Source organism: Cenococcum geophilum (genome assembly GCF_001692895.1).
Source record: "Cenococcum geophilum 1.58 unplaced genomic scaffold K441scaffold_10, whole genome shotgun sequence".
Lineage (NCBI taxonomy): Eukaryota > Fungi > Ascomycota > Dothideomycetes > Gloniales > Gloniaceae > Cenococcum > Cenococcum geophilum.
In genome coordinates this window covers 2,238,479-2,526,836 of record NW_027137568.1, presented here as the reverse complement: position 1 = coordinate 2,526,836, position 288,358 = coordinate 2,238,479, and the positions used below count along the sequence as shown (strand labels likewise).

At 38.2% G+C, this 288,358-nt stretch overlaps 30 protein-coding genes across 30 annotated transcripts; 16 read left to right on the top strand and 14 right to left on the bottom strand.

Annotated features, from left to right (window-relative positions):
* Window positions 1-683: 683 nt before the first annotated feature.
* K441DRAFT_656060 (uncharacterized protein) lies at window positions 684-1,701 on the bottom strand. Its single transcript, XM_067647954.1, has 2 exons — window positions 1,076-1,701; window positions 684-906 (listed from the first exon to the last, which is right to left on the bottom strand). The coding sequence occupies exon 1, from the start codon at window positions 1,317-1,319 to the stop codon at window positions 1,164-1,166; it is 156 nt and encodes a 51-aa protein (XP_067506825.1). The 5' UTR covers window positions 1,320-1,701; the 3' UTR covers window positions 684-906; window positions 1,076-1,163.
* Window positions 1,702-4,732: 3,031 nt separating this feature from the next.
* Window positions 4,733-5,313, top strand: K441DRAFT_454590 (Cupredoxin; the record flags this gene model as incomplete). Its single annotated transcript, XM_067641726.1, has 2 exons — window positions 4,733-5,058; window positions 5,121-5,313. Coding segments are annotated over 2 exons (519 nt in total), but the record flags the coding sequence as incomplete, so codon positions are not given.
* A 36,877-nt stretch (window positions 5,314-42,190) lies between these two features.
* On the top strand, window positions 42,191-45,063 carry K441DRAFT_606287 (HET-domain-containing protein). The gene is made up of 2 exons (XM_067645396.1): window positions 42,191-42,400; window positions 42,520-45,063. The coding sequence occupies exons 1-2, from the start codon at window positions 42,366-42,368 to the stop codon at window positions 44,717-44,719; spliced, it is 2,235 nt and encodes a 744-aa protein (XP_067506823.1). The 5' UTR covers window positions 42,191-42,365; the 3' UTR covers window positions 44,720-45,063.
* A 17,054-nt stretch (window positions 45,064-62,117) lies between these two features.
* On the top strand, window positions 62,118-63,986 carry K441DRAFT_675357 (glycoside hydrolase family 13 protein; the record flags this gene model as incomplete). Its single annotated transcript, XM_067650847.1, has 1 exon — window positions 62,118-63,986. One exon carries the CDS (start codon window positions 62,118-62,120, stop codon window positions 63,984-63,986), a length of 1,869 nt encoding a protein of 622 aa, XP_067506822.1.
* A 91,531-nt stretch (window positions 63,987-155,517) lies between these two features.
* K441DRAFT_17895 (uncharacterized protein) lies at window positions 155,518-157,099 on the top strand. Its single transcript, XM_067640359.1, has one exon. It carries the CDS (start codon window positions 155,613-155,615, stop codon window positions 156,894-156,896), a length of 1,284 nt encoding a protein of 427 aa, XP_067506821.1. The 5' UTR covers window positions 155,518-155,612; the 3' UTR covers window positions 156,897-157,099.
* A 5,304-nt stretch (window positions 157,100-162,403) lies between these two features.
* On the bottom strand, window positions 162,404-164,434 carry K441DRAFT_685554 (uncharacterized protein; the record flags this gene model as incomplete). The annotated part of the gene is made up of 2 exons (XM_067651896.1): window positions 162,404-164,037; window positions 164,305-164,434. 2 exons carry the CDS (start codon window positions 164,432-164,434, stop codon window positions 162,404-162,406), a joined length of 1,764 nt encoding a protein of 587 aa, XP_067506820.1.
* A 1,302-nt stretch (window positions 164,435-165,736) lies between these two features.
* K441DRAFT_704052 (PQ loop repeat protein) lies at window positions 165,737-166,921 on the bottom strand (the record flags this gene model as incomplete). Its single annotated transcript, XM_067653514.1, has 4 exons — window positions 166,688-166,921; window positions 166,512-166,631; window positions 165,869-166,418; window positions 165,737-165,811 (listed from the first exon to the last, which is right to left on the bottom strand). The coding sequence occupies exons 1-4, from the start codon at window positions 166,729-166,731 to the stop codon at window positions 165,737-165,739; spliced, it is 789 nt and encodes a 262-aa protein (XP_067506819.1). The 5' UTR covers window positions 166,732-166,921.
* A 146-nt stretch (window positions 166,922-167,067) lies between these two features.
* On the top strand, window positions 167,068-168,396 carry K441DRAFT_656051 (uncharacterized protein). Its single transcript, XM_067647953.1, has 3 exons — window positions 167,068-167,214; window positions 167,263-167,745; window positions 167,847-168,396. The coding sequence occupies exons 1-3, from the start codon at window positions 167,187-167,189 to the stop codon at window positions 167,978-167,980; spliced, it is 645 nt and encodes a 214-aa protein (XP_067506818.1). The 5' UTR covers window positions 167,068-167,186; the 3' UTR covers window positions 167,981-168,396.
* A 1,003-nt stretch (window positions 168,397-169,399) lies between these two features.
* K441DRAFT_631455 (uncharacterized protein) lies at window positions 169,400-173,411 on the bottom strand (the record flags this gene model as incomplete). The annotated part of the gene is made up of 11 exons (XM_067646316.1): window positions 173,142-173,411; window positions 172,976-173,052; window positions 172,841-172,918; window positions 172,724-172,787; window positions 171,326-172,674; window positions 170,876-171,274; window positions 170,779-170,826; window positions 170,614-170,727; window positions 170,383-170,565; window positions 170,241-170,332; window positions 169,400-169,713 (listed from the first exon to the last, which is right to left on the bottom strand). Coding segments are annotated over exons 1-11 (2,847 nt in total), but the record flags the coding sequence as incomplete, so codon positions are not given.
* A 21-nt stretch (window positions 173,412-173,432) lies between these two features.
* On the bottom strand, window positions 173,433-175,517 carry K441DRAFT_704050 (IF4E-domain-containing protein). Its single transcript, XM_067653513.1, has 3 exons — window positions 175,067-175,517; window positions 174,145-175,002; window positions 173,433-174,095 (listed from the first exon to the last, which is right to left on the bottom strand). The coding sequence occupies exons 1-3, from the start codon at window positions 175,105-175,107 to the stop codon at window positions 173,894-173,896; spliced, it is 1,101 nt and encodes a 366-aa protein (XP_067506816.1). The 5' UTR covers window positions 175,108-175,517; the 3' UTR covers window positions 173,433-173,893.
* A 1,487-nt stretch (window positions 175,518-177,004) lies between these two features.
* K441DRAFT_17708 (uncharacterized protein) lies at window positions 177,005-178,282 on the top strand. Its single transcript, XM_067640353.1, has 3 exons — window positions 177,005-177,190; window positions 177,237-177,921; window positions 177,984-178,282. Exons 1-3 carry the CDS (start codon window positions 177,112-177,114, stop codon window positions 178,069-178,071), a joined length of 852 nt encoding a protein of 283 aa, XP_067506815.1. The 5' UTR covers window positions 177,005-177,111; the 3' UTR covers window positions 178,072-178,282.
* An 886-nt stretch (window positions 178,283-179,168) lies between these two features.
* K441DRAFT_631445 (uncharacterized protein) lies at window positions 179,169-181,359 on the top strand. Its single transcript, XM_067646315.1, has 3 exons — window positions 179,169-180,063; window positions 180,115-180,339; window positions 180,402-181,359. Exons 1-3 carry the CDS (start codon window positions 179,289-179,291, stop codon window positions 181,127-181,129), a joined length of 1,728 nt encoding a protein of 575 aa, XP_067506814.1. The 5' UTR covers window positions 179,169-179,288; the 3' UTR covers window positions 181,130-181,359.
* Window positions 181,360-214,648: 33,289 nt separating this feature from the next.
* Window positions 214,649-214,831, top strand: K441DRAFT_460501 (uncharacterized protein; the record flags this gene model as incomplete). Its single annotated transcript, XM_067641768.1, has 1 exon — window positions 214,649-214,831. A coding segment is annotated over one exon (183 nt), but the record flags the coding sequence as incomplete, so codon positions are not given.
* A 400-nt stretch (window positions 214,832-215,231) lies between these two features.
* Window positions 215,232-216,643, bottom strand: K441DRAFT_704048 (uncharacterized protein; the record flags this gene model as incomplete). Its single annotated transcript, XM_067653512.1, has 5 exons — window positions 215,232-215,885; window positions 215,941-216,120; window positions 216,178-216,308; window positions 216,364-216,531; window positions 216,607-216,643. The coding sequence occupies 5 exons, from the start codon at window positions 216,641-216,643 to the stop codon at window positions 215,319-215,321; spliced, it is 1,083 nt and encodes a 360-aa protein (XP_067506812.1). The 3' UTR covers window positions 215,232-215,318.
* Window positions 216,644-217,588: 945 nt separating this feature from the next.
* Window positions 217,589-218,296, top strand: K441DRAFT_656045 (NAD(P)-binding protein). Its single transcript, XM_067647952.1, has 2 exons — window positions 217,589-217,925; window positions 217,979-218,296. The coding sequence occupies exons 1-2, from the start codon at window positions 217,616-217,618 to the stop codon at window positions 218,248-218,250; spliced, it is 582 nt and encodes a 193-aa protein (XP_067506811.1). The 5' UTR covers window positions 217,589-217,615; the 3' UTR covers window positions 218,251-218,296.
* A 1,082-nt stretch (window positions 218,297-219,378) lies between these two features.
* K441DRAFT_631439 (flavin-containing monooxygenase) lies at window positions 219,379-221,163 on the bottom strand. The gene is made up of 3 exons (XM_067646314.1): window positions 220,985-221,163; window positions 220,275-220,935; window positions 219,379-220,199 (listed from the first exon to the last, which is right to left on the bottom strand). The coding sequence occupies exons 1-3, from the start codon at window positions 221,056-221,058 to the stop codon at window positions 219,387-219,389; spliced, it is 1,548 nt and encodes a 515-aa protein (XP_067506810.1). The 5' UTR covers window positions 221,059-221,163; the 3' UTR covers window positions 219,379-219,386.
* Window positions 221,164-221,535: 372 nt separating this feature from the next.
* On the top strand, window positions 221,536-222,958 carry K441DRAFT_656040 (periplasmic binding protein-like II). The gene is made up of 3 exons (XM_067647951.1): window positions 221,536-221,683; window positions 221,743-222,070; window positions 222,180-222,958. The coding sequence occupies exons 1-3, from the start codon at window positions 221,650-221,652 to the stop codon at window positions 222,727-222,729; spliced, it is 912 nt and encodes a 303-aa protein (XP_067506809.1). The 5' UTR covers window positions 221,536-221,649; the 3' UTR covers window positions 222,730-222,958.
* A 176-nt stretch (window positions 222,959-223,134) lies between these two features.
* On the bottom strand, window positions 223,135-224,010 carry K441DRAFT_548066 (Rrp15p-domain-containing protein; the record flags this gene model as incomplete). The annotated part of the gene is made up of 1 exon (XM_067642943.1): window positions 223,135-224,010. The coding sequence occupies one exon, from the start codon at window positions 224,008-224,010 to the stop codon at window positions 223,135-223,137; it is 876 nt and encodes a 291-aa protein (XP_067506808.1).
* A 209-nt stretch (window positions 224,011-224,219) lies between these two features.
* Window positions 224,220-226,144, top strand: K441DRAFT_631429 (signal recognition particle protein; the record flags this gene model as incomplete). Its single annotated transcript, XM_067646313.1, has 3 exons — window positions 224,220-224,297; window positions 224,353-224,505; window positions 224,621-226,144. The coding sequence occupies 3 exons, from the start codon at window positions 224,220-224,222 to the stop codon at window positions 225,977-225,979; spliced, it is 1,590 nt and encodes a 529-aa protein (XP_067506807.1). The 3' UTR covers window positions 225,980-226,144.
* Window positions 226,145-226,612: 468 nt separating this feature from the next.
* On the top strand, window positions 226,613-227,932 carry K441DRAFT_656036 (AAT-domain-containing protein). The gene is made up of 2 exons (XM_067647950.1): window positions 226,613-227,223; window positions 227,277-227,932. The coding sequence occupies exons 1-2, from the start codon at window positions 226,885-226,887 to the stop codon at window positions 227,898-227,900; spliced, it is 963 nt and encodes a 320-aa protein (XP_067506806.1). The 5' UTR covers window positions 226,613-226,884; the 3' UTR covers window positions 227,901-227,932.
* A 62-nt stretch (window positions 227,933-227,994) lies between these two features.
* On the bottom strand, window positions 227,995-228,995 carry K441DRAFT_656035 (uncharacterized protein). Its single transcript, XM_067647949.1, has 3 exons — window positions 228,863-228,995; window positions 228,298-228,814; window positions 227,995-228,208 (listed from the first exon to the last, which is right to left on the bottom strand). The coding sequence occupies exon 2, from the start codon at window positions 228,519-228,521 to the stop codon at window positions 228,348-228,350; it is 174 nt and encodes a 57-aa protein (XP_067506805.1). The 5' UTR covers window positions 228,522-228,814; window positions 228,863-228,995; the 3' UTR covers window positions 227,995-228,208; window positions 228,298-228,347.
* A 2,657-nt stretch (window positions 228,996-231,652) lies between these two features.
* K441DRAFT_685542 (uncharacterized protein) lies at window positions 231,653-233,215 on the bottom strand (the record flags this gene model as incomplete). Its single annotated transcript, XM_067651895.1, has 5 exons — window positions 231,653-231,779; window positions 231,859-231,998; window positions 232,030-232,428; window positions 232,481-232,689; window positions 233,173-233,215. The coding sequence occupies 5 exons, from the start codon at window positions 233,213-233,215 to the stop codon at window positions 231,653-231,655; spliced, it is 918 nt and encodes a 305-aa protein (XP_067506804.1).
* Window positions 233,216-233,897: 682 nt separating this feature from the next.
* K441DRAFT_547823 (ferredoxin) lies at window positions 233,898-234,607 on the bottom strand (the record flags this gene model as incomplete). The annotated part of the gene is made up of 2 exons (XM_067642930.1): window positions 233,898-234,246; window positions 234,300-234,607. 2 exons carry the CDS (start codon window positions 234,605-234,607, stop codon window positions 233,898-233,900), a joined length of 657 nt encoding a protein of 218 aa, XP_067506803.1.
* Window positions 234,608-234,818: 211 nt separating this feature from the next.
* K441DRAFT_548046 (mitochondrial carrier) lies at window positions 234,819-236,485 on the top strand (the record flags this gene model as incomplete). Its single annotated transcript, XM_067642941.1, has 3 exons — window positions 234,819-235,214; window positions 235,272-235,765; window positions 235,834-236,485. 3 exons carry the CDS (start codon window positions 234,819-234,821, stop codon window positions 236,483-236,485), a joined length of 1,542 nt encoding a protein of 513 aa, XP_067506802.1.
* Window positions 236,486-236,743: 258 nt separating this feature from the next.
* Window positions 236,744-237,979, bottom strand: K441DRAFT_17440 (uncharacterized protein). The gene is made up of 2 exons (XM_067640334.1): window positions 237,710-237,979; window positions 236,744-237,646 (listed from the first exon to the last, which is right to left on the bottom strand). Exon 2 carries the CDS (start codon window positions 237,642-237,644, stop codon window positions 237,003-237,005), a length of 642 nt encoding a protein of 213 aa, XP_067506801.1. The 5' UTR covers window positions 237,645-237,646; window positions 237,710-237,979; the 3' UTR covers window positions 236,744-237,002.
* Window positions 237,980-238,287: 308 nt separating this feature from the next.
* On the top strand, window positions 238,288-238,467 carry K441DRAFT_451188 (carbohydrate-binding module family 50 protein; the record flags this gene model as incomplete). The annotated part of the gene is made up of 1 exon (XM_067641697.1): window positions 238,288-238,467. A coding segment is annotated over one exon (180 nt), but the record flags the coding sequence as incomplete, so codon positions are not given.
* A 396-nt stretch (window positions 238,468-238,863) lies between these two features.
* K441DRAFT_656032 (uncharacterized protein) lies at window positions 238,864-239,594 on the top strand (the record flags this gene model as incomplete). Its single annotated transcript, XM_067647948.1, has 1 exon — window positions 238,864-239,594. A coding segment is annotated over exon 1 (599 nt), but the record flags the coding sequence as incomplete, so codon positions are not given.
* K441DRAFT_656030 (uncharacterized protein) lies at window positions 239,544-241,916 on the bottom strand. Its single transcript, XM_067647947.1, has 2 exons — window positions 241,763-241,916; window positions 239,544-241,575 (listed from the first exon to the last, which is right to left on the bottom strand). Exon 2 carries the CDS (start codon window positions 241,519-241,521, stop codon window positions 239,710-239,712), a length of 1,812 nt encoding a protein of 603 aa, XP_067506798.1. The 5' UTR covers window positions 241,522-241,575; window positions 241,763-241,916; the 3' UTR covers window positions 239,544-239,709.
* A 1,084-nt stretch (window positions 241,917-243,000) lies between these two features.
* Window positions 243,001-243,423, top strand: K441DRAFT_675336 (uncharacterized protein; the record flags this gene model as incomplete). Its single annotated transcript, XM_067650846.1, has 2 exons — window positions 243,001-243,083; window positions 243,135-243,423. 2 exons carry the CDS (start codon window positions 243,001-243,003, stop codon window positions 243,421-243,423), a joined length of 372 nt encoding a protein of 123 aa, XP_067506797.1.
* A 10,448-nt stretch (window positions 243,424-253,871) lies between these two features.
* K441DRAFT_656028 (uncharacterized protein) lies at window positions 253,872-254,387 on the bottom strand. Its single transcript, XM_067647946.1, has 2 exons — window positions 254,319-254,387; window positions 253,872-254,250 (listed from the first exon to the last, which is right to left on the bottom strand). Exons 1-2 carry the CDS (start codon window positions 254,332-254,334, stop codon window positions 253,946-253,948), a joined length of 321 nt encoding a protein of 106 aa, XP_067506796.1. The 5' UTR covers window positions 254,335-254,387; the 3' UTR covers window positions 253,872-253,945.
* Between the last annotated feature and the right edge of the window lie 33,971 nt (window positions 254,388-288,358).

The window sequence follows — 288,358 nt, the reverse complement described above, 5'->3', positions numbered from 1 at the left end:
GAGGCGTATTATATATACAGAAAAAAAAAACCCCTAAGGGGAAAAAAATTCATTAGCCCTTCTCCGCCCTTCTACGTCCTCCGTTATATAGGCTCCTCTAGTTCGGTCCTTCTATGTTTAATTATTAGGCCACTAACTTGTTAGGCCTAAAGTATAGCCTAGCTTCTATCGCCAGCTACACTCCTATCCTTGCCGCTTAGAGACGCATTGCTAAAGCTTGTATAATCCCTTTCTCGCTTCTAGCAGCTCTACGGCCTTCCCTTCCTATACTCCAGGTCCCCCTAAAAAATTACCCCAATTTTTGGTCTAAAATGGGCGTTTTAGGCAGTATTTATCGGCCTAAACGGCAGTATAGTACGGTGTTCGTGGTCGTGGTAAGGTATATTCTTAGTAGGTTCTTATTGATGCGGTGCAGTATTCGTATCGTAGGCAGGTTCTTGTCGGTAGCAGTACGGTGCTAGCGTCAGGTTCGGGTTCCGTAGGCATATCGGCACGGGATCTTATCAGATTCGGGTAGCAGTACGGTGCTAGCGACGTGTTCGGGTTCCGTTGGCGAATCGGCACGGAGCTTATCAGTTCATGTGGTAGCAGTACGGTGCCAGCGATAGGGTCGTCTCGTAGGCATATCGGCACGGGATCTTATCAGATTCGGGTAGCAGTACGAGGCTCTACCTAGTCGTGTTCGGCTCGTAGGCGTATTGGCACGAGGCTTGTCGGTTCGGGTAGCAGTACGATGCAGCGACGGGCGGCTTAGACAGTCTGGGTATCGGATGCGAATAGCTTCGGCGGCGGCAGTACGATGCTAGCGACAGGTTCGGGCGCGGCTTAGGACAATTCGGGTATCAGATGCAGAGAGCTTCGGCGGCAGGTTCGGACGGTGGTAGTACGGTACCAGCGACGGGTCGTCTCGTAGGCATATCGGCGCGAGGCTTGTCGGTTCATGCGGCAGCAGTACGATGCCAGCGACGGGTCGTCTCGTAGGCATATCGGCACGAGGCTTGTTGGTTCGGGTAGGTAGCAGTACGATGCCAGCGACAGGTTTGGGGGTCTAGGGAGCAAGGCTCTACCTAGTCGTGTTTGGGTAGCAGTACGATGCAAGCGACAGGGTTCGGGGGTCTAGGGAGCAAAGCTCTACCTAGTCGTGTTCGGGTCAGGTCGTAGGCTTATTGGCACGACGGGTTATCGGGGTCGTTTCGCAGGCGTAGCGGCGCAAGGTCTTGTCGGTACGTAGGGCAGTGCGTGCAGGTCGGTAGGACAGTAGTAAGATACCAGCTTCCGTGTTCGTGTTTGTGTTCGTGTAGCAGTAGGATGCGAGCCATTAGGTTAAACTGAGGGGCAGTAACGTGCCTGTTTGTAAGCGGTAGTAGTAGGATGTAAGCCATTAAGGTTACAGGCGTATCGGCGCGGTATCTTGTCGGTAGGTCGTGATTCCATAGGTATATCGGCGTGGTGTCTTATTGTTGGGTCCGTATGCAAATTAGCGCGGAGACTTGTTGTACTAGTTTAGAACCCTAGCGTCCTAATCTACCCATAGCTAGTAGCTCCTATATCTACCCCGTAGGCATAGAAAGGTATACTCCGCGACTAGTAGCCTATAGGCCCGCTAGGTATAGAAAAGGGATTTAAATATAGTATTACGGAAGTAGGTACGAGCTGGAATATAATATACTAAACAGGGTAGTAATTAAAGAAGGCTACGTACGCGTAACTATGCGTGGTTAATACAAAGACATTTAGATAAAGAAGAAGATTCTTTGTATACCAGGTTGGGTATAAATAGGGGTTATAGGGAACGTGCGTAGGTGTCTCAGGACGAACGTAAGCACGGGTTAAGAATGTTAAAACGCGCAGGGACGTAAGAACGTGTGAGTCCCGTGACATTATGTAGCGTATAGACTATATAGGCTATTTATATATATAATATAGTATAGAATTAAGGATAAATACTTACTAGCTATATATTTAGTTTTAAGGCCTTTATTTTTAATAAGAAGGCAGCTATAGATTCTACCTTTAACTATCCTTTATATAGGGTAAGAGTTAGTATTAACTATAGGGTACTCTATATAGTTGCTTTCTATACTTTTACCGCCTTCTAGCGTTATTTCTATTTAATATCTACCTAGCTTATAATATATATAGTAGATCTCTACTTATACTAGATATAATATAGGCTATTTTTGCATTAGATTTAGTATATCCGCTTACCTACCCGTCTTAATATTAACACCAAAATCGTGCCAAGACTTATTATTTATAGTATATATTTGTACTAGATACCCTTAGAGCTCCAGGAGCCAAATTCTAAAAGAATTGGATAGACTGGATTTGAGCTTAAATCTAGTCCAGTCCAGTCTAATGCAATCACTGAGTACTCGAGACCGACAATCTATCCAACTCTTTCTAATCTTTGTAACGCTTTACCCTTGCTGCTCGTCAAAGTCGATATGAAACTTGAATGCTACGATTGCTTCACTGAACACCCCCCGTCACTGAACACCCCCCGTCCTACTTCAAAGAATTTTCAAAATGGCTTATTGCGAAGAAGCAGAGGGGTTCGAAGATGACAACGTCGGTTGAGTTTTCGGTTCGAGTGCCTCCATTACAGGAACAGCAGCGTATAGAAGTCCTCCTTGAGCGGGATCTTCCTTGCCCTCTTTTCTCGTGGTTCCTCGATAACCGTAAGGCCATAGAGGAGATCAATGGCGTCCCATGGACACAACCACTCCTAGTGACTGAGAGTCGAGAATCTTGAAGACATGATAAACTATCCACAATCGATGCGGTCTGAACTTCCCGAAGCACTACTATGTACTCAATTAACATAGGATTGATTCTCTTTGACTCCAGGTATGGAGGTTCGTGTCGACCGAGTGGCGATCACGATCCTCGTCGTCAGCCTCGTCGTCAGCCTCGCGCCACCTACCTCGTGTATGTAATGAGGCTCTAGAGCCTCTTAATAAGACAGAGTTCCCATCCTCAATCGTCCGGTCAACAGTTTGGCATTCAGGTTCTCAGCAAGGGTTTGACTGGTTGGCTGTTATATTTGGGAGGAACGGGAGTTGCAGATGCGTGTAAACTTTCAGAAATTTGGACATTCCTTTTGAAATGAAGAACTCCTTTAATAACACTCGTTAACAACCTAGATAATATGTCCCAAGAAATTCTGAAGCAGCCAGCTGCAAGAGCTCTTCTCCTACTTCTTGTTCAGCTATGAGACCTTTTGAAATGCGTATGAAAACCAAAATCCCACCTTGCCTCTCATAGCTCTAATTGAATAGGCTTTTGCTGCTTGATTTGGATAGGATGCACTTTTGTTATAAAGCTAATCTCCGCACTGAGATCCACTTTATTTCCCAATGAATCAACTTCTGCTCTTATGATGTAGTATAGCGGAATTCGATTTTGGGTTTTCAACCAGTTACTAACTTATTAGAGCAGCACTGAGAATTTGCTGTTTCACCAGAAATATATTATTCATGAGTTGTTAAGGCGTCACGTCCGTTCTTAGTCCTATATACCCAACTTTCCCAGCACCAAAGGTTTAAGGGAACGTTCGGTTGCAAATTGACTTCAGATCAGAAACTCCTTGATGTGTGCACCTTTTAGCATCTAGTTGATAATTAGTGGCGTCTACTGCTGAGGCTCGGTTGAATCTGAAATTGAGTTGATCGTTCGGTAAGGCTTAGAATTTAACTTTACATGATGCGTGATTAATTTTGGTGAGCGATTAAATAAATACCTCTCCTATTGGGCCTCTATCGCGCCTTTTTTGTTATAGTGTCGTAATAGAGTCTCCTACTCCTACTGTTCCTTAATTAACGCCCTCTACCTAGTTAACGTTTTCTATATCTCCCCCTACCTCCCGTAGATGGAGTATTATCGCGATTTTCAAAGTTAGAACAAGACCGTTATAAAATACGTACAGTTGCGACTACAGCAACATCGCGATCGAGATAGGCAGAGACACTATATTATAAGGAGTCGTCGATTGGGCGTGTATATAAAGCATTAAGCTTCAGATCGGATATATTCTGGAGCCTCCGGATTCAATCTGAAGTCGCAATCGAACGTTCCCTTACTTTCGTGGGGAACAGACACTCTACGGAAAAGCTTATTTCCTCCGCCAAGGTATTTTGATTGTTGGCCTGTTTATTGTCGCATTGACGCAAGGAAAGCCGCAAATCCTGTTTATGAAAAGTCTCTGGCAAGAGCTAAGCTCCAAATAAAGCATGTCAACGTGTGTATAAGCCTTAATAAGACTCTTTGTTCTTGGCTGGGCCAAACATGGCTACGATTTCCCGGAGTTTTACCCGAGCTTAGAAGTACATAAATCAGAGCTTACTTCCTGTTTTGACCGATCGCCTCACGCCACTTATGGGATTAGCCGTCCAGCACGGTCCTCAGGACGGCTGGGCATGGGCACATCTACGAAGCTCATCACCAAGCCTTCAGTGCAATAATCAATAAGCCAATGAAACACGTAGAAGTCAGCCCAGGTAAGATGAGCCGCTTCGTGTTTCTGCATCATTTCATTTAAAATATTTGCTTGGCACTTTGCATAGCCCCCTTGGTAAAGCTTGTCTTGCACTCTTAATATTCTATGAAGTGTCTGCTACGTCTTGTTCTTCATCTGATTTTGGACCCCAAATTTACACTCAAACTTCAATTGAAATCTCAATACCCCTTTCTACACCCAAAAATGCGCGTCCAACTCCTCCCGCTCACTGCCGCTCTTCTCTCCTGCGCTTCTGCCGCAACGATTGACATCGATGTTGGTGAGGATGGCCTGTCCTTCTCCCCGAATTCGACCACTGCAGCTAAGGACGACACTATTGTCTTTCACTTTTATCCTGGCGAGCACTCTGTGGTAGAGGGCTCATTCGATTCTCCATGCGCTCCTCTGACAAACGGGTTCTACTCTGGCTACCTCAACTCCAAAAGCGGCGAGTCTGAGACCACCTTCGTCGTCACCGTCAATGACACCAATCCTATCTGGTTCTACTGCTCCCAGGTCAGCCATTGCCAGAGTGGAATGGTTGGTGTCATAAACCCGCCGTACGTATTTTATCACCGTCTCCGTAATGTTCAACACAATGTCCACTAATATGCGATTGCAGGTCCTCTGGGAACACACTGGAAGCATATTCTGCCGCGTCTGCGGAAACAGAGAAGAGTACCACTCCTAACAATGTCGGCGGCGGTGTTTTCGTCAACGGCGGCGGTTCCAGCTCGAGCGCGTCGGGATCTGCGTCAGCAACTCCCTCTGCCTCTGCATCTGCTGCGAGTGCGGCCACAACTGCGTCAGGAGCCCCAACGGGCAGCGCATCGGCTAGCGCAGCTTCTGCAACTAGCACCGGTGCAGCGTCTAGCCTGAACAAGGGGCAGTTCTTGAATCTCTTTGCGGCATTCGATTTCGTTGCCTATCTCTTGTTTATGTGAATGGATGCTTGGAAGGCGGACTAGATCGGAATGCAAATCTGGAGGGACACTAGCGTGGAAATCAAGGATGCTGTTTGCAAAGTTGTGCAGGGTATCTTGTAGCGGGACGCCGAAGGGGTGTGGTTGAAAATGTGACTATTGTATAGGTTCATTGGATCCTTTGCAGCGCTATCGCAGCATCGTTCGTATGTAATGTATTAATAAAATAGCACTAGTAATTGGTCCTCCTTGCGTCAAGCGTTTCCCTGTCCTTGCCAGGATGCGTATTTTATTCTACCCCTTAACCCGCCGGTGTCCTAGCAGAATCTGGTCCGGGCTTGAACACCAGAATATAAAAAAAGCGTATAGCTAATTACTCTGAACAATTCTAATCGTACTTCCAATGATATAGACCTTGTTCAACCGACTCAATATAACGTTCAGCCAAATCGATGTGCTTAAAAACCACCACCGAAGCAGTGATGTAATTGGTCTGGTTGGTTACAAATTTTGCCCCCGTAACCAACCAATAGCCCATTTGAAGGCCCTAACTGGTTACCCAACTGGTTAAACCAGATAAACCAAATAAGATTAGAAATATCGTGAGTCTTGGCATAGTGTTGAGTCGAATTAATCGTTAATAACTATATATTCGATAGCATCTCCCTTATCGCTCTTATTGTCGTTATTGTCGCAATCGCTCTTATTAAGCTCCCCTTTCTGCTTATCCTGTTCCTTATCCTTTTTCTTATCTTCCTTATCTTTTTCCTTATCTGCATTACCTGTTATATTAGAATCTTTCTTAGCGGTAGCTTTAGCGGCAGCTTTGGTAGCAGCTTCTTCCTTATATAAATTGTTAACGTTAGGATTAACGCCTTGCTGAAAGGCCTTAGGCTTTAGGCGCCCATACTAGGACTTTAAGCACTCGTTTACTTTAATAATATTAGCTTTAAGGCGATTGTAAGAGTTAGTAATAAGGTATTTTGTAAAGCTAAATACTCTCTTATATTTAGCGCTTATAAGTAGTATAGCTAGCATATTAAGAGCGAATTGGGTAAGCTTTGGCTGTAAGAAATATAGCGAATTCTAATAAGCTAGAGAATTCGAATTAGGTTCCAGTTCTGCTCGTATATAGCTTTAGTAGGCGTTAGCTTTTATAAGGGGTGTAGATTTAATTTTTTTATACGAATATAGCCCGCCAAAAGTCTTGCCAGGTATATACTCCATAGTAGATAACTGCTAAGCGGCCGTAGTAGTATATTTGCCTTTATATTCCTCCTACTAGAGCTCCTCTATAAGGCCTTATATACTAAGATCTTTAGGATCCTTAGGGTCGCCATAAAGCCAATACTTCTTCTTTTTATTGCCCTTAAATTGTTACTTAAACTATGCCCATTTCTTGTCCGGAAGAAGAACTTGTATAGCGTAGTAGGCAGCGCTCTTACCCACGTACTTATAGTACTGCTTATACTTCTCCTATAAAGCAAAAGCCGAAGCTTCTAAGTAGGTATATTTCTTACTGCTGCCGTATTTCTCTTATAGTTCTTTAAAATCTTCCTTTATATTAAATAGACATCTAAAAAGCTAATCTATTATAGTAAACTAGTGGTAAAGCGTGTATTTATAGCCCTAGCTATATAATAATAATAGATTCAATTTACCGTCCAACCTGGTCCCCCTAATGGGTCCACACAGACTAATTCCTATGGGAAAAACCTCCTTATCTGAGAAAAACCCCATTTTTTAGGTGTATAAAAAACCTCTAGGGGAAACATAAGAGGTAATACTTCCAGATAGCATCCGTACTACATTAATAAGAGGAAAAACACCGTCAGGTTACTGCTCTAAGACTCCGTAGGAGTGTCCAAAATGCCTATCTTGCCCCGTCTGCCATTTAAACCATTTTTGCCACGTCTATGTATTGCCTATATAAAGTCGTGTGCCTATCCCTAGCTCCTTTTCTAAGTCTCCTGTAAATATCTCCTAATAATAATAACGCTTTTGCGTTCCGCCTGGGCCTACATACTAAGGTCTCTTATCCATTCCTTTATTAAAGGGTTTCTACAACGGGGTGTATATAACTTGGTATCGCTTTTGCCCTAGGGCCTAAACCCAGGCCCTTGCACCTATTCGTGAGGTATAGGAGGACACTCTAGTATTTAGGGGGGACCAGTCCCTATTAACTAAATACCTAGGTTACCGGGTAATATTAAAATAGGGGGCCTCTGCTACGCTTAGGGCGCGGATTGCATGCGTATATGTGCGGGTACTATGCGGTGTTTGTAGTATTCGTAGGAGGGAGGGGGTACGCCAAAGGATAATACTTGTCGATTCGAATGACCGAACGTATACGTTAGAGACGTAGTAGCTATATTTAAACTTTTGCTGGGGCTCACCCCCCAGCAAAATTTTTTTCACACTACCACCACCACGTCGCTGCGTAGGCGCTGCGCAGCCATACACACGTCTCTGCGTTTACTCTGGTAGTCTATTGACACGATCTAAATGGAACATCAATAGTAGCTGCCAGGAAGCCCTAGCTATATATAGTTGCCTTATAGAAGGGTTATAGTATAAAGAAGAGCTTTTTAAGTAGGAACCAGTGGTAATTTATAAGGGTGTTATTTTCTATACCTTCGCCGCGTTTTGGCATATGGTTATTATAGAAGTTTTAGATACGTTATTTATAGTTAATAGTATATATAATAGAGCTAAAGTATAAGTTTCACTAGGTTAAATTGCTTTAAATTAACTATAAAGTAAAAAGTTAGAATATTAATAATATTACAACTATAGTTAGCCCAGGGGAATAGATAATTTAGTACCGTAGCTAATTAAATACCTATCTTATTATATTATAGAGAGGTAATAGGACTTACCTTAAGCTAATTAAACTCTGCCTACTCTTTACTAATTACAATTTTCTTAAACTCGTAACGCTACGGCGATATCCTAATATACCTTATTATATTATACAGTTAACTAAGCGCTCCTTACTTTCTCTAAATTACCATAATAGTATTAAAATTCTGCCTACTATACGCCAACTTAAGCTCCTTTAAAGTAGTATCCGTAGTCTTGCCTAGAAGAAAGGCTTAGGCAGCTAGGTTAACTATATAGCTAAAATACTAAATACGATAATATTTCTGCTGCTTAGCTATTATCTAGGGGTAGAAAGTCTTAAGAATTAAGTTAATAGCTATATTAATACTTAACGCGTTATTAAGCACGAAATACCTAAGATAACTGTTATGGACGCTTTAAGTACGATATTACAACTACTTGGAGAAGAGACGGAAGAAGCTAGTTGGTTAATTTAAGCACGGTCTAAGATAGAGCCAATAGAACTATGTGACGAGGAATAGTAACCGAGGTCACATGATATAATCTATATAATCTGTATAATCTATATAATCTGCGACAGAGCAGATAAAGCACGCGTACATTACGTACAAAAAGGATTTCATAGGAGTACGGTTATGTATTTAAGGACCCTTAGTCCCTACCTAGATAGTTCCTTCCTTATAGTAATTCTTAGAATATAATTAGAGTTAATCTATTAGGCAACCACTCCACCAGTTATTATTACATTATTAACTTTTATACTTATATTTCCTATACACCTAGCCTAATAATGAGCCCATCGTAGTTCTTGCTATAAGGTTCCGTTACACAATTACTATCTAGTTACGGTATTAATATAAGAAGTTAAACAATATACTACTAAAAGCAGCCACTATAACGCTATTAACGGTAGCAACTACTTTAAGGATAGGAGGTAATACTAGTATAGTAAATACTAATTTATAGCAACCTATAACGGTTAAATAACTACAAGAAATAGTTAACTAACTAATAGCTAACTATATAGTGTTAGAAGAAAGACTTAACGGGATAGGAGCAGTAAAGATTAAGCTACCATTAATTAAGAGATTTATAGGAGAAAGGTTAAAGCTTAAAGGATTCCTTATATAGATGCACTTTAAGGTCTTATAAAAAGAAGCAAAGTTACTTATACCTATAGATTGGATAGCCTACGTAGGACTATTCTTATTAGGAAAAGCACTTAAGTAGTTTAAACCTTACCTTATAGAGATACAGGTAAATGGAATAATAACCGCTAACTAAGATATACGATTTATGTTCTTAAGCTAGGAGGGATTCGCAGAATAACTTACGCAGATATTTAAAGACCTAGAAGAAATAACTATAGCGGAAAGAAAACTCTAGAACCTTATATAACAAACTTTAGTAATTAAGTATATAATATAGTTCTAGACACTAGTAATATAAGTAGAGTGGAATAATAGGGCGCTTATAGTATAGTATAAACAAGGACTTAAGGCTAAAGTCTAGGATATAATTATTCTAATAGAAGATGCGGATACCCTAAGGGAATTAATAGATTAAGTGATTAAGATTAATAATAGGATCTTCTAAAGGGAATAGGCTAAGAAAGGCTAGAATAGAGTTCTATAGTTATATAAGGCGCAAAGTATATAACAACTAAAGCTAAGTTAGAAAATATAGTATAGCGCAGAGCTAATAGACCTAAGTGGTACTAAAGAAGCCTATAAGAAATGGAGTAAACTATAAAAACCTAGAGGATAAGGATTAAGTAATTAGAGGTTTAAAAAGCAGAGGCTAAATTAGGGATTTTAACAGTAGAAGACATTTAGGCGGACTCTATAATAAGAAAAATGGTTTAAAGAAGGAGCTTATATAAATTATAGAAAACAGAGTTATTACGTTAGAGACTATAGAAGTAGGTAGAGTCACTATATAGTAAAGGGTATAAGACTAGTAGACGATATATATATATAGAGGGATAATAATATGCTATAAGGAACAAAGGAATATTTAATTAAAAGTTTTGCGTTTTGTTATAATAATATATACCAAATTTATAAGGACGCTAAGTACGGCGTAAGCTATTAGCTATAGGAGCTAGTACCTATAGAATATAAAGAAACTAACGAACTAGTTTACAGATTGGACATTAAGGATAATAAATTTAATGTAGGCGAAATATTCCGTAACGATAAGGCAATAGAGGCCGCTTACTGGGAGCAAGTAGACCTCGGAGATGTTATACTAAAGGTAGAGGATAATTCCACTATAGAATAGGGAATATTAGTAGGGATTAAAACCCCACTAAATATAACGTCTATTGCTTTATAAGACGCAAAAGAAATAGGATAGCGAACCACTTCGGCACTTAATAAAGGTAAAAAGCTAAAGGCTTAAGACTCTTAAGACGAGATAAGAGATAACTAAGACTCTTAAAACGAGATAAGGTATACCTAAGGACCTATAACAGACGAAAACTAATAGAGTAGGGTAGTAGCTTAGTTTAGAAACATATAAATAAGCTCGGGATAAGAGTTTCCTATAGTATAAGATTTTTAAGATAAGATAAGTGAGATTTAAAACTCTTAAGACGAGATAAGAACATTATAGACGCCTAGTTAGACTAAGGCGGGAGCCAAGCTTAAGTTAGAAGTAAGCTTAGGATTAAAGAATTTAAGGGACTAAGATTTTAGAGTATAAATAAGGACACCTATAGGTAAGGGGCAAGGAGCTTCTTTATAAATTAGAGAATTTATAAAATAAATAGTAGTTAGACTGGGAGACAGATATATAAACCTAGAAGAATTACTAGGGGAATATAGTGTTTAGCCTAAAGATTAAAAGTTTAATACTAGGATTAAGAAGTAGGATAACTTTAAGGATTAAAGCGTAAGATATAAACCAAAAGAAACTATAAAAGAGTTTAGGTAAAGAATTATCGCATAGTAAGAACAGAAACTAGATAAGAGATCTAGTATATTAGGACGTATAAAGGACAGAGCACCAATATAAAGAATTACCAATAGGCCGAGAGTAGGCACACTAAGAGCTAAATAGCTTACTAAACTGGAAAATAAAGAGGATCTAGGGATTCTAACTAGGTTCGAAGAATGACATATAAAGGGCTGTCATAATATAGTAATAAGAAGATACTTCCTTACAGACAGACTGTATACACTCTAGTAGCTATACTAAAAGTAGTATAGGCAAAGGCACAATAATAAGTAGGAAGATTTCTATATATAGTTAGACGAAAAAGTTATCTAAGACCACCTAATTATAGAAAAGGCCATAACGTATATTAAGGGAGCCTTAATTATAACGTTAAAGGACCTAGAGAAACGTTTAGAGGACTAAAGAAGTAAGAGACGCATCTTAGTACCTATAAGTAAAGCTGTAATGTTTAGATCAGCATAATATAGGTTTAAACTTAGAGACGAAGATAAGCTAAGAGTTAACCTAAAGTACCTAGTATACCATACGTTATTATGGATTGCGTATATAGACAATATATATAAAATGCATAAGAATCTAAAGGAAAAGAATTGGAAATACCCTAAAAGGATATACTAGATAACGGACGAGTAATAGTATAGGAATGCTAAATATATATATAGATAGCATCTAGTAGAGGTCTAAGAGGAAGGAAGTTTAGTACTTTAACCAGGAAGATTTCTTATAGAAGAATGCTTAGACGGATAATAGTAGTAGGAATGCCTAGAAAATATATATCTATAGTATATTAAAGATAAAAAGCGAACTAGGTATTAGCTAAAGAGTAAGCTAAGTATACTAGGATTAAGTAGCTAATAGTTAGGAAAAGTAGAGGCCTATAGGACTAGAGGGAGCTAGTAGTAGAGCCTTAAACCCTTAAAGGAATTTAAGAATGATACCTAAATTTACGGATTAAGTAGTAAGATTAGTAGTTTGAAGCGCTAATAGATAGTAGAGTAACGCGAAACTATATCTTACTAGTAGCAGTTAAGAGAATAGGACTACCTTATAGATAAAAGGAGCAATCTTACCTATTAGTTACGATTTTAGGAGATNCAATAACCTATAGAGGAGGGATTATTAGTCTTAAAATAGGACCTATTTAGATAACTATTAAAGGGAGACAAATTAAGATCTCTTTTAATATCCTACCATTAGGACGGGACGAGGCAGTACTAAGTATGCCTTAGTTATAGAAATACAATCTAAGGATTAATTAGATTATAGGTTAGGTCAATATAAGGGATACTTAACGCTATAAGATGCGACAATAAACCAAGATAGTATAGTATTAAGTAGGAGCAACCTATAAAGAAATAGAAAAAGGACTAAGTTATGTACTAAAGAGATACTACAAGTACAGTAAGAAACTATAGTCACTAGAGAATAAAAAGCTATTAAAATATGCAGCATAGGACTATAAGATAGAGTTAGAACCAGGAATAAGTCTAAAGTTTTTTCCAATCTACAAGCTTACTAAAGAAGAAGGTAGAGCGTTAAAAGAGTTTATCTAGGAAAATCTATAAAAGGGATATATTAAACCATCGCAGTCATTAGCAGGTTATCCAGTACTATTCGTACTAAAGAAAAATAGCAAACTAAGGCTGTGTATTAACTATAAATAGTTAAATAGCATTACCAGAAAGGATAGATATCCTTTACCCTTAATTAGCGAAATTTAAGACAGGATAGGCAATGCGCAAATCTTTATAAAGATAGATCTAAGATAGGCGTACCATTAGATTAGGATTAAGGAAGGCGACAAATAAAAGGTAGCCTTTAGGTTAAAGGAAGGACTATATAAACCATTAATTATACAATTCGGGCTTATAAACGCATTAGTAATATTCTAGAAGCGTATTAATAATATATTAGGAGAACACTTAGATAAATTTATTATAGTATATCTTAATAATATTATTATCTACTTAATAATAGATAAAGAACACGGAGAATACGTTAAATGGGTCTTAAAGAGACTATAGGAGAAACAGATGCCAGTAGCAATTAAGAAATACGAGTTCTTTACTAGAAAGACCGATTTTATTAGATTTATTATTAAACTAGGCTAACTTAATATAGATTTAAAGAAGATCGAGGCTATAGTAAATTGGCAGGAACTAGAAAACGTTATATAATTAAGATCGTTCCTAGGGTTTTGTAATTACTGCAGAAGGTTTATAGCGTAGTAGTTAAAGAACATTAAGCTATTTACGCAGTTAATAAAGAAAGAAGAACTATAGGTATAGGGAGAGGAGTAAAAAGAACTTTTTAAGAAAGTTAAAGAGTTGTTTACCTAGGAGCCAGTTCTTAAGATCTATTAACTAAAACTAGAGACGGTTATAGAAATAAATACATTAGACTATATACTAGGGGCGTACTTTATACAAAGGTATTAAGATAAATGGCACCTAGTGGCATACTATAGTTGGAAGATAACACCACTAGAGTTAAACTATAACATCTACAATAAGGAGTTATTAGGTATAGTTATAGTATTAAAGGAATAGAGAGCATTCTTATAAGGTATAAAGAAACTATTTATAGTTAAGATAGATTATAAGAACCTAATAGGATTCCTAATAATAAAGGAACTTAACCAAAAATAGGTTAAATAGGCAGAGATGCTTATAGAATACCATTTTAAGATTTAGTATACTAAAGGTACAGATAATACGCGGGCAGATACTCTAAGCTATAAAGCTAAACTATAAAATAAGGAAAAGCCATTAGGGGCTTTATTATAAAAAGATATAGACGGATTAATTAGGTATAATTATCCAAAAATCGCAGCAACTTGGGAAAATAATAAACTAGAGAAAATCTACGAGATACCGAAAAGCTTTTGGGTATAAAGAATTTTAAAAGTATAGCTAAAAAATCCACAAGCGGATATATACAAAAATCGGGAAGTAAAGTATATCCTAAGAGGCATAGTAGAACAGTTTATAGAAGACTTCTATAAGGGACTAACTTAAGGACATAATGGAGTTATAGGCTTAGTATTAAGACTCTAGGAGGAGTATATTATTAACGGAATCTAAAGGATAGCTAAAAAAGTTATAAGGGAATATCTAGATTGCTAAAGGAATAAACCGACGAGGCATAAGCTATATAAAGGGCTATAACCTATTAAAATACTAGAGAGACCATAGGAGGTTATATTATGGGACTTTATTATTAAGTTGCTAAAATTAAAAGATCCTATTACCGGATAAGATTATAACGCGATCTTAGTAATAGTGGATAAGCTTATAAAGTAGGGATACTTTATAGCGTGTATAAAAGAAATCTCAGCGGAAGATGTCGCTAGAATCTATATTAAAGAAGTATTTATAAGATATAGAGCACTAAGTAAGATTATATCGGATAGAGATTTAAGATTTATAGTAGCATTCTAGGAAGTATTTTTAGCGGAGTAAGGAGTTTAAGCAGCAACTTTTACCGTATATTATCCACAGACAGATAGCCAAATAGAAAGATTAAATTAGACACTAGAGTAGTATCTAAGGCATTATGTTAATTATATATAGAATAATTAGGTATTACTGTTACTAGTTATATAATTTATATACAATATAATACCTTAAGAAGGAATAGGCATATTACTATTTAAGGCAAATTATAGATATAAGTTAAGAACATCGTTGTTACTATAATAAGTAAAGAAAATGAGTAGTATAGCTAAAGAGAAAATAAAGAATTTAATAAATCTTTATATAGACCTTGTAGAATTAGTAAAGAAAGTATAAGAAAGAATAAAAAAGTACTATAATGCTAAGAGATCTAAGGGACTAGATCTTAAGGAGGAAGATAAAGTATGGCTACTATATAAAAATTTTAAGAGTTAACAACTAAGTAAGAAGTTGGACTATATTAGACTAGGACCTTTTAAAATTATATAAAGGATTTTATTAATTACGTTTAAATTAGACCTACTAGCTAAAATAAAGATCTACCCTATATAGCATATTGTAATGCTAGAGCTAGCATATAGGGATATTAAGCTACTAGTTTATAAAGTAGACATATATAGAGGATAGGAGGAAGATAAATAGCAAGTTTTAAAGATTATTAATTATAAGGACATTAATAACAAAATATGGTATAAGGTTAAGTAGATAGGCTACACTAAGACTACCTAGGAGCCACTAGAGAATCTAAAAAACGCTATAGGAAAGGTATAGGAGTATCGGAAGAGATTAGGTTAGGTAGTATTAATAAAAAAGAATTGCTAAAGAATAAGTTACCTAAGGGGGACCTAAGAAGAGCAGTTGCCGAACTATTTAAATCTATTTCCTTCTCTGTTAGAGGAAAATCCGTTTTTTATTACCTAGTTCCTGTAAACCTTATTTTATAAGTTTCCACTCCTTAAAATAAACCTTCTTACGCACCTTTTTAAGACGGATTAGCTAAGCGGACGCCGCTAAATAAGACTTAAAAGCCCGTTGCTAAGTATTAGCAGCCTCCTATTTAGCGTCCTAAGATTAGCGTAATTTAGTAAGAGCAACAGATAGTTTATTATCTAGCTGCGCAGTAGTAAATTAAATATAAAACCCTAAGACAAATTAATTAGGGAACTAAATAACTATTAAGAGTAATAGGTTGCGTATATTTAGTATTAGAAGTAGAGCAAACGTTACAGGACAAATAAATATTCGCTTTAGTACACTCTAAATAAAAGGACGGTTATTATAAAAATAGGTTTGCCAACGTAATATAAACTAACCCTTTTTTTAAACAGTAAGAATACAGAGACGGTATAATCTCACTAAGAGATAATATTATAGCAATAGTGCGAGCATAACGAGCAGTTAAGGAAGAAGAAATTGCTTTAGGTATAATAAGCAATAATATTAACCAAATTAATTAGACGGATATTACACCTCTAGTAAACAATTTAGAGATATTTTAAATCTTTAAGGACGAAGATAAAAAGGAGGGAGATAGTATTATAGACGCTTTAAGTATAATATTATAACTACTTAAAGAAAAAACGGAAGAAGCTAGTTAATTAATTTAAGCATAGTCTAGGATGGAGCCGATAGAACTATATAACGAGGAATGGTAACTAAGGTCATATAATATAATCTATATAATCTATATAATCTATATAATCTATATAATCTGCGATAGAGTAGATAAAGTACGCGTATATTACGTATAAGAAGGATTTTATAGGAGTACGGTTATATATTTAAGGACCCTTAGTCCCTACCTAGATAGTTCCTTCCTTATAGTAATTCTCAGAATATAATTAGAGTTAATCTGTTAGGCAACCACTCCACCAGTTATTATTACGTTGTTGACTTTTGTACTTGCATTTCCTACACACCTAGCCCAATAACGAGCCTATCGTAGTTCTTGCTACAAGGTTCCGTTACAATAACTGCCAATTCTATACTTATTAATTATGTTAAGAACTATTTAGGCTATATTAGCGCCGCTATACTCTCCCTTAAGCTATTATAATCTAAGAAGCTTTGTTTAGCGTACTCTATTATAATTAATATAATAGGCAACTATCGCGATAATAGCGTAGTAATTTGGTAATGTCTATAAGTTAAAGGATAAATAGATACTTAATTAAGCTTAGTATAAGTCCTCCTATAGTTTCCTCTTTTATTTTTTAAACTCTCCTATTACCTATCTATATACTATATTTCGCGTAGGAAGTAATTTAATAAGACCTTTATTTAGATACTAAATTAATTTAATAAAGTAGGTGTTTTTAATTTGGTAAAATGTAATATAATAGTATATAAGCCATTAAATTAGTAAAAGCTTAAAAGCTTTAAACTAGGCCTTTTAAATATAATCCTACTATTTAACGAATTTTATAATCGCGCCTTTAGGTAGAATTGCTTTACCGTGCTAATTAATACAATAGAATTGTTTCTAATAACCTAATACTGTTAAATTACTATTAAGCGCTACCCTAAAATTAGCTAATGTCTATAAGAGAGTAGAGCGACTTATTAAGAGGCTTATACTTTAGGTCCTTCTTCTAATTTAGGTAGTAGTAGCAGTAGTAATATTAAACGCCTGTGGCTTTGTGAACCATTATATATCCCTTCTCTTCCTCCTATATATATAACTTCTTTATACGGCCTTCGCGCTTCCTTATAACCTTATTATAACGCCTATACTATTAGCTGTAGACTTTAAATTGCTTTTACTAAGAGGCCTAGCTTACTATAGGCTCTAGCGCGGAGTTAGACTTAGCTTTATAATAGGTAAGAGGCTCCACTAAAGCTTTATCTAGCTTTATCTTTTAACGCTTCCTTTTTTAGCTTTAAGAAGACTAATAGGCGCGCTTTTTAGGGACGGCAGGAGCCTTACCTATAGAACGGCTACTACCTATAAGACTACTGCCCCTACTATGTAATAATCGACCGGTTAAAATAAAGGCCTCTATTAAGTTAACAATAGGTAGAAATAAGGGTAATTGGTAATAAGGATAAAGCAATAAACGCGACGTAATAAGTGCAACGTAACGTATAAACGGGCTCTTAAATTAGTAAGGGGGTAAACTTTAATAATTAAGTGGCTCTAGCTCTTATACGCCTTACCCAAAACCTTAACACTAAGGCCCTATACTAACTTAATTGGTTTAGGTGGTTAACCAGTTAAGCGGGATTTTCTATAACCAACCAATCGGAAGCTAAAAAAAGCTCCAACCGGTTGCAATTTTGGAAGCGTAACCAACCAACCAACCAAAACTTCAACCAGACCAGTGACATCACTACACCGAAGCTATGGCCGCTGCCCGATTTTACTCCTCTGACGATCGATTTGGTTGATCTGATTGGCTAGTTCTTATCGATAACGGTAGGACGAATTCCGGCGGGGCTATTACTGTATGTTTTGCAGTGAGCAATTCGGGAAGATCGTTCGCTTCTTTTCCCTGCGGTGACCACGGTATTAGCCATTTGTGGATATCCTTGACTGATATTTTTCATCGCAGATAGAAACACGTCCTGATGTCCTAAACAGGAACAAGGCTTAGCAAGCAGACTAATGCAACAAACGCGTGGCGTCGTGCTATAAGGCCAGCAACTACTTCCCAAAGAAGACGCAGATAGTTAGACTAACAAGGTAACCCATTTGCGGTGACGATCCTTTGGCCAACCGAGCCGGGCCGCGATGATCGCTTATTCTTGCTCACGTAAACTTCTCAGAACTAAATCATGCAGTCTATTTCCACTACCCAGATATGAAGTTAGGGAATGAAGCGGAGGGGAAGCTCAGAAGGGCGATCTAAGATCAACTAAATCACATGCCCCTATCCTCATGATTGGAGTTCTTGAGCAGTCTTCTGCAGATTTGGTAATTAGCAAGCTGTTAAGCCCGCAGTATCCCCTAACCCGTCGACTTGGGTCCGTAGCTTATCGATAAGCGCCATCTAATTAGATTTAACTAGATTCGATAGCCGTGCTCAGATATTTAAAGCCTTTGATATTACTTAATTCTTATACAAAATCTCCATGCAAGCTTATCCTTTGGAATTAAGTCGCACAATATAAGGCTGCCGGCAGGTATCGTTCCAGCAGAACGGTATCTTGCAGATACTACAGCCAAATCGAGTCAATGGTTGAATTCTATATAGAGCACGCGTAGTCTTGATCAGTCTTGCGGTCGATACCCCCGATACTATCGCCGATACCCCGAATCGTATCCGATACTGCAGTATTTTACGCCACTATCACGGGACACCCCCGTAACACCTTACATACGTCCACCTGTTTCCAACAACTTAGCAATTAAAGACCGATTATAATACTGCAATATCCGCAATATTCACAATATTCACGATATCTACTTGCAATATCCATAATATCCGAAATATCCGCGACTTCTACCCTATGCACTTATTATGCTCGCTCTATAACAGCCACCACAGGAGCTAATTTTAGGCTCTTAAAGATTCTCTAGTAAGCTAAGGAGGTAAAAAAGTAGATTTTTACTTTATACGATATAGAATCTAAAGCGGAATACTTAGAATCTCCTTAGCTACCTAATCCTTTAAGCATTTTACTGCCTTAAGTATTTTTATACTAGTCTTTATATAATCCTATAAAACTCAACGTCAAGTACCTAAAAATACCCTTTCTAGCTTATTACTTATTCTAGGTATTAAGAGAACCTTAATTACTAGTTATAAAAGTAGTGAAAAGCGGATACGCTAAGCTAGAAGATACTACTAGTTAATAGCCTTCGTATAACTCTTTAGAAGTAATATTACTTTCTTACGGATATATACCTTAAACTTATTAACTTTATTTGCTTCTATAGCCTCTTAAAGCATATTATAATAAGCCTTTTTAAACTTAGAGAGCTCTTCTTTAGGAATATCTTCTTTTCCTCTTTAGGCATTGTACGATAGCTTAGGATCTAGTAGTAGTGCCTTATAAAGAAATCTCTCCTAAAGCTTTTGTACAATATAGAGTTGCTATTTTCCTTTAAGAGTAAGATTACCCTATTAATTTCTTATAACTATTATACGAGCCTTAGGGTTTAAAACTTATGCAGCTAGATAGTATAGAGACTTAGTAAGCTTCTTTTAATACTTTTTAAGCTTTGCTAAGGCTTGTATAACCCCTAAAAGAATAAACTTATCCTTAGATTTATTCTAAGATTATTAGTAAAAGAGAAGAATAGGGTATTATACGATATACCTATAATTTCTAAATAGTATATTTAAGAATAGCAATTAATTCTAAAACTCTTTTAAGTATTAGACAACTCCCTTTAATAAAAAGGGTTATATTATAGAAGGCTTTAAGGAAGTTATATATTATATAAAGCTATATCTAATCCTCTATTAATAAGAGATCTTCTTTAAGAATATTTTTTTAATATTCCTTAATATAGAGGCTTAATCTAGTCCTAATTTTAGGATTAAGAGCTACTAATATTATCTTCTACTAGCTATTCTATCTCGTATAATTATTAAGAGGAATTATATGTCTAGCTTTGCTTATAAACTATATTATATAATTTATAGAGGAATAAATATAAACAATAAGGTTATAAAGCTTTCCTAATAGGCATAAAATTGCTTATATATTTTGACCTTATTTAGCTAATTAAGCTACCTTTATTAATTAATTTGCTTATTATACAATACTTTCTAGCTTAACTTCTTACGTCTTCCCTTTTCCCTTTTCTCTTCCTTATAGTATCTTTATAGGAGCTAGCTGTTATATAACTTCTTTATCTTCTTTATCTCTTTCCTACTCTACTTTATCTTCTTAGTTATATAACTCTATAAGCTTCTAATCCTTTTTTAAAGGAAAGAGGAAAGCTTAAATAATTAGATTAATAATATGTCCCTAGTAACAAATCCTTTAGTATAACGCGTTCTAAGAAATCTTATGCGTAAGAATAAGCTATTTGGATATTATATAATATAGAACATTATTTAATCCCATATTATCGTTAATAAGTACTTTAATTTTTATTTAAATACCATACAACCTAAGAATAGGTTAAAGTACTTCCCATTAATTCTTACTACTTTAACTCTATACCGTACGAAGGCCAATTAAGATATTATAATAGTAATTATTAATATTAAGAATGTAACGAAGCCTTGTAGTAGGGACTACGGTAAACTTATTAATGGGCTAGGTATATAGGTAATAAGAAGTTAATAATGTAATAATAACTAGTGGAGTAGTTGCCTAATAGATTAACTCTAATTATATTTTAAGATTTACTATAAAGAAGATAACTATCTAGGTAGGGACTATAGTCCTTTAAATATATAATACTACGTCTAAGAAATATACTAAGTACGTTAGAACGTTAGAACGTCGCGTTCCTATATTCCTACATTCCTACGTTTTGAACTTATAACGTACCTAGCTATATAACTTAGTTACCCAAGATTTACCACACATACAACCTTACTAAAAGGTGGCGCCGCACTTCCAAACTTACGCATACCTATCTTACTATTAAAAACAATCGATTTTCTAACTCTTAAGACCCAATTCCAACTACCTATCGAGCTAGAGGTGGATTTAGCTACCTTTTTACCCCCTTTATCTGAAGAGAAAATTCTTCTAAGGGGTGGTCCTAGCTTGTAAGCAAGGTAGGGGTAGGAACACTAAAACCACAAAATATAGACTTTTCCTAGGTTTTTCTTCTATAGAAAGTAAAAGCCTAATAAAATAGGGGGTGTAGGTACTTTTCTATATCTCTTTTAGTCAGATTTTCTTTAAGTAAGAGGAGGATTGCCTTTAGGGCTTTTCTGCTAGTAAAAGCCTAACAAGACCTTTTTTTAGTAGTTTTTTCTACTTCTAATAGAAAAAGAAAATAACTATACTAGTCTTTTTTAGCTAGTTTTTCTTCTACCTTTTAGCCTAATCTCCCTAGAAATCATCTAGTAAGATTAGTAAGAAGAAAGGGCATAAAAAGACAGTAAAAACTAGCAAGGCTTTTTGCCTAGTTTTTTACCTCTAGAACTAGGAGATAAGTGACCTAAGGAGGCTATTATCTACTGTAAAAACTAGGAAACTCTACCCTATAAGATGCTAAAGTTAAATAGGTATTAAAAAAACCTCCTATAGAAATAAGTGATAATAAGTCTACGACTACATTTACTTTTTCTGCCCCTTCTCCTTCTCCTAGCCTATTTGGGACAGGAGAAAAAAGAGGACATCCTTAGTCTTCTTGTAAGGGATATTATTGCGGACACCTTGGGTTGCCCTTAGGACAACCCCCGGACGCCCCTTAGATAGTCGCCGGTCACGTACTAAAGGCACGTGCCCGTAGTATATAGTCTCTACAATTCTAAAGGCCTTACCTCCTTAAGCATTCGTCTCTCTTACCAATCTATCCTATTCTACAATCGTGTCCTCATAGCCCCCTGTCTATACGATCCCCTTACACTTCTACTGAAAAAGAAAACCAAAAACCTATAAGAAAGACAACGAAACTAATAACTTTTACGGCTGGTATACCTAGTATATCTTTCCCTCCCCTTTCTCTAAAACAACATCTATAAAAGGCCCTAGAAAGCTTAATACAGGCTTATAAAGGGCTAGAAGAAGAAGAAAAAGAAGAAGAAAAAGAATAAGTTAAATAGCTAGAGGACTATACACGGAATATTCTAGTAGGAGAAAATCCTTTTATAAAAGGAAAAGAAAAGGCAAAAGATATCCTATAAGGATTAGTCGAAGAAGTAAGAGCTCTCTGTAAGGAGGTAGCTCCTACTAAGGAAACCTACGCAGAGAGACTAAAGAAGAACCTCCCTTCCTTATCCCCCCCACCCTCCTTACCAATACTATCTCCTACCCCTTCTACTTCTACTAAAAGTAAGAAAAAGCAGCTATAAAAAAGGAAGCTAGTCCTTATTACAGACTAAAAGGACTAACCCCTAGATACTTTCTCTATACCAAACAAAGTCAATTAAATATTTGCATTAAAACTGTAAGTAGAACTAAAGGAAAACAAAATATCCTTTTTATAACTATAGAAAAGTATAATATAGATTTCCTAGTTAAATATAAGGAAATATAGTATAACTGCTTTACCTTTTAAAGAGAATAAAAACTAGAACCTTAGGTTTAAATTATAGCCTATAGGGTTCCTACCCTACCTTTCTTAGGAGAAGGAGGCTCTAAGCTTCTAAAAGAAGAAATTGAGACCTTTAATCCTATAGGGATATAAGGACTACCTAGATAGATCTTATCTAATAAAAAAAGACACAATCTATAGACTAGATTTAGCTCTATAGTCTTTACTATAGAGAATAAGAAGAAAAGATAAGAAATCCTTAAATAAAAAGAGATTCTAATTACGGGTACAGCTACTAAGGTAGTAAAATACCTAGAAGTCTCTCCTACTACGCAGTGTACTAGCTGCTAAAAATTTGGCTATATAGGAGATAGATGCCCTACTAAGGCCTATAGATTTTGTGCAGCTGCATATTTATCTAAAAACTACTACTATCCTACCTGTTTAACAATGGGCAAGGCTTGTAAGCACACTACCTCTTTGAATTAATTATAAGGGAAAACACTTTCCTAATAGTAAAGACTGCAAGACTCTTAAAGTAGCTAAACTAGTGGATACTAGCTTAGAAGATTTTATAGAAAAATAAAAACAAGATCCTAAAAGCCTATTAGGCCTTTAATAAAACGATATTAAAGAGTAAAGGGATGGAAGCAAATTGTAAAAGGATAAGGATAGGTGTTAGGATTTCTTATAGTTTTTCCTACCGTTTTCTTATTCCCTAGTAGTTGTAGTAACTTAGTATCTTACTAAGGAGCTATAAACCCTTAGGGGTTTATAAACTATTAGGACATAGCTACTAGTATATATTAAGCTGCCTAGAAAGGATTTATATATATAAAACTATAGCGTTATAGCCTAGAGGCTGTATGCGTAGTATTATACGTAATATAATACAATAGATATAAATAATAATAATAATAAAAAACTTAGTTACCCCTTATCCTATAGCTTAATTAGTTCTAGCGCCTTCTGTACTATCTTAACCAACCCATTTATATCTCTTCTTAGTAGTTATACTACTGCTAATATAAGGTCCGTAATACTACCCCCCTCCTCTTTATCTTCGCCCTTAAAGATATCTCTTATCTCTAAGTCGTCTATTAGAGATACAGCATTCCCATCTTTAATTTAATGACCTTTATTATTCCTAATGCCTCCTATTAAATCTTCTGCGTCTAATTACTATAACTAACTAGTGACATTTATTCTTTTTCTTAGTAAAGTTATACTATATTATTCTTATTGTGCGGAAAAGAAGTTAGTATATATTACGATCGCGGCTCTGTTTAGTTACTAACCTTCCTTTTATACTAAATATACGTAAGCAAATATGCGGTTGTTTTGTAATATTTAATCTATCTTTAATGTTAAATATATACATTTTATAATTCTTTATAATTGTCTAGTTTCTTATCTAATCTGTTTTAGGGTCTTATATATTAATAGTAGCTAAAAGACTAAAGAGTAAGCTGGTTATAGCCCTTACTAAAGTCTAGCGTCGTTTTAATAAGGCGTCTTAGGCTCTAAAAGCTTAACTAAATACCTACGCTTGGCTAAGTTACCTTATAAAGGTTCGTAAAAAGGTACGCTTAAAAGAGCCACGTCTTATAGAGTAAGGTTTCTCTAAACTTAAGGCTAAGGAGGCTAAAAAGGATTCCGATTAAGAAGAGGCAGAAAAAGCTTATATACTAGTAGTAGATCTCTTAAATGTCCCGGCTTATCTATCGCCTTTAACTAATCCCTTTGCCTTTAGCTCCTTCTTAATATTACCTAACCTATTCTCTTTTAATACTTCTATACCTTTCCTATAGAGTTTTTTAAGTTCTATAGTAGCTCCTAAGTAGTCTTATTATAGCCTATCCATTTAACTTTATACTATATTTTGTTATTAATGTCCTTATAGCTAATTATCTTTAAAACTTGCTATTTATCTTCCTTTTATCCCTTATATATATCTACTTTATAGGCTAATAGCTTTATATTCCCATATACTAGCTCTAGTATTGCGATATGCTATATAGGGTAGATTTTTATCTTTACTAGTAAGTTAAGTCTATACGTAACTTTTAAAATCTTAGCTATAATTTTAAATGATCCTAGTCTAACGTGGTTTAATTTCTTACTTAGTCGTTAACTTATAAAATTTTTGTATAATAACTATACTTTATCCCCCTCCTTAAGATCTAGTCCTTAGATCTTTTAGCGTTATAGTACTTTTTATCTTTTTTTATATTAGTTTTATTATAAAATAGAGGTCTTTATAAAGATTTATTAGAGTTTTTATTCTTTCTTTTACTATGCCACTTATTTTTTTTACTTATTACGGTAACAACGATATTCTAGGCTTATATCCGTAATTTACCTAAAATAGTAACATCTCTATACCTTTCTGTAGTGTCGCATTATATATAAACTATATAGTTGGTAATAGCAATACCTAATTATTCTATGCGTAATTAATGTAATATCTTAGGTACTACTCTAGTGTCTAATTTAATCTTTCTATCTATTTATCTGTTTGTAGATAATATACGGTAGAAGTTACTCCTCTAACTCCTTATTCCGCTAAGAATACCTCTAAAAATACTGCTACGAATCTTAGATCTTTATCCAATATAATTTTACTTAATGCTCTATATCTTATAAATACTTCCTTAATATAGATTTTAGCGATATCCTCCGCTGAGATTTCTTCTGTATATGCTATAAAGTACCCAAATTTAGTTAACTTATCTACTATTATAAGAATTATATTATATTCCTATCTAGTAATAGGGTCTTTTAATTTTAGCAACTTTATTATAAAGTTTTATAATATAACTTCCTATAGTCTTTCTAGTATTTTAATAGGCTGTAGCTTTCTATACGGCTTATGCCTTATTAGCTTATTTCTTTAGTAATTTAGATATTCCTTTATAACTTTTCTTACTAAGCGCTAGATTTTATAAATAATATATTCCTCTTAAAGTCTTAACACTAAGCCTATTACTTCGTTATGTCCTTATATTATTCCCCTATAGAATTCTTTAATAACCTCTTTTACTATTCCCCTTAGGATATATATATTTATTCTCTACTTATACTAGTCTATTTCTAGGTCCTTAGATTATACCTCTTAAATTATTCTTATCTAATTACTCTCCGGTAACTTATACTCTTAAGTTGCTATAATCTTAGGGTAATTATATCTAATTAATCCGTTACTATCCCTATATAGTATTACTCCCAATTGTTTCTCGTTATTCTATAGTTTAGCCTTTTTGCTTAATATATCTACTCTTATATTCTTAGTGCCTTTAGTATACTAAATTTTAGAATAATATTCTATAAGTATCTTTGCCTATCTAATTTATCTTTAATTAAGTTCTTTTATTATTAGGAACCCTATTAGGTTCTTATAATCCGTTTTAACTATAAATAGTTTATTTATACCTTATAAAAATGCTCTTTATTTCTAAAGTACTATAACTATACCTAATAACTCCTTATTATAGATGTTGTAGTTTAACTCTAATAGTAGTATTTTCTGACTATAGTATACTACTGGATGCTATACGTTCTTATACTTTTATAGTAAATATACTTCTAGTACGAAGTCTAATATATTTCTGTAACTATTTCTAATCCTAATTAGTAAATTTTAAGGACTGGCTCCTAGGTAAATAACTTCTTAAGTTTTATAAATAACTTCTTTTACTTATTCCCCTATACCTACGGTTCCTCTTTTTTAGTAAGTCTAGTAAAAGGTTCTATATTCTTTAACCACTATACTATAAACCTTCTATAGTAGTTATAAAATCCTAAAAATAGCCTTAACTACGTTATATTTTCTAGTTCTTACTAACTTACTATAGCTTCTACCTTCGTTAGGTCCATACTAATATAGCCTAGTTTAATAATAAATCTAACGAAATTGGTCTTCCTAGTAAAGAACTTATATTTCTTAATTGCTACTAGTATTTATTCTTCTTATAGTCTTCTTAAGACCTATTCAATATATTCCCTATGCTCTTCCTTAGTTATTAAGTATATAATAATGCCGTTAAGGTATGCTATAATAAACTTATTAAGGTATTCTTTTAATATACTATTAATTCGCTTCTAGAACGTTGCTAGTGCGTTTATAAGTCCGGATTATATAACTAATAGCTTATATAGTTCTTCTTTTAACCTAAAGGCTGCCTTCTATTCATCGCCCTCCTTAATTTTACTCTAATGGTATGCCTATCTTAGATCTATCTTTATAAAAACTTACGCATTACCTATCTAATTCTAAATTTCGCTAATTAAGGGTAAAGGATATCTATCCTTCCTAGTGATGCTATTTAACTGTCTGTAGTTAATATATAGCCTAAGTTTTCCATTCTTCTTTAGTATAAATAGTACTAGATATCCCGCTAATAACTGCGATAGTCTAATATATCCCTTTTATAGGTTTTCCTAGATAAACTCTTTAAGTGCTTATAACTCTTCTTTAGTTAGTTTATAGATTAAAAAGAACTTTAGGCTTATTCCTAGTTCTAATTCTATCTTATAGTCCTATACTACGTACTTTAATAACTTTTTACTTTTTAGGCTCTATAACTTTTTGCTATACTTATAGTATCTCTTTAGTATATAGGATAACCCCTTCTCGGTTTCCTTATATATCGCTCTAACTTAGTACTCTACTAACTTAGTTACTATACGCCTTTTACGTTATTAAGTATCTTAAATATTAACCTAACTTATAATCTAATTAATCCTTAGATTAACGGCGAAATTAAGGCAGAATATTAAGTTACTTTCAACTTATAAAAATAAAAGAAGAAAGAAAAGTGAAATATAAAGGGATAGAGGTGGCTAATAAAAAGAGCTTTATAGGAAATCAGTTAGAAAAATAATTGGTTTAAAAAAGGCCCCTCTTAAAGAGGTATTAATAATATTTAATATATTTATAAAGTAATTAACCCGCTCTTAATTCCCTTTTAGAAAAAGATTTATTTATAGATACACGAACCTAACGAGTTTAAGTGCGATATTATTCCCTTCTCCTTTTAGTAAGATAACGCTCCTTTATATACCTTGAAATGGACAAGATAGCGGCTTAAAAAGGAAAGAATACCAATGCGTAAGTATATACGCAATTCCCTAATATAAACACTATAGAATTAACTTAAATGCTAATAAGAATAGCGATTATAAAGGACTAAGGGGCGCCATTAAATATAAAGTGGATAGATAGAGTATAGAGGGGTTAATGGGAGTTAATACCATAAGAAAAGATACGTGCTATAGTTGCTAGAATGGCTGCAATTAATACTCTTGTAATTAATTGCGAAGGAGGGAATAAATTTTATGGTTAATGTAAAAGGATTAGGTTATATTAAGTGTACTTTAGTTGTAATACAAATTTCTATGGGGGGAGGGGTACTCTCGATGACCCCGCTTTTAATTTCGCTTAAAAATGGACCATTTTCAATGCCTCGCGCCTTCGTAAGCTCTCACCCTTGGGGGAGAATTCGTTGGGTTAATAAGGAGCAGTATGCTCGTGCACGTACTAACTGTCTTATAAAAGTGATTTATGAGATAAGGATTTATAAGATAACATGTGATTATGTATTACGTAACCAGTTCTAATAACCACTAGCCACGCTCTAGATACATTTACAATTCAGATAGAAGTGTCCTCCCCTTTATCTTTAAATAACACCCCCTAGCACGCAGTACCCAAGTTAAGAAAGGGAAGATGGAAACGGTAGAGGTGGAAGGAGGCTTAACGCGTTAATCGCGTTAGGAACGCGCCAAGACAACTAAGGCCCTTAAAAACGATAGTTATGAGAGTAATATAGAAGATACGGTTTATGTGGCAGCAGTGGCCCCTAGTATACCACGATTAAAGCGCATAGGGAAAAAACTACGCCCTAAGGATTAAATAGGGTTAATAAGAAACCGTATAATGGCTAAAAAGAGAGTAAAGCAGCTAGTAATAATAGCCACTACGGTAAACTAATTAATAACTAAAAGGATAAATATAACATTAAATATATAGATTAAGGTGCTAACTAACCTGGTTATATTACTACTAGGGGTATTAAAGTAGTAGAAAGAGGCATAAGCAAACTAAATTAAAGTTATTACTAAAATATTTATAGAGTAGATTAACGCGCTTAGAGTAGAGGTTATAGAGAAAATGGAGGTAATTTAAACCTAATTGTTAAACATTTAAGCACTACTAAGCGCGGCTCCGTTATATATAGATATTGCCTATATACCGCCAAGTAGTTAACTAAATAACCTAATGTCCTTCCCATTAAGGAATACTATGCCATTAACTATTACTAATACGCTATACTGTATAGTTAATATATTTAGAGTTAAAGAGGAAAATAAGAATAAAGTATAACTGGGGGTAATTAGGTAAGCAATTAAAAGTAGTATATATATAATGGAAGGCCACAAGAGCTGGCGCTATATAGTAGTAATTAAAGACCCTAGGAACCCTATATATATTAGGATAACTTATAGAAATAATACCAAGCTCTAACGTATAAAAGAAGCGGCCTAGAAGACCTTAGTACCTAGTTTTTAGGTACTACGAGACTAGCTTTACCTAGTAAAAATTAATAACGCTAATTAAATAGCAGTTCTTAACTAAGAAGGAAAGATTTAAGATAAAGTAATAAAGGTGCTAAAAAAAGAGAATAATGTATATATAGCCTAGATAGGGTAGCTTAGTAGAAAAGATATAGGAAAGGTATATAGTTTAATAGTGGTATATATTACTAAAAATAGTAAGGCAGCACGGTTGCTATAGGACTAATACTTTTATATTATAGGGGAATCAGCCTATATTAGAACCTATAAACCTAAAAGCGGCCTAATATAATACTACTAGTGTTAGATACTAGGATATAAAGCATTTATATATATAAGACCGTAAGTATATGCTAGATGCGCTTAAGAAGGACATTATTATAATAACTGCTAAGGATAGATCCTAAAATATATACCATGCGGAGGACCATATAAATTATTTAGTAAAAATTGCCAAGTGCTTTATCCTACCCGCTATATATAAGACACTTTAGGTACTTTAACTAAATATCCAAAAATAGAGTATAGTATAGTAGAGCCTAATAAACGATAAATAACTAAAAGACTTTGGAGTGTTAGCAATATTAGAGCCGTATATATAAAAAATAAATAATATAGTTGTGACAGTCCCTATAGGATACTTAAATTAGACTAAGGTAATACCCAAAGTTTAATATAAAGAGAGGTGGGCGGTATAGAGTATGTTATAGATTTAAAAAGATATTAAGGCCAAATAGGTGCCAGTATAATCGGCAGACCTTACTATGGCGGTGCTGCGCCTTCCTAACTAATTAGTACTGGTAGTGTGAGTATACATTAAGGGAAAGAATATAGAGGCACTATAGGATATAATTAGTAAACTATACTAACTAATCTAGAAAATATAGAATAAGATAGGGATATAAACCGATATAATACTTATAGGAGACTTTAATCGGCACGACTAGCTATAGGGAGGAAATAACGTCTTACTAGCGAGATAGGGAGAAGCTAACCCGATTATTGACCTTATAGGAGATTACTCCCTACATAGCCTGCTGCCTAGGGGTATAAAAATATAGCAAAATAGTAACTATAAGATAACGATTAACCTAATTCTAGTATTAGATGAGCTAGTATCTATAATAGTAAAATATATAGTATATAGGATAGAACATGGATCTAATTATAGGGTAATTAAGATAATATTTAATATTGCGGTCCCTAAACGCGCTATAGAATAGAGAATACTCTTTAAAAACGTACTATGGAATAAAATTAGGAATAGGATTACTACTGCCCTCTATATAATCTTAGTAGGCGGTAGAGTATAGTAGTAAATAGACCGGCTTATAGATATAGTGCTAAAGGTAGTCTATATATTAACTCCGAAAGCTAAACCGTTACTATATATAAAAAGGTAGTAGATAATAGACCTTATAAAGCTCCGCTGGGTATATACTTACTAGAGGAACTGGGTAAAGAACTAATACTAAACGGGCTAGATATTACTAGAACTAATATAATAAGCAAAGGAGGCCTTAAAGGAATACTATAATATAATACAGAAATAGAAAAGGACACACTGGAATGACTTTTTGGCTAATAACGCAAATATTTAGTAAGTAGTAAAATACCTTAACCTAAGCGGCAACTTAGCGTTTAATAAGATACCACCGTTAGTAAGGATAAATAGATCTACTATAGAAGGAAAAGATGAGTAAGTAGCGGAGCTGTTAACTATATTCTTTCCCCCGCTGCTAGCAGGAATAGAGGATAAGGGCCTACGGCCTTAATAAACGCCAATACTAATGCCGCGTCTTATAATGGAAGAGGTGGAATAGAAGATGTTTGCAGTAAAGCTATAGAAAGCGCTAGGGGATAACGGCCTACTAGTAATAGTATAGAGGCAGATATAGCTAGTAATAAAAGATAGGGTCCTACTCCTCTTTTAGACCTTACTAAATAAGGGTAACCTTCCTAGCTAATAGAGAAATGCTAAAATTATACCGCTTAAAAAGCTAAATAAAGGAGACTATATAAAGGCAAGGGCATAGAGGCCTATCTCTCTACTTTCTACGTTAGGTAAGATACTGAAGTGTAAGCTTTGCAGTGTGTGGAATTGAACGAGCAACTTGATTGTAAATCTATGGAAATCAAGTGGTATATATACACGAAAGTAGACCCCTAACTCCGAGACATATAAGTCATTTAAACCATATCCGAGACATGCGAGGGTAGTGCTGACGCAGGTGAAACAGGGTGATATGCAAGGTCCGGTAGTTGGTTATATGAAGTCTATAGTCGCCGAGAGAATATCGCATATAGTGGAAACCTTTAGACTACTGCCTATAAATTACTTTAGGGTAAAGAAAAAGCGCTCCACTAAATAGGCGCTGCTGCTACTATAAGAATATATCTATAACGTATAGAGGTCTAGGAAGGTGCTTAGCCTTATTAGCTTTAACGTAAAAGGGGTATATAATAGAGTATATAAAGAGAAGCTATTATAGAGGCTTATAGTAAAAGGTATACCGCTAGTACTAGTGCAGTAGATTAATACTTTCTGCTCTAATTATACGGCGACTATCTTAGTTAACGGCTATACCTCTAACTAGTAATAGTTATTATAAGTAGGACTACCGTAAGGATTGCCGCTCCTACTAATACTATTCCTCTTTTTTAATGCTAACCTAGTCTAGTACTAGCTTAATACAAATAGAGGCTTAATAGCGTTTATAAATAACTATAATGTATAGGTTATAGGACTATTAGTAGCTATAAACTATAAAGGTATTTAGGCTATTATTAATAGAGTAATAAACTGGGAGAAACGAAGCGGCGTAACGTTTAAAGGAGAAAAGACTATATTAGTATACTTTATAAGAAACGTAGAGCGGATTAATACTACCCCGTTTATAATTAAGGGAAAAACAGTTATACTAGGGTATATAGCTAAGATTTTAGGGGTAGTTATAGATGTGGAGCTTTAGTATAAGTAATATATCGCAAAAGCAGCTACTAAGGGCCTTATCGCAGCTATAGCACTAAAGAGACTTCAGGTGGTATCCCCTTTAACTATAAGACAGCTATTTAGGGCAACGGTAGCGCCGGTAGTAGACTATACCTTAAATATCTAGATGCACGTCTATAGGGGTTCCGCTATAGCCGTAATAAATAAAGTATAAAGAATTGGAGCGCAGGTATTACGGACGCTTTAAGTACGATGTTATAACTACTTGGAGAAGAGACGGAAGAAGCTAGTTGGTTAATACAAGCACGGTCTAGGATGGAGCCGATAGAGCTATGTGACGAAGAATAGTAACTAAGGTCACGTGGGGTAATCTATATAATTTGTAGGATCTATAGGATCCGTAATAAAGTAGATAGAGCATACGTATATTACGTACAAGAAGGATTTTATAGGAGTACGATTATGTATTTAAGGACCCTTAGTCCCTACCTAGATAGTTCCTTTCTTATAGTAATTCTCGGAATACAATTAGAGTTAATCTATTAGGCAACTACTCCACTAGTTATTATTACATTGTTAACTTTAACTTACATTACCTATACACCTAGCCCATTAACAAGCCTATTGTAGTTCTTGCTATAAGGTTCCGTTATACAATTACTACCTAGTTACGGTATTAAGTATAAAGAGTTAAACAATATGCCACTAAAAGCAGCCACTATAACGCCATTAACGGCGGCAACTACTTTAAGGTTAAGTAACGACACCAGTATAGCAGATACTGACTTATAGCAACCTATAACGGTCGGATAACTATAAGAGATAGTTAACCAGCTAATAGAAAATAATATAACGTTGGAAAATAGGATTAACGGGATTAGAGTAGTAAAGGTTAAGTTACTATTAATTAAAAGATACTTAGGAGAGAGATCGAAGCTTAAAGGATTCCTTATATAAATGCATTTTAAGATTGCGCAAGAGGGAGCAAAGCTGGCAACACCTATAGATTAAATAGCCTACGCAGGACTATTCCTGTTAGGAAGAGCACTTAAGTAGTTTAAGCCTTACCTTATAGAAATACAGGCAAATAGAATAACGACTACTAATTAGGAGGTATAATTTATATTCTTAAGCTGGGAAGAGTTTATAGAGCAACTTACGTAAATATTTAGAGACCTAGAGGCAGTAACCACGGCGGAAAGAAAACTCTAAGATATTACGTAATGAACCTTAGCAATAGAGTACATAATATAGTTCCAGACGTTAGCAATATAAGTAAAGTGGAATAATAGGGCGCTTATAGCATAGTATAAGTAAGGACTTAAGGCTAAAGTCTAGGACGTAATTATTCTAATAGAAGATACGGACACCTTAAGGGAACTAATAGATTAAGTAATTAAGATTAATAATTAGATCTACTAAAGGGAATAGGCTAAAAAGGGCTAAGATAGAGTTCTATAGTCGTATAAGGCGCAGAGTGCGTAATAACCAAAGCTAAGTTAAAAACCGTGGTATGGCGTAGAGCTAATGGACCTAAGTGGTACCAAAGAAGCCTATAAGAGATAGAGTAGACGACTATAAAAACCTAGAGGATAAGGATTAAGTAATTAAAGGTCTAAGAAGCAGAGGCTAAACTAGGGATCCTAGTAGCAGAAGACGTTTGGGCGGACTCTATAGCAAGAAAAATAGTTTAAAGAGGGAGCTTATATAAATTGCGGAAAATAAGGTTATTATATTAAAGACTGTAGAAGTAGGCAGAGTTACTATATAGTAAAAGGGACGAGACTAGCAGACGATATATACGTATAGAGGGACGATAATATGCTACGAGGAATAAAAGAATATTTAATCTAAAGTTTTGCGTTCTGTTATAATAACGTATACCGAATTTATAAGGACGCTAAGTATGGCGTAAGCTATTGGCCATAGGAGCTAAGTTTATTAAAATATTAAGGAACTAACGAACCAGTTCGCAGACCGGACATTAAGGACGATAAATTTAGTATAGGCGAAATACTCCGTAACGATAAGGTAATATAGGCGGTTTACTAGGAATATATAGCCATTAGAGATATTACACTAGAGGTAGAGGATGATTCCACTATAGAATAAGGAATATTAGTAGGGATTAAGACCCCGCTAGATACGATATCTATCGCTTTGCAAGATATAAGAGAAGTAGGGCAGCAAACTACTTCGGCACTCGATAAAGGCAAAAGGCCAAAAGCTTAAGATTTTTAAGAAGAGATAAGAGACGACTAAGATTCTTAAGATAAGATAAGGCAAGCTTAAGGACCTATAACGGACGATAACCGATAGAGCAGAGCAATAGCTTAGTTTAGTAATATACGAATGAGCTTAGGACGAAGTTTCCTAAAGGCATAAGACTCTTAAGATAAGATAAGTGAGATTTAAGACTCTTAAGACGAGATAAGAACACTAAGTAAGCCTAGTTAAACTAAGGCTAGAGCTAAGCTTAAGATAGAAGCAAGCTCAGGATTAAAGAATTTAAGGGGTTAAGAATTCGGGGCACGAATAAGGACACCCGTAAGTAAGAGGCAAGAGGCTTCTTTATAGATTAGAGAATCTGCAGTATAAAGAGTAGTTAGACTAGGAGGTAGGTATATAGACCTAGAAGACCTACTAAGAGAACGTAGTGTTCGGCCTAAAGATCGAAAAGTTAATACCAAGATTAAGAAGTAAGAAAACTTTAAGGATCCTAGCATAAGACGCAAACTAAAAGAAACTATGGAAGAATTTAGATAAAGAATTATCGCATAGTAAGAACAGAAACTAGATAAGAGATCTAGTATATTGGGACGTATAAGGGATAGAGCGCTAGTACGGAGAATTACTAATAGGCCTAAAGCAGGCATATTAAGAGCCAAGTGGCTTACTAAACTGAAAAATGAAGAGGATCTAGGAATTCTTACTAGGTTCAAAAAACGATATATAAAAAGCTATTATAATATAGTAATAAGAAGATACTTCCTTACGGATAAGCCGTATATACTTTAATAGCTATACTAAAAGTAGTATAGACAGCAACACAATAACAAGTGGGAAGATTTCTATATGTGGTTGGATAAAAAAAGTTATTTAAGACCACCTAATTATAGAAAAGGCTATAAATTATATTAAAGGAGCCTTAATTATAACGTTAAAGGATCTAGAGGAACGATTAGAGGACTAAAGAAGTAAGAGACGCATCTTAGTACCTACAAACGAAGTTATAACATTTAGATTAGTACGATAAAGGTTTAAACTTAAGGATGAGGATAAGCTAAGAGTTAACCTAAAGCACCTAGTATACTATACGCTATTATAGATTGTATATATAGACGATATATATAAGATATATAAAAATCCAAAGAAAAAGAATTAGAAATACCCTATAAGGATATACTAGATAACAAATAAATAATAGTATAGAAATGCTAAATATATACACGGATAGCATCCAGCAGAAGTCTAAGAGGAAGGGGATTTAATACTTTAACTAAGAAGATTTCTTATAGAAGAATACTTAGACGGATAATAGTGGTGGGAATGCTTAGAAAATATATGTCTATAGTATATAGAAGATAAAAAGTAAACTAGGTATTAGCTAAAGAACGAGCCAAGTATGGTGGGATTAAGCAGCTAATAGTTAGGAAAAGTAGAGGCCTACAGAACCAAAGGGAGCTAGTAGTAGAGCCTCAGACCCTTAAAGGAATTTAAGGACGACACCTAAATTTAAGAGTTAATTAGTAAGATCAGTAGTTTGAAGCGTTAATAGATAGTAAAGTAATATAAAACTATATCTTACTAGTAATAGTTAAGAGAATAGGGCTACCTTATAGATAGAAGGAGCAACCTTACCTATTAGTTATAATTTTAGGAAATCTAATAACCTATAGGGGAGGGATTATTAACCTTAAAACAGGACCTATTTAGATAACCATTAAAGGAAGACGAATTAAGATGTCTTTTAATATCCTACTATTAGGGCGGGATAAGGCAGTATTAAGGATGCCTTAGTTATAGAAATACAATCCAAAGATCGATTGGATTACAGGTTAGGTCAATATTAGAGATACTTAACGCTATAAGATGCGATAACAAGCTAAGATAGTATAGTACTAAGTTAAAGCAATATATAAAGAGACTGAGTAAGGCTTAAGTTATATACTAAAGAGATACTATAAGTATAGTAAGAAACTATGGTTACCGGAAAGTAAAAAGCTATTAGATTATACAGCATAGGACTATAAGATAGAATTGGAACTAGGAGTAAGTCTAAAGTTCTTTCTAATCTATAAGCTTACCGAAGAAGAAGGTAGAGTACTTAAAGAGTTTATTTAGGAGAACTTATAAAAGGGATATATTAGACCATCATAGTTATTAGCGGGTTATCTAGTACTATTTATACTAAAGAAGAATAGTAAACTAAGGCTGTGTATTAACTATAGGCAGTTAAACAGTATTACTAGAAAGGATAAATATCCTTTACCCTTAATTAGCGAAATCTAAGATAGGATAGGTAACGCGCGAATCTTTATAAAGATAGATCTAAGATAGGCGTACCATTAGATCTGGATTAAGGAAGGCAATAAATAGAAGGCAGCCTTTAGGTTAAAGGAAGGACTATATAAACTATTAGTTATGTAATTTAGACTTATAAACGTACTAGTAATGTTCTAGAAGCGAATTAACAGTATATTAGAAGAATACTTAGATAAATTTGTTATAGCATACCTTAACAATATTATTATTTACTTAATAACTAAGGAAGAACACGGAGAATACGTTAAATAGGTTTTAAAGAGATTATAAGAGGAACAGATACCAGTAGTAATTAAAAAATACGAATTCTTCACTAGGAAGACAGATTTCGTTAGATTTATTATTAAACTAGGCCAACTTAGTATAGATCTAAAGAAGATTAAGGCTATAGTAAATTGGTAAGAACTAGAGAATATAATACAGTTAAGGTTATTCCTAGGGTTTTGTAATTACTGTAGAAGGTTTATAGCGTAATAGTTAAAGAATATTAAACCATTTACGCGATTAACAAAGAAAGAAGAACTATAGGCATAGGGAAAGGAATAGTAAGAGCTATTTAAAGAAGTTAAAAGATTGTTTACCTAGGAGCCAGTTCTTAAGATCTATTAACTAGGACTAGAGATGGTTGTAAAGATAAATATATTAAACTATGCACTAGGGGCATACTTTATATAAAAACATTAAGATGGATGGCACCTAGTAGTATACTATAGTCGAAAGATAATACTACTGGAGTTAAACTATAACATTTACAACAAGGAGTTATTAGGTATAGTTATAGTATTAAAAAAATAAAAAGCATTCTTATAAGGCACAGAGAAACTATTTATAGTTAAGATAGATTATAAGAACCTAATAGGATTCTTAATGATAAAGGAACTTAACTAAAGATAGGTTAGATGGGTAGAGATACTTATAGAATACTATTTTAAGATTTAGTATACTAAAGGTACAGATAATACGTAAGCAGACGCTTTAAGTTGGAAAACTAAACTATAAAACAATAAGAAGGCATTAGGGGCCTTACTACAAAAAGATACAGACGGATTGATTAGGTATAATTACCTAAAAATCGTAGTAACTTAAGAGAGTGATAAACTAGGAAAAGCCTACAAGATACTAGAAAGCTTTTAGGTATAAAGAATTCTAGAGATATAGCTAGAAGATTTATAGATGGATATATACAAAAATCGAGAAGTAAAGTATATCCTAAGAAGTATAGTAGAGCAGTTTGTAGAGGACTTCTATAAGGGATTAACTTAAGGACATAATGGAGCTACGGGCTTAGTGTTAAGACTTTAAGAAGAATATATTATTAACGGGATTTAGAATATTATAAGAAAAGTAATAAAAGAGTGTCTAGATTGCTAAAGAAATAAACTAATAAGGTATAAGCTATATAGAGGGCTATAACCTATTAAAATACTAGAGAGACTATAGGAGGTTATATTATGGGACTTTATTATTAAGTTACTAAAGTTAAGAGATCCTATTACCAGATAAGATTATAATATAATCTTAGTAATAGTAGATAAGCTTATAAAGTAGGGATACTTTATAGCATATATAGAAGAAATCTTAGCGGAAGATGTTGCTAGAATCTATATTAAAGAAGTGTTTGTAAGATATAGAGTACTAAGTAAGATTATATCGGATAGAGATCTAAGATTCGTAGTAGTATTTTAGGAGGTATTTTTAGCAGAGTAAGAAGTTTAAGCAGTAACTTCCACCGTATATTATCCGTAGACAGACAGTTAGACGGAAAGACTAAATTAGATACTAAAATAGTATCTAAGGTACTATATTAATTACGCACAGAACAATTAGGTATTGCTATTACTAGTTATACAGTTTATATATAACGCAACGCTATAAGAAGGAATAGGTATATTACTATTTAAGGCAAATTACGGATATAAGCTAAGGACATTATTGTTACTATAGTAAGTAAAGAAGATAAGTAGTATAGCTAAAGAAAGAATAAAGACGTTAATAAATCTTTATGCAGACCTTATAGAATTAGTAAAGAAAGTATAAGAAAAAATGAAAAGGTACTATAATACTAAGAGATCTAAAGGACTAGATCTTAAGGAGGGAGATAAGGTGTAGCTACTACATAAAATTTTTAAGAGTTAACGACTAAGTAAGAAGTTAGACCACGTTAGACTAGGACCTTTTAAAATTATATAAAGGATTTCACCGGTTATATTTAAGTTAAACCTACTAGCTAAGATAAAGATCTACCCTATATAGTATATTATAATACTAGAGCTAGCATATAGGAATATTAAGCCACTAGTTTATAAAGCAGATATATATAGAGGATAGGAAGAAGATAAATGGCAAGTTTTAAAGATCGTTAGTTATAAGGATATTGACAATAAAACATAGTATAAGGTTAAGTAGATAGGCTATAATAAGACTACTTAGAAACTACTAGAGAATTTAAAGGACGCTAGGAGAAAGGTATAGGAGTATTAAAAGAGATTAGGTTAGGCAGTATTAATAAAGAAGGATCGCTAAAGAATAAGTCACCTAAGGGGGACCTAAGAAGAGCAGTTGCCGAGCTACTTAGAGCTATTTCCTTCTCTATTAGAAGAGAATTCGTTCTTTTATTGCTAAGTTCCTATAAGCCTTATTCTATAAGTTTCTACTCCTTAAAACGGACCTTCTTATAAACCTTCTTAAGACGAATTAACTGAGTAGACGTAGTAAGACGAGAGTTAAGGGCTCTTTGCTAAGCTTTAGCAGCCTCTTATTTAGCATTATAGGAATAATATAATTCCGCTAGAGTAATAGACAGTTTATTATCTAGCCGCGTAGCAGTAGATTAAATATAAGACCCTAAGACAAATTAATTAGGGAACTAGACGACTATTAAGAGTAATAGGTTGCGTATATTTAGCATTAGAAACGGAGCAAACGTTACAGATAAATAAATATTCGCTTTAGTGTACTCCAAATAAGAGGACGGTTATTGCGAAGATGGACTCGCTAGCGTAATATAAACTAACCCCTCTTTTAAATAACGTGAATATGGAGATAGTATAATCTCACTAAGAGATAATATAATAGCAACGGTACGAGACCGGCGGGCTATAGAAGAAGAAGAAATTGCTTTAGGTATAATAAGTAAGGATATTAACTAAATTAATTAGACGGATATTATACCTCTAGTAAACGACTTAGAGATATTTTAAATCTTTAAGGATAAAAATAAAGAGGAGGGAGATGGTGTTACGGACGCTTTAAGTACAATGTTACGACTACTTAGAGAAGAGACGGAAGAAGCTAGTTGGTTAATATAAGCACGGTCTAGGATAAAGCCAATAGAGCTATATAACAAAGAATGGTAACCAAGGTTACGTAGGGTGATCTATATAATCTATAGGATCTATAGGATCCGTAATAGAGTAGATAGAGTATACGTATATCACATACAAGAAGGATTTTATAGGAGTACAATTGTATATTTAAGGACCCTTAGTCCCTACCTAGATAGTTCCTTCCTTATAGTAATTCTTAGAATATAATTAGAGTTAATCTATTAGGTAACCACTCTACCAGTTATTATTACGTTGTTAACTTTAACTTATATTACCTACATACCTAGCCTATTAACAAGCCCATTGTAGTTCTTGCTATAAGGTTCCGTTATAGTAGGCAATTATAGGAACTTTCTATATAGTAGCTATAGTTATTAGGGAAGCCGAAGTAAGTATACGGTTAGTACGCAAGTGGTATTTAAAGAGGGCTACTAAGCTATAGGTTAATCTCTATACGCTATATAAAACAAACTTACTCTTAAGGCACCGTATAAAGGTACTTTAGAGGTTTACGTCCCTACTATAGAAGATAGCCTATATATACCGATATACACTAATAGATAAGATAGAGGTTATTTAACCCTATATAGTACCACTATAGAAGGATTAACTGCCTATAAGTATTAACCTAGATAAAGATAGGGTAATTAAAGCCGCTAACTTTACTTAAGGTATATAGATTGCAATAAGCTCGTTTAGGAGGAGAGGCATAATAGGGATAAGAGGTATTATTTATAATACCCTTAGCAATACACTAAATAGGGAAGCTGTTATATACTTAATTATACTAGAACTAAGAATAGAATAGAACCTATATATAGCTAAACTAATAGCAATATTATTGGCGATAAGATGCCTACTACTAGATCTATAGGGGAGATAGATTACTATATTTACTAATAATTAGGCGGTACTACTAGCGCTTAGCTAACCTAAGTACTAGTTTAGCTAAATAAGTATTATACAGATCTATAATACAGCCTATACGCTAAGGTAAAGAAGTAACCGTATTTTTATGGTATGGGTCCTAATATAAGGGGAGTTCGCACTAGGTAAGAAGGTAAAAGAAATAGCACGGCGGGCTACTATATAAGGACGCCTACCGTAAGGATAATAACACTAGGCTAAGGCTGTAATAATTAATACAGCAAGAGCAAGATAGTAGGGTAGGAAAATATTACTAGAAGAAGTAGGAAGGTACTTAAGAAAAATAAATATAGCGCTACTAGGTAAATATACCCGTAGGCTATATAACTCTTTTAAGTAAGAAGAGGTAAATGTATTGGCCTAGCTATAGACGGGAATAATATAACTTAATAGATATCTATACTAGATTGGAGCGGTAGAATTAGATTAATATAACTACGGATAAGCAAGAGAAACAGTAGAATATTTCCTCTTTAGGTGTATAAAATGGATAGCGTATTAAGAATAAATGCTATAGCAAACAGATATAAAATGAGGTAGCTTATCCTTCTACCTTAGGGGCAAGGCGCTATTTAACCCTAGACAGTGGATACTAAATGTGGACGTGGTCCGAACGATAGTAAAATATATAATAGCCACTGGACGACTTAAGGCAGAACTGGATTAATAACCCGCCCACCACAGTTAAACCCCCCCCCCTTACGCTTTGACTAACCCACACTACGCACCCTTGTGCCACTAGCAGATCTTGCTTTAATCGCCGAAGATAGAATAATAAACACTTAGAGGAACAGCCCCCTAAGACTACCTGCTACTAACTACCTACGAGATCTTGCAGAATAAGGTATTAGTAACACTAGGGAGTACTAAGTAAGGCATATGTACGGGCTTGTACGAGAATATGGCGAGACTAAAAGAAGCGAAAATATGTAATATAGCACTAGTGCCCTTTAGGCTTAGTGCCTCCGGGCGGAATAAACTTCATCATCTACCGACGAATACAAAAGCCCGCGATCCCGTGGGCTTTACCCGCTAGTGAAGCGATACAGCCTCTTCTGTTCACCTACCTTGTCGCCCACCTCGTCGCTCTTTCCGCATCAACTGCACTCTTTGCAGCTTCGCCCCGCCAGTTTCCCTTCGCCGTGGCAATTGCCCGGCTGGCGAGCGCTCTGCGCCCTGTCAGCGCTCGCCCATATCAGCGAATCCTTCAGAGGACAGCTCGCCGTGGTTACGCTAGCGCAGGCAATATGCAAAAGAAAGCTGCTTCCAGTGACATGCCATGGTCAGTACCGCGACATCCTAGGTGATTTTCCTGCTGGGGCATAGCAAAACTTTCTTTATTGAGTTTCCGAGCTCATTGCTAGAGGCTCAAGGACAATAGCTAATAAACATGTCATGCAGGTTTCTCGGTGCTGTTGCTGTCACTGTTCTTGGCGTCTGCTTTATGCGCCAGCCGCGTTCTCTACCTCACGACGAACACCATGACGAGCACCACGACTATGAACACACGGACGAGAAGCATAAAGAGCCCGCACAAGAAGAGAAACGGGCCAAAGAAGAAGACAAGGAAGTGGAGAACAAAGACGAAGGCAGGGGGGAGCAGCATAGTGTCATTCTTATGCAGAGTAACCATAATTCCAAAGGTATGCCGCAATCTACGACTACAATGTCAACCGGGGCATACACTTACTCGCCAATTTCCGGCGAGGAAATCCGCCTGCTCCAGATCTCCCATGCCGCGGACGGCTCAGTCGCCGGCATTCTCCACACCTTCCGACTTGGTGATCCAACGTGTCCGAAATATATTGCACTCTCTTATGTTTGGGGAGAGGAGGGGCATACTTGGTCCATTACTGTAGACGGAAAGGATTTGATGACACTCCAGTCCTTAAAGCCTTTCATTCACATGTTTCGGCGTCAGAGTAGCCGCTGGAAGAATACCTGGTGGTGGATTGACTCCATCTGTATCAACACAGAAGACTTACAAGAGCGCAGCGTTCAAGTTCAACGAATGCGTCAGATCTATTGCCACGCAGATAAGACGATAGTATGGCTTGGGGAAAGATCAGCAAACAGCGACGATGCGATGGATTTCCTAATATTTCTTGGCAGGAAAAGGCGGCAGGCTGCAGTGGCTGCAGGAAAAGATGAGCGCCTACTATCAAAGAAGATGAACGCTCTAGGCCTGAGAACAGAAAAATATGAGTCGAATTGGACTGCGGTAAACGAACTCTTCCTTAGGCCTTGGTGGACCAGAGTCTGGACGTTACAAGAACTTATCCTTTCGCCTCGAGTTACATTCTATTGTGGAAGTAAAAGTCTCAGTCTATCGGATCTAAGGTCTGCTTTGTATGGGCTGCGGTTGTGCAGCGGCTCGGAAGGCTTTCCAATCAGCAGAGCAGCTTTCAATGCCACTTGGAATCGGCGCCGACTTGTGCAGTGGTTTAGAAATAGCGGAAGCCACGATTCCAATCATTTGAGCGGAATATCATTGATCGCAATAATGGCTTACTTCAGTGATAACAATGCGACTGATCCAAGAGACCGTATCTACTCTCTTCTTGGTTTAGCTGCTGATGCTGAATCTATTGTTCGGCCAAACTACAACGCCACCACTGAAGACGTCTATTCTGAGCTTATCAAGTCCTTTATTAAGATGCATCAAAGCCTGGATGCTATTTGCTTCGCACAATTATTCCATAGTTCGGATACGAGCTCGAAATCCTCACTTCCTTCCTGGGTCCCAGACTGGAGAACAAAAGTCGATCCAACAGTGATTCCGCTGATGGTCAGTCAGAGTGCGCGGAACCATATCGGAAATCTCCGGCCTTTAGGGGCTTTAGACTATTCTGTGATGTACTCCGCCTCAAGGAGCAAAAAGCCCCATGTCAGATTTGATGCTCCTGGGTCGATATTATGTGAAGGCATTTTTCTCGACTTCGTTGATGGCCTTGGTGGCTGCGCGCAATGTCCCATGGTTCCGTCTACGTCCGTTGTTAACGTTCCACCGGTAAATCAAAATGACAGTAAGGTTGATGACGCTTATCATCTTATGATGAAAATCTGTCGCTGTTTAGTTCTTGATCGAAAGGACGTTTACCTTAGGCACCCATCGCCGATTGAAACATACCTTAAGGATTTTCAATTGTTCTGTTCCACAGCTAAGTCTCGCCTCTCTAAAGTCCACCCGATGTTTATAAACTGGTTTTTGCAGAACAAATCACTCAAAGTACAAGGATCGGACATAGAATCCCTTTCCAAGCGGGCTGCGGAGTCTATACCAACATCCAGAGCATCTCTTTTCGATCTATCGGATGTGGAGTCTTTTCTAGCAAGATTCCGTGATACGACAAAAATAATGAATCGCCGTCTTCTGATATCAGAGAAAGGTATGCTTGGAATGGCACCGATCAAGGCTAAGAAAGGTGATATTATATGCGTCCTCTTTGGCTGTAGTGTTCCACTGCTGCTACGGCAGCGCCATTCCCAGGAAGAGTATGAGTTTATTGGAGAATGTTATCTCGATGGATATATGAATGGAGAGGCTTTAGACTCTATGGAAGCAGAGTCCAATTCCTTACGAACCTTTCGAATTTCTTGATTTACCTACCTACAGCGGCACATATCTAAACGGCCGCTTGGCCTTCCAGAAAGCAGGTTATGAAGAATTTGGAGATGGTGAAGAGGCAACCAAAGACTGTAAAAGATGTTGCCGGATGATGTCGCGGGCTGTCAGAGAACGGTCAGGACACTTCTCTCTGTGGCAGGGCAAGACAGGAGGCAGATAGTTCAGAATAGCTATGTTGATGCTCAGCAGTTGTAATGCTGCATAGGCTAGAAGGAAACGCTTTGCTCAGCCTCTTGTTGATTATACTGTAATAGCGCAATTTGGTGATGGCAATAACTATATAAGCTAAATTGGACGATTATGATTATATAATCAACCCGATTATAGCTATTCCCATGCAGTTTTAGGCAATTATGTACCCGGTTATGTATATTTTATCTAGGAGTTATATGATTGCTGTAACTAAGAAATACAGAGCAGAAGATTATTGCAGTTGTTTCCGTCATCGAAATTTTGAGATGGCCCATGCATAACTGATTATTGCTATCACTGGTGGGAATTTCGAATAGTCGCTTCCAAAGCGGTAGTAATCAATTTGGTGAAGTACCCTATATAGTATCCCTAAAACCCTAAAACCTAAACTATAAAGAACTAATTAGGCTTTTTATTACTACCCTAGGTTACTTAGTAATCCTTAAATAACTCTAAATAAAGCTATATAAGGTGGTTTTTAATTAGGATAACCTTAAGCTTTTATTTGCCGCCTAAATATATAACTATATAAGGGGGGTATATATATTTATTTCTTAAGTGGTACTATAGCTGTTTACTTATACCCTCGTTGGGGTGGCTGTTACGTTATACCGAATTTGAAATCTCACAGCGCTTGCTAAAGGGGGGGGGGGTGAAGCTGGCCGTATACAACCCTGTATAAGGGGGTAACATAAACAGGTTAGACGCCCCTGCTAGTACGGTGAACGAAATAACCTAGTCCCGCTATGTCACTTTGGACTCGCTTATTTCTTGACCTACAAGGGGGTAACATGAACGGGTCAGACGGCCCTCCCTGCTAGTATGTTATCAAAATAAGCGAACCTTTGCAAAATGGTTGGGCTGTATTATTCTGCTAGCATACTAGCTGGGAGGGCCGTCTGACCCGTTCGTGTTACCCCCTTGTATACTACACCACCCTAGCGCATCTCGCTGTAAGTACCTTATTAGCGCCGCTGATCATTCGGAGAACGCCGTCTGTTTTACTAGGTTAAATAGAGTTAGTCTCCGACGGATCAGCACGCTTAGAAAGACGCCCATATCAAAATTAAATGAAGCTTTTCAAATCAAGCGATTGTAAGGGATTTTGCCTATATACTGATTTCTATAGAGGAGCAATCAAGCGATCGTTAAATTGCCAAACGAGTATTTAATTCCTTCCTTTAAGTTCTCACCTAAATCTACCACTTAGTTATGCCCCCTTCGGCTATAATTACGTCGCGTACGCGTTGCCTCATAGATACGATAAGTCGGTATAAATCTTCTTCCATAATCTTATCCTACTCCTCCTAAATTGTCTATTGCATCTACTCCTCCGTATGAGGCTTATTACAACACTAGGTAATTTATTCCTTTATTATCTTTTAAAGAGCTTTAATTGGGTTAAGATTAGGGCTATTTAAAGGCCAATTAAGTAGTTAGATTTAGTTAGCTGCGAATCTAGCTATAGTAGATTAAGCTTTGTATGTGGGTACGCCGTCTATTTATATAATAGATGGGGTAGGATTAAACGACTAGGGGGCATTAATATATATATAATACTCCCTATTATAGTATTCGTAGAAGTTCTTTAGGCTTAGGTAAATATAATCTTAAAAGCCTTAAGCCGTAATATTACCCCATTCCTACTTATTCTAAAAGACTAGAGGCCCTTTCTTAATACCCGCAAAGCAAGCCCAAATTATTATATAAAGTATATTACAGAGTCTTAGCCGAAGGCAGTGGGGGTAAAATTATTTGTAAGGCTGTTAAGTTACAAAGACATACTAGTAGCCACTATAGTGTATTACAGATTTGTCTATCCATATAATCTTAAGCTAGTCTTTAATCGTCTATGAGCTTACCTAGTAGGCAAATACAAGTCGCTCTTAGCGCTGCTTTTAGGTAAGCCACGGCTTTAGGTAAGCGATATATTACCAAAAGCCTTCCTTTTTTAGTAATCGCCTAATTGTAGAGTTAAAAGCGTAGAGTCCTGTTTCGGCGGAGAGCTTAGTATAGGTGGTAGTACGCGCCCAATTATAAGATTTAATAAAGTTAACTAAGCGTCGGCGCGCAAGCGTATTATACCTAAGGCGATTTCTAAAGCCACTATATTATAGAGTTAATGGCTCGCTATAGATAGCGTATATAGTTAATAGAGGCTCTTGTAAAGTGATCGCGATAGTAGTAAAAGGCATAGAGAGAACGTTTTGGAAGGCCTTAATTATATACCGTATTTTGTATAGTATAAAGCTATATTAGCAAAGATCGCGCGCCCGTGCAATTACGCTCTACCGATACTCATTAATATAGCGGTAGTATTGCTTAATCCTTTAGTCTTTATGCTATAACTCTCTCTAGGCTTTATATAAGGTGTCCTAAATAATTTAATTACGAGCTTAGTGCTCCTAGTAATTAGGTATAACGGCTTATATAAATGCCTCTAAACTAAAGCTTATAGAATACTATCTTATAAAGATACTAAGCTAAGAAGAAGGAAAGGGGGTCGCTAGGGCTAGTATAAATAAATAAGTAGCGCGAGCCGCTAAGGCGCTAGTAGTAGGCGAGCTAACAGTAAAAAACAGTACTAGATAGTACGCGATAGTATATAATAGTATAAGATAGTAACAGGTGGCAGAATATGGCAGAACTTAAGTAGAATTTGGTAGGTAACGCGCTCTAGCGCCGTTATATCACCCCCCCTCCTAAAAAAGCCTACCCTTAGGCGTTGTCTAAGCTCCCTATTGTTATTTAAATCGTCATAGTTATCTAACCCCTCTTCCTAGCATTTAATCCAGTTATTTAATTTACGTAGTAGTCTAGGGAGGTTAGGGTAGGCTATATAAAAGTCCCGTAGCTTATAGGGAGAGTACTTAAAATTAGATAAGGGGTACTATTTTAGATCTTTATTGTGGCCTACCTAGCTTATATAGTATTTTAAGACATTACGGTCCTTTTTTACTGCTAGGATTTTTTTAACTTCCTATTTCTCGTCCTTTATAATCTAGATTAGTGGTAGGGGGTTGTTATACTACCTAGGCAGTAGATTATTTATAGCCTTTTATAGTTGGTCTAGGGAGAAAATGGAGTGGATCCTTATTAACTCTGGTAACTTAACCTTAAAAGAGTGTTCTACCCTTTAAAGAATCTTGTATAGGCTAGCCATTTAGTAGTCTAGCTTATAGCTCGGCCTCTAGGTTTTTTAGTTCTTTATTAACACCTATACCTTATTTCCTACTTAGAAGTCTACCTTATAATAATATTAGTTTATATTGGACTTCTTCTTCTCTTACACCTTTTTTATAATTATTTAAGCAGTCTCCTAGGCTTTGTATATTCTCTTAGCAAATCCCCGGGCCTTTTTATAGCTAAGGCGTTCGCGGGCCGTAGTGGGTTTAGTAGGCCTATCCCAATTAAAGGACGTTTATAGTGTATACCCATAGAGCAGTTTAAATGGCGATATCCCTATACTATTATAAGGGAGGGTAAGCTGCGCGTAGTCTATTATAGGTAGTAGTTCTAACTAGTTGTCCTAATAGTAGTCTATAAAGGGATGTAGTTGCTAGTTAAGGTACTAGTTTATAATCTTGGTTTAGCTATTAGTTTAAGGGTAGAATATAATAAAGAGCTTAATCTTAATCTTAAGGATATAGTAGAATTCATTCTAGAAATCTAATATAAATTAGGGACTACGGTTAAAGACAATTAATTTAAGGGCGCTGTAAAATTGATAGATGTTGTTAATATAAAGGCGGGCTATATCCTTTACCGTTATAGTTTTAAAATAAGGGAGGGAGACGGATTGCTTATATAGTCGATTAATTACAATAAAGGCCGTATTATAGCCATGGGCGTCCTTTGGAAACGACTTAAAGTCTATTATAATATATTGCTAAGGGCGTTCTAGAACTAGCAGCGGTCGTAGCTACCTAGGAGTTTAATCCCTAGGGGCATCTGCGTATCTATAGGCGTGGCAGTTTCTAATAAATTAATCCATATCTAATAAAAGTCCTCACTAGTAGTAACGGGGCGTTAGTAATTAGTAGGTCTTATCTTAACTAGGGTATACTATAGAGACTTAATAGTAGGCTTTGCGGATTAGCTCTGTCCGTAGGTTGTTAATATTTAGAACTATAAGCCGTTCTTAGTATAGAAGTAGTCCTTCTTCTATTTCTAAATCGGGGTTACCTTTTATAGCTTAGTCGCGGAGGGCCTTTAGGGAGTTAGCTGTGCGGTTTATAGTTAGGATATAATTAATTAGCCCTATTAGTTTGTTTAAGACTTCTTCTATAGGTGCTAAATTATTCTACTTAAAGTCTAGCTCCTTAAGAATCCTTGAGTTAAGCTATTTGGGGTAAAAGAGGGCGTACGTCTAGTATTAGGCTTTTAGCTTATCCTAGGGTCCTATATCTTATTCCCTTTAGGTTAATATATTAGCCTAAGAGTTTTACTTACTAGAACAATATATAATTATAAAAAAGAATTAAAAGAGTATTTTAGACTAGCGAGCTTATTATCTAGTAAGTTACTTTATAGTTATAAAGTACTTTAGGGCTTTATAATCTGTATATATCTTAATTCGGAAGTTTATACCTTTAAGCTTTACACGCTATTAGAATAGCGATTAGATAATAGCTAGTATTTCTTTATTATATACCTTATAGTTATACTTAGCCGGGTCTATTTTTTTAAAGAAGAAGGCAATAGGGTACTATTTGCCGTCTAGATATAGCTGTAATAGGATTCCCGCTATAACTTTATTAGAAGCATCCGTTTCTAATATTAACTTAAGGTCTAGGTTATAGTGACGAAGAATTAAAGAGGAGATAAGCCGATCTTTTAACTTTCCAAAGGCTTCTATATAGTTATTATTAAAGATAAAAGGCGTGTCTTTCCGGGTAAGTTGTATAAGAGGCCTCGCTATAACTCTATAGTTACGGATAAACTAGTAATAGAAATTATAAAACCTAAGGAAGGACTAGATCCCTTTTACTATATAAGGGGGCTTCTAGTTATGGATTACCTCTACCTTTTTAAGGTTAACCTTAATTCCTTTTATAGTCGCGATAAACCTAAGGTACTTTATACATTTTACCCTAAACTCGCATTTCTTAATATTAACTTATAAGCCTATATTCCGTAGTCTCTCTAGGACCTTCTTAATATAAACTTAATATTTAAGTTTATTATCTAAGTATATAAGAATGTTGTCTAAGTATACCGTGCAGAATTCGTCTAGGTAATTAAAAAGAATATTATTTATATACCTTTAGTACCTAGCTAGTCCGTTTATTAGTTTAAAAGGAAAAACTTTATATTTATAGGAACTATAATAGGTATAGAATATTGTTAAATCTTTAGATATAGGGTCTATCCTAATTCGGTAAAAAGCTTAATAAATATTAAGTTGAGTAAAAATCTTTACCTAGCTTAGACGTATAAGGGTCTTATTAATTAAAGGAATAGAATACCAATCCTTTTAAGTAATAGCGTTTAGATTTTAATAGTTAATATAAAAGCAAAGGCCTCTATTAGGCTTTTTTATAAATAGAATAGAAAAAGTAAAAGAGGCTTAACTTAGCTCGATAAACCCTTTATTTAGGTTATTAATTAAATACTACTTTATTGCTTTTAGCGTATCTATTAATTATTAGTAGAGGGGGCTATAACCTAGCGAGTTATTGGATTTTAATTAAATCTTATAATTATATATCTGGTAAGGGGGTAACTTATTTAAAGCCGCCTTTAAGAATATATCCTTGTAATTTATATAAATAGTAAAAAAAAGGCGTTTAACTAGTTCCTTATTGGTCTCCTTAGCTAGCTCTTCCCCCCTATTATTAATAATTCGGTTAATCTTATATAGGCTTATTATAAAGACCTCGTTATCCTTTTAGTACATATTAAAGTAGAACGCTATAGCGCTAATTACGGCAATGTTTATGGCGAGGGGGTTATATAATAATAAGGGCGTATATAACTTTATAGACTTCTAGGGTATTAGTATTATTGTTACTCCTTTTAGCTCCTATTATATCTTTTAGAGGTTATCCCTTATATCCTATTAATGCGTTCTTTCTATACCGGTTAGATCTACGCAATTTAGACATTATCTATATTACTATCTATCCCGCTTTTATATATAGAGTCTTCTTTAAATATAGCGCTTTAGGAGAGTATCTTTATTAGTATAGAGTTCTTTCTAGCTTTACGGCGGGCGTTTTCTTAAATAAAGGCTAGGTTACGGGCCCAGACATCCTACTAGTAAATAGGGTTAGCCCTTACGGCTAGTATCTTGCGATTAGTTTAGATTTCCCTAATAAAAGAGGGCAACTTTAGTCTATTTTCTGGCTAGATAAACTATCTTTATTATACGTTTAGCCAAATATTAAAATAGGACATCTATTTTCGTCTAAGGATTATATTATAGGACCCTAGGTTTAAGATATAAAAAGAAATACTATATTAGCGTTATCCGTTAAGAGCGATATATAACTTTAAGACGTAAGTAACCAGCCGACCGGCTTAGCCGTTATAGCCTTTTACTTAGATAAGCTTCTCTAGTCGGATAGCTTCTATATTTAGAAACTTGGCAATATTATTTATATAAGCAGTATTTATAAAGGCGAAGCTATTTGCTCTAGTATTAATTAAGGCAGTTATATTAACTTTATATCTATTTTAAGATACTATATATAGAGCTATAAAATACTTTCCACCTATTAACTAACTAAGATTAATCTCTTTAAAATTAATAGGGTACCCTAGGGGGGAGTCTTTCCCTAGGGTTCTTCTTTTCCCAACTTATTAGACGTTTCTCCTACCTCTATCTCCTTAATATTGCCTATATTCTTTAGCTCCGGGCAAAATAAGGTAAAGTAACCCTCCTTATTATAGTTATAGCATATAGCCGAGGTAGGGTTAATTAGAGTATTGCAGCGAATACTAGTTAATGGCGTAGTACGTAGCTAGTTAGGCGTCGCTCGCTAGTATATAGTTATAACCGCTTTTATATAAGGTAAGGATGTAAATAGGGAGTCCAATAATAGAATAATAGGTATATTGTATAGACAGAGACGAATCCTTAAGGGAAAGGAGGAGTCTATATGCGAGGTAGAAAGGGTTTTCCCTAGGCACGTATAGAGCACGTGCTTTACGGGCAAGTCACCCCTAGGTTGCCCTAGGGTCGCCTATACCTTACGGCTATATAACTATCTACTTAGGTTTCACCTAACAATACCCCCCCCCTTTAAAAAGGGTCGTCCCTAATCCTTTATATACTTAAGCCTTAATAAAACCCCATAAAAAACCTTAGTAAGAAAAAAAATTTAAAGGGGAAAGAGCGTCTTAATTTTATATATAAAGAGACGGGTAGTATATATACGCGGCGTAAAGATATTAAGGAACTTTAACCGGCGGTTAAAGTTATCTAATTAGTCAGATTTACCTTACTAAGACTCCCCCACATTTAACCGAGCTAGTAGCAATTTTGCATACCTAGTATAAAAAATCCTAATTAGTCCATTTAACAGATAGAGCCAGTGGAGCTTAATACCGTTACCTAAATTTAGTAGACTAGAAGTATTCTAAAAGCTCACTTATATAGGTAAGTCGCTAGTACCTCGCGGGTCGGTTGTAGGTTATTTACATACAGCCAGATTTATAGACGGTAAGGCTATATACCTATTAAATCCGCCGCTAACCCTACTTTGGCCTTACGCTATACTAGCGTAGCGCCGTATATACTTTATGGGTAGGTTATAGGTTATTTACATACAGCCAGATTAGGACAGTAAGGCTATATACCTATTAAACCCGCTACTAACCTATATTTAGCCTTATGCGTTATCTATATAGTATATGCGTAGAATAGTATATAAGTTATCGGTATAGGTTACTACCAGTAGGTCACTAGTAGGTTATAAACCCTGGTTAAATAAACCCCAGTTATAGACGGGCCTATTCTTTAATATATAAATAATCTACTTGGCTAGTATAGAGTGACGGACTAGGTCTAGGAAGGGTGCTTTCTAAATTAAAGCTGTAGTTCTTATAGCAATTATTACTTATTCTTTAATCCCTTAGGATATCCTCTGCTCCGCTTTAATATAAGTTATATTTTAATAGCGGCGCTTACTTTTCGCCCGCGCTTTAGCTATAAGGCTAGGGTATCCCGCTTACGGTACTGCAGTTATTAACAATTCTTAAGTTCTGTCTCGTATTTCTATTCGTTATACTTATTTAACCATCCTAGCCATTTAATAAGGTACTGTAGTTATCTAGTATAATTCTAGTAGGTAACAATTACTTCTACTTCCTAGCTACCTTCCTTAAGCTCTTTTACTACTAGGGGTTAAAACCTAGGGCGTAACCTATAAGGCTCTAGTAGGGAGATATAGAAGACTAGGTGGAGCTATACCATAATAGGTAAAAGCTCTAGCTTATATGCTTGCTACCCTACGCGCTCTAAAATCTAAAACGGTCCTATAAACTTATAGTTAAGCTTTTTATAAGGACGTTTTATATAAATATTCTTAGAGGAGAGCAAGACTTGTTTACCGACGGCGAAGTGCTTAGCTAGGTAGTAACAATTATAGTATTTTACCTAAAGCTTTTAGGCGTATATTATTGACGCCGCCACCGCCTTATATATAAGGCGTAGGCGTTATAGGTACGTCTCTGCAAGTTAGACATTTGTTAACTCGGACCCCTCCCTACCTTACTAGGCGTCTTAAACGCTGTCTAGGACTCTATCTAGGACGTTTAGTAGCTAGCCATAGGCGAGCTTAATAGGGGAACGCTTTATTATAGTATAGACCTTAAAGTTATAGGCAAAGGCTGCTTCTTTAAGTAGGGAGGCCTAATTAGACTATTCCCAGTTTATAAATATATGTAGGTATACCTTAAGCTCCTAGTTCTAACACTCCGTCTAACTATCTATCTATAGGTAGAATATAGTACTAAGTTTATATTAAACGCGGAGATAGTAGTATATAGTGCTCTAGTACTTGCTTATAAATATACTACCCCTATTAAAAACGATATTATCTAGAGGCCCTATTTATATAAAAACTCTAAATAAAAGTTTTGCAAGTTATATAGCATTAATTATCTTACGCACTAAATAGTAGCGCACTAGCTTCGTAAAACGGTCTATAAGGATAAGAACAGAGTTATACTCTACGCTATTAGAAGTCTTAAACTCTAAGAAATCCGTAATAAAGTTAAGTAAATAATGCCACTAGGCTCATGTGGGGGCCTAAAGAGGCTATAGCTTATTATAGGGTTTATAATGGCGCGATTTAGAGCGTTAGTAGGTATTATAATTATCTAGGTATTTATAAAGGTCCTAGGTAAGGCCATTCCAAGTATACTTCTACGCGATTACCTTAAAGGTACGGTTAAAACCATAGTAGCCGCCCATAGGATCGTTATAATTTCGCTTAAGGATCTTCTATTATAATAGTATGCAATTCGGCACCTAGACCTTATTATTTTACCTTAAAAGTCCTTAATTATTAAGGGTATAGTCCTTATTACTAGCGGGAACTTATTCCTAGGTTAACTAATTATATATAAAGCGTATAAAGGCGTCCCTTTTTTATACTTTATAAATAAAATTAACTAGTAACTTAGGGGGGTGTTCTATAAACGCCGTTTCGGCTAAGGTAGCTACTACTACCTCTTGCCGTAGCACGAGACTTTACGTAAAGTTGGTGCTAGCGAAGTAACGTATAATATATAGGTAACTCATTAGGTCGTCACAGGGGACTATAGCTTAGGCTAAGGGGTCTTCCCTAGGGTTAAGCGCTATTAGGCCGGTTAAGGTAGTCTTAAAGAGAATAGCAGGACGCTCTAGTCTACCGGCGCTAAGTTCGCGAGGGTCGCTCGCATGCTGCACGTATGCTACTCGCTAGTTTAGTATAGTAGCACTAAGGCCGCCCATAAGGCCTATAACCCGCAACTTTTGCTATAATATAGGCAGTATAGCATTAAGGATTGTCCTCTTACTACTATTTTTAAAGCCTTTAGTATAATCTAGGCGCCGGAATAGTATATTAACGGAATTTACTTTACCTAGCTTATATTTAATCTTAAAATTAAACTTAGCTAGTTCCTTAATATACTAGGCCTAGCGAGTAGATAAGCTCTTAGTGGTTATAAAGTACCTAAGATTATTATAATCGCAGAGCATACGCGTTATATACGCGGCGTATTTAAGGTAATAGCGCCACGTCTTAAAGCATTACACTATAGCGAGTAGTTCTTTATTATACGTATTATACTATACTTTTAGGCCAGTAAGCTTCTAACTATAGTAGGTAATTAGGTACTAGTAGAGTTAATCTCTCTACCCTAAAGGCTGTAGAAGTATACCACTATAGGTATAATTAGAAGCGTTAGTAATTACTATTAGGGGTAGATTAGGGTTAAAGTAGCGAAGTAAAGGAGCCTATGTAAATATAGCGCGTAGTTTATAAAACGCCTACTATACGTTATTAGACCAGGACTAGGGTTAATACTATTTAATAGGTCCTTTTAACTTACGCTTCTTCTTCTTCTCCCTATTTAACGTCGGGTTGTAATATGCCTATATAAGATATACGTATAGGGAGTATGCGGTATCTAAGTAGTTTTAGATAAATCGCCTATAGAAGTTGGTAAAGCTAAGGAAAACTTAGATGTCTCTATAGGACTTAGGCTTAGGCCATTCCTTAATAGCTTTTACGCGGTTAGGGTTTATTATAATACCCCTAGGGGTGATAATAAAGCCTAGGAACTTAACGTTCTTAGTATAAAAGATATATTTTAATAGTTTGGCGTATAGGCCCTAAGCGCAGAGCTATTATAGTACCTACTTAATATGCTTAACGTGCTTATCCTCATTATTTAAGTAAATAAGAATATTATCTAGGTAAACCACGTAAATAGTATCTACTAGGGTTTCTAGAGCTTTATAAATATAGCTCTAGAAAGTTATAGGGGCGTTAGTAAGACTAAAGGGCATTACTAAGTACTTAAAGTGACCGTAGCGTATCTTAAATGCGGTTTTCTATTCGTCTCCCTTTTTAATATAAATCCTATAGTACGCATTATAAAGATCTAGCTTTATAAATATCTTCGCATAGCTAAGCCTATTAAAGAGTTCGCTAACCAGCGGTAGGGGTACCAATTTTTAATCGTAATCTTATTTAGGCGTCTATAGTTAACATATAGCCGTATTATACCGTCTGCTTTTAGCACGAAGAGAATAGGTACTCTAGTAGGCAACTTACTAGGCCTAATCTAGCCCTTTTTAAGAGCACTATCTAAATACTCTCGTAAAATCTATAACTCTTTCTATAAGAGGTTGTAAAGGGGCATTTATAGTAGCGTCTTACCTTCTTCTAAGTCAATCGCATAGTCGTTCTCAGAGTTCTGCGGTAGTATGCTTACTAGCTTATTAAAGAAGATATTAATTTCCTCCTTATATACCTCTGGCAGGCTAGAGACCACGGAGGTTAAAGCGACTATTACGTAGTAGTGTGCTTCCGGGAGCCAGTGGAGAGAAAGGTGCGACCGATATACGTTTCGTAGGTATACTTATATAGAGAGTATATACAGCTCTGCTATAGTATACTTAATAATTTCGGGGTTTTAATTACCTCCCCCTTACGTATAAGTGATCTACGCCGGTACTAGAGGGTCTCCATAGGTACTCGCTGCTAGTAATGGTAGGTCCTCTACTATATTTATAACCGGTATCTCTATATCTAAAGGGTCTACATAGGTACTCGCTACTAGTAATAATAGGTCCTCTATTATATTCACAACCGGCATAAAGAAGGAGTCTTCTAGCTATAGCGAATAGACTATTTTACTAGCCTTAATATCTACTAGGAGAGCATTAAGGGTAACTATTTAGAGGCGTCTAGGGTCTAAAGTACCCTAGATAAACTATCTAAAACGGAAGCTAATTAATAGATCTGCTTCCGCGAGCCAATTTTATTTAAGAACTATATTATAACTATTAAATAAGCCGCCCTAAAAGGTCTATGGGCCGATAGTGTGAAAGGTACCCTAGGAGTCGCTAGTGGTAACCGTTAGATTATAAGTATCCCAGATTGTTATCTAGTTGCTATTAAGGAAACATATAATAGGTTTACGTAAATATAGCGTATAGTATATAGGTAGGTTAAACCTATAGACGACCTCTTAATTAATAAGGTTAATTTAGTACCTATTATCGTATAAAGCACGTAGGCGGACTTCGCCCTAGGGCGTATCTATTACAACATATACTATAATGCATTTCTTTTCTCCCTCTATATTAGGCCCTAGTTGCAGTTAAAAAAGATATACTACTAGGGCTTTAGGTTTTCCAAAGCCTAAGCTAACTTCTCTTTATTAGCCTACTTCCAGTATTCCTTATAGTAGCCGCCTATAATCCTTTAACTTACCTGCGTAGCACCGGTATCTAGGGGGTCCCCTAAGCTATCTAGCTTTTAGGTAATCTCCCTAGGAGTTTACTTAGAAAAGCGTCGCCCTTTTTAGGTTCTATTCCCTAAGCCTAACTCTATAGAGCCTATGCTGCGACCACGCTTTATACGCGATAATTTGCCGTTACCACTTACGCGATCTTACGCGAGCTTCGTGGTATTAAGCAATTGCTCTATACGGCGGATTTTGTTAAAGAAATCTTTAGCGGTTCTTACCTATTAGGCGAAGTTTTAGCGGAAGAGCTCTACTTATAGGTAGGCTAGGAGACATAAGAACTAAAAGTTTACCTATTATTTAGGATTAATAAAAGGGGTATATAAGAAGAGGTCCTCTAAGCTACGCATATAGGCTAGGAAGACGTTAAACCTCTAGTTCTCCTTTATAACAGCTATATAGTACGCTATAGCGTTATTAAAGCGTCTTACTATAGGGTTCCTAATCTAGTTTTAGACTATAGTCTTAAATTCGTCCTATAGTAAAGGACCCTTATCCTTAATGCCTAACCGGTAATAAACTAGTTAGGCGATTATCTTCTTTTTTATAAGACCTTCAATGGCCTAGCACGTGCGTCGCTTATAATCGTAGTTAGCGTTATTAACCTCAAATTAGTTCTTAACTGCAGCGATCTACCGGTTAAAATGCTGTTAAGTAGTACCGCTAATATTAGGTGGTAACTTCTTAACTAGGGCGTTAAGATTTAATCGGCGTATACGTTCGCTATATAACTTATACTCTTCGCTAAAGAGGCAACAGGAGGGCTTTATTAAATTAATAATGCTCCGTAAGTTAGCTATTTTCTTAGCCAGCTTATCTAGCTCCTTTATATTAGCGGTATTAGGTAGGACGCTAGTAACCTTACTGGGCTCCTATTAAGCCTAGGTATATAAGTTAAACTAATCTTTAGCGTTTGTAGATATCTAATCGTTTTAGGATTTAGAAAATGGCTTAAATGCTACTAGTATGCTTCTAGCGGTTTCGTCTACACTAGATCCTAAGGCGTTTTACAGTTGTATTACTAGCGTATTACCATTAGGTGTAGGCGTCGGTTTTCTTTTCAGGGGCATTATAGAAAAATTAAACCAGCTATCCTCCTAAGGGGATTGGTAAGGATTTAAATATAAGGTAAGAATGTGGATAAGGAGTCCAATAATAGAATAATAGGTATATTGTATAGACAGAGACAAATCCTTAAGGGAAAGGAGGGGTCTGTATGCAAGGTAGAAAGGGTTTTCCCTAGGTATATACAGAGCACGTACCTTATGGGCAAGTCATCCCTAGGTTGTCCTAGGGTCGCCCATACCTTACAGCTATATAACTATCTACTTAGGTTTTACCTAACATTTTAGTATAAGAGTAGTCGTAGCTTATCTTCTTGCTTTAGCTCCTATAAGTATAACTAGCAAGTTTTAATCACTATAGAGTTGCTTCTACTAATTAGAATAAGCTTTAATCCGCTTTAGTTCTAAGTCTAATAATAAGTAATAAGCTACGAGTTTGTTATAAGTTGGTAGGTTATTTAAGGTTATAGCGATCTTCTCTTATAGCCGAATTATTAGCTTATTATATAGGTCTAATTGGTAGTTCTTAAAGGGAACCTAGCCTTTTCTCGCAAGATATAGGAATTAAGTCTAAAATTTAGCAAAGGGTTAGTTTAGTTTTATTATTAGGTAATTATAGTTATACTAGGCGTTTTATACTTTGTTTAGGTTAATATAAATAGCCGCTAGGTGCTATATTATTTTATTAATAGATATAAATTAGATAGGGGACTTGTCCTTAAACTTAGCTTAAAGATATCATTAGGCATTCCTAGTGGTTTAACTAAAGAGGTAAAGCATTTTAGCTTCTTTAGAAAGGAAATAGTTATAGTTAATATAGAGCTTTCCTTATACTTAAATCCTCTAATTCTTAAAGGTAGGGTCTATCCCATTAAATAGTAGTAGGGGGTTAGAAAGCTTAACGGACTTTAATTACTTCGTTATTATATCCGTACTCCCTAGTATATTATATTTAGTAAAGTAAATAGGTCGGCTAGGGCTTTAAGAAGAGGAAGCTAGGCTATTTTATAGGGCTATAAGGCTTTCTAGGATCTCTTATAAGGTCTCTTATATATTTCTTACCTTTAGATAATTGGCTTCCTAGTTAGCTATAAGGGTATAAATCTGCTCGCGTACGTCTATAACGTTATTATTATCTTTAATTTCTAATCCTAATTAAATCTTAGGTTCCTCTTAGGTAGAGGCAGCTCTCTTAAATAAGTTAGCTTTAGGTGCCATTATTAGCTTCTTAGGGTTTATTAGTATTATATGCTTTAGTTTTAATTCTAGGGGTATAGGTCTAGTCCTATCTAGCTTATAAGGTAGGATATTATTTAGGCCTTCCTAGGCAATATAGAGTTGTTTTAGTGTCTAAGTATAGCGTGTTAACGCGTCATTGTAGACGAAGTTTCTTTTGGGGTAGGATATTATTAAGGCCTTCCTAGGCAATATAGGGTGAGCTTAGTATAATGTGACGGCTTATACAAATGCCTCTGAACTAAACCTTGTAGAATGCTATCTTATAAAGATACTAAGCTAAGGAAAAGGAAAGGGGGTTGCTAGGGCTGGTGTAAATAAATAAGTAGCGCGAGCCGCCAAGGCGCTAGTAGTTGGCGAGCTAATAGTAGAAAACAGTACCAGATAGTACGCGACAGTACGCGATAGTATGAGATAGTAACAGGTGGCAGAATATGGCAGAACTTGGGCAGAATTTAGCAGGTGACGCGCTCTAGCGCCGTCACATTAGGCGTTAAAGAAGAAAATACCTAAGGAGAAGGAGATAACTAAGGGGAGGAAGAAAACGGTGCTGTAAATACATCTAGTGAGGCCGTATCGGGTATTGTAGTTATATTAAAAGCAGGGCTAATAGAGGCCTAAAAAGGCGAAATTAAACGGAAGATAATATCGGAAAAGCTAGGTAAGGCTCTTTAATTTAGCTAAATATTGCGTTTGGTATATAAGGGAGGAAGGGTAGGAGAATACGCAGGGGGAGGCGTACTTAGGGGTCGATCTTCGTCCAAATTCTCATTAGAGGCCATATCTAAAGAAGTGTATATAGATTAGTATTGGAAACAATTGATTTTGGTATAAAAAGGGCTGATTTTGATAAAAGCAATATACTGTCCTTTTATACAACCTTAAGCTCGCCATACCTGCCAAAAGTCGTCCCCTAAGTTGTCCCCCAAGTCGTCCCCCAAGTCGTCCCTCTAACCCAATTGCTCACCCAACCGCTTACCACCACCGTCACCACCTCTCTACTTTGTTATGACCTCTACTATTACAGATAAAGCCGCTCAAAGAGGGGTATGAGTCTTTCTATATAAAGAAACGCGTTAAGTATCGTGAATATTAGTTAGTAATATAAAATCAAGAAGAGCCTCATCACGACCGTACCGGGAGAGCACCTAATCGTAGAGCTGAAGAAAATGAGTCAAAGACGTCAAAAGGCGTCGCGGTCGCATCACGGGTTAAGGTTGTTCGGATATTTCCATTTGATATCGGCGATCGATCTACATACGGCTAGTAGGAGGCTTAATCGACACGCACTTACAACGAGATGTGACAAGGTGGTGTAGTAGGTGGGGCGTCTGACCCGTTTATGTTACCCCCTTATAGCAATCGTAGCGAACGCCCATGCTTGGCGTAAGAACTTTAAGCTGTTCACGGTCCTATAGGGCTCTCGCCAATAGAATCAATACGATCAAGTCCAGATGTCCAGTCACCATTGTGCGTGTGCACGGATCACTTGGTGGTAGGACGCTACCGTTGGAAGGGATAGTATCGTCATCTTTGTCAAATATTGTGAGGTTTCCACCCGTACGATAATGTCACATTTGAGCGCTGTATTCGCGTTTTAGCAGCTATTGTAAGTCCACAACGTAGGCGTAGGCGTAGCCAAAAAGGGGGAGGAAAGAAACTTCAACAAGTCGTTGAAAGGGAGGAGTCGTACCCGTTGATCTTCAGGACAGTTCTCCCAGAACAACCAAAATAGCCCTTACGTACAGCCATAGGCGTTCGCTACAATTACTATGTACAGTTGGTGGCGATTGAGTGAGCCCGCGTCCCGTAGCGAAATAAATTTTTGCTAGAGGGGTGGAAGCTGGTCATGCACAAAGCTGTAGGATGAGCTTTACTGCGTGGTAATCTCTTCATTGCCTTCCCTTGTCGAGCCTCCGTTGACTTAGTGTTGAAGCTGAGACGTTTCACGGTCGGCTGTCCACCAACCGCAGACTTTCTAAAGGCTCAACCTCCGTCACGCCTTCACCATACCGGAACGTGCCAATACTCAATAGACAGTCGATCGAGCGATCGAAACAGGCTTCACGGACCTCGAGCCGTGCCGAGCATTGACGTTGCGTGCGACTTCTCTTCTGTGGTGGTCAGACCGTGAGGCTGGCCACTCAAGACCGTCGTTGTGCACCCAAATTCGAACGCCTCGAGCTCAACCGTCTTGGCCCGCATTCAGCCCTGATCTCCATTCCCACGCTATCATGCGACAATGGGATTGGAGAAGATGCCACATCCATCAGCGTGGAGATGCAAAAGAGGCTGGCTGAGCCTGAAACGGGCAGCTGCGTGATTTCCAATGCATATATTCGCCTACCTTCTTTCCCTCTGACTTGTTCTCACTACATCCATCGCAAATCCATTGTCCCAGGCCAAAAATGCAGAACAGGCCTATTACGAATGGCGCCTCGGAGGCCGCCTTCCAGAGCGTCAGCGCCGGTGAAGTGAAAGATGTCCTCGCTGAGAGTCAATCATCAGCGGCAGCGTTCCATAAATCGCCTTTGGCGTGGGAGGATCAACAACTTTACTTTCTTCTCCCGGATCGCTTCTCCAACAACGACGAAGATGGTTACCAGGGTGTCGATGGCAGGCTTGTTAATGGCAGCACCAAGATGTTCAACGCAGAGACAGACACTGGCAATGCAATTCGCACTCCCCAGGACGCGGATCTCTGGATGGATGCTGGAAGCAAATTCGTACGAGGCTCCTTGCAGGGTGTCAAAAGCAAGTTGGGTTATCTGAAGCGCCTGGGTGTGACTGCTCTCTGGGTTGGTCCCATTTTCAAACAAGTACCCAATGATCCGAGTCTCTATCACGGGTACGCTATTCAGGACTTTCTTCAGGTTGACCCTCGATTTGGTACCCGTGAAGACCTTCGTGACCTAGTAAAAAGTGCTCACGAGCAAGACATCTTCGTGATACTTGACATCATCCTCAACCACAGCGGTGATGTTTTTGCTTATAAAGGCGGTGGCAAACAATGGACCGGCCAAAAGTACGAAGTCGAGGGTTTCCGAGACTCGCACGGGGAATCGACTCTCCTATTTCAGCCGATTAACCTCCAAAATTCCCCCAACGGCTTCCGCGATTGCGCCGTGTGGCCCATAGAGTTGCAGGCTTCAGGCTCCTACACCTGTGAAGGCTCTATCTCGAATTGGGACAATTATCCCGAATATCTCCTCGGCGATTTCTTCACGCTCAAGGATATCAACCTTGGGCCAGATGCTGCTGACGGTTTTGTGCCTACTCCCGCGCTTCGTGCGTTGTGTCAAGTCTACAAGTACTGGATTGGCTTCGCCGATCTGGACGGCTTTCGCATCGATACCGTCAAGCACATGGGAAATGGGCCAACTCGATATCTTGCTACCTCCATTCACGAATTCACACAGTCCATAGGAAAAGACAATTTCCTGCTGGTTGGCGAGGTTGCTGGAGATCATGCCTGGGAGACTGTGGAGATTACGGGAATCGATGCAGCTCTCGGCATCGGAGGTGTCCAAGCGAGCCTCTGGAAGGTTCCACAGGGATACGCTAACCCAACGGACTATTTTGATCTATTCAGAAACGCGCTGTACCTGAAAAAAGGTTCTCACACTTGGACGCGCAACAAGGTCGTAACAATGATCGACGACCACGATCAGATCTGGCGTGGTATGGATAAAGCTCGGTTCTGCTCCAGTGACCAAGGAGACAAGCTTGTTCTCGCCGCTCTGGCCTTGAATATGACCACTCTGGGCATTCCGTGCATCTATTATGGCACCGAGCAATGTTTCGATGGCACCGGCGGAAGTGATCGCTACATTAGAGAAGCCTTTTTCGGCGGCGCCTTTGGTCCTTTCCGCTCCAAGAGTCGGCACTGCTTCGACGAATCGAACACCGTCTACAAAGAAGTCAGCAGGATCTGCGCAATCCGACAGAAGTATCTGTGTTTGAGGCGCGGCCGGCAGTACCTTCGTGAGATTTCCGGTGACGGCCAGAACTTCGGCGTCCCGGTCATCATTGGTGATCGTATGCGCTCCGTTGTCGCCTGGTCTCGTATCTTCGGCGACGAAGAGATCCTCTGTGCCATCAATACCAACCCAGACGGTCCTTCCTTAGCCTGGGTCACGATTGATAATGATATGCATTCTGATGGCAGCTACCTCAATTGCATATACCCAGACACGAGGACGCTTACGGTTGCTGCGCGGAATGGGAAGGCGGTCTTTCTTGAGCTTCCCGCGGCTGGTTTTGTGATGTACAAGTAAGGAGCGGTAATCCAAAAAGTTATTCATCGACGTGGTTATCTAATGGTACTGAGACGTGCCTATTGCGCTCACTTGATGCTTGAATCCCTTAATGATAATCTTCGATGCCTAACTGGTCTTTGGAGCTATGATGGTGTTGTTGTGCCGCATCGGTGGGAGCTCTTCGTAGACCTAGGTAGAATTTCTCCGATATTCCTTCCTTTTAACTTTAAGCCTTCTTCATTTTCCTTAGCGGGCCACCTCATGCACGTGCCCACCTCGTGCACGGTTTTCCTCACCAAAAAATGCCAAAATAACGTAGTTGACCAGGAAGCGAGCCACCCCACGTAGCGAGCCACACAAGAATATTCCTACCATTTTTTATTTCATAGCAAATTACACCAAAATCAAAAAGCCTTAGCATATTGCACGATGCCAAATCAATCTTTGCCCTCTCGTAAAGCCGAAACNACNATATAAAATATTATACAAGATCTTTCTTCTAGTGTTNAGCCGTNAATTCGCAAGGNCTCTANCGCCTATNGAGCANCTAGATCTACCGTTAGACATCGTCTTANTAGCTATCTCCCNCGANATAAAGCTTACCTAGGTTTATTATATCCGCTATAAGAATAGTAAATTACTAAATAGCTCTATAAATATTAATCCTAGGACCCTCCGTTAAAGGCTTATATACTTTTAGAAATAGCTTATTCCTATTTAGGCGAAGGCTGTACCTTAGGCAAGTATTAGGGGTAAAGATTTGTTTAACGCTACGGTCTTAGTACTATGCTAAGTTATTAGCTTAACTGTTAGAGAGCTTAGAATGGCGATCTAGCAGTTATATATAATTAGTTTAGGTTCTTCCATGATATACGTAAGCGATATTAAGTAAGTATTTTAAATTTTATCTATAACTTTAACGAAAAGGGGTTATTACTAGGCCTTATTATTGTAGACCTAAGTAATTATATTAGGTAAGATATATAGGGAAAGGTTAAAAAATTAAATAGTTATTATAGCTAGCCGTACTTATAAGTTAGTATCTATTATTAAAACAATTTACGCTAATAGCTCTTTACCGCCTACCTTCTTAATTTAGAAGACGTAATTAATACTAGGAAGGATAATATTAAATTAGTAAGTAAAAATAAGAGCCTTCGCGGGATATACGTACACTATATTCCCTAGTAAGTAGATATATAACTCTTTAGGCCTATATTATATTAAACATTATATTATAATAAATATACAAGACATCTTATAGAAGATTCTAACAGTAAAATATAGTTAATATTGCCTACTTTTAATAGATAATTATTAGAGCTACCCTACCTAGCAATTTTTAAGTATACGCTCGCGCGCATAAAAATTATCTTAGTAGCTTTACGACCTTATCCGACTTATAAGCTTTAAACTACTTAGATATAGGTTTATTTTAGGCCACTTTCTTACTACTACGGGAAGTAAGTAGATACCTTCTATTGATATAGCCACTTAGGCGTTAATAAGGAATTTTTTAAAGCTCTACCTAAAGGCATATATATAGGTATTTACCCCTAATACGACCTATAGCGCCTAGAAAGCTATAGGCCTTCTATCTTATAATTCTACTACTATCTTAGAGACTCTTACCCGCATAAAGGTAAGTTTAATCTTAATTATACTTATTAGGGTTTAGAACGGCTCTATTTAATATAGCGACGTTAAGCTCTAATAAAGTCATTAGTGTCTTTAGAGTGCGTAAAGTAGTAGGTATATTTAATTCCTTTATATCTTAGCTTTTAGAAGGCTCTATTATATATTTAGGTATAATCTATAGCCTATAAATAAGTAGATTAAAGGGTCGTTGATCCAGAAAGGGACGTCGCAGGAATATAGTAGTCGTCCGTGTCATTAGTCGGCGCGTAGGTCTATATCACTACTATAACGTAGTTAAATTAATTTAAGCAATATTAAGATCGAAAGAGTAATATAAAAGCTTTAATTTAGCCTATTTGAAATATATATAAGCTCGTTATTAATTTTATTATAAATTAATCACATATCACCTGTAACGGCGCTATTGCACATTACCTGCCAAATTCTGCCATATTCTGCCGACCTGCGATTGGCCCGCCTAAAGCTAGCGCCTTGGCGGCTTACCCTATATATTTATTTACATCGGTCCTAGCAACCCCTTTTCCTTCTCTTTAGCTTAGTATCTTTATAATATAGCATTCGTTTAAGCTTCGGTTTAGAGGCATTTATTTAAGCCGTGATATTATACTAAGCTCTCCCTACCTTACCTAGGAAGGCCTTAATAATATCCCACCCTAAAGAAACTTCGTCTGCAATAACGCATTAACGCGCTATACTTAGACACTAAAACAACTCTACATTGCCTGGGAAGGCCTGGATAATATCCCACCTTATAAGCCAGACAGGACTGGACCTGTATCCCTAAAATTGAAACTAAAGCGTACAATACCAACGAACCTTAGGAAGCTAACGATGGCACCTAAAGTAAGCTTATTAAAGAGAGCTGCCTCTACCTAAGAGGAACCTAAGATCTAATTGGGATTAGAAATCGAAGACAATAATAATATCGTAGACATACGCGAGTAGATTCGCGCCCTTATAGCTAGCTAGGAAGCCGATTGTCTTAAAGCGAGAAATATATAAGAGACCCTATAAGAGATCCTAGAAAGCCTTACGGCCCTATAAAATAGCCTAGCTTCCCCTTCTTAAAGCCCTAGCTAACCTATTTACTCTACTAAATGTAATATACTAGGGAGTATGGATATAATAATAAAGTAATTAAAGTCCGTTAAGCTCCCTAACCCCCTACTACTATCTAATGGGATAGACCCTACCTTTAAGAATTAGAGGATTTAAGTATAAGGAAAGCTCCGTGTTAACTATAACTATTTCCTTTTTAAAGAAGCTAAAATGCTCTACCTCTTTAGTTGAACTACTAGGGACGCCTAACGGCACCTTTAAGCCAAGTTTAAGGACAACTCCCCTATCTAATTTATATTTATTAACGAGATAATACGGCACCTAGCGGCTATTTATATTAACCTGAATAAAGTACGGGATGCCCATTATAACTATAATTACCTAATAATAAAACCAAACTAACCCTTTACTAAATTCTAGACTTAATTCCTATACCTTATAGGAGAAGGCTAGGTTCCCCTTAAGAACTACTGATTAGACCTATATAATAAGCTAATAATCCAGCTATAAGAAAAAATTGCTGTAACCTTAAATGACCTGCTAACCTATAAAAGACTTACAGCTTATTGCCTATTATTAGACTTAGAATTAAAGCGGATTAACGCCTACCCTAATTAGTAGAAGCGACTCTATAATAATTGGAACTCGCTAGCTATACCTATAGGAGCTAGAGTAGGAAGATAAGTTACGACTGCTCTTATACTAAAGGCGGTTATAACTATACACTAGTGAGCCTCGCCTGACTAGCTATATACTACGCCATTAACTAGTATTTACCGTAATACTCTAATTAACCCTGCCTTAGCTATGTACTTTAACTGTAATAAGTAAGGTTACTTTGCCTCGTCCTGCTCGGAGCTAAAGGATATAGGTAATATTAAGGAGATAGAGGAAGGAGAAACGTCCGATAAGTTGGGAAAAGAAGAACCCTAGGGAAAGACTCCCCTTTAGGGTACCCTATCGATCTTAAAGAGATTAATCTTAGTTAGTTAATGGGTGGAAAGCATTTTACGGTTCTATATATAGTATCTTAAAATAGATATAGAGTTAATATAACTGCCCTTATTAATACTAGAGCAAATGGCTTCGCCTTTATAAATACTACCTATATAAATAATGTTGCTAAGTTTCTAAATACAGAAGCCATCTAACTAGAGAAGCCTATTTAGGTAAAGGGCTATAACGGCTAAGCTGGTCGGCCCGTTACCTATATCTTAAAGTTATATATTGCTCTTAACGGACGACGCTAATATAGTATCCCCTTTTATATCCTAGACCTAGGGTCCTATAATATAATCCTTAGACGAAAATAGATATCCTATTTTAATATTTGGTTAAATATATAAAAAAGACGGTTTGTCTGGCCGGAGGATAGACTAAGGTTACCCTTCTTTATTAGGGAGATCTAAACCAACCGCAAGACACTAGCCGTAAGGGGTGACCTTACCTACTAGTAGGATGTCCGGGCCCGTGACCTAGCCTTTGCCTAAGAGGACGCCTGCCGTGAAGCTAGAAAGAACTCCGTACTGATAAAAATACTCTCCCGAAGCGCTATATTTAAAAAGGACTCTATATATAGAAGCGGGACAGATAATAATATAGATAATGTCTAAATCGTATAGATCTAACCGTTATAGAAAAGAACGTATTAATAGGATATAAGGGATGACCTCCGAAAGATATAATAGGAGCTAAAAGGAGTAACAATAACGCCAGTACCCTAGAAGTCCCTAAAGTTATATACGCCCCTATTATTAGTTAACCCCCCTACTATAGATATCGCCGTAATTAGCGCTATAGTATTCTACTTTAATATATACCGGAAGAATAATAAGGTCTTTATAACGAGCCTATATAAGATTAACTAAATTATTAATAATAGAGAGGAAAGGCTAGATAAGGAAACCGACGAGGAACTAGTTAAACGCCTCCTTCCTACCATTTATATAGGCTATAAGGATGTATTCTTAAAGGCGGCCTTAGATAAGTTACTCCCCTACTAAATATACAATTATAAGATTTAATTAGAGGCCAATAACTCGCTAGGCTATAGCCCCCTCTATTATTAATTAATAGATAAGCTAAAAGTAATAAAGTAGTACTTAATTAACAACCTGGATAAAGGGTTTATCAAGCTAAGTTAAGCCCCTTTTACTTCCCCTATCCTATTTATAAAAAAGCCTAATAGAGGCCTTTGTTTTTATATTAACTATTAAAAGCTAAACGCTATTACTTAAAAGGACCGGTATCCTATTCCTTTAATTAATAAGACCCTTATACGTCTAAGCTAGGCAAAGATCTTTACCAAACTTAATATCCGCTAAGCTTTTTACTAAATTAGGATAGACCCTATATCTAAAGATTTAATAACGTTCTATACCCGCTATGGTTCCTATAAATATAAAGTTCTTCCTTTTAGACTAATAAACGGACCGGCTACGTACCAAAGGTATATAAATGACGTTCTTTTTAATTACCTTAATAAATTCTGCACGGTATACCTAGACGACATTCTTATATACTTAGANGANNAACTTAAGTATTAAGTTTATATTAAGAAGGTCCTAGAGAGGCTATAGAACGCGGGCTTATAAGTTAATATTAAGAAATGCGAGTTTGGGGTAAAACGTACAAAATACCTTAGGTTTATTATAACTATAGAAGGAATTAAGGTTGACCCTAAGAAGGTAGAGGCAATCTATAACTAGAAGCCCCCTTATATAGTAAAAGAAATCCAGTCCTTCCTTAGTTTTTGTAATTTCTACTGCCGGTTTATCCGTGACTATAGAATTGTGGTAAAACCTCTTATATAACTAACTAGGAAGGATACGCCTTTTGTCTTTAATGATAGCTATATAGAGGCCTTTAAAGAGGTAAAGGATTAGCTTATCTCTTCCCTAATCCTTTATCACTATAACCTAGACCTTAAATTAATGCTAGAAACAGACGCCTCTAATAGGGTCGTAGTGGGAATCCTATTACAGTTATATCCAGACGGTGAATGGTACCCTATAGCTTTCTTTTTAAAGATAATAGACCCGGCTAAGTGTAACTACAAAGTATATAATAAAGAAATGCTAGCTATTATTTAATTACTCTCCTAATAGCGCGTAGAGCTTAAAGGTATAAACTCCCGGATTAAGATATATATAGATTATAAAGCCCTAGAGTACTTTATAACTATAAAGCAGCTTATAGGGTAATAAGCCTAGTAGGCCGAAATACTCTCCTAATTCTTCTTTATAATTATATATCGTTCTAGTAAGCAAAACTCTAAGGCTAATGCCCTAACCTAAAGAGAACAAGATATAGGACCTTAGAATGAGCTAAAGACCCAATATTAGACGCGCGCCCTCCTTTATCTAGAATAGCTTAACCCACAGATCCTTAAGGAGCTAGACTCCTAGTAAAACGAGCTAGCACTAATAGAGGAGTCCTTAAATAAGCTAATAGGGCTAATTAACTACCTCCTAACTGTAAACCGTACGGCTAACGCCTTAAGGGCCCTCCGCGAATAAGCTGTAAAAGGAGACCCCAATTTTAAGACGGAGGAAGGATTACTCCTATACTAGGAGCGGCTTATAGTCCCTAACGTTGACAATTTATAGACCAAACTAATCCGTAAAGCTTATTGCTAAGTCTCTACGGCATACCCTAGCAAGAATAAGACCCATAAAATTATTAACTGCCGCTACTACTAGCTAAGAATAGTTGTGGATATTAATTAATATATATGGAACTGCGAAGACTACTAGAGAGCTATAATCCTACAGGATAAGACCCCAGGACTACTTAAGCCACTCCCAATACTAGAGCGCCCTTAGTAGTATATCTCTATAGACTTTTATAAACTACCTAGGGACCGTAACGGATACGATATGGTTATGGTTATAGTTAACCGCTTTAGTAAACGCCCGTTTTTAATTCTATATTATAAGAACATTAATGCTAAAGAGGTAGCCTAGTTATATGTCTATTACGTTTACCGAATCTATAGACCACCAGATACTATTATGTCCGATTATAGGCTATAGTTTATATCAGCCTTCTGGAATAAGTTTACCCGGATCCTAGGTATTAAGCTAAAGCTTTCTATAGCTTATTACCCCCAAACAAACGGTTAGATAGAGATTGTAAATCAGTACCTAGATTAGAGGCTTAGGCCCTTCGTTAACTATTTCTAGGATAACTAGTCTAAATTACTACCCTTAATAGACTACGCGCAAGTAACCTTACCCTACGACTCTATAGGGTTTACCCCGATTTAGCTAGAAATAGAATACTTACCCCGTATAAGCTTTAACTGGAAAAGGCTAGAAGAACCCCAGACTATATAAGAGAAGCTATTCTATGCTAAGGCCTAACAGTACGCCAAATAATTAGAGGAGGCCTGGACGGTAGCCCGCGAGAACCTAGAAAAAGCTTAGAGGTCGATGGAACAGTAGGCGAATAAACACTATTGAGAGCCCGATTTTGCCCCTAGCGATATAGTCTGGGTTATAATAAGGAATTGGAGGACCGAACGACCTAGCCGTAAGCTGGACTACTAGATGGCAGGACCGTATAAGGTTCTTAAGAAGATAGGCAACTTATATAAGATAAAGCTCCCAGACTTAATTAGGGTTCACCCTATCTTCTTGCTAGATAAGTTATGGAAAGCTGCGAACGACTTATTGCCTGGATAAAAGAATAAGCCTCCCTTACTAGTTTAAGTAAACGGTGATAATAAATGGGAGGTTAACGAAATACTGGCCTGTAAGATAGTATAGGGAGCGCTAAAATACCGTATTTAATAAAAGGGCTACGATTCTGACCTAACCTGGTACCCTATATAGAACTTTATAGGCTGCCCCTAGAAGCTTAAAGAATTCTATAACTAATACCCTAATACGCCTGGACCCCTAAAGTACCTAGATAAATGGATGGAATGCTAGTATAATAAAGATAATAAGTTACCGGAAGAATATAGGGATAAAAACGCCCCAAAGCCCTAATACAGCTGTCTGCCAAATTCTGCTATATTCTGCCGTTTTCTGCTAGTACCGTAAAATTTTAGATGTCTAGGAACTTTAACCGCTAGTCGAAGTTATCTAATTAGTTAGATCCGTGCTAAGACTTTTAGCAGCTACTCTTTCTAGCCTAGTGCTTCCACTTAGCCTACAATCGCCCTTTGTACTTAGTCAGGACGGACTCATATCCCCTTTATCTCCTTATCTTATATTTTTATAATCCTACGTTTATAAGCCTAGTGCTACCCTATTTTTTCTAACTAAGCCTAAGGGCAGGCTTTCTTTTAAAGAGGGGGGTAATATAACGGCGCTATCGCACGTTACCTGCTAAATTCTGCCATATTCTACCGACCTGCGATTGGCCCGCCTAAAGCTAGCGCCTTGGCGGCTTACCCTATATATTTATTTACATCGGTCCTAGCGACCCCTTTTCCTTCTCTTTAGCTTAGTATCTTTGTAATACAGCATTCGTTTAAGCTTCGGTTTAGAGGCATTTGTTTAAGCCGTAATATTACCTATATATGGCTATAAGGTAAGGATGTAGATAGGGAGTCCAATAATAGAACAATAGGTATATTGTATAAATAGAGACGAATCCTTAAGGGAGAAGGAGGAGTCTAAGGTATGAGGTAAGGGGTTTCTATAGGCACGTATAGCGCACATACCTCACAGGCGAGTCGCCTACGGGTCGCCTACACCTCGCAGCTATATAGCTATCTACTTAGGTTTCACCTAATAATACCCCCCCCTTTAAAAAGGGTCGTCCCCGATCCTTTATATACTTAGGCCTTAATAAAACCCTATAAAAACCTTAATAAGGAAAAAATTAGAAGGGAAAGAGCGTCCTAATTTTGCGCATAGAGAGATAGGTAGTACACTTACGCGAAGATGTTAAGGAACTTTAACCGCCGGTCGAAGTTATCTAATTAGTTAGATTTGGCTTGCTAAGACTTCCCTATATTTCACCAAGCCAATAGCGATTTTGCATACCTGGCATAAAAAATCCTAATTAGTCCGTTTAATAGGTAGAGCTAGTAGCTTAATGCTGTCGCCCGAATTTAGTAGACACAAAATATTCCAAAAGCTCGCTTATATAGGCAGGTCGCTAGTACCTCATAGGTAGGTTATAGGTTACTTACATGCAGCCAGATTTATAAACAGTAAGGCTATATACCCGTTAAATCCGCCACTAACCCTTGCTTTAGCCTTACGCGTTATCTATATAGTATATACGTGGAATAGTATATAAGTTATCTATACAGGTCCCTACTAGTAGGTCACTAGCAGGTCATGGACCCCAGTCAAAGGACCCCAGTCCTAAATATATGTAGGACAATATAAGTCGTTAATATAGGTCACTACTAGCAGGTCACTAGCGGGTTAAAGACCCTAGTTAAAGGACCTTGGTTATAGATAGACCTATCTAGTATAAGTCGTTAGTATAGGTCACTACTAGTAGGTTACCAGCGGGTCGTAAACCCTAGTTAAAGGACCCTAGTCTTAAACAGACCTATTACTTAATATATAAATAGTTTACAAAAGTGGTATAGAGTAACGGACTAGGTCTAGGCCTAGGAGAGTACTTTTTAATTGCTTTAGGGTCACTAGTAATACACTATAACCTTACCTACAAGTTACCTGCGAGTCGCTAGGTTACGGTAAAGTGTAGCTTATATAGGTGTTACGGGACGGGGCAGTGGCTACAAGACGTATATATTCAAGGAGTCTATAAGACGTTACGCGATCGATCATAAGGGTCAAGGGCGTAAGGAGGTGATATACCTACGCGTAGCTGACATAAGCTATACGCGAGGTATACGTGAGAGCACGGGGCTCTCCTATAGAGGCCCCTGCGGTGGGGTTCCGTAACACTACCCCCCTTCCTATAGAGGCGGAGCTCCGGCGACGCTGTGGTTACTATATATATATAGAAGGGACACTTAGGGTATAAAAAAGAAGAAAAGGGGGGTATTGCTAAAGGCTTAAAACAACGTCATGTAATAAGGCTTGGCATCTAAGAATCTAACTAATTAGACAACTTTAACCGCCGGTTGAAGTTCCTAGACATCTCAACGATATTCCGGTTACGTAATTACACTTTACCGCAATCTAACGGCAATCTGACGGCAATTTGCCCCTACGTGGCAATGTATAACGGTTTAACTCTATAAGGGCTTCTATAGAGGATTAGGTATAAAATCTCTGCTTAGGCCCGGTTTCTATAGGTTTGCGTGGTAAAAGTCGCTAATTAGATCCTTTGCATTTTTAAAGTCTTCCTATAGTTGCCATTCTAGCTAGTTTATGTCAAATCCTATATATATAGCTCTGTAGTAGAGCCATCATCCTCTACCTTTGCCAAAGTATTTAGAGTTAATAATTCGTTTAACGGTCCACTTCTTATGGTTCTCGTCTTCGTTTTCGTCTCGGATTAGTACTGGTAGGGGTTTAGGTTATGTCTGCCCTAGTAAGGGGTTAGGCTGGTAAAGGTATAGTAGCTATGGGTAAAATACAGGCTATATCCCGCGGGTAGCTAGGGTAGGCGGGAGCTCTAGCTTATATGCGGCTCCCCTATTAATGACTTATTTAATTAGGTAGGGGCTAAGGTTCTTATAATCGAGTGACTTTATAGGCCTCTATATAGAGATATTACGTATATCTAGCCATACCCAGTCGCCAACACGTATCTCCGGTGGTGGCGTTCTATGATAGTCGGCGAAGTAGGCCTGCTTTACTTAAGCCTAGGCCATTTCTCCCTTACAGTAGTCGAGTAGATTTTTTATACGGTCTGCATGCTAGTCAATAAGTAGCATCTTAAGGCGTTTTCTATATGGTAGTTTCTTATTAATAGGTTCTGGTGGTTCTATGCTAAATTGGGGGTAATATTTCTTGTTTGCGAAGAATAGGGTAAGTCCTGTAGTAGTTAAGATATAGTTATTTACTGCGAATTTACCTAGTAGGAGGTAATCTACCCAGTTATCTTAACTATAGGCGACTACCTATTATAGGTACGCTTTTATGCTAGTATTAGCGTTTTCCGGTTGCCTAGTAGTTTTATAGTAGAAGGATATAGATATCTTAACGGAGATGCTAAGGTATTGGCAGATTCGTCTCTATATATTAGAGCCGAACTATATGCCTTAGTCGGACGTAATTAAGTTAGGTAATCTATATAATTAGTAAATTTCGCGAAGGAAGGCGTTAGTGACGTCGCTAATAGCTACGCCTTTAGTTGGGACGTAGTGGCGCTCTTTTATAAGTCGGCATATTATCATAAGGATGTTCTTATAGGTACGGCCATATCGCTTATAGGGTGGTAGGTTAATAATAAAATCTATGGCGATATCTGCCCATTATTATATGGGTACTAGTAGAGGGTGCAATAGTCCTTAGTACTTTATATTAAAGGCCTTAGCGCGCTTATAACTATAGCAGGCGCCTATAAAGCGTTCAACTAAGTCTATTATTTTAGGCCAGAAGTAGTATCGGCTAAGAAGCTTATAGGTTTCTCCTCTATCTAGGTGGCCGCTTAATCGGAGGTCGTGGGCCATTTAGATTAGTTGCCGTTATAGATTTTCTAAGTTAGAGATAAATAGACGGCCTCTATAATAGAGCCTATTCTCTTTTACTTTTAAGGCTATTATATTAATCTGGCCTAAGCTTTAGAGTTTAGTTGGTAGTATATAGGCGCTAGCGGTCTTTGCGGTAATAAGTTAATGCAGTAATGGGTTAATAGAGGTGTTATATGCCGTGGTGATAAGCTTGTTAATTTTGGGAGGTGATTTTAGTTCTGTAGTGTGGAGCTAAGGTATAGTTGGCTCTATTATAGGTAGTATACCTAGGGCCAAATTCCGTGCTTTTAGGATCGTTTATTATTAGAACTAGTTATAGGGGTTATCTTTAGACTAAGGAAGGTCTTATAAGCGGCGTGTTAGGCTATTAGGCTTAGTACCTTATACTCCTGGCCTATATGCAATTTTGAAGTTAAAACTAGAGAGGAACTCGTTCTAGCGTACTTGGCGTTGGTTTAGCTGTTTTATAGTTATAAAGTACTTAAGGTTGTGATAATCTATAAGGACTTTAGTTGGCTGGTTAGGTTCTGCTAAGGAGAGTTCTAGTTAGAATTCCTTAAACGCTTATATAATCGCAAGAAGTTCCTTATTATAGATCTTATAGTTATATTCTTATAGTATAAGCTTAGATAAATAGAATGTGACTAGGTGGAGGAGACCGTTGTCGCCCATCTGGGAGAGGACGCCTGTATTAACGTGGTCTAAGGAGTTAGTCTTAAGATAGAGTTGTTGTCCTGGTATGAAGTGAGCTAGGATAGGTGCTTTGGTAAAAGTATCTTTGAGGTCTTGGAACGCCTTTTTGTATTTAGGCGTCCAGATAAAATATAGATGTGTTTTTCTTCCTTTTGCGGAAAGGCCCTTTATTTGCATTATTGCTGTGAGTGGTGCTATGATACCCGAGAAGTTGTATATGAATTTTTAATAGAAGTTAGCAAAACTAAGGAAAGCTTGTACGTCTTTAATGCAGTTAGGGGTTTGCTATTTGGTAATTGTGTGTACCTTTTTGGGGTCCATACGGACACCCTTAGTAGTAATAATTAGTCTAAGGTATTTTACTTCTGTGACTAAGAATTCGCACTTCTTTAAATTAATATAAAGTCCTGCGTCCCTAAGGCGCTGTAGGACCTTTTAAACGTGCTTGGTATGCTTAGAAGGGTTATCGTTATAAATAAGTATATTATCTAGGTACGCAGAGTAGAAGTCATTGAGGTAGTCCTGTAAGGCGTTATTAATATAGCTTTGGAAGCTACCTGGGCCGTTATATACGCTAAAGGGTATGATAGTATATTTAAATTGGCCAAAGCGTAATACGAATGCGGTTTTCCATTTATTACCTTCTTATATTTAGAGGTAGTTAAAGGCGGCAATGATATTAAGCTTGGTATAGATTTTAGCTTAGCTAAGCCGCTTAAGAGTCTTATATATAAGCGGTATAGGGTATTAGTTCTTAATTGTGATAGCGTTAAATCCTCTATAGTTAACGCAGAATTAAATACCTCCTCTTAGCTTCTTAGTAAGGAGGATAGGGGCGGCTACTGGGGACATACTAGGGCGAATAAACCCTTTGTTAAGGTGTTTATTAATATACTTTTTAACAACTAGAAGTTCATCTTTTAATATTAGGTAAGGTCTCTTATAAGGTGGCGTTTTTCCTTATTTAATATTAATGGCATAGTTATTAGGTTAATATAGGGGGAGTGTATCTACGCTCTTTTATAAGCATACGTTAATAAAGTCATAGTACCTCTTAGGGAGGAGCTTGCGGAGTTTCTTGTTGGTAAGTCCTTTTTTAAGCTTTATAAACTTCTTAAAGTCTAAAGGTAAAAGTCCGTAGAGTTCTGTAGGGGCATTATTTTCTAAAAGGTTAACTATGTCTATCCTATTACTGTAGAGGACGTAGTCCTATTCTTTATCAAGCTTATATAGTTGTAATTAGGAGGCTATAGTAACGGTCCAGCCTTTCCTATATACTATGCGGTAGAAGGCCGCGGCACTTACATAGTGGTAGTTAGTCATAGGTAAGGTAATAAGGGGTTCCTTAGGTTGGTATCCTAGGAAGTAGATAGAAGCGGCTAGGCCATGTCCTAGGTAGGTCTCTCTATAGTATTTAGAGTTAAAGGTTGCTTCTCTCTTTTTCCAGTTAATGGCGGGGTTATATTATTTAAGCCAGTTCATTCTAAGAATAATAGGGTAGTTAGTAAGTGGTATAATATAGGCCTAAAGTTCTTCCTGGTGCCCATTTATGTCTAGGTAGAGTTATACCATATAGGTAATCTTCTATGTAGTATAACTACTATTAGCGAGTTATAGGGCGCAGGCTTTAGTAAGGGGTAAGGTAGGTAGGTTATAAGTACGCATAAATTAGGTATCTACAAATTTATTAATAGCTCCGTAATTAATTATAGAATGGCTTTTATATTATTTTTTAGCAGTAGTTCCTATTATAGGTAAAACTATCTATTTCCGTCCATTTATCTTTACTAAGTTATCTATTAAGTAGGCCGATATATAGATCCCCTTATCGTTAGGGCGTCCTAACCTACGACTTAGGGCTAGGACTTAGCGTTTTCCGTTTCCGTATCCGACTCTACCGCTATTACTACGTCTTTATCTTATACGGTAGTGGCATATAGTGACGTATTTGGTGTTTAAGGTACTAGGTTAGGTGTTAGGCGGCGGCTACTAAACCTAGCTATTAGGTAGTTTGGGCTATAGCTATAATAGCCTTCTTAACGACATCTATAGCAACGCTTTAGCTTCTAGAGTAGCTCGCGTTCTCCATCTAGTAGCTTCTGCGGGAAGGTTAGTATGGAAAGGTCGATATTAAGACTAGTAGTGTTGCTTGGGGTAGTGGGCGTTGGTAGTTTAGTAGGTCCGGAGGGCTTCTATAGGGAGGTCTTCGGGCGGGGGTTTACAGTAGCGATCTAATTTAGTTGTCGTTTAATCTTCCGTATAGCTGCTACTATATTATAAATATTATTATAGTTATAGCTAGCGGCTGCGTAACTAAGGCGATAAGTGACTTTTTTAAGGAGATCTTTCTAGTCTTTAGTATTATCTTAAGTAAGGGCTCCGGTATATTCCTAGAATTTAATATAGAACTCGTTAAATAATTCGGTAAGGCTTATCTTTAGGGCACGTAGTTTAGCTTAGTTGGTGGCTAGTAGGTCGTGGTCGCGGTATATTAGGTTAAGATCGTTAAGGACTTTTTAGTAGGACTACCACTTCTAGGGGCTATTGGTCTCCTATTGGGCGAAGAGTCTATTAAATAGTGTACCCTTTGTTCGCCTGATAATATAGCTAATCTTAGTGTCTTCTATAGGAAAAAGGCAGGCGCTCTAAGTTAGTTTCTCGCGGATTTGTATCTTCTAGTGGCTGTATTCTTTGCGGTCTCCTTAGAAAACTAGGGGATTAGGGTAACGTGCATTAGACCTTACGGTAGTAGCTTAGGTTTAGTCATTATAGCTTTCGTTATTACTTTAGTAGGGGTTCCTGTTAGGTAAGGCTGCTCGGCGCTAACTCTCCATTAAGCGTTAAGTAGGTAAAGTTGCCGGGGGCGTAGAGACTTAAGTAGCGTTATATGTAGTAGAGAGGTGTCTGGCGTTGTTACAAATGTGCTTATTAAGCTAAGATTATAGGTATTTAATTATGCCTTCTCTTTTAGTAACCGTAGCAATAAGTGCAATCTTAGCTTTCTTTAACTGTTGGACGTCGCGTTTAGACACGTAGAGGTTATTTTTAGTTTCTTAACGCGTGTTGTCAGCAAGCGCCTCGCGAGCTTGTAGGTCTTAGATAATATCGCGATCTTAGGCAGTACGCATCTTAGCTCGTATAAGCTTTAGGTGGTAGTTCTGTAGAAGGCGGTAGTATTTATTAGGTTCTCGTGCTACTATTTTTACGAACGTCTTGGCATCTCGTATTTTGATTTTAATAGGTAGTAGCCCTTTCGCTTACTTGTCCGTAGTTATATAGTTAATAAAAGATAAGACATTATTGGTGTTTATCTCCTTAGGGGTTAAGGCTAGGGCTAATAAATTGAATTCTCCTAGGATTAATTGGCGTCGTAGGTTAAGTATAGGTATTAGATTGTTCTTTAGGTTTAATATAGTGGCTAGTAAGGAATATCGTCTTACTATTATAGGTTCCTTAGAAGTATAAAGTAAGGTAACTTATAGGCACGCTGCTTCTAGTAGCGCCTGTAGTATTGTAGAGACGTAGAATTGGTCGTAGGCTAGGTGTCGGTGGTAAAAAGGCGTAACGTAATGTCATGGGACGGGGCAGTGGCTATAAGACGTATGTATTCGAGGAGTCTACAAGACGTTGCGCGATCAATCGTAAGGGTTAAGGGCGTAAGGAGGTGATATACCTACGCGTAGCTGATATAAGCTGTACGTGAGGTGTACGCGAGAGCACGGGGCTCTCCTATGGAGGCCCCTATGGTAGGGTTCCGTGACAATAGGATATTAATGAATTAAGCTTCACCCCGTATATATACCGCAACTCTTACTATAAGCGTTAGCTTATTCCTTAATCCCTTAAGACGTCCTCTACCTTTCTTTAATATAGGCTATATCTTAGCAGCAGCAGCGCTTACCTTTCGCTTACGCTTTAGCTATAAGGCTAGGTAGTAGCACACTAGCTTTGTAAAACGGTTTATAAGGATAAGGAGGTGTCTTAAACTTAGGGAGATCCGTAGTGGAGTTAAGTAAGTAATACCGCTAGGCTTATGTGGGGGCCTTAAGGGCTACAGCTTACTATAAGGTGTATAGCGGTGCGATTTAAGCGTTAGTAGGTATCGCAGTACCTAGGTATTTATGGAGGTCCTTAGTAAGGCTAAACCTTATTATGCCTTAGGAGTCCTTAAGTGTTACTAGCAGGAACTCGCCCCTAGGTAGTCGCGTATAGAGCGTATAAAGGCGTCCCTTATACTCTATAGATAGACTAGTGACTTAGGGGTATTCTATAAGCCGTTTCGGCTATAATAGCTACTACTACTATTACTATGGCACGAGACTTTGCGCGAAGTTAGTGCTAGCGAGGTAACTTACAAAGTTATTGTGGGGGACCATTGCCTAGGCTAAGGGTCTAGCGCTATTAGGTTAGTCGAAGTCTTAATAAGAATAGTAGGACACTCTAGTCCGCCGGCGCTAGGTTATTAGTGTAGTAGTACCAGGACCGCCTATAAGGTCTATAACCCGCAACTTTTATATAGCGTTAAGGGTTAATTTGGCACCTATTATCGTATTAAGTATATAGGCGGACTTTATCCTAGGGCGTATTTATTGCAATATATACTATAATACATTCCCTTTCTCCCTATCTAGCGTTAGGTTGCGATACACCTACGTAAGGTATATATTTAGGGGTATGCGGTATCTAAATCTTTAGGTTTATACGTAGGTTATTAGTATAGGTTACTACTAACAGGTTACTAGCGGGTTATAGACCCTGGTTAAAGGACCCTGGTTACGGACAAACCTATTTACTAATATACGTCGTCAGTATAGGTTACTACTAGCAGGTCACTAGCGGGTCAAAGGACCCTAGTTAAAGGACCCCGGTTATAGACAAACCTATCCAGTATAAGTCGTTGGTATAGGTTACTACTAGTAGGTCACTAGTGGGTTAAAGGGCCCTAGTTAAAGGACCCTAGTTATAGACGGACCTACTACCTAATAGTTAGGCATTATTTGTAGCGGTTTACCGCTAGTATTCTTTGCAATTACTGCTTACGTTCTTCTTATAATGCGTAGGCGTATCGCCGGCGTTTAGGGGGTCCTCTAAGCTATCTAGCTGTTAAGTAGTCTCCCCTAGAGCTTGGTTGGGAAAGCGTCGCCTTTTTAGGGTTCCGTTCTCTAAACCTAACCCTATAGAGCCTATGCTACGACCACGCTTTAGGCGCGAGGATCTGCTATTATTAGCTACACAATCTTCCGTAAGCTTTATAGTATTAAGTAATTACTCTATACGGCGGATTTCTGCAAAGAGGTCCTTAGCGGTTTTTACCCGTATAGCGAAGTTCTAGCGGAAGAGCTCTACCTATAGGTAGGTCGGGAGACGTAAAAACTAAAAGTTTACCTACTAATTAGGGTTAATAAAAGGGGTGTATAAGAAGAGATCCTTTAAGCTATATATACGGGCTAAGAAGGTATCGAATTTCTAGTTCTCCTTTATTACAGTCGTAGTACATAGTAGCATTTTTAAAGCGTCTTACTATAGGGTTCTTAATCTGGTCTTAGACCATAGTCTTAAGTTTATCCTATAGTAGAGGACCCTTATCTTTGGCGCCTAGGCGGCGATACACTAGTTAGGTAACTATCTTCTCTTTTATAAAACCTTTAATGGCCTAGCGCGTACGTCGCTTATAGTTATAGTTAGCGTTATTAATCTTAAATTAATTCTTAATTGCGGCAATCTATTAGTCAAACTTCTGTTAAGTAGTGCTACTAATATTAGGCAGTAACTTCTTAACTAGGGCGTCGAGATTCGTTCGTTATATACGTTCGCTGCGCGACTTATACTTTTTACTAAAGGGGCGACAGGAGGTTGAATTAATAATGCTCTATAAGTTGGCTATTTTCTTAGCTAGCTCATCTAGCTCCTTTAGGTCAGCAGTATTCGGTAAAACGCTAGTAACCTTACTAAGCTCCTGTTAAGCCTAGGTATATAAGTTAAACTAGTCTCTAGCGTTCGTAAATATCTAATCGTCTTAAGATTCGAAAGGTCACGTAGATTCTACTAATATGCTTCTAGCACTAGATCCTAAGGCATTCTGCAGTCGTGTCGCCAGCATGTCGCCGTCAAGTGCAGGCGTCGATCTTGTCTTCGGAGGCATCGTAGATCGTAAAAAATTGAACCGGCTATCCTCCCAAAGGGATTAGTAAGGATTTAAATATAAGGTAAGAATGTAGATAGGGAGTCTAATAATAGAACAATAGGTATATTGTATAGATAGAGATAAATCCTTAAGGGAGAAGGAGGAGTCTAAGGTGCGAGGTAAGGGGTTTCCATAGGCACGTGCAGCGCACGTGCCTCACAGGCGAGTCGCCTGCGGGTCGCCTGCACCTCGCAGCTATATAGCTATCTACTCAGGTTTCACCTGACAGTGGCTCGCTACGTAGGGTAGCTCACTTCCTAGTCAACTACGTTAGACGAGCGTGCTCCCATATTTTAACAGCTAAGCGCTTTTTAGTCGTTTTCGACTTCGTTTTAATTAATTCTTAGGTTAATAAAGGCGCTAGAAAAGATAAATCTGCCTTAGAAGCTATTTATTATACGAATTTATAGATAATAGAAAAATTTTACAGGTTATTGGTAATAGCGTCAATTAATATTAATCTTATCGATACTTATCGATAACGATATTGATTAGTAAGATTGATAATAAAATTATTAACAACCACGCTGGTTGCTCCTTCATTAACTAGAAAAGAGTGTTGCTTAAAGCTACTTAACTAAGTCAGAGTTACGCCAACTACACCGTCGTTTTGGCCACCTATCCGTTTACTAATTACTTAGGGTTCTCTAGCAAGTAGGCCATAAAGTCAAAATTAAGGCAATTAAGCATCTTATAAAGTACTACTATTACTACTAAATAAACCAGAAGTCCCCTGGCCAATTTAAGTTCACCCTTAAAAATAACTACAACTTTAACTTCTATATTATTGTTAACGTTATATACCTTAGCAGCAAGCTAGTACTCTAAGTTATTAACTTCTTAACCTTCTTCTAAGCCGCACGTTTCTTAAAGGATATATTAGCTAGGAACGTATAAGATACCCTTTAACTATATTAGATTAATATCTACTTAGGACCCCCTAATTAAATTATACATAACGTAGGAAAGAACTTCTTATCTATAGAGTTTTAATAATAAATAAAAGTAATAGTAATTAAGGTTAAAGAAGTCCCTATTAAGGCACATAATAGTATTAAAAAAGTAGAGCGATATTACGCGCCATTACGCCGTATATATAAGATTATCTCTTTAAAACTAGAGGATACTAGCGAAGAACTTACCTTATAAATAGCTATTAAAGCTATTAATAATTCCACTGGCCTAGATAGACTTATACCTATATTACTAGTTTTTAACGCCTACCCTTAAATAACTAATAATTCTTTACTATCTCCCTCTATTATATAATAAGCTAAGGCTATTTATAAGGCAATAAAGGAGGTGTAATATCTTTACGCTATACGCTAGGTTAACAACGCATTAGGAATAAGAAATGGCCTAAACACCTTAACTACGCTTAACCTACTACTCTAGTCTAAGGTACACGTATAGCGTAAAAAGGAAGAATAGTTAGGCCTATATTAGCTTATTACAATTAATAGTTAGACTTATACTATTTAGATACCTTATAAACCCACTTAATTCCATTTAACTATTATTAAGCCTTACTATAAAGATAATAGTTCTAAGCTTTTATAAGATACCCTAAAAAATACCCTAAAGGAGAACTATAATTAATGTGCTCTAGAAGGCGACTATAATTCTAATATAATTATAGTAGATATGCCGCAACTATAACGCAGTAGAGGTCGCCTAAAGGGATTATAAAATCGCTAATATCTTATTAATTTTAAAGAGTAAAGTATTGCCGCTATTAAAAATAGAGTTAAGTTATTAATGGCCTTTATAATAGCTAAAGAGAAGGCTAACTTTAAGCTCGCAAAATAGCTTCGGAAGGAAGGTTGTATTATAACTTTAGGAGCTCTTTTTTAAGTATCTAATAAGCAGGAGATCGATAGTCTTATTACGAGAGGAGTCTTTAAATTTAAGAAGTATAACCATACTAAGTTTAATGGAGTTTACATCTTTAAGTTAAAAATAGTTAACGAGATTAAGGGCAAAGCTACTAACGCCCCATTTAAGAAATTAAGGCTTATTATCTAAGGCTACAACGACAATAGTGAGGTAATTCTTATACAATCTCCTATAAGTTAACGAGCTAGTTAGCAAGTTATTATTGCGCTAGCTCCCTCCTTAATAAAGAATAAAATAGCGGTTTATTTATAAAATATTACTTAGGCCTACACCTAATTAGAGACGCACCTTTAGCGCTTAATATTAGCATACCTTTTAAAGTAAATTCGCCACCAGTATTCTAAGGATACAATTATAGTTGTGCTTAAGCCATTATATAAAATCGCAGAGGTAGGAACTTATTAGTGGGCTACCTATAGTAAGCACTATAAAGAGAAGCTTTTAATAACTACTTCTATATTTAATTTATGCTTCCTTATTATAACCACGGGAACCCTATTTAGAATTATTGGTATATAAACTAATAATATAATTATCTTAAGAGACGACCAATTTTTAGCTCTTAAAGAGGATAAGCTAGTAAAGGTAAATCTTATAGTAAAGCTAAAGGAAAAGCTTAATTTAATAACACCATTACTTTTTAATAAATGCATCCTCTCCCTAAATAAGGATTCTATTGCTTTACGTTAGAAGGGTTAAGGTAAGAAAATTAACATTATTAACGTTAATTCCCTAAAGTAAGAATATGTGGAGTAACGTGCTTATAGAGCTTATATTACTTCTATCTATTAACCTAAGGCTTTATTTAATCTCTTTATTACCACCTAATACTAGGAACTAACTAAGGACGATATTCTTGCCCTAAATAAACATCTTTTTTAGTAAATAAACTATCTTAATCGGGGACTACTCTATATACCTATTAATCTTCCCACCGCCAAGCTCTTTATATTTATTAATAGATCGTTTATAAATAATAAAGATTTTAGCTCCTAATTGGGATATAAGATTATTATTACAAATAAATCTACTAGAGAAAACGACTTTATAATCTATGGCAATCTTATCTATTAGAGCTTAACTAAGAGTAAGCGTATTACTTAAAGCGTTCTGGCGTTAGAGATATATAGAATAGTTAGCGGAGTTAATATAGCAATTGTAATTGGAACTACCCTAAAGATAATTATAGATCGACTTATACTTCCTATTATCCCTATAATTATATATACCGACTTATACTCCCTCTATAAGTATTTAGTTAAGCTTAGTACTATAAAGGAGAAGTGCCTTATAATTGATATTATAGCACTTTAGCAATCCTATAAACGGCAAGAACTTTTTAAAATTTAATAGACTAACGGCTAAGACAACCTAGCAGATATAATAACAAAGGTAAACCTAAATAAGGCTCTAGAGACATTTATTAATACAAATACTCTATATATGCGAGTTAAAGGTTAGGTTAAAAGGGAGTAGGAGTAAGACTTATATTATAGTTCTAGCAGAACTTAGCAGAATCCAGCAGATCTGGCAGAGTTTGGCAGAATTCTATAGCTCGGCAGAATTTGGCAGAAGTCTATAACTTAGCAGAATTTAGTAGAAGTTTATAACTTAGCAGAATTTAGTAGAAGTCTATAACTTAGCAGAATTGGGCAGAAGTCTATAGCTTAGCGGAAGTTAGTAGAACTCTATAGCTTAATAGAATTTAGCAGAAGTCTATAGCTTAGTAGAATTTAGTAGAATTCTATAGCGTGGCAGAATATGGTAGATTATAGCAGGTTGCAGCAGGTTGCGGCAAAGTATGGTATTATAGGGTAGTCCTATAACGCTATATAAGTTAAGCGGTATCTATATATATAGATAGTAACTATAAAAAAAGAGTTGCTAGTGTCGGGAATAAGGCAAGCGGTCGTTACGTGTCGCCGCGGCACTAGCGTGGCGAGGAGTCTTAAGCTCCTCGTCCTTCCTTATTCCATTAAGAAGAAACATATTAATTAATAATTATTATACTATCTACGAACCGTAGCTACGTAATATTACCTTATATAACCAACAATAATAGAATCCCCTAAAAGGTATATATTAGATAAAATAGTAAAAGGTTTTATCTATATTCTATTTACGTCCTAAAAGATATAGTTAAATAGATTGTCACGGGACTACCCGTGACACGCGCTACGCGGTACGCGTAGCTGGTTTCCTTTCCTTGTTTAGTATCGCTCGGTAAATAGTATATCCGCCCCGACGCCCCTATATAGATTTAACCGCAGCTACATTTCTATCGAGCTCTCTAGCAATCCTCTTAAGTCTTTACGACAGCCATTATATAGCTATCAATTCTTCGAATCTAATGCCTGTTTATCTAGCGTTTGTATATAATATATCGTTTTCATAATATTAGGATTGCTCGCCCTGTTTAGCCAGACGTCAACAATAGCGCAGAGCTATCGCGGACTCTCTACGTAGAGTCTTCAACATATCCAGTCCAGATTTTCTTTTAGCCCTCTTTTTAAACTAGCCACTATGTCTAACCCAGCTCTTCTCCTATTAGTATAGCAGCTATAGCAGGAGCTCTAGAACCAGCGTTTTAAGATCTAGTTACTCTAATTAGACCTTAACGCCTTACGCACTAACGTCCACTAGCTCTAGCTCTAACTCCAGCTCTAGACCTATCTTACGCCTACCCTAACTCGCCCGCGCCTCCCTAACCCGCCTTACTTTAACGGTAAGCCTCTTACGTTATATATATAGCTCCTATTAATTAAAGCAAAGCTTTAATCTAACTAGCTTGCTGGTGCTAACGCATTTAACTATATATAGGATCGCCTTAAGCAGTCGCAGCAGGCTTCTGTCTTATACCTCTGCTAGTTAGCCGAAGACACCCAGTTTTAGGACCCTAAGGATATCTTCTCCTTCTTTAAGCGCCTTTACTACAACCTAAGAGAATAATAGGAAGCTATCTAGCGCTTCTTATCTATACGCTAGAGAGAAAAGGAGTTACTTATTATATACCTCGCTCGCTTTAAGCGATTCGTATATAAGGCTAGTGCTTTCTCCTAGCTAGACGTATTACGCATTATAGCGCTCTATTATAGCTTCCGCCTTGCCCTCTACTAGTCCCTTAAGGAGTTAAGCGATACTCTATTTAGCCTATTATATAAGGAGTACGTTAAGCTTGTTTAGGGCCTTAATCGCCGCTCCCGTTACCTACCTATCTAAAACCCACTAGCCTAGAAACTAGCCTAGAAGCCTGTCGCCGCCTATAAGCCTATAGACGTTAACCTCTAGATCTAGACTACTAGCCTTATCCCTGCTCCCTAGTCTAGAAACTAGTTAAGAGCCCCACCTAGCTTCCGCTCCCGCCTACCATTTGCTACGTCATCGCGATCGTAATCGCGATCGCGATTATCCTCTACTAAGCGTCGCTTACATCGCCTAAAGAACGGATTCTGCCTCTGTTATGGCGCACGCGATTATTAGATCGCTTAGTGTCCATACTCTTATTCTAACTCCTAACCTAGTTCCTACCCGCTAGAACCTATCACTAGCACTATACTGCCACCTTCTAGATCTGCCACCCCCTAGGAGGGGGATACTATTACGGGACTACCTATAATACGTGCTACGCGGTATATGTAGCTAGTTTCCTTTCCTTATTTAGTATCGCTTGGTAGATAATATATCCGCCCTAACGCCCCTATATAGATTTAACCGCAGCTGCATTTCTATTAAGCTCTCTAGCAATCTTCTTAAGTCTCTACGACAGCCATTATATAGCTATTAATTCTTCGAATCTAATGCCTGTTTATTTAGCGTTTGTATATAATATATCGTTTTTATAATATAGATAAGGGGTAAAGGGTTTACTAATGTTTTAAAAGAATTATATAGGGAGCTAGTTCTCCTCTAGAGAAGAATTAGCAATTAGTCTTTAAATAAAAGAGGTTAAAAAGTATTTGCCCTTTAATATATATAACTTATTTTACCTTTAACTCGCCTTCTACTTTTTTATAACCCTTATTCTATACTACTAATTAGATAATTATATATTTTAGTTAGGCTGGCCTTTTATATATAATATATTATATAAAGTAGATCTTTATCTTTACTAGTAAATTAAGTCTATATATAACTTCTAAAATTTTAGCTATAATTTTAAATAGTCTAAGTCTAATATAATCTAACTTTTTACTTAGTTATTAACCTGTAAAATTTTTATATAATAACTATACTTTATCCCCCTCCTTTAGATCTAGTCCCTTAAATCTTTTAGTATTATAGTACTTTTTTTTATATATATATTTATATTATTTATACTATAAAATTGTCGGTATTACCTAAGTGCACTTAATTAGCCTATTAACTGTTAAATTGATTCTTATCTAATAGGTATAGAAAGCAGAGGATTATAAGGATCGCGGTGCCTAAGTAGGGGGCTAATAAGTCACTATAAGGGTGACTAATTAGAGACACGTGACTATGTAACCTGTCTATATATTCCTATCCATATATTCCAACACTAGCAGTTCTTTCTTTATGCTTATGGCGCTGTAGGAAGGCAGCAAGGCAGCAAGACAGCAAGGTGTCGGTTTAGCTGGAGGTAGAAGCAGTAATAGTCTGTTCGGGTAGTAGTACGGTACTAGTAGCGGTAGTGATAGTAGTCAAGCATAGAGCTTATCTATTAGTCGGTCGGTTAATCGTAAGCGTACAGACATAATCATTTGGTCGGTAGATCGCAAGCGTATCGGCGCGATCAGTATCGTAATAGCAGGCATAGCGGCGCTATTAGTTTGTCCATAGTACATGGCAGTACGGTGCCAGTGTAGGGTCGGTTCCGTAGGCAGATCAGCACGGAGTCTTGTTATAGGGTTAGTTCGCGGGCGTATCGGTACAATGTCTTGTCGGTTCGTGTTCGCAGGCGTATCGGCATAGCAGCCGCAGACACTGGCAGTTCTTTTCTTTGTATGTAAAACTGCTATTCCAGTAAAGCTTAGTCCGTATCCAAATTTCTATTTATATCTTTTAGACAACGATATCCCCGAACATACTTATAGAGAGTAGTATTTAAAGGGAATATAGATCCGCACTTAGTATATTAAAATGGTTAACAATCTAGCAAATATTTAAAGAGCGCTTAACCCAAAGGGAATGCAGTAGAGCACTTTTCGCAGGTTTGAGGTTGCGGGGGTTTATACGAGCTTAGCTGCCGTAGCTCTTTAGCTTTAGTTAATGAAGAGGGTGAAACTGGCGGAGCTTGCGCGGATAGAGCTTGTGCAGACGGAGCTTATGCGGACGAAGCTTGTTATTACTATAATTGCTTAACTACGCTTTATAACTCCTTAATCTCTTCCTTTTATTCTTAATATGCCTTCTGGACTCTTTTATACTATTATTAACGTAGGTCTAGAATATCTTGCTATTGGCGTAATTTCATTTTAAAAGTCTGCTTTTATTGTTAAACTATATTTTGTATATTCTAAATCTAGGTTTAATAAGCGGTTATAGTTAGAAACTCCTATTAGGCTTTATTATTGTAGATATTAATATAGTAAGGCCACCTAGTGGCCGTACAGCTTCCGCTTTTATATCCTTTAGGAAGTTAAGGTAGTGCCATTATTAAAGGTTTATAGCTGCTGTAGACGCTAGTAAACTTAAGAGGGTAGAGGATAGGGAGCGCGCTAGCGTTATAGGCGCGCTATTAACGTGATTTTCGACGTAGTAGATCTGTAAGGAAGATAGTAAATAGTGTTAGGATTATAGTTAGGTATAGAATAGTTTACTACTAACGCTGCTAGGTTATTAGGTATTAGGTGCTACTAACGCTACTAGGTTACTGTGACGCTAAAGTACTATACAAGGCTGTTAGATATTAATTTATATGCTAAGACGCGTACTAGGGGGCAGCTTGCTACCAAGCTGCGCAGCTACACTAGGGTACTACGTAAAGCAGTTAGGTAGTTAAATATTAAGTGCTGTAAAAGCTAGTGTGCTATATACGGCTAGAGCGCTGCCGTAGTACTACTAAGGTAATTGCTGCTAGGGTACTGCCCGAGGGCTATTAGATATTAGGTATTGTTAAAAGCTAGGGATACTAGTACTTAGTAAAGAGGCCGTACTAGGGGTTAATTTGCGTGCTATAGAATATCTTATATATTATATATTACGGACGCTTTAAGTACAATGTTATAACTACTTGGAGAAGAGACGGAAGAAGCTAGTTAGTTAATTCAAGCACGGTCTAAGATGGAGCCGATAGAACCATATAACGAGGAATAGTAACTAAGGTTATATAATGTAATCTATATAATCTGTATAATCTATATAATCTACAATAGAGTAGACAGAGCACGCGTATATTACGTACAAGAAGGATTTTATAGAAGTACGGTTATATATTTAAGGACCCTTAATCCCTACCTAAATAGTTCCTTCCTTATAGTAATTCTCAGAATATAATTAGAGTTAATCTATTAGGCAACCACTCCACCAGTTATTATTACATTGTTAACTTTTATACTTATATTTCCTATACACCTAGCCTAATAACGAGCCCATCGTAGTTCTTACTACAAGGTTCCGTTACATAATTACTACCTAGTTATAGTATTAATACAAGAAGTTGAACAACATGCCACTAAAAGTAGCCACTATAACGCTATTAACGGCAGCAACTACTTTAAGAATAGGAGGTAATACCAATATAGTAGATACTAACTTACAGTAACCTATAACGGTTAAACAACTATAAGAAATAGTTAACTAACTAACAGCTAACTGTACAGTATTAGAAGAAAGACTTAATAGGATAGGAGCAGTAAAGATTAAGCTACTATCAATTAAGAGATTTACAGGAGAAAGGTTAAAGCTTAAAGGATTCCTTACGCAGATGCACTTTAAGGTCTCACAAAAAGGAGTAAAGTTACCTACACCCATAAATCGGATAGCCTACGCAGGACTATTCTTATTAGGAAAAGCACTTAAGTGGTTTAAACCTTACCTTATAAAGATATAGGCAAATGGAATAATAACCGCTAACTAAGATATGCAATTTATGTTCTTAAGCTAGGAGGGATTTGCAGAACAACTTACGTAGATATTTAGAGACCTAGAAGAAACAACTATAGCGAAAAAAAAACTCTAGAACCTTATATAACGAACTTTAGCAATTAAGTATACAATACAGTTTTAGACACTAGTAACACAAATAGAGTAGAATAATAGGGCGCTTATAGCACAGTATAAATAAGGACTTAAGGCTAAAGTCTAGGACGTAATTATTCTAATAGAAGATACGGATACCCTAAGGGAATTAATAGATTAAGCAATTAAGATTAATAATAGGATCTTCTAAAGGGAACAGGCTAAAAAAGGCTAGGATAGAGTTCTATAGTTATATAAGGCGCAAAGCACGCAACAACTAAAGCTAAGTTAGAAAATATAGTATAGCGCAGAGCTAATAGACCTAAGTAGTACTAAAGAAGCCCATAAGAAATAGAGTAAACTATAGAAACCTAAAGGACAAGGATTAAGTAATTAGAGGTCCAAGGAGCAGAGGCCAAATTAGGGATCTTAATAGTAGAAGATATTTAGGCGGACTCTATAATAAGAAAAATGGTTTAAAGAAGGAGCTTATATAAATTGCGGAAAACAGAGTTATTACGTTAGAGACTGTAGAAGTAGGTAGAGTCACTATATAGTAAAGGGCACGAGACTAGTAGACGATATATACGTATAGAGGGATAACAATATACTACGAGGAACAAAGGAATATTCAATTAAAAGTTTTACGTTTTGTTATAATAACGTATACCAAATTTATAAGGACGCTAAGTATAGCGCAAGCTATTAGCTATAGGAGCCAGTACCTACAGGATATAGAGGAACTAATAAACCAGTTCGTAGATCGGATATTAAGGATAATAAATTTAACGTAGGCGAAACATTCCATAACAATAAGGCAATAGAGGCCGCTTACTAGAAGCAAGTAGACCTTAGAGATATTATACCAAAGGCAGAGGATAATTCCACTACAGAATAAGGAACATTAATAGGGATTAAAACCCCACTAAACACAACGTCTATCGCTTTATAAGACGCAAGAGAAGTAGGATAGCAAACTACTTCAGCACTTAATAAAGGCAAAAGGCCAAAGGCTTAAGACTTTTAAGACGAGATAAAAGACAACTAAAACTCTTAAAACGAGATAAGGTATACCTAAGGACTTATAATAGACGAAAACCAATAAAGTAGGGCAGTAGCTTAGTTTAGAAACATATAAATAAGCTTAGGATAAGAGTTTCCTATAGTATAAGATTCTCAAGACAAGATAAGTAAGATTTAAAACTCTTAAGATAAGATAAAAACACCACGGATGCCTAGTTAAACTAAGGCAGGAGCTAAGCTTAAGTTAGAAGCAAGCTTAAAATTAAAGAATCCAAGGGACTAAGATTTTAGAGTACAAATAAGGACACCTATAGGCAAGGGGTAAGGAGCTTCTTTATAAATTAGAGAATCTATAAAACAAATAGTAGTTAGACTAGGAGACAGATATATAAACCTAGAAGAATTACTAGGGGAACGCAGTATTCAGCCTAAAGATTAAAAGTTTAATACCAGGATTAAGAAGCAGGACGACTTTAAAAATTAGAGCGTAAGACGCAAACTAAAAGAAACCATAAAAGAGTTCAGGCAAAGAATTATCGCATAGCAAGAATAGAAACTAGACAAGAGATCTAGTATATTAGGACGTATAAAGGACAGAGCACTAATACAAAGAATTACTAATAGGCCGAGAGTAGGTATACTAAGAGCTAAATGGCTTACCGAACTAGAAAATAAAGAGGATTTAAGAATTCTAACTAGGTTCAAAGAACAATATATAAAGGGCTATTACGATACAGTAATAAGAAGATACTTCCTTACAGACAAACCATACACACTCTAGTAACTATACTAAAAGTAGTATAAGCAAAGGCACAATAATAAGTGGGAAGATTTCTATATATAGTTAGACGAAAAAGTTATCCAAGACTACCCGATTATAGAAAAGGCCATAACGCATATTAAGGGAGCCTTAATTATAATATTAAAGGACCTAGAGGAACGTTTAGAGGACTAGAGAAGCAAAAGACGCATCTTAATACCTATAAGTAAAGCCGTAACGTTTAGATTAGCACAATATAGGTTTAAACTTAAAGATAAAGATAAGCTAAGAGTTAACCTAAAGCACCTAGCATACTACACGTTATTATAGATTGCGTGCGTGGACAATATATATAAAATACATAAGAATCTAAAGAAAAAGAATCAGAAATACCCTAAAAGGATATACTAGATAACAGACGAGCAATAGTACAGGAATGCTAAATATATATATAGATGGCATCTAGCAGAGGTCCAAGAGGAAGGAAGTTTAGTACTTTAACCAGGAAGATTCCTTATAGAAGAATGCTTAGACGGACAACAGTGGTAAAAATGCCTAGAAAACACGTATCTATAGTATATTAAAGATAAAAAGCGAACTAGGTATTAGCTAAAGAGTAAGCTAAATACACCAGGATTAAGCAGCTAATAGTTAGGAAAAGTGGAGGCCTATAGGACTAAAGGGAGCTAGTAGTAAAGCCTTAGACCCTTAAAGGAATTTAAGGACGATACCTAAATTTATGGATTAAGTGGTAAGATCAGCAGTTTAAAGCGCTAATAAATAGTAAAGCAACGCGAAACTATATCTTACTAATAGCAGTTAAGAGAATAGGACTACCTTATAGACAAAAGGAGCAATCTTACCTATTAGTTACAATTTTAGGAGATCCAATAACCTATAGAGGAGGGATTATTAGTCTTAAAACAGGACCTATTTAAATAACTATTAAAGGGAGATAAATTAAAATGTCTTTTAATATCCTACTATTAGGACAGGATAAGGCAGTACTAGATATACCTTAGTTACAGAAATACAATCTAAGGATTAATTAAATTATAGGTTAGGTCAATATAAGGGATACTTAATACCGCAAGATGCAATAATAAACCAAGATGGTATAGTACTAAGTAGGAGCAACCTATAAAGAAACAGAAAAAGAACTAAGTTACGTACTAAAGAGATACTATAAGTACGGTAAGAAACTATGGTTACTAGAGAGTAAAAAGCTGTTAGAATATATAGCATAGGACTATAAGATAGAGTTAAAACCAGGAATAAGTCTAAAGTTCTTTCCAATCTACAAGCTTACTAAAGAAGAAGGTAGAGCGTTAAAAGAGTTTATCTAGGAAAATCTATAAAAGGGATACATTAGACCATCGCAGTTATTAGCAGGTTATTTAGTACTATTTATACTAAAGAAAAATGGCAAACTAAGGCTGTATATTAACTATAGATAGTTAAACAGCATTACTAGAAAGGATAAGTATCCTTTACCCTTAATTAGTAAAATCTAAGACAGGATAGGCAATGCGCAAATCTTTATAAAGATAGATCTAAGATGGGCGTACTATTAAATTAGAATTAAGGAAGGCGACGAATAAAAGGCAGCCTTTAGGTTAAAGGAAGAACTATATAAACTATTAGTTATACAATTTAGGCTTATAAACGTACTAGTAATATTCTAAAAGCGTATTAACAATATATTAGGAGAACACTTAGATAAATTTATTATAGTATATCTTAATAATATTATTATCTACTTAATAATAGATAAAGAATACGGAGAATACGTTAAATAGGTCTTAAAGAGACTATAGAAGGAACAGATGCTAGTAGTAATTAAAAAATACGAGTTCTTTACTAGGAAGACCGATTTCGTTAAATTTATTATTAAACTAGGCTAACTTAGCATAGATCTAAAGAAGATTAAGGCTATAGTAAATTAGTAGAAACTAGAAAACGTTATATAATTAAGATTGTTCCTAGGGTTTTATAATTACTACAAAAGGTTTATAGCGCAGTAGTTAAAGGATATTAAGCCATTTACGCGGTTAATAAAAAAAGAAGAACTATAGGTATAGGAAAAGGAGTAAAAAGAACTCTTTAAAAAAGTTAAAGAGTTATTTACCTAGGAGCCAGTTCTTAAGATCTATTAACTAGAACTAGAGATAGTTATAAAAACAAATACATTAGACTATATACTAGGGGCGTACTTTATATAAAGGCATTAAGATAAATGGCACCTAGTGGCATACTATAGTTAGAAGATAACACCACTAAAGTTAAACTATAACATCTACAATAAGGAGTTATTAGATATAGTTACAGTATTAAAAAAATAGAGAGCATTCTTATAAGGTACAGAGAAACTATTTATAGTTAAGACGGATTATAAGAACCTAATAGGATTCCTAATAATAAAGGAACTTAACTAAAGATAGGTTAGATGGGTAGAGATGCTTATAGAATACCATTTCAAGATTTAGTATACTAAAGGTATAGATAATATATGGGCAGATACTCTAAGCCGTAAAGCTAAACTATAAAATAAGGAAAAGCTATTAGGGGCTTTATTACGAAAAGATACAGACGGATTAATTAGGTATAATTATCCAAAAATTGTAGTAACTTAGGAAAATAATAAACTAGAGAAAATCTATAAGATACTGAAAAGCTTTTAGGTATAAAGAATTCTAGAAGCATAGCTAGAAGATTTATAGGTGGATATATACAAAAATTGGGAAGTAAAGTATATCCTAAGAGGCATAGCAAAATAGTTTATAGAAGACTTCTATAAGGGACTAACTTAAGGACATAATAGAGCTATAGGCTTAGTGTTAAGACTCTAGGAGGAGTATATTATTAATAGAATCTAGAGGATAGCTAGAAAAGTTATAAGGGAATATTTAGATTGCTAAAGGAACAAACTAATAAGGCATAAGCTATATAGAGGGCTATAACCTATCGAAATACTAGAGAGACCATAGGAGGTTATATTATAGGACTTTATTATTAAGTTACTAAAATTAAAAGATCCTATTACCGGATAAGATTATAACGCGATCTTAGTAATAATAAATAAGCTTATAAAGTAGAAATACTTTATAGCGTATACAGAAGAAATCTTAGCGGAAGATATTGCTAGAATCTATATTAAAGAAGTATTTATAAAACATAGAGCACTAAGCAAGATTATATTAGATAGAGATCTAAGATTTATAGCAGCATTCTAGGAAGTGTTCTTAGCAGAGTAAGGAGTTTAAGCAGTAACTTCTACCGTATATTATCTACAGATAGATAGCTAAACGGAAAGATTAAATTAGACGCTAGAGCAGTATCTAAGGCATTATATCAATTATGCATAGAACAATTAGGTATTACTATTACTAGTTATATAATTTATATATAATATAACACCTTAAAAAGGAATAGGCATATTACCATTTAAGGCAAATTATAGATATAAGCCAAGAATATTATTATTACTATAATAAGTAAAGAAAACGAGTAGTACAGCTAAAGAGAAAATAAAGAATTTAATAAATCTTTATATAGACCTTATAGAATCAGCAAAGAAAGTATAAGAAAGAATAAAAAAGTACTATAATACTAAAAGATCTAAGGGACTAGATCTTAAGGAGGGAGATAAAGTATAGCTACTATACAAAAATTTTAAGAGTTAACGACTAAGTAAGAAGTTGGACTATATTAGACTAGGACCTTTTAAAATTACGTAAAGGATTTCATCGGTTACATTTAAGTTAAACCTACTAGCTAAAATAAAAATCTACCCTATACAGTATATCGTAATGTTAGAGTCAGTATATAGAGATATTAAGCCACTAGTCTATAAAGCAGATATATATAGAGGACAGGAGGAAGACAAATAGCAAGTTTTAAAGATCGTTAATTATAAGGATATTAATAACAAAATATAGTACAAGGTTAAGTAGATAGGCTATACTAAAACTACCTAGGAGCTACTAGAGAATCTAAAAAATGCTATAGAAAAGGTATAGGAGTATTAAAAGAGATTAGGTTAGGTAGTATTAATAAAAAAAAATCGCCAAAGAATAAGTCACCTAAGGGGAACCTAAAAAGAGCAGTTGCCGAACTACTTAGATCTATTTCCTTCTCTATTAGAGGAGAATCCGTTCTTTTATTACCTAGTTCCTATAGACCTTATTTTATAAGTTTCCACTCCTTAGAATAAACCTTCTTACGTACCTTCTTAAGATAGATTAGCTAAGCGGACGCCGCCAAATAAGACTTAAGAGCCCGTTGCTAAGCATTAGCAGCCTTCTATTTAGCGTCCTAAGATCGGCGCAATTTAGCAAGAGTAATAGATAGTTTATTATCTAGCCGCGCAGCAGCAGATTAAATATAAAACCCTAAGACAAATCAATTAGGGAACTAGACAACTATTAAGAGTAATAAGTCGCGCATATTTAGCATTAGAAGTAGAGCGAACATCGTAGGACGAACAAATATTCGCTTTAGTATACTCTAAATAAGAGAACGGTTATTATAAAGATAGGTTTACCAACACAATACAAACTAACCCCTCTTTTAAACAGCAAGAATACGGAGACGGCATAATCTCACTAAGAGACAATATTGCAGCAATAGTGCGAGCACGACGAGCAGTTAAGAAAGAAGAAATTGCTTTAGGCATAATAAGCAATAATATTAACCAAATTAATTAGACGGACATTATACCTCTAATAAATAACTTAGAGATATTTTAAATCTTCAAGAACGAAGATAAAGAGAAGGGAGATAGTATTACGGACGCTTTAAGTACAATATTATAACTACTTGGAGAAGAGACGGAAGAAGCTAGTTAGTTAATTTAAGCACGGTCTAAAATAGAGCCAATAAAACTATATAACGAGGAATGGTAACTAAGGTCATATAATATAATCTATATAATTTATATAATCTATATAATCTACGATAGAGCAAACAGAGTACGCATATATTATATATAAGAAGGATTTTATAGGAGTACGGTTATATATTTAAGGACCCTTAGTCCCTACCTAGATAGTTCCTTCCTTATAGTAATTCTTAGAATACAATTAGAGTTAATCTATTAGGTAACCACTCCACCAGTTATTATTACGTTGTTGACTTTTATACTTGCATTTCCTACACACCTAGCCCAATAACGAGCCCATCGTAGTTCTTGCTACAAGGTTCCGTTACATTATATATTTATTATATTCTAAGCTAGCTAGGGTTAAATACTGCCGGAGCTACTAGGTACTGGTTTTACTGCTAAGTACTAGAGTGCTACTTTTAATTAAAGCTATTAGGGCGGTAGTGAACCTTGTTACTCTATAGCCAACTAATAAGGTTAACTATTAATTAATGTTGGTATTACCTAAGTGCACTTAATTGGCCTATTAACTATTAAATTAATTCTTATTTAATAGGTATAGAAAGCAGAGGATTGTAAGGATCGTGGTGCCTAAGTAGGGGGTTAATAAGTCACTATAAGGGTGACTAATTAGAGATATATAACTACGTAACCTATCTATATATTCCTATCTATATATTCCAACAAAAATAAAGGTCTTTATAAGGATTTATTAGAGTCTTTATTCTCTACTTTACTATTCTACTTATTTTCTTTATTTATTTTATTAATAATAATATTTTAAGCTTTATTACGGAACGCGGGCAATAGCTACAAAGCGTATGTATTTAGGGAGTCTATAAGACGTTACGCGATCGATTGTAAGGGTCGAGGGCGTAAGGAGGTGATATACCCTCGCGTAGCTGACATAAGCTGTATATAAGGTGTACGTAAGCGCACGGGGTTCTCCTATAGAGGCCCCTGCGGTCGGGTTCCGTAACACTACCCCCCCTCCTATTAAGGCGGAGCTCCGGTAACACTGTGGTTGCTATATATATATAGGGGGAAATGCTTAGGGTATCTAGAAGAAGGAATATTATTATAAGTATAACGGGCTTATATAGGTGCTTCTAACTTAAAGCTTATAGGTTACTATTATGCGAAGGTACTAGGCTATAGAGGGGAAGGAGGCTATTAGGGACTTAGTAAGGTACAAGGGTATTATTAAGGCGCTAGTAGTAAGCGAGCTAATAGCGATTTTCTATCCCGGGGATGGAAAATCCTAATTAGTTGGCTTCTTCTTAGCGTCTAAAATCTGACCAATTAGATAACTTCGACCGGCGGTTAAAGTTCCTTAATATCTTATTAGAGTAGTTACGTGACGGTAATATATAATGATTTAGCTGTGACGGCTTCTATAGGGGATTAGGTACGAAATCTCTGCTTAGGCCTAGTTTCTATGGGTTTACGTAGTAGAAATTGCTAATTAGATCTTTTGCGTTTTTAAAATCTTCCTATAGTTGCCATTCTGGCTAATCTATGTTAAATCCTATATAGGTAGCTTTATAGTAAAGCCGCCGTCCTCTACCTTTACTAAAGTATTTAGAGTTAATGATTTGTTTAACGGTGCACTCCTTATAGTTCTCGTCTTTGTTCTTATTTTGAATTAGTACTAATAGGGGTTTAGGCTATATTTATCCTGGTAGAGGGTTAGGCTAGTAAAGGTGTAGTAGCTATAGGTAAAACACGGGCTATATCCCGCGGGTGGCTAAGGTAGGCGGGAGCTCTAGTTTGTATACAGCTTCTCTATTAATAACTCGTTTAATCTAGTAGGGGCTAAGGTTCTTATAATTAAGTGACTTTATAGGTCTCTATATAGAGATATTATATATATCTAACTATACCTAGTCGCTAACACGCATCTTAGGTAGTGGTGTTCTTTAGCGGTCGGCGAAGTAAGCTTATTTTGCTTAGGCCTAGGCCATCTCTCCTTTATAGTAGTTAAGTAGGTCTTTTATACGGTCTATATATTAATTAGTAAGTAGTATTTTAAGGCGTTTTCTATATGGTAGTTTCTTATTAATAGGCTCTGGTGGCTCTATACCGGATTATAGGTAATATCCTTTATTCGCGAAGAACGGGGTAAGTCCTGTAGTGGCTGAGACGTAGTTATTTGCTGCAAATTTACCTAGCGGAAGGTAGTCTACCCAGTCGTCCTAACTATAGGCGACTACCTATTATAAGTACGCCTTTATACTAGCGTTAGCGTTTTCCAGTTATCCTACAGTTTTATAGTAAAAGGATATAGATATCTTAACAGAGATACTAAGGCGTTAGCAGATCCGCCTCTATATATTAGAGTTAAATTATATGCCTTAGTTAGACGTAATAGAGTTAGGTAACCTATGTAGTTAGTAAACTTCGCGAAGGAAGGCGTCGGTAACGTTGCTTACGGCTACGCCTTTAGTTAGGACGTAGTGGCGTTCTTTTATAAGTTGGCATATTATTATAAGGATATTCTTATAGGTTCGGCCATGTCGTTTACAAGGCGGTAGGTTAATAACGAAATCTATAGCAATATCTGCCTATCGTTATATAGGTACTGGTAGAGGGTATAATAGTCCTTAGTACTTTATATGAAATGCTTTAGCATATTTATAGCCATAGCAGGCGCTTATAAAGCGTTTAACTAAGTCTATTATTTTAGGCCAGAAGTAGTATCGGCTGAGAAGCTTATAGGTTCCTCCTTTGCCTAGGTGGCCGCTTAATCGGAGGTTATAGGCCATTTGGATTAGTTGCTGTTATAAATCTTCTAAGTTAGGGATAAATAGACGGCCTTTATAATAGAGCCTATTTTCTTTTACTTTTAAGGCTGCTATATTAATCTAGCCTAAGCTTTAGAGGTTAGTAGGCAGTATATAAGTGCCGGCGATCTTTGCGGTAATTATTTAATATAGTAATAGGTTAATAGGGGTGTTATATACTACGGTAATAAGTTTGTTAATTTTGGGGGGTAACTCTAGTTCTATAGTATAAAGCTAAGGGGCGATTAGTTCTATCTTAGGTAGTATACCTAGGGCTAAGTTTCGTGCTTTTAGGATTGTTTGTCATTGGAATTAATTATAAGGGTTATTTTTTAACTAAGGAAGGTCTTACGAACGGCGTATTAGGCTATTAGGCTTAGTACCTTATACTCTTAGCCTATATATAATTTTAAAGTTAAAACTAAAGAGGAACTCGTTCTAACGTACTTAGCGTTAGTTTAGTTATTTTATAGTTATAAAGTACTTAAGGTTATAATAATCCGTAAGGACCTTAGTTGGCTAGTTAGGTTTTACTAAGGAGAGTTTTAGTTAGAATTCCTTAAACGCTTATATAATTATAAGGAGTTCCTTATTATAGATCTTATAGTTATATTTTTATAGTATAAGCTTAGACGAGTAGAATATAACTAGGTAAAAGGAGACCGTTATTACCTATCTAGAAGAGGACGCCCGCGTTAATGTGGTCTAAGGAGTTAGTCTTAAGATAGAGTTATTATTCTAGTATAAAGTGAGCTAGGATAAGTGCTTTAGTAAACGTATCTTTTAAGTCTTAAAACGCCTTTTTATATTTAGGCGTCCAGATAAAACATAGATGTGTTTTTCTTCCTTTTGCGGAAAAGCCCTTTATTTATATTATTGCTATAAGTGGTACTATAATACCCAAGAAGTTATATATAAATTTCCAATAGAAGTTAGCGAAACTAAGAAAGGCTTATACGTCCTTAATGCAGGTAGGGGTTTACTATCTGGTGATTATATATACTTTTTTAAGGTCTATACGGACACCCTTAGTAGTAATAATTAGTTTAAGGTATTTTACTTCTATAACTAAGAATTCGCACTTCTTTAAATTAATATAAAGTCCTACGTCTTTAAGGCGCTATAGGACCTTTTAAACGTGCTCGGTATGCTTAGAAGGGTTATTGCTATAAATAAGTATGTCATCTAGGTACGCGGAGTAAAAGTTGTTAAGGTAGTCCCGTAAGGCATTATTAATATAGCTTTAGAAGCTGCCTAGGCCGTTATATACGCTAAAAGGCATAACGGTGTATTTAAATTAGCTAAAGCGCGATGTAAATGTGGTTTTCTATTTGTTACCTTCCCGTATTTAAAGGCGGTTAAAGGCGGTAATAATATTAAGTTTAGTATAGATTTTAGCTTAGCTTAGCCGTTTAAGGGTCTTGCGTATAAGCGGTATAGGGTATTAGTTCTTAATCGTAATAGCGTTAAATCCTCTATAGTTAACGTAAAATTAAATACCTCCTTCTAGCTTTTTAGTAAGGAGAATAAGAGCGGCTGCTAGGGATATACTAGGACAAATAAACCCTTTGTTAAGGTGCTCGTTGATATACTTTTTAACAATTAGAAGTTCGTCTTTTAATATTAGGTAGGGTCTTTTATAGAGTAGCGTTTTTCCTTATTTAATATTAATGGCATAGTTATTAGGTTAATGTGGGGGTAGTATATCTGCGCTTTTTTATAAGTATATATTAATAAAGTTATAGTATCTCTTAGGGAGGAGCTTGCGGAGTTCTTTGTTGGTAAGTCCTTTTTTAAGCTTTATAAACTTCTTAAAGTCTAAGGGTGAAAGTCCGTAGAGTTTTGTGGGGGTATTATTTTCTAGAAGGTTAACTATATCTATTTTGTTACTATAGAGGACATAGTCCTAATCTTTATTAAGCTTATATAGTTATAATTAGGAGGCTATAGTAACGGTCTAGCCTTTCCTACGTACTATGCGGTAGAAGGCCGCGGCGCTTATATAGTGGCAGTTAGTTATAGGTGGGATAATAAGGGTTTCCTTAGGTTAATATCCTGGGGAGTAAATAGAGGCGGCTAGGCTGTGCCCTAGGCAAGTCTCTTTATAGTATTTAGAGTTAAAGGTTACTTCTCTCTTTTGCCAGTTAATGGCGGGGTTATGTTATTTAAGCTAGTTTATTTTAAGGATAATAGGGTAGTTTATAAGTGGTATAATATAGGCCTAGAGCTCCTCCTAGTGTCCGTTTATATTTAGGTAGAGTTATACTATATAGGTAATCTTTTATATAGTATAACTACTATTAGCGGGTTATAGGGCGCGGGCTTTAGTAAGGGGTAAGGTAGGTAGGTTATAAGTATATATAAATTAGGTATCTATAAATTTATTAGTAGCTTTATAGTTAATTATAGAACGGGTTTTGTATTATTTTTTAGCGGTAGTTCCCTCTATAGGTAAGACTATTTACTTTTATTCTTCTATTCTTACTAAGCTATTTATTAAGTAAGCTAATATATAGATCCCTCTATTATTGGAGTGTTCTAACCTATAACTTAAGGCTAGGACTTTGCGTTTTCCGCTTCCGCGTCTAATTCTACTACTATTACTACATCTTTGTCTTATGCGGTAGCGGCGCGTAGCGATATATTTAGTGTCTGGGGTATAGGGTTAAGTATTTAACGGCGGCTGCTAAACCTAGCCATTGGGCAGTTTGGGCTATAGCTATAATAGCCTTCTTAATAGCATCTATAGTAACGCCTTAGCTTTTAGAGTAGCTCGCGCTTTTTATTTAGTAGCTTTTTTAGGAAGGCTGGTATAGAGAGGTTAATATTAGGACTAGTGGTATTGCTTAGGGTAGTAGGTGTTAGTAGTTTAGTAGGTCCGGAGGGCTTCTATAGGGAGGTCTTTAGGTAGGGGTTTATAGTAGTGATTTGGTTTAGCCGTCGTTTAATCTTCTATAGGGCTACTACTATATTATAAACGTCGTTATAGTTGTAGCTGGCGGCTACGTAACTAAGGCGATAAGTAACTTTTTTAAGGAGATCTTCCTAGTCTTTAGCGTCGTTTTAGGTGAGGACTTTAGTGTATTTCTGGAATTTAACATAGAACTCGTTAAATAATTTAGTAGGACTTATCTTTAGGGCGCGTAGTTTAGCTTAACTAGTAGCTACTAGGTTATAGTTGCGGTATATTTAATTAAGGTTATTAAGGACTTTTTAGTGGGACTACTACTTCTAGGGATTACTAGTCTTCTATTAAGCGAAAAGCCTATTAAATGGGATGCCTTTTATTCGTCCGATAATATAGCTAATCTTAGTATCTTTTATGGGGAAAAGGTAGGCGCTCTAGGTTAGTTTCTCGCGGGTTTATATCTTCTAGTGGCTGTATTCCTTATAGTTACCCTTAAAGATTAGGGGATTAAGGTAGCGTATATTGGACCCTATAGTGGTAGTTTAGGTTTAATCGTTATAGCTTTTATTATCGCCGCTGCTATAGTAGGGGTTCCTGTTAGGTAAAGCTGCTTAGCGCTAACCTTTTATTAAGTGTTAAGTAGGTAAGGTTGCCAGGGGCGTAGAGACTTAGGTGGCGTTATATGTAGTAAAGAGGTGTCTAGTATTGTTATAAATGTGCTTATTAAGCTAAGATTGTAGGTATTTAATTATACCCTCTCTTTTGGTAACCGTAGCAATAAGTATAATCTTGGCCTTCTTTAATTATTAGACGTCATATTTAGACGCGCGGAGGTTATCTTTAATCTCTTAGCGTATGTTATTAGCGAGCGCCTTATAAGCTTATAGGTCTTAGATAATATCGTAATCTTAAGTAATACGCATCTTAGCTCGTATAAGCTTTAGATGGTAGTTCTATAGAAGGTAGTAGTATTTATTAGGTTCTTGTGCTACCATTTTTATAAATATTTTAGCGTCTTATATCTCGATCTCAATGGGTAGTAGCCCTTTAGCTTATTTATCTGTGGTTGTATAGTTAATAAAGGATAAAATATTGTTAATATTCCCCTTATAGTCGTCGTAGTTTTTTAAGCCACTAGGCTTCCCTTTAGGGGTTAAGGCTAGGGCTAATAAATTAAATCCTTCTAGAACTGATTGGTGTCGTGGTTTTAATATAGGTATTGGGTTATTCTTTAAGTTTAATATAGTGGCTAGTAAGGAATTTCGTCTTACTATTATTAATTCTTTAGAAGTATAAAGTAAGGTAACTCGTAGACACGCTGCTTCTGGCAGCGTCTGCGGTATTATAGAGACGTAGAATTGGTTATAGGCTAAGTATTAGTAAAGAAAAAGGCGTAACGTAATGTTATAAAACGCGGGCAATGGCTATAAAGCGTATGTATTCGGGGAGTCTACAAGACGTTACGCGATTAATCGTAAGGGTCGAGAGCGTAAGGAGGTGATATACCCTCGCGTAGCTGATATAAGCTGTACGCGAGGTGTATGCGAGCGCACGGGGTTCTCCTATGGAGGCCCCTGCGGTCGGGTTCCGTGACAGGCTTATACTCGTAATTTACCTAAAATAGTAATATCTCTATACCTTCCTATAGTGTCGTATTATATATAAACTATATAACTGGTAATAATAATACCTAATTATTCTATATATAATTAATATAATATCTTAAATACTATTCTAGCGTCTAATTTAATCCCTTTATTTATTTATCTATTTACGGATAATATATAGTAAAAGTTACTACTCTAACTCCTTATTCCGCTAAGAATACCTTTTAAAATACTATTATAAATCTTAGATCCCTATCTAATATAATTTTACTTAATACTCTATATTTTATAAACACTTCTTTTATATAGATTCTAGTAATATCTTCTACTAAGATTTCTTCTATATATACTATAAAGTAGCCCTATTTAGTTAACTTATTTACTATTACTAAAATTATATTATACTCCTATTTAGTAATAGAATCTTATAACTTTAGCAACTTTATAATAAAGTTCTATAATATTATTTCCTATAGACGTTCTAGTACTTTAATGGGCTATAGCTTTCTATACGGCTTATACCTCGTCAGCTTATTCCTTTAGTAATTTAGATATTCTCTTATAACTTCTCTTACTAAGCCCTAGATTCTATTAATAATATACTCCTTTTAGAGTCTTAATATTAAGCTTATAGCTCCGTTATATCCCTATATTATTCCCCTATAAAAATCCTTAATAAACTCTTTTATAATACCCTTTAGTACATATATTAGTTCTTAATTCTTATACTACTCTATATTTAGGTCCTTATTTTACACTTCTTAAATCTTTTATATTTAATTACTTTTTAGTAACTTATACTCTTAAGTTACTGCAATTTTAGAATAATTATACCTAATTAATCTATTACTATCTCTTTATAGCATTACCTCTAATGGTTTTTTATTATTTTATAGTTTAACCTTTTTACTAAATACGTCTGCTCTTATATTCTCTATTCCCTTAGTATATAAAGTCTTAAAATAGTATTTTATAAGTATCTCTACCTATTTAACTTATTTTTAATTAAGTTCTTTTATTATTAGGAACCCCGTTAGGTTTTTATAATCTATTTTAACCATAAATAGTTTTTCTATACCTTATAAGAATACTCTCTATTCCTTAAATACTATAACTATACCTAATAACTCTTTATTATAAATGTTATAGTTTAGTTCCAGTAGTGTTATTTTCTAACTATAGTATACTACTAGATACTATATATTCCTATACTTCTATAGTAAGCACACTTTTAGTATAAAGTTTAATATATCTATTTCTATAACCGTTTTTAATCCTAGTTAAGAAACTCTAAGGATTAGTAATAATTCTTTAAGTTCCTTAAATAACTTCTTTTATTTCTCTCCCTATACCTATAGCTCCTCTTTATTTATAAGCCTTATAAATAGTTTAATATTCTTTAACCACTATACTATAAACCTCCTATGGTAGTTATAAAACCCTAAAAATAACCTTAACTATATTATATTCTTTAGTTCTTACTAACTTACTATAGCTTTAATCTTCTTTAGATCTATATTAATATAACTAGCTTAATAATAAATTCTCTAAAATCGGTCTTCCTTATAAAGAACTTATATTTCTTAATTACTACTAGTATCTATTCTTTTTATAGTCTCCTTAAAACCCATTTAATATATTCTCCGTGCTCTTCCTTAGTTATTAAGGTATTCTTTTAATACGCTATTAATCCGCTTCTAAAACGTTACTAGTATATTTATAAGCCCAAATTATATAACTAATAGTTTATATAGTCCTTCCTTTAACCTAAAGGCTGCCTTTTATTTATTGCCTTCCTTAATCCTAATCTATTAATATACTATTTATATTAACTTAATAATACAAGTAAGTTATATCTAGGGGCACGAAATACGTATAGTATCGTATGCTCTTTTAGATAGTGGTGACTATTAATTCTATTAAGATAGACTACATAGTCTATATACTAACGCGCCCTCCCCCCTAATTAGTTATAAGTAAGTAGTTAGTGCACCAAACGCGTAGATACGTGTTTGGTATACCAGTTGCTATAATTATACACTAGTGGCACTTAAAGATAGACCTACTTGTATATAGCCTCCGTAATTGCCTTATTAAAACTATAAAATACAAAAGAAATATATAGGAAATCCCTCCTAAGGTGCCTTTTAGGCTGCCTTCTAAACGGTGCTCTAAGCTGGCCATAAGTCCTATTTACGGTCTGTAAAATGAACCGTACGGCCTTCTAACGGGCTGTAAATGAATTGTACGGCCTTCTGATGGGCCGTAAATAAACCGCAAGTGCTCCGTTAGTCTCGTTCCACCTATTCTATAACCTTTAGATTAAGCTTATTTGTATTAATTAGGGTTTTAAGAGCCTAGTACAGCTTTGCCTTAGTTATAGCGTTTACTAGGTTATCTTTACCGCTAATCTATTTAACCTCCGTAATCTTACGTCGTTCATAGGCCTAATATAAGCATTTAAGTTAACTATAAGCCTCTTCTTTTATATTGTACCTAGTTTAACTATATAGTCGTAAGGGGACTTTAAATCGGTGTATAGAACTAGGGGTAATTGCTCTAATTATAGGATCTTCTAGATTATTAACTTAATTGCGGCTTCTATATTAAAGCTATAAGCTAATATATATAGCTTAGAAGCTAGTATGCTGCGGGTTACTTATTTATACTTAATTAAAGACTAGTAGATTATATTTACATTTTAATTATGGTCTATAAATATATTTATAAAGCCAATTTGTGATAATAGGTCCCTATTATTAGTAAAGAAGGCGTTTATAAATACCAGTAAGCTAAGGGAATTTAGGTTTGGTGGCATAAAAGTAAATCCTTTTGTTACATTATTAATTACCACTAAATACGTTTATTAAGCTGCTTAATATTTTCCTCTTATAGATCTGTTACCTAGGCCGTAAAGGATAGATTATAGGTAGATTTAGGTTAATAGACTATAGCAATATAGGTGCCTCTTGCACGCTATATAACGTATTAGTTTTTTATATTTATAGTCTTATAGATCTCTTTACGGGAACTAGTAAGGTCCGTAAGCTTTACTATAATAAGCCTTAGGTTTTAAGCTTAGTGTTCCTAAATTAGCTAAATTAGGTTGCCCTTTTATATAATTAAGCCTCTATTAAACTTAATTAGAGTTTACTTAGTTAACTACTTTTATAGCTTTACTAAGAACTTTACCTCTTATAATATAGTCTCTTTAGCGTCCGCAAAGTGTAACGGAGCCTTATAGTAGGAACTACGGTGGACTCGTTAATAGGCTAGGTATATAGGTATTACAAGTAAGTCAACAACGTAATAATAACTGGTGGAGTGGTTGCCTAACAGATTAACTCTAATTATATTCTAAGAATTACTATAAGGAAGGAACTATCTAGGTAGGGACTAAGAGTCCTTAAATACACAACCGTACTCCTATAAAATCCTCCTTATATATAATATACGTATTATACACCGCGTATACTGCGTATACTACGTATAATATCATATGACTTACTTACCATTCTTCGTTATATGGTTCTACGGGTTTTATCCTGGACTGTGCTTATATTAACTAACTAGCTTCTTCCGACTCTTCCCTAAGTAGTCGTAATATTGTACTTAAAGCGTCCGTAACACAAAGGTCCAGTCCGCTAAGAAGAGGGTATTATCTATTTAGAGTCTAATAATACTAAGGCCGTTTAATAGGGTATATAGGAGGCAGGGGTTATAGGTTAACTATTTTATTTTAAGTTTACTAATATAATACTGGTAATGTTTTAAACTAATGGTTTTTAGCTTCTAGTACTCCGTAAAGGGGTTTTATAACCTATAAAATTATTCCTAGTTATAAATTAAGCTTAAGGGGTGGTCGTATAAAGATATTTTTACTTAGGTAGGTATTAGACTGTATATAGGCTTATAAGATATCCCGTAAGTAAAGGGCTATAGGTTTAGTTTGCTATAGTCCAGGCGTAAGTACGAGTATAATTTATTAACTAACTTATTAAATTGTAGGCGATTATATAAGGACTAAGTCCTTTCCCTAGTTGTTATAAGCTTATATAATAAGCCTTAATTTCTTAAAGGCTTTATTAGTACTAGGGTGCTTAATCTTGTTAATAAAGCGTAAGTTAAATATACAGACGCGTTGTAGGACGTCTTTCTCTATTATAACCGCAAAGACGCCCTTTTTAAGTAGTTTGTTAATCTCTTTACGTTATAAGTCCGTAAAAGGGGTTTCTTATACTAGAACTAATATATCTATAGCATTAGGAAAAAAAATTTTGGGCTCGTTGTTGCAAACGAAAATCGGGGTCTGCAAAACCTGCGTAAGTCGCAATTTTGGCAATTTGCGGCGATTTGCAGCAATTTGCTACAAACACATAGGCTACCTATGCACGCGCCTGCCCTATCTATGTGTTCGTAGCAAATTGCTGCAAATCGCCGCAAACTACCAAAATTGCGACTTACGCAGGTTTTGCAGACCCCGATTTTCGCTTGCAACAACGTACCTAAAATATTTTTTCCTAATACAGAGGCTCTGCACGAAGCTCTACACGAAGCTCTACACGAAGCTCTATANAAAGTTTTGCGCGAAGCTCTACACGAAGCTTTGCACGAGGCTCTACACGAGGCTCTACACAAAGCTCTGCGTACAAAGGCTCTGCACGAGGCTCTACACGAAGCTCTACCAAGCTCTACACCGAAGCTTTGCACAAGGCGCTCTAACACGAGAGGCTCTACACAAGCTCTGCATATTAGAGGCTCTGCACGAGGCTCTGCACGAAGCTCTACACGAAGCTCTACACAAGGCTCTGCACGAAGCTCTACACGAAAGCTCTCGCACAAAGCTCTATATAAAAGCTCTACACGAAGCTCTGCATAAAGCTCTACGAAGCTCTACACGAAGCTCTATATATAGAGGCTCTGCACGAGGCTCTGGCGCGAAGCTCTACACGAGGCTCTGCGCGAAGCTCCTGCATACGGAGGCTCTACACGAAGCTCTACACAAAGCCTTTGTGTGTGCGCGCGGACACACTACTATCGGGTCCCCGCTATATTCCCGATAGCCTCTACACGTGCCCCTGCCAAGTATACCCCCTATATACTAGGTAGCCACCTCATTTTTTACCCTTCCTTACATCCTCCCTACCTAGGAAGACACCAGAACGACAGCCAGCAGACGACCGTCGCCGGAGCCAGATGACCGTCGCCAGAGCTAGACGACCGTCAGAGCCAGACGACCGTCGTCATCGCCACACGACCGTCGCCAGAGCCACACGACAACCGTTCGAACGACCAGCCAGCGAACACGATAAACGATTCAATCGATCGATCGAATCAAGGTGACATAGACAGGTAGGCACAGACAGGTAGGCATAGACGGGTAGGTATAGACGGACGGACAGACAGACAGGTAGGTAGGGCAAGCAGGCAGGTAGGCAGGTAGGTAGGCAGGTAGGTAGGCAGGCAGGCAGGTAGGTAGGTAGATGATTTAGAGCCTCTGCGAGAGGCTTCCCCCTTGACGCCCAAAGTAAGATAGCTCTACATTTATATAGTTATAATATAAATATATTTTAAAAGTATATTATAGAAATCTATGGGAATGTGTGATAATTTGGTTATTATATAATATAATTATAATTTATTAGTTACAATTTGTACAGTTTTTACAATTCGTACAGTTTTTTACAATTTGTACAGTTTGCGCGCTATTTATTTATAGGGTAGCGTTTTGCTACAATTTATTTATAGGGGTAGCATTTTGCCGCAATTTGCTATTAGGTGCTGCGATTTTGTTGCAAAACGTGCGTTTTGCGCAAATTGCTATCAACCATATCCACCTGCCGCAGCCGTACGGTTTGCGGCAAATTGCCGCAAACCGCAACAACGAGCCCCAAAAAAAATTTCCTGATGCAGGTAGGGGTTGTCTTATAGATATGCTTGTAGAGGTTAGGTAATTCTTTATTATAGGGTTCTTAGTTATAGGGTGCTTTTAGGGGCGTCCTCGACCACGCTTTATAGTGGGTTTAGTGGGTTTACGGGAGACTTCTAGAGTAGGTAAGGGTGCTTTTCGTTCGTCTAGTTTAACGTTATAGGTGTTTTTAAACCGAAAATAGGGTTTTACAGACGTGATTCTAAAGCTAGTTAGTCCACTAAGGAGTTATACGTAGTACGTTTCGTCTTCTATAGCTAGTAAATAATAAGGTCTAGTCTAATTGCCGCTTTTACGCTATATAAGGACCTTAGAATTAAGTGGGAGGTTATATACTAAGGTTGTGTTAGGTCTGTTACAGTAGTATAAAGCGCTATTAATAGTTTGTTTAGCCCATAACTTAACTATTTTAGCTTTGCCTTTTATATTATAGCTACTTAATCTATAATAGACGGGGTAGGAGGGTCTAGTTTTCCTATCCTTAGGTAGGCTCTATAAACTAAAAGGGTAAGCACTAGTCTATTAGGGCTAGTAGTATTATTAACGGCTTTTACAGCCATATATAAAGCTAGTTCCTTTTAAATATCCTTATACTTATCCGTAATAATCTAGTAAGCTCTTTATAGAGCTAGATAAGCTTACTTAATAAGCCTAATAGACTAGTGCGCCTTAACTAGAACGGCTTTTATTAAAATAGCTATAGCTATAGCGTACTATTGGAATCCCTTACTAATAAAGTTCCTATTAGCGTCGTGGGTAATATACTTAGGGAGTCCAACGTATGTGTTAATCTAGTAGGTCCGTAAAATATCCTATATGTGTTTTATAGATATATTTTACAACTAACGGGCGGCTTAATAGCGGGTTGCCTCGTTAATTATATATAATACTAGGCTGCCGTTAATATACATAATGTCTACGTATACTAAGTGGTTAAAATTAAGGTCTTTATAAAGAGTAAACTTAAATTGGCCTAGGGAACGTCCGTATTTCTAGTAGAAGGAGTAATATTTAGTTAGGTAGTTAATTGCCTTTCTATTAATGTTGTTATATCCAAAGCGTTTAAGGACTCTATATAGCTTTTCGGCTAATAGGTAGCTAAAACGGCGGTATAGGCGGTAGATTTCCGTACTAGTAAGGTAGCACGGGTTATAGTTAAAAGATTCCTAAATGTAGGTCTATAAAGTCTCTCCCTATATAAGGAACGGGTGTCCAAATTATTATATAATTAGTAGGGTAATATGCTTGCTTTTTAGGGTAGTTATAGGGCCAATTAAGGTGTCCGTAATATTGTTATAGTAAACCTATAGCCTATCCATATCCGCAAAATAGAGTAGAAAAGGGGTATCTGCTTTTACTATGTAGAAGTTAGCTAGGCTAATTAGGGTCTTAACTACAACTAATCTAATTAATGCGGTTAAGCCGATACCGAATTAGACGTTTACGGCCCTAGTTTATATAGTATTATTATCCGTATTATTATTTATAGTGGTCTTATATATAAGGTATTGTCTATAACCTATAGTAGACTTCTTAGAGGTACCTATATCGATTATAACGCTATAGAATTCTTTAGGGGTATAGCGTTCTGTGGTAATATATGTAAATAGGTCCTGTTTATAGTCCGTAATATCTATAATAGGTCTAACGGGTATACTTATAGGTTAGATTTTAGGTATAATTAAGTGTATAAAGGAGCGGTCAGCTAATGCGGTCGTAATATTAAAGGCTTAGCCGTCCGTAAAAGGTCCGAAAGTAGTTAAAAATATCTTTAAGGTCTCCTATTCCTAAGTATTTAAGTTAAAGTTAATTATAAGGGCTTCTATTAACTTATTAAGAGATTCCTCTACTTCCTCTCCTTTATAGTTTAAGATAAACTAATTAATTCGGCTGTTAAATCTTTTCTTAGACTTATTACGTTCTTCCTAGGTATACTTTATAAACTAATATCCTTTCTTACCGTATATAAAGCACTTCTAGCTGGTTTGTTTATAGGGGTATACTTTTATACAGGAGTTACTATAGAGGTTATAGGTAGGACTTAGTTGGTATAGGTATTGCTAGCGGTAGCGGCGGTCTGTAAAATAGGTATCTAAGTTAGTTTATAGGTTTTATAGGTTTATAATAAAGGCTTAAGTACTACCTAGTGGGTTTAAAACTTTATACGTTATAATAGAGGACCATAAATTATTAATAAGGCCAGTTAAGGTATCTGTAGGCTTATAATAGGTATACTTATAGGGTTCTATTTCCTAATAAGCTGTAATAAGTTTATTATATAGAAAGTCGTCTGTTTAAAGCTTAGTATTAAGGCCGTATTATAGGTGCCGAAGGTCTTTAATAAGAATTTACAGGCACTCTATAGTCGATTTTTCGGTGTTTTTATTAATTACGGTCTATAACTTAATTATATTCTATTATATAAGGATATTATACTTATATTCTGACGCTTTAAAGTAGTTACGTATAGCTTTATATAGCTTATTAAAGGGAACACCAAGGGGGTTACTCTTAAGGTTAGTGTAATAATAGTTAAGGGCTAGGCCGCGCAGTATAGTAAAGTAGGCTTAGCTAAACTCTTATTTAGAAATATTAGCCTTCTAATAGAGGTCTATAAAGATAGTTAGTTTAAAGTTAAAGTTATTATTTTTACTGCTATACTTGGATTTGTCAGTATAGAGTTTAGCTAGGTTAGCTAGCTCCTTACTATAGGTCTTTACTTAGGTGGTTTACGGATTTATAACTTAAGTAATAAAAGGGTTTTAGTCCGTATTTTAGTTTATAGGGGTATTATAGTCTGTAACTTAAGTACTAGGTATACTTTAGCCCGTAAGATTAATTCTAAGATCTTTTTAGTTTATGGGACGAATTTAGTTAAATATGTCGTTTATAAGACCGGAAATCCTATTAAGTTTAAAAGAGGTAAAGAGTCTACTGGTTTTAATGTGATCTAAGATTTACTCTTTAGTCTATTCTATTTAGTCCTTCTTACGTAGTGTATTATACAGAGACTATATAATAGTAACTTACCTATCCTTTTTAACCTATATACCTTAGTTATATAAGAGAGTTTATAGGTTATAGGTAACTATAAGGTTATAAGTCCCAAAAATAGCTTCTATAAAGTCCGTAAAGTCTTCCTTATATTATTCCTATAGATTGTTATTTAGAAGCTTAAAGTGTCCGTATTTAAGGATTTTAAAATTAATATAGTTGTTAACGCCGTTTATAGATATAAGGTTAACTCCCTAACTTTACTTCTCTTAACCTTTATTAATTTGCTTACTTATATCTACTATATTATATAGCGTAGTATATTTATATAAGCTGTAACGGGTAATAGTAGCTTATAGCGGGTGGATAAGGTCTTATAACGGTCTATAAAATCAATTAACGGGTCCATAATAGTTTAAGAGGTCTTATAATGGTCCGTAAAGGCAATTAATAGGTCCGTAATAGTTTGTAGGAGGGTAAAGGGTTCTATAAAGGTCTATATTTATATTTATAAACTTTTAGTAAACCGTATTAAGACTTAAATAAGTATATAGAGTTAGTAATAGTCTATAATCCCTAACTTCCGACCTTTTAGCAGGTCGTACTAGGATATAAACGGGTGGTCGCTGTCATATATCGCTTAGGGGAGGTATTAAGTGATTACTAATCTGTGCGCGCTTACTAATTAGTGTTTATATCAACTTAATAATATAAGTGAGTTATATCCAGGGGCACGAAATACGTATAGTATCGTATGCTCTTTTAGATGGTAGTGACTGTTAATTTTATTAAGGTAGACTACGTAGTCTATATACTGACGCGCCCTCCCCCCTAATTAGTTATAAGTAAGTAGTTGGTCTACCAAACGCGTAGACACGCGTTTAGTATACTAGTTGCCGTAATTATATATATACCTATCTTAGATCTATTTTTATAAAGATTTTTATATTACCTATTTAATCCTAAATTTCGCTAATTAAGGGTAAAGAATACCTATCCTTTTTAGTAACACTATTTAACTATCTATAGTTAATATATAGTCTAAGCTTTCCATTTTTCTTTAATACGAATAGTACTAGATATCCCGCTAATAACTATAATAGTTTAATATATCCCTTTTATAGGCTTTCTTAGATAAACTCCTTATGTGCTTTTAACTCTTCTTTAGTTAGTTTATAGATTAGAAAGAACTTTAGACTTATCTCTAGTTCTAATTTTATTTTATAGTCCTATACTATATACTCTAATATCTTCTTAATCTTTAGGCTCTATAACTTTTTACTATACTTATAATATCTTTTTAGTATATAGGATAACCCTTTCTTAGTTTCCTTATATATCGCTCTAACTTAGTACTATACTATCTTAGTCTATTATTGCATTTTACGCTATTAAGTATCCTTAATATTAACCTAACCTATAACCTAATTAATCCTTAAGTTGTATTTCTATAACTAAGGTATACCTAATACTGCCTTATCCTGTCCTAATAGTAGAATATTAAAGAATATCTTAATTTGTTTTCCCTTAATAGTTATTTAAATAGGTCCCGTTTTAAGATTAATAATACCTCCTCTATAAGCTATTAAATCTCCTAAAATTATACCTAATAAATATAGGTGTCTCTTCTATCTATAAGGTAATCCTATTGTTTTAACTACTATTAGTAAAATATAGTTCCTTATTACTCCACTATCTATTAATACTTTAAACTATTAATCTTACTAATTAACTTATAAATTTAGGTATTGTCCTTAAATTCCTTTAAGGGTTTAAGGTTTTACTACTAGCTCCCCTTAGTTTTATAGGCCTCTACTTTTCCTAATTATTAGCTACTTAATCCTATTATACTTAGCTTACTCTTTAGCTAATACCTAGTTCGCTTTTTATCTTTAATATACTATAGATATATATTCTTTAGGCACTCCTACTACTATTATTTATCTAAGTATTCTTCTATAAGGAGTCTTTCTAGTTAAAGTATTAAATCTTCTAACTCCTAATCTTTTACTAGATGCCAGCTATATATATACTTAGTATTTCTATACTATTGCTTATCTAGCACCTAATATATCCTTATATAGTACTTCCAATTTTTCTCTTTTAGGTTCTTATATATATTATATATATTATCTATATACGTAATTTATACTAATATATAATATACTAGGTGCTTTAAGTTAACTTTTAGCTTATCTTTATCCTTAAGTTTAAACCTTTATCTAGCTAATTTAAATATTAGTCTTTTATTTATAGGTACTATAATTTACCTCTTACTTCTCTAGTCCTTTAATCTTTCTTCTAGATTTCTTAACGTTATAATTAGTGCTCCCTTAATATAACTTATACATTTTTCTATAATTACTTCGTCTTAAATAACTTTTTCGTCTAGCTATATATAAAAATCTTTTTACTTATTATTATATTGCTGCCTATACTACTTTTAGTATAGCTTTATAAGCGTATATAATTTATCTATAAGAAAATATCTTATTATTATTGCGTTATTATAACCTTTAGTATACCATTCTTTAAATCTAGTTAGAACCCTTAGGTTCTTTTTATATTCTAGTTCTTTAAGCCACTTTACTCTTAGTATACCTACTTTAAGCCTATTAGTAATTTTTTATATAGATATTCTAACCCTTAGTTTACCTAATATTCTTAACCCTTAGTAGCCTCTTTATTTTTACTATACCTTAATTTAACTCTTAAATCTTTTCTAGTTTTTTTTTGTTTATATCTAGCTATAGGATCCTTTAAATCCGTAAACTTTATAATTCTAGTATTAGCTATTTAACTCTAAGGCTAAACGCTTTATTTACCTATTATAGGATTTTTTCCCTTTATTACGGAAGCTTTATCTTTTTAATCTTTGTTATAGGACGAGGTAGTAGCTACAAGACGTTACGCGATTGATCGTAAGGGTCGAGGGCGTAAGGAGGTGATATACCTACGCGTAGCTAACATAAGCTATACGCGAGGTATACGCAAGAGCACGGGGCTCTCCTATAGAGGCCCCTACGGTAGAATTCCGTAACACTACCCCCCCTCCTATAAAGGCGGAGCTCCGGCGACGCTGTGGTTACTATATATATATAGAAGGGACACTTAGGGTATAGAAAAGAAGAAAGGGGGGTATTACTAAAGGCTTAAAACAACGTTATATAATAAGGCTTGGCATCTAAGAATCTAACCAATTAGATAACTTTAACTGCCGGTCGAAGTTCCTAAACATCTTAACGATATTCTAGTCACGTAATCACACTTTGCCGCAATCTAACGGCAATCTAACGGCAATTTGCCCCTATATAGCAATATACAACGGTTTAACTCTATAAGGGCTCCTATAGAGGATTAGGTATAAAATCTCTACTTAGGCCCGGTTTCTATAGGTTCACGTAGTAAAAGTCGCTAATTAAATCCTTTACATTTTTAAAGTCTTCCTATAGTTGCCATTCTGGCTAATCTATATTAAATCCTATGTATATAGCTCTGTAGTAGAGCCGTCGTCCTCTGCCTTTGCCAAAGTATTTAAAGTTAATAATTTATTTAACGGTCCACTCCTTATGGTTCTTGTCTTCGTTCTCGTCTTAGATTAGTACTAGTAGGGGTTTAGGCTATATTTGCCCCGGTAAGGGGTTAGGCTAGTAAAGGTAGGTTATATCCCGCGGGTGGCTAGGGTAGGTGGGAGCTCTAGCTCGTATACGGCTCCCCTATTAATAACTTATTTAATTAGGTAGGGGCTAAGGTTCTTATAATTAAGTAACTTCATAGGCCTCTACGTAGAGATATTACGTGCATTTAGCCATACCTAGTCGCCAACACGCATCTCCGGTAGTGGCGTTCTATAACAGTCGGCAAAGTAGGCCTACTTTACTTAAGCCCAGGCCATTTCTCCCTTATAGTAGTTGAGTAGATTTTTTATACGGTCTGCATGCTAGTTAGTAAGTAGTATCTTAAGGCGTTTTCTATATAGCAGTTTCTTATTAATAGGTTCTAGTAGTTCTATACTAGATTAGGAATAATATCCCTTATTTATAAAGAACAGGGTAAGTCCTATAGTAGTTAAAACGTAGTTATTCGCTGCGAATTCACCTAGTAGGAGGTAATCCACCTAGTTATTTTAACTATAGGCAACTACCTGTTATAGGTACGCTTTTATGCTAGCATTAGCGTTTTCTAGTTGCCTAGCAGTTTTATAGTAGAAGGATATAGACATCTTAACGGAGATGCTAAGGCGTTAGCAGATTCGTCTCTATATATTAGAGCCAAACTATATGCCTTAGTTAGACGTAATTAAGTTAGGTAACTTATATAATTAGTAAATTTCGTAGAGGAAGGCATTAGTGACGTCACTAACGGCTACGCCTTTAGTTAGGACGTAGTAGCGCTCTTTTATAAGTTGGTATATTATTATAAGGATGTTCTTATAGGTACGGCTATGTCGCTTATAGGGTAGTAGGTTAATAACGAAATCTATAGCGATATCTACCCATTATTATATAGGTACTGGTAGAGGGTATAGTAGTCCTTAGTACTTTATATTAAAGGCCTTAGCGTGCTTATAACCATAATAAGCGCCTATAAAGCGTTTAACTAAGTCTATTATTTTAGGCTAGAAGTAGTATTAGCTAAGAAGCTTATAGGTTCCTCCTTTGCCTAGGTAGCCGCTTAATCGGAGGTTATAGGCTATTTAGATTAGTTACCGTTATAGATTTTCTAAGTTAGGGATAAATAGACGGCCTCTATAATAGAGCCTGTTCTCTTTTACTTCTAAGGCTGCCATATTAATCTAGCCTAAGCTTTAGAGTTTAGTCGGTAGCGTACAGGCGCTAGCAGTCTTTGCGGTAATAAGTTAATATAGTAATGGGTTAATAGAGGTGTTATATGCCGTAGTAATAAGCTTATTAATTTCAGGAGGTAATTCTAGTTCTGTAGTATAGAGCTAAAGTATAGTTAGCTTTATCGTAGGTAGCATACCTAGGGCTAAATTCCGTACTTTTAGGATTGTCTATTATTAGAACTAGTTATAGGGGTCATCTTTAGACTAAGGAAGGTCTTATAAGCGGCGTATTAGGCTATTAGGCTTAGTACCTTATACTCTTAGCCTATATATAATTTTAAAGTTAAAACTAAAGAGGAACTCGTTCCAGCGTACTTAGCATTAGTTTAGCTATTTCGTAGTTATAAAGTACTTAAGGTTACAATAATCCGTAAGGACTTTAGTTAGCTAGTTAGGTTCTACTAAGGAAAGTTCTAATTAGAATTCCTTAAACGCTTATATAATCGCAAGAAGTTCCTTATTATAGATCTTATAGTTATATTCTTATAGTATAAGCTTAGATAAATAAAATGTAACTAGGTAGAGGAGACTGTTATCACCTATCTAGGAAAGGACGCCTACGTTAACGTAGTCTAAGGAGTTAGTCTTAAGATAAAGTTGTCGTCCTAGTATAAAGTAAGCTAGGATAGGTGCTTTAGTAAAAGCATCTTTAAGGTCTTAAAACGCCTTCTTGTATTTAGGCGTCTAGATAAAACGTAAATGTGTTTTTCTTCCTTTCGCAGAAAGGCCCTTCGTTCGCATTATTACTCTAAGTAGTACTACAATACCCAAGAAGTTATATATGAATTTTTAATAGAAGTTGGCAAAACTAAGGAAAGCTTATACATCTTTAATACAGTTAGGGGTTTACTATTCGGTAATTATGCATACCTTCTTAGGGTCCATATAGATACCCTTAGTAGTAACAATTAGTCTAAGATATTTTACTTCTATAACTAAGAATTCGCACTTCTTTAAATTAATATAAAGTCCTACGTCCCTAAGGCGCTATAAGACCTTTTAAACGTGCTCAGTATGCTTAGAAGGGTTATTGCTATAAATAAGTATATTATCCAGGTACGTAGAGTAGAAGTCGTTAAGGTAGTCCCGTAAGGCGTTATTAATATAGCTTTAAAAGCTGCCTAGGCCGTTATATACGCTAAAGGGCATAACGGTATATTCAAATTGGCTAAAGCGCAATATAAATGCGGTTTTCTATTCATTACCTTCTTATATTTAGAGGCGGTTAAAGGCGGCGATAATATCAAGCTTAGTATAGATTTTGGCTTAGCTAAGCCGCTTAAAAGTCTTACGTATAAGCGGTACGGGGTATTAGTTCTTAATTATAATAGCGTTAAGTCCTCTATAGTTAACGTAGAATTAAATACCTCCTTCTAGCTTCTTAGTAAGGAGGATAGGGGTGATTACTAGGGATATGCTAGGGCGAATAAACCCTTTATTAAGGTGTTTGTTGATATACTTTTTAATAACTAGAAGTTCGTCTTTTAATATTAGGTAGGGTCTCTTATAGGGTAGCGTTTTTCCTTATTTAATATTAATAGCATATTTATTAGGTCGATATAAGGGGAGTATATCTACACTCTTTTATAAGCATACGTTAATAAAGTCATAGTACCTCTTAGGGAGGAGCTTACAGAGTTCCTTATTAGTAAGTCCTTTTTTAAGCTTTATAAACTTCTTAAAGTCTAAAGGTAAAAGTCCATAGAGTTTTACGGGGGTATCGTTTTCTAGGAGGTTGACTATATCTATCCTATTACTATAGAGGACGTAGTCCTATTCTTTATTAAGCTTATATAGTCGTAATTAGGAGGCTACGGTAATAGTCTAGCCTTTCCTATATACTATATAGTAGAAGGCCGCGGTACTTATATGGTGGCAGTTAGTTATAGGTAGGGTAATAAGGGGTTCCTTAGGTTAGTATCCTGGGGAGTAAATAGAGGCGGCTAGGCTATATCCTAGGCAGGTCTCTCTATAGTATTTAAAGTTAAAGGTTACTTCTCTCTTTTTCCAGTTAATGGCAGGGTTGTATTATTTAAGCTAGTTTATTCCAAGGATAATAAAATAGTTAGTAAGTAGTGTAATATAGGCCTAGAGTTCTTCCTAGTGCCTATTTATATCTAGGTGGAGTTATGCTATATAGGTAATCTTCTATATAGTATAACTACTATCGGCAAGTTATAGGGCGCGGGCTTTAGTAAGGGGTAAGGTAGGTAGGTTATAAGTACNTATAAATTAGGTATCTATAAATTTATTAGTAGCTCCGCAATTAATTATAGAACGGCTTTTATATTGTTTTTTAGCAGTAGTTCCTATTATAGGTAAAACTATCTATTTCCGTCTATTTATCTTTANNNAGTTATNTATTAAGTANGCNAATATATAGATCCCNNNNTNNTTAGGGNNTCCTAACCNNCGACTTAGGGCTAGGACTTAGCGTTTTCCATTTCCGTATCTAACTCTACCGCTATTACTACGTTTTCGTCTTATACGGTAGTGGTATATAGCAATATATTTAGTGTTTAAGGTACTAGGTTAGGTATTAGGCGGCGGCTACTAAACCTAGCTATTAGGCAGTTTGGGCTATAGCTATAATAGCCTTCTTAACAACATCTATAGCAACGCTTTAGCTTCCAGAGTAGCTTACGTTCTCCGTCTAGTAGCTTTTACAGGAAGGTTAGTATAAAAAGGTTAATATTAGGACTAGTAGTGTTGCTTAGGGTAGTAGGCGTTAGTAGTTTAGTAGGTCCGGAGGGCTTCTATAAGGAGATCTTCGGGTAGGGGTTTATAGTAGTGATTTAATTTAGTCGTCGTTTAATCTTCCGTATAGCTGCTACCATATTATAAACATTATTATAGTTATAGCTAGCGGCTACGTAACTAAGGCGATAAGTGACTTTTTTAAGGAGATCTTCCTAGTCTTTAGTATTGTCTTAAGTAAGGGCTCTGGTGTATTCCTAGAATTTAATATAGAACTCATTAAATAATTTAGTAGGGCTTATCTTTAGGGCACGTAGTTTAGCTCGGTTGGTGGCTAGTAGGTTATAGTCGCGGTATATTAGGTTAAAATTGTTAAGGACTTTTTAGTAGGACTGCTACTTTTAAAGGCTATTAGTCTCCTATTAGGCGAAGAGTCTATTAAACAGTATACCCTTTATTCGCCCGATAATATAGCCAATCTTAGTGTCTTCTATAGGAAAAAGGCAGGCGCTCTAAGTTAGTTTCTTACGGATTTGCATCTTTTAGTAGCTATATTCTTTACAGTCTCCTTAAAAAACTAGGGGATTAGGGTAACATATATTAGACCCTATAGTAGCAGCTTAGGTTTAGTCATTATAGCTTTCGTTATTACTTTAGTAGGGGTTCCCGTTAGGTAAGGCTGCTTAACGCTAACCCTCCGTTAAGCGTTAAGTAGGTAAAGTTGCTAAGGGCGTAGAGACTTAAGTGGCGTTATATATAGTAGAGAGGTATCTAGCGTTATTACAAATATACTCATTAAGCTAAGATTATAGGTATTTAATTATACCTTCTCTTTTAGTAATTATAGTAATAAGTGCAATCTCAGCCTTCTTTAACTATTAGACGTCGCGTTTAGACACACGGAGGTCGTCTTCGGTTTCTTAATACGTGTTGTCGGCGAGCGCCTTATAAGCTTATAGGTCTTAGATAATATCGCGATTTTAGGCAGTACGCATCTCGGCTTATATAAGCTTTAGGTAGTAGTTCTATAAAAGGCGGTAGTATTTATCAGGTTCTCGTGCTACCATTTTTATAAACGTCTCAGCGTCTCGTATTTTAATTTTAATAGGTAGTAGCCCTTTCACTTACTTATCCGTAGTTATATAGTTAATAAAAGATAAGATATTATTAGTGTCCATCTCCTTAGGGGTTAAGGCTAGGGCTAATAAATTAAATTCTCCTAGGATTAATTGGCGTTATAGGTTAAGTATAGGTATTAGATTATTCTTTAGGTTTAACATAGTAGCTAATAAGGAATATTATCTTACTATTATAGGTTTCTTAGAAGTATAAAGTGAGGTAACTTATAGGCATGCTACTTCTAGCAGCGCCTATAGTATTGCAGAGACGTAAAATTGGTCATAGGCTAGGTGTCAGTGGTAAAAAGGCGCAACGTAATGTTATAGGACGGGGTAGTGGCTATAAGACGTATATATTCAAGGAGTCTATAAGACGTTACGCGATCAATTATAAGGGTCGAGGGCGTAAGGAGGTAATATACCTACGCGTAGCTAATATAATGTGAGGGGATCTTGTAGACAGGGGGCTATAAGGATACGATTAGAACAAGATAGATTGGTAAAAGAGACGAATCCTTAAGGAGGTAAGGCCTCTGGGATTGTAGAGACTATATACTACGGGCACATGCCTCCGGTACGTGACCAGCAACTATTTAAGGGGCGTCCGGGGGTTGTCCTAAGGGCAACCCAAGGTGTCCGCAATAATATCCCTTACATTACCCCCCCCCTTCTTGCGGTCGGCCCCTAATCGCCATTACCTTGTAGTAGGGAGATTATAAGGGCTCGTCCCAGAAGAGGTTTAAAGAGATATTAGAGAGGTGTTAGTATGCTGCTGTATATTATCTATCTATCTAACCCCTGCTTTAAACTCCTAAAAAACCTTAATGAGGAAAAAACATAACTGGAGAAAAGACGTAAGGATTGCTAGAAAACCTATTAAAAGCCTACTGGAAGTATGCCGGTGACTACCTAGGCTAATATAGGGATTTTTATGCAACTCTACTTCTAAGCCTTTATACTAGTCTACAATTAATTATAAGTATTATAGGCAATTTGGTGTTCTAGTATAGTTCCGTAGAACCTTTAGTATAGGATTTAATATATAGAGCCTTAGCTTGCCGTCGTCTTTAACTACTAAGATGTGGTTTATAATCTTTTCTTATAATCCTTTTCTTATAATCCCCTACGTCACTAACGCATTGCTCCTATATTTACCCTTAGGTTATTAGATGCGGTTAAGGTATTAATTAGTTAGTTAAAGAGACTTATCTCTTAAGATTTAGTGTATGTGGTTTTAAATCTGGTAGTCCTATACTGTATATTTGGCGTAGCTCTACTGCCTAATAAACAGGGACATTTCGCGATAGCAATTGTAGCTATTATGCGATTATCAAAAACGTTTATAACGTTATTCTTTAATACTATGGTATTGTTTTAGGTCTAATTTAACCCATATACGTCTTTAATTTAACGTCTTAATTGCCTTCCCCCGGCCGCGTAGTCAGTTTTTATAAGGAAGTGATAGTTAAATAACTTATACGCGTGTTTCCTTCCTTCTAAATAGCGCTATTGTAACGGAGTTATATCGGCAAGGTTGCGGTTATTTACTAGAAGGGTATTAGAAGGTAAAGTATAAAGACGCCTTACTTATTAAGCTGCTCCTTTTCTTAAACACCTTACTTCTCACCATCAACCATCGTCTAATTTTAGACGTATCTTCGATATATTATTAAGATTTTCTTCTTTTTCATTAATAATTTAATATACCTCTTCGTTCTCCTACTAACTGCTCTTTTAAGTAAATTCTACAGCGTATCCTAGCCCTACCTTTATATATAGAACCCCAACCCCTACTAACCCGTAACTGGTGCTGGTCCTACCTAAATGATTTTACCTATACGTCTTTAAAAGACCAGAAATCTAATAATAGGATTCTGGAGGCTTATAATAAGACGCACTGCGTTAGATCTAATACCTTTAGTCCTTATAATTGATGCATGCGTACCAAGAGCGGTAGTTATATTAAGGTGAGTTTTTCTATCCTTAATAGATTTCCATTGCTAACTTTAAGCTTTAATAATAGCCTAGGCCTAAGTGGCGATGTTCCTTTAATGTCCTTAACTACTATATCGCCCAGGCTCTCTCTCATTCTAGCGTAAATACTAAATAACTTGGCCGAATTTAAGACTATGCCACGGCTATCTACACTGCCTATAATTCCTAGCAAGCTAGCTAGTAACGCCTGATACGAGAGCAAGGTTGGTATACTAAGGATAGGGTAAGGGATAGGGGTAATAAGAAGAAGGTTGCCGTCTACTATAGGAAGAAGTTCGCGTATACGCGTTAAGTTTCAAAAGAGCATAATATAATGCGGTATTAGGTAGGTTACCCTTTAGGTACCTAGCAGATAGGTAACTAACGGTTACCGTAGCAAGGTCTTGGTGGTTCTAGACTGTGCTAGCCAGCTAACATCTCTGTTTATTCTAGGCTTAAGTATATCTTTATTAACTATAAGCTTACGCCATAAGAGCTTCGTTGGTATTGGTTTAGACCTAATATTAGTGTTAAGCGTTTAAGAGTCTCTGCTCTAGCTACACCTCATCATCCTACCCCTATTTTTATGCCTACTTATACGCCTACCAAGGTATTTAGATCCCATTCTCGTTAGCCATCACTTAGTAGCCCAATAGATACTAATCCTACTCCTAATAATAATAGGGCGTAGTAGCTTTTCAGATTGGGCATTTATGGTTTAGACTTTTAGGATTTATTCTTATATATAGTAGCAATTAAGAACCTCGATTAGGTGCTCGGGAAGGCCTTAAAAGGCTTTTAGGAAGGGCTTAGAAGCCCTAGGAATAATATTCCTAGTATAAATTAATGAATGGAAATGCAATTCTAGCAAAATGCCCTATTAACTCTATACTATATACGTGAAAAGGCTAAGGACCCGTCCTGCTTTAGGCTATATAGCCCTAATCCTTATAGTTTCCGGAGCTTATCCGTTCCATATCCGATTTAACCTATTTACTCTTTTTATAAGCTTTCTTTATAGGTCGCGATAACACCATAGTATCAAAGCGCTTTCTATAATTTGCAGATTATAAACCTTAGTCCTAATATTCTTTTAGAATATCTTCACAATAATTAAGGTAATCCTTTAGTTCCTATATAGAGTTTTTAGCGGGCTAGCCTAGCCATTTAACTTTAAATTAAAGCTTATTCTTAACAGACTTATAGCATAGTATAGCTTTAACCTTATACCACTCGCCTACCACCTTAGGGTGTTTAATTAGGCCTAGACAGAAGTTCTTTTCCGGCAGTAGTCTATGCCATAGCTCTAGTAGGTTTACGTGGAATATTAGATATATATAGGCCATAAATAGGGGTAGCTAGAGACGATAGGCTAGCTTACCAATTCGTTCCTTGACTTAAAAGGGACCTAGGTATCTTATATTAAGCTTCTTTAATAGTTAACGGGTCTTAATATTCGTTAAACGTAATAGAACCTTATCGCTTACTCCAAAATGCTTATCCTAGTGCTTGCGGTTATACCAAAGTTTTTATTACTCTTAGGTATCTTGCAGGCTCTGCTTTACATACTTCCATTACTCCTTTTATTTTTAGAGGTATCCTTATACTCTCCGGTAGATATCCTTAGACTTCCCGGTAGGATCCCATAACTAATTATATGGCTTTAGCCAGTAATTATTAGGTATACTATTAAACCTAAATAGTCGGACGCCATAGGCAATCTAGATTGGTGCATACTTATATAATATATATTACTTTAAATTGTAAGCGTACTCCGCGTATAGAAGTAGCTCACACTAGTTATCTTGCTGGTAGTTTAAATATATCCGTAGGTAAGACTCCAGTTCCTAGTTCTGGCGTTCCGTTTGCCTATCTATCTGCGGGTAGAAAGCTATACTATAATAGTAGTCTATCTTTAAATGGAAGCATAGATCCGACCAGTACTGGCTTATAAAGACGCTGCCCCTATTAGTGATAATAGAGTGCGGCTAATCTACTTTAAGAAAGCATTTCTCCTTGATTAGGTTAGCGAGCTCTTATATATTAATTGTTTTGTTAATAGGAAGGTATTAGACGTACTTTAAAAACCTATTAATAAGTATAAGGACCGAATTATATGTTCGTCCTTAGCTATTTTTAGATAGTAGGAGATCCGTAATAAAGTCTATAGCGTAATATCGCTATAGCTTACTAGCGGGGGGAACTAATTTAAGTAAACCCCATAGCTTGTGCCTATGGATCTTATATACTTAACACTTCTTACAATAGCTGATATACTCCTTTGCTTCCTAATTAAGCCTTAACCAATAGTATTTGCGCTAAAGTAATTCCACTATCTTTACTTAACCATAGTGGCCGCCTAAGGGATTATCGTAATTCTTTATAAGAATCTTCTGTCGTAGATTTGCTTCTTATGGCACCTAAACCTTACCACCTTTACGTAGTAGGCCCATCGGGTCCAGTTCCCAATAATAGCGCCTAATAGCTTCCTTTCTATTACGTTTCCGGTCTACTTCCGTATTAAAAATGGTATAAAAAGCATCCCTCTATTACACCTTACGGATAAAATCCGTTAACCCTTTAGATAGTTCCCGGGTAAAAGCTATTTCGTCCTATACTGCTCTAAGTACAAAACTAAATAGTACTATAGATCTTGCAACTCTTTAATACGCGTGCGTTAGGAAGGCCGCTATAAGGTTAAAGTCCTTTAGTTATTATAGGGCTCCGAGTTCCAATTGCTCTATGGCTTTACTATTAGTTTAAGGGGATAGCTTAGCAATTAGGGATAGTGTATTACTAGGTTCTGAGAATATATCGGGGACGTCCTATTTAGGTATATTCGGACCCTTATCGGCAACGGACCGGGTACCAGCTAGGACGTTAGTGGAAACCGATAGGGCTTATACTGCCTAAAACTCGGTATATAGAGCTATAGGTACTTAAGCATCCCACACCCGGAGCTTGTTCTATAATATAGGGAGTAAGATATCTATTATCTGTTTTCCTTCTCCCGTTTTAAAGCCTTTAGTATAGTCTAGCCGTTATAACGGTTTATTAGTAGGGTTATTTTCCCCTAGCTTATATTTAATCTTAAAATTAAATCATATAAGCTCCTCTACCTATCTGGCTTGTTAAGGTATAAGCTCCTTTATAGTTATAAAGTAGCGTAGATTATAGTGATCTAAGAGTACATAAGTGGTATAGCTCGCATACTTAAGGTAATATCGCCATTATTTAAAGCAGTTGACTATAGCTAGCAGTTCCTTATTATGGGTATAATACCTAACTTTAAGTCCCTGGAATTTTCTGCTATAAAATACTACTAGTCTCTAATAGAGCTGGGTAGCGTCTAGATACCTATTAGGTTGTAGTAGAATACCAATAAGGGCAAAATTCAATGCATTTGTAATTATTATTAATGGCTAATCTAGGTCGAAATGCCGCAGTAATAGAGCTTCCGTAAACTTTACGCGAAGTTCCTGGAAGGCCTCCTAAACCTTTTTAGGCCATAACTATAGCTTATACCATTTAGTTAGTCCCTTCTTAGTTTTCTTTCTTACCGCCTTTAAGCTTTTTACTCCTTAGGTTAGGTCTTAGGAAGCTTCCGTAATATAGTTAAATAGGTATTAGGCGATATCCGAGTAGTTATAAATAAAACGCCTATAGAAATTGGCAAAGCCTAGAAACACTTAAACATCCTAGTAGCTCTCTAGCTCCGGCCACTCCTAAATTATCTATACCCGTACTAGGTCTATAACTACACCTATAGGCATTATAATATAACCCAGGAACTTAACCTACTTAGTATTAAAGATATACTTTAACGCTTTAGCGTAGAGGCCCTAATTATCTAAACGTTCCAGCACTTCGCGGATATATTGCTTGTATTAATCCTCGTCTTCTAAGTAGATTAAGATGTTATCTAAATAAATAACGTATATGCGGTTAACTAATCCCCCTAAGGCTCTGTAAATATACAATTAGAATATTATAGGCGCATTAGCTAGCCCAAAAGGCATTACCAGATACTTAAAGTGGCCGTATTAGGTCTTAAAAGCGGTCTTTTACTTATCCCCTTCTTTAATACGGAGCCTATAATAGGCGTCTTATAAATCCAACTTTATAAAGATCTTTGCCCTAAATAGTTAATCTAGCATTTTATTAACCAGTAGTAGTAGGTAACGGTTCTTAATTATAATCTTATTAAGACCGCGATAGTCTACGTATAGCCTTATAGTTCTATCTAGTTTTGGGACGAAGAGGATTGGCGCGCCTGACGGCGACTTACTAGGTTAGATCCATCCCTTTTCTAGTAAGCTATTAAGGTACTCCCGTAGGATCTTAAGCTCTTTACGCGAGAGGTTATAGATAGGAAGGTTCAGCGGTTATTTACCTTCTTTTAGATTAATTGCGTGATTATACTTTAAGTTCTGTAGTAGGACTTTAGCTCTTTTATCCGAAAATACCCTTAATAAGTCCCTTAGGCCTGCTAGAATATTTAACAAATTAGGGTCGCGTTTGTCCTCCGTATTATTATTAGGTAGGTCCCGGAGCTCCCTTAGGATACTTACGGGCAGCGTTATACGCTATAGTGGTTACTTGTATATAGTTGCTACCGTATATTAAACCGTTTTATACGGTAGCTAATAAAGGGTAGGGAACTCCTTAACGCAGCGTTTAAGGTGCCGTAGTATACTCTCCGCATATTACTTAAGCCAGAGTAACCTATAGCGGTTAAAGTATCTCGTAAGATCCTTAAGATCGCCGCCTCCCTGTAATGTCTCCATAACCTATCTAGCAGTTCCCTATAGGGTCTCCGTTATAAAGGGGTTGTCACCTATACTAAGCTTTATACCCATCTTGCTATTAAATAGGGGTTAAATCTAATACTCCTTTAGGTATAAAGCGTACACTATTTCGCCTAGGGCTATATTCTCTAGGATATTCTTTAGGCTTATTAGTAATATACGCCCTTCTAAATCTTTATCGTTCCACTATTTAAAGGCTCCTGTCTTAAAGCGTATTTTAAGATCTACTTCCGTAAGCTAAGGGTATTTAAGGATAAAATTATAACCTACGAAATCAGCCGCCTAAAAGGGTTGCGGGCCGACCGCCTTAGTGCAGTTATATATATCGGCCACTAATACTATAAGCTTATAGGCACTATATAGCTTAATCTAATGCTTATCTAAAAAGCCTATAATAGGTTTCCGCCACCTTTATAATGGGATAAGTTTATACTCTTTTACCAAATTATATTATATAAGATTGATTTTAGCGCCGCTATTATATAGTACTTAGAACTATTATACCTTACCTATAGGGAGTATTATTTCTAGCTTAATAGTAATACGGAGAGTCTCTCCTTCTATATCTTGCCCTAGTTATAGCTAGAAGAGGTCCGTAACTAGGGCTTTTCTTTTTTTAGATTATTAGTATAGTTATTGCCCTACTTATTTTTCTAATAAGATCTACCTCCGGAGTTTTCTCTTAACTTCTTAGAGTATTCCTATAAAGGTGCCAGACGGGTATTAGGTTGGCCCTAGGAGTCTTTCCCGTTATTTAAGGTTCCTAACTTTAACCCTTTTAAAGTTCTCTTTAAGAACGGCTTCTTTAAAGGTTAAGTCTGCCCTATATTACTACTAGAGTGCCCACGCTTCTAGTAACCCCCTAGCTTTCTACTAAAAGAGGTCTAGTTCCTTACCGTGTCTTTAACGTTTAGAACTACTTATTTAAAATCCGTATATATAGTGATCCGCGATAGGGCTCCTACGCGCTTTATTTTATTATAAATTGCTAGCTTAATTCTAGCCCAGATAAATCTAATCTTCTCCTTCTTACGGATGCTACTGTCCTTATTTTTAAAGGGCTCTAAATCTATCTATTAAGTATAAGTTTCCATAAAGTTTATAAACTGGCGGAAGTTATAGCGGTCCAGCTGTATCCTATTCTAGAATAGCTTTGTATTATTATATTATATAATATACGGATCTTAAGTCTATTTCTTTAGAAAGGTTTACAGCTATGGCTATATAGTAATTTACTCTTTATTAAGCTAATTAAGTGCGATCTAGTTTAGTGATCGGTCTTTAATCTTACTAATAATCTAGCGTATACGCTCTTTAGTATTATCTTATATTATTAGCATCTTAAAGAAGTTATTTACCTTATAAACTCAATCGTCCAACTATTAGGCGTTAGGTCTATAGCGGAGTTCTAAACTACTAGAGGCCTTAGCCAGTCAGTCTATATCCTTTTTCCGTTTATAGCGTAGATAACTCTCTAAGTCTTCTATACTTCTTTAGGTAAATACTAAGTAGCTCCTAAAAAGCCCTTAGCCTTAACCAGGTTATAAAAGAATTTACCTAGTTTAAATTAGACCCTATTAGATCTAAATTTACCCTTAAAGGGTTCTAATATATTTATTAGTAGCTTTCTCCCGCATAGCTTCCAAAAGCCTTATAACAGCTTCCTAATATCTATCTTAAAGGAGATTGGTATAGGGCTCTTAACCTTCTAAACTTGGGCCTAGGGAGGCTCCTACTATAGAGGTAGTATTAATACTAGTAGCTAGTATAGGCTTCCCAATAGGGCTTGGGTCTTAAGTTAGTAATTAGCTTAGATTACCTAAAGGGGTAGGCCCGCTTAGCTTATAAGCAGTCTATATACTGCTACTATGCCAATTATAGGCTGGTGGTCTTCTAGAAGGGTTTTAGTTAGTTCCCTAGTTAGACATATTAGTGTATTTCTCTAGCATTTCTAGCTTAGGGGAAGATCTTAAAGTCGCCTCTAGCGCTTGATTTTCTAATTGGCCTAAGTAGGGCTAGAGGGGTTCCAGCTGCTTTCTAGCAGTGTTGCGACCGTTATAGAGGGTGTCTGTATTTTCCTTAGCGTTGCTAGTAACCGTAGGTGTGCAAGAGTCTTCGAGCTCCTAGAGCATCTAGGTATTAGGGCTCGTTCGGCCGTCTTACCTAGAGGGTTATATTGTCGCAATCTCTCGCTATCGGAGGGACCTTCCTGCCTTTACGCGACGGCTTTCCATAAGGTATCCGTGGAGTTTCTATTTAGGTTATCGCGAGATTTTAAGGGAGAATAGTAGTTATAAATAAATAATGTAAACAAATAATCTAGTCCTTAAAGCCGACTGCCCTTTTAAAAAAGAGTAGGAAGGATTTAAATGTAAGGGGATTTTGTAAACAGGGGGCTATAAGGACACAATTAGAACAAGATAGATTGGTAAGAGAGACGAATCCTTAAGGAGGTAAGGCCTCTAGGATTGTAGAGACTATATACTACAGGCACGTGCCTTTGGCACGTGACCGGCGACCATCTAAGGGGCGTCTGGGGGTTGTCCTGAGGGCAACCCGAGGTGTCCGTAATAATATCCCTTATATATAAGCTGTATACAAGGTATATATAAAAGCACAGGGCTCTCCTATGGAGGCCCCTATAGTGGGGTTCCGTGACAATCTTTTACTTTAATTTATCCTTATAAATAACTAGCTTATACTCTTATCCTTTCTTTAAAGTCTTAAGCCTTTAGCCTTTTACCCAGTGTGTCCAACAGTTAGTGATGCTAGTAGCGTAGCTGCTAAGAAGCTAATAATATAAGCAGTTAGTTAGTGTATAGGGTAGTTACAGTTAGTCGATAGTTAGTTAGTATAGATTCTATAGCGCGCTGATAGCTTACTGCCTTAGTGGTAAGGTTAGGAAGATTTTATAGTGTTTTAAAGCTTTAGTTAAGGTTAAGGATATTTGGCTAATATTTGGTTAACTAAGCAATAGGAAACCCCTAGGAAACTCTCGCTTACCTATAGTAAATAAGACAGTTTCTTTAATTTCTCCATTGCGCGTGTAAACTTATTCCGTCTACTAAATATTAACTTTTTTATTGCCCTATCTAGATACAACGCACCTTACATTTTTTCGCGCCAATTAGGGTATAGAGCTTCTTCCTCTACCTCTTCCTTATCAACTTCGTAATTTACACGTTAATTAAGCCCCTTAACGCCGCGTAGGCTTTATAGATTAACTGCTTTCTTACCTTTCCTAATTAATAATAACACCGAATTAGTCGATTAGGATAATTCTATATCGCAATAGCCTCCCCTAGTTAATTAAAACTACGGCTATATCTTCCCTATTAACTAGAATAGCCTCTACCTAATAAAATATAGCAAGCTTATTAGCAAATATAGATACCGAGTTATTAATAAGCGGTCGCTATTAAGCAACATCTCTATATTAGCAATTTGGAAACACAAAGCCGACCTATTTTAGGACGGTCCTTTAGGCAAGAAGAGGCTCTGGCTATACAAAATCTGCCACTTAGCTTGAAAACTAGGTGCTTTACTTATAATTAACGGCACTAACTATATCAGCGGCCATTTAAAATTAAAGTATAGCCTTATTACTAACCCTAAAAGCCATAGTAGTAGTATATAACTACTAGCCGCGTTAAGCCCGTTTTAATTAGCCGCTTAAGCCTTATCTACTCTAGATAGTAGCTATAAACGCCAGCCGTTCTAGGCGGCTGGCTATGTTTAAGCCTATATTAATTGGACGATTCTATAAGATATTACTTTCCGTTAAGCTATAAGTCCTTATATACGCGCTTTACTTACATTTAATCGTCCTTAGATCTAAGAGTGTCTTATAAAAGCGCCTATATTATTAAGCGATTGGATTAAAGCCGCCTTTAAATAGTGACGCGTTAATATTAAAGACCTCCTCCTTACCGTACTTAGTAAAATCCACCTTAGCTGTGATATCTAGACGTCTATAAATGGAATGTTACTACTTAGTGTAGTAGCTTATTTTATTAATAAAGATGGCAAGCTTTAATTAGCGCTTTTAGGCCTTTCACGACTATAAGAATTGTATAATGCTGAGAATATAGCAGCGGCTTTAATAACAGTGATTTAGGAGTATTAATTTGATTATAAGCTTAGCTGCTTAATAACTAATAACGCTGGCAATAACAACGACCTCTATAATTACCTCTTATAAAACCTCTTAGTACCTAAAAAGGAACGGCTTTAGTACGTTAGCTATATTATTAACCTTATCGTCAAGGCCCTAATATACGGCAAAGGTGTAATCAAGCTCGAGCGCCTGCTAATTGGTGCGAGTAATTAAGTTAAATTCGACCTTATGCGGCAGAAAGGCTTCGTTGGTAAAGTTTATAATATCGTTAAATATATTAGGACGCCGCGAGGACTTTGCTAAGAATTAGCTTAAGGCCTATATAGAGGACGAACTATTTAATTACGCAAAACTTCTGCTTATTAAGGACGGAGGCGTTCGGTGGAATTTAACCTACTTTATACTCTGCCGTGCATTACTTCTTTATAAGGCAATTAATAAATATTTACTTACTTAGAGGAAGCTAGCTAATAATAGCTATAATCTATTACAGGTGTTAGATAATCTATATTCTCTAGAGGCGTAGACTATGCACGAGTCACGTGCACGAGTCACGTGTAGTGTAAACCTCTTTATCTAAGCCCGAGGGCCCTAGGTCCAAGGTTAATTAATCTAAAGACAAGATCATTAATTAATAAACCCATTTCATTAATAAATAGCTTAATACGAGTTACGTAACAGTTATAAGCCCGGTCCGCCGACCTAAGAAGCTATTCAGCTATTACTTAATTATTTAAAGAAATTCTACCTTATCCTTACAGGACGATCCTAACACGAATATCGGTTATAGGACGACCCTGACACAAATATCGGTTAAAGGACGATCCTAATACAAGCATCCTCATCGTCAAAGGACAATCCTGACGACAGGACGATCCTAACGACAAAATTCTAACTCATCGTCAGACTCTGATACCTTATTGTTAAGACGCAAACCCTGACAGAAATCCTACCTTAATTGTCACAGGACGAGATTCCACGAGATTCCACGAGATTCCACCTTAATCGTCACAGGACGATCCTGACGACTAGGACGATCCTGATGACTAGGACAATCCTGACAACTAGGACAATCCTGACGACCAGGACGATCCTAACGATAAAATACCATCCTAATTCCTCCTTTGCCTATTAGTCAAATGTCTCTACCGTTAAGTTTGTTAATTATAATTATCCTTAATAAGCTAGAAGACTGGGAATAATAGCTATAGCAGCTCCGAGCCCTTATAGATTAGTAAATTTAGGCCTATATTAACCTAGCCACAGAAGCACCTTAAGAAGGTCTACTTAAAAAACCACCTCTTCTAAAGGTTACAGATTTTAATAAAAATGCAACCTTATATATATAGCTCTCAACAAATTAATAGAGGGCGTACGAGAATAGTAGACGATACTATAACTAAGATATAAAGTACTTCCTAAAATAGGAAGAGTATCTGTAATAGATACGCACCTAGATTACGTCTATAGTATTAATTTAGAAGAAGCTACTGCTTAACCCTTCCTTAACAGTTAAAGAATGGCTATTTTAACTAAAGGAGAACATTAAACCTACCTTATTGTTTGTTAGGAAGAAGGTACAATACCAGTATACAAAAGCCCTTAAAGGGTTTAAACAGTTGTTAAAATTAAACCTATAGCTAGATCAATGGGAACATATAATAGTACTAGGAGAGAAGTATAAGATCCCTTAAATATTAGAAGGAATCTGGCTTCAAGATTTAGTAGACGTTATTTAACCTTTTAGCAATACCTATTATGTAAAGTATACTACCAAGTCAAATAACCTATAGAAGTTAAAATCTTCCAAATACTATAAAGTAGTAAAGGAGCTGCAAGAAGGACTTATAAGACCCTTAAAGAAAGCTAATACTACTATAAGGGGGAGTACCTTTAATGCAGACTTCGCAGAGCAAGCTATTAAGGATCACTCTAATACTACTAAAGGTTTATAAAGAGGAGCCTTAGCATATAATAAACGCTTAAAGAGAGCCGGGACACTAGTAGATAAGAAGACGTTCTGCAAAAAGCTAATACCTAAGTACTTAGCGTGCGGAATACGAGGACACTCCCTTAAGGACTATTAGTATTTATTTGAAGATAAGAAACCTACAGGAGTTATAATAAGAGATGCTCGCATTAAAAAGGCACTAAAGAAGGTAGAAAAGAATAAGGACCTTACTAACTAAGTTACAAAGATCAGACTTAAAAAATAAGAAGATGAGGCTTAATAACAATAGGATAAGAGCTAGAAAGTTAAGATTAAGGGAGAAGCTAATACAATATTCCTAGAATCGTATTACACCGGTTAACTCCATCTATTAAAGCTATTAACTATTCTTAACTTAGGAACCACTCTCTATATCTTTAATAACCTCTCTCGTTTCTATAACTTTAGAAAAGCTCTAAAACACAAATACGTTATCGCTGGTAGCTTAGAAGTGCCTATACTAGGCTATAGTAATATTACTATCTAAGTTACAAAACTAGATAAGAGTAAGGGAACTCTACGTCTTAAGGACGTTACCTTTTATATAGACTTTAATACGAATCTAGTGTTATTCCGTCTACTTTAAAAATAAGAATACTACTAAGATAATAAAGGAGATAACAATCTTCTTGTTTAAAAGGATAACACAATCCTATGTTAAATGGAAGAACGTTATAAATAATAGACTATCGAATACATCTAATTAGGAAGCTCGAAATCCGCATTTAATATTAGCCGTTTAACGAGCCGTTAAAGGAAGCGGATATCGTTAAGAGACGTTCGTCTAGATTCGAAAGGTAATGTACGTCTATAGTATCTGCGTTTAGGTTATCCAGGACCTATAAGCCTTTACTATTTAGGTCTTAACGCCCTAGAAGTTAAGCTTTAAGGCCCAAAGACAACAGAATGTTAACACTGTAGTCTCGCTAAAATTAAGCGTTAGGTCTTACGAAGGTTCTTAAAACGGAAAATTGATAAACCCTATCTTGACCTCCATATTGACTAAACTAACCTCAAGGAAGCGCATGCTAGTTTTATACGAGTTATACTTATCCACAACACCTTCTTAGGAAGATCCTTCCTATATTTTATAATAACGCATAGTAAGGAGAAGGAGACACTATAAGTGCTTAAAGATTTTATCTAATAGATTCGTCTAAGGTATAACCTTAAAGTTAACACCATTAGGTTAGATAACGAGCTAGGGAGAAGAAAAACCCTTAAATAGCTACAGACGTAAGGGATTACATTTAAGCCTTCGGCGCTATATACCTAAGCTTAGAATAGTACCGCCAAACGCTTAGGGGGTGTAATCATTAAGAGAGCACGAGTAATAAGAATTACTACTAATCTACTACATGACTTATAGAACGAGATAGTTAACTATATAGTCTACCTTCGAGATTAAACGCCACGGGAAAGTAATGGTTGGAAATTGCTATATAAAAGGTTCTATACCTTCCTAGCTAATGGGAGATTAAGAAAGCCGCAACTAGCGCACCTAAAAGCCTACGGCTATAGGGTATACGCAATAACGTTAAACGCCTAGCTGAAAAAGAAAAGGCTAAGCAAGCTAGATCCGCGAGCCTATATCGGCTACCTCGTTAGCTATAACTCTACCAATATCTATAGGATCTGGATCCCCTATAAAGGTATCGTCATCTCTACTAGGGACGTCATCTTTAACAAAAAGACGTTCTTTGACGGCAAGCGAATGGACATCTTAAAGGATCTACACGCCAAATTAGAAATGCTAATTAAAAAGATTTAACTTCCTAATAGCCTGACTAAGAATAAGGTTCTTCTGGAAGACGATAAAGAAGTATTTAAACCGTCAATTTAAGAGGAAGACAACGACGTCAATGAGCTAGTTTAAACCTTTAATAAGTTAGCAGATCTTAAGCTTGTAAGAGCTCTCGAAGATGTATATTATACGCCACCTCCAACGGAAGAAGATGAAGAATCTCTATATACCTTTTATATTAAGTATCCTACGAAGTTAAATATATAAGATACTGATTAAGATATCGCTTATTAAGTAGGAGATGCGTTTAATACTTAGGGGGTGCTTAATAACTCGGTTAAAGACTTGTTTAAGGAAGCCGGCGATTATAAGTTTAAAGACTTTATTACTAAAAGGATCACTTTAGCCTATCACAGCGCCTTTTTAGCAGGAAGGAAGTTCAACCTTAATAGTTGACTTAACAACAGCAAGCTAAAATTAGGCAGAATACGTAATGTTAGATTATATAGGAAGAACTTACCTCCGCCACCTTAGTTAATCCGCGACCTTAATATATATCCTTTTCGAGATTAGTTCTAAGAAGCTTAGCGAGCTCATCTCCAATCTCATCATTAAATAAGGTTGTTTTAAGAAACAGATAAGAAGCACACAAAGAGATAGTAGGTTCTTAGCTTAATGTAGGTGTTCGTCTACAAGACGGACAAGCACGGATTTCTCCAGAAATGTAAGGCACGCTTAGTAGTCTACGGAAATTAATAGGCCCTAGAAGACCTACCTATAAGAGCTACTATATTAGCTAGTATAACCTTTTGAACCCTTATAGCAATCACCGCAAAATTCAACCTAGAGATGATATAGATAGATATAGTTAATGCGTTTATCCATTGCGATCTCGATAAGGTCGTCTATATAAAGCTACTACTAGGGTTTAATAAAGGAAAAATAGATAAAGTACTGCGCTTAAGAAAAGCCCTATACAGACTATAATAATTACCACTATTATAGCAGAAGAATCTCACGAGCTCGTTAAACAAATTAGGTTTTAAAGAGGTACCTTAGGAGCTATGTATTATGCTAAAAGGTGGAATAGTTATCTTCTTCTACGTTAATAATATTGTCTTCTGCTACTAAAAGACAGATAAGAAGAAAGCTTAAGAAGTAATTAAGGAGCTAAGTAAGGAATACCAGATAAGTACCCTTAGCGAGCTAAAATGGTTCCTAAAAATCTATATACTACGCAATCGTAGCTAAAGGCTCCTATGGCTATCCTAGGAAGCCTATATAGAGAAGATAGCTAATTAGTACAAAATAGATCTTAAAGGGCGTCTTCTAAATACTTCTATAGCAGAATCAGAACTCCTCCCTACTAATTACCGATTAATCCGTCTAATATATTTATCCCCTAATATAGACCTATTAGTCCGTCCTATATCCCTACCAGCCTCTACAATACTATATTAAAGAAAATTAGGTTTAGTACTCTATATAGCCACTACAACGCGTCCGGATATTACCTTTGCAGTATTATAGCTAGTAAGGTTTAATTAAAACCCAAATTAAAAGCATCATTAAGCAGTAGATAGAGTTATCTAGTACCTATATAGCACGAGAAGCAGAGCAATCTGCTATAGAGGAGATAAGGAAGGAACGAACGGTAGAAAAAAAGACAAAAAAATACGCGACAAAGGACGAGATAATGGAAGAGACGGTACGCAATCATTTATCTATACTAGCGACGCATCATTCGCGGATAACTCCATTAATAGAAAGAGCTTATAAGGATATATTATAAAGCTATTTAGGGGGCCGATCACCTAGAGAGCAAATAAGTAGGGTATAGTTATAACGTCGAGTATAAAAGCTAAGTTGTTAGCCCTATTATAGACAATAAAGGAAGCTATCTTTATTAGTAGGCTATTTAAAGTAATAACATTACGCCTAAACGAGCCCTTGATTATTAAATGCAATAATACTTAAACGCTCTAACTAATTATAAAAGACACAGCAAAGCTAATTACAAAGCTCTAATATATTAACATCTATTAATACTAGCTATGTTAGGAATACGCAATAAGACGAGTATAATTTTAATAGACAGTAATAAAGGAGATAATCGCTAATAGACTTACAAAGGCCCTGCCTAAGTAGAGGTTTTAAAGCTTCGTTAATATAATTAGAATAGTAGATATTAAGAAGCGGCTAAATAAGGAAAAGCAATTAAAGGACCTAAGGGACAGTATTAGAGCAAGACGGAAGAATTTAAATAAGATTATGGTTCAATTAACGCATTAATAAGCATAAGAAGGGTCGCTAAGGCGCTAGCTATAAGCGAGCTAATAGCGATTTTCTATCCCGGGGATGGAAAATCCTAATTAGTTGGCAGAAGTTGGCAGAATTTAGCAGGAAGATAGTTAGCTTTAACCTCAAAGAGCTCGAAGCTAAGGGGGTGTGTTAGATAATCTGTATTCTCTAGAGGCGTAGACCATACACGAGTTACGTGCACGAGTTATGTATAGTGTAAACCTCTTCATCTGAGCCCGAGGGCCCTAGGTCTAAGGTCAATCAATCTGAAGACAAGATCATCAATTAATAAACCCATTTCATCAATAAACAGCTCAATACGAGTTACGTAACAACAGGACGTACTTACTAATAATAATTAGCAGTAGGTAGAGCGGCTTATTAAGATCCTAAAGCCTTTTATATTAGCTACTAAGCGTATAAAAGGCGACGCTAATAGTTTTAGCATTAAAGGCTTATATGGCGCTTTATAGGAGTTAATTACTAATATAAAACTCCTTTATTAAATCCTCTAGCGAACTTAGTAGAGCCTTAAGAATAAAAGTAACTCCTTCCTTAAATTAGGCGTTAATATAGCTCTCTAAAAGATTAATAAATATTTTAATAAAATAAAAGATAAGAGCCTTTACTACTTCGCCGTAGTTATCCTCTATCTATCGCTTAAACGAGCCTACTTTCGCGATAAATGGAAATGGTGGCCTTAATGGTGGAAGCACGCCAAGCGGTGTATAGAAACTATATTTACTAACTTTATTAATAATTAGGAAGATAAGGAAGATAAGTAACTAGTTAAGCCGCGACGTAGGAAGGTTCCTTATAAATCCGACGATAATTTAGCTAATAAATATGCGTAGTCGTTAGTTATTAACGAAAGCCTTACTTCTACACGTAATTAAAAGCGGATTAAGCTTGCTAGTGAGCTTAACCGCTATTATAACGCAGGCCTTAAGTTTATTAAGATCTATACTAATAACGGTAATAAGGTAAATAATGTCGTTCCTAATCCTCTTACCTGGTAGCTTAATATTGGTTAAATCTTCTATCTAACGCTTGCTAAGATTGCTCTTAATATATTCTCTATACTAGCTATAAGCTTTATATATAAATAAGTCTTTAGTTAAGCTAAAAAGATTGCTACTAATAAGCGCAATTAATTATTGGCCGACACTATTAAAGCGGATTAGTACTAGAAATGGTAGCTAATTAAAGGCCTTTTATTAAGTAGTTTAATCGACTGTATTAACACTAACAGAGCGTTAACTACACCCTAGTTAATAAGCTTAAACGTTAATCTTACTGGCTATAAGCCGAATTCAGAGGCAGGAAAGCTAGCTTAGTAAGCTATATTTACTAAAGCTTTATATTAATTAAAATTTAATACTAAAATAGAGCCTCCGGAGCCCTTACTACTTACTACCTTCCTACCTTTTTTAGGCCTTTACGGGCGCATAGGACGATTTTAGCTATATTTAAACACTATATTAGGTAAATTAAGGTGGATTTTTAACCAGGCAATGTCAATACGTATATATATAGAGGTACTGCTAAAAATCTGGAATAAAACACTATTAAATCTATACTAATTGCCTAATTAGGAAAGCGAGCTAATAGTAAACAGTTAGCGTACCTTATTTTGACATAGCGGATAGCAAGCGATTTAATTAGCCGCAGTTAGTTAGCTATAGGGCCTTAAAGCTCGCTAAAGACTAACTGTTGGACACACTGCTTTTACCTTTATTAAGTGCTAAAGTGGTTTATTTTCCTACTTCTCTTACATCTTATAAAGCGATAGATATTATATCTAATAGAGTCTTAATCCCTATTACTAATCCTTCCTCTATAGTAAATTTAACTTCTACCTCTATTATAACTTCTTTAAGGTCTATATACTCTTAGTAAGCTACCTTTATTACCTTATTATTACTAAAAGTTTTACCTATATTAAATTTATTATCTTTAATATCCAATCTATATAATGGTTTATTAGTTCCTCTAAACTCTAATAATTTTAGCTTCTATAGCTAATAGCTTATACTATACTTAGTATCTTTATAAATTTAGTATATATTATTATAATAAAATATAAAACTTTTAATTAAACACTCTTTAGTTCCTTATAGTATACTATTGTCCCTTTATATATATATATATATATTATCTATTACGGCACTAATAAAACTTAGCAAAACTTCGCACCGGCAAGTTGCCAAAGATTGCCGTATATTGTGGTCACGTGACGTAAAGATCTTATAAAATATCAAACGGCGCTACTCTTCTTCTCCTTTCCTTTCTTTAGCTTTAGATTCTCGTTTATAGACAATCTAATTGTATAGGCTTGCGCGTCCCTTTTACCGTGTCTATACCTTAATTAACTAAGTCGCTAACATTATCTAAAGCTTACTCTACTCTTTCTTCCTAAGAAGGAAGTTAAATATATCTATAAGAATATAGAATAGGGCCCTAAGGACATTGTTAAGACCACAAGGATAGGACCTAAAAGAAAAGAATAAAACCTTAAGGAAAGGACCTATAAGACACACATAGACTAAAACCCCTAAAGAAATTACCTAGAATTACCTAATACCCCTACCACTATGCTATAAAATATAGTAGTAGGTAAAGCAGCTATAGGACCCTTAAATACTTCAGACGAAGAAATAATTAACGTTTTAACCCCCTAGGCGGAGCTTATAGCTACTAATGCCGAAATTAAATAACTGCGAGAGCTGCTTAAAGCTAGAGATACCCCTATATCTAATAATAAGTCATTATTAGACAACTAAAGACTTACTATAGTCCTTTAGGCCCTATTTTAGCGCCTTAGTAAATCTACCAAGGCCTATATAGCACTAAAGCGGTCGGTAAAGGTCGCGGATCCCCGCTACTTATAGATGGGACTAACCCTATATTTAACAATTAGAAGCTTTAATTATAGAATAAGCTTAAAATTAATATAGACTACTTCCCTAACGCCCAAGCCAGAATAGCTTACGTTTTCGGCCGTACTGGCGGAGATGCCTAAATATATTTACGCCTATAATACACTAAAGACTTAATAAACTCCTTTATCTCTAAAGAAGAAATAATTAAATACTTATCTTCTATTTATAAAGACCCTTTTAAAGTATAAAACGCCCGCCTTAGCTATAAAAGCCTAAATATAAAAACAACGGAGACCTTTTAGCCTTCTAAATCCACTTTTTATACCTAGCCGGACAGGCCTAAATCCCCTAGGAAGATTTACTACTAGACCTTTTTAATAAGCTTACCCTAGACCTATAGCGGGCTATATTGCCAGCTTATACTACAGCATAGATATTAAAGGAACTTACGGATTATTGCCTAGCTATTAACTAAGGCCTTTATTAAATTAAGGCACGTGCTAATTAGCTAAAAACTAAAAACCTTATAAACTAGGCCGTCAGTACTATAAATACGGCCTATAGTGCCCTGGTATAATCGGCAACTCCTATAGTTAACTTAGCAGCTAGCTATATAGCTACCCCTACTGCGGGCCTAGTATACACCCAGCCTATATATAGCAACCCCTATATATAAGGCCTTAGCGATTAAGGAGCTTACTTCTTATATAGTTAAATAGGCTACCTTATAAGGAACTACCTAATAAAGGCAAAGATAAATAAGGTTTTATTAATTTAGGAGGATAGTATAAAGCTAAAAAAAGAGAAACCTTAAAGGAAGACTCTTCTCTAGGGTTAAAAGGGATTAATATATTATATATTAATCTAGGTCGGCTAGTTAGTAGAAAAAGCTGCACTATCTCTTATACTTTATTTTGTAATAAATATTAAGTTTTAACCTCTGCTTTAGCTAACTTAGAAGTAAATACCTTTACCTTAATTAACATAAAGTGCACTATAAAACTAGCTGACTTTTTAAATATACCCCTTAAAGAACTGCCTAAACTAATTCCTATTTGCGGTTATAATGGATAAATAGAACTACCTACTATAACTATCTTACGGATTTACCTCCGCGTTAATAAATAAAAGCAGTATAACGTCCCCTTCTTTATTACGGACCTTAGAAGCTATAATATAATCTTAGGGAGAAAATAGCTAGCCTATTTAGGCTTATAGCTTAATATATAGAATAAGTAGCTTATCTAGCCCAAAACTATACCCCTAATGCCTTCCTTTATAAAAGAGATTAGTATTATAATAGAAAACCTTATACGGCCGTAGATAAACACCGTTTACTAAGCTAATGCGACGTGTAGAGACTAGGCTTTTAAGAAGGATATAGCTTAATCTACAACAGATCTGTATACTACGCCGCCCCTAAACTGCCTATATTACACTACCCGCACTAAAGACTTAGGAAGTTAATAGTGGCCTAGCTAAATCCCTAATAGAGAACTTAGGCCCTACGTAGCCATAAAGAAAGGCTAGGGATATTAGATAATATACCGAACTAATAAACTAGAAGGATAACTTATAGAAAATGGAATATAAGCTAAGAAAGACTATAAACCCTATACCGTAAAATACAGCCTAATAAATATCCGTAAAGAAACCCATAGACCTCCTACTAGTTAATATCTACTATATTAGCGCTATAGGATTCTACCAGAACCTAGTTTAGCCTAATACTATTACCTTTATAACTAGCTTATACAAAATTAATTAAATAATTAAAGAGAAAGAAGCCCTAGCCTAAGAGAAAGGTAAGCTTATAGATAAGGAGCTAGTAGAATAGAAACTGCCCCGTTAATACTAGAAATTTAAAAATACCTTCTCTAAAGTAGCGTCTAATATACTCCTGCCTTACCAACCATATAACTATAAAATTAAAATTAAGCNGGATAAGGTGGTTACCCTTAGCTATAGCCCCCTCTAATAGNAATCTANTGCNNAATTANAGGCTATAAAGNAGTATCTTATTAATAACCTNGATAAGGGCTTTATTAAGCCTAGTTAAGCCCCTTTTAACTTACCTATTCTCTTTACTAAAAAGCTAAATAGAGGACTTTATTTCTGTATCGACTACTATAAACTTAATAATTTAACCCTTAAAGACCGCTACCTACTACCTTTACTTAATGATACTTTAGCCTAAATAAGTAAAGCTAAGATCTTTACAAAGCTTAATAACCGCTAGGCTTTTTACCGAATTAGGATAAACCCTAAATTAAAAGACTTTACTATATTTCGGACCTATTACAGAATATATAAATATAAAGTATTACCTTTTAGACTAACTAACGGACTAGCTATATACTAACGATATATAAATAATATACTATTTAACTACCTTAATGACTTCTATATGGCATATCTAAATAATATTATAATCTACTCTAAAAATAAACTAAAATATAAAGAGTATATTTATAAAGTCCTATAACGGCTTTGGGAAGCTAGCCTCTAAGCCAATATTAAGAAGTTAGAATTTAGTGTTAAGCGTATAAAGTACTTAGGGTTTATTATTAATATAAACGGGATTAAGGCAGACCTAAAAAAGACGGCTATAATTAACTAATAGGTACCCCTAAGGACCGTAAAGGGGGTGCAGTTATTCTTAAGGTTCTATAACTTCTACTAACGCTTTATTAAGAACTATAGTAGGATTACCCGGCTACTAAGCCTACTTGCCTATAAGGACCAGCCCTTTTACTTTAATACCGTATATAGGCAGGCCTTTAACAAGCTTAAGAAACGACTAGTCTTTGCTTCCTTACTCGCCCACTTTAACCTAGAACGGCCCTTAATACTAAAAACCGATGCCTTAGATAGTGTTATAGCTAGCATTTACTCCTAAAAGTAGATAGACGGAGAATAGCACCCTATTGCTTACTATTTAAAGACTATAGTAAATGCTAAGCTAAATTACCTAATTTACGACAAAGAAATGCTGGCTATTATCTCTAGCTTTTAGCACTGGTAAGCCTAACTAGAAGGCATCCCTAAGTCTATCTAGGTAGTTTCCAATTATAAGGCCTTAGAATATTTTATAATAATAAAGGCCCTTATAGCCTAATAGGCGCGCTAAGCGGATACCCTATTTTAGTTTAACTTTCTAATTATATATAGGCTAGGCGCCACTAACTATGCGGACGCTCTTATAAGGCGTAAATAGGATATAAATAACTAGATAGCCGTAAAGATCTTATTATAGACCTAAGCGCTACTATAACTAAAGTACCTTAACTTTTAGATATGGGTAGAACTAAATACAAACTCTTTAGATGCTAAAATATGCCCTATTAACTCTATAAAACTGGACCTTATTAATAAACTACTGTAGGTAAACTATACAGCCCCTTCTCTATAGGAGTACCGCAAAAAGATAAAGAACGTTTTTAGCCTATAGTCCCTTAAAAGTGGACTACTTAAGCACCGTAAACGGCTAGTGGTAGTAGAGGAATAGAACTTACGGACTCGGCTTATTGCTAAAGTACATACCTAGGTCTCTATGGCCTACCCTAAAAAAAATAAGACCCGTAGGATTATTAGCGACCGCTACTACTAGCCTAAAATAATTATAGATATTAACCGCTATATACGGAACTATAATAACTACTATAGGTCTATAATTTAATAAGATAAGACCCTAGGATTATTAAAACCCCTTTTAATACCTAACCACCCCTAGTAATATATCTTTATAAACTTTTATAAGCTACCTCTAAACCGTAACGGATATAATATAGTTATAATCCTAGTTAACCGCTTTAGCAAGCGCCTGTTTTTAATTCCCTATTATAAGAATATTAATGCTAAAGAGGCGGCCTAAAAATATAGTACCCTTTCATCAATGGCCTCAATGGCTGGTGGTTTGACGCAATTGGCGCGCCAGTTGAGGTCATTTGGCAACTCGAGCGACTAGCCTATGTCATGTTTTTTTTGACACGCAGCCTGCGCGCAGCCCTGCGCGCAACCTGCGCGCCAAACCTGCTAGCAATCTACGCATTTAGCAACCATAATAATTATATTTAACCTCTTTTATACTAATAGCATATTTTAAATAATATAAAAGCTACTTTAAAGCTATTTATATAAGGCTAGCAAAATAAATTTTATTATTTTTAGATAATTTAATATCATAATATAGCGATGGTTCTCTTCTACCTATTTACTACTATTGAACCTTTACCTACCTGCCTACATTGCCTACCCTGTCTACGTTGCCTACCTGTCCTACATTCGGCCTACCTATCTGCATCTACTTGCCTGTCCCTATATCTGCTTACCTATCTATATTCTATATCTGCCTTACCTTGTCTATATCTACCCTACCTATTTATATTACCTACCCGGTCCTATATCGCCTACCTGTCTATATCATGCTTGCCTATCTGTATTCTGCTTACCTATCTATATCTACCTACCCTGTCTGCATCTACTTACCTATCTGTAATCTGCTTACCTGTCTGTATCTACCTACCTAATCTATATCTGCCTACCGTTAGTATCTCCCTATTTGTGCCTTACCTGTCGTGTGCTACCTAATTCAATCAAATCGATTGAATCGTTTATAGTGGTTTCGCTGGCTAGTCATTATTCGTCTGGCTCTAGCAACAGTCCGTCTGGTTCGTGGTGTTGGTCGTCTAACTCTGGAGACGGTCGTCTGGTTCTGGGGACGGTGTCTGGTTCTAGTGACGGTCGTCATGGCTCTGGCGACAGTCGTCCTGGATTTTAGGCGACAGTCGTCTAACTCTAGAGGACGGTCGTCTGGTTCTGGTAACGGTCGGTCTGGTTCTGGTAACAGTCGTCTGGTTCTGGCGACGCGTCGTCTGGTTTCTAGCGTACAGTTGTCTGGCTCATGGCGATAGTCCGTCGTCTGGTTCTGGCGACGGTCGTCTGGTTCTAGCCGACGGGTCATCTAGTTCTGGTCGACGGTCCGTCTGGTTCTGGCGACGGTTCGTCTGGTTCTGGCGACGGTCGTCTGGTTCTGGCGACGGTCGTCTGGTTTCTGGGCGACGGTCGTCTGGTTCTAGGCGACAGTTGTCTGGCTCCTGGCCGATAGTTCGTCTGGCTCTGATAACGGTCGTCTGGTTCTGGCGACGGTCGTCTGGCTCTGGCAACGGTCGTCTGTTCTGGTACGGTCGTCCTGGTTCTAGTAACGGTCGTCTAGTTCTGGCGACGGTCGTCTATTCTGGCGACGGTCGCTAGTTCTAGCGATAGTCATCTAGTTTAGCAAATGGTCCTTCTACTAGCTGCCGTTCTAGTGCCTCCCTAAGGTAGGGAGGATGTAAGGAAGGAAGAAAGGGAAAAAAAAGGCGGCTACATAGGCAGAGACATGTGTAGACGCTATCGGGATATAGCCGGGAAACCGATCCAGAGCTTCGTGTAGAGCCTCCGTACGTAGAGCTTCACGCAGAGCCTTCGCGCAGAGCCTTGTGCAGAGCCTCTGTACGTAGAGCTTCGTATAGAGTCTTCGTGTATAAGGAAAGCTCGTTAGAGCTTCGGTGTAGAGCCTCCGTATGCAGAGCTTCGCGCAGAGCCTCGTGCAGAGCTTCGTGTAGAGCCTTCCGTACGCAGAGCTTCGCGCAGAGCCTCGTGCAGAGCTTCGTGCAGAGCTTCGTGCAGGCCTCGTACGCAGAGCCTCGCGCAGAGCCTCGTGCAGAGCCTCTGTACGTAGAAGCTTTCGTGCAGAGCTTCGTGCAGAGCTTCGTGCAGAGCCTCTATGCGCAGAGCTTCGTGCAGAGCCTCTATGCGCAGAGCTTCGTGCAGAGCCTCTGTACGCAGAGCTTTCGTGTAGAGCTTCGTGTAGAGCCTCGTACAGAGCCTCGTGCAGAGCCTTCTAAGTAATAAGACTATATAAGATTGTTATTAAGATTTATATTAGATAATATATAATAGTTAAATATATAGCATACAACTTTACCTTAATTGCATGTTAAGAAATATACAGTTACCTTTTAAAGTTGCTAAGTAGGTTAACTGCGTATTATTTAACTTTTAAATATATTAAGTTAGTTAATTGCATGTTAATTGCGTGTTAAGTTAGTTAAATTACGTGTTAAGTTAGTTAATTGCGTATTAAGTTAGTTAAATTGCGTATTAAGTTAGTTAATTGCGTATTAAGTTGGTTAAATTGCGTGTTAAGTTAGTCAATTACGTGTTAAGTTGGTTAAATTGCGTGTTAAGTTAGTCAAATACGTGTTAAGTTGGTTAATTGCGTGTCGAGTTAGTTAAATTACATGTTAATTACGCGAAACGCGAAAATCAAAGTCTACTTAAATCTTATCCTGCGAATATTTTCCTAATGTTATATTAGCCTTTTAGAATAAATTTACCTAGATCCTAGGTATTAAGCTAAAGCTTTTTATAGTATATTACCCCTAAATAGACGGTTAAACGGAGATTATAAATTAATACTTGGACTAAAGACTCCGGCCTTTTATTAACTACTTCTAGGATAACTAGGCCGAACTATTACCCTTAATAAACTACGCCTAAGTAACCCTACCCTACAACTCTACCGGATTTGCCCCTATTTAACTAGAAATATATTACCTACCCTATATAAGCTTTAACTAGGAAAGACTAGAAGGGCCCTAGATTATACGCGAAAAACTATCTTATAAGGAAGCCTAGCAGTACGCTAAGCGCTTAGAAGAAGCCTAAAAAGTAGCCTATATAAACCTAGAAAAGGCCTAGAAATTAATAAAATAGTAGGCGAATAAGTATAAACGCAAGCCTAACTTTACTGTAGGCGATATAATCTAGGTTATAATAAAGAATTAAAAAACAGAACGGCCTAGCTATAAGCTAGACTATAAGATAGTAAAACTATATAAGATTCTTAATAAAGTAGGCAACTTATATAAGGTTAAGCTCCTAAATTTAATTAAAGTTTACCCTATCTTTTTACCAGATAAGCTACGGAAAGCTATAAATAACCTATTACCCGGACAAAAGAATAAACCTCCCCTACTAATTTAAGTTAATAGCGATAATAAATAGAAAATTAAAGAAATACTAGCCTATAAACTTATAAAGGGAACGTTAAAGTATTATATTAGTTGGAAAGGATATAACCTAAACCTTACTTAGTACCCTATATAGAACTTTATAGGTAGTCCCTATAAGCTTTAAAAGTTCTATAGCTATTACCCTAATAAACCCGGACCGCTAAAGTACCTAAATAAGTAGATAGAATGCTAGCATAATAAAGATAATAAGCTACTAGAAGAATATAAGGATAAAAACACCCTAGAAATTTCTTAGTTATATAAGGTCTTAAGATATCCAGGAACTTTAAGCGGCGGTTAAAGTTATCTAATTGGTTAGATTCTCTTATTAAAACTTTTAGCGACAAAGCCTAAGGGTAGGCTTTTTTAGAGGGTGTAGTAATGTTATAGCACTAACAGAACTTGGCAGAACTTTACACCGGTAAGTTGCTAAAGATTGCCGTATATTGCGGTTACGTAATGCGAAGATCTTATAAAATATTAAACGGCGCTGCTTTTCTTCTCCTTTTCTTTTCTTAGCTTTAGATTCTCGTTTATAGACAATCTAATTATATAGGCTTGCGCGTCCCTTTTACCGTACCTATACCTTAATTAACTAAGTTGCTAATATTATCTACTAGTCTAGTCCCTTTTACCATATAGTTACTTTAATTACCTTTATAGTTTTTAGTAAAATAACTCTATTTTCTATAATTTATATAAGCTCCCTCTTTAAACTATTTCTTTTATTATAGAGTTCGCCTAAATATCTTCTACTACTAAGATCCCTAATTTAGCCTTTGCTTCTTAGACCTTTAATTACTTAATTTTTATCCCCTAGGTTTCCATAGTCGTTTACCCCTATACTCTTTAGTACTACTTAGGTCTATTAGCTCTAGTCTATTATTTTATAATTTTTAACTTAGTTATTATATACTTTACGCCTTATATAACTATAGAACTCTATCTTAACCTTTCTTAGTCTATTCTTGTTAATAGATTCTATTATTAATCTTAATTACTTAATCTATTAGTTCTCTAAATATATCTATATCTTCTCTTAAAATAATTACATCCTAAACTTTTACCTTAAGTCCCTGGTTATACTATACTATAAGCGCCTTATTATTCTACTTAACCTATATAGCTAGTATTTAGAACTACGTTGTATACTTAATTGCTAAGGTTTATTATACCAAGTTTTAAAGCTTTTATTTTACTATAGTTACTACTTTTAGGTCTTTAAATATCTATATTAGTTAGCTTATAAACCTATTCTAACTTAAAAATATATATTTAACCTCTAGGTTAGTAATTATATCCCTATACGCCTATACTTTAGTAAGGTAGAATTTAAACCACTTAAGTACTCTTTCTAATAAGAATAGTCCTGCGTAGACTACTTAGTCTATTAGTATACTAAGCTTTACGCCCTCTTATATTACCTTAAATCGCATTTATATAAGTGTTTGTATTAATTTAATAATATAGGTAAGTTATATCCAGGGGCACGAAATACGTGTAGTATTGTATACTCTTTTAGATAGTAGTAACTGTTGATTTTATTAAGGTAGACTACGTAGTCTATATACTGACGCGCCTCCCCCCTAATTAGTTAGCACTTTATAAATAAGTAGTTAGTGCACCAAACGCGTAATTACGCGTTTGGTATACCACGTGCTGTAATTATATACTAGCGGCACTTAAAAATAGACCCACTTATATATAGCCCCCGTAATTGCTTTAATAAAACTATAAAATATAAAAGAAATATATAGGAAATCCCTCCTAGGGTGCCTTCTGGGCTGCCTTCTAAACGGTGCTCTAAGCTGGCTATAAGTCCTATTTACGGTCCGTAAAATAAACCGTACGGCCTTTTAACGGGCTGTAAATAAGCTATACGGCCTTCTAATAGGCCGTAAATGAACTATAAGTGCTCTATTAGTCTCATTCCACCCATTTTACAACCTTTAGATTAAGCTTATTTGTGTTAATTAGGGTTTTAAGAGCTTGGCATAGCTTTGCCTTAGTTATAGCGTTTACTAGGTTGTCTTCGCCGCTAATCTATTTAACCTCTATAATCTTATGTCGTTTATAGGCCTAATATAAGCATATTAGGTTAACTATAAGCTTCTTCTCTTATATCGTACCTAGTTTAACTAGGCAGTTATAGAGGGACTTTAAATTGGTATATAAAACTAGGGGTAACTACTCCAATTATAGAATCTTCTGGATTATTAATTTGATTGCGGCTGCTATATTAAAGCCATAAGCTAATATATATAGCTTAGAAGCTAGTATACTGCGGGTTACTCATTTACACTTAATTAAAGACTAGTAGATTATATTTATATCCTAATTATAGTCCGTAAGTACAATTATAAAGCTAATTTATAATAATAGGTCCCTATTATTAGCGAAGGAGGCGTTTATAAATACCAGTAAGCTAAGGGAATTTAAATCTAGTGGCATAAAAGTAAGTCCTCTTATTATATTATTAATTTGCTACTAAATACACTTATTAAGCTGCTTAATATTTTCCTCTTGCGGATCTATTACCTGGGCTATAAAGGATAAATTATAGGCAGATTTAGGTTAACAGACTATGGCAATATAGGCGCCTCTTACACGCTGTGCAACATATTAGTCCTTTATATTTATAGTCTTACGGCTCTCTCTACGGGAGCTAGTAAGGTCTATAGGCTTTATTATAATAAGCCTTAGGTTTTAAGCTTGGCGTTCCTAAGTTAGCTAAATTAGGTTGCCCTTTTATATAATTAAACCTCTATTAAACTTAATTAGAGTTTACTTAGTTAACTGCTCTTATGGCTTTACTAGGAACTTAGCTTCTTATAGTTTAATTTCTTTAGCGTCCGCAAAAGTCTAGTCCGCTAAAAAGAGGGTATTATTTACCTAGAGTCTAATAATACTAAGGCCGTTTAATAGGGTATATAGGAGGTAGGGGTTATATGTTAACTGCTCTATCTTAAGCTTATAGACGTATTATTAGTAATACGTCTTAAACCAGTGGTTTCTAGCTTCCAGCATTCTATAAAGGGGTTTTATAACTTATAAAATTATTCCTAGTTATAAATTAAGCTTAAGGGGTAGTTGTATAAGATATTTTTACTTAGGTAGGTGTTAGACTATATATAGGCTTGCGAGATATCCCGTAAGTAGAGGGCTATAGGTTTAATTTACTGTAGTCTAAATATAAGTGTAAGTATAATTTATTAACTGACTTATTAAATTATAGGCGATTATATAAGGACTAAGTCCTTTCTTTAGTTATTATAAGCTTATATAATAAGCCTTAATTTCTTAAAGGCTTTATTAGTACTAGGGTGCTTAATCTTATTAATAAAGCGTATGTTAAATAATAATAATTCATTGCTTAACGTCCGATTTGGATCCCTATTGGGCCCACGCGGACTACTCCTTATTTATATATGGGGAGAAAACTCTATTTAAGAAAAATGAGAAAACCCCGTGATCCATCTCCCCGCCTTTTAGGACTCGCCTACTTAGCGCCTACGAGTTGCCTATAGTGCTCTACTACCTTACTGTTTAACCTCCTTAGGAACCACTGCTGCCGTAATAGGCCTACGGACGCGCTAGTATTATAAACTATTACTCTACTACTATAGAGTTACTAAGGGGCACCTGCTGCTCGCCCCTTGCCTTTTATTACTATTTCCCTTATAACCCGGAACTAATTTAGCACATTTTAACTAATAAGCCACTAGGTAACCGCCTTAAGGCCTTTTTATGTTAAGAGTAGTGTATTATAGTTCTCTATACTAGCTGCTAAGAGCATTATTTCTTAATTAGTGCGTAGGGGGCATAGCAGTATTACGTGTTTTAGTGTCTGTCTTAGCCAGCCACATTCGCATCTTGGGCTACCTACTAGGACACCCACCCAGTAAAGCTAATCTTTTAGTCCTATTATTCCTATTCTTAAGAGTATTGCTATTATATTTTCTGCCTTTATTAGGCCTTCTTAGAGCCCTTAGGTATTTACCCCCCATAGCGTTAACTATGCTATAGCTTAGGTTCGTCTTGCCTAAGTTAGCCTCTATACCTTCGACTCCCATTCGCCTCTCCAGCGTTAGTCCAACCAGTATTGCATTGCGGTAGATGGTTTCCCGGCGTTCTTGCGTGTTCTACTTTGGCTCCTTTCTCTGTCTTGCTGTCTTTGCTGACCTCTTGCGCGTCTCCCTTCCTCCTCTATATGGGCCTGGGCCCTAAGCGTATGTTAAATATACGGACGCCTTACGGAACGTCTCTCTTTATTATAACTATAAAGGCGCCCTTTTTAAGTAGTCTATTAATCTCTTTACGCCATAAGTCCGTAAAAGGGGTTTTCTATACTAGAACTAATATATCCGTAAATAGGGGTTATCTTATAGGTACGCTTGCGGAGATTAGGTAATTTTTTATCACAAGGTTCTTAGTTATAGGGTGCTTTTAAGGGCGTCCTTAGCTACGCTTTATAGCAGGTTTAACGGGTTTAGTAGGTTTATAGGGGACTTCTAGGGTAGGCAAGGGTACTTCTAGTTTGTCTGGTTTAACGTTATAGGTGTTTTTAAACCAAAAATAGGGTTTTACGGACGTGCTTCTAAAGCTAGTTGGTCCGCTAGGGAGTTATACACGGTACGTTTCGTCTTTTATAGCTAGTAAATAATAAGGTCTAGTCTAGTTGCCGCTTTTACGCCATATAATGACTTTAGAATTAAGCAGGAGGTTATAAACTAAGGTTGTGTTAAGTCCGTTACGGTAGTGTAGGGCGCTATTAATAGCTTGTTTGGTCCGTAACTTAACTATTTTGGGTATACTTTAGCCTATAAAATCAATTCCAAAACTACTTTAGTTAGTAGGGGGAATTTAGTTAAATGGGTCGGCTATAAGACTAAAGATCCTATTAAGTTTGAATGAGGCAAAGAATCTATTTGTTACGGCACTGTTACAGACCCTCGTCAGGGGCTCGTCTGGAGCCTTGGCGCCATGTATATAGACGTGTCCTTTCCTCGACCTTCTTCTAGTCCTCGTCTTGATATTCTCGTTAATAGACTACCAATCGTACAGGCTTGCGCGTCCCTTGTGCCGTGCTCGTGCCTCGATTGACTGAGTCGCTAACATTATATCAAGACCATCTACCCTTTCTTCCTGAGAAGGAACTCAAATATATCTACAAGGACACAGAACAGGACCAGAACCCTAAGAACACGAACGGAACACGAACAGCACACGAACACGACCACGACCCCAAAAACGGAATACGCACGGACCAGACCCCCTGAAAGAACCTACCAGAAATTACCCCTGCATCTAGCGGTGAGCCATCGAACACTAGAACAATTTGATCAATTGATCAACCAAATTGAACTAGAGCCTCAATATCGGCCTGTTGCCGAATCAGATCGAATCAAGGCCTCCTAGGGAGGTATACCAGACGTCAATCGTTCGGACGTACAGCCAGCGGATACCTAGAATCGAATCAATCGAACGACCAACTGAACGATCGGACGATTGATAGAACCCAGATAGAGTCTCGATACTGACACGTCGACGACGTTGTCGAGCTAAATTGAATCAAGCCTTGATCAATCGAACGCCGTCTCCTCATTCGAACCAGATCAACAGAAGCCTTTGGTCGGGCCGACGTCTCCCCCGAATCAAATCGAATCATCAAATCAAGGCCTTCTAGGGAGGCACCAATACCAGAACTAGAACGACGGCAGCCTACGGAGGACCATCGACAGACCCCAGTCAGTAAATAAAGAACGATTCGAATCGCGTCGATTAGTCGAATCAAATCAAGACACCCCGACAGAATTTGGATCATTCAAAGAGCCCACATGCTTTTCGACGATTGGTTCGCTTAAGCGCACGTGATCAAAGCTAAATTTGACTTCCAGACACCCCGCCTGTGAGACTCTATCATCCTCATTCTCATCCTCATCAAAATATATGATTTTCTATCACGCAGACATCAAATACGCGCAACAGAAGCAGCAGCAAATATCACCGACGCAATGTCTCCATCAGCTCTGCCGTTTGAACCATCTTATGCCGCGTTAAAGAGCCTCCGCCAAAAGATCTCTAACTACACCACAACCTCCGTTACCCTACCTATTCGACCGGAGAACTTGTCTACCGACCTCCACCCCTACCTAGACAATGCTATCGTAACCCTAAGCACCTCAACGGCCTATCTGTACGATGATAATGCCCCCTGGGCTGTGAGAGTAGTAGAGGTAAAAAAGGGGGTAGAAAGAGTTGATGCAAAGGTCGATGAGGTTATAACGGAGGTTGCGGAAATCAAGACGGAGGTTGCGGAAATCAAGACGGAGGTTGCGGAAATCAAGACGGAGATTAAGTCGATGGATGAACGTCTTACGACACAGATCAACGACGTTAGGAACAGCCTTTTTAACCAGACACATATTCAACTAAACTCTATGCGAAAATGGCTCGATGACCAGATTGAACCTATCGCAGCTCCTGTTGACGATGGAGACTGCTTAAGATATATCGTGGCCAAAGGTTTTCCTAACAGAATTAAAGACTTCTGGAGGCTTATTTCAGACCCTGTTACCCTAACGGAGCTTGCAAGACATTACTCAGTACGAGACTGGGAGCGATGGAAGAGAGCTAGCTCAGGGGACACCGACGTCAGCTGCTACACGGAACTAGAGGATGCAGTTACCACGCAACCTCTTAGGTGTCTCAGAGCCCTAGCCATGAAGTGGGGCCTACAGTACAGCCTCCTAGAATACCCGGGACAACAGGAAGGCCTAGGAAGACGGCAGAAACGCAAGGCAGAAACAGATAATGGGTCAAGACGAGTCAGGGCAAGAGGAGACCAGGGTAACGATTCTGCGACAGGGTCCGAATCGACCTCTTCTCAAGATGTCGACGACCAAAGGTCTCAGCCGAGCAGGGTAATATCGGTGCAGATACGGGTACCTTCTAATACAGAGAGAAGAGATCTTGTAGAACTGCTGATGGCAGCTGAAAGAGAGGATCCAGGAAGACGTAGCCCTAAGTCTACACATTGGGAGCCTAGTGATTCTCCTGAGCTTCAATGGAGGATTGGATCTACTCCTTCTACTGAACGACGGAGGAATCGGATGCGTTATAGCGACGGTCGATCGGTCCATACCTCTGAGCTTCAAGGACGACATCAGGACCGCACCCCTAGGGAAGAGCCTCGTCGACTAGTCTCTAGCCCGGAACCTACTCGACCATTCTCTAGTGAGGAGCTTAGACAATTGGCCCCTGGTCTAGATCCTACTCAACCATTCTCTACACCATAACCTGACCCGACCTAACCGACAAGACGTCGCGCCGATACGCCTACGACACCGATCCCGACGCTAGTACCGTACTGCTACCCGATCGACCCTTGCTGCTCTGCCTGCAACGACAATTCAGAACGGATCTATAATATGGCTTTCTTAACGGGGAGGACAACTACAAAGCCTGAGGGCAGGCTTTTGCGGAGGGGGGGGTAATGTTACGGCACTGTTACAGACCCTCGTCAGGGGCTCGTCTGGAGCCTTGGCGCCATGTATATAGACGTGTCCTTTCCTCGACCTTCTTCTAGTCCTCGTCTTGATATTCTCGTTAATAGACTACCAATCGTACAGGCTTGCGCGTCCCTTGTGCCGTGCTCGTGCCTCGATTGACTGAGTCGCTAACACTATTAGTGTTAATATGGTCTAGGATTTCCTCTTTAGTCTATTCCGTTTGGTCCTCCTTATATAGTATATTATACAAAGACTATACAATAGTGACTTATTTATCCTTTTTAACTTATACACCTTAGTGACGTAAAAGGGTTTGTAGGTTATAAATAGCTACAAGATTATAAGCCTTAAAAGTAGCTTCCGTAAAGTCCATAAAGTCTTCCTTATATTATTCCTATAGATCGTTATTCGTAAACTTATAATGTCCATATTTAAGAATTTTAAATGTAATGTAGTCGTTAATGTTATTTGTAGACGTAAGGTCGACTCCTTAACTCCACTTCTTTTGACCTTTGTTAATTTGCTTGCTTATATCTGCTATATTCTATAGCGTAGTATATTTATATAAGCTATAACGGGTAGTAGTAGCTTATAGCGGGTGGAGGAGGTCTTATAATAGTCCGTAAAATTAATTAACAGGTCCGTAATAGTTTAAGAGGTCTTATAATGGTCCGTAAGGCAATTAATAGGTCTATAATGGTTTGCAGGAGGGTAAGGGGTTCCGTAAAGGTCTGTATTCGCGTTTATAAACTTTTAGTAAACTATATTAAGACTTAAATAAGTATATAGAGATAGTAATATAGTCCGTAATCCCCAACTTCCGACCTTCTAGTAGGTCGTACTAGGATTAAACGGGTGGTCGCTGTCGTGTATTGCTTAGAGAGAGATGTTAAGTAATTGCTAATCTATGCGCGCTTACTAATCAGTATTTATATTAATTTAATAATATAGGTAAGTTATATCCAGGGACATGAAATACGTGTAGTATCGTATGCTCTTTTAGATGGTGGTGACTGTTAATTCTATTAAGGTAGACTACGTAGTCTATATACTGACGCGCCTCCCCCCTAATTAGTCAGCACTTTATAAACAAGTGGTTGGTGCACTAAACGCGTAATTACGCGTTTGGTATACTACGTGCTGTAATTATATAATAAGAAACCCTTTAAGCTTTAACTTTTCTCCTAAGAATTGCTTAACCGATAGTAACTTAACCTTTACTACTCCGATTTTATTAATTCGTTCTTTAAATATTTAGTTATTATCTATTAATTAATTAACTATTTCCTATAGCTAACCTACTATAACTAGCTGCGAATCTATATCCTGTATACTAGTGTCCCTACTTATTCTTAAAGTAGTTACTGCCGTTAATAGCATTATAACTAGTGCTTTTAGTAGTATATTGTTTAACTTTATTAATACTATAACTAGGTAGTAAATATATAACGAGGCCTTATAGTAGAAACTACGGTAGACTTATTAATAGGCTAGGTATATAGGTAAATAAGAAGTTAATAATATAATAATAACTAGTAGAGTAGGTTACCTAATAGATTAACTCTAATTATCTTCTAAGGTTTCTATAACAAAGAGAACTATTTAGGTAGAGACTGTAGTCCTTTAAATATATAATACTATGCCTAAGAAATGTACTAAGTATATTAGTACGTTAGTACGTTAGTATGTCGCGTTTCTATATTCCTATATTCCTATATTCCTATATTCCTATATTCCGAACTTATAATATAACTAGCTATATAACTCGGCTACCTTTTATCTAATAGCTCGATCGGTTCTAGCGCCTCCTATACTATCTTAACTAACCCATTTATATCTCTTCTTAGTATTTATACTACTGCTAATATAAAATCTATAACAAAAACTCTATAATAAATTAGATAAGGTACTAGATACCTATAAAGAATAATAAAATATATATACTTAGCGTTAAAGACAGACTAAATATTATAAAATAATTATATATTTACTTACGTATACTTAGTATATAAAGAAGACTAGTAATTAGGTAGAGCCGTAATTATAATATATACTAACTTCTTCTCCGTATAATAAGAATATAATAGTATAATTTTATTAAGTAAAAGAATAATTAAAATAAGCTAGTTATAATAATTAGAAAATAAAAATCCAATAGGAGGTATTAGAAATAATAAATATTACTAAATTAAAAATAGAAATGCTATACCTTTAATAAATAACTTAAAGATAGGAGATATTTTTAAGGATAAAGATAAAGAAAAGGAGATAGTATTATAGACCTTATATTAGCAGTAGTGCAACTACTAAAAAGAGATATAAATAGGTTAGTTAAAATAGTATAGGAGGCGTTAAAACTAATTAAACTATAAAATAAGGGGTAGTTAAGTTATATAGCTAGTTATATTATAAATTTAAAATATAAAAATATAGAAATATAGAAATATATAGAATGTACTAATGTACTAACGTACTACTATACTTAGTATATTTCTTAGGCGTAGTATTATATATTTAAAGGACCCTAGTTCCTACTTAGATAGCTTTCTGCTTTATAGTAAATTTTAGGATATAATTAAAGTTAATCTATTAGGTACCCTACTCTACTAGTTATATTTACGTTATTAACTTTTTATTTACCTATATACCTAGTCTATTAATAAGTCTACTATAGTATTTCCTATAAGGCTTTATTATAGTCCGCTATTACCTTTTTTAGAATCTTACTATAAAGCATATTACCTAGATATATAGTAGGGAGTAATTAAGCTAAGTATAGGTTATAGAAGAGTTAATAGAAGAGGATAATATGGTAAAGAGTATAATAATAGCCTTATATAGAGACGAACTAATAAGGAAGATAGGGGGGCTATAAGCCTAAGGAGCTTATAAGGAGGTACTAAGGGCTAGCCTTTAGCTAGCCTTAGTAGCCCCTAGGTATATACCTAAGTAAGGGTTAAAATAACCCTTATACTTATTAAGAGTATTTTTTTAGTATAATAGGCTAGTAGCTTCCTAGTATTAAGTAGTCTATCTTACCTTCTTTATATAGTATAGCTATTCTTATAGTTCTTTTAAGTTATAGGTAGTATTTTATTATAAAGTATATTTTAGCTATATCTGCTAGCTAAGGGGCTAGTAGTTCTCTATAAATCTTTAGGGCCTTATTTAGGATTATATTTAGTTTTAGTACTTTACTATTAAAAAGGCGTCTAATAGTTTTAGCTATTTCTTTTATTATTATATCGCTTTTAACCTAAAGGTGAGTTACGAGTATCTTTCCTATAATATTGCTAAGGTCTACTAGGGCCGGCTAGGGGGAAAATCTCTCTATAAGGATTTTTGCTTTCTTATTATTATTATTTATAGTCTATTTTTCGCCTATTTTTCGTAAAGGTAGTAGGTATAAACTATTTACTAGGCGTTCTACCTTTTTCCTTACCTATCCCATTATTACCTAAAGGTCCTTATTATAGGGGAGGTTTAGGTTAATAGTATATTAATTAATAAATCGTCTCTAGTTGTTCCTTATTTCGTGCTTTAGGGTATTCTTTAGTTAGTTCCTTACGTTATTATATTATCTCTTATTCTTAGGCCCTTAACTTCTTATATATCTTCTCCTTACTCTTTACTAGTTAGCTATACGGACCGCGCACTATACAGACTATATATATCGCGCGTAGAGGCCTAGCTTTTATTCTAGGCAGTATATCCTAAGTCTATTTTAAATTGCTATTTAGATCTTTTCTAGCCTCTAGTCGATTTCCTCTAAGGTAGCTAGTATAACTCGTTGGTTTAGTACTAGATAGATTTCTTAGAGGTCTTAAAGTTATTACTTAACCGTATTAAGAAAGCTATATACGTTAAGCTTTTTAATTACGTATTTCTTATTACTTAGTTATGCCTTGGTGTCTAGGTCTAGTCGTATCCAAATAGGTATATAGTCTAGTGCAAGTACTTACTCCTCTTTAGGAGTGTATCCCTTAAGCCTTTAATATAGGCCTTCGTCTATAAACGTAAGGTCGATTATACTCTCTGCGCCGGGATACTATATAAGATTTAAGTTATCTACATAATCTACCCGTGATGGATCTCCTTTTAAAACCCGAGCACCAAGGGTCTATTGCTTGGCCATACTGTAGTCCGCGCCGATCAACTGCAAGGAGTAGCATCACTCCTTGACTTCCAAAACCCTTTTCGGATCTATGACCCGAGAGAGAACAAGTCGGACGCCAACGCAAAAAGGATGCAAGAAAATGGGCAGCCAAGGGGGGACAGCTTCATTCCCAGCTCAATGTCTGATAAGGCATAACGTAATATGGTCGTGGCCGGCGTCAATATGTTCTTGCACTCTATCGGAAGTTGAAAAATATACTAGCAAACCTTTGTCTACACTAGGAAGAGCTAACCTACCACCAGCCCGCTCTCCCCAGTCATTCATACGTGAAACGGCTCACTTAACATGCGAACCATTCCAAAGCGGTGAATAAGGCGGAGGGGGTTTTTGCATCAAGGCATTGCCAATATCGGAGCCCTCGAGCTCCCCAGCACCCCCTCAGGAAATTCTCAGGAGCCAGCTCGACGGTTCCATAGGCGAAATACGGAGAATAAGCTTACGTAGACAAATGCAAAGGCCGCAGAACAGCTCGATATCACTTCAGAAAATAGATGCAGGAAAAAAAAGGTGGTAGAGTAGCCGGGTAACACATCTCCGCGGCATGCCACACCATCAATTAAGTTTAGCAAGAGAAGAGTATCAGATATTTCGGCCTGGACTAATATACAGCGAAACGGACCGATCACCAATGGTACGCTACCAGCGATCCGATCCCACCGCAGCGCGCCAAACCTTATGCGCAGAGACGTCAAGGTAACCCCAACAACAAGGGTATAAAAATATAAAAATATAGTAACAGTCGGTACTACCAGCCGTTACTCGCCGCCGGAGCTCGGCATCTCCGGGATAACTTCGAAACATGCAAAAAGTAGGAAATATGCTGCCGTCAAATACTCGAGTGAGACAGCACAGGGAAAAGGGAGTAGAGACAGCTGCCAGACTGCTCCTCGAGTCCGGCCGGGAATCTGCCAAACCGCAACGCCTCGCAAAGAGATACTTTTGTAATAAAAATTGGATCGCAAAACCCTGGGTTCCGTGGAATCGTGAGTGCGCCTAACTGAGAAACTGGCAGGGAAGGATGGACCGAAATATGAGGAGATGCCCGCAAACACCCCAAGGTTGGACCAAAGCGAAGAAAAGTAATGTACAAGATACAAAGGCTACCGAAATACTACCTCTATGTAGGCAGTGAGCTGGTACCGTTGATTAGAGTGGATATAGGCAGACCGGGAGAGCCAGATTGAGTTTGGCGCATCTCGGTTGTTTGCGACACAGGCAGTCCATTTGGTCTTGGAGTCATAGGAGAATCGCTCTTCTTTCGCTTTTCGTTCGCTACCTTGATGAGTTCAGCGTTCGGACCGTCTGAAGGACGAGGTGTTAGGGGAACCATGCTTTGCTGCAAGGTTGCTATGACACTGGCAGTATCCAGCTCCAAGGCACTGTACTTTCTAGAAAGCTGTATTGTGTCTCTTCGGGCAGTTGGGGAAACGGGCCTCAGATTATTGACCCAATCCATGTTGTCGTCTACTGAGAGCCTACCTTCAAAGAGGGGGAAGGCATCACTACAGCCGATTGAATAGCGTTTCGACATATTCATGTCAGGGACTGGAGCGTTATCATTGCGAGGATCTACCGCGTCCAGGGCGCTGCCTACTGAGAGGTATCGGGAGGTGAACATGTCTAATGCGCCGGATTTCTTCATTCTGGAAATCCTCCGACACCAGGCTCTTTGACGAGGGTTGGCCATGCAGTCAGAGCAAGTACCCGGACCAGTATTTGGACAGTCGCTAGATGAAGACTCGTTTGGCGTAGCGTTGTTCCAATCTCGGGGTGGAGGACGCATATCGTCACTAGTTATGGTTTTCCTAAGTTCCTCGTCTTTGCATAAGCAATTTGCATCGTCTGTGCAAAAGCCACAGTTTGAGTCTTGATCGTTTGACTGGGTCAAGAAGGTGATGGACGGTCGTTTGTCGAGTCGAGGCCGTTTATTTGAGAATTGTACAGTGAAATCAATCTCGCGGTCCGCGAAATTTGAAGCTGAATCGTTGGAGGGAGTATCGCCTGCTCGAACACCCTTCGCCGGAGAGCTGGGGTCTTTTCCAGTAACGTTGTGTAAAGGTAATGCTGGCACATAGGACTTGGGACTTGGTAGTTTAGCAAGTTCATCAATACATGGACATTCGCCATTGTCCTTGCAGTCACCACACCCAAGATCTACCTTTGATGTTTGATAAGATTGAGGAGTGCCAATCAGCGGGGTAAGAAGTGAGATGGAATCGCGCGCTGGTGAATCCTGTCGTGTGGTTGCTATCCGATCATGGGGGAAGCGTATCTGCTTTTCGCTCCAGCTGTTGGCATCTCTTTCTCTTGCCCGCCGGTTTAGCCGCTCAATCTGTTGCTGTAGACTTGTAGTCTGACCTTTCCAGTAATCCCTCTCTTGCATGTAACGCTTCTCCGACTCCGCTGTCTTTGCAAGTGCTGCTTGTAGCTGACTTATTTCTATTGATTTCTCACCCAGCTCACGTGTATACCGTTGTTCCGCACTCTCGACTTGTGCCTGCATCTCGTTAAGCTTCGCCGCCTTCCTGGCTCGGAAAGCCCGCTGCGACTCCCGATTCTGAGCCTTTCGCTTCGACGCTGGCTCATCTGTAGCTGGCTTGCGGCCTGGCTTGGGTCTTGGAGGCACCACATAGCTTGCGCTTGTGGGACCACTCCCCAGTGGAGAGGGTTGGGCATTTTCGCTTGGTTGAGTGGACGCCGTGGCCACTGCGGCTTTGGATGTGAGTGAGGATGTCGGTGCGGGAGTAATTACTAGATGATGTTAGCGAAAGGTACGTTTGCAGAATTTTCTGAATTGGCAATGGCAGTGGTGTTAGAGGCGTAGGAGGGCTCGGATCAAGACGCACGACCTGATTGCAGCAAAAGGAAAAATGCATAGCGGGCCTGACGGACACCCCGTCTTGGTCATACGGCTTGCAGGAGGCCGAGAGGCTCAGAGGAAGCACGAGGGTGGGAAGCAGGGTAGTGGGAGGTGGGGATTGAAGCGGAGAAAGAAGGGCAGTGCAAAGGCTGACTCACCTCGGGAATTGGAAGGTCTTGTTTGAGTATTGGCTGAGGCGGATGATGCAGGCGACGGAGTCTGGACGGGAGCATGGTCTTCTGGAAGGTCTGACGGAGAGGCAGTGGCGGAGTGGACGTCTGCAGACATGATGTTGTTTTGGTGGAGGATGAAGCGAATGGTAAGATTATCAGATCCAGATAACCAGGTCGGTGCGAGATCGGCGGAAGCTGGCGAGCAGGGGCAAAGCTGCAAGCGATGGAATGCCCTGTGCAGCTGACGACAACGCCAGCTTTGATCCTGGAATCCTAGGATTCGAGACGGAAAGAGAAACGCTATATACCAACAAATGAAGAAGTCCGCTATTTTCAATCCGACACCATGACGCGGGATAGCATATATCTTCTCCAATAAGCGCTCATATTACTTTTGGTCTGGAGTTTGGAACTCGAGCACAGCGCTGGTTGGCGTTGCGGCATGGACCGTTGCGGCCATGCCGTGACTCGTGTACCATACCGCTGTTCACCACTGGAGATTTGGACTTTGTAATTATACTTTTTTGCCTTGGGTCAAATACTACAAACAAGCCCCTCTTCTCTCCCCAGCTATGCTATTACATGTACCTGATCCATTCGATCCGCGTGCTCTATTTACCTCTATTTACCTCCATATACCCACCACAAGCAGTAATATTCGGTGTTGGTGCGTTTATTACTGCTAAAGTACCCTGATGTCCACTGTCCTCCTCAATTTTTCCCGGCCAATGACAGCGGTAAGCAGCCACTTTGGCGTTCCGTTGTAATGAATGAGTCGTCCCTTCCCTTCCCGGCTCCCGCTACCCCGTTTTTTCCGTATTTCAAGCCTGACTCGAGCCATCTACTGACGAAGCTCAACCGGCGTTTGGTCCTGGGAGATATTTTATGCACAAGACACATTATGACGTATTCATTCTTCTCTCCATAACCTCCCAACGCCGATTCAAATGCGGAAAAGTGCACTCGATTGGACTGGACTTGTAACCGCAATTCTACTCATCTCTAATTGACAAATCGGGACTTAGGGCCGCATCGACGTCGCCCAGCAAGGAAGAATTTTCCGGCTGCATGGCTAAGTCTCACGTTCGAAGATAGGGTTTCTGGGCATGGCTTATGCTACCACCTAAAATAGCAAGATTGCCAAGGAGCGTTGGTCACATCAATCTCCAAGAGCCGATCTGTGACATAGACTAGCGTTCGATGCGCTAGTTATTGCGTAGTATGCTGATGCTCAGAAATAGATGCTCCCGATTAAACGTGCTGTATATCATCTAAAGAGGCCAGCCAAGACCGTGAAATGCCAAACTCCAAGTCTTTCCATAGCCACCACACCAATGAAACCATCACCCAAAATCCAATGCGTATCCAATGGCATCGCACAGAAACCTCCTTTTTTATTATCTTCTTCAGCTCCTCCTTATGTCAACCTCGCCCTCTCCCACCCCCCCATCGGCACCTCAAGCGGCACACCCTTCTCCCCCATCACCGGCCCCTTTTCCCCAATCCCAAACCCATTCGCGACCGGCTCCCTGCCCAGCGCCTTCCCCACCGGCGCGCCCTCCACGCCATCGCCAAAGACCCACCACTGCACGCCCAGGCCCATATCGCACGCCATCTGGAACACGCCGCACAGCTTGAACGCAATCGGGACCTCCTTGTCGCCGCTGGCGAAGAAGAACCACATCTTGAACACGTCGCCGATCAGCCAGTTCGCGATCACCGACACCCGGAAACCCTTGCACCCGCGCCGCCGCTGATTCGCGACCATCTGCGGCAGCGGCAGCGTCGCCTCGATCGCCAGCGCCACGTACCCCAGCAGCGCCGTGTATGGCTGGAACAGGCTCGTCGACGCGAGCAGCATGTGTAGGATTAGCAGCGTCCCTGTGAAGTAGGACAGGAAGGCCCAGTAGGGGCGCGCCATGCGCCATTGCCAGAAGTCGTAGGGCCGCGGTGTCGGCGCCGGCTGGAATGGCGTGTGGTGTGTGATGGCGGGACGGTTGGTGAGTGCGACGTGGAGGAGGAGCAGTTGGACCGTTATCATAAGGATGGATTGGAGGAGGAGTGAGGTCGAGAAGTGCGCGCCGAACCAGTAGTAGACCCTGGTTGCAAATTAGTGATTTTTCTGAGGAGAAAGGGAATTGGGTAGGGAGGGAAGCACAGGACGATACGGAAGAGTAGAGGAAAGAGCGTACTTTAGAATACTAGCTACGAGCATTATAAGCGGTATGTCGAGTGAGAAGCCGGCGGAGGAGCGGGTGCGGTGGATTGAGTATATCTGATCCGCATATGAAGTTATTGGAGACGTGACGATACTACCATTCCGTTAGTCTCCAGCCTTCATATCGTTCTCAATTCAACCCAAACATACAATATCGGCGCAATCGTCGTCACCACCGCGTTAAGGAACCCCATCTTGTCCGTAAAAACCTCCCACTCTTCGGATCTCGTCGGAGTGTCTGGAGTCGAGAGGAAGGGCGGCTGAGGGCGGTTGAAGAACGGAAAAGCGTGGAGACTTCGTCGCCCTATCCCATCAAACGTATAATCTTACAAAAATACGCTTAACAGACTGGCAAGTAAGGAGTAGGATGTCGTGTGCCAATTATCTGCTCCCTTGCGAGAAACTTCGAGCAACGCAGTTTTTCCGGCCAGTGCATTAGCGCCGGCTAGCTGCCGCCGTAGGGCTGAGCGCACCCGAGATTGCGATTAGGTCGTTATCAACATGGCCTATCAAATTAATACCATTTTCAATTCATGACTCATAATAGACCACAGTTCCCTCATACAATACTTTCAACTCCATAGGCACATTCGCATAAACTTATCACATTCATCCCCAGACAGCGCATCCCAACCCAATTGCACCCGCCATGGGCGACCACACAGCCTTCTTTTACGGTAACCCTTCCCTCTCTCCCGCCAAGCCCCCTCCTAACCCTGTCCCAGGCACGCTCATGGCCCCCGCAGTCCTCCACCGCGTCATCTACGGCACCAGCACGCCGACCGCATGGCAGACATCCCTCCTGCGCATCCGGCCCGCGCTGCTGCGCTCCTTCCAGCGCCACAAAGTCCTGCACGCCGACTATCCCGCCATCCTGCCCGCCAACAGCGCCGCCTCCGTGCGCGGTACCCTTGTTACTGGCCTCACTGACGGCGACATCTGGCGTCTCGACATCTTCGAGGGCTACGAGTACCAGCGGCGGAAGGTGCGCGTGCGCGTTCTGGCAGAGGCCGGTGAGGGCATGGGGACGATCGACATGCAGGGAGGGGCCGCCGAGGACGCGGAGGAGGGCGAGGAGGTGGAGGCGGAGGTGTACGTGTGGGTTGCCGGGAAGCATCGGCTAGAAGCGCAGGAGTGGGATTTCGGCGAGTTCGTGAGGGATAAGATGGGGAGGTGGGTTGGCAGAGAGGCCCAGGGAGAGTATGCTGGTAGGGCTTCCACAATTGGCACCTTAGCTTCGTCCATTGCCGTTGCTGAGAGGTGGTAGTGGATGAAGTGTTGTATTGTATTGCGCTAACTGTGATATTAGAGGTTGATGACGCGGTCGCGGCGAAGGAGGGCAACCCAGACCCTACGGGGGGCAGGGGCGCGAATGGAACTATTACGAAGACACTAGAAGAGGAAAAAGCAAAAGCAAAGGAGATTCTAAAGAGTGCTGTATAATATTCGAAGTGACTAGAGTGTAGTTTGGTATTAGAAGATGTTCGATTAAAGAAGACGCTAGAAGAATAGATAAAGGGGACTGTGCAACAAGAGCGCTTCGAGGGATCTCTAGAGCTTAGAGGATTTTCCTACGGAGGGTGTAAGAGCTAAGGTGATTACCCTAACAAGCATATATAAGACGATCTAGTGGATATAGACATGAAGAATCTTAAGGTACCTCCCAAGAGCACCGTAAACCGCCCAGTAAGAAGTCATGATTTACCAGTAGATATATTATATCAGCAAATGTAGAACCTGCCATCGGGATCCGTAGACCCGGTATCTCTCACTAACCCCATGAAGTTCTATAGCACAGATTGCAAAACGCCAGTAAAGCAGAGAATAAATCACTCGTGTAAATCCATTCCCGCAATACTCCCGTCGTTAGTTAGAGTAATCACTCTTTGCAAAAAGACACCAACGCCGGGGCTATGCCGCCAGGAGTTCCTATATGCTCAAATAACGGAAGGAGAAGGCACTGAGCAGAACCTATCAATTCAGGGTTTGTAGCTAGAGGTCTACCCGGATTATACCTGAGCGAGCCGATAGTCCTGGTATGAAACTGGCCCAGTCCTAGCATCCCAGTATCTAAACCAGGGATATTGGAGGTCGGAGAAACATCAAGAACATCAAACCAAGAAAAGTATCAGACTAATACGTTTTGCCTCGAGTCGGAGGCCTTTGAGTGTCTTCAGCCGGCTGTCGTCGACTGGAAGGAGATGGGTTTGTCAAGGATAACGGCTGAATTAAATGATCATTTTCAGCGTAGTCAGTATTGGCATCGACTTCAATCATCCGCCGTTCTCGTCGCCGGTTTTGGGCTTCAGCGGAATAACCCGCAGAACGCTCTAATTGGTCGCGTAATGTGTCTTTTAAGAAACCGGCGTCTGCGAACTCTTGAGACTCATTTGTATTCTTCAGAAGATGAACATCATTCGAATGAGAGGTCACAGGCGTGGGAGATGGCTGAGAATCTGCGATTTCAATCAGTTCCTCCGAGCTTTCAACGCGAGCAGCCAGAGGAAGACTGTTTAGACCCACAGTCCTAGCCTGGGACTGTGAATCTTCGATCTCGACCAGTTCCTCCGAGTTACCTATATGACGTCCTTGGCGGAGATCGTTTGGATCGCGTGAAGACTTCTGTCTCGAGCGAGCATTGACATCAGATTCAACCGACATAGCCACCTTTGGTTCCGTCGGTTCAGCTTTTGGTTGCCGTCTTTGGATAACGACCTGGGGACTATTTGGTGGTCGAGGTGGTGATTGTTGTTTCAGGAGTACTGGAGTCGATCGTTCGAGGCTTGCCTCCGAGGCTTGCCTCTTACTAGGGGACATTTTCTTCTTTCTCTTCTCGCGCTTCTCTAACTCCAGCTTTCGTCTTTCAGCCTGCTGCTCCTTTGCGAGCTTGAAAAGGAGATCGCGTATGCAGTTCCTCGTTTGCTTAGGATCCAAGTCAGGCCAATCTATCTCTACACTCATCTCCCGAGTTAGGATCTTGGTAACAAATTCCCTTGGGTTAACAAAGAACTTGTCTAGATAACCCAGAAGGAAAAGCCCGCAATCGCAGAAATTATTCTGCAGCGGGATCTCCTTTGGGTTCATAGATTTGTCAATGATTGCGTCAATGCTACGCTTCGCTTTCCCTTCCTCTGAAACGTAGTCTTTGAGGTGTCTGACTGTCCTAGGGTGAGTTGCTCCAAGGGAATCTAGCACAATGATAATAGGTCTGTAAAGCTTGCGTTAGAAATGAAGGTGTAGAAGACATTTGTGGAAATTACTGACTCATCTGGATCATACTTTTTCAATCCCGGTGCCGACTTTCTCCTTGACTTCTTCTTTCCTCCAATGTCCGATTTTGGGGTCGGGCTTGCTAACAGGCGGCCTGCTGATTCTTCCTGTATTGATAGATTTCGCATTGCGAGTGTCTCTTGAAAAGGAGATGTGGCATAAGAACGCCGGTTTTCTTGTGGGTCAGGCCATTCTTCATCGTCGTATTTTATTTGCTGCTCATCTTGCGCTTGTGGAATCCCACGTTTGACAAGGTTCATGTCATGTTGGATCAACGAGAGGTCTTCGGACTCGTCCCGATCAAGAGGATCATCGATGACATCGGGGTCATTAGATTCATAGATAGAATTTTCCTTTCTTTTCCGTTCAGTCTCATCTGAGGAATTGTTGATGGCATCTTGAATCTTGTCGCTTTCCCCAAGCTGGTTTGGACTAGATCTTGTGGCAGCTTCCGATGATAGCTCTTTATGGAGAATGCGATCGATTTTGGTCAGATTGCATATGATTGCAACATACCAATGAGCACTGGAACGACCACTAAGTGGGTTGCAAACATGATTGATTAAGTGACTTACTCTTCATTTATTGGAACCACCACATAGTCGTAATTGAATATGTCTTCCTTGGCGGTCCAGCGTTGTACAGCGTTGTAGTTGATACCGCGCTGGCCCTTTTGAGGCTTCGAGAGCGAGCTGTAGAAATAGGTATTGAAGAAATATACCTTATTAGGCGGGAGATTCGCATTATTGTAGGCCCAGCTGAAGGACGTTAGATATCTTTAAAAGAATGGGCTTCGCAGTGCGTACTTCATATAAAAGTCGATCAGATTATCGTTCAGGAATTCGCCATCATCAAGACGTAGGAGATCGTCAAAATCTACGTGTGCCCGTCGGCGACCAGTGGGTGGATAGATGACAGGTCTAATAGAGTTAGTAAATCACAAATATCCATTCTTTTACAAAGCAGCTTACTGATCCCACTTAGGGCCCAGACCAGGATCGATAGAATAAGGGATGCTCCTTGTTTCTCGGTCAGTAAAAGGACTTAAGCATCGGGATAGTGACATACTCAGGAGGTGGTGGCGAAGGCCTTTGGTTTGATATCGTTCTGGATTTATCCATCGAGTTACTCAACCGTGTGCTACGAAGCCGGCCGGGAGATGGCTTCTGCTCAACAGATGTTGCATCTAGACAAACATTGTCTTTTAGATTCCGAAGCCTCTTCTCGGTCACGTCATCGGGGAGACTGGCGCGCAATTTCGATTTAAGGTTGTTTTGGCGTCGGTGCTCGACACTTGGTTCAACTGTCGCTTGGAGAGATTGTTGTGCGTGATTAGTTTCCCTCTGTGTCCGAGCCTGAAGAAGAGCCAGTTCGTCAACACCGTCATCATACATATCCGATGGACCCAAAGTATTGCATGATGGCCCGGCTTCAAGTTTTTGACCGAATAATGTGTCCATTTCCCCACTGAGGAGAATTATTAGCGCATGCATATCCACCATATTGCAGGGGTTTTACCTTGATTTTGAATATACTTTTATGTCGGGTGTAGTAACATACAAAAGAAATGCATTGTAACTTTTCCGGTCGGAAAACTCGAGATCATATGTCCATGTTTGAGTATTAACCCTAGAGCCTATGACACGAATTCGGCATTTTTCATCCTCCTTAAGGGCCCTGTTGATTTTCCGTAGTTCAATTCGGTCTTGTAGTACGTAGGACGACGAGTCCGCATCATAAATGCGGACATAGAAGCTCCTGGTTTCATCATCATACTTTAGATTTAGTGTAGGTCCGACAAACGTCTTTCCGTGTGTGCGAACCAATTTCATTGGCCACCCAGAATTGCGACCCTTCCCCGGTTTTCTTCTAGCAGCTGAATTGGCTGGCTGGGTGGTATTTGAAGGTTTATCCATCCTAGTTGAACGTTGTTCGGAAACACTCTCAGGCCTCTGTAATTCGTCAATGCTGCTATCAAGGTCGTCGATCCGCTTAAATTTCGTGCGAAGCGGGGGAGAACGAGACCTCTCCGACTGAAAGCCCCTCTTGAGACCACGGTAGATTGCCGAACTAGAGTAGGAATCTCGAACCTCGACGATATTATCTTCCTCACCAGACATATCTCCAGATCTATTATGGAAGTATTTGGACTTCAGACTGGATTCGTGGTCCTGAAGTGCGTGTCTAGGCGGCGAGGGCGATGCACTCTCTAACAAACGCTGAAGTGGTTCCATCAGATTCGATGATCTCTTAATCTCAGCGTGTTGAGGGATACTGTCGTCATCTGACACCTCGATTGCTAGGCCAGCATTCCCCGTTCTGTTGCGTCCCTGAGAAATTGAGAAAGTATTTGGTGGTGCACGCGTTGGTGTAGTGGATTTGCGGTTACCCGGCTGACTCTGAAGATGCTTTTGTTTCCTTCGGCGAGGATCTACAGTCTCGTTCACTGTTCGAAATTCATTTGGCGCAAAGCTACCATAAGCAGTCCTACGGCCGGAGTCAAAGCTATTTTGCGAGTGTGAGGAAAATGGTGACTGAACAAAAGACAGATCCCTCTCCGCAATTCGCTCTCGACGATGGGTGTCTGAGGGAGTCGGGTCGTCTTGTTCGAGATCGATGACATTCGAAGGAGACATGATGGTTTGTGTCTTTCTCCTCTTGTATGGCGACAGCTCTCCTTCAGGGCGCGCATAGATTCTCCCCTGCCTAACGACATTATCTCCGCGGCTCTCCTGTAACTTAAGGCTATCTAAACGCATAACCGACCGACGCTTTGTACTATACGTTTCAGGTCTTCCTCGAAGCCTCCCACCAAACGGTCCAGCATGACCCAACGTGTTGAGCGGCTTATAAATCCCAGGGAACGGCTGCAGCTATCTTCAGCTAGATTCAGTAAGGGTAGAGTAGTAGACTGACCTTAGATCTTGCCATAGGTGCTCGAGCAGTTGGAGGTTTTATAATAACAGCATCCGCCGGGGTCCTAAGACAAGCCATAAGTATTCTAACCAGGCCTCAGTGCACAAAAATCCTCACCCGTAGTCCCCTGTAAGCCGCCGCTCGTCAGGGCTTCTATAGTCTCTTCGACGCTCACGAATATTTGTCTCTGGTGGGCTGGTTGGATTTATGAGTATTCGTCTGCTTATATGTTCTCTTGATGGGTCACGGTACCGGTTACGAAGGTCTCGTTCTGCAGTTGTCGCTCTTGTGGATCCGCTCGCAAGGGTCGCGTGGGTAGCATCATTCGTCTAGTAGTAAGAGTGTTAACTCGTTTGCGAGCTCAAATAGTCCATCGCAGGACTTCACAAGCCAGCGTTGCTTTATGGGGATTACAGACCTCTGTGGAAGCCTTCTGGGCTTTGTTGGCGTCAGGCGGAGTGGTGGATGAGAAGAGACTTCCTACACTTTCTACGGCAGCACCAAGGCTACTGCTCAGAAACGCCGGTAATGCGGGCATCGGAGGCATTAGCGAGAGAGGGTTGTCAAGGTTGAAACAGCTTGGCCGGGCAAACTGTATAGGTACGGCTTTTGTGCGCCCAGAAATACCATTTTCACCAGCGTTGTGGGTGTGAAGTGTGGACGCGACTGACTAAAGGCTCTCCACTTGCGGTTCAGTTGAGGTTAACAACCCTGACGTACAGTTCACTCTCGCTTCCTTTGAGCCTCGAGGAACCAAGACACAAAACGCCACCGGCTCGGACTGTTAGCTACATTTACACTTAATATTTCCGGACACGTAAAGTGCCTCATGATCCCTATGACCTTTTATATTTGCAAATCTCTCCAGCATGTCATTTTCTGCGTGGACCGTGTCTCGTAGACTGGACCATTAGCCCATGAATCTCAATTCACTGACCCCACCCGTTACAAGTTCACAATGCTGCCCAACACAAAACTGAAAAATCGCGGCTAGAATACAGGTAGTGGTTGTGAAACGCTATACGCTCCTCTCCACCCAAGAAAAGAAACCCAAAAGCAGCCTTCCATGGATGCCAGAAAACCAAACGCACGCTAACCTAACCCGATGAATTCATTGAAGCCGTATAATGCATGCAATTAGTGATGAAAGCTTAAAATATAGCGTCTCCCTCATGAGCCTGTCGTGGTCTTGTCTTTGTTGGGAGCTGACTCCTCAGCGTTGGAAACAGTTCGACGCTTCTCGGTGCTGTGATGTCCAGCTTTCTCCTGACGAGCTTGGTCAATCGCAGACCTCTGTGCTATGCTGTCATCATGGCTCTTCCAGACAATCTGTGTGTCTTGAGGTAGAGTGAGGACTCGCTTGATGGTTTCTCTGTGGGCAATTAGAGAATATTGATACTCAGGCATGAGTAGAAGCTCACCTAATTTTAATATTCCGACCACCATCATTCTTGGTCCAGATGCTAAAGACATCTTCGCCGCTCCTAACGCTCAAAACGGCACCACACACTTCTTCTCCTGCTTCAGCGAACTGGTCGCCAATCATAGCCATAAGCAAGTCTTCCCAGTACCGATCCGACACACCTTTCTTTAATCTCATTATCCATTTACCACCTTTTTTGTTCTCATCATCTTCCCACACGGGACGAATGCCTTCTTTGAAAAAATGATAGTCGGAGACGGTAGGAAGAGTGGAAGGTCGCTTTAGATGAACAAAGACCTTCCAAAAGTCCTGTGCAGTACTCATTTTACACAAGGGCTTTGTGGACTTCTCGTAGTCCGAGTTCTTGGACGTAGGAGGCCTATACCAGATTACCCAGGTATATTTTAACGGCCACGGCACTGCTAAATCTAATGAGGGTCCGCCTGACGCAGCGGCATCCTCCAACGTAGTGGTAGATTGAGACTCCTTGCGAGCATTACTCACAGATTTCGCTACTGGTTTGTCTCGTTTTTCGCTTGGTGTTGTGGGAGTTATAGCCGATGTGGCCGGTTTACCAAAATCGAAAGCAGTACCAGGTGTTTTGGGAGTTTTAGTTGCGGACCCAAAAGACGCAAAGGCTCCAGAACCCAGTCCAAAAGCCGTTGAAGCTCCTGCGGTCGGGGAAGCCAGGTTGCCGCTTGTTAAGGGCGACATGGCGTTGAAGGGATTCGATCTTCCACCATGCGAAGAAGTATCGCCACCAAAGCGCTTCGAAGAAGAGTAGCTGCGGGTTGGGTGGTCGTACTTTCCATCATGGTGGTCGGAATTGGACGTGGAAAGAGAGAGCTTGCTGGAGCTTTACGCAAAGAATCAGTACCTGAGCAACGCTTGACAAGGATGCGCGGGGTGGAGGGTCTTACTTCGAGCGGCGAGTCCATAGAGTCTCTCTATCCCTATCCATTGGCGAATAGCGGGTATCGATAGCGGCTGTTAGAGTAGAAAATGTCTCTGCAGGAAGCTTGGTAAGTTAAAGGAGCGAACAAGCAGCAGAGAAATGGCTGAGGCCACAAAGCCGTTGGTTCACAACGGGCCTGCGGTATTTTGCGATTCGCTAAGTCCCAGGAGATGTTCTGATATTTTGCAAAATTGGTATGGCGAGCTGAGCGCTTTGTCGCAGGATGTGATTGGAATATCGGCGGATAGGGNGGTATTTTAAGAGAAGGTAGAGGTACCGATCCTGTCTTCTGCCGGAGGCAAGTCTTCATGGAGCAAGCGCGCGTCCCAGCGGCTGGCTTGGCGACGCACGGCCACCAAAAGATTTCTTCCTGCTGCGAAATTTTGTTCTGTTCTCACCAAGACCACCAACTCAAATCATCGCCAGTTTGACAGTTCTTCCCCTACTCAGCTGGCGACTCCGAATGTGGTCGAGATTACGACACCCCTCTTTAAAACCGTCATCACGAGGGTCCCTCTCGGTGGCTTCCATGATGCGGTGACGACCTGAAAGCAGGGACATTCCTTTGTCACGAGGACCAACCTGATGCACCTTGTCTCGGATCGCTCATGCAATTCATTGTTCTAGGTTTCCGATATGTATGTATACATCCTCGCCTTTGTAATCTATACCCACGATCTCCCATAATGAGGAACAACAACAGCTCTGGTAATCCGACAAAGCTCAGCCGCGTGATACACTCTTGCTCTGGCATGTCGCTGGTTGAGCATGATGTCAAAAGGCAAAGTCTGAATATCGAACCAAAGTTACTGATATACATGGTCAATATGTTTCAAGAGCCGGGCTAATTATTGAGTCGTACACGTAGAATTCGTCGGAGGTCAACATTCTGGTGCATTTGTGGAAAATGGAGAATTGAGGGCATCCATAGCGGACATGAGAAACAATTCCTGTCTTGACGGTTGTGACCCTCCTAGCCTTATGCAAGACCAGGGATTAGGAAGAGATCAAGCAGATGCACGCGCCTTCTCCCATTGCAGGATGTCTATGTGCCTCTAAACCAGGGTCGTTTACTCGTTGCCAACCAGATTCCCCACCCTCTTATGCCCCTAGTCACACCCTCATAAAGAGCTCTAAATTACCTAGCAAAGGTATCTGATACTCCACTGAGGAACTCACTTTATTGTTACCGGCTCAGTTATATCCTTGAGGTAGCTTTAGATGCTTTATAAATAAAAGATTATATGTGTGTGAAGTACTCAAAGCTCTCATATACAAGTCACGTGGCTTGGCATGAATACAAGCTCGTCCCAAACATATACCTTGTGTTGTGATAACAGACAAACTACCTAGGCCTCGCTCCCGTATAAACGTTCGATGAACTGCCTCGAGAGTTGCTGTGTAACCAGGCTGAGCTCTCGAAAAGCAGACGCCGGGTGCGTACTCGGAAACGTGTAAGAGCAATCGAGGGCCTTGGAATACTACATTTGCCATGTGGAAGTTGCAGGATGATCCTCGTCGTTCGGGAGGCATCTACAAATCAAAATTTAGAGCTGGATAGATGCAATCAGCGCCAGAAGTGCTACTCTGGCTTGGCTCTAAAACGCCACCCCTTTGATATGACGCATTTTATTGCAGGTGGATTTTTAACGCGCATTATATAGGATAAGGAAATCCCATTTCGAGCTAAATCCTGGCTTGATTGCCTTTTTGAAAATATCCCTCTCCCCCGATTGGCTACGTCATTTCTTAAACGTTTTGCGGCCAACTACACAACGAAACCCCTCCATACCTAGCCACTCGACCTCAGTCAACTCCAATTAATCTACCTCACCTGCGTTAAATTTCAACATTTTCCACTTAAAAGCCGTCCTCAAACCCTTCCTCTTCCCGCGGGCACTTAGGGATAACACCACCTGAGACGGTCTTTCACGTGTCCCAGAGCTAGCACCTGCATTAACCTTAAAGCACGCTTCGGCCACGGTTGAACTATCGAACAGCCCGCCATCTATGCCCAACATGACACAACACTCTCCACAACTCTATTCACCTTCTCAGCATGGAACCGACGCTGAGAAGCGCCCTAGAGGTTTGCTCGTTACCCCGCTATGTGCCACTATCTCACATTCTCTCAGGCATTCTCAAGAATTCCAATTCCTATCAGCGATCTAGCTCACAAATATCGCCTACGAGCGAGGCTGCTCCTTTACAGCCAGTGCACTCAACAGAGAGGCCAGAATTGGGTCGGGAGTTGTCGGAGAAAGAAATCGTCCTACAGAATACCCTACAGAACGCTGGGCCTGCCCACCGCCGCTCGTCGTCCAATCCTCGCGGCCCTCCATCACGACGCCAGTCGGGCACTGGTGTTCATCACGCCGACGAGAATAGCCCGCGCCTTAAATGGGATGAAGCAAATCTATATCTGACGGAGCAACAACGAGACAGCACGATGAAGATTACAGAACCAAAGACACCGTTTGCCAGGCAGTACGATCCATCGGAAGATGAAGAAGAGATAGCCACTTTGAATGCGGAGGATCTGATAGTTGATGAACTCGACAAGGCCAGAAATCAAAGGAAACCCACCGGGATTGATGACATTCCAGAGTTTGACCTTGGAGAGCCTGAACTTGAGACCCGTGCCTCACATACTCCAGACAGTGAGAAGCGCGTCATAGTAGATGCAGATACAGTGGGCGAGGTCGGTAGACATGGCGAAGAATTCTCTGGCATGACCGCGGAGGAGCGAGAAAAACACCGCAAATTTGAGGAGATGCGACGGAAACACTACGAGATGAAGAATGTCAAGAACTTATTAGGGTATGAGGCATCCGTTTTGGTATAGCAATGTAACATTTTGTGCTTACCATAATACCCCACAGCCACCCTGAAGATCTAGACGCGGAAGACGAAGATGACAGCCAACCGCCTGTCCCTGCTCCAGCCCCTACCCTTTCAAACGGTCAGTAGCGACAACAAAGACATCTAGACCATCTAATAGCCCCAATCGCAATCAAGGCGAGCAGCGAGACAACCCCTCCGATGACTCCTTCCTCTGTACGAGATGTCGAAAGATCTTTACCCCTCGTTACTATTGCGGCCTCATTGAACCGATACTTCCTGTACTGTCCGATGACATCGTGGTTGGTTTCTCTTGTTTGCAACGCAGACCTGTCAAAGTTTCATCCCCTGCACCCTTTTCATAGCATTGTCCTGTTGCCGCCAGCGTTCTCGAATGTTGTCTTCAGAGCTACACATTCATCTTAGAACATAGCGCAAGCCCAGTGTTATTCAAATAAGGATAACTTTTTCCCTTACAGTGCTGTGAATATCGACATCCATTATTGAAGCTGAAATCATTTCATATTGACGTATTATCTGTCATATTGAGTTCATGCAGGACTTGATTTAAGCCCTATTTGCATCCTCAATCTTTCGACCTTCTGCTCTTTGCTTCCTGTCCTCTCTACTTCTAAGGTGAGTAACATTGCATCAACCAGCGTGCCTGCTAAGTCAGTATTTTGTTTTGAGCTAAACGCGAAGGGTTGATTGGGTTTCATTGACCAGTTAATTTGGCGATTTCCTTTGGCGTTGTAGGAAACTTTCAATAGGTCTACCTGTCTTTAGGCTATGCAGCACGGATGTGAGATGGCTGTTGGCTACGCGGGAAATGTTATTGATGTTGCTATCCAGCTATCAGCGATTTGATCCGATGCAGCGGCCAGCAGAGCCCCATACATTGTTTAAGTTCTCGTCTCAAGTTTGTCAAGTCGTTGCGCGATGTCGTCCTTGCGAAGCACAGTCGCGTCTGGCTTCGTGGCTAATTTAGTGCTTGTTGTGGACATAACCACGTGGAGCTGAGTTTGTTCACTTCGAGTGTGATAATACGTTACCTTACTTATACATAATGACACATCGACGGCCTCAACACATATATACCTTCAAGTAGTCTTCCATGAATTCAGTGGAGTCAAACCCACTAGATGACAGAAATTACGCCTTTGGTCCGCTGTGGCACAGGGGTCTTACCCAGCCACACTTAACATCGCTTGCGCTTTGATCGCGGGACGACGACGATCGGACTACCACCACCCAACTCTCATACACTCCGACATCTGCTCTCTTTTACGCCTCCTTTATTCTATTCTATTCCTCTTCAGTTTCACAAGGGCATAAAGACCTCAAAAATGACCAAAAACCACCCGAACCTTCGCAAAACAGTATCAACTGCCGACCTGTACTCAGAACCATCACCACCGCCAGTGCATGCCGGCCTGACACGCAATCTCACCACGATCCACCGTTCTCGCCCGAACCCCTTCATACAGGCTCGTGCTCTACAGCAACTAACATCTTCCCGTCACAGCATTGCTGGTCCGTTTAGCAGCCTTCTTGATACTGACGTTAACTTCGACTCTCATCCCCAACTCCAGAAATCACCCACTCCACCTCCCGTCCCACCGAAGCTAAAGCTCGCCCCCGTCCAGAACATCCCGCCACGCTCAGCTTTGGGGGCAGCCGACCCAGCAAAGTACACCAAGCCATTCTGCGAGTACATCACCAAGAACCCGACCGTATTCCATGCCGTAGATGCAGTGGCAAAACAGTTAGAGGAACATGGGTACTCTAAACTCTCGGAACGAGACAGCTGGAAGCTGAGGAAGGGCGGTAAGTATTATGTTGAACGGAATGACAGCAGTGTGATTGCATTTGCTGTGGGAGATGGATACGAACCGGGGAACGGAGCGGCTATATTGGCGGGACATGTCGATGCATTAACCGCAAAGCTCAAGCCGATCCCGAAGTTGCACACCAAGGCTGGTTATGTGCAGTTGGGGGTTGCGCCATATGCTGGGGCGCTGAATAACACCTGGTGGGATCGTGATTTAGGAATAGGAGGGCGGGTGTTGGTCAAGGAGGGAGGGAAGATAGTATCGAAATTGGTTAAGCTGGACTGGCCAAGTAGGTGATGAAGCTCGAAGAATACAATAGGTGATGCTGATCACGCTATAGTTGCTCGGATACCTACGTTGGCACCGCAATTCGGCGCTGCAGCAAACGGCCCATTTAACAAGGAGACAGAGATGGTGCCTATTGTCGGCCTTGACAACTCTGACATGCTTGTTGTCAAGGGTGAGGACTGGAAACCATCTCTTCTTAGTGGCGAGGGTGCTTTCATTTCCACGCAACCTGTGCGATTGGTCAAGGCAATCTCGAAGGAGTTGAGCATTACTGATTGTGAGTGGCCTAACACAAACATACCCGCAAAATATCGTCAGCCTGCTCACAAATTTTGGTAGACAGCAGCATCGTGAATTGGGAACTTGAGCTATTCGACATCCAGCCTGCTACTGTTGGCGGTCTGGAGAAGGAATTCATCTTCGCCGGCCGCATTGACGACAAACTATGCTCCTGGGCCGCTATCCAAGCCCTCATTAATAGCACTGACTCTAACGCTTCATCTAGCCAAATCAAAGTCGTTGGCCTCTTCGATGATGAGGAAATTGGCAGTCTGCTCCGTCAAGGCGCCTGTGGCAACTTCCTTCCCACCGTCATAGAGCGCGTTGTCGACTCTTTCGCCGATTCAAGCATCACGACCCTTGTTTCTCGTACTTACGCCAACAGCTTCATTGTGTCATCAGATGTCATTCATGCAGTGAACCCCAACTTCCTGAATGCGTATCTAGAGAACCACAGTCCGCGTCTGAACGTTGGCCTGGCCGTATCTGCCGACGCAAATGGACACATGACTACCGACGCTGCCAGCACAGCTATCCTACAGCGCTGCGCAAACAAGTGCAATGCTAAGTTGCAAGTATTCCAGATACGGAACGATGTTAGGAGTGGTGGCACTATCGGCCCCATGCTAAGCGCAAAAACTGGAATTAGAGCTATTGATGCCGGTATCCCACAGTTGAGCATGCACAGCATTCGTGCCACGACTGGCGCGCTGGATCCTGGCTTGGGGGTTATTGCTTTCCAAGGGTTCTTGGATCATTACGAGCATGTTGATGCGGAGTTCAAGTAGAATTTAACGTACTGATGGTGAAGCTAGTATTTACACTTTTCCATTCCAACGAAACCATCGTCTTGGGACTCAGGCCAAACCTAGATTATAGGTGTACTTGAATGCGTGTAACATATGTCTATGTTAAATGGTTCAGCCTGGAATTTATTACCGTTATGCTCAATACACAATGGAACCTAAACTCAAAGAACAAAATGAAATCCAAGTTCAGGTTGACTTTTGTTAGCTTCAAGTAAAGTTTTGATTCTCGTTACTCTCTGACTTCCTTATCCATATAAACCGCCTTCGGTCTCGATCCACCCTCTTGCGTCTACACTGGCATTACTCACAATGCCTCAACTTACTTTGTTAGCCACTATTGACTACAAAACAACACCAAACTTGTGAACTTGATCTCGAACAGAGAGATCAAAAAAAGCGTCGCTAACAGCGCTCAAGAACATTTCTTTATCGATTTTGCGCGAGGTTACAGTGGCCGTTACATCAAAAACACGTTTAAGCAATCCCAGCCCAAGTCAGTCTACGTGAAAGATACTCAAAGATTGCTCACATCTGGCATACCTCCTAATGATTCAAACACGCAGCCACACCCACTAACCTACTGCAAGGCTCAAAGCCCGCTTATACGCATCCCGACAGAACCCAGACTTCTAATATATGTATGCTAGAATCTTTGGGCCACCTCGCCAAGGCGAGGCGTAGTCGGGTAAGAAAGCAGGCTGCTAGTCTCTGCTGGTCCCTCTGTTGCTCCTTCTGCTGCTCCGGCGGCTGCTCTAGCTTCCGCGAGGTGTAGTCGGGGTAAGAAACAGGCTGCTGCTGTCGATCAAAGTAGATTAGAAAATAAAATAAGGACTCTGTCTATTTAAACTGGCTCTAAGGAGCCTTATATATACATAAGGAAGGTATAGGTAACAGGAGGGGAGTGTAGGCAATAGGAACAGGGTAGTAAGTAACTGGAATATGGTGGTAGGCAGCAGGGTAGTAAAGAACCTGATTTTGGTTGATAGCTGCTCTCTCTACTGCTCTCTCTATTGCTCCCTCTGCCGCTCCTTCTGCCGCTCCCTCTGTTGCTCCTTCTGCTGCTCTCCCTGCCGCTCCAGCTACTTCTCCCTCTGCCGCCCTAGCTACTGTTCCAGCTGCTCTAGCTACTACTCCGCTACTACTCCCGCTATTACTCCAGCTAGTTCTCCTTCTACTCCCTCTACTTTAATTCCCGCTGCTGCTCCTACTACTACTCCTACTGCTCTAGCTCTAGCTCTAGCTACCGTCTAGCTGCTACCCCAGCGCCTGCCCTAACGCCTACCCCAGCAGGTGCCCCAGATAGGAGTTCTATAAGGCTAAGGATTATAGAAGCCCGTAGGTGAGCATCCGTAGCGTAGGCTAGGTCGTAAAAGTACAGCTGGGCGTAGCGCGGAGCCTAGCCAGCGGGGGCGTCTAGCGGGCCCTGCAGATGGTACAGCTCCCCGTGGATCTGGAAGCGATTGACGCCGCCACTAGGGCAGACGCCACGGTCCGTAACAGTACAGTTTAAGGAGGTAGAGAATAGGGCCGCGTTATACGGGTGTAGCTGCTAGCGGAAACTAGCGAAAACGGCGTACGGTGGGAGTACGGTCCTATAGTAGACCCCGTAGGAAGTTCAGTAGCGGGTGGAATAGGGGTAGTATCTATCGCCTTATTTGTGGTGGGCTTTAAACCTTAGCCAGTTAGGCCGCGTCGATGGCACGTGCTAGTCGCTCTAGTGGCGGGAGTTATAACTCTCGCAGAGGACGTCCACGGCCCTAAGATTAAGCGGCTCTACGATGCGAGATATAGCAAGGCGTCCGGCGAGGCCCGGTGGTATTAGCGTGGGATTTACGGCGTCCGCAATAGGCTGTACTAACTAGCCGGTAGCTGCGGGCTAGCTGTTACTAATGATAGTATTAGCGGTATTATAAGGCCCCCGTACGGGGGGCATGGGACGGTAGCGGGCGAGGCGTGAGGGCTGGTAGGTAGTAGGAGTAGCAGTAGCAGCAGTAGTAGCGGCAACGGGCCGTAAAGGTCGCACGACGGGAAGAATGGACATCCGGATCGATCTCTTCTAACGGGCGGCGGCGCTTTCTTTTGTTGTAGTAATAGAAACGCGTTAGCAGCCCTAGAAGCAGCTCTATAGGGAAGTAAACTTAATATATATCCCTTAACCCGTTGAGGCGCAACGCCAAGCTAGCTCGTGCATGAACACCGGGGTTAGGCTTGGCATAACCTCGGGTTACGCACGACCCCCCAAGGTCCGCGACATATCGTCCAAATATCACCCCCCCCTTTTGGTGGTGGCCCCTACTTTTCGGACGCGTTTTTAAGGCCTAGGTTAGTACTGGGTTAGTATAAAGGACCTTGTCGCGCGCCTTTAACCTTATCGTCGCCTTAATAATCTATTTTTTAACCCTCTTCCTATTCTTATGCCCGCGCTAGCTCCTAGCTTACGCGGGGCTTCTAGTTTTATATAGAACGGCCTGCTATAATTCTAATTCTATAATATAGAGCTCTCTTCTTCTCCTCCTCTATTAATATTTACGCGTTTAGTGGCTTTATTTACCTATACCCGCGCCACACTTACGCGTCTTCCCCCTAACCTCTTACAGAGATAGAGTCTTTTAAGAATCTTCTTACCCTATAGTCTACTTTGCAGTCAAAGGAAGTCCCCCTAGCCTCCTCCTTTCCCTCCTCCTATAGCCTTTAGAACGAATTTAAGGCCTAAACGGCACGGCTATACGATATTTATAAGGCCTAGCGCTTAAAGAATACCACAAGGGCGTATAAGCTAAAGTAGAAAGAGTGGGAAGACTAGTATATAAGACTAGAAGGTAATACGGACAGCGCCTAGGTAATAAAAGATAAGCTTTACCTATTTTTAGAGCAGTAAGTTATTAACTAAGAATTATAGGCTGCTAGCTATTAAAAACGGAAGTTAAAACAGAAAGAGATATAGAAAGATAGTAAGTAGGTAAAGAAGAGGTAGAAGACGGTTAAGCGGGCAGAGTAGCTAGAGGGGAAGTTAGCCGTAGGGGTAGCTGTAGGGGCAGCCGTAGGTATAGGGGAGGAAGCTATAAAGGAGGAAGGGGAGATATGGGATGAGGAGGCCCTAGACGCCCTATTTAACGAGATAGTCTAATACTTAGTTGTAAATAGCTATATCTCCGCTATTACTGAGCTTTATATATAGTAGTTAGAAGGTAAGATCTCGCAGCTATTACGGGGGGCAAAGCTCTTGGTAGTACTAGATAGCGTCCGCTATAATAAGGACCGGATTTAACGCGTTAACTTTATTAATTAAGGCCTATTTATAATTATTAGCGGCTATAACGTTAAAGGGCTTAAAAAGGCAATTACTTAATACTAGGAGACGGGCTCTAAAATACTAGGTTTAGTTAAGTCTTACCTTTAAACTATAGCCGAGTATTTATTAGGTTTATATATACCCTACCTAGTCTATATAGCTACTGTTTTCTAACCCGTTCCTTAGGCTATACTACTATTACCTATAGTAAAAGTAGATAAGACGTTTAGCTTACTAACCTTATTCTTATTAAACTAGAGAATAAAGGGCCTAAACTAGATAAGTTAGCGCCGTGTATAATTATATTAATAATATAAGGGAAGCAGAATTAGTACGGTAAGGTTAAGTATATAGGCTATATATGGAACGCTAACCCTATTCTCTACCCCCTCTCTATAATAGCCTTCTACTTCTTTAATTGCTAGGGTAAAGACGGCGCTAAAAGCTTTTTATTCTTTCGGTAACCTAAGGACTACTATAACCTATATATCTTCCCTAGTAGTATTAAAGTACTATAACGGCCGCTAAGCTATTATATATAGTTTAAATAGAATAAAAAGATGTTCTAGGGGGTAGGAATTTACTTAAAGGAGAAAACCTATAGCGCCTATAAGTAGAGTGTCTGGTATACTAAGCTTAGCGGCGTTAAGGAGACCTAAATTAGATGGGCTAGACGCTAAAATATGGATGTAATAATAGGAGCCTACCTTAGCTATTTACCCTATACGTTTATATGGTTGATCGCCGGCTTCCTAAAGAAAAGAAAGGGCTACTTTTTCCCCTACGCACGGGAGGTACTAAAGGAGGCCCTCTATTTAAAGATATAGCCTAAGACTAATATTTAGCTAAAATATATAGAGGCCTACTACCTAGGTAGGGCTAATAATAAGGTTATACGGCTTAACCTTATAGGCTTAGGATTTCTACGCCTCCTCTATGTGTTTAGGGTAATCCTATTATAGGACTTAGTAATCCTACATAAGCAGTTCCCGCTCTACCCCCTATAGAAGGACCCCCTCTTTGGCTATAAGGAGTACTAGAGGTTTACTGCGTAGGTAGAAAGCTTACTAGCTAACGTAGTTACGCTAGATAAGCTAATAATACGGAAATACTAGCCCGCCTATAAGGCTGTAGCTAAGCTAAGATATAAGGCCGCAATCTCTAAGATAAAGGGGGTTTAATTATATATGTAGATAATCTTAGAACGCCTTAGCGAAATAGAAAGGTTATTAGTATTATTTGCACCTATATAGATCTAGTAAGGGAAGATAGGTATCTAGATAGGGCCTATAGAGTCTATACGTCCACCTTTAGGCGAGCCTGCGCCGTCTACTATAACGTTTACTATATCTACGCCGCCTACTCTACTGTTTATAATATCTATACTGCCTACTTAACCGCCGTCTATAATATCTACACCGTCTACTTAGCCGTCTATAATATCCGTACTGTCTACTTAGCCGTCTATAATATCTGTACCGCCTACTTAGCTGTCTACTATATCCGCATTGCCCCTACTAGCGTAGGTATAAGCTAATACTTAACTATTTCTTCTATTTATCCTTAACCTATAGGCGCCGCTAAGGAAATATAAAATACTTTAAGGTGGTAATTTAGTCTTCTAGCTCTAGACTAAGTAGACTTTAGGGCTAGTGGGTAGGCCGTTAATTAAAGCTCTTAATCGCTGCTAGGGGGCACGCTAACGGGTTAACGGTAAGGCTATATTCTATAGCCGTCGCCATAGGATAATTAAGGATATAAGACGGCGCGTAGAAGATGGTATAGTAAGAGACAAAAAATAGGCTATTAACTAGCTGGAACAGCTATAAGGTTGGCGTTCTTTAGATTGGCTTTATAAGAATATCTAAATAGTTATTTTACTATAGTAACTAAGACGCCTCTATATACGATTACACTATAGTAACTAAGACGCCTTAATATATAACTGTACTGTAGTAACTAAGACGTCTTAATATAGGACTATACTAGTAACCAAGACGTTTTAATATAGAACTATACTATAGTAACTAAGACGCCTTAATATATAACTATACTATAGTAACCAAAATATCTTAATATAGGACTGCACTATATTAACTAAGACGCCTTAATATAGGACTATATTATAGTAACTGAGACGTCTTAATATAGGACTATACTATAGTAACTAAGACGCCTTAATATAGGAATAGAGCCCGTTTAGGTGTTGTAAATTTAGAGTAATATTACGCGACCGTCTAGAAGTACCGATCTAACATAAATTATATACCTTTTCGCCTAAAATTGCGTGCGAAAATACTTGGGGGCGGTCGCTGTGCGACCTTATGTGGGGTTTGGGCGCGTTATTAGCAGGGGTGGCCCTAACCTCGTATTAACCCGGGTCATAACCGCGCTAAATCAGCCCCCCCGATATGTGATAGGTATCAGATATACACCACCTCGTCAATTCCGGTGGTTAGCGCTTTTATTAAGCCACCAACTAACCCAAATTCAGTGCATTCTGTCTTGGCAGCTGAATATTAAAAAGAGACTGCCGAACAACCTCACCTAACGGTCAATTTAAAGCTTTTTGACGCCTTTGCCAGCCGCATCGTGATTAGGTGTATTGGTAAACTCTACACAGTAAGGAACCTAACTCAGGAAGCCTCTACTAATCAACAACACGTCTTCTAGTTTCCTACCCACCGACGCGTTACGACAATCCTTAACTTCCTTAAGCCTCTATCACGACCTTTGCCTTATTCTTCTATTCTAGCGTTTAAATAACCTTTTTAGTAGTAACAAAGTTTTAAAATGGCTTGCTTTCGTCCTAGGTGACTTTATAGAAGTTAAAGATAAGCCCTTAGGTGTATTAATTACGCTGTTAAGACGGATATTAATGGCGGTGGTCACAGATGAGGTTTCTAAGTTTAGACGAATATTAGGTCTTGGCGCGATTATAAGGGACTTTAAATAGCTCTGCAGATTTAAGTATAAAGATATTTATCTACGCCTGTTATAAGTTAATACTATCCTTACCACTTTTTATACTAAATTTATATATTCCTATAGCAAATTCTAACTAAAATCTTTCAGATTCTATCCTTAAAGGTATTTACTATGCCTTCTCCTGGGTACAATCCTTCCTGTATGGAAGGGACTTTAGAACCTACTTTACCTAATCCTCCTAGAGCTTTACTGCGCCTTCCTAGCTTTAGAAGCTTCTTTAGCTTATTTACTCCTTCCTTACCTTATAATATAACTATACTAAATACTCCCTCTACTCGCTCTGCTATATCTAGTTCTTCTACTCTAATACCTACTACCCTAAACTATCGCATTTGCCGAGTAATTGCTTATTTTAATAGATAGGAAAGACGCAAGAAACAAAAGCGGGAGGAGTAAGCTGTAGAACGTATTTAACGTCGCTAACGGCTTTAGGAAAGTAACGCTCGAGCGCTTATTCCTTACTCCCTAAGATATACAATTAAAGGCCTCTATTACTACCTTTAAGAACCTACCTCTCGCATTGCTGCATTAGTTAAGCAATTATATTCTACTATTTACCGCATTATTAATAAAGCGCAGACCCTAATACGTGGTAGCTATCGCAATGCTCTTATATATAGCTCGTTAATTTAGCGTTAACTAATTAATTTCCTAGAGTTAAATACTTAGGCGTGTTGCCTTACCTACTTAGAGCTTTCCTTTTACGCAGGAGTCCCTTATTCCGACTCTATAGTCGCCTAATATCTTAAGAAGGAGGGCTTTTAATGCTATGTTACTTATATAAAGCCCTAGCTTACTACAGCTTACTATTACGCCTAATTAGCATTTATACTGGCTTACTGTTACTTCTAAAAAGAGGATTAGTGGAGAGTTATATAGATAGATAAGGCAGCTATATATTGTGGTAGGCACTAGCGGCTTTATATCATTAAAAGACCTAGTAAATAATTTTATCCTAACTGCCTCCGTCCTAGGTTTACTAACGTACCTTATATAATGGTATAGGCTGCATTCTACAGTATAGAAAAAGGGTCTCTACTATTTTAGAATAAGGAAAAATAGGGTAATATTACGGCGTAGGGCTTCCTAGATTATATATATCCAAAGCTTAAAGAATTCTTGTCACTGCGACTCAGTCAATCGAGGCACGAGCGCCGTTTAGAACGTATGCAAGCCTGTACAATTGGTAGTCTATTGACCCGGATATCAAGATAAGGAGAAGAAGAAGGTCGTGGAAAGGACACGTCTATATACATGGAGCCAAGACGTAAGCGAACCCCCCTGACTAGGCCCTATCCAGGTTACGCGCGTCAGTGCCGTAACAATTCTACTATAACGGAACCTTGTAGCAGGTACTACAATAGGCTCGTTAATAGGCTAGGTATATAGGTGATACAAATTAAAGTTAATAATATAATAATAACTAGTAGAGTGGTTGCCTAATAGATTAACTCTAATTATATTCTAAGAATTACTATAAGGAAGGAACTATCTAGGTAGGGACCGTAGTCCTTTAAATACACAACCGTACTCCTAAGAAATCCTTCTTATATATAATATACGTACGCTTTATCTACTCTATTACGGATTATATAGATCCTATAAATTATATAGATCACCTTATATAACCTTAGTTACCATTCCTCGTTATATAGCTCTATTAATTCCATCCTAGACTATGCTTAAATTAACTAACTAGCTTCTTCTAACTTTTCTCTAAGTAGTCGTAATATTATACTTAAAGCGTTTATAACACTATCTCCCTTCTTTTTATCTTTGTCCTTAAAGATTCCTAGTATTTTTAAGTCGTTTACTAGAGGTATAATATCCGTTTAATTAATTTGGTTAATATCATTACTTATTATACCTAAAGTAATTTCTTTTTCCTCTATAGCTTGTTGGTCTTATACCGTCGCCGTTATATTATCTCTTAGTAAGATTATACTATCTCTATATTCTCGTTGTGCGAAAAAGGGGTTAGTTTATGTTATATTAGCGAGTCCTTCCTCCTAGCAACCCTCTTTATATTTAGAGTGCACTAAAGCAAATATTTATTCGTCTTGTAACGTTCGCTCTATCTTTAACGCTAAGTATGCGCGTCCTATTACTCTTAATAGTTATTAAGTCCCCTAAGTAATTTATTATAGGGTCTTATATTTAATCTACTGCTATAAAGCTTAATAATAAACTTTTAGTTGCATTAGCGGAACTTTATTATTCCCGGGACGCTAAGAAAGAGGCTATTAATGCTTAATAATGGGCTCTTAATTCTCGTCTAGCTGCGTCCACTTAATTAATTTATCTTAAGAAAGTGCGTAAGAAGGTCCGTTTTAAGGAGTAGAAGCTTATAGAATAAGGTCTATAGGAACTTAGTAATAAAAGAACTGGTTCTCCCTTAACTAAATAGGGAACAGTTCCGAGTAGCTCGGCAGCTGCTCCTCTTAAGTCCCCCTTAAGTAATTTATTCTTGTCGGAATGTATAGACAGAGGTTATCTTGTCTCTAATTAGTCACCCTTATAGTGACTTATCAGCCCCCTACTTAGGCACCGCGATCCTTACGATCCTTTGCTTTTGACATTAAAAACAATAATAACAATCATTATACTATCTACGAACCGTAGCTACGTAATATCCCCTTGTGTAACCAACACTAATTAGTGGTTAACTTTACTGTTATACTACAGAGCAGCTAGGTATTCCACTAAGAAGAGACGAGCCACTGTACTAGTGCTACTCGTGCTAAAGGGAGCTATCTTTTAAGGTCAGAACTGGTCCTAAACCTTAAATAGAACTCTTCCACGAATCTAAGGATCTAAAGGCTAGAACTGGTCCTAAGCCTTTCTAAGATTATAGATTCTTGCGTCTATTACGCAGAACAACACGCTTTATAAGTCTTCGCGATTTAAGGCTAGAACTGGTCCTAAGCCCCATAATCGCAAATATACGTCCGAACGCGTACTAAACAATAAACGCGTATAAACAACGAACGCGTACCAAATAATAAATACACATCACGAACGCGTACCAAACGACAACCCCTATACTAAACGACAATCCCTACACTAATAATACTTCCCTTCCTCTGAAAACATGGCTATTCTAAACGACTGGAGAGACTCCCTACTACTAGGGGTAGCTACGTACGCGAAACTCATCGATAAAGATTAGGACGAATTTACTATTAATATAACAACTTATACCGCAAAACAAGTTAATAGCTTTCTCCTATATTATATTATATTCTACCAAAATAGACACTAGGCCGATTCACAGCTGTAGGAGTATTTTAGGGAAGATTTTATAGGATGGACCGCCGATACCTAGGCACTCGGTAACGCTAGTATTATTTAGGATTTTTGGGACTTTCTCCGTAGGAATAGAGTATACGTTGCCAAGAACGGTAACTTAATTACTAGCAATATTTAGGCCGTTATTATTAGTATAGAAGAACCAGTATAGACGGAAGCTAAGATTATACGTTAACTATGAAAGCTAAGAACTAACCGATATTCTTTAAAAGGCAACTTTAATTCGTATTAAAACCCCTAGAACGCTAATCTCCCACTTAGTCCTCCTCCTGCCTAGTAGCGACGTCCGTAGCAGCCTCCGTAGCAACTATAACGTCCACAGCAACGTCCGTAAGAACTTTTAGAAGAACCTCCGTAAGAACCTCCATAGATAACCTTAGGGCATTAAATACCTTAAGTTCCTTAGGCTGCCGTACCTTAACCTATGCCTTAAGCTCCGCAACAAGCTCCGCATTAAGCTCCGCAATAAGCTCCAAAGTAACCTCCACAGCAAGAACCTCCACAGCAACCTCTGCAGCAACCTCCGCAGTAACCTCTACAGCAACCTCCGCAGCAATCTCCGTAAGAACCTCCGCAAGAACTACTATAAGAACCTTTGCAGTAACTACAGCAGCCGCAGCAACTGCAGCAGCTATACATATATATACTACCTAAACTAGCCGTAGTAAGTGTAGAGTAAGGACCTAGGTAAGGACCTAGATATAGTAAGGAGGTAGCCATAATTATAAAGATCTATATAAATAATAAGTCGTTTATAGCTTGCCAGGGAGTTCCCACCTATGGAATTACCGTCTTAAATCCTAAAGAAAACTTGCCTTAGTTAATTAATAAGTTGCAGCCCTTAATCGCTATACGGGAGAAGGAACACCCTAATTAAAGAGTATATACTACCTTCTTTACGGATTACTGCTACCATAATTAAGATTAAGCTCCGTCCTGCTAGTAAGCTTAATAATAACCTCCGCAGCAATATCCGCAGCAATATCCGCAGTAACCTCCGCAGTAACTTCCGTAAAAGCTTCCGCAAAAGCTTCTATAAAAGCCTCTGTAATAACCCAGATCTATAAACAGTATCTTTAATTAAAAGCAATAGTTATCCATTCTTCTATAAATATTTAATAAGCTTTAGAAGATTTAGCGTAGAGGATTCTAAGATTTCTGTAGTTCCTAAGGTAGCTATAAAGGTGGCTACTAGCGTAATCTAGATAGGAAGTTCTTATAGAGGGTACCGTAAAGAATAGGTAAAGAGAGAGTAATATAGGGGGGAAGTGGTTAGGACGGCATAGTTACGTAGGTAAAGTATAAAGAAGAATTACTAAAAGTACTATTAGAGAGCTTACCTTATAGATAGCTGTTAGGGCTATTAACGATTTCACTAGCCTAGATAGGCTCGTACCTATATTGCTGTCACAGAACACCCCGTAACACCTTATACGCGCCTACCTATTTCTACCACAATATTTGCAATATCCGATCTGCAATATCCGTAATATCTATAGCAATATCCGTAATATCCGCAACGATATCCGTAACGCCTGCGAACCAACCCTATAACAAGACTCCGTGCCGATCTGCCTACGGAACTGACCCTATACTAGCACCGCACTGCTATATAACAACAACTATTAGTACCGCGCCGTACTGCCATATACCATCGACAAACTGATAGCGCCGCTATGCCTGCTATTACGATACTGATCGCGCCGATATGCCTGCGATCTACCGACCGAATAATCGTGCCTATACGCCTACGATTAACCGACCGACTGATAGACAAGCTCTATGCCTGACCACTATCACTACCGCCGCTAGTACCGTACTACTACCTAAATAGACTTTTGCTGCTTCTACCTGCAGCTAAACTAACACTTTGCTGCCTTTCTGTAGCGCTATAAGCATAAAGAAAGAACTGCTAGTGTCGGAATGTATGGACAGAGGTTATCTTGTCTCTGATTAGTCACCCTTATAGTGACTTATTAGCCCCCTACTTAGGCACCGCGATCCTTATGATCCTTTGCTTTCGATATCAAAAACAATAACAACAATTATCATACTATCTACGAACCGTAGCTACGTGATATCCCCTTGTGTAACCAACAATTCTTTTATAATCCTTTATTACTATTACCTAACCTAATCTCTTCTAATACTCCTATACCTTTCCTATAGCATTTTTTAGATTCTTTAGTGGCTTTTAGGTAGTCTTATTGTAGCCTATCCACTTAACCTTATACTATATTTTATTGTTAATGTCCTTATAACTAATAATCTTTAAAACTTGCTATTTATCTTCTTCTTACCCTCTATACGTGTCTGCTTTATAAACCGGTAGCTTAATATTCCTATATGCTAGCTCTAGCATTATAATATGCTATATAGGGTAGATCTTTATTTTAGCTAGTAGGTTTAATTTAAATATAACCGGTGAAATCCTTTATATAATTTTAAAAGGTCCTAGTCTAATATAGTCCAACTTCTTACTTAGTTGTCGACTTTTAAAGTTTTTATATAGTAGCTATACTTTATCTCCCTCCTTAAGATCTAGTCCCTTATATCTCTTAGCGTCGTAGTATTTTTTTATTCTTTGCTATACTACCTTAGCTGTTTCTATAAGGTCTATATAAAGATTTATTAACATCTTTATTCTTTACCTAGCTGTACTACTTATTTTCTTTACTTAACGTAGCAATAATAATATTCTTGGCTTATATCCGTAATTTGCCTTAAATAGTAATATACCTATTCCTTTTTACGGTGTTATATTATATATAAACTATATAACTGGTAACAATAATACCCAATTATTCTATATATAATTAATATAGTGCCTTAAATACTGCTCTAGTGTCTAATTTAATCTTTTTATTTAACTGTCTGTCTGCGGATAATATATAGTAGAAGTTGCTGCTCTAACTCCTTATTCCGCTAAAAATACCTCCTAGAATATTGCTATAAATCTTAAATCTCTATCCAATATAATTTTACTTAGTACTCTATATCTTATAAATACTTCCTTAATATAGATTCTAGCAATATCTTCTACTAATATTTCTTCTACGCATGCTATAAAGTATCCCCACTTTATAAGCTTGTCTACTATTATTAAGATTACGTTGTAATCTTATCCAGTAATAGGATCTCTTAACTTTAGCAACTTAATAATAAAGTCCTATAATATAACCTCCTACAGTCTCTCTAGTATTTTAATAGGTTGTAGCCCTCTATATAGCTTATACCTTATTAGTTTATTCCTTTAGCAATCTAGATACTCTTTAGTGACCTTTCTAGCTATTCTTTAGATATTATTAATAATACACTCCTCCTAGAGTCTTAATACTAAGCCTATAGCTCCGTTATATCCTTAGGTTAGTCCCTTATAGAAATCCTCTATAAAGTACTCTGCTATACTTCTTAGGATATACTTTACTTCTTAGTTCTTATATATATCTATCTATAGATCTTCTAGCTATACTTTTAGAATCCTTTATACCTAAAAGCTCTCTAGTATCTTATAGACTCTTTCTAACTTATCCTCTTAAGTTACTACGATTTTTAGATAGTTATACCTAATTAATCTATCTATGTCTTTTCGCAGTAAAGCCCCTAATAGCTTTTTATTATTTTATAGTTCAGCTTTTTAACTTAACGCATTAGCTCGTGTGTTGTCTATACCCTTAATATGCTAAATCTTAAAATGGTATTCTGTAAGTATCTCCACCTATCTAACCTATCTTTAGTTAAGTTCTTTCGTTATTAGGAATCCTATTAGGTTCTTATAATCTATTTTAACTATAAATAATTTCTCTATACCTTATAAGAATACTCTCTATTTCTTTAGTGCTATAACTATACCTAATAACTCCTTATTATAGATGTCATAGTTTAACTCCGGTAGTGTTATCTTCCTACTATAGTATATTACTAGATGCTATCCATCTAGGTGCTTTTATATAAAGTATACTCCTAGTATAAAGTTTAATATATCTATTTCTACAACCGTTTCTAGTCCTAGTTAATAGATCTTAAAAACTGGCTCCTGGGTAAATAACCTCTTAACTTCCTTAAATAGTTCTTATTACTTCTTTCCCCATAACTATAGTTCTTCTTTCTTTATTAATCGCGTAAATAGCTTAATATCCTTTAACTATTGCGCTATAAACCTTCTGCAGTAATTACAAACCCCTAAAAACAATCTTAACTGCGTAACGTTCTCTAGTTCTTACTAATTTACTATAGCCTTAATCTTCTTTAGATCTATACTAAGTTAGCCTAGTTTAATAATAAATCTAACAAAATTAGTCTTCCTAGTAAAGAACTCGTATTTCTTAATTGCTACTAGTATCTATTCTTCCTATAGTCTCCTTAAGACCCATTTAACGTATTCTTTATACTCTTCCTTAGTTATTAAGTAGATAATAATGTTATTAAAATATACCATAACAAATTTATCTAAGTATTCTCCTAATATATTATTAATACGCTTCTAAAACGTTACTAGTGCGTTTATAAGCCCAAATTATATAACTAATAGTTTGTATAGTCCTTCCTTTAACCTAAAGGCTGCCTTCTATTTATCGCCTTCCTTAATTCTAATCTAATAGTACGCCTATCTTAGATCTATCTTCATAAAGATTTGCGTATTGCCTATCCTATTTTAGATTTCGCTAATTAAGGGTAAAGGATATCTATCCTTCCTAGTAATGCTATTTAACTATATATAGTCGATATACAGCCTTAGTTTACTATTTTTCTTTAGTACAAATAGTACTGGATAACCCGCTAATAATTGCGATGGTCTAATATATCCCTTTTATAGATTTTCTTAAATAAACTCTTTTAGTGCTCTACCTTCTTCTTTGGTAAGCTTGTAGATTAAAAAGAACCTTAAACTTATTTCTAGTTTTAATTCTATTTTATAGTCCTATACTATATACTCTAACAGCTTTTTACTCTCTAGTAACTATAGTTTCTTACTATACTTATAGTATCTCTTTAGTATATAGCTTAGCCCTTTCTCTATTTCTTCGTAGGTTGCTTCTATTTAGTACTATACTAACTTAGCTTATTATCGCATCTTATATTATTAAGTATTTCTTATATTAACTTAACCTATAACCTAGTTAATCTTTAGATTATATTCCTGTAACTAAGGCATTCCTAATACTACCTTATTGTTCCCTAATAGTAATATATTAAAAGACATCTTAATTTATCTCTTTTTAATAGTTAACTAAATAGGTCCTATTTTAAGATTAATAATGCCTCCTCTATAGGCTATCGGATCTTCTAAAATTGTCACTAATAGGTAAGAATACTCCTTTTCCTATATGGTAATCCTATTCTTTTAACTACTACTAGCGAGATATAGTTTCTTATTACTCTACTATCTATTAATACCTTAAACTATTAATCTTGCTACTTTACTTATAAATTTAGGTATTGTCCTTAAATTCCTTTAAGGGTCTAAGGCTTTACTACTAGCTCCCTCTAGTCCTATAGGCCTCTACTTTTCCTAACTATTAGCTGCTTAATCCTACTTATACTTAGTCTACTTTTAGCTAATACTTAGTTCGCTTTTTATCTTTAATATACTATAGATAGGTATTCTCTAAACATTCCCACTATTATTATCTATCTAGGCATTCTTCCGTAAGGAATCTTTTTAGTTAAAGTATTAAGTCTTTTTATCCTTAAACTTTTACGGGGTGCTAACTATGTATATACTTAACGTTTTAATATTTTACCTCGTCCGGTGCCTAATATATTCTTACTAGGTACTTCTAGTTCTTATTTTTAGGTGCTCTATATATATTATACGTATTATCCACGTATATAATCTATGCTAATATATAATATGCTTAGTATTTTAGGTTAACTCTTAGCTTATCTTTATCCTTAAGTTTAAACCTTTCTTATATTAATCTAAGCGTTATAACTTTATTTATAGGTATTAAGATTTACCTCTTACTTCTTTAGTCCTCTAATTACTCCTCTAGATCCTTTAATGTTATAATTAAGGCTCCCTTAATATGCGTTATAGCCTTTTTTATAATTAGGTAGTCTTAAATAACTTTCTCGTTTAACTATATATAGAAATCTTCCTACTTATTATTGTGTCGTTATCTATACCACTTTTAGTACAGTCCTTTAAGTATATACGGCTTATCTATAAGGAAGTATTTCTTTATTACTATATCGTAATAGCCCTTTATATATTATTCTTATACCTAAATTAAGTTCAGGGAGCTCTTGCTGCACCCGGCCCAAAAAGACTAAAACCAACCAAAAGAACCCTGAAAAACACCCAGAGAATCCCCCTAAGATGCATGTATCGCAGGGGAGGCATACATCGAACGACGGTGGTTCGCACCCGCGCGCGTCCACCAGAACCACGCCCAGCAATGGCCCTCCACAACAAGAACGGGCGAATACCACACTATAAAGCGGAAAGTCCTCTATTAAGAAGGCATCTAATAAAATATAAAGCCTATTAGACGCGTCTAGTATCCGTAGTTATAGGGGAGTAACCGTTAGCTATAACGAACTAATGCAGCTAGCAGAATGGCTCCGCTAGTTTAGCGAACCTTAGGCGCCCCTCTAGCAAACCCTTAATTAAATCCTCTAACGGCTAAGTAAAATTAAAAATAAATAAAACCCCTCTTTACCGGCGAACCGTACCTGGGCCGCCGTAGCTGTGTATCTATAGTATAGGGAACCTACCCCCCTAAAGATAATATCTGGGTATATAATTATAATATAACTAAGTATAGAAAAAGTAGAGGGGCTTAGGGGATAATTAGAAATAGAAGTCCTTATAAAGATTTATAAAGAGGTCTATAACGCTATTACAGTCTAATACTTTAGGAGTGGAGATATTAGAGTTACCTTAAGGGACTAACAGGTAAAGGAACAAGCTATTAGGGTAGGGTATTACGGACGCTTTAAGTACGATATTACGACTACTTAGAGAAGAGATGGAAGAAGCTAGTTGGTTAATTTAGGCACGGTCTAGGATAGAGCCGGTAGAACTATATAATAAGGAATGGTAACTAAGGTCACATAATATACTATATGTTGAACGAGAGGAATGGGAGGAACTTACGTACCTTACGTATAAGACGTATATTATATATAAGAAGGATTTTATAGAAGTACGGTTGTGTATTTAAGGACCCTTAGTCCCTACCTAGATAGTTCCTTCCTTGTAGTAATTCTTAGAATACAATTAGAGTTAATTTGTTAGGTAACTATTCCACTAGTTATTATTACTTGTCGACTATTATTACTTGCATTTCCTATATACCTAGCCCAATAATAGGACCCACTGTAGTTCTTGCTATAAGGTTCCGTTATATAATCACTACCTGGTTATAGTATTAATAATAGTAAGTTGGATAACATGCTACTAAAAGCAGCCACTACAACGCCATTAACGGCGGCAACTATATTAAGGTTAAGTAATAACACCAGCATAGTAGACACTAACTTATAGCAACCTGTAATGGTTAGACAGTTATAAGAGATAGTTAACTAGCTAATAGAAAATAATATAACGTTGGAAAATAAGATTAACGGGATAGGCGCAGCAAAGGTTAAGTTACTATTGATTAAAAGGTACTTAGGAGAGAGATTAAAGCTTAAAGGATTCCTTATGCAAATGTACTTTAAGGTTACGTAAGAGGGAGCTAAGCTAGTAATACCTATGGATTAAATAGTATACGCAGGATTGTTTCTAATAGGAAGAGCACTTAAGTAGTTTAAGCCTTACCTTATAGAAATCCAGGTAAATGGAATAATAACTATAAACTAAGAGGTACGGTTTATGTTCTTAAGCTGGAATAGATTTATTAAGCGACTTATATAAATATTCGGAGACCTAGAGGCAGTAACTATAGCGGAAAGAAAACTCTAAGACATTATATAGTAAACCTTAGCAATTAAGTATATAACGTAGTTCCAGACGTTAGTAATATAAGTTAAGTAGAATAATAGGGCGCTTATAGCACAGTATAAATAGGGACTTAAGGCTAAAGTCTAGGACGTAATTATTCTAATGGAAGATATGGATACCCTAAAGGAGTTAATAGATTAGGCGATTAAGATTAATAATTAGATCTACTAAAGGGAATAGGCTAAGAAAGGTTAAAATAAAGTTTTATAGTTATATAAGGCGCAGAGTACATAATGACTAAAGCTAAGTTAGAAACTATAGTATAACGTAGAGCTAATAGACCTAAGTGGTACTAAAGAAGCCTATAAGAAATGGAGTAAGAAACTATAGAAACCTAGGGGATAAGAATTAAGTAATTAAAGGTCTAAGAAGTAGAGGCCAAATTAAGGATTTTAGCAGCAGAAGATGTTTAGGCAGACTCTATAGCAAAAGTAATGGTTTAAAGAGGGAGCTTATATAAATTACAGAAAATAAGGTTACTTTGTAAGGGATTATAAAGATAGTTAGAGATACTATATAATAAAGGGAATAAGACTAATAGTAGACAATATATACGTATAGAGGGACGACAATATACTGCGAGGGATAAAAGAATGTTTAATTAAAAGTTTTATATTTTATTATAACAACGTATACCAAATTCATAAGGACGCTAAGTATAGCGTAAGCTACTAGCTATAGAAGCTAGTACCTATAAAATATAAAGGAACTAATAAACTAGTTCGCAGATCGGATATTAAGGACGATAAATTTAATATAGGTGAAATATTCCGTAATAATAAGGTAATAAGAGCGGTTTACTAGGAATATATAGCCATTAGAGATATTATACTAGAGGTAGAGGATAATTCTACTACGGAATAGGGAACATTAGTAGGGATTAAGACCCCACTAGATACGATATCTATTACTTTATAAGACGTAAAAAAAGTAGGATAGTAAACTACTTTAGCACTCGATAAAGGCAAAAAGCCAAAGGCTTAAGATTCTTAAGACAAGATAAGGTAAGCTTAAGGACCTATAATAGACGAAAACCGATAAAGTAGAGTAGTAGCTCAGTTTAAAGATATACGAATGAGCTCAGGACGGAGATTCCCGCTGGCATAAGATTCTTAAGACGAGATAAGTGAGATTTAAGACTCTTAAGATAAGATAAGAACACTAAGTAAGCCTAGTTAGACTAAGGCTAGAGCTAAGCTTAAGTTAGAAGCAAGCTTAGGATTAAAGAATCTAAGGGATTAAGAATTTGGAGTATAAATTAGGACATCCATAGATAAGAGGTAAGGAGCTTCTTTATAGATTAGAGAATCTGTAATATAAATAATAACTAGACTAGGAGACAGATATATAGACCTAGAGGACTTACTAGTAGAATATAGTATTCGGACTAAAGATTAAAAAGTTAATACTAAGATTAAGAAGTAAGACGACTTTAAAGATCTAAGCGCAAGGCGCAAACTAAAGGAAACCATAGAAGAATTTAGAGTAAGAATTATCGCATAGTAAGAACAGAAACTAGATAAGAGATTTAGCGTATTAGGACGTATAAGGGACAGAGCGCTAGTATAAAGAATTACTAATAGGTTAAAAGCAGATATATTAAGAGCCAAGTGGCTTACTAAACTAGAAAACGAAGAGGATTTAGGAATCCCTACTAGGTTTAAAGAACGACATATAAAGGGCTATTATAATATAGTAATAAAAAGATACTTCTTTACGGATAGACCATATACACTCTAATAGCTGTACTAAAAGTAGTATAGGCAAAGACATAATAATAAGTGGGAAGATTTCTATATATAGTTAGATAAAAAAGTTATCTAAGACTACCTAATTATAGAAAAGGCTATAACTTATATTAAGGGGGCCTTAATTATAATATTAAAGGATCTAAAGGAGCGTTTAGAGGACTAGAGAAGCGAAAGGTATATCTTAGTACCTGTAAATAAAGTCGCAACGTTTAGATTAATACGGCAGAGGTTTAAACTTAAGGATAAAGATAAGCTAAGAGTTAACCTAAAGCACCTAGCATACTATATATTATCATAGATTGCGTATATAGACGATATATACGAAATATATAAGAATCTAAAGGAAAAGAATCGGAAATACCCTATAAGGATATACTAGATAACGGATAAGCAGTAATATAGGAATGCTAAATATATACACGGATGGCATCTAGCAGAAGTCTAAGAGGAAGGAGATTTAATACTTTAACTAGGAAGATTCCTTACGGAAGAATGCTTAGATAGATAATAGTAGTGGGAATGCCTAGAGAATATATGTCTATAGTATATTAAAGACAAAAAGCGAACTAGGTATTGGCTAAAGAGTAAGCTAAGCGCGATAGGATTAAGTAGCTAATAGTTAGGAAAAGTAGAGGCCTATAGGACTAGAGGGAGCTAGTGGTAGAGCCTTAAACCCTTAAAGGAATTTAAGGACGGCACCTAAATTTACGAGTTAAATGGTAAGATTAATAGTTTAAGGCATTAATAGATAGTGGAGCAATAAGGAACTATATCTCGCTAGCAGCAGTTAAAAGGATAGGATTACCTTATAGATAAAAGGAGCAACCTTATCTATTAGTCACGATTTTAGGAGATCTAATAGCCTACAGAGGAGGGATCATTAGTCTTAAAACAGGACCTATTTAGTTAACTATTAAAGGGAAATAAATTAAGATGTCTTTTAATATCCTACCATTAGGACGGGATAAGGTAGTACTAGGAATACCTTAGTTATAGGAATATAACCTAAGGATCGATTGGATCACAGGTTAGGTTAATATTAAGGATACTTAATACCGTAAGATATAACAACAAGCTAAGTTAGTATAATACTAAGTTAGAGTAATATATAAAGAGACTAAGCGAGGCTTAAGTTATATACTAAAGAGATACTATAAGTATGGCAAGAAGTTATGGTTACTAGAAAGTAAAAAGCTGTTAAAGTATGCAGTATAGGACTATAAGATAGAGTTAGAACTAGGAATAAGTCTAAAGTTCTTTCCAATCTATAAGCTTACCGAAGAAGAAGGTAGAGTATTAAAAGAGTTTATCTAGGAAAACTTATAAAAGGGATATATTAGACTATTGTAGTTATTAGCAGGTTATCTAGTACTATTTATACTAAAGAAGAATAGTAAACTAAGGCTATATATTAACTATAGATAGTTAAATAGCATTACCAGAAAGGATAGGTATCCTTTACCCTTAATTAGCGAAATCTAAGACAGGATAGGTAATGCGTAAATCTTTATAAAAATAGATCTAAGATAGGCGTACTATTAGATTAGAATTAAGGAAGGCAATAAGTGGAAGGCAGCCTTTAGGTTAAAGGAAGGACTATATAAACTATTAGTTATGCAATTCGGGCTTATAAATGTATTAGTAATATTCTAGAAGCGTATTAACAATATATTAGGAAAATACTTAGATAAATTTATTATAGTATACCTTGACGATATTATTATCTACTTAATAACTAAGGAAGAACACGGGGAATACATTAAATAGGTCTTAAGGAGACTATAGGAAGAACAGATGCTAGTAGTAATTAAAAAATGCGAGTTCTTTACTAGGAAGACTAATTTTGTAGGATTTATTATTAAACTAGGCTAACTTAGTATAGATCTAAAAAAGATTAAGGCTATAGTAAATTAGTAAGAACTAGAGAACGTTATGTAGTTAAGGTTATTTTTAGGGTTTTGTAATTACTATAGAAGGTTTATAGCGCAGTAGTTAAAAGATATTAAACTATTTACGTAATTAATAAAGAAAGAAGAACTATGGGTATAGGGAGAGAAATAAAGAGAGCTCTTTAAGAAAGTTAAAGAGTTATTTACCTAGGAGCTAGTTCTTAAGATCTATTAACTAGGACTAGAGACGGTTATAGAAATAGATGTATTAGACTATATACTAGGGGCGTNCTTTATATAGAAATATTAAGATGGATAGNACCTAGTGGNATACTATAGTNNNAANATAANACTACTAGAGTTAAACTATAACATCTATAATAAGGAGTTGCTAGGTATAGTTGCAGTATTAAAGAAATAGAGAGCATTTTTATAAGGTATAGAGAAACTATTTATAGTTAAGACGGATTATAAGAACCTAATAGAATTCCTAATAATAAAGGAACTTAACTAAAGACAGGTTAGATGGGCAGAGATACTTATAGAATACTATTTTAAGATTTAGTATACTAAGGGTATAGACAACATACAAGCAGACGCTCTAAGTAGAAAGGCTAAACTATAAAATAACGAAAAGCTATTAGGGGCTTTACTATAAAAGGATATAGATAAACTAATTAGGTATAATTATCCAAAGATTATAGTAACTTAAGAGAGCAATAAACTAGAGAAAGTTTATAAGATATTAAAAAGCTTTTAGGAACAAAGAATTCTAGAAGTATAGCTAGAAGATCTATAGACGGATATATACGAAAATTGAGAAGTAATGTACATTCTAAGAAGCATAGTAGAGTAATTTATGGAAGAATTCTATAGGGGATTAACTTAGGGACATAATAGAGCTATGGGCTTAGTGTTAAGACTCTAAGAAGAGTATATTATTAATGAAATCTAAAGGATAGCTAGAAAAGTTATAAAATAATATTTAGATTGTTAAAGGAATAAACTAACGAGGTATAAGCTATATAGAGGGCTACAACCTATTAAAATACCAGAGAGACTATAGAAGGTTATATTATAGGACTTTATTATTAAGTTACTAAAGTTAAGAGATCCTATTACTAGGTAAGATTATAACATAATCTTAATAATAGTAGATAAGCTTATAAAGTAGGGATACTTTATAGCATGTATAAAAGAGATATTAGCGGAAGATGTCGCTAGAATCTATATTAAAGAAGTATTTGTAAGATATAGAGCACTAAGTAAGATTATATCGGATAGAGATTTAAGATTCGTAGTAACATTCTAGGAAGTGTTCTTAGTAGAGTAAGGAGTTTAAGCAGTAACTTCTACCGTATATTATTTATAGATAGATAGTTAAACGGAAAGACTAAATTAGACACTAGAATAGTATCTAAGGCATTATATTAATTATGCATAGAATAATTAGGTATTACTATTACTAGTTATATAGTTTATATATAATGCAACACCTTAAGAAGAAATAGGTATATTACTATTTAAGGCAAATTATGGATATAAGCNNANAACATNNTTNTTACTANAGTAAGTAAAGAAAACNAGTAGTATAGCTAAAGANAGAATAAAGATATTAATAAATCTTTATATAGACCTTATAGAATTAGTAAAGAAAGTATAAGAGAAAATAATAAAGTACTATAACGCTAAGAGATCTAAGGGACTAGATCTTAAGGGGGGAGATAAAGTATAGCTACTATATAAAAATTTTAAGAGTTAACGACTAAGTAAAAAGTTAGACTATGTTAGACTAGGACCTTTTAAAATTACGTAAAGAATTTCACCAGTTATATTTAAGTTAAACCTACTAGCTAAAATAAAGATCTACCCTATATAGCATATCGCAATGCTAGAGCTAGCATATAGGAATATTAAGCTACTAGTTTATAAAGTAGACACGTATAGAGGACAAGAAGAAGACAAATGGCAAGTTTTGAGGATTGTTAATTATAAAGATATTAACAATAAAATATGGTATAAGGTTAAGTAGATAGGCTATAATAAGACTACCTAGGAACTACTAGAGAATTTAAAAAACGCTATAGGAAAGGTATAGGAGTATTGGAAGAGATTAGGTTAGGCAGCATTAATAAAGAAGGATCGCTAAAGAATGAGTTACCTAAGGGGGACCCAAGAAGAGCAGTTGCCGAGCTATTTAGATCTATTTCCTTCTCTATTAGAAGAGAATCCGTTCTTTTATCGCCAAGTTCCTATAAACCTTATTTTATAAGTTTTTACTCCTTAAAACGAACCTTCTTATAAACCTTCTTAAGACGGAGTAAACGAGTAGACGCCGTAATATAAGCATCTAGGGCCTTTTATTCCGCATTATAAAAATATTCTAACTTAGTAAGGGCTTAAGACAGTTTACTATCTAGCTATGTAGTAGCAGATTAAATATAAGACCCTAAGACAAATTAATTAGGGAACTAGACGACTATTAAGAGTAATAGGTCGCGTATATTTAGCATTAAAGGTAGAGCGAACGTCGTAAGACGAACGAATATTTGCTTTAGTGTACTTTAAGTAAGAGAATAGTTATCGCGAAGATAGGTTCGCTAACGCAATATAAACTAACCCCTTTTTTAAACAGCGAGAATACGGAGATAGTATAATCTCACTAAGAGATAATATTGCAGTAATAGTGTGAGCACGACGTTGGGTGTATAAAGAAGAAATTGCTTTAGGTATAATAAGTAATAATATTAACTAAATTAATTAGACGGATATTANACCTNTANTAAANAACNTNNAGATANTNNNNATCTTTAAGNACNAAGATANANAGGAGGGAGATNGTNTTANNGACGCTTTAAGTATAATATTATAACTACTTAGAGAAGAGACGGAAGAAGCTAGTTAGTTAATTTAGGCACGGTCTAAAATAGAGCCGGTAGAACCATATGATGAGGAATAGTAACTAAGGTTATATAATATGCTACGTATTAAATAAGAGGAATAGGAGGAACTTATATACCTTACGTATAAGACGTATATTATGTATAAGAAGGATTTTATAGAAGTACGGTTGTATATTTAAGGACCCTCAGTCCCTACCTAGATAGTTCCTTCCTTATAGTGATTCTTAGAATATAATTAAAGTTAATCTGTTAGGCAACCACTCTACCAGTTATTATTACTTGTCGACTATTATTACTTGCATTTCCTATACACCTAGCCCAATAACAGGACCTACCGTAGTTCTTGCTACAAGGTTCCATTACATAGGGGATAGGCTAGGAGAACATATTAGTATAAAAGTGCTCTATAAAGATTACCTAGTTAAAGTCCTAGCGGTTCCCCTAAGCCTTAGGGTAGAAAAGGGACGCCAGGCGGATAATATAGCAATTATATATAAGATAGTAAAATAAACGGAACGCCTTATATTAGGACTTAAGATTACCCAAATCTAATAGCTTTAATAGGAAAATGTAAACTAAGTATATAATAAGAATAATAAAAGAACACGAGGGTCGCCAGAGACTTGCTAGGGAAACGCTAGTTAAACGTATAGCTTCCTTATCGTCAGCATATATATACCAGGAATGCAAAAACTCCTTATTTAAAAAGGTATTATTATAAATGGCCTTATATACAATATAAGGCTCTATAACTATAGACTTCGCCTAAAATAATGTTATTGCTGTGTATAATAGGGGCACACTTAATCTATATACGCAGTATAGGTATACTGCGGCTACTATGCAGGCCCCCATAATATAAGACACTGCTTAAATTAAAACTAAATAAAATGTATAAACTGCTACTAAAGTATATATAAGGCGTAGGAGAGAGAAAACTGCATTAAATATAAGAGATGGAAGGTAAGGGCTTAACAGCTGTAGGAATAACTATATGCTAGGTTATACGAATAGAAATAATAGGCAATAAGCTAGGGGAGCATAGGTACCTTTCTAGCGTTTCCTACCTTTAATACTAGAGGGCTAGGCTAGCTATCCCAAGCCTTAACGGGCTAGAAGTGATGCCGCGCGATATTACTAGACTGTATAGGGATATAAGGGTTATAGGGGACATAAGGGAGAGGACGCCCTATAGGAAGACCCTTATAGATAGCTATAGTAAGCTTAAGACTAGGATAGTTAAAAATTAGACTTAACGCGGCAAATATAATATTTATAGCCGACTTTTAAAGGGTATATAGCCAACTAGTAAGAATAGGGGAAGAACCGGAGATAATAACAGATTTAGATATAGAAGCGCTAGTAAGAACATAAGACATGGGAATAGAAAGCTCTATATAAAATAAGTAGTAACTAGGGTGCAGATATAAGAGATAGAAGTTTTAAATATCCTAGAGAAAGTAAAAATAAAAGAAGCGAGGAATAATAGAGAGGCGAAGGACCCTCGCTGGGGGTCCGCCACCTATCTATTATATAGTATAACTATAGCAATACAAACTACTATCTTATAAGGCCCTTACTAGACAGTCTAGACCTAGAGAAACACTATATCCTTGCTATATAAGAGCCGTACTATAATACCTATATACAATCAATATATTGCCCCTAAGGATTCTAGCTCCTATACGAACCAAAAGCAGCTATATGCGTATGCTTTATAATTAGTAAGACTATTAGCCTATCCTTATAGTTATAGCAGGCAGTTAATCTAAATATTATAGTTATAACAATCTAGACATATAGAGGACCGGTATAAATCATTAATGTGTATAACCTTAGGGTTAAAGGGGTCCCATAAATAGAGAATATTATATTAGTAATAAGCTTACTCGAAACCGAAGGCATAAAGTCTATTCTATTAGGAGACATAAACCTCTACTATCTGCGGTAGGGGGGTATCTACGCCGCTGCTAAATAATAGGTAGAGTGCCTACTAAAAGCTATAAACACCTAGGGCCTTAAGCTGGCCACCCCCCCTAAAGCAATTATATGGTAATAAGGACCCGCTAGAAGTATAATTGACCTTATATTTATAGACGAAGGCCTATACTAAAGACTTAAAAGGTGCAACCCTAAAAAAGAATAGGCACTTACCTTAGACCATATCCCTATCTAGATATAGCTAGATTTAGATATTAAGGCGTAACTAAATAGCAAAAGATACGTAATAAGGATGCTTAAGGTAGACAGTTTTTTAAATACAGTTAAATAACAACTCTAAGACCTAGAAGAAATCCACCTAACACTAAATAAGCGAGGCTTATTAGCCACCCTTAAGGAAATTAACCGAAGACTAGAAAGGATCTAGGCAGCAATTAAAAATGGGCTAGAAGAGCACTGCCCAGTCTTAAGACTGGGCCCTTACGCGCGATACGCATAGTCTATATAATGCGCGGTTTTTATAACTAGCTAACGACGAGTAAGAAGGAAATACTTAAGTAGCTATAACTCTAAAGATAAGAGATAATATAAAGATATAAGAAACTAGTTAAAGAATACCCTAAAAAAAGAAGCAAGGAATAATTGGAGACGATTTATAAACGAGTATACTTCTAACCTAAACCTCCCCTATAATAAGGGCCTGTGGGCTATAGCGAAATAGGTAAAGAAAAAGGTAGGGCGACTAGTAGAAGACCTATATTTACCACCCCTATAAAGAGCAGGGGAATTACAGGCCACTAATAATAACGATAAGAAGGCAAAGATCCTTATAGAAAGGTTTTTCCCCTAACTAGCTCTAGCAGACCTTAGTAATATTACGGGTGAAGCACTAGTGACTCGCCTGTGGGTTAATAGCAACATAATAATAGAGGAAATAGCTAGAACTATTAGCTGTCTTTTAAATAACATAGTACTAGGTCCAGATGGGATTCTAAATAAGGCCTTAAAGACCTATGGACTACTTATAGCACCCTAGCTTATAGATATAGCCAGAGTATGCTTTACTATAGGCTACTACCTATAACTCGGAAGATTTATAATAACGGTTATTTTACGAAAAGAAGGTAAAGCAGATTACTTAATCCTAGGAAGCTACCGCCCTATTGCCTTAGAAAAGGTAATAGCGGACTATATGGTAGACACGGCCGAGGAATATACCCTATTACCACAGAGCCAAATAGGGGTAAGAAAGAACCGCTTAACACTATTAGCACTTACGCTACTTACTACCACTATTAAATCTACATGGGCGATGCGAAGGGACTTTATAGTATTAATGCTTAGCCTAGATATTAGTGACGCCTACAATAACGTACCCCATAAGCGCCTTCTATATATCCTTAGGGTAAAAGGCTTCCTAGAGTGGATTATATAATTTGTCTAAGGGTTTATAGGTTAAAAAGAAACATTACTAGTCTTTAGCGGATACTAGAGCCCCCCTATTGCAGTTATAACAAGAATACTATAAGGATTACCCCTCTTGCCTATACTCTTCCTTTTCTTTATAAGCAACCTACTTAACTCCTTTAAGGAAGGGGCGACCTAGGGGATAGGCTTTGTTAACGACACAAACCTAATTATATATGGGCTATTAGCCGTAAAGAACTATAGAATGCTAGAGAAAGCTTATAACACCTATATAGAATAGGCAAGACGATATAAAGTCTAATTCTTACTAGAGAAATACCAGCTAATCTATTTTATAAGAAAACGTAACTAATTTATAGATCTTTAGCATATAATCCGCATCTAAGGCTTTAGGGGTTAACTAGTTTAGGGCCTAAGGGTATTAGGAGTATGGGTAGATAGTAAGCTCCGGTGGAGCGTATATGCGGCGTAAGTGGCCTATAAGGGCTAAGCACAGTATATCGCATTATTTAGGATCGTTAATTCTATATAGGGCCTATGCTTTTAGAGGTCACGCCTACTATATATAGCAGTTGTCCGGCTAACTATGACGTATAGGTCTAGTATTTGGGCCATTAGAGAATTTAAGAAAGGCCCCCCTAAGTCACTCCTTAAACTACTCTAAAAGGTCTAAATAGCCTGCCTTTAGAGTATAATAGGCGGATATAAGCAAACGGCTATAGCACTGCTTAAGAAGGAAGCCAATATTCCCCCCCTATAACTATATATTAAAGCTACTGCAATATAAAGGGCCTAAAATAAACGCAACTCTAATGTTATAAAGTATATTAAGATACGCCTAAATAAACTATAGAGGGACCCTAGGGCGCCCTATAGGAGAATAAACTAATAACCCTAAAGTAGGGAAGACATATTAGAGAAACAGGTAAAAAAAGTAGAAGAAGAATAGTGCTGCTTTAGGGCCTAGGCCTATATAGAGGAGGAAGGGAGATATATAAGAGGCCAGTAAAGATAATAGTAAGAGAGAGAAAGGAGCTAAAGTAGAGCATAAAAGAATATTGGGAAACTATCTACCGTAATGCAATACTGGTTAAACTAACGCTAGAGAGATATATAGGAGTTAAAGGTATAGAGGCTAACTAAGGTAAGAGGAACCTAAGCCGTAGTATGGTTAACGCTATAGGGGGTAAATACTCTAAGGCTCCGAGAAGGCCTAATAAAGGCAGAAAATATAATAGCGATACTCTTAAGAATAGAAATAATAGGACTAAAAGACTGGCTCTACCAGGTGGGTATTTTAGTAGGTAGCCTAAGATGTAAATGTGGCTGGCTAAGACAGATACCAAAACACGTAATACTGCTATGCCCCTTATACATTAACTAAGAAGTAATGCTTTTAGTAGCTAGCATAGAGAACTATAATATATTGCTCTTAATATAAAAAGGCCTTAAGGCGGTTACCTAGTGGCTTATTAGCTAAAATATACTAAACTAGTTCTAGGTTATAAGGGAAATAGTAATAAAGGATAGGGGGGCGAGCAACGGGCGCCCCCTAATAACTCTATAGTAGTAGAGTAAAGTTTATAATACTAGCGCGTCCGTAGGCTTGTTACGGCAGCAGTGGTTCCTAAGGAGGTTAAAAAGTAAGGTAGTAGGAGTACTATAGGTAACTCGTAGGCGCCTTATAGGCGCCTTATAGGCGAGTCCTAAAAGGCGGGGAGATGGATCACGGGGTTTTCTTAAATAGAGTTTTCTCCCTACATGTATATAAGGAGTAGTCCGCGTAGGCCTAATAGGGATCCAAATTGGACGTTAAGCAATAAATTATTATTATTATTATTATATTATTCTTTAAACCTAGTAGAAATCCCTAAATCCTCTTCTTCTTCTAGTTTAGTAAGCTACTTAGCCCTTAGTGTACCTATTCTAGGTCTATTAGTAATTCTTTATACGGGTACTCTATCCCTTATATAACCTAGCACGCTAAATCTCTTATCTAGTTTCTGCTCTTACTATAAGGTAATTCTTACTTTAAATTCCTCTATAGTTTCTTTCTTTTTACATTTTATAAGTGGATTCTTAAAGTCTTTCTACTTTCTAATCTTTATATTAACTCTTTAATCTTTAGGCTAAATACTTTATTTACCTAGTAAGTCTTCTAGGTCTATATGTCTATCTTCTAGTCTAACCGCTGTTTATACTATAGATTCTCTAATCTATAAAGAAGCCTCTTACCTCTTATCTATGGGTGTCCTTATTTATACTCCGAATTCTTAACCCCTTAAGTTCTTTAATCCTAAACTTGCTGGTGTTCTTATCTCGTTTTAAGAGTCTTAAATCTCACTTATCTTACTTTAAAAGTCTTATACCTTTGGGAATTCTTGCCCTAAGCTTATTTATATATTCTTAAACTAAGCTATTACTTTGCTCTATCGGTTATTGTCTATTATAGGTCCTTAAGCTTACCTTATCTCGTCTTAAGAATCTTAGTCGTCTTTTATCTTATCTTAAGAATCTTAAGCCTTTATCCTTTTGCCTTTATTAAGTGCCGAAGTGGTTTGCTATCCTACTTCTCTTACATCTTGTAAAGCGATAGACATTATATCTAGTGGGGTTTTAATCCCTACTAATATTCCCTATTTTGTAGTGGAATTATCCTCTACCTCTTATATAACATCTCTGAGGTCTATATACTCCTAGTAAGCTGCCTATATTACCTTATTATTATAAAATATTTCGCCTATATTAAATTTATCGTCCTTAATGTCTAATCTGCGAACTAGTTTATTAGTTCCTCTATACTTTATAGATTTTGGCTCCTATAGCCAATAGCTTACGCCGTACTTAGCGTCTTTATAAATTTAGTATACGTTATTATAATAAAACGCAAAACTTTTAATTAAACACTCTTTTATTCCTTATAGTATACTATTATCCCTCTATATATATATATTTTCTACTAGTTTAGTTCCCTTTATTATATAGTAATTCTAATTATCTTTATAATCCCTTATAAAGTAACCTTATATTCTATAATTTATATAAGCTCCGTCTTTAAACTATTAACTTTACTATAAAGTCCGCCTAAACATCTTCTGCTGTTAAGATCTCTAATTTAGCCTCTGCTTCTTAGTCCTATAATTACTAGATCCTTAACCTTTAGGTTTTTATAGTTTTTTACTCTATCTCTTATAGGTTTCTTTAGTACTACTTAGGTCCATTAGCTTTACGCTATACTATAGTTTCTAACTTAGCTTTAGTCGTTATATACTTTACATCTTATATAACTATAGAACTCTATCCTAGCCTCTTTTAGCTTATTCCCTTTAGTAGATCTAATTATTAATCTTAATTACTTAATTTATTAGTTCCCTTAGGGTGTCCGCATCTTCTATTAGGATAATCACGTCCTAGACTTTAGCCTTAAGTCCCTGTTTATACTATACTATAAGCGCCTTATTATTCCATTTAACTTATATAGCTAACGTTTAGAACTATATTATATACTTAATTGCTAAGGTTTATTACGTAATATCTTAGAGTTTTCTTTCCGCTATAGTTACTACCTCTAGATCTCTAAATATTTATATAAGTCGCTTCGTAAACCCCTCCTAACTTAAGAATATAAACCGCACCTCTTAATTAGTAGTTGTTATTCTATTTACCTATATTTCTATAAGGTAAGGCTTAAACCACTTAAGTGCCCTTCCTAATAGGAATAGTCCTATATAAGCTATTCGATCTATAGGTATTAGTAGTTTCGCTCCTTCTTACGTAACCTTAAAGTGCATTTACGTAAGAAATCCTTTAAGTTTTAATCTCTCCCCTAAGAATCTCTTAATTAAAGGTAACTTAATCTTTACTACCCCTATCCCGTTAATTCTTTATTTAAGTATTACATTATTCTCTATTAACTAGTTAACTATCTTTTATAGTTATTTAACCGTTATAGATTGCTATAAGTTAGTATTTGCTATATTAGTGTTACCTTCTAGCCTTAAAGTAGTTGCTGCCGTTAATAGCGTTATAGTGGCTGCTTTTAGTGGCATGTTGTTTAACTTTCTATATTTAATACCGTAACTAGGTAGTAATTGTATAACAGAACCTTATAGCAGGTACTATAATAGGCTTATTAATAGGCTAGGTATATAGGTNATGTAAATTAAAGTTAACAACGTAATAATAACTAGTGGAGTGGTTGCCTAATAGATTAACTCTAATTATATTCTAAGAATTACTATAAGGAAGGAACTATCTAGGTAGGGACCGTGGTTCTTTAAATACATAACCGTACTTCTAAGAAATCCTTCTTATACGTAATATACGTGCGCTTTATTTACTCTGTTACGGATTATATAGATCCCATAGATTATATAGATCACTTCACGTAACCTTAGTTACTATTCCTCGTTACATGGCTCTATCGATTCCATTCTAGACCGTGCTTAAATTAACCAACTAGCTTCTTCTAACTCTTCTCCAAGTAGTTGTAATATTGTATTTAAAGCGTCCGTAATATCTAGACTTTTATAACGCTAAGTATAGTATATATTTCCCTAATTACGAATTTAGAAGTACCTTAACAATTATATAAATAGACGGAGCTCCCTATTATAGAGCTTATATTACCATTACCAAGTTCTAGGAAGATAATATTAAGTTACTTTAATAGCTAGCAAACAGCTTAGATCTTAACCTAATTAAGGCCGTTTAGAATATAATAAAGACTTAAATAGCTAGGCGGAAGCCTTGCCCGTTAACAAAAAAAGCAATATAAGCAGCTATTAAATCTAAAAGGGAGAATCTAGAGGCCTACTACTTTAAGGATCTAGTTGCTTCTATACCTACACGCCTTTAGGCAGTAATTAAAGCAGAAGGGGGACTTACCAAGTAGTAGAGGACAGTAGAATGCTTAGAGGACGATTAGGATCTTAGAGGGCGATTAGGAGCTTAGAGGAGACATTTAGACACTTGTTTAATTGCTAAGCGTTAATTTTTATACTTATTTGGCTACTGTGACTTCAGAAATATTTGTATATAGGCAATCTACCATACAATCATTGGTTTTAAAAGCTTCATAAATTTTCAATATTGAGGTCTTTTAAAGCTCGCTGCCAAGACGGGGAAACTCATACTAATCTGTATAAGGATTTCCGCCCGAGAGGCGTCACTAGTAAGGCGCTAACCACCGGAATTGACGAGGTGGTATATAGTTCTCGTCACAAAGGTTCAAATAAGGGCCTCCTATTGGCTAATCCTTATCGATATCGTTGCGCCAGAATCAACGGGTTAAGGGATAGCGTAAGAAAGGCAGGTACAGTAAAGCGCACCGCTTCGCTTTATCCTAAACTAGCCTAACAGCCTATTCCACCGGAAGGTAGTATAAAACCGTAATTCTAGAGGCATTATACTAGTTAATATAGAGGGTTATAATAGCGGCCGTCCGAACGCGAGAGAAGCTTGGTATTTATAACACGTCTACGCTCCGCATACTCTATCCCTTGTCCTGGTGAAATGTGTCCTACGGTTATCGATAAGAGCCAGCCAATAGAATCAATAGGACTAAGGCTCCGTACGCGTACTTTTGATTCTGCCCTGTCGTAGAACATTTGGATAAGGGATATAGATTCGTTCTTCGTGACGACTCCACCTTATGGAGTCCACACCATCATACCCCTGCGTCCCCGTGTGACAGTTGCAAGCATTTAAAATAAGATGAAGTTTGTTTATTTTGATTTTGGAACCGGCAATAACTACATTAGGAAGGCGGTAGTATCCGACCGTCATACCCCTATCGCCGTCATAACCCTATCACCTACGTTATGGCTCTACCATCACAGCTCATTCAGCACTTAACTCATATTCATCTTTTCCTGAATACTGCTTACCGTGGCTGTCGGAGAATCAAACCATTTGGCAAGCTCAGCTCTGCTGCGAAAAATAGACGAACTGCGCGAGAAATGTGCCGGCCAACATGTTCCACTACCGCAACTAAGCGTCTATTCCCAGGGCATTACTCTATCGCTTGAAACTTATCTGCATATAGCTCGTTGGCGTTAGTGATCAAAGCCCTGGTAAATCATCTCTACCGGAAAGCTTAACAAATATTCCGTTTCCTCGTAATTTGGAGCTTTGCACACGCTATGCAACACAGATAACGTCGCGCCGTGGCTCCGGATCTCGAGTAGACATTACTATCATCCCAGGCCCTCATGCGTCTGACGCGCACAAAAGAAGCCTGGATGCTTATTGTCCGAGAATTCTATCTACAGAAGACTTCCGTGCCAAATTCCCTAGAATTTTGGACGAGGTTGGTCTCATTCCCCTCGCCATTGGGGCGCGGGGTGGTTCGTAGGGCTTGACTGCCGATTTATAGCTCTTGCCGGTGGCAGGATCTAAGCCGTTCCAGAGGAGCCAGGCGAATTCTCGCGATGGCGAACTTGATTCCGCTTGAAAATGGGAAGACGGGTCAAAGCTGAATCCTGCCAGTGTGGACACCAGTTAATAATTGAAGCGGCGTTGTGTTGTGGTACTACAACTCGGCATATTCGCAAGTATGAAATGATCTAAAGCGGTCTATTTTGGTTTCACTGTGGACACACGGGCTTTATTTTCTTACTTTTTCATCTATTGGGTAACATACTATCTCAGGTAATCTATTTCGGGAGAAATGAAAACTCCCTTCTTTGCAACAAGAAATAAAAAATAGGCAATAATTACGGAATGATTTTTACCTCCCTCATCAACTCAAAAGCCTCCAAATACCCCTCCACCGTATCCCTCGTCTCCGCAAACCCAATTCCCCTCGACTTACTCAGATCATACTCCCTCCCAAAAACTGCCATTCCCATCATCATCGTCAAAAACCCAAAGTCGGTCTTCTCCAGCGCGCCTTCCTTCAAACCATGCTCCTTCACCCACGTTGGCCACTCCTTACGATGTTCTTGCATGTAGGCATCAATATTGAAGCTTTCGTCAGGGCCGGTACCCACGAGGCCGAAATACGAGGTGAGGCTCGGCCACAACTTTTCCCAACTCGTACCGTCAGACTCGTCACCGACGTTGAATGCTTGGCTGGCGGTGAGATCTGGGTGGAGGGAAGCGTAAATATGAAAATGTGCGAGGAGTGATTGGGAGACGTCCGTATGGCGCGCGGTGAAGGCGGCTTGGGGTCCTGGATATGCTACGCTGGCACCGGGTCCTTCACAGGAGGCGTAGAAACTGAGAAAGAGACCGAGGGCTTGCGCCATGTTCATGGCGTTGTTGGAGGGGACGAACCCGGACTGTTGGCGTCTATCAGGTGCGTGAATAGGGAAGCCAGGGGTTGAAGGGACTTACCACGCCATCTGGTCGAACTTCTACAAACTTCCATTTCTTGCCTCTTGAGAGCTTCTCAAGTAAATCGTACTGGGCGTAGTACATGATGTTCGAGGCATAAGGTTCTGGAATGCGAGAGTAAGATTCTTTGAGCGGGGTCTCGGAGACTCCGATTTTGTTTGCGAACTCGAAACCGTACGACTAGAAATGATAATTGTTGTTAGTACAGTTCCGAAGTCCAAATTAAATCAGAACTACCTTTCCACCCGTCTGGAATATCCAAACTTGTAAATTAGGACAGAGCCTCTCAACGGCAAGAAGAGCATTTTCGAGAATTTCAACATTCGCCTTCTTTATCCCCTCAAATCCCGTTCCATGTCCTGTATATGCTAGAAGAACAGCATAAATAAAAGTGGCAACATTCGGTCGCTTTCCAATGCTCACCTGAAAAGTATACATGCGTCACTCCCTCTATCCCATGAATTTTCTTCAAACTTGCCTCCACCTGAGATGCTCCAGCACTAAGGTCAATTCCGCTATACAACTGAAGCCTCTCATCTTCCGGAAGTAGTGCCTCGAGTTTTGTCAACGGGCGATTAGTGAGTCCAATCACTTAATCGAAAGTAGTTGGCGTTGGGTATTTCGGCGCTTCTTTAGCGACTGCCCACCCTGTGATGCCAGAGGCACCGAAGACGAGTGCACGATAACTTGAGTTTGAAGTCATGCTTATTAAATAAGGTGTTGTCGATGATTAAAAATGGGTTTAATGACTGAAATACTCTGGATGATTGAAATATTCTGCGCGATTGAGACGTTGTAGATTGATGTACGACTTACTGCTTCCATCTTCGAGGTCTATATACTTTGTCTCCATGGTAAATGTTTTCTACGGGGATATCAGAACCCGCTTGCAAACGGTGCAAAAGATGTCCGGCGGGAAGAACTTCTGTTGCTCTCCGGGACTTCTTAAGTGGAATGCCGACATAATCATATCAGAATTACAATATGGATGAATCAAGAATTTCTTATCTCGGTCCCAGACGATCATCCAATCACAAGCTACTTATATAATGGATTTATCAGCGGTTAGCGTCACGGCAAAACCCCGGCAAAAAGGTCTGAGACCGAGATAAAGAGTTTCAGATGCAGTGTGTGCTTTGTAACGAAAGCTTAGTGCAACCGGCGGCCTTACTGATCTCCGGTCGGCAGAACTTTCTCTCCGCTATTTTCGCCATCCTTGAAGAGGACTTGCTTAATATATATTGTGCTAAAGTCTCTATGGTTGCAATTATATTATCACTATTTCGAATTCAGTTCTTTGCAGTAACTCACGAAGTGCATTATCTACTTATCACTCACGACAAATAACCACGTGACCTTCACCAATACCCCTAACCAGCATATTTGACTCTACGTTATCAAAATGTCAAAGCGAACGGTCCTCATCACCGGCTGCACTAAAGGTAGCATCGGCTACTCGCTAGCCAAAGAATTCGCCGCGCAGGACTACCAAGTCTTCGCCACAACCCGTAACGTCACTAGCATGGCTGATCTCTCCACAATCCCCAACATCACGCTCCTACCCCTCGACATCACATCCCGTGACTCTGTTCTCTCCGCCCACTCCATCATCACCCAACAAACAGGAGGCAAACTCGACATCCTCTACCACAACGCCGGCTACCGCTCTCTCGGCATGGCCATCGAATCCCCCGTCGATGAAGCGTACAAGATGTTCAACACTAATCTCTTCGGGATCTTACTCGTGAATAGTGTGTTTGCAGATATGGTGATTAAAGCGAAAGGCAAGATTGTGTTTACGGGGAGTGTTTCGGGGTATACGCCGCATCCTTCACAAGCGGTGTATAATTCGAGTAAAGCGGCCGTGGAGTTGTATGCGAAGACGCTGAGGATTGAGATGAGGCCGTTTGGGGTGAGGGTTATGTTTGTGCTTACTGCGGCGGTGAATACGGGGATGTCAAGTGAGAGGGTGAAGCTTGCTGAGGGTAGGTTTCTGAACTTCCAGTGGGTTGAAGGGTGAAAAGCTGACAAGTGAAAGATTCTAATTATAGATATCTGGAAGGCAAAATCAATAAGGCGTGGGAGGAGCTGGAGGGTGATGCAATGAGCCAAAATGTTTATGCTAAACAAGTAGTTGCGAAGGTTGTGAAAACGAATCCGCCAGAAGAGATATGGTGTGGAACCGGTGCAACCACAACTTGGATGATAGAGACGCTTGGTATACGTTGGGTGTATAACATTTTCTTTTCGAGGATGTTCGGGTTAAATGAGATGTCTCCGTCGTTCAAAAAATATGTAAAAAGGCCTTAAAGGAGTATAGAAAAGGATAATGTAGGATAGAAGCAGAAAATCAGAGAGTTCCAATGTAACATTAATAGATTTCGAAAACTGTATGCTAAGAGGCTTTTCGACCAAGGCATTAATGTCGTTCTTCCATGTGGCCGAGAGCGCCATTCTCGAAAACGGTGAAGTTTTTGTGCTTCGACTTTGCCGTTGATTTGTGCGATGAAGCATTAAGACTCAAGTTATCTATAAAAAGAGCGATCAGAGCCCCGCATAGGGAAAACAGCAGTCTCACCACGGACTGAAGACCTCAACTTTTATAGAGGGCATTGACAGAAAAGCGGGTCACTGGCCCATAACCATCTCAGGAACAACTGCTTCCGAAAATAATGTTGATGTCAGCAAAACCAACGTCGAAATGTTATCTTCATTCAACTGGATCTGGTCTGAAGACAGTTCTTCAGCGACAGCCGTACCTAGTGAGCCATGGGAGGCACAATCTTACCGAGGCCACCCGCTGAGATGTTTCCACGCTTACCATCTGCTAAGGAGAGCCTCCTTCAACGGGAAGCAATCTCCCGTCACCCGCATGAACTTGAGCCGCTTTTTGCCTCCTTAAGGATCTGCTGACCAGACTTTAACTTCTCCGGAATCAATCTGACCACCCAGCTGAACAATCTTCGGAAGTTGTTCAAATATGTTTGTGGAAAAGAGCAAGACGCATTTAAGATCGAAACTCATTGATAACTCTATTCATGAACCGCTTCGGAGGTGATATAACTATTGCAAATGGTACGCAATAGGATGCTTCGTGCGGCCATGTGGTCGAGGAGTATGAAACGAGGTTCTATGAAGAACTTATCGAAATGCGAGCGAATAGCCACCACCGCGTCGTCAAGTACAACTTCCTCGGGTTACAAGTTGTCACACGGGAACGCAGGATGATGGTGTGGACTCCATAAGGTGAAGTTGTCACGAACAACGAATCTATATGCTACCTAAGCGAGGATCACGTGATCTCAGGAAGCTCTATAAGGCAGAACAGTCCTCTTTATAACAACTTGTCAGAACTCGTGTGAAGATTGATCTATGAAGAAAAGAGACTATATATACATGAGGTATGAGTCATAGGTAGGGGGGATCCCCCCTGTAGAACTCCTGAACTAAGCCACATTTGGCGTCTGACACAACTTGCCTTTATCCATTGCCATCTCCTTCAAATACTCCTCATAATTAAACCCAAGCTCCTTAATGCACCGCACTTTGTTCCTCTCCTCTCCCTTCGCTATAAACGCTCTGCGGATCTTCGGGAAATTTTCCCGGGCCCAAACTTCACATGGCCCCCAAGTTGGAGGCGCCTTACCCTTCCCCTTATTGCCCAATCCCTCCCTCGAGGGTGCAGCCAGCGCCCAATTTGACAGATTGTTGATGTAGTTGGCGTCTTTTGGGAATGGGAGGAAGTGGAATAAGCGCCCTGATCCCATTTCCTTAATCGTCTTGTCTTCCCACTCCCGCATCTCTTCATATGGTGGGAGTGATAGTCGCCCAGAATAAACGCGTGCAAGAACAGCACTCTGCGCTTCTGCTACAGGAAATGGAATAACCCGCTGCGGTAGTGCCAGAAATGATAATGTTGGCCGTGGCGAGTAGAAAAGATGCAGATAAGTATGCTGAACATGGGTACCGTCCCTAATAAGCTGTGGTTCAAGGCTTTTTAGAAATGGTAGAGAGTAGAAGTAGCCCGTGCAGAAGACAATAGCGTCAATCTCGGACTCAACGCGACCATTTTCGAAGCGGACAGAACGGGTTTCGGGGATGAAGGCGGAAATTTGGGGGAGCTCGAGCTTGCGCGGGTCGGGAGCAGGGAAGAGCATTGAAGTGGACTTTTGGGAACAGAGGACAGGTAGCTTGCAATATGTGGCTAACTGAGAGCTAACGTCAATGCCGGATGCAGAGTTTCCTACTACAACAACTTTCTTGAGCAATATCAGCGGTGACTCAAAAATAATATCGCATTTAAAGGATTCTGTTAGATAATATTCCAAACTTACTTTGCCCTCAAACTCCTCCGGCTTCCGGAAATACTTTGAATGGGAAATGATTCCTGGATATTTATCGTTCCATTCTTTGATTCCCTCGATATCAGGCACATATGGGACGATGAAATGACCGTTTGCTACTATTACAACATCATAGATTTCCTCTTTCTCCTCCATCGTCTCTAAATCTCTAGTTTTTACCTTCCAGCAATCCTGATTGGTGATAGGATTTTCATCAGTACTTGATTCTTCTATTCCCACGTCGACAACCTGCGTCTCAAACTTTACCAAATGCTTTACATCTTGTCCATACTTTTCGATGTATTCGAGGACGGTTTCGTGTTTTGGAAACAACTGCGATTCCTGTGGCCAGTCCAAGTCTGAAAATCCCATGAGACCGCGTTGTATGTTGGTCTCAAGTCTTTCGTATAGCGGCGAAATGAACGATGCTATTTTCTTTCCTTTCCTTTCTTCGTTAAACCCATTTTGAATATGCGGGAGCTGGCTTGATGAGCGCCAAATCGATTTGTCGATCTTCCCACTCGGATCAGTTTGGGGAACTGTGAAAATGTCCTCATCACGATCTTCTGGTGTATAATTCCAGATCCCACCAATAGAGCTACGCTGTTCGAAAACATCAATTCTCTCGAATGTTTTTTCGGCAAGAAGATATCTATTACGGTTTAGTGTTGTCTTCATTGACTGCAGAGCGCAAGACCTACTTGGCAGCTACTAGTCCGGAAGGTCCGGCGCCAATTATCGCAATGGTTTTTATCCTGTAGTTTGATGAAGCCATGTTTTAGATATTTGAAATAAGAGAGAACAAAAATAATTCCAAGTATGTAATGATTAATATTCAAGACACAAGGACCTCTTTGTGGATATCAAAATTAGATAAAACTCGACTAGAAATATGCCTTCAGTAATGTAAAGCTCCTTGGCCAAAATCACACTCTTTTCACAATGAGAAAATGCTCAGGCTTACCTGCCTCCGCTAATCCCACTTTGTGCTGTCGTTAGCGGTCACATCCGTAAGACAACAGCGGATTAGAAAATCTTAAGCCACAATCGATAAAGGGCGGAAATCGTCATCACGCAATCTTGGCGTTCCGCTCCGAAGTCTGCGCTCGGCTTCCCCACCGTACCTGTCAAGGCGTAATCTCCCTTTGCAAGAGTTCAGTTGAAACATACTTTTCTATTTTTTAGGATTTCATACCGTACTTTGTTTCGAAAGTCATAACTCCCGATCATAGTTTCATTAATTTCATCACTACCGCCGCGATTGTTAACTTGAACACTCCCGCAACACACAATGCTACGCTCTCTACGCTCATTACCGATATCCAGGTCCCTGCCTGCAAAACGCCCTTTTTCCTCTAGTGGCATTATGCCCGATTCTTTAAGGATAGGTTTCGTGCCCGGTATCTCTCCTCCACCGGTTCCTTCCTATATCATCGATTGCTGACCCGTTCCACTGTAGAGCACTTCTCGACACCTCTTCACTTCGCCCGAAAACATTATGCTCTCTCCGACACTCTCCTCCCCTTTCCATCCGGTACTGGACATATGGTGCAAGCATTACAGGCTAGTGAAATAGATGTTGGAGTGGGGCTGACAGAGGGGTGGGTTGCAGCATTTGGGAAAGCGCAAGCATCAAAATATCTGTCTGCCAGTGACGTAGGATTCAAAGTAATAGGGACTTACGTTGAGACACCGCTTTGCTGGGCGATAAGTACTGGCCCCAGGAGAGAGATTTCTGGTGTAGAGGAATTAAACGGGAAAAAGATTGGGGTTAGTAGGATAGGGAGGTATGAACTTAAGAGCAAATCTCAATCTATAAAATCTAAGGACGTCCAAGCCTTAGATCTCCTGCGATTCGGTCTTCAAACGCTGTGAGCTGACTCCGGATTGTCACAGCGGCTCATATGTAATGGGCTTCGTCCTTGCAGACCAGCAAGGCTGGCTCAACCCTAATTCCTCCTCTCCGCCCTTCGAGGTTGTGCCTCTTAATACGTTTGAGAAATTAAGGGAAGGTGTGAATAATTCCACCGCCGACTTCTTCATGTGGGAGCACTTCACTTCAAAACGATATTATGACAACGGGTCTATAAAGCGCATCGGTGAGATTTACACGCCCTGGAGCGGCTGGAAGATTGTGGCTCGCACGCCACTTCTCTCGACCCCCGAACTACAGAATTTCTTAGAATCTGTAAATAAAGGAATTAGACATTTTGAAGCAAATCAAGAAGAGGCTGTGAAGTATATCAGTACAGAACTGGATTACTCAGAAGAAGATGCGAGAGAGTGGCTCAAGACGGTTAGGTTTGCACAGGATGTGAGGGGCGTGGATAAAGGGGTGATCGAGAAGACCGTCGAGGTTTTGAGTAAGGCAGGAGTACTAGGTAGCGGATTGCAGGTGGAAAACATAGTCGGTGTCGAGAGGAGTGAGGCTGTCAAGTGGATATAATTACAACATGCTATCCGTCTTCATGATGGAAGTAATAAAACTGTAGAATAGTAAACATGACGCGACGCTTATCTAGATTTCCGTCTTGCGATCATCTAGACTTCTGTTGACTTTAGCCTTCAAACAGTGTACTTATTCTCAAATAAGCTCTTAGGATGGAGTTGAAGCATTCCCGGTGCGGCTAGCCATGCCCGCTAATTAAGCAGACATGCGTAGCTAGGGCTTGGACAGCGACTCTAGACGGACCCAAAAGTTAGGATATCTTTGAAGAGCCGGAAACCAGGACACGTAAATGTGCTGCTGACACCATGCTCCTTGCAGATGAACTCAGTCAACGCCTAAACATTTTTTGCCCTGACGAACGGCATCGGTTCAACAACTAGATGCCAAGTATGAAGGCTCCTCTCATGCCTCCACAGATCCTTCTTTAGGCTTCTTTCCACCCCCAGCAATCATATCCAAAAAGCCCTTCTTGCTCATCTCCGTCACCTTCTCCTCTCGCTTCCCTATCCCCACCAGGCCCTTCTGCCGCGCCTCTCTTGCAGCCTCTTCGCCTTTCACTTGTGCGGCCCGGACCGCATTAAAAAGTTTTATGACACCTCGCTGTGCCGTCTTTTTCAGTCGTTTCTCCTCCTCTAGTATTTCTGCTGTGCTTGTGTCCGCATTTTCTAGGCCCAATATATCCTTTACACGGCCCCTGTCTAGTATCGCCTTCTTCTCTTCTCGTAGTTTTCCACGAGCCTTTGCTTCTAGACGAGCTTCATTCAGCTCCTTAGATGCGGTTGCGGCATCCTTGCTTCGTGAGAGGACAGGGTCGATGCGTTTAGATGTTGAGAGTTTGGAGGAGAGGATTTTGGACATGGAGGTCGCAAAGGCGTCTGGGTCATTGCGCTTTCGCTTTCTGGCAGGTGCATTTGTGGAGGTTTTGGAAGTGTCTGAATCTGATGCAGACCCATCGCTTTGTTCTGAGTTTTCTGAGCCCATATCGGCATTGTCTTGGTCCAGCGACACATCGTCGTCGGAGGCACCAGTTTCCTCTGGGATATCGTCTTCTTGTGGAGCAGGTTTTAGTGTCGGCTTCGAAATGGGTCTTGCAACTATATCTGCTTCACTGTCTGAATCTTCGAGGTTTACGGCGGCGAAATCTTGGCCCTCCGCACCATCTTCATCTTCACTCGAACTGTGGTAGTGTCGTTGTCGCTTTACCTTTTTAACTTTCGTTGGTAGCTTTCCACGCATACCCTCCTCGGTCCTCCGCCTTTTTAATGTTGTTGAAGGCATTGTGAACGAATTGTGTTATGTAGTGAAGTTAGGGCTTGTCGAGGAAACTTTTTCTTGAGCGGGATCTGAAAATGCATTGGCGGAGTTCTGACCGCGCCGACCCCGCCCCGCCGTCGCTCTCCACACTAAATTTCCACCTTTGAGAGGACAACATCCCACTATCACCAAACCCCTCTGCTTTACTTGAACAAAACTGTTTTTGCGCCAACATGGTTCTTCAAGATCTCGGACGGCGCATCAATGCCGCCGTCTCAGACCTCACGAGGTCCAGCAACCTAGATGAGAAGGTACGCCATTTTAGCCTCTTCGTAGATGTATCACGGCTAACGCTGGTGCCCGCAGGCTTTCGATGGCATGGTCAAGGAAATCTGCAATGCGCTGATCGAAGCAGACGTAAATATTAAACTCGTCGCCAGCCTCCGGAACTCAATAAAACGTACTGTAAACTTTAACGACCAGTCGCCAGGAGTGAACAAGAAGCGATTAATTCAAAAGGTATGGAATGATCACTCCCTCCAAAGACCTGCCTTCATATGAAGAAAAGGGAATTGGACTTTTGGCGGCCAGATCCTCTGCTTATCCAAAGAATATGTCTAACGTTTCCCTCCAGGCCGTCTTTGATGAACTCGTCAAACTCGTCGATCCGCACGCGGAACCCTTTAAGCCTAAGAAGGGTAAACCAAATGTCATAATGTTTGTTGGTCTTCAAGGTTCTGGGAAAACAACAACCTGTACAAAGCTAGCGCGTTGGTATCAAGCTCGAGGATTCAAATCATGTCTCGTTTGCGCTGATACTTTCCGTGCTGGTGCTTTTGATCAGCTGAAGCAGAACGCCACTAAGGCAAAGATCCCGTATTATGGCTCACATACCCAGACAGATCCAGTCATAGTGGCAAGGGAGGGTGTAGATCAGTTTAAGAAGGAGAGATTCGAGATCATTATTGTCGATACCTCAGGAAGGCACAGGCAGGAGAAGGATTTGTTTGATGAGATGGTGCAAATTCAGCAAGCTGTCACGCCGGACCAAACGATCATGGTACTTGATGCATCCATCGGACAAGCAGCAGAAGCGCAATCGCGCGCATTCAAGGAGACCGCGGATTTTGGGGCGATTGTCATTACGAAGACGGACGGTGCGGCAGCTGGAGGTGGAGCCATCTCTGCCGTCGCGGCAACCCACACACCCATTGTCTTCATCGGAACTGGCGAACATATGCTTGATCTCGAGCGTTTTGCGCCTCAGCCCTTTGTATCAAAACTACTTGGCATGGGCGACGTAGCGGGCTTGGTCGAGCACGTGCAAAGTCTCAAGTTAGACCCGAAAGATACCATGAAGCATATCGCCTCTGGTGTGTTTACCGTCAAAGATCTTCGTGACCAATTAAGCAATATCATGAAGATGGGGCCGTTGTCCAAAATGGCCGGAATGATTCCCGGCCTATCGAACATGATGGGTGGTATGGACGATGAGGAAGGTGGGATGAAGTTAAGGCGCATGATCTACATCTGCGACAGCATGACGGAGAAGGAACTTGAGTCAGACGGCAAGATTTTTGTCGATCAGCCATCAAGAATGACGCGCGTAGCATGCGGGTCCGGAACCAGTGTACGCGAGGTTGAGGAACTTCTAACGCAACACCGAATGATGGCTGGTATGGCGAAGAAGATGAAGGGAGGTGTGCAGAATATGCAACGTGCGCAAGGTGCTATGGGTGGCGGAAATCGCGCACAACAGCTGGCAGCAATGCAAAAGCGCATGCAGAGTATGGGTGGTGCTGGTGGGCCAGGCGGTGCTGGTGGTATGCCTGACTTGGGTGCTATGATGAAGATGTTAGGAGGCGGAAGGGGCGGAGGTATGCCGGATATGGGAGGCATGGACTTAAACGCGATGATGAAGATGATGGGAGGTGGTAGTGGGATGCCTGGGATACCTGGGATGCCCGGGGCAGGTGGAAGGGGGAGGAGGTGATGTTGCAGATTGGCATGTTACCTATTAGGAAGATTTATGCATAGCTTAGGTGTTGGGCGTTCTTATGCTGAACTGGGGACCAGGTTCAGCGGGTTGGGTGGGATGTTCGAATGAGGCACATGATTGGAGATATCATATATTATAGGACTCATAAAAAAAGCCATCTCTCATCTTACGCGAAGGTTCAATGCTAGCGAAGCTTGTGCGTTTTATAAACATGTCATCATAACCACTGAAGTGCTGCTCTACAGATTCAAGGTGGGTTTGACTGCCGATGTGATGCAGAGAACATCCTGAACTTCATGTGTCGGGTAAGGAAACGTGAATGATCTAGAAACATAGCAAGAGATCCTTTACGGTAATTAAAGATTTCAAGGTAGTCTCAGCCGTGGATAGAAACGGTTTTCAGGATAGCGACAAAAAAAACATGAAGACTTAGTCATACCAGATTCTTCGTCCCGCTTCATTGGTCGTTGCGATTGGAAATGACGCTAGCTGCAGATCAGGGTGGAGATGCGAACCGCCCTCAGAGGCGACATTTAAGACGACATTACTGCCGAGGCAAACGGCATCTCGACATTTCATCTACTTAGTATTGGGTCCAGATAAATACATACTAGCTAAGACTGCAATAAATTATTCATACGAGCCCAGAGGTCTGTAGTAGCGGAAGCGGTTTCAATAAACAGTTTAGGCATATCTTCAGATAGTTACCGTCAAAATGTCGTCCAAATCAACAACTCCGCTAACAATTAAACTCAGTGGAACGCCGCAAGAAGTGTGCCAATACAATACTAAGAGAGAAAGACATTCCGCTAATGCCTAGATCGGTACCATAGATTGGACTCGCACATGGCCGACAATTAGCCGATCAGATTCGCAAACAGATCGAAGTTTACAATGCCATGTTCAAGGAGACCTCAAGGCTTGACTGGCCTGCGGTACGAGATGTAGCAAAAGAGTATCGTGTGACCATTGAGCGACTCACTCCAGACATTTACGCAGAGATTGCTGGAATCGCCGAGGGTGCGGAACTAGACATTCTAGATATTGTTGCACTGAACTGCAGGAGTGAGATCGCATTGGGCCTGTTCTCTGATGGCTGTTCAAGCCTTGGTTGGAAATTCAAAGAAGACAGCACTCTCCTAGCCCAAAATTGGGACTGGACAGCAAAAGTGAAGGAGAATTTAGTGATAATGTCTATCACCCAACAAGACAAGCCTACTATCTACATGGTAACTGAGGTATGTGTTTCATGGCCTACCCCATGAAGTTTGAGAAGCTGAAACTGATTTAGGCTGGCATTGTCGGGAAGGTTGGCTTCAATTCTTCATCCGTAGGCACCTGTTTGAACGCTATCCGCGCTCGACCAACCGATTCGAACAAACTTCCAATTCATGTAGCTCTGCGTGTGTGCCTGAACTCCACCACTGCTGCTTCAGCAATCGCACAGCTTGAGGCTTTGGGCAGTTTGGCCTCCGCTCAGCATATCCTAATTGCAGACCCTGAGGGACCAGTCGGTCTGGAATTGTCTCCCGTAGGTGGTGTCCGTATAAAACCAAACGAGAATGGCATTATCTGCCATACAAATCACTTCATCCGGAACCGGTTCGTAGATGAGCCGCCATGGCTCAGCGGATCCCCGATCAGGCTTGATCGGATGAGGAAACTGACCAGAGAGCTCGTTGCGAATAACGAGACTGTGACTGGGGAGGTATTACGGAAGAAAATATTCTCAGATACATTCAATGCGCCACAGTCAATTTGCTGTCAAGAAGATCATTTGAGGCCATCACCGACGAGGAGTAGCACATTGTTCTGCATTGTGATGAAATTTGCGCACGGCATAAGGCCAATGGCGGAGGTGGTCTGGGGAAAGCCGGGCAGCGAAGAGGGAGATGTAATAAGCATGTCAGTGTAAAGCCAAAAACTAATAATACGATCGATTAAGCCGTTAGACCTGCTCACAGTAAAGCAACGAAATCTAGGCTTATGATAGTGCTTGGAAACTACTTACCTAAACTCTATACTTATTATGTGGCGACTACTGAGGCACTCTTCCTACCGCCCCACCGAATATTTATTATGCTATGTATTCCAGCTGCCTTATTACTACCACATACGTCGCTAACAGAGACGTCCATGCGAGGAGTCATTTGTTTGGTTCCCGCTACTCTACCTGGAATTTGTATAAGAGTCTAATGTACTCTGGACGTTGATATAATAGAACTAAATGTAGCTTTCATTAGTATTTGAAGCCGTGTATATATGTACAAGATCGTAGTTAAGGTCCTTGAAAAAAACCCAAAAAAGGATACCTTAGCAGCGTAAGGGTAGGAACCCTTGTTACTGTCGTTGTTAAAACGGCTTATAAAATGGCAAGGGTCCCCGTTACCACGTCATTCCTATAGCGAGACTGAGAATGTGAAATTTCATGCCTAGTGGAACTTAGAGTTTCTTCAAGTAGCCTCTCATAGTGCTGTTGATTACGAATCGCGGGTGCCGGTTGGGGGATGAGAAAGGTACCATCCTTGGGATCCATGGATAAAGCTAATCATGCATGGAGAACAGTTGCATCATGCATTGTGAACTAGTGTATTTGGAAAAACGTTGAGTTTTGTTTAGGATTATTAAAGAATCTTCATAGATATAATGACCAAGAATAGGGCAAGAAATATGCCCAGCTGCGTTGTGCGGAGAGAGAAAAGGGAATTACAGAACTCACGTTAATCTAGTCCAACCCTCGCGCAAAATACTATAAAATATAAACTGACCTATCCACATATCTCTTCCCTGAGAGTGTCCAGCAGATGATGAAGTGAATAATAAGAGTGCCTAAATTTATTAAAATCATACGCAACAAGTCGGACTTCATGAGCTCACTAACTCCTCTCCAACTTTGTTCTCCATCTCCCCCAACAACGCCTCAATCGCTTTTCTCCTCCCATCACCCTCATTCTGCGCATTTCACTTAATCTCCACCTCATGCCCTTTCAAACCGACTTTGTACCGGCTCGTAGCTGATTCTTCATTCTTAGGTGTAACAAGAAGCGCATGACGTAGGAGACCCGAGGGCGCGACGGCTGTCGTTACGCGTAGACGATTGAATGGGGTGGGAAAGAGGATGCTCGCGTTTGTTGCGCAAGTAATGAGCATTAGCATTCATAAAATGCGGTGTGCTTATCTAAGGCTCTTTCGACTAACGTGTCTCACCAGTCAGTGCCGCACACTAGTCAGTGCCGCACCCCACCCAAATCGCGTCGCGTCCGTATATAATTACTCGACAATTATAGAATATAACAGGCTTAAATTAAGTATACAGCTTCCCTATATAGTAGTACATTGACGCCTATTATGACCTTGGATATGGCATTTTGAACACGTTGGTGGTGCGCGCTGCTGCGCTATTAGAGGCCTGTTCTGGAGCTCCTCCTACTTAGCATTCTCTGCGCTCTGAGTAAGCTGCTGGCCCTGCTGGCCTGTTAGGACACCTCCCTGAGCTATATATCTTCTACGCTGCTACTGCTTCTGCTTCTTTTGGTGATTGGCCTGATGTAGCTTGTTATTCTCGTCTGCTAGTAGGATAGCTAAATTGATAGCGAGCTGGCAGCCCTTAACGAGTTAATTAACCGCCTGACTAGTAGGGCTCTGCGACTAACGCTAAAGCAACTCACGTATAAGCCTAGCCTGCTACTTAAGCTAAGTAGTTATATGTAGTGTTTCTGATGTTTAGGCAGGTGCTAAGCCGCTAGCTATAGCTAGGGGTAAGGGGGTAAAAACAACTGGAAGTAATAATAAGACGCGTTTAGGATTAAATAGGATTAGGCCTATTACTAGAAATCCGCTCTGGATATTCTGGCTTAAGAAGACTGATAGACGAGCTTAAATATATAGAGCTAGGAACTCCTCCTTGTCTATATAGTAGATGCCCTTACGCGCTAGCTCGGCGACTCTATAGCTATAGCTAGCTTTCAGTGGCGAGTAGCAGCTTATATCTAGAGGCTGAAGGCGATGTGATATATAAGGAGGTATATAGAGCGTGACTATTTTATGCTCTGTATAGTATTAATCGAATTCGGGCGTAGCGTGGCTGCCGTGGCTATTAAGGATAAGTAGGCGATAGACTCCCTGTGTACGAGCCTTAGTATGCCTATTAAAATGCTAGATCCACGTAAGACCTAGCTAGTTAGTCGTCCAGCCGTTGTCGCTTAGGGCTATTACCTAGTTAGGTGGCAGGCACCTATACCAGGCTGCCTGGTGGAGCTTACCAGCTAGAATTAGAAAGGGTGGAATAGAGAATCTAGTTACGTTAATTCCCTTAATAGCTGTTACCTACTTGCGATTGCCTAGCTGGATAGCAATAGCTCGTCTAATTGTATTAGAGCTAGTGATGACCTTTAACGTTGCAGCTACCCCCATTATAAATCCAGTCTTGTTAAAGTTATAGCTGTCTGCATTAAGTATCCTATAGGCCTGTTGTGTCTTATCTATAAGCTTAAACTAAGCGCCTATTATCCTAGGATCCTTATATCTGGCGCGCTGGGAATAAAACTTGTGATTCCACTTAGTCTGTAGCTCTAGCTGCGCATTAATAAATTGTGAGGCCTAGTTCTTGCCTATAAGCTGAGGCGTAGGTATCTGGCCACGAGCTGTAAGTAGCAAGTTGGCTATACGTTGTACGTTAATAATATAGGGCGGAAATCCACGTCGGTTAAGTGCTAGGATCTATTTAACTAGAGCCTGTTCCTCTGTTGGATATAGCTTGTGCTTCTTTGAGTTTGATTGGGCCTGTGGTGCTACGCCTTCGATGCAACGCTTAAGAGTCCTCTTAGAGACATTGTATAGCTTTGCTGCGCGTTGGTGGCTTTTAATCTGCTTTTTCTGAATAGCCTATACTGTAAGCTCCAATCTGCCTTCTTTTTGAAGCTTCTCGAGGTCGTGTGTTGATGCCATTGATGCTGTAGTGTATGGACGCGACGCGATTTGGGTGGGGTGCGGCACTGACTGGTGTGCGGCACTGACTGGTGAGACACGTTATGTCGTCATGCTCATAGTGACGGCGGTCTCCACATTTGGCGCCGGCAGCACTGTAAGCTCGGGAGGCGAGACATACTTCGGCGTGTTAGCCTGTGCACGGCTTGAGGCGGTTGGGAGGGTTGGGAGGAGGCATTTCAGCTTCTATTTGATTGAAATTCAATTTGGATCACCGATCGGAAACTTTATCTCACACCCGCGCTGGTTTAAAACATAAGTGTATGCCTCCGAATTCTCTGGCTTGTGCGAAGTGCTCCTGAGCGAAGATGTTCCTTGGGGAGCCATCTTTCCAGGTAGTAGCAACGCAATCGAGAAGTGGGCAGGTAAGGTTGTGTTGCTGTGACGTCGGTATTCCCCCGCAATCGCGTTATCATTGGATTTCGTGAATGTGGTGGTGTGCCACAGGAGTGCTACGCACCTATTTTGCACCCCATTTGTTTATTTCTCGCTACGCTATGTGGCCTCTAGATAACTGTCTAAATTACTTTGGAATTACGTATAAATACACAGAAGAATAAATAATTTAGTAAAGTTCATTATACTCGCAATCTCTCCCCTAAACACTAAATCATTCAGGTAATTTCTCTAAGTATAGCCTAGTTAATCTTCTTATCAATGACAATAATCAAAACAATTCAATTAAACTTCCAGTGAGTTGACAATGTCAGCCACTTCAGGCAGATCCTTCTTTAGGCCTTCGATAATCTCGGACCAGATCCTCCGCCTCAATTCCTCTCCTTCCCTCCTGGATACAAGCGGCGCTAGCCTGAATAATACATGAGCAGTCCTGATACTAGAGAGTGTTGAATCGTATACTCACGGCTTATGCTTCATGCTGCCAGAACCTGCCGTGCGCATCTTCTCCTAAAGTGACGCTACTGATTAGAGTTCTGGATCTTTCTTCTGTGTTTCTTAGGAAGAGAGCGGAGATCACAGCTTTAGCAATGTTCATCGCGAAGCTATTGTAACCTCTGCTGAGATCAGACTTGCATCCACCAGGGCAGACCGCCGCAGACCACAGTGACGAGAACGTCAGGCTTTCCAGAAGCAGCTTCCGAGGACTTAGCAAGAGATGCGAGCGTTTGCATAACGTACATAACGAAAAGCTTGGATACCCAGTATTGCTCCTTTGCATTGTAGCCGTTCGAAGTGTTGTAAAACTGTAATAAGTTATCTGCATGACGACACTCTGCAGAGATGGTGGCATCCTCGTGATTTCCTGAGGAAACAATTTCTAATACTGGAAGGGTATTTCCTGTCTTAGAAGCCTCCATTTTTTGGAGTAGAAGTAGGCCGATAGGTGCGGTGGATAATACGTTAACCTGCAGCGTCTCTTCCCAGCCATACCTGGATTCTTCGTATGCGACCTTGTAGACGCTAGCATTCAACACGAGACGATCGAGACTTGAAGCATACTTGGTAAAGTTCCGAATGCTGTCGTATGAATTTCATGTCGAGCTGCCATACTTTAACTTGATCCTTTTTACCCGTACGTTGCTCGATTACTGACTTAGCGTGGTCACTCTTTGTAATATCTCGAATACCAAGGATAACCTCAGACGTGCCGAGAGCAGCGAATTTTACGGCAGCTTCAAAGCCGAGGCTGGTATTCGCGCCAGTGACAATAATGTTCTTGCCTTTCAAGGACACTTCTGGATCCGCGGGTGACACATTTTCTGCCGGAGAAAATAGAAGAGACGTGACATAAAGTGTAGTTTATCGGGAGCTCCTCTGAGTTTGGTAGCACGAGAAGATGGAAATTGTAAACCAAGTAATATCAAGCTTTGCCGGTGATTTATCTTACTGTATTAATCCATGCACGTAACTGTCACTCTCGCAGTGACTTTCCAAAAAGCGGGCAAGTCTGCTAACTTCGGGCCCGAAATATTCAACGCTCTCGTCGCATTTTGATAGCACCATTACATCGGCAGTACCGAAATAATATTTACATTCCTTCATATATACCCCTCTTACACAGTGGGCCTCGCTTATTCCATTCCACAGAACACACGCTTCCCTTGCTAAATGGAAAATCGGTCACATCGTCCGCTCGTTGTTTCCTCAGTTTGAAATATCAATATTTTGATTAAACAAAGCAGATGAAGCCGACGCAAAGCAGTAGAGCTAAACAGAATATTCGAAGTTCCGTAGGAACAAACCGTAAACTCGGCTATTGAGCGAATAGGTAATGGGAGCGCGCATATCTTACCATGACGATTGAAATTGTACGGTTCAAGCGTTTATAAACAGACAGCGGTAGTAATAAAGCATTGAAGAAATGAGTCAAAATATTTCCGAAAGAGAACCTCAGAGATTTGTGAAGGGGCTAGACGAACATAAGCAGGACATGAAAACAAGGAATAGAGTTCTAAATAAATCATTTCGAATAACAGGAGTCCATTAGACACCATCCTGAGCATCCCTATAAGAGATTTTACTAAATTTGCCAGTCAGCGAGCTTTAAAGAATCTTTCGTAGAAAGGCGCAACCCGCACATTAGAAAACCGAGAAAAGAAGCCCTTGTTAAAGAATGCTATAAAATTACATCTTACATAGGGAGTGATGTTTGTAATTATACTTGTTCACCTTCGCTCAAAAAGATCAAAGTTCTACGCATATCGAGAGTTCAATGAGCCAAAATTTCCAGGATGTCCGTATATATACACCGTCTAATGCTCATCCTGGCTCAAGACGATGTTCCGAAGCTCACAAGCCCATCCTATGAGGAGAATGTTCGATACTGTACAATGGTACAACTCCACTCAGAGAAGCTTTAGCTTCCCCTAGAAGTATTTTGTGCCGGGGACCTCTCCCTGGTGCCTCTTATCACTCAGCGGTTTCTTTTTAATTCATCATCACCCAATCCACTGTCTTATTTGGGCCGTTATCCCTTGCTCTCAAAATCGCTCGCCTGCATGTTCCTCGTCATACTTGGCAGCTTGACAACCAGCCCGTCCAGTTCCTTCGTCATTTTAACTTGGCATCCCAAACGGCTTGTCTCCGTCAGGCCAAACGCCAAATCCAGCATATCATTCTCATCATCGTCCGGTTCAGGCATCAGGTCGTAATGGTCAGATGCTACAATAACGTGGCAGGTACTACAGGCGCAAGAACCACCACAAGCGCCCTCCATTTCTAAATCGTTGACTTGCGCGATGTCGAGAAGGTTGTCGCTGTCGGAGACTTGGAAGGTATGGGACTGCCCCTCTTTGTCAATAAAGGTTACATTGCGTCTGCGGTATGTCAGTGAGAAATATTTGAGGATACAAGAGACCTAATTGCGTACTCTTCGCCTGGTTTCGGGGGCGTAAGGTGGCCATGGCAAGAGATAGGTGTTGAAGAAAATCTCCGCCGACTTCGGGCGAAATTTGGGATGGAGGCGGAAGGGGGCCCTCGAGGGCGAGTATATGTTTGTGATGACTCCGAACTCCTCCATATTTGCAGCTTAATGGCTGCGGCTTTCCTCGAGTTCCAATTGCTTGACTGAATATGTATATGCCTTAATTGCGATGCTTGCTGGGATGAAGATCGGGGTAAAGCGGTGCGAGAAACGGCGAAGAGCGCTATTCGGCTTGAAGAATGCAAAAGTGGCATTATTTATGACGGGTAAGATGAAAACAAATACTGTCGTGAATATGGTCGAGGGGTTGCATGTGGTAGAAAGATTTCTTGAAGCTTCGCCTGCATCAGCCGCTCTGCGAACCCCCTCCAAGCAATGATCGCCATCGCATACACCTCCGTTAAGAAAATGGAGGGAGAAGAATCAAACCTTCACAACACCACCATATACCCTCCGTCCGCCATTATGGCCACCTCAAGAGATGCCTCAAACCCATTGAGACCGTATTATATTCCGCCATCCATCGGACTACCACCAGACACCACCGCGAACAATACCGCACCACCATCACATTCACCGCCTTCAAAACCAAGCTTCGGTACACACGCACGCGATATCCTTTCAGACTTAGATTATGGAGATTACCTTTCGGATAGCTCGCCATCACTGGCGGAGATGGCTAAAAAGCTGGTAGACCAGGCAATATGGAATTATACCACCGTGTTGCTGGCCCAGCCGCTGGAAGTTGCAAAAACAGTGCTGCAGGTGTATCAGGCCCCAGGACAGACTCCACCAAGCGTTGTGCCAAATAGTGAGGACCCAAAGAGGCCGAATAGCTACATGAGTGGGAAATTTGAAGATGTAGGCTAAAATGTGAAAATACGCCTGAGATTATGGGATGCTAATATTTCCTTCCAGTATCCGTCGGAGGAAGATTCAGACGCCGATTCACCATCTTATTTTACTTCCACCGCGCCGCGCTCACAAGCTTTCTCTCCTCCTTCTACCGGCTCTCCCGAGCGACGACGTCGCACTCCTAGTCGTTCCAATTCCTCAACGCCGACTCCTAGCTTCACGAAACCGCCACACAAACTCGAACTCCGCAAACCAGACTCTCTACTCGAAGCGCTGGCTCAAATTTGGGCAAAAGAAAGCGCCTGGGGTGTATGGAAAGGCACTAACATAACCTTTGTCTACAACTTTCTGCTCAAAACATCAGAAAGCTGGACGCGGAGTTTGCTTTCTGCTTTGCTAAACGTGCCAGACCCGGCATTGCTGGGAAGTGCGGCGAATGGTATCGGAGGATTAGATATCATAGACAGTCCGAACCCGCTCGTGAGCCTGGTTGTTGCAGTCGCCGCTGCGGCAATCACAGGCTTAGCACTTGCGCCGCTAGACCTCATACGAACCCGGTATGATAATCCCTAGAAGCCGTCGTTGAAAATAAAAGCTAGCAATATACTGACATTCCAATGAAAAGGCTCATCGTCACTCCAACATCCTCCACTCCTCGCAATATATACCCTTCCCTTCGCTCGCTTCCTTCTCTAATGATACCCCCACAACTTGTTCCAGTCACTCTCCTCCATTCCGCTCTCCCAACACTCTTCTCGACATCGACACCACTCCTCCTACGTTCTTCCCTTAGCATCGACCCAATACTCACCCCTGCAACCTACTCGATATCCACCTTCCTATCCTCAACCGTCGAGCTCTTCCTCCGCCTACCCCTCGAAACTGTCTTGCGACGTGGTCAAGTCACTGTACTCCAAGAGTTTGAGAACGAAAGACTTAGCGGTGCATACCGCAACCTCCGCTCACATTCCCGTAAGCCAAGCCGGGACGAAGCCACCACGCGCAATTTCAAGACTATTGTAGATGTAGGACCATATAAGGGCGTGATAGGGACAATGTGGTTTATCGTCCGGGAAGAAGGTGTGAGTGTTATAGGTCCTGTTGCTGGTGCCACGAAAGTACCACAGACACCAAAAAGTGGATTCGTGCCAAAAGCGAGAGTAAGAAAGGGACAGGGGATCCGCGGACTTTGGCGAGGGTGGAGGGTCGGATTTTGGGGTCTAGTGGGAGTCTGGGGTGCTGCTGCGCTAGGAGGAGCTGGTGGTGGCGAGTTTTAAATGTGTGAGTGATGAGATTTTTTGGTTCCTATTATATTCAAGCCTCTATACTCACCGGAACTATTTATACGGGCGTTAAAGGATTTCCAACGTTTATGGGTGGGGATATGACGATGTGATATGACGATGTGATATGACGATTACTTGGTGTATATATAATAGAAGGTGGGTGTAGATAAAGGAGGATTGACATGGGTGATTGGAAAGATATGTACATTCTACTCCCTCCCCGAATCAGCCACTACAACTACTTCTACATGGCCGGAAATTTTCAAGACCATCACCTTAGTCTTGCGAGCATAGATCGTACTAAACGCCTCCGCTGAAAGACCATCCAAATTTAATCGAGCATCGCTTAATACCCAGAAAGACCGAATGAATAGAATTGAGATGGAGTTATCGAGCACTATTCCAACCATATGTGCAACCTACGTAACTTTTGACTCTTCGTTGATCTTGGCGCCATCTACAGGAACGATATCCCACCAAAACGCCTACCAATGCCAACTTCTTTTCATCAGCGACCCTGCATTTGTGCAAGTTGCTGCTGTACGAACGCCATCCTCTGTATCAACTGTGCATTTCGGGCCGTTGTATTCTCTAGTTCAACATTCTTTTCTTGCAATTCCCTCCTCATTCGCCTTTCTTCATCTCTCATACCACCGATTCTACCTCGCAAGCCCTCCACTTCCGCCGCAATGGGTCTTAGTCTCTCCAGATCTTGATTTGCGGCCACAATCTGGTGCCGTAATTCAGGCTCCCCGTCTTGAAATCGCCGTAGGTCAATTGCTTCGAGCTCAAGCTGCTGGATTCTGGCACGCTTTGTGTTGATTTCTGCGTTTAGGTCGGCAAGGTTCTGTGCTTGTGTGTCAACTGTTGCCCTTAGCTGAGCCACTGTCCCATTGAGCGCCTCAATGGCGTCGTTTTGAATGACCAAGCGCCCATTGGTGGCCTGAATGGTTTGGTCTCGATCACTAACTCGTCGAGCGTACTTTTTCCACTTCTTGAGCGGGTCGCCGGCTATGCGAACACGGATTGCGGATATCGTTGCTACGAAACAAAGCCCGAGGAAAATTCCAAGGCTCATCCATAGGAGATTTTGACGTCTCTGGCCATTAACGAGTGCTGGGTTATGTAATTGTCTCGGAATCACGGCCATATCTGCGTGAGAATTGTTAGCAGAAACTTCGCTCCATGGGTTTTTTACCGTTGGTATTGACTTACTCTCGACATGCCCCGGCTCCTTACAAGTAAGAATGTCTGGATAGTGGAAGGCTGGGTTATCACTCAACTTTAACCCAGCGGTAGTGGTCACGTCAAATATTCATTGCAACAGTGCTGTTCCATGCTCTTGGTCGTCGTTCTATTGCAGTTAGAACAGTTCAGACAAGTACAGAACTGAGAAAAAGGAGCAGACGTCATGTCCGAAAACTAGCGCGTTTGCGCAGCTTTTGGACGCGCTGTTAACTGCACCTAGCCTCAGGGAGGCCGCCCCGAGTGGCTCAGACGGCTATGCAAAGTAGTCACATTCAATAATCGTGCAGACGCCACGAGGCTGAGTTCCAATTTTTGGCGGGCTTGGTGAGGCCGAAACGAGAATTCGCCAAGACAAGGCCGAACTTCTAGGCTCTAATGACCTTTTCAAATAGCAGACCAGGCGGAAGAATTTCTATGCATCATGGAACTCCGTCTAGCAGATCTGGTCGTGGACTGTAAAAAACCCTCCTCTATGAACTCATAATATTCTATACCCTTCGGATCTCACCATGTCACTGCTATTGGCTCGAACAGACCCAACTGGTCCAACAGCTCCCGGGATTGCTGCGAATTGCAACAACTACGTAGTTATTCAGGAAGGAAACTCGTGTGAAGTAGTTACCAATCAGGCTGGGATAACTCTGGACGAGTTCTACGCGTGGAATCCTTCTCTTCAATACAGCTGTGTTAGCCTAGTAGTAGGAGACGCGTATTGCGTTGGAATCTCGAGGACTACAAGTATCAGTATCACGGTGCAGCCAACCGCTCCACCAACTGTACAACCAACCACTCCATCAACCGTACAACCAACCGCTCCACCAACTGCACAGCCAACAGTATCACCCACAGCATTGCCAACGCTTCAGACTTCAATCATACCTACAGGAACCGTATCGATTGCTACAACCCCAATTGGCTCTCTTGCACCAGTTTCTAAGCAACTATTCTGGCAGATCCATCAAGAGAACGGAGAATGTCAAACCGCCACCTCCATATCCCTCTGGTTCATCTCGCTATGGGCCCTCGCCGCAATGTGGAGTTTAATCCTCGGAGCCAAAGACTTGCAAGCCTGGATCAGGAAAATCGTCGGCTCGCCGCTTCAGGAAAGTCCTACAGCACGTCAATTACTTAGTATCGGCGGCAGTACGGCGCTCCAAGTGGCAATGACAGTCATTACAGCAGTCATGCTCCGTGGCTCAAGCCCTCTCGGCACCTACCCACCGCATCTCTGGCGTCTAGTGATGGCTTGGTTTATTCGACCACTCCCCGCAACTGCAGTATCACTCGTCAGTCTAGTCTCTCCATCCGTATATATCCGCAACGCCGCTATGCAGCAAGTATCTGAAGGCATCTATGGCCTCGTAGCCATCGGGCCCTACGCCGTCTTAGCCCGGCACCTCAATCCCACCGTAGACTCCTCGTCCACTCTGCCTGACCACCAATCTAAAAAGGGACTGCACATTCTGCAAGCAGGCGCCATACTTGGGCTCAGCCTCTGGTGTATCTGCCTTCTTTGCGGGATATGGGCAGGTACCGATGTTCAACGACGCTTTCACGACAATCCAAAAAAAAGATTCTACTATGCAGCTGTCATATTCTCTGTATTCAATTTATGTCGGGTATTTTCTGGCTTCTTAATCTGGAATGGCGCAATGCTCCTCGATTCAGGTTCGTTTTGTCCCGACGCGAAGACTATGGGGGATATCACTGCATTGTGGGCGATGGTCCCAGCTTTGGATCATTTGTACAGGGCTGTACTTAGCTGATACCCTTCTTTATTATCTCAACCATAATAGCATTTGCATTAGCCTTATATGAAGGCTATATTATTAGAATCAATTCAATGTCCGTTTGTTAGCTTTTTCCTCAGTATCAGCTCAATTGCATTGTAAGCACCAAAGCTGCTGCTGTCCCGGATTGGTATCTCTTTAACACGTTGAAAGGAATAATTTTACAGCTTTGCCATATCACTGTGTTTCCCAAGGCCAGTTGAAACCCATAGATTCTGCCTCGCTAGAGGCGCTCACCGTGGTTCCGCTAGACGCGGTTTCAAGTGCTTGCTGTAGATTTCTAAACCTCTGCCCTAACAATCCTGTTCTCCTTTGAATTCCAAAAGCGTTATCTGGAAAATTGTTTAAGAGCTCGAAGCAGCGGGGAATCGACTCCCGTAGCTCGGTCATCAAGGGCCTTAGGATTCCCACTTCCGCTTCGTACGGCTTCAGCCGAGTGACCTCAGATTTCCATCCTTCAGACTCTGTGCGCAGATCGACAAGCTGTGGTCGTAGTCGCTCGAGTTCCTCTTCGAACGGCTTCAGGCGATCAACTTCAGCTCTTGCTGCCCGGTGCTCGTCAAGATGAAGCTCAGATATGCGCTTGGAATCTGCTTTTACGCTTTGCATCTCTCGTGTGGCTGCCCAAAGCCTTCCCCTCAAGCTCTGTAAATCACGCTGTCGATCGCTCACCTCATGCTTCAACTGTTCATTCTCTATATTTAGATCTACAAACTGCTGCTGGATGAATGCGAATCTCTGCACTCGTACGACATTCCTGGCTTCAGCTGCTCGTAGGCTCTCTTCTGTTTCTCGTTGGGCGCGCTGTGACTCTCGTAGAGAGTCTCGTAAATCGCCAATCATGGGCCGTAGACGGTTCGCCTCTTCCTCGAACGGCTCCAAACGACCGACATTTGATGTGAGAGTTTGAAGTTGTTGGGTGAGTTGCTCGATTTGAGTGGCCCGTTGTGCGTCTTTGGTAGCTGCCCGTATCTCACTGTTTTGAAATCGGCGAATTTCTCGGGCCAGGTCACCAGCAATATCTGAAGCATCTCGGATGTCGTGACGAAGAGATGCAGCTGAGTTTTGAGAATGCCTCAAGGACTCACCCTGCTGATTGTAGCGATCCTGAAGGTCCGATATCTGTGCTTTCCAATCGTTGCTCTCCCTCAGGCTCTTGCCTAGCTCCTGCCGCAACTTTTCGACATCTTCTCGTAGAATCCCAGATCTCGTCTGAGTCCTTTGCAACTGAGTTTGCTGGTGGTTTATTCGTTGGGTTAGCTCTTCTTGAACGCGAACTTTGTCGTCATGTGCGCCTCTCAGTTCTTCCTGAAGTTTTCGATTTTGCTGAGCCAGTCTAGTCGCTTCTTCCCAAGCCCGCAAGCACTCTTTGTCCTTTTCGCTGAGTTGTTGATTTGTCCTAGTAAGCTCTTCAACCTTCGCTCTAAAGACTATCTTCACGTGCTCCATCTCAGCCTGGACTTGCTGGGCCTCATTCTCAAGGAGCCGCGCATGATCCGCGTCACTCGTTTCTTTCTGCAGCAGGGTCAACAAATTCTCCTTTTCTTTTTCATGCCGCTGCTTTTGATTCAGAACCTGCTGTTCAAGGGCTTCATTGTATCTTCTTATTTCAGACAATTTCGCAGTGAACTGAGCTTGAATTTGATCCCTCTCTAGCGGATGCCGTTGCTCTAAATTATACACCAGCTGCCGGAGAGTGCCGTTCTGGTGCTTTTCATCCTGGATCTGCTGCTGAAGACTGAGAATTTGCCCTTGGGCCTCAGCATACCTTGTAGTGAAGTGAGATCGAAGCTGGTTGATCGTTGAGTCTCGCTGACGAATTTGTTCGGTGGTGTCTTGGTCTATTTCCTTGTCTTTGAATTCTACTATTGGTTTCTCCGGAATTGAAGGCAGTATATCTCCTTTATGTGGGAGAGGAGTGCTGATATGTTCTCTCTTAAGATTCTTGGTGGATCGTGTGCGGAGGAGGTCCTTTGGATTAAAACCCATTGCGGCAAGACTCGCTGAACACCAAAAAAAACAAGAGCAGACCCAAGATTGACTCTAATTAAGCCAAATCTTAGTTAAATGCATAGAAACATGCGCAAGCGAGGAAGATGCATAAGTGAGAGGGGGGAGCGTGGGATCTGAAGATCGGTGTATGAGAGTCACGTGCAGGTGCAGGTGGGCTGCGAGGCTGGAGTTTGAACATGTTGGCAGGCTTGAGAACGCCAGAGGAGGCTGAGCCTACCGATTTCTCTACATGTTACATGAATCGTGGCCGGGCTGTGACCGTGTTGGCTTGTGCTTGACGTGTGCATGGGTGATTGGCTAGATGCCCGACTACCGGGCAAAACGAGGCATCGGCAAGAGGCTTGGTGCGTTAAGTCGTGGCCGGAATTTAGCAGCGCCGACCGCCATGGCTTAACGCGCCAAGCCTCGGACAACTTTACCACCTTTCCAACAAGTCAACTGGAGCATCATTTCACAGCTAAGGTTCTTGTTGAGACCCACAACAGCTTTTGCCTCGCTTTTCTGCGCTTCGCGTAAAACGCAAGATAAGGCAAATGGAATTATGGAAGTAACAAGGGTTGTGGCTCGAGGAACGGATGATCTGCCATGTCTATCCAAGTCATTTAGTATTTGATAAGCCAAATTAGAGGGGTAGCCTCAAACCTTTATATATGTCGAACGGAGAATGACGTACTTATCACTGTTTGTGATACCTAGTACCCTATGTCTCATTACCCCGCTATTTACCATCATATGTCTCATCGAATGTCTAATTACCTGTTTCCACTACCGAATGACGACTACGTCGTCATTCTATTTATCACCTATCTGGTGTATATATAGAGGCCTTAGAGCCACACTCAATAAACACACGAGTCCTCATTTTCAGACCTTATTTTCAGGTCAACAATATATCTTGCAACAAAGTTGCTGACGACGACACGTAATACAGAAACCGCGAGAAGCATCCACCTAGCCAACAAGCAGCCAGACTCGAGGGTTCATAAGTGACATAGTGAGAATTAGAATGTGGGTTAACGTAAAATAGGTAGCAGTAATTTTGTCTAGTGTGAGCTTAGTACGATGCAAGGATACTAGGAAATAGGTGAGTAGCGTTACAGGAGAGAATAAGTCAAGGACCATGGGTGACAGACCTATTTGCTTTCGTTAATTACACAGTTAAAACCCTTGGCCACCACCTTCCTAAATCGAGTTCTCCTGAATGCGCCGAAATCGGTGGTACCGCCCTGGTTCCTTGCTGAGGCTGGTATGAAATGTGCAGCCACAGCTCGTCATTGGTTGGTTCCTAGCTCCCGGCTGCACTCAACGAGGCAATTTTGGCAGAGGGGTAATTTGAAAGGATCCGATTTAAAAGGGCACGATAGGACCCTAAAACTAGACATTTGTAAAAGACCACAAAACGTCATTCGTTAAAAGCAGAGAAACGCAAGCCAAGACTTATCTCTCTTTTTCTTAATGCACCAACAGAGGATTCCCATAACGTCCGACGGCTTCCACACCACGCACGCCGCCGGTACGCCGGATCCCGGTCAAGAAAGGTAATGAAAGTCAGTTTTACGCTCGCAAAACTTTTATTCGTCAAAACCTAGCGTGAGGACACCCGAATATGTTTGGAAGATCAAAAACGAGGCACTTATCATCCGTCGACTGAATCATAGACATATCGTGCAAGTGGTGCTTACGCATCGATTAGCAACCTACTTCGCCATTATCGTGTTCCATGTAGCTGAAAAGAACTTTGCCGATTTGCTGGACGAGATAGATCAGATGAAGGAAGGTGTAGAGAAGACTGCAAGTTTAGAGCGGATGCAGAGGTGGCCCGGTTGTCTCATCCGAGCTACTGGCTATATGCGTCTCTCGCACCAACTAGTCCCTTAGATGTGTATAATCTTTATTCTCGGACGGACGGCTGAAAAAGGGCTTCTTAATTCTTGAGGGTTGGTTGCGCTTTCCAACAAGATTATGGCAATCGATTAGCGTTCTTCTGAAATTGTTCTTAGTGAACATGTCGTAGCATCGATCGGTAAGCACCTTAGTACGACTTAATGGTACGTTAGAGCCTTGATGGGTCCGTTGGACCATTCTGGCGACTTTTCCTGTAAGTTGTCTACGTCTTTGAGGATGAGATTGACTTGGTTGCGGAGATGTCTGCGCGGGCAGCGGCCATAGCTCCCTGACAACACGTGGTTGGGTGAACCTATTGTAAGACGAGGTGGTGGGAGTCGGCGGCATCCCGAGCCGGCCAAGGTCTTCTCATCTATGTGACGCTCTTCCGAGTCGCCAGAGGGTGGTGTAGTGGGGCNCATGGGAAGGGGGGGGAGGGGGGTATGTAAAAAGGGAAGTTAAAATATAGGGTTGTATTTGGATGGAGATGAAGCCTATGAAGCTTACATACTCGTAGCGTGCACCGTCGGCCGCTGGCATTGCCGCCCACACAGGGCCAAAAAAGCGGCACACTAAAAAACCAACTTGTTCAGGAGCGTTTAGCCCAGAAACCTTTTCAGATAATATGTTAGATCGCTGACTAGACGGAAAGCGGAATAAATATGAGAGGCTTTATAAGGAAGAAGTTATTGAGCTCGATTGCTCGAGAAAATATCTACAAGGTGGCCCGTGCACTATCACGTGCACTATCACGTGTATATTACCGACTGCCCACGTAAGCCCCCCCACCAACATAATATAACTGTTGGACAAAAGGTATATTTCGAAATCCCTGAAAACTTTAAAGTACTTCTAATTTAATGTACCTAGTATCCGCGGCTGTAGAAAGCTGAAGATGGGCTACTTTTTGAAGGACTTCGCTTATTTGGTGACCTGGTGTTATCTCAGGTGCCTCAGCCGCTTCTCCGAGGAATTTGTGGCTTTGCATGGCGCGCACTAACTCCTGAGCCAATAGAACGCCGCGCTACCCCTACTACCCCTGCCACCCCCAAAATTCCTCTGTGAAGCGTCTGAGAGATTATAGGCGCGCGTTTGGTGTAAACTGGGTCCTTTTTCCAACGCATGTTAATTTTAAATAACTCTAGCGGCGTGAATATACTAGCTATGGTCTTAGTGCGCGATGCATTTAAATTATAATAATTATAACTAGCTGTCGGGAATGAGGCAAGCGGTCGTCACGTGTTGTCACATGTTGCCGCGGCACTAGCGTGGTAAGGAACCTTAGGTTTTTTACCCACCCCCTAATTCCAAACAACAAGCTTTATTAACCAACATTCACTATGTCTACTTAAGTAGCATTAGTAAGTTACCCTGTAACACTAACACTAATCAGTGGTTGAATACACAGTCAACTATAGAGCAGCTAGGTTATTAACAGAAGAGATAGTCTTATACAGGGATGCTATATGCGCTCATATGGAATAGATCCCGGCAATACTATACTACCTTAGACTTGCGGAAAACTAGTAATAGAAGTATTACTGAGTACTAGGAGATACTAAATTACGTCCATTATATAGAACAATCACGTTTATAAAGATTTAGTCAAGTACTTTAGGTTAGAAGTGTTACTAAACCTAAGGTCTTAAGTCAACGTCCGAAACGCGTCAAACAACATCTTAAATTGCCCACCTTTGGACAGCAAACCTACGAGATCCTATAAAACCGAAAATCCTGCCTACCTTTAACGTATAACACCTCGTCAATTCTACCTACCATAGTGTTAACCTATCCAAAGAAGACATTAACCCGGAGACATAGGATAGAGCTATAACTAACTTTATAACCGTTAAGCAATAGGACCTAAATAGATTCTTAGTATACCATATAGAACACTATAAAGACAGCGAATATAATAATACCGCGCTATAGTATTATATAAAGGAGGACTTTATCAAATAGATAAAGAAAATATAGGTTCCTATAAATAAAGATATCATATGGGACTTTCATAACTTCCTTTAGGAGTATAGAGTATTTGTCCCTATAGATAGGGGTAGTATTAAGGACAATATTTAGGAATACGTTATTAATACAAAGGAAGAGCATAAATAGACTCTATAAGAGATTAAGCACCAACTACGTACTATAAAGAAGCTCAAATTACAATGGAACCTAAGTAATACACTACTAGAGACGCGTTCTAACTCTATCGCTCTAGGCACAAGTTCTAACATTCCATATTTATTGCCTCCACCTCTATCTTTAACTCCCTTATATTAACCAGCTTAACCCACAGCCTTAATTAATAACCCTTAATAAGCGTAAGATCCCCTTACTTCGCGGTCTAATAACCTTTAAACTCCGCTAACTAGATCTACATTACTATTATAGCCTATAATATAATACAGCCAAACACCAATTAGAGGCACCTTAAAAATGCTTACAGAGCTTATAAAGCTCTATTTAGAACAGGAGAAGAAGTTTAGTAGAGAACTGTATAATATCCTTAATTTAAAGTTACGTATCTTCTATAACTATTACTAAAAGGTTAAACTAGAACCCAATTAATACCATATTGCTTATTTAGTTATACTTAAGGGCCGAGCTAGTACCTTCTATTATAATCATTTGGCAGGAAAAGGATATAATTTTAACTAAATAATATATAAAATAAGATGCTACTTTAAAATAGAGGAGAATAAGCAGCAGTATATATTAGAGTGGAGAGAGACTACCTTCCTAAAAATCATTGCTATAAACCCAGGTGCCTCTTAACTCGATTGTCTTTAAAAGCTCTTTAATTAACTCTAGATAATTTAGTATAGTTTATCCAAATCATATTAAGAGGACTTCAGCCTACGCGATTAAGTTATTAGCATATACTAAGGTGTTAAAGAATATAACCTTGCTCTCTTTAACCCTATAAATACTTATAAAGGAGTATATACTTAATTAAGATCCTCTATTAGCACCGCCCTATGCTCTTAAGAAGTATAGCAATTTAACACCTAACTCTAACCTACTTTAATCAACCCGGCTAACCAATATAATTACAACTAGACTAATTAAACATATGGTGGTTGTAGTAGGGGATATAGTAGAGGGTACAATTAACGTTAACTATAAAGTAATTATAGAGGTCCTTATGGAGGTTCATTTCGTAATAATTAGTAAAAAAAATGCTACGTTTATAAGAAGCCAAATTACTAGTTAACTAGATACCCCCTTAATAAACAAAAGGAGGCATATAATAAGTTTCGCTAGAGCGCACAAAACGTCAAAAACTAAGAAGTTACTATAGCCTACTTCTAAAGCTTCCTGGTTTAATATAAAGGCGAAGAAGATCTTAAGGGTAAGATTAATAAGGCTAAACAGCTCCTTATAGATATAGAAATTAAGGACTACTCTCCCAACTAATACTTTACCGAGTATAGTAAGGTAAATAGCGTATAAACCATTACTGTCCTTAATGACCAATCTACGCTCTATTTTGTTATAAGATACTTAGCGAATGTCTTCTATAGTATTATACTAGATACTGGAGCCGCAGGAGTATCTATAGTAGGAGAACCTTAAGTATAAGCTCTTTAGCAGCTTAATAGCTCTGTTTAGATCGACTAATTAACAGTAGGCCAATATATAATTCGCTTTAGCAAGGGTACTATAATCTCTTTTAGCACAATTAAGGTCTAAACCCCATTAGGATATATTATTTTCCACATTATTCCCATAAATACCCCGTTTTTATTCTATATCTAAGATATAGATAAATTAGGTATTAAGCTCAATAACCTTAAGAATATGCTTATTTAGGGAGATAATTAGGTGCCCGTTATACGCAAGTGGGGTTACCCTTAGTTACTCCTTTAACAGCTAGAAAGGAGTATTGCTTAAAGCTACTTAACCAAGTTAGAGCTACGTTAACTACACCGTCGTTTTAGCCACCTATCCGTTTACTAACTACTTAGGGTTCTTTAGCAAGTAGGTTATAAAGTCAAGGTTAAGATAATTAAGTATCTTATAAAGTACTGCTATTACTACCAAATAAACTAGAAGTCCCCTAGCCGATTTAAGTTTACCCTTAAAGATAACTATAACTTTAACTTCTGTATTATTATTAATATTATATATCTTAGCGGCAAGCCAGTACTCTAAATTATTAACTTCTTAATATCCTTCTAAGCCGCACGCTTCTTAAAGGATATATTAGCTAGGAACGTATAGGATACTCTCTAATTATACTAGATTAATGTCTACCTAGGACCCCCTAATTAAATTATTTACGACATAGAAAGGAACTTCTTATTTATAGAGTTTTAGCAATAGGCAAAGGTAATAAAAATTAAGGTTAAGGAAGTCCCTATTAAGGCATATAATAGCGTCAGAAAAGTAGAATGATATTATACGCTATTACGCCGAGTATATAAGATTATTTCTTTGGAACTAGAGGACGCTAGTAAAGAGCTTATCTTATAGATGGCTATTAAGGCTGTTAATAATTCCGCTAGTCCAGATAGGCTCGTACCTACATTGCTAGTCTTTAGCGCCTACCCTTAAATGACTAATAATTCTCTACTATCTCCCTCTATTATATAACGAGCTAAGGCTATCTATAAAGTAACGAAGGAGGTATGACGTCTCTACGCCACGCGCTAGGTTAACGACGCACTAGGAATAAGAAATGGCCTAAATACCTTAACTACGCTCAATCTGCCGCTCCAATTTAAAGTACACGTATGGCGTAAAAAGGGAGGATGGTTAGGCCCATATAAACTTATTACAATTAATAGTTAAACCTATACTCTCTAAATGCCCTATAGACCTACTTAATTCCACTTAACTGTTATTAAGCCCTACTATAAAAATAACAGCTCCGAGCCTTTATAGGATGCCCTAAAAAATACCTTAGAGGAGAACTATAATCAATATGCTCTAGAAGGCAACAACGATTTTAATATAATTATAGTAGACATGCCGCAACTATAACGCGGTAAAGGTCGCCCGAAGGGATTATAGAATTATTAACATCTTATAGATTTCGAAGAGCAATTTATTATTACTATTAAGAGTAGAGACGAGTTATTAATGGCTTTTATAACAGCTAAAGAGAAGGATAACTTTAAGCTTGTAAAACAGCTTTAAAAAGAAGGCCGTATTATAACTCTAGGAGCTCCTTTCTAAGCATCTAATAAACAGGAGATTGACGGTCTTATTGCGAGAGGAGTCTTTAAATTTAAGAAATATAACCCTATTAAGTTTAATAGAGTTCGCATCTTTAAGTTAAGAATGGTTAACAAGATTAAGGGCAAAGCTACTAACGCCCCATTTAAGAAATTAAGGCTTGTTATCTAAGGTTATAATAATAATAGTAAGGAGGTAATCCTTATGTAATCTCCTACGATTCAACGAGCTAGTTAGTAAGTTATTATTACGCTAGCTCCCTCCTTAATAAAGAGTAGAATGGTAGTTTATTTATAAAATATTACTTAAGCCTATACCTAATTAGAGACGCACCTTTAGCGCTTAATATTGGCATACCTTTTAGAGTAAATTCGCCACTAATATCCCAAAGATATAATTATGGTTATTCTTAAGCTATTATACAGAATCGCAGAGGCAGGAACCTATTAGTGGGCTACTTACAGCAAGCACCATAAAGAGAAGCTTTTAATAACTACTTCTATATTTAATCCCTGCTTCCTTATTATAGCCACAGGAACTCTATTTAGAATTATTGGCATATAAACAGACAATATAATTATTTTAGGAGACGACTAATTTTTAGCTCTTAAAGAAGATAAGCTAGTAAAGGTAAACCTTATAGCAAAGCTAAAGGAAAGACTTAATTTAATAACACCATTACTCTTTAATAGATGCATTATTTCCCTAAATAAGAATTCTATTGCCCTACGCTAGAAAGGTTAAGGTAAGAAGATTAACATTATTAATATTAATTCTCTAAAGCAAGAATATATAGAGCAACGCGCTTACAGAGCTTATATAGCTTTTATCTATCAACCTAAAGCTTCCTTTAATCTCTCTATTACCGCCTAATACCAGGAACTAACTAAGGATAATATTTTTAACCTAAATAAGCGTCTTTCCTAGCAAATAAACCATCTTAATTGGGGACTACTCTACGTGCCTATTAATCTTCCTACCGCTAAGCTATTTATATTTGTTAATGGATTATTTATAAATAATAAAGATTTTAGCTCCTAGCTAGGATATAAGATTATTATAGCAAATAAATCTACTAGAGAGAATAACTTCACAATCTATAGCAATCTTATTTATTAGAGCTTAACTAAGAGTAAACGCGTTACTTAAAGCGTTCTAGTATTAGAGATATATGGAATAGTTAGTAGAGTTAATATAGTAATTGCAATTAGAACTACCCTTAAGATAATTATAGATCGACTTAAACTTCCTATTATCCCTATAATCGTATACACTAACTTATATTCCCTCTATAAGTGTTTAGTTAAGCTTAGTACTATAAAGAAGAAGCGCCTTATAATTAATATTATGGCACTTTAGTAGTTTTACGAGTGTTAAGAACTTTTTAAGATCCAATAGATTAATGGCTAAGATAACCTAGTAGATATAATAATAAAGGCAAACCTAAACAAGGCACTAGAGACGTTTATTAATATAAATACTCTATATATGCGAGTTAAAGGTTAGGTTAAGAGGGAAATTTAGAGAAATTAAGATTTTATAAAACTTTAACCGCCGGTTAAAGTTATTTAATTAGTTAGATTCTTGCTAAGAGCGCCACGCCTAATTAATTTAGGTGGCGGTGTAAAGTTCTACCAACGCTATTTATTAAGCTAGCTAATTAGGATTTTCTATCCCCGGGATAGAAAATTGCCATTAGCTCGGCTAAGAGCGGTAAGCGGAACTAACATCTTTATATAAACCCGTATATCTACCTACGCTACCTCTTCCCCTTTATTTCTTCTTCTTCTTCTCCTTAGCTTTATATCTTTATATAGTAGCAATCTATAAGTATATATAGATGGCAACTATAAAAGAAGAGTTGCTAGTGTTAGGAATGAGGTAAGCGGTCGTCACGTATTGTCACGTGTCGCCGCGGCACTAGCGTAGTAAGGAACCTTAGGTTCCTTACCTACCCCCTAATTCCAAACAACAAGCTTTATCAACTAACATTCACTATGTCTACTCGAGTAGCATTAGTGAGTTACCCTGTGACACTAATACTAGCTAACTAACGTATTAGGGGGCGAGATACATCCTTAAAGTTTTAAGACACATTTTTAAAACTAGTCCCTCTCTACCGGTCGCATCAAAACAACGGCCATACTCTACCACCACTACTCCATTTCCTTCCAAATTTATAGAGGCGCCTCTTCTATCCTATAATAACTAGCTCGCCCGGTTAAACTATACCTATACTACCGTCGTGTCATGTTCTAGCAGGCGACGCGGTCGTAGACGCCTTTAGGGCGCTAAGCTTCGAGCAGAGCCTCGTGCAGAGCTTCGAGCAGAGCCTCGTGCAGAGCTTTGAGCAGAGTCTCGAGCAGAGCCTCGTGCAGAGCTTTGTGCAGGTGTTTATATAGGAGTTTATGCAGACGTTCGTGCAGATGTTTGTAGAGACGATCGTAGAGAGGTTCGTGCGGACGATTGTAGAGAGTTCCTAGTATAAGTACTGCGTGTTAGTAGAGCTTTAGAGCTCCATATAGGGCTTCAAGTAGAGCTTCGAGCAGAGCTTTTGGTAGAGCTTTTAGTAGAGCTTTTGGAAGAGCTTTATAGAGCTTTAGTAGAGCTTCGTGCAGAGCTTCATGTAGAGCTTCGTGCAGAGCCATGTGCAGAGCTATGTGCAGGCGTGCAGACGTGTAGATTGCAGACGTGCAGACATTCGTACGGGCGTTTATATAGGTGACTAATTAATTAATTTATTATATGGACGTTTATAAAGCCGTTTGTACGGGCGTTTGGTTAATTAATCGTATAGACGTTTATAGAGCCGTTCGTGTAGACGATTATAGAGTCTTCCTAGTATATCAGTGCTGCGTATTAGGAAAGCTTTGGAGCTTCGTATTAAGCTTTAAGTAGAGCTTCAAGCAGTGCCTCGCGTAGGGTTTTTAAGCAGAGCTTTTAAGCAGAGCTCCGTGCAGAGCCTTAAGTAGAGCTTCGAGTAGAGCGTTATGCAGAGCTTTGAGCAGAGCGTCGTGCAGAGCATCGTGCAGAGCGTTGTGTAGAGCCTTGAGTAGAGCCTCAAGCAGAGCATCGTGCAGAGCTTCAAGCAGAGCTTTGATAGAGCTTCAAGTGGAGCTTTGATAGAGCTTTGAGTAGAGCCTCGTGCAGAGCAGAGAGCTTCTCTACATAGACCTTGTATTTAGGCTTGTTTTTAAAGGCCTTGTAAACGGCTTTATATAGAGCTTTGAGCAGAGCTTTGTATAGCCGTTCGTGCGGCCGTTCGTGCGGCCGTTCGTAGAGGCATTCGTGTAGGCGTTCGTGCAGACGTTTGTAGAGACGTTTATAGAGATATTAAGGGAATAATTACGTTCTATTGTAGATGCAATATATAGAGTAAGAGATAAGCTTTTAAATGGAGGTATTAGCGAGTTAAGTAGTGGTGTATTAGGGGGCGATATACCGCGTTAAAGGCGATACAACCGTCGTCTATAAGGCAGGCTGGTCTGCCTTTACAAATCGCGCCTATAATCTCTCAGACCCTCGGAGAGGAATCCACCTCGGCGCTCTATAATTGGCTACTAAAGCTAGCGCGAGCACTAACGCCTGCGGCGTACATTAGGCCGCGGCGCCAGTCGCTAATTGGCTTAGATGTGGCGGTGCTGGCCGCTGATTGGCTTAGGAGTTCGCAGGAGGTAAGGTGGATTTGCTCTCCGAGGGTCTGAGTCAACTGAGATAAACCTGGTGTGCCATTTTTTCTTGGCCCCACGTGCGCGCAGTATTTATACCTCGTACGCGTCGTCTCAATACTATTCCCTTCTGCCGTGACAGTTGCAATAAGTAATTCTGCAAGAAAAGGTTTCTGAAAGTTAAAATCCTGCAGCTAGATCTTGCTTAAAATTCTGGAGAGGAGCCGAACTCATAAATCAGACCCTCAGTAGTCGTTGGTACGTGCACTACACGNACATGCATACTGCTCCTTATTAACCAACCGAATTTTCCACCGAGGATCTGAGAGAGCTTATGGTCGCTGATCTTATTGACCGATGTGAATGCTGGAAGAAGGCAAGATCTAATTCTTTTACTCAGCCTTACTGCATCTACTAGGCACACTTTCCACAATTACCGTTGTTTGAAAATACCTTTCACTCACAGTGTCACAAATTCTATTGGAGCCGGAAAAATCGATAAATTATGCAGGCCCATCTATACTTTAAGATGAACAAGGTCTGCTATCCCTTCGTCTGGCAAAAGAGACTTTTCGTATTGGGCGCTTTGGGCGCTCCTGCCTGGGTTAGCATGCTGCAGGCACCCTAGCTAGCGTGATTTTATTAGCAAGCCTCACCAAAACCCAATAAAATCTTCAGAAGGCCACCACTAAAAACACATATATTTTTTTGAGGAAGTTGGTCAAAAAGTCGTGATATATGACGTTATGACTGTAGGCTTCTGCCTGCCAATTATATAGGAAAATTCTCCGTTAGAGTCCCCCAAATTACTGCCTCGGAGCTTTTTAAGCTAAAGACGCANGATGTTTTACTAACAGTTCAATGATTAAATAGACGGCGATAATATTGAAGCTTTTGATCAAACCATACTAAATATTATAGGCTTCCTGGTTACATCGCTGCTGTTCACCGCAATATCCAAACGTCAATAAGGCGCCAGTACCCTTGCCGCCGAGCAACCGCACTGACCAGAGGTTTTAACACCAAGCTCTAGACGGTATAGAGCCTCTAGATTGGCTTATGAGGCGTGCATATACGAAAAGTCCATGAATTCTTGCCACACGAAGGGATGAAAACTATGGCCCCCTTTGTTGGAATATGAGCAACACAGTCTGCGTGGTAAGCCAATCACATGACTTCTTGGCGTCTTTAGATTGTGCATAAAGACCTCACATCTCATCTCACGCAACAGACTTTAAGATGAATCCAAGCCTTTTGCTCACCACTCAAGAAGCTCTTAGCCGGTCATTTCAACACTCTTATCCAAATTGTAAGCTTCACACGCTACTATATCGAAGACGAAATTAATCAGAGATCGATCGCTATTTCGAATTTTTGGACCTCGATTACATAGGTTCACGGAGACAGGCAAGTAGCGCTGGATTGTCGGCGGCAATCTTTGCCTACAAGAGAAAATCAAGATCGAAATCATCAAGGCCGTTGACGGGATGTATGTATCTCACGGTAGATTAAGCAAGCTAATATACACTCATTTGTGCGCCAAAGAGCTAGACGACCCTCGCCTCATACGATCTTTACTGATAACTAGATGGAATTATTCTCCAGCTAACAGCAGATGATGCATAGTACAATAAACAAAACCGTAACCAGTCCTCATGTTTCTCCTAAAAGGTAAAGATGGGAATTCGTTCAAACACCCAGTACACATAATATAGCTGGCTCACAGTATCACTAGGGATGCCAACCGTGTTTCCTGTCAGGACAGCCACAGCGTAGTCACCGGTAAGAAAGTTCGCACAGCTGTTAACAAGACCAGCGACAGCCAAAACGTGCAGAGTGACCGAGTCCCGCCTGCAACCTCCTTTTACCCATATTATGAAGGAGCCGAAAGCGAGCGCTCCCGAGCCGCAGCCCATGACGACCAAAAAAATAGCAATGGGATCCCATCTGCCTTGAAGTCTTTTGCTCTCTATTTGGAACCATGTTAGCATCTTCCTAGGTGGTTGAGCAGTGTCCTTGGGAGGAATGGGGGCATACTGGACATCTGGGCCATTGCGTAGATTGATGCGTACGATACGCCGTACAGTATCGCACCCCACAACACCGTCGCCCGTATAAGCCCTTCCTGTTTCTGGTAAACCCGGTGTGCGTTCAGAGCATCCATAATGAAGCCGAGCACGACCTGCAGCGCCGCGAGGACGACGAGGGGCTGAGTTTCTTGCACTCGGCTGAGAGTCACGGTGGCAATCGCGATGGAGACGATGGAGGAGATGACCACTGAGCACATATTGAAGACTCGTTTCTTGAGGTGTTTCCAAGGCATTGTCGGGCGACGGCCGTAGTAGTGGCAGAGAATGACATAGTAAGTGAGGATGTGCGAGATGGCGCCGAGGACACCGTATGGCAAGCTGTATTGGCCGAACTTGCTCTCCATCTCTTTGTCGTCGGCGTCTGGAACGGTTCCGTTCTCAGCCGCGTAGGTTTGCTTGGTGTAAAAGAGGATGATCAGAAGAACGGGAGAGGGTATGCTCCAAGCCCGGAGTCTAAGATGATTCTTAATACCCATCGCGTGAGGTATTCGTTAAGTCGCCTGGTTTGGTTGAAAAGGTCGTTTTAGTTAAGTTTAGTGGGAAGCAATGATCAAGCACGCAACTCGGGAGCCTCGTCATATATCAAGTCTTCCCAATGCCATACTGCCAAAAGCATTAATGGCGGCATGGTTTGTGGAGGGCCGCTTGCATGTGGTCTATCAGCGCCACTAATAAGAAGGGAGGTACGCGCTGATTTTTGCCTATCCCATGCGCCGTTAAGGCGCTGCCACAATTGGTGGCCCGTGCGAGAACATCAAAACATCAAAAATCTAGACGATTTGGTTGGTTCGCTTACGATAGCGCCTATATCAACGGCGCATGGGATAGCCAGGTGTGACTCGTGCTCCAATGATCTTTAAATTATTAGTGAGGCCCGATTTTTCCCCCTATTAATACGCCACATGCGCCACATCCCCTGACAGAGATTGACAGTTTGTCCGCATTTGGAGAGGAACAAGGATTAACGTCGTGGCCTACAAAGGGGGTAGCACGAACGGGGCAGCCGCCCCCCCTGCTAGTACGTTGGCAGAATAATACAGACCATCCATTTTGAAAGGGACTCGCTTATTTTGAAAACATACTAGCAGGGAGGACGTCTGCCCCGTTCGTGATACCCCCTTGTAGATTTCCCAAGCCACAAAGCTCAGGAAGCGAAGATGCAGCAAGCAGGCTGCTATTCCTGTCTTGACCTTGGCCGTGCTGTCTCCTGTCGTGGTTACAGATCGGGGGTAATTTGCCGACACGACCACTCCTCAATTTATTGTTCATCTACTAAAACGCAAGGAACACCAAAATCTCTACCTTTTGGAATTCGTATGCAATTTCAACCCAACACCCAAAACTCTTAATTAAAGTATTATGCGATAGAGAAGAAGCAGATTAGTTATTCTTTAGAGTTTTGCGATAGTTAAATTCAAGGCGCAATTGTTATTTATTCGTTATCGCGGGCCTAGAATGCGCAAAATACTCGCTTAAAAAATTGGACGGTTTTCAAAACCAGTGGCCTTCGTAAATGGTTGAGCTATCCCTTGAACCGTTAGAGCACTACGTTATCGATAAGGATATAGCCCGTGCTTCTAACACCAAAGAACGGCCAAGAATCTATGCTTCGTAATTGGCCAAATCCTTATCGATAACGTAGGACGATAATTGACGGTTTAAGGGATATACTAGTAGGAGAGCATTTAAAGAAAGTGTAGAGGTATGATTAGGCTGTTAGAAGCTTTGCACAATAGTTTAAAGCTAAATTTAGACCTTATTATTGTAACGGCGCTATCGCACGTTACTTGCCAAATTCTGCTATATTCTGCCAACCTGCGATTAGCCCGCCTAAAGCTAGCGCCTTGGCGGCTAACCCTATATATTTATTTACATCGGTCCTAGTAACCCCTTTTCCTTCTCTTTAGCTTAGTACCTTTGTAAGATAGCATTCTATAAGCTTTAGTTTAGAGGCATTTATATAAGCCGTTATATTATACTAAGCTTATTCTACCTTACCTAGAAAGGCCTTAATAATATCCTACCCTAAATAAACTTCGTCTGCAACGACGCATTAATATACTATACTTAGATACTAAAACAACTCTATATTACCTAAAAAGGTATAACGGAACCTTATAGCAAGAACTACAATAGGCTTATTAATGGGCTAGGTATATAGGTAATGCAAATTAAAGTTAACAACTAATAATAACTGGTGGAGTGGTTGCCTAATAGATTAACTTAATTATATTCTAAGAATTACTATAAGGAAGGAACTATTTAGGTAGGGACTAAGGGTCCTTAAATATATAACTATACTCCTATAAAATCCTTCTTATATATAATATACGTATACTCTATCTACTCTATTACGGATTATATAGATCCTATAGATTGTATAGATTACCTTATATAACCTTAGTTACCATTCCTTGTTATATAGTTCTATCGGCTCTATCCTAGACCGTACCTAAATTAACTAACTAGCTTCTTCTAACTCTTCCCTAAGTAGTTATAACATTGTACTTAAAGCGTCCGTAACACCATCTCCCTCCTCTCTATCTTCGTCCTTAAAGATTCCTAATATCTCTAAGTCGTTTATTAGAGGTGTAATATCTATCTAATTAATTTAGTTAATATCGTTGCTTATTATACCTAAAGCAATTTCTTCTTCCTCAACTGCTCGTCGTATTTGCACTATTACTGCGATATTATCCCTTAGTAAGATTATACCATCTCCATATTCTTGTGAGGTGATAAGCTCCGCACCACTCAGCCACACAAACCCACAAAAGGTAAGCGAGTGACTGGCTTGATGCCAGACACGGCTGTGCGGAACAATACATATAGGCGAGGTGACTTCGTTACCTGACAATTCTCGTTATTTAAAAGAGGGGTTAGTCTATATTATATTAGTAAGTCTATCTTCATAACAACCGTCCTCTTATTTAAAGTATACTAAAGCAAATATTTGTTTATTCTATAACGTTCGCTCTATCTCTAATGCTAAATATACGCGACCTATTACCCTAAATAGTCGTCTAGTTCCCTAATTAATTTATCTTAGGGTCTTATGTTTAATCTATTACTACGCGGCTAGATAATAAACTATCTATTACTCTAGCGGAACTACGCCGTTCTTATAATACTAAATAAGAAACTACCAATACTTAGCAACAGGCCCTTAAGTCTTATCTTACGGCGTCCGCTTAGTTAATCCATCTTAAAAGGGTTCGTAAGAAGGTCTATTCTAAGGAGTAGAAACTTATAAAATAGGGTCTATAGAAACTTAGTAATAAAAAAACGGATTCTCTTCTAATAGAGAAGGAAACAGATCTAAATAGCTCGGCAACTACTCTTTTTAGGTTCCCCTTAGGTAACTCATTCTTTAGCAATCCTTTTTTATTAATGCTACCTAACCTAATTTCTTCCGATACTCCTATACCTTTCTTATAGCATTCTTTAGATTTTCTAATAGCTCCTAAGTAGTCTTAGTATAGCCTATCCACTTAACTTTATACTATATTTCGTCGTCAATATTCTTATAACTAACGATTTTTAAAACCTACCATTTATCTTTATTTGTATTAATTTAATAGCACGAGTAAGTTATATCCCGGGGCACAAAATACGTATAGTATTGTAGCTCTTTAGGATAGTAGTGACTGTCGATTATATAAAGCAGACTACGTAGTCTATATACTAATGCGCCTCCCCCCTAATTAGTTAGTGCTTTAGAAGTGCACTAAACGCGTAAGCGGGTGGTTGGTGCACCGAACGCGTAAACGCGTACTTGGCGTACCGAACGCGTAAGCATGTAGTTAGTACAATAGGTGCTGTAATTATATACTAGCGGTACTTAGAAAATAAAACCACTTATATATAGCTTCCGTAATTGTCTTAATAGAACTATAAAACACATAAGAAAATATATAGGAAATCCCTCCTAAGGTGCCTTCCGGGTTGCCTTCTAAATGGTGCTCTAAGCTGGCCGTAAGTCCTACTTACGGTCCGTAAAATGAACTGTACGGCCTTTTAACGGGCCGTAAATGCACCATACGGCCTTCCGACGGGCCGTAACTAAACTGTAAATACTCCGTTAGTCTCGCTCTACCTATTCTATAACCTTTAGGTTAAGCTTATTTATATTAATTAGAGTTTTAAGAGCTTAACACGGCTTTGCCTTAGTTATAGCGTCTGCTAGGTTATCTCCGCTGCTAATCTATTTAACCTCTATAATCTTATGTCGTTCGTAGGCCTAACGTAAGCATATTAGGTTAACTATAAGCCTCTTCTCTTATATCGTGCCTAGTTTAACTAGGCAGTTATAGAGGGACTTTAAATCGGTATATAAAACTAGGGGTAGCTGCTCCAATTATAGGATCTTCTAGATTGTTGATTTAATTACGGCTGCTATATTAAAGCTATAGGCTAGTATATATAGTTTAGAAGCTAGTACGCTGCGGGTTACTTATTTATATTTAATTAAAAACTAGTACAGTATATTTATGTCTTAATTACGGTCCGTAAGTATAGTTATAAAGCCAGTTTATAATAATAGGTCCCTATTATTAGCAAAGGAGGCGTCTATAAATACCATTATACTAATAGAATTTAGGTCTAGCGGTATAAAAGTAAGTCCTCTTATCGCGTTATTAATTTGCTATTAAATGCGCTTATTAAGCTGCTTAATATTTTCTTCTTACAGATCTACTACCTAGGCCGTAAAAAATAAGTTATAGGTAGATTTAGGTTGACAGACTGTAGTAATATAGGCACCTCTTACACGCTATACAGCGTATTAGTCCTTTATATTTACGGTCTTACAGGTCTCTCTATAGGAACTAGTAAGGTCTATAGGCTTTACTATAATAAGCTTTAGGTTTTAAGCTTAGCGTTCCTAGGTTAGCTAAATTAAGTTACCCTTTTATATAATTAAGCCTCCGTTAAACTTAATTAGAGTCTGCTTAGTTAACTACTCTTACAGCTTTACTAGGAACTTAGCTTCTTACATTTTGGTCTCTTTAGCGTCTATAAAAGTCTAGTCTGCTAGGAATAGGATATCGTCTATTTAGAGACTAATAATATTAAGGCCGTTTAATTGGGTATATAGAAGGCAGGGGTTATAGGTTGACTGCTCTATCTTAAGTTTACGGACGTAGTACTAGTGGTATGTCTTAAACCAGTAGTTTCTAGCTTTTAGCACTCCGTAAAGTGGTTTTATAACCCATAAAATTGTTCCTAGTTATAGATTAAGCTTATAGGGTGGCCATATAAAGATGTCTCTGCTTAGGTAGGTATTAGACTATATATAGGCCTGCAAGATATCCCGTAAGGAAAGGGCTACGGGTTTAGTTTACTATAGTCCCGGCGTAAGTATAAGTATAATCTATTAACTAACCCGTTAAATTATAGGCGATTATATAAGAACTAAGTACTTTCTCTAGTCGTTATAAGCTTATATAATAAGCCTTAACTTTTTAAAGGCTTTATTAGAACTAGGGTGCTTAATTTTATTAATAAAGCGCGAGTTAAATATACGGACGCCTTGCGGAATATCTCTCTCCATTATAACCGCAAAGACGCCCTTTTTAAGTAGTCCGTTAATTTCTTTACGTTATAAGTCCATAAAAGGGGTTTCCTATACTAGAACTAATATATCCGTAAGCGGAGATTGCCTTATAGATATTCCTGCAGAGGTTAGGTAATTCTTTATTACGGGGTTCTTAATTATAGGGTACTTTCAGGGGCGTCCTTAACCACGCTTTATAGGTTTAACGGGTTTAGTAAGTTCCTAGGGGACTTCTAAGGTAGGCAGGGGTGCTTCTAGTTTATCTAGTTCGACGGGTGCTTCTAGTTTGTCTGGTTCAATATTATAGGTATATTTAGGCCAAAAATAGGGTTTTACGGACGTGCTTCTAAAGCTAGTCGGTCCGCTAGGGAGTTATATATAGTAGGTCTCGTCTTCTACGGCTAATAAACAGTAAGGTCCAGTCTAATTGCCGCTTTTACGCTATATAAGGACTTTAGAATTAAGTGGGAGGTTATATACTAAGGTTGTATTAGGTCCGTTACGGTAGTACAAAGTATTATTAACAGTTTATTTGGCCCGTAATTTGACTATTTCGGCTATTACCTTCTGTATTATAGCTGCTTAATCTATAACGGACGGGGTAGGAGGGTCTAGTTTACTTATTCTTGGGTAGGCTCTATAGACTAAGAGGGTAGGTACTAGTCCGTTAGGGCCAGCGGTGTTATTAACGGCTTTTACAGCCATCTATAAAGCAGTTCTTTTTAGATATTCTTATACTTATTCGTAATAATCTAGTAAGCTCTCTGTAGAGCTAGGTAAGCTTACTTAATAAGCCTAATGGACTAGTGCGCCTTAACTAGAACGGCTTTTATTAAAATAGCTATAGCCGTAGCATACTGTTGGAATTCCTTACTAATGAAGTTCCTGCTAGCGTTATAGGTAATATACTTAGGAGGTCTAAGGTATTATAAGGGATATTATTACGGACACCTCGGGTTGCCCTCAGGACAACCCCCGGACGCCCCTCGGATGGTCGCCGGTCACGTGCCAGAGGCACGTGCCCGTAGTATATAGTCTCCACGATCCCAGAGGCCTTACCTCCTCAAGAATTCGTCTCTCTCACTAATCTATCTTATTCCAATCGTGTCCTTATAGCCCCCTGTCTATAAGATCCCCTTACATTCGAATCCTTTCTACTCTTTTTTAGAAGGGCAGTCGGCTTTAAGGACCAGATTGTTTGTTTACATCATTTATTTACAACCACTATCCTCCCTTAAAATCTTGCGACGACCTGAACGGAAACTCCACGGATACCTTATAGAAAGCCGTCGCGTAAAGGCAGGAAGGTCCCTCTGATAGCAAAAGATTGTGATAATATAACCCTCTAGGCAAGACGGCCGAACGAGCCCTAATACCCAGATGCTCTAGGAGCTCGAAGACTCTTGCACACCTACAGTTACTGGCAACGCTGAGGAAAATATAGACACCCTCTACGACGGTTATAATACTGCTGGAAAGCAGCCGGAACCCCTCTGGCCCCACCTAGGCTAATTAGAAGATTAAGCGCTAGAGGCAACTTTAAGATCTTCCCTTAAGCCAGAAATGCTAGAGGAATATACTAACGTATCTAACCAGGGAACCAACCAGAACCCTCCCGAAAGACCACTGGCCTATAATTGGCATAGTAGTAGTACATAGACTGCTTACGAGCTAAGTAGGCCTATCCCTTTAGGTAATCCAAGCTAATTACTAACTTAAGACCCGAGCCCCGTTAGGAAGCCTACACTAGCTACTGGTACCAACACTACCTCTATAGCAGGAGCCTCCCTAGGCCCGAGTTTGGAAGGTTAAGAGCCCCATACCGATCTTCTTTAAGACGGATATTGGGAAGCTGTCGTAAGGCTCTTAGAAGCTATATAGGAGGAAGCCACTGATAAACATATTAGAACCCTCTAAGGGCAAATCCAGATCTAGTAGGGTCTAATTTAAGCTAGATAAATTCTTTTATAACCTAGTTAAGGCTAAGGGCTTCCTGGGGGCTACCTAGTACCTACCTAAAAAGGTATAGAAGACTTAGAGAGGCACCTACGTAATAAACGGAAAAAGGATATAGACTAACTGGCTAAGGCCTCTAACAGTTTAGAACTTCGTTATAGACCTAACGCCTAATAGCTAGACGATTGGGTTCGTGAGGTAGATAACTTCTTTAAGATACTAATAATACGAGATAATACTAAAGAGCGTATACGCTAGATTATTAGCAAGATTAAAGACCGATTACTAAACTAGATCGCGCTTAATTAACTTAATAAAGAGTAAATTATAATATGGCCACAGCTATAGACCTTCCTAAAGGGTTAGACCTAAGATCCGTATATTATATAATATAATAATACAGAACAATTCTGGAATGGTACGCAGCTAGACCATTAAGACTTCCGCCAGTTTATAAACTTTATAGAAACTTATGCTTAATAGATAGATCCAAAGCCCTTTAAAAATAAGGACGGCAGCGTCCGCGAAAAGGAGAAAATTAGATTTATCTAGGCTAGAATTAAGCTAGCAATTCGTGACAAAATAAAGCGCGTAGGAGCCCTACCGCGGATTACCGCATATGCGGATTTCAAACGAGCGGTTCTAAATGCTGAGGATACGGTAAGGAACCAGACCTCTTCTAGTAGAAAGCTGGGGGGTTACTAGAAGCGCGGGCACTTTAGTAGTAATATAGGGCAGACCTAACCTTTAAAGAAGCCGTTCTTAAAGAGAACTTTAAAAGGGTTAAAGTTAGGAACCTTAAATAATAGGAAAGACTCCTAGGGTTAACCTGATACCCGTCTGGCACCTTTATAGAAACACTTTAAGAAGTTAAAAGAAAACTCCGGAGGCAGATCCCATTAAAAAAATAAGTAGGGCGATAACTGTACTAATAATCTAAAAAAAGAAAAGCCTTAGTTGCGGACCTCTTCTAGCTGCAACTAGGGCAAGATACGGAAGGAGAGACTCTCCGTATTGCTGTTAAGCTAGAAATAACACTCCTTATAGGTGAGGTACAACAGTTCTAAGCACTATATAATAGCGGCGCTAAAATTAATCTTATATAATATAATTTGGTAAAAGAGTATAAACTTATCCCATTGTAAAGGTAGCGGAAACCTATTATAGGCTTCCTAGATAAGCATCGGATCAAACTATATAGTGCCTATAAGCTTATAGTGTTAGTAGCCGACATACACAACTGCACTAAGGTAGTCGGCCCGCAACCCTTTTAGGCGGCTGACTTTGTAGGTTATAACCTTATCCTTAGATACCCTTAGCTAGCAGAAGCAGATCCTAAGATACGCTTTAAGACTGGAGCCTTTAAATGGTAGAACAATAAAGATTTAGAAGGGCGTATATTACTAATAAGCCTAAAGGACATCCTAGAGAATGTAGCCCTAGGTAAAATAGTGTACGCTCTACACCTAAAGGAGTATTAGATCTAACCCCTATTTAGTAGCAAGATAGGTATAGAGCCTAGTATAGGTAATAACCCCTCTATAACGGAGACCCTATAGGGAACTACTAAATAGGTCACGGAGACATTATAGGGAGGCGGCGATCTTAAGGATCTTACGAGATACTTTAACCGCTATGGATTACTCTAGCTTAAGCAATATGCAGAGAGTATGCTACGGCACCTTAAACGCTGCGTTAAGGAGTTCCCTACCCTTTACTAGCTACCGCATGAAACGGTTTAACGTACGGTGGCAACTATATATAAGCAACCACCACAGCGTATAACGCTGCCCGTAAGCATCCCGAGGGAGCTCCGGGACCTACCTAATAATAACGCGGAGGACGAACGCGACCCCGATTTATTAAATATCCTAGTAGGCCTAAAGGACTTACTAAGGGTATTTTCGGGCAGGAGAGCAAAAGTCCTACTATAGAACTCGGAGTACGATTATGCAATTAATCTAGAAGAAGGCAAATAACCGCCGAACCTTCCTATCTACAACCTCTCGCGTAAAGAGCTTGAGATCCTACGGGAGTACCTTAATAGGTCACTAGAAAAGGGGTAAATCTAGCCTAGTAAGTTACCGTTAGGCGCACCAATCCTCTTCGTTCTAAAACTAGATGGAACCATAAGGCTATGCGTAGACTATCGCGGTCTTAATAAGATTACAATTAAGAACCATTACCTACTACTACTGGTTAGTAAAATGCTAGATCGACTATTTAGGGCGAAGATCTTTACAAAGCTAGATCTATAAAACGCCTACTATAGGCTCCGTATCAAAAAAGGGGATAAGTGGAAGACCGCTTTTAAGACCCAATACGGCCACTTTAAGTATTTAGTAATGCCTTTCGGGCTAGCTAATGCGCCTGCGACATTCTAATCATATATTTACAGAGCCTTAGGGGGACTAGTTAACCGTATATATGTCGTCTATTTAGATAACATCTTAATCTACTTAGAAGATAAGGATTAATACGAACAACACATCCGCAAAGTGCTAGAACGTTTAGATAATTGGGGCCTCTACGCCAAGGCGTTAAAGTATGTCTTTAACACTAAGCAGGTTAAGTTCCTGGGTTACATTGTAACGCCTACGGGTGTAGTTATAGACCTAGTATAGGTGCAGATAATCTAGAAGTAGCCGGAGCTAGAGAGCTACTGGGATATTTAAGTGTTCCTAGGCTTTGCTAATTTCTATAGGCGCTTTATCTATAACTACTTAGACATTACCCGACACCTATCCAACTATATTACGGAAGCTTCCTAAGACCCGACCTAAAGAGTAAAAAGCTTAAAGGCGGCAAGGAAGAAAACTAAGAAGGGACTAACTAAATAGTATAAGCCATAGTTATGGCCCGGAAAGGTTTAAGAGGCCTTCTAAGAACTTCGCGCAAAGTTTACAGAAGCTCTATTACTACGGCATTTTAACCCAGATTAGCCATTAATAATAATTACTAATGCATTAAATTTTGCCCTTGCCGGTATCCTATTACAACCCGATAGGCATCTAGACGCTACCTAGCTCTATTAGAGACCAGTAGCATTTTATAGCAGAAAATTCTAGGGACCTAAAGTTAGATATTATACCCACAATAAGGAACTACTGGCTATAGTCGACTACTTTAAATAGTAGCGACATTACCTTAAGCACGCGAGCTATACTACTCGTGTACTTTTAGATTACTATAATCTACGCTACTTTATAACTATAAAGGAGCTTATACCTCAATAAGCCAGATAGGCAGAGAAGCTCGCGTGATTTAATTTTAAGATTAAATATAAGCTAGGGGAAAACAACCCTACTAATAGACCGTCACGACGGCCAGACTATACCAAAGGCTTTAAAACGGGAGAAGGAAAACAGATAATAGATATCTTACTCCCTATATTACAGAACAAGCTCTAGGTATAGGATGCTCGAGCACCTATAGCTCTATACACTAAGTCTTAGGTAGTATAAGCCCTATTGGTTTCTACTGACGTTCTAGCTAGTACCCGGTCCGTTGCTAATAAGGGTCCGAATATACCTAGACAGGACATCCCCGATACATTCTTAGAACCTAGTAATATACTATCTCTAATTACTAAGCTATCCCCTTAAATAAATAGCAAAGCTATAGAGCAATCGGAACTTGGAGCCCTATAATAACTAAAGGACTTTAACCTCATAGCGGCCTTCCTAACGTACGCGTATTAAAGAGTTGTAAGATTTATAGTACCATCTAGTCTTATACTTAGAGTAGTACGGGACAAAATAGCTTTTACCCGGGAACTATCCGAAGGGTTAACGGATCTTATCCGTAAGGTGTAACGGAGGGACGCTTCCTATGCCATTCTTAATACGGAAGTAGACCGGAAACGTAACGGAAAGGAAGCTGCTAGGCGCCACTATTAGGAACTAGACCCGATGGGCCTACTATATAAAGGTGGCAAGGTTTAGGTGCCATAAGAAGCAAATCTATAATAGAAGATTCTTATAAAGAATTACGATAATCCTTTAGGCGGCCACTATAGTCAAGTAAAGATAGTAGAATTACTTTAGCATAAATACTATTAGCTAAGGCTTAATTAGGAGGCAAAGGAGTACATCAGCCATTATAAGAAGTGTTAAGTATATAAGATCCACAGGCACAAGCCATAGGGTCTACTTAAATTAGTTCCCCCTGCCAGTAAGCTATAGTAATATTACGCCATGGACTTTATTACGGATCTCCCGCTATCTAAAGATGGCTAAGGACGAACATACAATTCGGTCCTCGTACTTATCAATAGGTTTTTAAAGTACGTCCAATACCTTCCCATTAATAAGATAATTAACGTATAAGAGCTCGCCAACCTAATTAAGGAGAAATACTTTCTTAAAGTAGATTAGCCGCACTCTATTATCACTAATAGGGGCAGCGTCTTTATAAGTTAGTACTAGTCAGATCTATACTTCCATTTAAAGATAGACCATTAGTATAGTACAGCTTTTTACCTATAGACGGATGGGCAAACGGAACGCCAGAACTAGGAACTAGAGTCTTACCTGCGGATATATTTAAACTATTAGTAAAATAACTAGTGCGAGCTACTTCCGTATACGGAGTACGCTTACAATTTAAAGCAATATATATTGTATAAGTATACACTAATCCAGATTGCCTATAGCGTTTGACTATTTAGGTTTAATAGTATACCTAACAATCACTAGCTAAGGCCGTATAATTAGTTATAAGATCCTACCGGAAAGTCTAAGGACATCTACTAGAGAGTATAAGGATACCTCTAGAAATAGGAGGAGTAATAGAAGCATGCAAAGTAGAGCCTATAAGATGCCTAAGAGCAGTAGAGACTTTAGTATAACCGCAAGCACCAGAATAAGCATTTCGGAGTAGGTGATAAGGTTCTATTACGTTTAACGAATATTAAAACCCGTTAACTATTAAAGAAGCTTAATGCAAGATATCTAGGTCCCTTCTAAGTTAAGGAACAAATTAGTAAGCTAGCCTATTGTCTCCAGCTACCCCTATCTATGGCCCGTATGCATCTAGTGTTTTATATAAACCTACTAGAGCTATAGCATAAACTACTGCTAGAAAAGAACTTCCGTCTAGGTCCAATTAAATACCCTAAAGTAGTGGGCAAGCGGTATAAGGTTAAGGCTATACTACGCTATAAGTCTATTAAGAATAAGCTTTAATTTAAAGTCAAATAGCTAGGCTAGCCCGCTAAGGACTCTATATAGGAACCAGAGAATCACCTTAATTATTACAAAGATATTCTAAAAGAATATTAGGACTAAGGTCCATAATCTACAAGTCGCAAAAAGCGCTCTAATACTATGGTGTCATCGCGACCTATAAAGAAAGCTCGCAAAAAGAGTAAATAGGTTAAATCGGATATAGAACGGATAGGCTCCGGAAACTATAGGGATAGGGCTACGGCCCAAGGCAGGACAGGTCCTTAGCCTTTTTACGTACATAGCATAGAGTTAATAGGGCATTTTACTAGAATTGCATTCCTATTTATTAATTTATACTAGGAACATTATTCCTAGGGCTTTTAAGCCCTTTCTAAAAGCCTTACAAGGCCTTCCCAAGTACCTAATTAAGGTCCTTAATTGCTACTATATACAAGAACGAATCCTAAAAGTCTAAACCACAAATACCCAATCTGAAAAGCCACTACGCCTTATTATTAGGAGTAGGATTAGTATCCATCGGGCCACTAAGTAATGGCTGACGAGAATGAGATCCAGATGCCTTAGTAGGCGTATAAGTAGGCATAAAAACAGGGGCAGGATAATGAGGTGTAGCTAGAGTAGAGACTCTTAAACGCTTAATACTAATATTAGGTCCAAACCAATACTAATAAAGCTCTTGCAGCGTAAGCTTATAGTTAATAAAGATACGCTTAAGCCCAGAATAAACAGAGACGTTGGCTGGCTAGCACAGTCCAGAACCACCGAGACCTTACTACGGCAACTGTTAGTTACCTATCCAGCAGGTATCTAAAGGGTAACCTACCTAATAACGCATTATATTATGCTCTTTCGAAACTTAACGCGTATGCGCGAACTCCTTCCTATAGTAGACAGCAACCTTCTTCTTATTACCCCCATCCCTTACCCTATCCTTAGTATACCAACCTTACTCTCGCATTAGGCGTTACTAGCTAGCTTGCTGGGAATTATAGGCAGTGTAGATGGCCGTAGCATAGTCTTAAATTCGGCCAAGTCGTTTAGCATTTGCGCTAGAATGAGAAAGAGCCCGGGCGATGTAGTAGTTAAGGACATTAAAGGAATATCGCCACTTAGGCCCAGGCTATTAAAGCTTAAAGTCAGTAATGGAAATCTATTAAGAATAGAAAAGCTCACCTTAACGCAACTGCCGCTCTTAAATCCTGTCATTAGATTTCTAGTCTTTCGAAAACGTGTAGGCAAAATCATTTAGGCAGGACCAGCACCAGTTACGAGTTAGCGGAGGTTAGGGTTCCATATGCAAAGGCAGGGCCAAGATATGCTGTAGAATCTGCTTAAAAGAGCAGTTAGTAGGAGAACGAAGAGGCATATTAAATTATTAATGGAAAAGAAGAAAATCTTAATAATATATCAAAGATACGTCCAAAATTAGACGAAGGTTAATAATAGGAAAGTAAGGTATTAAGGAAAAGGAGCTACTCAATAAGCAAAGGTATCCTTATACTTCACCATCTAATACCCTTCTAATAAATAGCCGCAACCTTGCCGATATAACTCCGTTACAATAGCGCTATTTAGAAGGAAGGAAACACGCGTATAAGTCATTTAACTATTACTTCCTTATAAAAACTAACTACGCGGCCAGGGGAAGGCAATTAAGACGTTAAATCAAAGATATATATAGGTTAAATTAGACCTAAAACGATACTATAGTATTAAAGAATAACGTCATAGACGTTCTTAACAATTATATAATAGCTATAATTGCCATCGCGAAATATCCCTATTTACTAGGCAGTAGAGCTACACTAAATATACGGCACAGGACCACCAGATTTAAAACTATATACACCAAATCTTAAGAGACAAGTCTCTTTAACTAATTAATTAATACCTTAACCGCATCTAATAGCCTAAGGGCAAATGCGGAAGTAATACGTCAGTGACGTAAAGGATTATAAGAAAAGGATTATAAGAAAGAATTATAGACCACATTTTAGTAGTTAAAGACGACGGCAAGCCAAGGCTTTATACGTTAAATCCCATACCAAAAGGTTCTACAGAACTATATTGGAACATTAAATTACCTATAACACTTATAATTAATTACAGACCGGCATAAAGGCTTAAAAGCAGAGTTGCATAAAAATCCCTATATCAGCCTAGGTAGTCACTAGCATGCTTCCAGTAGACTTCCAATAGGTCTCCTAGCAATCCTTACATCTTTTCTCCAATTACGTTTTTCCCTTATTAAGGTTTTTCAGGAGTTTAAAGTAGGGGTTAAATAGATAGATAATATACAGCGGCATACCAACACCTCTCTAATATCTCTCCGAACCTCTTCCGGGATAAGCCCTTATAATCTCCCTACCGCAAGGTAATGGCGATCAGGGGCCAACCGCAAGAAGGGGGGGGGTAATATAAGGGATATTATTGCGGACACCTTAGGTTGCCCTCAGGACAACCCCCAGACGCCCCTCAGATAGTCGCCGGTCACGTGCCGGAGGCACGTGCCCATAGTATATAGTCTCCACAATCCCAGAGGCCTTACCTCCTCAAGGATTCGTCTCTCTTACCAATCTATCTTGTTCCAATCGTGTCCTTATAGCCCCCTGTCTACAAGATCCCCTTACAGGTATATATTAATCCAGCAGGTCTATAAAATGTCCTAAGTATATTTTATAGATATATTTTGCAACTAACGGGCGGCTTAATAGTGGGTTGCCTTATTAATTATATATAATACTAGACTGCCGTTAATATACATAATGTTCACGTATACTGAGTGGTTAAAGTTAAGGTCCTCGCGAAGGGTAAACTTAAATCGGCCTAGGGAACGTCCGTATTTCTGGTAAAAAGAGCAGTATTTAGTTAGATAGTTAATTACCTTCCTATTAATATTATCGTGTCCAAAGCGTTTAAGGACTCTATATAGCTTTTCGGCTAACGGGTAGCTAAAGCAGCGGTATAGGCAGTGGATCTTAGTACTAGTAAGGTAGTATGGGTTATAGTTAAAAGATTCCTAAATATAGGTTTGTAAAGTCTCTTCCCATATAAGGAATGGGTGTCTGGATTGTTATATAATTGGTAGGGTAATATACTTGCTTCCTAGGGCAGTTACGGGGCCAATTATAGTATCTGTAATATTGTTATAGTAGACCTATAGCCTATCTATATCCGTAAGATAAAGTAGAAAAGGGGTGTCCGCTTTTACTACGTGGAAGTTAACTAGGCTAATTAGGGTCTTAACTGCAACTAATCTAATTAATATAGTTAAGCCGATGCCAAATTAGACGTTTACGGCCCCAGTTTACGTAGTATTAATATCCGTATTATTATTTACGGTAGTCTTATATATAAGGTATTGTCCGTAACCTATAGTAGACTTCTTAGAGGCACCTATATTAATTATAACGCCGTAGAATTCTTTAGGGGTATAGCGTTCTGTAGTAACGTATATAAATAGGTCCTATTTGCGGTCTATAACGTCTATAATAGGGGTGCTTACAGAATAGTTTTTAGGCGTAACTAAGTGTATAAAGGAGCGGTCGGCTAATACGGTCGTAATATTAAAGGCTTAGCTGTCCGTAAAAGGTCCGAAAGTAGTTAGGAATGTCTCTAAGGTCTCTTATTTCTAAGCGTCTAAGTTAAAGTTAATTATAAGGGCTTTTATTAACTTATTAGGGGGCTCTTCTACTTCCTTTCCTTTGTATTCTAAAATAAACTAGTTAATATAGCTATTAAGTCTCTTCCTAGACTTGTTACGTTCTTCCTAGGTATACCTTATAAACTAATATCCTTCCTTACCGCACACGAAGCACTTCTGGCTGGTTTATCTATGGGGGTATGTTTTTATATAGGAGTTATTATAGGGGTTATAGGTAGGACCTAGTCGATGCGGGTACTGCTAGAAGTAGCGGCGGTCCGTAAAGTAGATATCTAAGTCTGTTTGCGGATATTAAATATCCGTAATAAAGGCTTAAGTACTACTTGGTGGGTTTAAGACTTTATACATTATAATAAAGGAGCGTAGATTATTAATAAGGCCAGCTAAGGTATCTATAGGCTTATAGTAGGCGTACTTATAAGGCTCTACTTCCTAATAGGCCGTAATAAGTTTATTATATAGGAAGTTGTCTATTTAAAGCTTAGCGTTAAGGCCGTGCTATAGGTGCCGGAGGTCTTTAATAAGAATTTACAGGCACTCTGTAGTTAATTTTTTAGTATTTTTATCAATTACGGTCCGTAGCTTAGTCGCATTCCATTAGGTAAGGATATTACGCCTATATTCTAGTCCTTTAAAGTAGTTATAGGTAGCTTTATATAGCTTATTAAAGGGAACACTAAGGGGGTTACTTTTAAGGTTGGTGTAGTAGTAGTTAAGTACTAGGCCGCGTAGTATAGTAGAGTAGGCTTAGCTAAACTCCTATTTAGGAATATCAGCCTTCTAATAGAGGTCCGTAAAGATGGTTAGTTTAAAGTTAAAGTTNTNNTTTTTACNGCTNTANTTNGATTNNTCNGTATAGAGCTTAGCTAGGTTAGCTAGCTCCTTACTATAGGTCTTTACTTAGGTAGTTTACGGATTTATAACTTAAGTAACGGAAGTATTTTAGTCCGTATTTTGGTTTACGGGGGTATTACGGTCCGTAACTTAAGTACTAGGTGTACTTTAGCCCGTAAGATTAATTCTAAAACTACTTAGGTTTATAGGATAAATTTAGTTAAGTGGGTTAGGTATAAGGCTAGTAATCCTATTAAGTTTAGAAGAAGTAAAGAGTTCTTTAGTAGCTTTAACTTAGTCTAGGATTTCCTCTTTAATCTATTCCGTTTGGTCCTTTTTATATATTATATTGTATAAAGACTATATAACAGTAACTCGTTTATCCCTTTTAACCTATATACCTTAGTAATGTAAAAGGGTTTGTAGGGTTACGGATAGTAGTAGGGTTACAGGCCTTAAAAGTAGCTTTTATAAAGTCCGTAAAGTCTTCCTAGTATTATTCCTATAGGTCGTCGTTTATAAGCTTAAAGTATTTATACTTAAGGGTTTTAAATTTAATGTAGTTATTAATATCGGTTATAGACGTAAGGTTAACTCCCTACCTCTACTTTTCTTAACCTTTATTAACTTGCTTACTTAGGTCTGCTATACTATATAGTATAGTATAGGGCGTAGCGGGTGGGGAAGGTCTTGTAATAGTCCGTAAAAGTAATTAGCAGGTCCGTAATGGTTTGTAGGAGGGTAGGAGGTCTTCGTAACGGTCCGTAAAGGTGATTAAAGGGTCCGTAACGGTTTGTAGAAGGGTAGGAGGTCTTTATAAGGGGTCTAAAAAGATATCGGGTATTAAAAAAGGGTGTAGTAGGAATAGGGGTTTAAGTTTTAAAGAGGTTAAGGATAGGGGTTTAAGGTTTAAAGGTAGGTTAGGGTAGGGGGTTCCGTATAGGTCTATATTCGCATTTATAACTTCTAGTAAACTATACTAAGACTTAAATAAGTATATAGAGTTAGTAATAGGTCTGCAATCCCCGACTTCCGACCTTCTAGTAAGTCGTACTAGGAGTCTAAATAGGTAGTCGCTGTCGTATATATCGCTTGGGGGGAGGTATTAAGTAATTACTAATCTGTGCGCGCTTACTAATTAGTGTTTATACCAATTTAATAGTACGAGTGAGTTATATCCCGGGGCACGAAATATGTATAGTATTGTATGCTCTTTAGGATAGTAGTAACTGTCAATTGTATAAAGTAGACTACGTAGTCTATATACTAATGCGCCTCCCCCCTAATTAGTTAGTGCTTTAGGAGTGCACTAGACGTATAAGCGGGTGGTTAGTGCACTAAACGCGTAAACGTATACTCGGCGTACCGAACGCGTAAGCACGCGGTTAGTACGACAGGTGCTGTAATTATATAGTCTTCTTTCTATCCTTTATACGTGTCTACTTTGTAAACTAATGGCTTAATATTTCTATATACTAGTTCTAGCATTATAATATACTATATAGGGTAGATCTTTATTTTAGCTAGTAGGTTTAATTTAAACGTAACTAGTAAAACTCTTTATATAATTTTAAAAGGTCTTAGTTTAACATAGTCCAACTTCTTACTTAGTTATTAACTCTTAAAATTTTTGTATAGTAGCTNTACTTTATCTCCCTCCTTAAGATCTAGTCCCTTAGATCTTTTAGCATTATAGTACCTTTTTATTCTTTTTATACTTTCTTTACTAATTCTATAAGGTCTATATAAAGATTTATTAACGTCTTTATTCTTTCTTTAGCTATACTACTTATTTTCTTCACTTATTATAGTAACAACGATATTCTTAGCTTATACCTGTAATTCGCTTTAAATAGTAATATACCTATTCCTTCTTAAGGTGTTATATTATATGCAAACTATATAACTAGTAATAATAATACCTAATTATTCTGCGCGTAATTAATATAGTGTTTTAGATACTATTCTAGTATCTAATCTAGTCTTTCTATTTAGCTATCTGTCTACGGATAATATATAGTAGAAGTTACTACTCTAACTCCTTATTCCGCTAAGAATACCTTCTAGAATACTACTATAAATCTTAGATCTCTATCTAATATAATCTTACTTAGTGCTCCATATTTTATAAACACTTCTTTAATATAGATTCTAGTAATATCTTCTGCTAATATTTCTTCTATGTATACTATAAAGTATCCCCACTTTGTAAGCTTATCTAATATTACTAAGATTACGTTATAATCTTATCTAGTAATAGGATCTTTTAATTTTAGTAACTTAATAATAAAGTCCTATAATATAACTTCCTATAGTCTCTCTAGTATTTTAATAGGTTGTAGCCCTCTATATAGCTTATACCTTATTAGTTTATTCCTTTAGCAATCTAGATATTCCTTTATAACTTTTCTTGCTAAGCCCTAGATTTTATTAATAATATACTCCTTTTAAAGTCTTAATACTAAGCCCGTGGCTCTATTATATCCCTAAGTTATTCCCTTATAGAAATCTTCTATAAAATATTCTACTATACTTCTTAGGATATACTTAGCTTCTCAATTTTTGTATATATCCATCTATAGATCTTTTAGCTATACTTCTAGAATTCTTTATACCTAAAAGCTTTCCGGTAACTTGTAAACCTTATTTAATTCTTTATTTTCCTAAGTTACTATAATTTTTAGATAATTATACCTAATTAATCCGTCTATATCTTTTTGCAGTAAAGCCCCTAATGGCTTTTCATCGCTTTATAGTTTAGCTTTTCTACTTAAAACGTCTATTTGTGTATTATCTGTACCCTTAGTATACTAAATCTTAAAATAGTATTCTGTAAGTATTTTTACCCATCTAACCTATCTCTAGTTAAGTTCCTTTATTATTAAGAATCCTATTAAGTTCTTATAATCCATCTTAACTATAAATAGTTTCTCTATGCCTTATAAGAATACTCTCTATTCCTTTAATACTGTAACTATACCTAATAACTCTTTATTATAGATATTATAGTTTAACTCTAGTAGTATTATCTTTTAACTATAGTATACTATTAAGTGCTATCTATCTTAATATCTCTGTATAAAGTATACCCCTAGTATATAGTCTAATACGTCTATTTTTACAACCGTCTCTAGTCCTAGTTAATAGATCTTTAGAACTAGCTCCTAGGTAAACAACTCTTTAACTTTCTTAAAGAGTTCTCTTTATTCCTCTCCCCATACCTATAGTTCTTCTTTCTTTATTAATTGCATAAATAGCTTAATATCCTTTAACTACTACACTATAAACCTTTTATAGTAATTATAAAACCCTAGGAATAATCTTAACTATATAACGTTCTCTAGTTCTTACTAATTTACTATAGCCTTAATCTTCTTTAGATCTATACTAAGTTAGCCTAGTTTAATAATAAATCTAATAAAATCTGTCTTCCTAGTAAAGAACTCGTATTTCTTAATTGCTACTAACATCTATTCTTCTTATAGTCTCTTTAAAACCCATTTAACGTGTTCTTCGTATTCTTCCTTAGTTATTAAGTAGATAATAATAATATTAAGGTATACTATAACAAATTCATCTAAGTATTCTCCTAATATATTATTAATACATTTCTAAAACGTTGCTAGTATATTTATAAGCCTAAATTGTATAACTAGTAGTTTATATAGTCCTTCCTTTAACCTAAAGGCTGCTTTCCATTTATTACCTTCCTTAATTCGGATCTAATGGTACGCCTATTTTAGATCTATCTTTATAAAGATTTATACGTTACCTATCCTATCTTAGATTTCGCTAATTAAGGGTAAAAGATACCTATCCTTTCTAGTAATGCTGTTTAACTATCTATAGTTAATATACAGCCTTAGTTTACCATTTTTCTTTAGTACAAACAGTACTAGATAACCCGCTAATAATTATAATGGTCTAATGTATCCTTTTTATAGGTTTTCCTAAATAAACTCTTTAAGTACTCTACCTTCCTCTTTAGTAAGCTTATAGATTAGAAAAAACTTTAGACTTATTCCTAGTTCTAATTCTATCTTATAGTCCCATACTATATACTTTAATAGCCTTTTACTTTCTAGTAACCATAATTTCTTACCATACTTATAGTATCTTTTTAGTATATAACTTAGTCCTTTTTCTATTTCTTTATAAGTCGCCCCTACTTAGTACCATACCAACTTAGCTTACTGTCGTAATTTATAGCGTTAAGTATCTCTAATATTAACTTAACCTATAACCTAATTAATCCTTAGATTATATTCCTGTAACTAAGGCATTCCTAGTACTACTTTATTATTCCCTAATGGTAATATATTAAAAGACATCTCAATTCGTCTTCCTTTAATAGTTAACTAAATAGGTCCTATTTTAAGATTAATAATGCCTCCTCTATAGGCTATCGGATCTCCTAAAATTATTACTAATAGGTAAGGGTACTCCTTTTTCCTATATAGTAAACCTATTCTTTTAACTACTACTAGCAAGATATAGTTCCTTATTACTCCACTATCTATTAATACCTTAAACTATTAATCCTACTATTTAACTCGTAAATTTAGGTATTGTCCTTAAATTCCTTTAAGGGTCTAAGGCTCTACTACTAGCTCCCTCTAGTCCTATAGGCCTCTACTTTTCCTAACTATTGGCTACTTAATCCTATTTATACTTAGTCTACTTTTAGCCAATACTTAATTCGTTTTTTATCCTTAATATACTATAGATATATATTCTCTAGGCATTTCCACCACTATTATCCGTCTAGGCATTCTTCTATAAGAAATCTTCTTAGCTAAAGTATTAAATCACCTAACTCCTAAACTTCTACTAAATGCCAGCTATATATATACTTAGCGTTTTAATACTTCTAATCTTCTACTAGCTAATACGTTCTTATAGGGTATTTTTAATGCTTATCCTTTAGTGCTTTATGCATATTATATACATTATCCACATATATAATCCATAATAGCGTATAATATACTTAATACTTTAGGTTAACTCTTAGTTTGTCTTTGTCCTTAAGTTTAAACCTCTCTTATATTAATCTAAACGTTGCGACTTTATTTATAGGTACTAAAATATATCTCTTACTTCTCCAGTCCTCTAACCGTTCCTTTAGATCTTTTAATATTATAATTAAGGCTCCCTTAATATAACTTATCGCTTTTTCTATAATTGGGTGGTCCTAGATAACTTTTTTTATCTAACTACATATAGAAATCTTCCCACTTATCATTATGCCTTTGCCTATACCACTTTTAATATAGCTGCTAGAGTATATATAGTTTATTTATAAGGAAGTATCTTCTTATTACTGCGTTATAACAGCCCTTTATATATCGTTCTTCGAACCTAGTTAAAATCCCTAAATCCTCTTCTTATTCCAGTTTAGTAAGCCACTTAGCTCTTAGTATGCCTACTCTAAGCCTATTAGTAATTCATTATATAGGTACTCTATCCCTTACACGCCCTAATATACTAAATCTCTTGTCTAGTTTCTATTCTTGCTATAAGGTAATTCTTACTCTAAATTCCTCTATGGTTTCTTTCCTTTCGCGTCTTATAAGTAGATCCTTAAAGTCTTCTTACTTCTTAATCTCGGTATTAGTCTTCCGATCTTTAGGCTAAGCACTATATTCTCCTAGTAAGTCTTCTAGGTCTATATATCTATTTCCTAGTCTAGTTACTATTTGTATTATAGATTCTCTAATCTATAAAGAAGCCTCTTACCTCTTAGTTATAGGTGTTCTTATTTATACTCCAAATTCTTAGCCCTATAGAATTCTTAATCCTAAGCTTGCTTCTAACTTAAGCTTTACTCCTACCTTAGTCTAACTAGGCTTACTTAGTGTTCTTATCTTATCTTAAGAGTCTTAAATCTTACTTATCTTATCTTAAGAATCTTATACTNNNNGNAANNNNTATCNNNAGCTTATTTNTATNTNNTTAAACTAAGCTACTGCCCTACTCTATTAGTTTTTATCTATTATAGGTCCTTAGGTATACCTTATCTCGTCTTAAGAGTCTTAGTCCTCTCTTATTTTATCTTAAGACTTTTAAGCCTTTAGCTTCTTGCCTTTATTAAGTACTAAAGTAGTTTGCTATCCTACTTCTCTTACATCTTATAAAGCGATAGACATCGTGTCTAGTGGGGTCTTAATCCCTACTAATATTCCCTATTCTATAGTAGAATTATCCTTTACCTCTATTATAATATCTCTAAGGTCTACTTATTCCCAGTAAACGGCCTTTATCGCCTTATCGTTATGGAATGTTTTACCTACGTCGAATTTATTGTCCTTAATATCCGATCTGCGAACTGGTTTATTAGTTCCTTTATACTCCGCTAAGTATAGCTCCTATAGCCAATAGCTTACGCCATACTTAGCGTTCTTATAAATTCGGTATATGTTATTATAGCAAAACGCAAAACTTCTAATTAAATATTCCTTTGTTCCTTATAGTACACTATTATCCCTTTATATATATATATCTTCTACTAGTTAGGTTCCCTTTATTACATAATAACTCTAACCATTTTTATAATCCCTCGCGAAATAACCTTATTTCCCGCAATTTATGTAAGCTCTATCTTTAAACCATTAACTTTACTATAAAGTCCGCCTAAACGTCTTCTGCTACTAAGATCCCTAGTTTAGCCTCTGCTTCTTAGTCCTATAATTACTAAATCCTTAACCTCTAGGTTTTTACAGTTTCTTACTTTATCTCTTATAGGCTTCTTTAATACTACTTAGGTCTATTAGCTCTGCGCCATACCATAGTTTTTAACTTAGCTTTAGTTATTACGTACTCTACGCCTTATATAACTATAAAACTCTATCCTAACCTCTCTTAGCCTATTCCCTTTAGTAGATCCAATTATTAATCTTAATCGCTTAATCTATTAAATCCTATAGAGTGTTCGTATCTTCCATTAGGATAATTACGTCCTAGACTTTAGCCTTAAGTCCCTACTTATACTATACCATAAGCGCCTTATTATTCCACTCTACTTATATTACTAGCGTCTAAAATTATATCATATACTTAATTGCTAAGGTTTATTACGTAATATCTTAGAGTTTTCTTTCTACTATAGTTACTGCCTCTAGGTCTCCAAATATTTATATAAGTCGCTCCGTGAACTCTTTCTAACTTAAGAATATAAATCGCACCTCCTAATTAGTGGTTATTATTCCATTTACCTATATTTCCGTAAGGTAAGGCTTAAACTATTTAAGTGCTCTTCCTAATAGGAATAGTCCTGCATAGGCTATTTAATCCATAGGTATTGGTAATTTTACCCCTTCTTACATGACTTTAAAGTGCATTTATATAAGGAATCCTTTAAGCTTCGATCTCTCTCCTAAGAATCTCTTAATTAATAGTAACTTAATCCTTGCCGCACCTATCCCATTAACCCTTTCTTCTATTGCTGCATTATTAGCTATTAACTAGTCAACTATTTCTTATAGCTGTCCAACTGTTATAGGTTGCTATAAGTTAGTATCTACTATACTAGTGTCACCTATCCTTAAAGTAGTTGCTGCCGTCAATAGTGTTATAGTGGCTGCTTTTAGTGGCATGTTATTTAACTTTCTATATTTAATACCGTAACTAGGTAGTAATTATATGATAGAACCTTGTAGCAAAAACTACAATAGGCTCGTTAATAGGCTAGGTATATAGGTGATGCAAATTAAAGGTAATAACTAATAACAACTGGTGGAGTGGTTGCCTAATAGATTAACTCTAATTATATTCTAAGAATTACTATAAGGAAGGAACTATTTAGGTAGGGACTAAGGGTCCTTAAATACATAACCGTACTCCTATAAAATCCTTCTTATACGTAATATACGTGTGCTCTATCTGCTCTATTACGGATTATATAAATCCTATAGATTGTATAGATCACCTTACGTGACCTTAGTTACTATTCCTCGTTACATAGTTCTATTGGCTCTATCCTAGACTATGCCTAAATTAACTAACTAGCTTCTTCCGACTCTTCCCTAAGTAGTTATAATATTATACTTAAAGCGTCCGTAACAAAAGGCCTAAATAATATCCTACTTTATAAGCTAGATAGGACTAAACCTATACCCCTAGAATTAAAACTAAAGCGTATAATATTAACGAACCTTAGAAAGCTAATAATGGTACCTAAAGTAAGCTTATTTAAAAGAGCTACTTCTACCTAAGAGGAACCTAAGATCTAATTAGGATTAGAAATTAAAGATAATAATAACGTCGTAGACATACGCGAGTAGATTCGCGCCCTTATAGTTAGCTAGGAAGCTAATTATCTTAAAGTAAGAAATATATAAGAGACCCTATAAGAGATCCTAGAAAGCCTTATAGCCCTATAAAATAGCCTAGCTTCCCCTTCTTAAAGCCCTAACCGACCTATTTACTCTACTAAATATAATATACTAGGGAGTACGGATATAATAACGAAGTAATTAAAGTCCGTTAAGCTCCCTAACCCCCTACCACTATTTAACGGAATAAACCCTACCTTTAAGAATTAGAGGATTTAAGTATAAGGAAAGCTCCGCGTTAACTATAACTATTTCCTTTCTAAAGAAGCTAAAATATTCTACCTCTTTAGTTAAACCACTAGGGACGCCTAACGGTACCTTTAAGCCAAGTTTAAGGACGACTCGCCTATCTAATTTATATCTATTAATAAAATAATATAGTACCTAGCAGCTATCTATATTAACCTAAATAAAGTATAGGATACCCGTTATAACTATAATCACCTAATAATAAAACTAAACTAACCCTTTACTAAATTCTAGACTTAATTCCTATACCTTATAGGAGAAGGCCAGGTTCCCCTTAAAAACTACTAATTAGACCTATATAATAAGCTAACAATCTAGCTATAAGAAAAGATCGCTATAACCTTAAATAACCTACTAACTTATAAAAGACTTACAGCTTATTACCTATTATTAGACTTAGAACTAAAGCGGATTAACGCCCGCCCTAATCGGCAGAAGTAACTCCATAATAATTAGAACTTACTAATAATACCTATAGAAGCTAGAGCAGGAAGATAAGTTATAACTACTTTTATACTAAAGGCGGTTATAACTGCGCACTAGCAAGCCTTGCCTAACTAATTATATACTACGCCATTAACTAGTATTCGCTGTAATACTCTAATTAACCCTGCCTTAGCCACGTGCTACAACTGTAATAAGTAGGGTTACTTTACCTTATCCTGCCCGGAGCTAAAGGATATAGGCAATATTAAGGAGATAGAGGAAGGAGAAATATCCGATAAGTTAGGAAAAGAAGAACCTTAGGGAAAAACTCCCCCCTAGAGTACCCTATCGATCTTAAAGAGATTAATCTTAGTTAGTTAATAGGTAGAAAGCATTTTATAGTTCTATATATAGTATCTTAAAATAGATATAGAGTTAATATAACCGCTCTTATTAACACTAGAGCAAATAGCTTCGCCTTTATAAATACTGCCTATATAAATAATATTGCTAAGTTTCTAGATATAGAAGCTATCTAACTAGAGAAGCCTATCTAGATAAAAGGCTACAATAGCTAAACTAGTTAGCCCGTTATCTATGTCTTAAAGTTATATATTACTCTTAACGGATAACGCTAATACGGTATCCCCTTTTACATCCTAGACCTAGGGTCCTATAATATAATCCTTAAACGAAAATAAATGTCCTATTTTAATATTTAGTTAAATATATAATAAAGACGGTTTGTCTAGCCAAAGGATAGACTAAGGTTATTCTCCTTTATTAGGGAAATTTAAACTAACTATAAGACACTAGCTGTAAGGGCTAACCCTACCTACTAGTAGGATATCTGGGCCTATAACCTAGCCTTTATCTAAGAAGACGCCCGCCGCAAAGCTAGAAAGAACTCTATACTAATAAAGATACTCTCCTAAAGCGCTATATTTAAAAAGGACTCTATATATAAAAGCGGGATAGATAGTAATATAGATAACGTCTAAATTGCATAGATTTAACCAGTATAGAAAAGAACGTATTAATAGGATATAAGGGATAACCTCTAAAAGATACAATAGGAGCTAAAAGGAGTAATAATAACGCTAGTACCCTAGAAGTCCCTAAAGTTACGTACGCCCCTATTATTAGGTAACCCCCCTACCGTAAATATTACCGCAATTAGCGCTATAGCGTTCTACTTTAATATATACTAGAAGAATAATAAGGTCTTTATAACAAGCCTATATAAGATTAACTAAATTATTAATAATAGAGAGGAAAGGCTAGCTAAGGAAACTAATAAGGAACTAGTTAAACGCCTCCTTTTTACTATTTATACAGACTATAAGGATGTATTCTTAAAGGCGGCCTTAGATAAGTTACCCCCCTACTAGATATATAATTATAAGATTTAATTAAAAGCTAATAACTCGCTAGGCTATAGCTCCCTCTACTATTAATTAATAGATAAGCTAAAAGTAATAAAGTAGTACTTAATTAATAACCTAGATAAAGGGTTTATTAAACTAAGTTAAGCCCCTTTTACTTCCCCTATCCTATTTATAAAAAAGCCTAATAAAGGCCTTCGTTTTTATATTAACTATTAAAAGCTAAACGCTATTACTTAAAAGGACTGGTATTCTATTCCTTTAATTAACGAGACCCTTATACGTCTAAGCTAGGTAAAGATCTTTACTAAACTTAATATCCACTAAGCTTTCTACTAAATTAGGATAGACCCTATATCTAAAGATTTAACAACATTCTATACCTATTATAGTTCCTACAAATATAAAGTTCTTCCTTTTAGACTAATAAATAGACCGGCTATATACTAAAGGTATATAATTTTTTTTTAATTACCTTAATAAATTCTGTACGGTATACCTAGACGATATTCTTATATACTTAGATAATGAACTTAAATATTAAGTTTATATTAAGAAGGTTCTAGAGAAACTACGGAATATAGGCTTATAAGTTAATATTAAGAAATATAAGTTTAGGGTAAAACGTATAAAATACCTTAGGTTTATTATAACTATAAAAGGAATTAAGGTTAACCCTAAGAAGGTAAAGGCAATCCGTAACTAGAAGCCCCTTTATATAGTAAAAGAAATCTAATCCTTCCTTAGCTTTTATAACTTCTACTACTAGTTTATCCATAACTATAGAATTATAGTAAAACCTCTTATATAAATAACCAGGAAGGACACACCTTTTATCTTTAATAATAGCTATATAAAAGCCTTTAAAGAGATAAAGGATCGGCTTATCTCTTTCTTAGTCCTTTATTACTATAACCTAAACCTTAAATTAATGCTAGAAACGGACGCCTCTAATAGGGTTATAGTGGGAATTCTATTATAGTTATATCTAGACGGTAAATAGTATTCTATAGCTTTCTTCTTAAAGATAATAGACTTAGCTAAGTATAACTATAAAGTACATAATAAAGAAATACTAGTTATTATTTAATTACTTTTCTAATAGTATATAGAGCTTAAGGGTACGAACTCCTAGATTAAGATATATATAGATTATAAAGCTCTAGAGTACTTTATAACTATAAAGCAGCTTACTAAATAAATAGGCCTAGTAGGCTAAAATACTTTTTTAATACTTTTTTATAATTATATATTATTCTAGTAAGTAAAACTCTAAAGCTAATGTCTTAACCTAAAGAGAATAAGACGTAGGACCCTAGGATAAGCTAAAGACCCAATATTAAACGCGCGCCTTCCTTTATTTAGAACAGCTTAACCCACAGATCCTTAAGAAGCTAAACTCCTAGCAAAACAAGCTAGCACTAATAGAGGAGTCCTTAGATAAGCTAATAGGGCTAATTAACCGCCTCCTAACTGTAAACCGCACGGCTAACGCCCTAAAGGCCCTCCGTAAATAAGCTATAAAAAAACCCCCCAATTTTAAGACGGAGGAAGGATTGCTCCTATACTAGGAGCGGCTTATAGTCCCTAATATTAACAATTTATAGACTAAACTAATCCGCGAAGCTTATTACTAAGTCTCTATAGTATACCCTAGCAAGAATAAGACCTATAAAATTATTAACTACTACTACTACTAGCTAAGAATAGTTGCGGATATTAATTAATATATATAGAACTGCGAAGACTGCTAGAGAGCTATAATCCCACAGAATAAAACCCTAGGACTATTTAAGCTACTCCTAATACTAGAGCGCCCTTAGTAGTATATCTTTATAGACTTTTATAAACTACTTAGGGACTATAACGGATATAATATAATTATAGTTATAGTTAACCGCTTTAGTAAACGCCCGTTCTTAATTCCCTATTATAAAAACATTAATACTAAAGAGGTAGCCCGGCTATATATCTATTATATCTAATTATAGGCTATAATTTATATTGGCCTTTTAGAATAAGTTTACCTAGATCTTAAGTATTAAGCTAAAGCTTTTTATAGCTTAATACCCCAAATAAACGGTTAGATAGAGATTATAAATTAGTACCTAGACTAGAGGCTTAGGCCCTTTATTAACTATTTCTAAAACGACTAGTTTAAACTACTACCCTTAATAGATTACGCGTAAGTAACCCTACCCCATAACTCTATAGGGTTTACCCCAATTTAGCTAGAAATAGGATACTTACCCTATATAAGCTTTAACTAGAAAAGGCTAAAAGAACCCCAGATTATATAAAAGAAGCTATCCTATACTAAGGCCTAATAGTACGCCAAATAATTAGAGGAAGCCTAGACGGTAGCCTATAAGAACCTAAAAAAGCTTAAAGGTTAATAGAATAGTAGGTAAATAAACACCGTTAAGAGCCTAATTTTGCCCCTAGTGATATAGTCTAGATTATAATAAGGAATTTAAAAACTAAACGACCTAGCTATAAGCTAGACTACTAAATAGTAGGACCGTATAAGGTTTTTAAAAAGATAGGTAACTCGTATAAGATAAAGCTCCTAGATTTAATTAGGGTTTACCCTATTTTCTTGCCAGATAAGTTACAGAAAGCTATAAATAACCTATTACCTAGACAAAAGAATGAGCCTCCCCTACTAGTTTAAGTAAACAGTAATAATAAATAGGAGGTTAATAAAATACTGGCCTATAAGATAGTATAGGGAATGCTAAAATACTATATCTAATAGAAGGGCTATAATCCTAACCTAACCTAGTACCCTATATAGAACTTTATAGGCTACCCCTAAAAGCTTAAAGAATTTTATAATTAATACCCTAATACGCCTAGACTCCTAAAGTACCTAGATAAATAGATAGAATGCTAGTATAATAAAGATAATAAGTTACCGGAAGAATATAGGGACAAAAACGCCCTAAAGCCCTAATACAACTATCTGCCAAATTCTGCTATATTCTGCCGTTTTCTGCTAGTACCGTAAAATTTTAGATATCTAGGAACTTTAACCGCCGGTTAAAGTTGTTTAATTAGTTAGATCTATACTAAGACTTTTAGCGGCTACTCTTTCTAGCCTAGCGCTTCCACTTAGCCTACAATTGCCCTTTATACTTAGTCTGGACGTACTTATATCCCCTTTATCTCCTTATCTTATATTTTATAATCCTATATTTATAAGCCTAGTACTACCCTATTTCTAACTAAGCCTAAAGGCAGGCTTTCTTTTAAAGAGGGGGGTGATATAACGGCGCTATCGCACATTACCTGCTAAATTCTGCTATATTCTACCGACCTATAATTAGCCCGCCCAAAGCTAGCGCCTTAGCGGCTAACCTTATATATTTATTTATATTGGTCCTAGCGACCCCTTTTCCTTCTCTTTAGCTTAGTACCTTTGTAAGATAGCATTCTATAAGCTTTGGTTTAGAGGCATTTATATAAGCCGTCATAATTATTATAAGTAGTAGGTAAGCTAAATATGTTACTAAATCACTTCACCCCTTTATATGCGTTACGCCTCTTATAGACAAATAAAGACTAGCGCTATCCGCCTTAACTAGCCAAGCCCATCTAATAGAAAAGGTAGTATAATATTTATATTTAATACAATAAAGTAAAAATTTGCACTTTTATACTTAAGAAGTTTTACTATTAATAACTCGCTTCTAGATAGCTTACTTATTACGCCATTATCTAACGCTTAACTAATTAGGTAAGGTAAGTGCTAAAAGATTTATTAGCGAAGCGTGGTAAATTTCTAGTAGCGTACTTAAGGGGGAAGCCGATTTTATAAGCGACGGGCTATCTTTAAAAAAATAATACTTGTAAGATTATTAGCAACCGTTACTACTAGCTTAAAATAGTTATAAATATTAACCGTTATATACGGAACTGTAATAGTTGCTATTATTGCAGACCTTATATCGGCAGTAGTATTGTAGTAGTGTGGATTGGACGTCGCCTACTGTCTTGGCATTTTCCTATATATATAGAGCCTTTGGCTTCCTTCCTTCTTCCCTCTATTATATACATCACGACCTTACCAGTTACCGGAAATACACTCTTTTCTTTCTTTCTTACTGACTGTTCTACTGACTGACTGACTGACTGACCGACCGACCGACCGACAGACCGACAGACAGACAGACAGCACTATGACTTTCCCATCTTAGAGAGGTCGTACCCTCCTATATATTTTATGGCATTCTATGTGGGGACGACGACAAGCTCTTTGGATTAGAAGTCTGGCACTCTATACACAACTATATACACAGGAGACACGCAGAAACATACTACGACTACAGAAGAACTGCTAGCTGTAGAAGAACGACCAGCTGCAAAAGAACCGCCAGCCAGATAGACGAGACAGTAGAAGCAGAGAACCAGGTAGTATTGGATAGCAAGGGGAACTAGGTAGACCCTAAACAGAAAGACTGCGGAAAAGACGGGATAGCCAGACCCAACGCATAGGCCAAAGAGCGGCAATAAAAGAGTGGCAATAAGAGGCAAAAGACTTTATCCACGTAGTTATAGGAAGAGAAGAGTCTCGAATAGTTACGTGCATGGATGTTAAGCGAACGAGTAAGCCAATTAGACAGCTTTAATCGACGGTCGGAGTTACCCGATATCTCTACCCGATATCTTGCTACCCGCGCGCGGACGAGTATGGCTAAAACTTATTGAAAATGCGGAGACGGCAGGTGGCCAAGGGCCAATTAATTAGATGGAAACGAGATCTAAGGCATCTGGCGGCAAAGGAAGTTAGATCAGATCTGTCCTTGAAAGCTTCCTATTATGGCTTAGCTTTATCTTCTTTTAAGTTATCCGGATCGTGTCAGCGGTGGCTGCAGAGGCGTTCTATAAAGAGGTAGATATAGGCAGAGGCCTAAGGCTCAGTAGTACCCTACCGCACGGAATAACGGCAGGCCAAAACAGACGGACGCATCGAGACCCGGCAGTGGCAGATAATGAGGACTCTTTGCTCTCTCAGGGAGACCACCCCCCCCCCCCCCCCCCCAGGCGTTAAGAAGCAGGTGCCCTCTGTAAGGGATATGGCTATATAAGTAGACCAGCCGCAGCAGGCACCTACTAAAGTACCACCAGGACAGTTATCTGGGACACCCTCATCTTAGGCAGTTATGCAAGCAGACCTACCGCGGCTTTCACCCGTAACACCTTGGACTGATAACCCTTAGCAGACGAAGGATGAGAGCCGTAAGGACCACCTGCAAGCTCCTAAGGAAGCTCTAGATACATTATCCTGTAACTAGCAGTCGACGGCTTAAGGCAGGATCTACGTCATGGTTTAACCTATGCCAGCCCTAGGAACTGCTGGAACTTCTTATTTTACAGGACAGAGCGTGTCTCAGTTTATTGAGCAGTACGAGCGGTTATGCGCACGACACCACGTGGCGAGTATAGAGAAGCACTAGGGCCTTCCGGAGTACTGCGACTACTGGATAGGAATGTGGGTCCGAAGTCTGCCTGAATTCACGGCTGGCAATTGGACGGAGCTTGTGAGAAAGCTTAGGGCAGAATACCGAGCGGACGACTACTACCGACGCATGGAGATAAGAGACTTTGTGGAAGCTTTTGTTTGAATATCTGCGGAACAACTAGGCGACTTGCGTTACTACGTGTAGGACTTTACTACTATTTCAGCTAAAGCGGTAGCCGCAGGAAACCTTACTGAGTAAGAGAAGGGGTGGTGGTTTATGTAAGGACTCCCTATCGGATACCGTAGGCACGCAATGGAACAGACAGGAGCCGTAGCAGACGAGCCTAGCACCCTTGTGCAGCGTGGTTGTCAATAATTTTATTATCAATCTTACTAATCAATATCGTTATCGATAAGTATCGATAAGATTAATATTGATTGACGCTATTACCAATAACCCGCAAAATTTTTCTATTATTTATAAATTTGTATAACAAATGGCTTCTAAGGCAGATTTATCTTTTCTTGCGCCTTTATTAATCTAGGAATTAATTAAAACGAAGTCGAAAATAACTAGAAAGCGCTTAGCTGTTAAAATATAGGAGTACGCTCGTCCACCCTAGGCTAGCTTAGAGCTAGAATTCTGGGGTAAAAACCGCATCTTTTACTGCAAATACTGTACGGATCCACCGTATAGTACTCTAGCTAGTAATAATTTCCGATCTTATCTTAAGAGTAAGTATAGAATTAAGGTTGAGTTAACTCTAGGCTAAGTTTAGTTAGTAGCGCTTAATTAACTAAAACAGCTCTATACTAGAGCGACGTCTATAGGTTAAACGCAACAGCTTAATACCTAAGTTCTTTAAAAAGTCCTAAACCAGGACCTTATTAATAAGGTATTAGTCTTATTAATTATTATACAAAACCTTCTATTCC

What these genes read in the sequence shown, in the direction of transcription:
- K441DRAFT_656051 (XM_067647953.1), top strand. Translation starts at nt 167,187, where the DNA reads ATGGGCGACCACACAGCCTTCTTTTACG. An exon ending in CCACACAGCCTTCTTTTACG is followed by an intron (nt 167,215 to 167,262) that starts GTAACCCTTCCC and finishes ACCCTGTCCCAG; the next exon opens with GCACGCTCATGGCCCCCGCA. An exon ending in GGCCCAGGGAGAGTATGCTG is followed by an intron (nt 167,746 to 167,846) that starts GTAGGGCTTCCA and finishes CTGTGATATTAG; the next exon opens with AGGTTGATGACGCGGTCGCG.
- K441DRAFT_656035 (XM_067647949.1), bottom strand. Translation starts at nt 228,521, where the DNA reads ATGGATCCCAAGGATGGTACCTTTCTCATCCCCCAACCGGCACCCGCG.
- K441DRAFT_656036 (XM_067647950.1), top strand. Translation starts at nt 226,885, where the DNA reads ATGTTCAAGGAGACCTCAAGGCTTGACTGGCCTGCGGTACGAGATGTA. An exon ending in CTATCTACATGGTAACTGAG is followed by an intron (nt 227,224 to 227,276) that starts GTATGTGTTTCA and finishes AAACTGATTTAG; the next exon opens with GCTGGCATTGTCGGGAAGGT.
- K441DRAFT_656040 (XM_067647951.1), top strand. Translation starts at nt 221,650, where the DNA reads ATGCCCGATTCTTTAAGGATAGGTTTCGTGCCCG. An exon ending in AAGGATAGGTTTCGTGCCCG is followed by an intron (nt 221,684 to 221,742) that starts GTATCTCTCCTC and finishes GTTCCACTGTAG; the next exon opens with AGCACTTCTCGACACCTCTT. An exon ending in GGGGTTAGTAGGATAGGGAG is followed by an intron (nt 222,071 to 222,179) that starts GTATGAACTTAA and finishes GGATTGTCACAG; the next exon opens with CGGCTCATATGTAATGGGCT.
- K441DRAFT_656060 (XM_067647954.1), bottom strand. Translation starts at nt 1,319, where the DNA reads ATGGCTCGCATCCTACTGCTACACGAACACAAACACGAACACGGAAGC.
- K441DRAFT_656045 (XM_067647952.1), top strand. Translation starts at nt 217,616, where the DNA reads ATGGCCATCGAATCCCCCGTCGATGAAGCGTACAAGATGTTCAACACT. An exon ending in GAGGGTGAAGCTTGCTGAGG is followed by an intron (nt 217,926 to 217,978) that starts GTAGGTTTCTGA and finishes GACAAGTGAAAG; the next exon opens with ATTCTAATTATAGATATCTG.
- K441DRAFT_17440 (XM_067640334.1), bottom strand. Translation starts at nt 237,644, where the DNA reads ATGGCCGTGATTCCGAGACAATTACATAACCCAGCACTCGTTAATGGC.
- K441DRAFT_17708 (XM_067640353.1), top strand. Translation starts at nt 177,112, where the DNA reads ATGCCCAACATGACACAACACTCTCCACAACTCTATTCACCTTCTCAG. An exon ending in CGCTGAGAAGCGCCCTAGAG is followed by an intron (nt 177,191 to 177,236) that starts GTTTGCTCGTTA and finishes ACATTCTCTCAG; the next exon opens with GCATTCTCAAGAATTCCAAT. An exon ending in AATGTCAAGAACTTATTAGG is followed by an intron (nt 177,922 to 177,983) that starts GTATGAGGCATC and finishes AATACCCCACAG; the next exon opens with CCACCCTGAAGATCTAGACG.
- K441DRAFT_631445 (XM_067646315.1), top strand. Translation starts at nt 179,289, where the DNA reads ATGACCAAAAACCACCCGAACCTTCGCAAAACAGTATCAACTGCCGAC. An exon ending in GGTTAAGCTGGACTGGCCAA is followed by an intron (nt 180,064 to 180,114) that starts GTAGGTGATGAA and finishes ATCACGCTATAG; the next exon opens with TTGCTCGGATACCTACGTTG. An exon ending in GGAGTTGAGCATTACTGATT is followed by an intron (nt 180,340 to 180,401) that starts GTGAGTGGCCTA and finishes AAATTTTGGTAG; the next exon opens with ACAGCAGCATCGTGAATTGG.
- K441DRAFT_656030 (XM_067647947.1), bottom strand. Translation starts at nt 241,521, where the DNA reads ATGGGTTTTAATCCAAAGGACCTCCTCCGCACACGATCCACCAAGAAT.
- K441DRAFT_606287 (XM_067645396.1), top strand. Translation starts at nt 42,366, where the DNA reads ATGCAAAAGAAAGCTGCTTCCAGTGACATGCCATG. An exon ending in GCTTCCAGTGACATGCCATG is followed by an intron (nt 42,401 to 42,519) that starts GTCAGTACCGCG and finishes CATGTCATGCAG; the next exon opens with GTTTCTCGGTGCTGTTGCTG.
- K441DRAFT_17895 (XM_067640359.1), top strand. Translation starts at nt 155,613, where the DNA reads ATGTCTCCATCAGCTCTGCCGTTTGAACCATCTTATGCCGCGTTAAAG.
- K441DRAFT_631439 (XM_067646314.1), bottom strand. Translation starts at nt 221,058, where the DNA reads ATGGCTTCATCAAACTACAGGATAAAAACCATTGCGATAATTGGCGCC. An exon ending in TCCGGACTAGTAGCTGCCAA is followed by an intron (nt 220,936 to 220,984) that starts GTAGGTCTTGCG and finishes AAACCGTAATAG; the next exon opens with ATATCTTCTTGCCGAAAAAA. An exon ending in CGGAGGAGTTTGAGGGCAAA is followed by an intron (nt 220,200 to 220,274) that starts GTAAGTTTGGAA and finishes ATATTGCTCAAG; the next exon opens with AAAGTTGTTGTAGTAGGAAA.
- K441DRAFT_704050 (XM_067653513.1), bottom strand. Translation starts at nt 175,107, where the DNA reads ATGGATAGGGATAGAGAGACTCTATGGACTCGCCGCTCGAA. An exon ending in CTATGGACTCGCCGCTCGAA is followed by an intron (nt 175,003 to 175,066) that starts GTAAGACCCTCC and finishes CTTTGCGTAAAG; the next exon opens with CTCCAGCAAGCTCTCTCTTT. An exon ending in GGTCGGAATATTAAAATTAG is followed by an intron (nt 174,096 to 174,144) that starts GTGAGCTTCTAC and finishes AATTGCCCACAG; the next exon opens with AGAAACCATCAAGCGAGTCC.